The 203,665-nt window shown below is 42.7% G+C and overlaps 1 protein-coding gene across 2 annotated transcripts; it reads left to right on the top strand.

Moving 5' to 3' along the window:
- The first annotated feature begins 60,499 nt into the window (after nt 1–60,499).
- Nucleotides 60,500–178,441, top strand: NFATC2 (nuclear factor of activated T cells 2). Of its 2 annotated transcripts, none has more exons than XM_038750147.1 (10): nt 60,500–61,483; nt 63,324–63,492; nt 88,275–88,477; nt 88,891–89,063; nt 107,096–107,236; nt 132,654–132,709; nt 134,233–134,359; nt 136,717–137,412; nt 169,587–169,674; nt 177,422–178,441. In XM_038750147.1, exons 1-9 carry the CDS (start codon nt 60,579–60,581, stop codon nt 169,628–169,630), a joined length of 2,514 nt encoding a protein of 837 aa, XP_038606075.1. In that variant the 5' UTR covers nt 60,500–60,578; the 3' UTR covers nt 169,631–169,674; nt 177,422–178,441. The 2 variants fall into 2 exon arrangements, with proteins under 2 accessions (XP_038606075.1, XP_038606074.1); XM_038750146.1 differs by having other exon boundaries at nt 176,939–178,441.
- The last annotated feature ends 25,224 nt before the right edge of the window (nt 178,442–203,665 follow it).

The following is a 203,665-nucleotide window of genomic DNA, read 5'->3' as shown; positions in this document are numbered from 1 at the left end:
GAGCATTTACAGTGTGCAGAGCACTGTACCAGCGCTTGGGAGAGTACAATACAACAATAAAAAGACACATTGTCTGCCCACATTGAGCTTACAGTCTTCAGGGGGGACAGACATTAATATAAATAAATGAGTCACAGACATGTACGTAAGTGCTCTGGAGCTGGGAAGGGGGAAGAGCAAAGGGAGCAAGTAAGGGTGACGCAGAAGGGAGTGGGAGAAGAGGAAAGGAGGGCTTAGGGAAGGCCTCTTGGAAGAGATTTACCTTCATTAAGGCTTTGAAGAAGGGGGGAGTAGCTGTCAGATTTGAGGAGTGAGGGTGTTCCAGGCCCGTGCCAGGATGTGGGCAAAGGGGTAGGCACTAAGATCAATCAATCAATCAATCAATCGTATTTATTGAGTGCTTACTGTGTGCAGAGCACTGTACTAAGCGCTTGGGAAGTACAAGTCGGCAACACATAGAGACAGTCCCTACTCACAGTCTAGAAGATAGATGAGATGGAGGCACAGTGAGAAGGTTAGCATTGAAGAAGTGAAATGTGTGGGTTGGGTTATAGTAGGAGAGTAGGGAGGTGAAGTAGGAGGGGTCAAGGTGATCGAGTGCTTTAAAGCCGAACGTGAGGAGTTTTTGTTGGATGTGGAGGTGGATGGGCAACCACTAGAGTTTTTTGAGGAATGGGGAGACACGTCCTGAAAGTTTTTGAAGAAAAATGAGCTAGGCAGTAGAGTGAAGTGTGGACTGGAGCGGGGAAAGACAGGAGTCTGGGAGGTCAGCAAGGAGGATGATGCAGTAATAATAATAATAATAATAATCTCATTTATTAAGCACTTACTATGTGCAAAGCACTGTTCTAAGCACTGGGGAGCATACAAGTTGATCAGGTTGTCCCACAAGGGGCTCACAGTTTTAACCCCCATTTTACAGATGAGGTAACTGAGGCCCAGAGAAGTTAAGTGACTTGCCCAGAGTCACACAGCTGACAAGCAGCGGAGCAGGGATTTGAACGCGTGACCTTTGACTCCAAAGCCCGTGCTCTTTCCACTGAGCCACGCTGCTAATCCGGGCGAGATAGGATGAGTGATTGTATTTATGTGGAAACGCAGGAAACCCCAGCATTGAGGTTCATCTGACAATCTTGACTAGAGACTTGATCATCAGACTAGTGCTTGGCACTAGTAAGCGCTTAATACATTATTATTATTATTATTATTATTATTAACTGCTCTACTACACTCTTGTAGACTGTAAGCTAATTGTGGGCCGGGAATGTGTCTATTGTTGTATTGTACTCTACCAAGCGCTTAGTACAGCACTCTGCACACAGTAAGCCCTTAATAAAGGGTAAGCACTTAATAAATTATTATTATTATTAACTGCTCTATTACACTCTTGTAGACTGTAAGCTCATTGTGGGCTGGGAATGTGTCTATTGTTGTACTGCACTCTACCAAGTGCTTAGTACAGTGCTGTGCACACAGTAAGCCCTTAATAAATAGTAAGCAATTAATAAATTATTATTATTATTATTAACTGCTCTACTACACTCCTGTAAACTGTAAGCTCATTGTGGGCCGAGAATGTGTCTATTTTTGTATTGCACTCTACCAAGCGCTTAGCCCAGCGCTGTGCACACAGTAAGCTCTTCATAGTTAGTGCTTAATAAATTATTATTATTATTATCTGCTCTACTACACTTTTGTTGACTGTAAGCTCATTGTGGGCCAGGAATGTGTCTCTTTTTGTATTGCACTCTACCAAGCGCTTAGCCCAGCACTGTGCACACAGTAAGCTCTTCATAGTTAGTGCTTAATAAATTACTATTATTATTATCTGCTCTACTACACTCCTGTAGACTGTAAGCTCATTGTGGGCCGGGAATGTGTCTATTTTTGTATTGCACTCTACCAAGCACTTAGTACAGCGCTGTGCACACAGTAAGCTTTTAATAGTTAGTGCTTAATAAATTATTATTATTATTATCTGCTCTACTATACTCCTGTAGACTGTAAGCTCACTGTGGGCTGGGAATGTGTCTATTTTTGTATTGCACGCTACCAAGCGCTTAGTACAGCACTGTGCACACAGTAAGCTCTTAATAGTGCTTAATAAATTATTATTATTATTATTATCTGCTCTACTACACTCCTGTAGACTGTAAGCTCATTGTGGGCCGGGAATGTGTCTCTTTTTGTATTGCACTCTACCAAGGGCTTAGCCCAGCGCTGTGCACACAGTAAGCTCTTAATGGTTAGTGCTTAATAAATTATTATTATTATTATCTGCTCTACTACACTCCTATAGACTGTAAGCTCATTGTGGGCTGGGAATGTGTCTATTTTTGTATTGCACTCTACCAAGCGCTTAGCACACAGTAAGGTCTTAATAGCTAGTGCTTAATAAATTATTATTATTATCTGCTCTACTACACTCCTGTAGACTGTAAGCTCATTGTGGGCTGGGAATGTGTCTATTGCACTCTACCAAGCGCTCAGTTCAGTGCTCTGCACACAGTGAGCTCTCAGTAAATGTGATCGACTGAATAAATGAATGCTCTGCACATAGTTAGCGCTCAGAAAATAAATTTGATTTTATTTTCCTGCTCCAAAAGGCCTCTTGGAAGTCAGTCCACGTTGACAAGCAGCTTCTTGCTGTGTCCGTTAGGGGGAACTTGAAGACTGAAAGATTCTCCCTCATCTCACGTTTGTAAAACCAGTTAAGCCCGAGTACCCAAATGTCCAAACGTTTCATGCCCTTGCAAGAATCTGGAATTTTAGTCTCATAGGCCGTAGCTGCTACAAACAGACTTCTCTTTTTTCCCCTGGTGACCAGAATATTTGCTGCATTTCCTCTTAAAAAGAAAAAAAAAAGGGGGGGAAGAAGTGAATATTCATATATTCATGCGCTCCTTTCCTCAACTTTACATTTTGATTATTGGCAAGAAAAGAAAAACCCATTCCCACTTCTGAGGTTGAACATTTAAGTTTCAACCCCCTGCTGACGCAGTTTCTGTTATAAAACTTTCAAGGGACACATCAAGTCTTGTGGTGTTTTTTTGAAAAATCTTTTCTATATGATGGATTTGTTCCCTTCCAATATCAACAGTGGCCTTCCCAAAGTTTTTCAGAAGTTAAAGCACAGTAGCAGAATTCATTCAAGAGTTACTAATTTCCCATTTTGAAAGTGTTACATAACAGTGCTCTTTGGGGGCTTTCAAAAGCTGCCCATGAAGTGACGGTGATATGTTATAATTAGAAGCTAGAAATAGCTTTGCTAAACTCTGGGAAGGAGATGAGAGTTTTAGAGGGGTTTTTTTTTCACCCAAACATTGCATAATTCTAGAAATGTCAAAGATTTCCATGGGATTTAATTTCATTTCTTCATGTGGCTGTGGTCAAAGGAGGAGCTGTAGCACTGCAGGGGTTGGTAGATTTTTGAAGGATCACGCATCCCAGATAAGTTTTCAATCAGAGCTTTCCCAGACAATGTCAATTTCAGTACTTTCTTTAAGAATTTCAATCTGGAGCATTTTCTATATAGTCCCTTTTGAGATGACCCATCTTGAAATGATAATGCTGGAACTGTCGGTTCACTTTTGAATCCAATCAGTCAATAGCATTTATTGAACACTCATTTTGTATAGATCACCCGTACTAAGCAATTGGGAGAGAGAAATACAATTAGAAGATAGGACCCCTGTCTCCAGGGAGTTAACACACATTTCAGAAAGTGAAAAGAGCAGAGGCCTGAGAGTGAGAAGACCTGGATTCGAATCCCTGCACTGCCACTTGCCTGTTGTGTGATCTTGGGCAACGATTAGTAGTAATAGTGTTTATTAAGTGCTTACTATATACAGAGCACTGTACCAAGTATCTGGAGAGGATACGTAGTTGGGAATTAGGGTCCCCAGCCCTTTGGGGGGCTCACGGTCTAAAGTCACTTAACTGGGTCTGTTTCTCATCTGAAAAATGGGGATTCAGTACTCGCTCTCCCTCCTAATTAGAAGATAAACTCCATGTGGGTCAGGGACTGTGTCTAATTTAATTATCATGCACCCCAATGCTTGGTGCAGTGCTTGGCACATAGCACTTCACAAGTACTACAGTTGTTATTACCAGACTATTAAAATGGTTCTTCCTGAAAATTGAGGGAAACCAAGCTGGGTAATAATTTTGGAGGTACAGTGCATGGCTATGTATCAGAACCTCTCAGAACTCACGGTGTCTGCTTTGTAATGAGATGGAAAGGTAAGCTCCTTTGATTTCCATGTCCAACTGACATATTACTTTTTTCCCAATAGCTCAAAGATATCAGTCTTCATGGGCATCAGCAGTTTTTGTTGGACTGAATGTTTGGAATAATTTAAAAGTGGGTGAAATACTATTTCACATACTAGTTTATATCCCTAGATTTGCCGTTCATTTTCAAGGATGGGTATCAGCAAAATCCTATGGTAGTGAAATCCTATTCACGTGTTGGGATCTGACTGAAGCCAGTGTTCAATGGGCAATCCTGTCATTACTGCATGTAATAATCATAAATAATAATTGTGGAATTTGATAAGTGCTTACTAGGTGCCAAGGACTGTATTAAGCACTGGGGTAGATACAAGATAATCAGGACCCACATGGGGCTCACAGTCTGAGTAGGAGGGAGAACAGTCATTGAATCCCCATTTTGCAGATGAGGGAATGAGACTCGGAGAAGTTAAGTGATGTGCTCAAGGTCACACAGCAGGTACATGGAAGAGCCAGGATTAGAGCCCAGGTCCTCTAATTCCCAGACCTGTGCTCTTTAGGCCATGTCGCTTCTCATGTATGTAGAGAAAGTTCATTTCCGCACTAATAACTTTGCTGTTTGCAGATCTTCCTTTTTAAGATGGTCTCTTGTTGTCCCAGTTTTCATGAGAGAAAAGAGAGCGACCCCTCTCCCGATTGCTGCCCTTGAAGCCTGCTCTCTCTGCTCTGAAAAAGCAGAGTGGCCTAGTGGACAGAGCAAAGTTCCTGGCATCAGAGGACCTGGGTTCTAATCCTAGCTCTGCCTGATGGGTGACCTTGGGCTAATCATTTAATTTAGACTGTGAGCCCTCTGTTGGGTAGGGACTGTCTCTATATGTTGCCAACTTGTACTTCCCAAGCGCTTAGTACAGTGCTCTGCACACAGTAAGCGCTCAATAAATACGATTGATGAATTTATCTGTGCCTCATTTGTCTCATCTGTGTAATGGAGATTCAATACTTGTTCCCCCTCCTATTTAGACTTAGTCCCAGGTGGGACAGGGACAGTGACTGACCAATGTGATTATGTTGTATCTACTTAGTTGCTTAGTACAGTTCTTGGTACATAGCAAGCCCTTACCAAATATCACTATTATTATTATTATTAGAAGACTCCCAATTGCATGGCTTCTCAGTGCTTGTCTGATACCTTTCCATTGTTTGTTCTGCCTGCCCTGTTTGCATGTTCCCTCATATAGCTCATCTTCCAACAGCTGTTTGCAAATCCTGAGGTGACCCATTCTTTTCATGTGTCCAGGTCAGTGAAGTGGGCTGCAGTGAGAATTGCCTCAGTGATGGACACTGTAGTCACCCTTGTGTATATAATATGACCTTCAGAGGCCGTCCCCACCTCACTCCAAAGCAATAAACAGCACACAGACTCATTCAGAGAGGGAGCATGGCCTAGTGGAAAGAACATAAAACCGGGAGTCAGAAGATCTAGGTTTCAGTTCCAGCTCTGCCGTCAGCCTGCTGTGACCTTAGGCAAATCACTTGAACCCTCTGGGCCTCATTTTCCTCATTTATAAAATGGGAATAAAATGCCCGGTTTATGTTGTGGGGTTTTTTTCAGGGTATTTGTTAAACACTTATTATGTGTCAGGCACTGTATTAAACATTGGGATAATAATAATAATAATAATGGCATTTATTAAGCACTTACTATGTGCAAAGCACTGTTCTAAGTGCTGGATAATAATAATAATAATAATGGCATTTATTAAGCACTTACTATGTGCAAAGCACTGTTCTAAGCACTGGGGAGTTTATAAGGTGATCAGGTTGTCCCACAGGGGCTCACAGTCTTAATCCCCATTTTACAGATGAGGTAAATGAGGCCCAGAGAAGTTAAGTGACTTACTCAAAGTCACACAGCTGACAAGTGGCTTAGAACAGTGCTTTGCACATAGTAAGTGCTTAACAAATGCCATCATCATCAAGTAATTCTTCTAGACTGTGAGCCCACTGTTGGGTAGGGACTGTCTCTATATGTTGCCAACTTGTACTTCCCAAGCGCTTAGTACAGTACTCTGCACACAGTAAGCGCTCAATAAATACGATTGAATGAATGAATGAATGAACCCATGACCTCTGACTCCAAAGGCTGGGCTCTTTCAACTAAACCACGCTGCTTCTCTACAAGATAGGTTGGGCACAGTCCATGTCCCACATGGGGCTCACAATCTCAATCCCCATTTTATAGGTGAGGTAACTGAGGCCTAGAGAAGTTAAGTGATTTCCCCAAGGTCACACAGCAGACAAGCGGCAGAGCCAGAATTGGGACCCAGGTCCACTGACACCCAGGCTTTTTTCTACTAGGCCATGCTGCTTCTATTTTCTTCTCCCTCCCTCTTAAACTGTGAGCCCCCTAAGGGACAGGGACTGTGGCCAATATGCTTATCTTATATCTACCACAGTATTTAGCACAGAGTAAGCACTTAATAAATACCATAATAGTAATTATTAATAATACTTTAATCAGAATATAGGAGCATGCTCACTGAAACTCAACATGGCAGGTACCAAGATGTGGGGAGAATCACACCATGTCATGCAAGTTGAGAAGCATTGAAATAGTATTTTTTACTTGTCCATTTACAAAAGGATGTGCTCTAGATATGCATAGGCTCAGATGTATATTTAATTTGTAAGTGCTCTAAAGAAATATAAATCAGGAATGCAAAATTGGAGGAATTGAGGGGATTAGGGAAGGGAAGTGAGTAGGGATTGAAGACAGGAAAATCAACTAGGTCACGTTCTTCGAAGCTGCCACATTTTTGTTTCCAGAACTTAGTTTGCTGTAATCCTGAACGGAAAACAGGAATATCATATTGTTCAAATTCCTCCCAAAGAAATAATAACAAGAACAATCTGCAGAAAAGAATGAAGTTAGTGCATTAAAGATGGGGAGGGGGAGGTATTCATTTTCATTTGTCCCTTTATGTGAAACAGATTTTTTTAATAATATACTTGGAATCGTTACATGTATTCAGAATCTTGTTTATTTGAGGACAACTCCCACTGGCCCATCAATCCAAATCAGGCTGAAAGAAGAGGTGAACAGATTATTCTATAAAAAGGGGCAAGGTTTTCTTAAAGTTTCGGAGTATAGTTATATTGTAAAATGGTATTTTCTAAGTTCCTAACTTTACGTAATTTTATTAGGTAACTCATTGTCTCAAGAAGAAACCACTCAAAAAGTGCCGCTTTTAACTAAACTTGGAATTACATTGTGCTATACAGATGATAAATTTTTTTCATTTCAAAATGTTCTAGTGCTTGGGTACAGCACTGAGACAATCACTCTTTCTCTCTCAAAAATGTTGGGAGGATAAATCCAATAATCAAAAGGGTGAAAAAACTTGGAGACCTCGGGCAGAAAGGAACTGTTTGACAAAGTTCATAGCAAGAGTAGTGCTGTTACTTTTATTTCTCATACTAATCTTGTCTTTACACATTGCGTTAGACCAGCACGTTATAATCATTTATTGCTGAGATGAAAAATCTCCTGGTTATGTGATGAGTACCCAAAATTAATGCTTTCTGAATTGAAGTCAGCATTCAGCATCCTGGTTCCTTAAGTTATTTAGCAGTTCTTTGATCGCCCCAGTTGCTGTGATAATTGGCTTCACTGAGTTGTATTTCCATCAACAAACTTACCTCTTTTTCAAGTTACTCATTCTTTTTCTTAGAAGCAGTGTGGCTCAGTGGAAAGAGCCCGGGCTTGGGAGCCAGAGGTCATGGGTTCTAATGCCGGCTCCGCCACTTGTCAGCTGTGTGACTTTGGGCAACTTCTCTGGGCCTCAGTTACCTCATCTGTAAAATGGGGTTTAAGGCTGTAAGCCCCATGTGGGACAACCTGATCACCTTGTATCCCCCCCAGCGCTTAAAATAGTGCTTTGCACATTTGCGCTTTTTTTTTTAGTCTGCTGCTCTTCCCAATTTTTCTTCCCCCTTCTCTCTTCATCTCCCTTCCCCATATTCCCTTTGCCCTCCTTTCCTTTTCCTTCCCTTCTCTTCTCACTGGTTAATTCCCAACATTAAGGTACATTTGGTCAGAGTTCAGGGTTCTGGACCACTTTCACCCCAGTGGAATCCCACGTCCTGCCTGCTACTAAGGATCTTAGCATTACATCAGAGGTCTTAAGCCCAAGCAGTAGCTAAAGGGCTGTAGTGTCCTTCCCCTGCTCTGAGAATCAGCTATGGAGCGGGTGAGGCAATTCAGCCGCAGACTATGTCGAACCATATACATGATCTCCCAGCCATCACATTCCTTTCCATCGTTTGTCATCATGAGAAGCCGATGAAGGTTGGGAATAAAAGCCACATTGATCCAACGATCTCTCACCCTCCGATGTTGTTCGCTGCCTGACTCAGTGGCTTTTAATGAATCGCTGTCTTCTGTATCTGCAGGAATCGTGACTGTGCCTCCTTGGCTGATTGCAAGCAGAGCCATCTTTTGGAATTCTTGACTGGGTAGAGGGCTTGGGCCATGAATCAGTAGCGGTGATGTCGTCACTCTGACAGATTAGGAGTCAAGTACTGTCTGGGAGTATGGGGGGAAACCATGTAATAGTAAACATAACCATGATTGTGGCCATAGAGCAACGGGCTACCAAGCCCTCAACCATCTTCTTAGATGAGGGTCATCCTTTAAATGAGAAATCATGGGGCAAGAAGATATCAAGGGACAGTTGATTTAATAGAGGGCTTTAATCTGAAGACTGAGTGATCTATCCCCACATGATGCTAAATTCTTATCTCCCAAATAATAAATCAGAAAGGCATCTGAAGGAGGAGCTCAGTTGAGCCCCAGGAAGGATTACGTCACCTGCCTTCTTATCCAGCATGCCGATGTGTCCGTACACTTTCTATGCAATATAAACAAAGAATAAGGGGCATGTAAATTCAGACGTCCAAGCGATGGTGTGCAAGCAGTGGGGGTGATAGTTTTGTCTAAGTGACGTAAAAATAGGTAGCAAAATTGTAAAGTTTTCCACTTCCCTCAGTCAACTTTGGAACAACCAGTGTAAAACTCCTGGGCTGTTCCATAATTGCTACTCGGGACTCTGCCTTTGGCAGCTTCACACAAGTTATCTTTCTCAGTTTCTCTTTCAACTCTGGTGTTAATGCATATGTTTGTATGGGTTTGACAACCTATAACTGAAGAACTGGTTATCCAGTGCGTGGATGACCTAGGCCTAGGGGAACCAAACTCTGGGGAACTCAAAGGTGGGTGCACAGTGAAGGCAAGGGAAGACCTGAAGGTGAGTCAGAGATGAATGGCGCTAGGGAGAGAAAAAGAGCTAGCTAGATGGAGAGAAAAAAGGAAGAGAGAAGGAAAAAGGTGGAGAGAGAGAAAAGGTGAAGGGAAGAAGGAAAAAGATGGAAGGGAGAGGAGAGAGTTATGGAAAGGAGGGGATGGGGAGGAATGAATGGAACAGGAGGAACATTTAGTGGGATGGGGGAAAAGGGTCTGGGATTGATCTTTTTCTCTCTCTCTATCTCTTCCTCTCTCTGTATCTCTGTCTCTCTCTCTCCTACCCCCTCACCCCTCACACCCCCCATCCCAAACCAGTGGGAGGGAGTTCCACCACCAAGGCCATTCTAGTAGGAGTCAGGGTAAGAAATAAAGAAAACTCATGCACCCTTATCAAGATTCCCCATTCCTGGCTTGGTAAAGAGCCTAAACAGGGGTGAAGTTCTTAACTGGGGCCCAGTTCCCAGCATCCCAAGCAGTGTTCTGGGCACAGTCAGCTGGACATTCTCCACCGTGACAGCTGTTCCATAAGCAGTGGGGAAGACTCAGATGCCTAGATAATGCATATTAACAAGACCTTGCATCTGCTTACTTTCTTCGCATGCAAACATCCAAGACCCTGAATCCTTTCTGTTTTAGTGGGATGTAACAGCACACTTTATAGCTCCCTGGAGAGATGACCTAAAGTTTGCCTTTCTCTGGGGAATTTGTAGTTAGTATAATAATTGTGGCATTTGTTAAGCACTTACTATGTACCAAGCACTTTACCACGTGCTGAGGGCAGAGGAATGATATCCAGGTCAAACACAGTTCCCGTCCCATATAGTTTAAGTGGAAGGGAAAACTGAACCGAGGTCCTCTGACTTCTCAGCTTAGACCACAGGATTGGGCAAATGAGAAGCAGCATAGCCTAGTGGATAAAGCACAGGACTAGAAGTCAGAAGAACCTGTATTCTAGTCCCGGCTCCACCACTTGTCTGCTGTGTGACCTCGGGCAGGTCACTTAACTTCTTGGTGCCTCAGTAACCTCATCTGTAAAATGGGGATTAAGACTGTGAGTGCTATGTGGGATAGGGACTGTATCCAACCTGATTAACTTTTATCTACCCCAGCGCTTAGTACAGTGCTTGGCACAGAGTCAAGCACTTAACAAATACCATAAAAAAAGTGGACTCCAGGGGGAGAGCAGAGCTCTCATCCCCTAGGCTAGCAGGGATGTGCAATTTCTTTTACTCACGTAGTCTGTGGGCCCACTGGTAAAATGGGCCTCATTTCTCATTTGGTGCGAAGTCAGAAAGCATAAAACAATGCCTCCAAAAATTTGGTGATCAGGAGATCAGGTGACCACCAAGGGAGGAATTCCTAACCTTAGGGGCTTGTTGGCTACCATGGAGTGCTGGGAAACCACACCTCAAGATCCCTAAAACAGAATAGACATCCATTTGTCATTCAATGGCCTGAAGGCTCTAGACTGTAAGCTCCTTATGGGCAGGGACTGTGTCCGCTGATTCTGTTGTATTATATTCTCCCATGTGCTTAGTACAATGCTCTGCACATAGTAAGCCTCAATAATTGCCATTGCTTGATTGAAGACAGAGGGTCGGACTGCCTCTCAAGATTGTTTTTAGCTGGAAAGACTTTGAAGAACCACTCAGGAAGATTTCCTTATCATTCAGATTGGCTAAACTCCTCTCTCCTATGCCAGAATTCAAGTTGTTAATAATGTACTATGGGTGGTGGGGATGAAGGAGCTGGACTTTCCCTCTCTGGGGGTTAGGTGTTACCTAGATTTGGAGGAAATAAACCATTGAATGGTTGTTACATTACGTGCTTGTCTGCCTCATTTATCATCTTTTCAATTAGCCACAGCTCCCTTACAGCTTTGCGTTTAATAGGAGAATTCTGAGGCCAAAATCCTAAAGACCTGGAGCCAAAAGTCTTTTGTCCAGGTGTGTTGTGGGCTCAGAAGGCTGTTATCCAACAGAACAACATTCTGTATCACCCTTCTGAATGGCAGCTGCTGCCAAAGCCTCGTTTCTCTGTGTTATTTTAACATTAGGATGCCTAAGGGGTGGTCACATGGCAGTCATTCCCCCTCTTTGGGTCGGTCAGCTGCCAGCCTGGTTTCAGTGAGCATAAATATAATGTACCAAAGCATCCAGTGAAATCCGACACTAAGGAAATATCAGGTGTTAACATCTAATAAATGTGTGTCGTGCTTGAATTAAAAAATAATACAGTCAGGTAACTCCGCCAAGGTCCAGCCCCATGTCGACTTAATGGAGGGTGTTATGGTAATAGGTAAGCGCTAATCGTGTACTCTGGGATACATCATGAACTAAGCTGTCAATGTAGCTTACCTTCTAGAAAATTGACAATTACATGGTGGAGGTTTTCCACTCCTGGGTAATCAAATGCAGTCGCTCTCGAAAAACTGGGTAACTAAATTTGAGGCGCTGAAAGAAATATTGCAATAGAAATCATGCATTGGGGAACATTTAGATGCTTTGGAATAGATGAATACCTGAAAAATCCCTCTCTGGGCACATATACATACTTTAACCTTCTCTTTTAGGCACCAAGTATTTTAACAACGGTGTAAATCAGATTTTACAGGTCACATTTTTGAAGTATGGAGTTCATTAAGTGTGTGAAATTCTACATTAGCTTCAGGGTGTGGTCACGGCCCTCAGCAATAAATCGCTAACTGTGTTAGCCTTTCAGATCAGGTTCAAAATGCTAGAAGCCACTGCTGTAATTATAAAAGAAAAATGGTGTCTGCTCTTATCCAAACATGTATTAGATGGCTCTCTGGGGAACACTGCTAAAAGTGGGAGCTATTGGTAATAATAATGATAGTATTTGTTAAGTGCTTACTATGTGCCAAACACTGTTCTAAGCTCTGGGGTCGATACAAGGTAATCAGGTTGGACACAGTCCCTGTCACACATGGGGCTCAAAGTCTTAATCCCCATTTTACCGATGAGGTAACTGAGGTACAGAGAAGTGAAGTGATTTGCCCAAGGCTTCACAACAGACAAGTGACAGAGCTGGGATTAGACCTCATGACCTTCTGACTTTCATGCCCACACTCTATCCACTACACCGTATGGCTTGGTAGAGAAATATAATAATAATAATTGTGGTATTAAGCACTTGCTAAGTTCCAGGCACTGTACTAGTTGCTGGAGTAGATGCAACATAATCAGGTTGGACACAGTCCCTGTCCTACATAGGGCTCACAGTGTTAATCCTCATTTTACAGATGAGGTAACTGAGGCACGGAGAAATTAAGTGACTCACCCAAGGTCACACAGCAACCAAATGGCAGAGCCGGGATTAGAACCCAGGACCTTCTGACTCCTAGGCCCTTACTGTATCCATTAAGCCATGAGCTAGTTTCATTGGAAGTGGAGGAGTTGGCTCCAATGACTTGCCTGTTCAAGGGAGCTGTAGCAGGGAAATCAGAATCAGTGTGGCTCAGTGGAAAGAGCCCGGGCATTGGAGTCAGAGGTCATGGGTTCAAATCCTGGCTCCGCCACTTGTCAGCTGTGTGACTCTGGACATGCCACTTCACTTCTCTCTGCCTCAGTTCCCTCATCTGTAAAATGGGGATTTAGACTGTGAGCCCCCTGTGGGACAACCTGATAGCCTTGTATCTCCCCCAGTGCTTAGAACAGTGCTTTGCACATAGTAGGAGCTTAATAAATGCCATTATTATTATTATTATTATTATTAACTCCAAGAAACACTTTGGCCCAAGGCTTGAGACCAGACACTCCCCATCTAGACTGTAAATTCCTGTGGGCAGGGATTGTGCTTACCAACTCTATTGTACTGGACTCTCCCAAGCCCAGCACTTAGAACAGAATTCAGCACATAGTAAGTACTTAGCAAATACCATCACTTAATAGTGTTTTCTGCACACAGTAAGCGCTCAAGTGACTTCACTGATGGATTTAATTGATCAATCCAGGATCGCTTCTCTCGGAAAATGCCATACTCCCAGGAATGGGGAGCTCCAGCTGTTAGCATGGGGCAGGGAAGGACTGGAGGCCAGTTTTATCCACAGGATGTGAACGGGGACACGAAGAAGCCGATGTGTACATGCTCCCAGCCCCAGACGTTGCCGAGGACCCAGATGCTATGGGCTTACTTATTTTTTGAATCCATCCTTCCTGGCTTCGATTTTCCAGCTAATGCATGGACATGTTAGCTTTTGGTGCTTTCACTCTGCTGAGGGTGTATCCAACAACATAGGATGCTATTTTCCGCAAAGACTTCCAGATGTTTGGTTGCTTTTTTTTTTCAGGAAAGGAAGTAACAATAACAAATCCACAAAGAGTGAAGGACTCCCACAGGAGAACGGAAGAGAGCTGATCTGGGCAAGAATCAGCCGGTCCAAGTCTTTGAATGGAAACCCCATTCCACAGGTAGCTGCCAACCTAGTCTGCTCTCTACTGCTCACCCTCTTCAGATCTTCTTTCCTTCCTCTTTTTCTTTACTGCACTTCTTTAAAGGCTGCGAGAAAGATGGGGTGGGCCCTAGGAAGGGAGCAATCTCCTCCCCCATGCACCCAATGCGCAGTGAATCCAGTTCTGCCAATACTAATATTTCCTAATAGTGTGATTACTCATAAATTTATATCTTGTCATCCCCATAAGAGAGTAAGCTCCTTGTGGGGAAGGAATGTGTTTCTTGCTTGCTTTGTACTTCCCAAGCACTCGGTACAGTGAGAAGTAGTGTGCCCTAGTGGAAAGAGCACAGGCCTTTGAGTCAGAGGTCATGGGTTCAAATCCCAGCTCCGCCAATTGTCAGCTGTGTGACTTTGGGCAAGTCACTTAACTTCTCTGTGCCTCAGTTACCTCATCTGTAAAATGGGGATTAAGATTGTGAGCCCCCTGTGGGACAACCTTAACACCTTGTAACCTCCCCAGCACTTAGAACAGTGCTTTGCACATAGTAAGTGCTTAATAAATGCCATCATTATTATTATTATGTCTGGGAGTCAGAGGACCCGGTTCTAACCCTGGCTCCTCCACATAGTGGCTATGTGATCTTGGGCAAGTCATTTAACTTCTCTGAGCCTCATTTTCCTCATCTGTAAAATGGGGATTCAATACCTTTTCTCCCTTCTACTTAGACTGTGAATCCCATGTGGGACGGGGACTGTATCTCACCTCTTATCATGCGCCTACCCCAGTAGCGCTTTATACAATGCTTGACACAGAGTAAGTGCTTAACAAATACCATAATGATGATGATGCATTGCACCCAGTGGATAAGCAATAAGCATTACTCCTAAAATGAGTTCATGGCCTGTTCCCAAAGGAAGTCAGAAGGCCAGTGGGTATAATCCATAACTTTTCCTAGACAGCACATAGAGTGTGGCTGTTACAGTCTCTTAGAGAGAAGCCTGGGAAATTACCCTCTTATCATCTACTCACCTTCACTCAAGAGGTAGTAGTAGTATTTTTTAAGCACTTACAGTATGCAGAGCACTGTACTGAGCACTGAGAAAGAACACACACGTGGGAATTAGGTGTGGCCCCTGACCCTCAAGATCTCACTCAAGGCTTTGAGTCTCTCGTGCCCAAGGCACTGTGAAGAGTAAAGACAGAGGCAAACCTCCAGTCATGAGATGAAAAGCAGCACTCATTGCCCTGCCTTTTCTCTTATCAATTCAGGATACTAGTCCCTAGCTAGCAAATGGGTGATAAATGTTATGTTCCTCAGGGGATGCGAATCTCACAAAGGATTGCATGAGAAGGGTTTGATTTGGAAAAGACCCTTCAATACCCTTCTCCTAAGACTAAGCCATTCTGGCCTCTGGAAAGCACGGAGGCCAAGGCAGATTTTTCAAGGTCTTCAGATCGTGCCCACAGAACCTTGGACGCACCCATTTCTGTGTGCAGAGTCCTGGATATGGGAACACCAAAGGGGGTACTTATGTGCTTACTCACTCGTCTTGTGTCTGCACATCCAGGGATATGTGGATAAGTGTGGGTTTCAGACATGGATTGTTTATGCCAAGTGAGTAATTCTGTGCATGAGTATCCACCCTACATGCACCCTGTCAAGCTTTCCTGCCGCAGTTTGGCTCGGACTGTTTCTAGGGACCCTTTAATAACCCAACCCTAATCATCCAGGTGATCACCTCCTCCAAGAGGCCTTCCCAAACTGAGCCCCCTTTTTCCTCTCCTCCTCCCCATCCCCCCGCCCTACCTCCTTCCCCTCCCCACAGCACCTGTATATATGTGTGTACAGATTTATTACTCTATTTATTTTACTCATACATATTTAGTATTCTATTTATTTTGTTAATGATGTGCATTTGGCTTTAGTTCTGTTTGTTCTGACGACTTGACAACTGTCCACATTTTGTTTTGTTGTCTGTCTCCCCCTTCTAGACTGTGAGCCCGTTGTTGGGTAGGGACCATCTCTATATGTTGCCAACTTGTACTTCCCAAGCGCTTAGTACACTGCTCTGCACACAGTAAGCACTCAATAAATATGACTGAATGAAAGGACAAGAGATTTGAAGGCCACTGCAACATTAGCAAGCAGGGCACCTCATTTCAAGGCAGTAGGTTTGCCTTGGAGCACATATCTGTAGATTATTTATTTGTATTAATGTGTGTCTCCCCTTCTAGACTGTAAGCTCATTGTGCACAGGGAACGTGTCTACACACTCTGTTGTATGGCACTCTCCCAAGTGCTTAGGACAGTGCTTGCCATCCAGTAAGCTTTCAATCGATATCACTAATTGACTGGTCTGTGTATATTGATTGATCTGCTCGCGATCTTGGTCTAGAGGGGAGAGGGTTTTATGACAGACTCTTTTAATTCTGGGGAGGTGGTCAGCTGGAGTTTAGTGACATTGGCCATGATGGTGAGTCAATCAATCGATCAGTGGTATTTATTGAGCACTCACGGTATGCAGAGCACTGTATTAAGCACCTGGGAGAGTACAGAGTTGGTAGACATGGTCCCTGCCCATCAGTAGCTTACAGTCTGGTGGGAGAGAAAGGCAGTTTACACTTTGGACCACATTCCATTCAGATACCGCAAAGAGCGGTCACCTAGAAGAAAATGGAAAGACGTGGATAAGTGTGGGAGGTAATTGAGGGGTCAGTGGGATTTGAGATCCTTTGATTTAAGAGAAGACTCCCCATTTCCCCAGTCCCGCATTCTGAACACTGTTTGCTCCTTCTAGCATATAAGAGAGAGAAGCAGTGTGGCTCAGTGGAAGGAGCACGGGCTTAGGAGTCATGGGTTCAAATCCCGGCTCTGCCGATTGTCAGCTGTGTGACTTTGGGCAAATCACTTAACTTTTCTGTGCCTCAGTGACCTCGTCTGTCAAATGGGGATTAAGATTGTGAGCCCCACATGGGGCAACCTGATCACTTTGTATCCTCCCCTGTGCTTAGAACAGTGCTTTGCACATAGTAAGTGCTTAACAAATACCAAAATTATTATTATTATAAGCTTGCTATGGGCAGGGAACGTGTCTGCTAATTCTCCTGCATTATACTCTCCCAAGTTCTTAGTACAGTGCTCAGCACATAGTAAGTGCTCAGAAAATACCTTTGATTGATTGATTGACTTACTGAATAGCCAGAGCATGGGAATCATTCAGTCTCCCCTCAAATTACTCGGAGATTTTATTCTTTGGAGGCTCAGGGGAATTCTTGATTAGGATATTTATTGTCCCAATCAAAAGTTTAAAATTAGATAAAAGTCATGCATGTGCCTTTATATAAGAGTATCTAAGAAATACCCCTTTGGACCTGACCCACAATCCAGGCAGCACACGATGCTTGGTTTGGGCTCCATGTCACCAGCGGTATCTCCACCCTCAGGAATCCACTTCCCAATCAATCAGTGGTACTAACTGAGCATTTACTTTGGGCAGAGCACTGTACTAGCACTTCCCAAAAGGGAGCAAATTTGGCTCTTGAAGGAGCAGCAACAGGTCCAAATTGAAGCGACTCAAGCTCTTCTCTTCACATGTACCAAGCCCAACCTGCAGCAACTTCAGGACCCACAGTTTTCTGCTTCTCGCTGCCCCTGAGGCTTTGGGGAGGAGGAGCTGCTGGAACATTTTCTTCCAAACCCTAGAAGAAGCTGCCAACTACTCAGGAGCCCAAGCTCTCTGTACCCCACTTCTCCATCCTTTGGACTGCTCCATTGGCCAAGGCTAACCTCCCTCAATCAATCAATGAATAGTATTCATGGAACACTTTGTACAGAGCACTGGATTAAGCACTTGGGAGAGTACAATAGAATTAGTAGACATGATCTTCTCCTCAAGGAACTTACAATCAAGTGAGGAAGATAGCACTAAAATAATTACAGGCCAAAGAAACTGAGTTCAATAAGTGCTATTGTTGTTTGGGCTGTGAAATGCCAGGATTCCTACTGCAGCCTGAGATGATAATAAGAGTGACTGTGATATCTGTTAAGAACTTACTACGTGTCAAACACTGTAGAAGACAATTACGGGGGACACAGTACCCATCCCACATGGGGTTAACAATCTAAGCAGGAGGAGAACAGGCATTTAATCCCCATTTTACAGATGAAGAAACTGAGGCACAGAGAAGTTAAGTGTCTTGCCTGAGATAAATGGCAGAACTGGGATTAGAACCCAGATCCTCCAACTCCCAGGCCAGTACACATTTCCACTAGGCCACGCTCCTTCAGACCTCATGTAATATCTGGTTTTCTCATCTCCAATTGGGGACCTTGAGTGAAAATAATTTCGCAGGAGAGGCTGCCCTGGGTTAGATCACTGACTCGGGCTGAACTTTTAATTGAAACAATGAGTGAAAACAGACAGAGTGAAGGATGGATGCAGGTTCAGCAAACAGAAACAAAAAGAGTTTAGCAGAAAAAAAGTCCTAAAATCCTGGTCAACATCTTTCCTCCTAGTTAAGTTACCCAAGGTGATCGCCAAGCTTAATGGCTCTGATTCTTTGAGGCTGAGCTGCTGCTGGCACTATTTCACCTATGTTTTATAGGCTTTATGACAAAATACCTCTGGCAGGCAGCAAGCACCTGATCCAGGCTTTCATTCATAGCTCCTATTTTATTTTTAATTAGTTTTGCCCTTAAAGCCGATTATGGTGCAATATTATATGGTCTGCCTGCCTACAAATTGAGTTGGAGCCATTAAAAATAATCACATTGAGAGAATGGGGACCACACAGCTAATGACGAGGACTTTAGTCTTTCTGCAAAAAAAGGTTTAAATTTAGATAAAAGCCATAAATCAGTGGACGTAAACATCCTCCTTGAAACACCATCACTGGATCTTACTGTTCGGAGCCGGTTTCATATTTCGGCCCTGTCTCTTCAGCAAGCCGGGTCTGCCTGGGAGACGCGGTGTCGGGCGGGGGGTGGGGGTGTTCAGTTTTGAGAAGGTTTTATTGAAAAATATAAAAGCAGGCTTACCAACCCATGGAGTCACCTGACAGTCTGGTTTCTCAGGAAAGAACAGATTTGCCCGTCTGGTTGTGCCACACAGAGTGGGCCTTTAGAGAGATGAGATCTTTCTGGCTTCCTTCCAATCCCTCACCAGACTGTGAGTTCCTTGAAGGCAGGGATTGCATTCACCAACTCCATTGTATTGTACTCTCCCAGGCTTTTAGTACAGTGCTCTGCACACAGGATGTGCTCAGTAAATAATTGCGGTATTTGTTAAGCGCTTACTATGTGCCAAGCAATGTTCCTCCACTAGTGTGGAGGAAGTGCTGGGGTAATAATAATAATGATGATGATGGCATTTATTAAACACTTACTATGTACAAAGCACTGTTCTAAGCACTGGGGAGGTTACAAGGTGATCAGGTTGTCCCACGGGGGGCTCACAGTCTTAATCCCCATTTTACAGATGAGGTAACTGGGCAAGAGCACAGTAGCTCCCAAACAATAATAATTGTGATATTATTAAGCACTTACTATGTGTCAAGCACTGTACTGAGAACTGAGTTAGATACAGGATAATCAAATTGGGCACAGTCCCTGTCCCACATGGAGCTCAGTGGCCTCCCTGGCAGCCGCCTACTGGTCGATGTAATTTATTTATTTATAATAATAATAATAATAGCATTTGTTAAGCACTTATTATATGCGAAGCACTGTTCTAAGCTCTGGGGGGCGAATACAAGGTGATCAGGTTGTCCCACGAGGGGCTCACGGTCTTAACCCCCATTTTACAGATGAGGTAACTGAGGCCCAGAGAAGTGAAGTGACTTACCCAAAGCCACACAGCTGACAAGTGGCGGAATATTATGTATCAATGTCCATCTCCCCCTCTAGACTGAAAGCTCGTTATGGGCGGGAAACGTGTCTGTAATAATAAAAATAATAATAATGGTATTTGTTAAATGCTTACTATGTGCAAAGCACTGTTCTAAGTGCTGGGGTAGATACATGGCAATCAGGTTGTCTCACGTGGGGCTCACAGTCTTAATTCCCATTTTACAGATGAAGTAACTGAAGCACTGGTTATATTGTTATATTGCTATACTGTATTCTCCCAAGTGCTTAATACAGTGCTCTGCACACACTAAGTGCTCAATAAATATGATTGGCTGACTTACCGACTTATGACAGCATGGTCTAGCATTGGCATTGTGCTGCAGGCATTTTGGCCAAAAATGGGTTTCTTGTGTAAAATTCTTGCATGTACTTCCCAATGTGCGGCACTTCTGCCTGGGTACTTTTCTATTATTGTTACTATTAATTGCGATACTTTTTATGTATTTGCTATGCACTTACTATATGTCAAGCACTGTTTTAAGCACTGGGATAAATACAAGTTAATCAGGTTAGATGAAGCCCCATCCCACCCTGGGGCTCACAGCCTAAGTGGGAGGGAGATCAGGCATTTAATTGAATCCCCATTTTACAGATGAGGAAACTGAGGCCCAGCTGAGTTACGTGACTTGCCCAAAGTGACACAGCAGGCAAATGGCAGAGTCATGATTAGAACCAGGGGCCTCTAACTCCCAGGCCTGTGCTCTTTGTTCTCAGCACTGGGACAGATACAATTCAATTGAATACAGTCTCCCTCCGACCCGAGACTCACGATCTAAGAGGGAAGGAGAACAGGTATTGAATCCCCATTTTACAGATGAAGAACCTGAGGTATAGAGAAGTCAAATTACTTTTCCGAGGTCACACGGCAGTCAAACGGCAGAGACGGGATTAAAACCCAGTTCTGTTGTCTCTCACTCCTGTTGTTCTGTCCAGTAGGTCAGAATTCTCTCTTCCTTACTGCTCCAAAGGGGACTTGGTGCACTCATAGTCCCAAAGGAAAGATGACTGGCAGAAACGAGAAAGTTGGAGTAATTCTGCACAATCCATTAGCATTGTAACCAATTCCTCTGGACAGGGTCTTAGTCCAGGAATCCTCATGCTTGGACTGAGGCTCAGCCTTACAGTGTGCAGTGGGTGGCTACATCATCCCATGTTGTCCCCTTAATCATCAAAATAAGTGAAATAAAAATGTGCCATGCTGACTTGTAAGTTCTTTTAGGGCAAAGATCTCACCTTAGAGAACAGTCCCATGTAGGACAGGGATTGTGGGGCCAAACTGATTAACTTGTATCCACCCCAGTGCTCAATAGAGTGCTTGGCACATAGTAAGCACTTTAGAAATACCATAATTATTATTATTACTGTATTGGATTCTCCCAAGTACTTAGCAGAGTGTTCTGTACACAGCAGACACTCTAAATATGATTGATCAATTGATTGGTTGATTGCCCATCTTTTTTACAACTGGAATCTAATCTGCACCCAATAAGTGTTCAACAAATACCATTGATTGATTTACTGGGGACTATGTAGATCAAAATCAAAGTCTCAAAATCTTAGCGTTACCCAAAGGGGAGAGTCTGTGATCAAATAGCAGCCCTTATTGGATTGGAGATGTCGGAACACCACAATGAACTATATTTATCTTGGAAAGACCGTCCTCCTTTATAACACATTTATTATTGCCATGAGCTCAGAATACTATTACTAATAGAAAATGGTGATATTTCAATGAAAACTATTTTGACCAGACCCAAAAAAGCTGTTGGCTTAGAGCATATCCTCAGGAAGTTTAGATTTCTCATCTTCAGTGGAGCCTGAGAAATATTCAAAAACTCAGTTCTTCTGAAACACAAAGGCAATGAGAGAGACCCCTATTATTTCCTTTTCTTTATAAAGAGGGATGATTTATTCACTTGGATTTCTCAAAATAGGGTCTCCGCTAACAACCCATTTAGGACAGAGCAGCAGCAAGTCTGGGTAAGGTGGAACTGAATCACACCTGAGCCGAGATGTTTTCTCCTGCTGTCATTTGCTGCTCCCCAAAGTCCATTTGGCTTGGACCCCCTTGTCTTAAAATTTACCTCAGCTGGCAGGGGAGATAAAATGAGATGTGATTGTTTGGCTCTGAGATCACTGGCAAGGGGACTGGAGACTGAAAGGCATCCTTGCTACGGTATCCCACATTAAAGAATCCTCCCCTGACTTGTGAACTTGTTGGCCTGCAATGAAAATAGGATCAAGTACTACAAAGATGTCAGGATTGTCCTCCCACCATCCTTAATCTTCAAACTGTGTCTAGTAGCTCCAGTCGTGGGCACAAGGACGATTTCAAGTAACCGAAAGGGGTACCTGAAATACAATCCTTTCAAACTGAGGTGTAAATAAAATGAACATAATGTGCATGTTGTTGTTTCGATTTGTCCACTTCAGAACCAGGGATGGAAATTCTTGCCCACAAGAAAATTTACAAAACGGGTTGGTGAAATGAGTCCTGGTGAAAAGGGGGATTCCACAGGATCCATCTGTCAGAGCAGAGAGATGAACTGGTCCCTGGGAACCATCATTCTAATCAGGTGGGAAATCTGCAGATGCCTGTACTTCTTCACAGCCAAGAGTTTAATTTTAGGCTTGGTGCTTTTCATTCTGAGTTTGTGCTCTTTGCTGCTGATATTAAGAGTCATGCTGACGGAGCTGCTTTTTTCAGATCCACATAGGATTAACGTGACCAGACACTTTGCATCAAGATAGGTGTGGATTTCAGAGTTCTAGCCCATCACTCCAAGGGCCTCTGGTAGGATCCATTATATATAGTCTTCATCTGTGCTAGAAAAAGATGCCACTGATTGGAAAATTCACCGATGAGTGCATGCGTGGCCATAAACTGTGCCCGCACAAAGACTGCTCCAGTAATGGTGCTGCCATACTATCCCACAGGGCTTTGGACTGATTAAGTGGAAAAGGATACAGTAGTGATGATGGCAGTAGGAAGGAGTTAAAAAAACTGCTCAGCCCCTTCTTCATCCTCCGTCTCTTGCTGCGGTGCACTGCTGCTGTGGTCACATTGGTCTCTCCTGAGCATTACATGGAGTTTTGGGCATTGCTGGAATGATATGTTTCTGTCCAGGCTGTAAACCGCAATTAACAGCCCCTAAAATACCGGTTCAACTGGGTGAGGGGATGAGGGGGAAGAGGGAGGAGACGGGGAGAGCATCTGAAGTGACTGCTGCATCCTCATTTATTCATTCATCCATTCAATCGTATTTATTGAGTGCTTACTGTGTGCAGAGTACTGTACTAAGTGCTTGGAAAGTACAATTTGGCAACATATAGGGACAGTCCCTCAGTTACCACAGCTTTTTTCATCACTTCCAATATCATTTCCTATGGATGCCAGTGGCAGCAGAAAGTCTTCTTCATTCTTTCTATCTAACTCTTTCCCCTCAACTCCTTATATTCATTCAGTCTCTCTCTCTCTCTCTCTCTCTCTCTCTCTCTCTCTCTCTCTTCATTTCCCACCTACTTCAATTCTGCCTCTAACCCACCTTAGAGGTCGACAACTATAGTCATCTGATACAAGTTGTTTTTTTCAAAGATGAACAATGCTGTGAATCTCACAGCACACACATGCCTTAAACAAGGCTCTTCTTATTCAGAAAATGATTTTAATAGGCCTGATATGTGCTTATTCCCGGTTATTCCCCATCTCTCTGTCTTTGTTCCTCCCAAGGTAACCTTCCAGTTGTACGTCGCTCTCAACTCTCCCATCTCCATCCCCTCACCCGTGCTGTTATGCCAGCTTTGTACTTCCTCTCTCGCCAACTCAGACAGACCACAGGTTTCTCACACTGAAAGCCCTCCCCAAATCTCACCTGGTCCAAAAAGCTTACATAATAAGCACTCAATAAATACATTGGATTGACTGATTGATTAATTCACTAGCACCCTGTGCCAAATCATTCCCTTCATTCAACTTTAGCAGTTATGAACTTATTCATAGCCTCCTCAGTATATATATATATACACAGTGTATCCATGTATATATATATACATGTATACACACTTATTCAAACATTTATTTTTTCTCTCTCGTTGTAAGTAGCTTTATGTCTGACTCCCCATCAGATGTTTCTTGTGGGCAGGGAATGTGTCCCTGTTATATTCTATATTTCTCAAGAGTTATAGCCTAGTTCAATGTGGTGTACCAAAGTGCTGCTCAGCAATTTACTACTATTTCTACTGCTGCTGCTGCTGCTACGGCTACTGTGTAGTGGAAATAAAAGTAAAGAAGTCCCTTTTGGATTTTCTTTACTCAATTGCCAGCTGCAAAATAAAGCTCGAACCTTTATTGCATTATATACTCATAACACAAATGAAAGTTAGACACAAGATTACCAGTCTAGACCTTGTTCCAACTAGTTTACATGAGTTTAAACACATGCCCACTGCTTCGGGCATTTGAACGCCCTCCCTCTCGAGCCATCCCATAATAAAGCTCAGGTGCCGGACATAAACTGGACAAGATATGACAGTAAATCTGGGCCTACATTTTTATAGACGTGAGAGAGGTTATGAAAAAAACACTAAAACAACACGATGCGTAGGAGACGCTAGACTGTAAGCTTGGTGTTGTGGGCAGGGAGTATGTCTACCTACTCTGTTATGTTGCATTGCTTATTACAGTGCTCTAGAGTCACATGGTAAGTGCTCAATAAATATTATTGATTCAATGATCAGAGAGAGACCAATATCACTAGTTCAGGTAAAGGGGGCAAAAAAACTGCTTTTTGTACCTTAAAAGAACCCTTTAAAAAAAATAATTTCCAAGGTTCAGTCTTGGAAGAAAAGACATTATATAAATGTTTCCTTTTTCAGGGTCCTCCCTCCCTGCCCAAAAAAGGAGAAAACAGAAATGAAAAAATCTTGGATCTGCTTAGGTGTCAGAAAGTTAAAAGTAAAGCTCATTTTACGTGGGTGTCAGCTTTCCTGCTCTAGGAAAATCTTCCACGTCCTTAAGTGGCCAAAGAACTCAGATAGCTGCCTGTCATTCCAGTTTCATTCGAACTCACCCAGAGTAGGGAATTAGAAGCCATATGTTGAGAAGGTTCCATCAGGAAAGTTTAAGTCAGTAGTGATGTTTGTGCCAGTGGAGAACACAGTGGTCAATGCTCCAAAAGCCTTGGAAATCTTACAGTTGTGTCATATTCTGGTTTGGGGAATGCTGGAGTACTGAGGTCCTCGCCAGCCTTCCTCACTAGGTAGCAGGATTCAGCACTTTTGAGCTGGAAAAACTGGCGCTGGAGATATTTTTGGAAAACTCTGTCATGTGAACTACCAGGAGCACATCGGTGAGGCTATTAAAAGAAAGACAATGTATTTTGAAGTGATCCAGGGCGAGAAGTCGTCCTCTGTGCCATAACCACTGAGTTGGGAGGCTCCCCTGGTTACAGTACAGCAATGAAGAGAAGCTTTCCATTCTCCAGGCAAACAGGGAAATCCTCTGACAGCTACTCCATCTGCCTCTTTCCCAGTTCGGTGCCAGTTCTTCCCTCCTTCACCGCCCCCACACACAACCCCCAAACTCACCACCTTCTCACTTGCTATTTTAGCCACCGATCCGCCTACTCTTCCTCTTCTGTTTCTCCTCCTCCTCTTCCTCTTGGGTTAACTCTTTGGTCAGGGCTTCCCCTAGAAGAGAAGGCTGAGGTTGCTAAAGGAAGCTTCAATCAATCATTCAATAAATAGCATTTGTTGAGCATTTACTATGTGCGGAACACTGTACTAAGCGCTTGGGAGAGTAAAATGGAGCTGGCACACAACGGAGCTGTTTCCGCCCACAATGAGCTTGCAGTCTTCCCTCCACACCCCTTCTCCTCCTGCCCTATTGTGCTTCATGTAACCACCACCTTAGAGAATCCAGTTGCCCCAGGGCTTGGCTTTCACTGTATCCCAAATTCAAGGTCAGAGTGAAGGATGGCTTTTAAAGCTAGGTTTGACAACTCTATCAGTAGGGGCAGTGCCCAATGCCTCCTGTTTATATAATAATAATTGTATAATAATAATGGCATTCGTTAGGAGCATGCTATGTGCCAAGGATTGGGCTCAATGCAATCAGATCAGACATAGTTCCAGTCCTACCTACATGGGGTTCACAGACTAAGCAGGAGGGAGAACAGGTATTTAGTGTCCATTTTACAGATGAGGAAACAGAGGCACAGAGAAGTTAAGTGATTTTGCCCAGAGTAACGTAGCAAGTGGCAGAGCTGGGATTAGATCCCAAGTGTCCTGAGGCTCACTCCTGTGAACTTTCCCAATGGGCCACACTGCTTCTCATTTGGAAAGCTCTGTTCCTTGGAAATGAACTCTCTAGACACTAACCTCCTCTACATTGTAAGCTCCTTGAGGGCATAGAATGTGTCTGCCAACTCTTTTGTTTTGTACTCTCCCAAGTGCTTAATACAGTGCTCTGCACACAGTAAGTGTTCAGTAAATACCACTGATTGATTGATTGATCTCTTAGAAAATCGATAATGGAGGGCAAAGAATGGTAATTGCTACCCCTTTGTTCTAGCTGATCTTTTAGCTGATCTCAAGTGTGTCTCAGCATTTCTGGTATAGACCCCCAGGGATGCTCACCGTCCTTGTCACAGCTCTTAGCCAGTGAAGGTGGAGCTGGAGAGATAGCCAAAGTGGGGAGCAAAAGTTGTAACAGAGGTCTACGCACCTTAGCAATGGGTTGGGAGGAGATATCACAGTCTCAGGAAGGCAAAAAAAAAATACAACAAAGCAGTAGAATTCTGCCAGGGGCTCTGGAATTATTTGACCATATCCAAGAACTTTATTCTTTTGTCATTTCTAGTCTCCAAAGAATAAAGCTCTCTTGACTGTTATATATTTCCATAAGGTCTCAGTATCTGGCCTCTTTTTCCCCCAGGGCCTTGGAAAAGGTCTCAATCAACTGAAAAGAAGGATAAATGCTGAACTATTTTGAGCGAATGGGCAACTACCCAGAACAGGATTCACAACTAAATATATTCATTCCCTGGGCAACCAATCTGTCTAATAACCTTATTCCACTTATGCTTTAGTCTTTCTTCAGTTTTTTTCTTTGGGGCTGGGACTTTTGTAAGCAGTGACAACAGCTCAGTCAACTTAGGAAACTCCTGCACAGGTGTAAGAAGAAAAAAATCTTAATGGGATGAGTGCTCCCCTGAGAGGCAGGGACCACGTCTAATTCTAACCTGTGTATTATCTTCCAGCACTTAGTATAGTGGTCTGCACACAGGAAGGCCTTAATGAATACTTTTACTTCTACTACTGGTAGAAGGAAACTATATTTTGTCTTTTATAACTGCATTTGCGAGACACAGAATAGTCCACTGGAAAGAGCACAGGGTTAGAAGTCAGGAGGCCTGCGTTCTAATCCTAGATCTACCATTTACCTGCTGGGCAAGTCACTTCACTTCCCTATACCTCGGTTTCTTCATCTGTCAAATGGGGAGGAAGTACCTGTTTTTCCTTCTCCTTAGACAGTGAGCACTGTGCCCAACTTGATTATCTCATATCTACCCCAGTGCTTGGTACACACCAACAACAATGTTAATAATAATAATGGTATTTGTTAAGCCTTACTATGTGCTAAGCACTGTTCTAAGTGCTGGGGTAGATACAAGTTAATCAGGTTGTCCCACGTGGGGCTCACAGTCTTAATCCCCATTTTACAGATGAGGTAACTGAGGCAAAGAGCAGTTAAGTGGCTTGCCCAAGGTTACATGGCAGACAAGTTGTGGAGCCAGGATTAGAACCAATGTCCTCTGACTCCCGAAGAGTGTGGTCTTTCCACTATGCCATGCTGCCTCTTAATATCATTGTTAAATATGGTATTATTTAACATTAATATTATCATTATTAAATATGTGTCCCTTTCACCATCCCCAGAAGTCACTTTGTACTAGTGATGTAGAATCAATAGTTTAGGTGGCATCCCTAATTGGAGTCCATGGAAAGCATGGCGTAGTGGATAGAGCATGGGTCTAGGAGTGAGAAGGTCATGGGGTTCTAATCCCAGCTCTGCCACTTGTCTGCTGTGTGGCCTTGGACAAGTCACTTTACTTCCCTGTGCCTCAGTTACCTCATCTGTAAAATAGGGATTAAGACTGTGAGCCCCATGTGGGATATGGACTCTGTCCAACCTGATTTGCTTATATCCACCCCAGTGCTTAGTACAGTGCCTGGCACGTAGTAAGCACTTAACGAATGCCATAATTATTAATATTATTAGGTTTGTTAGTGGGAATATGTACTGATGGAAGACTATTCCAGTAAGACACCTCGGTTACTCCCCACAGTCCTTTGCAGGATCTCCATACCGCCTCCACGCTTTGCACCTTAACTCCTATTATTTGCTTTGACTCCGTTTCTTATGATTTTCCCTTGAACACTGGCTTTCTCTCGTCCCCGCTGAGTTCCTCTATTTTTAGAGTCGTTTTGGATAATTTAGTAGGAGGAAGCTCTCTCCCCTCCTATTCGCAGCATCCCATAAAAAAAGTAAAAACCAGTGGGTGGTTCAGTTCAAAAGGACAAAATATTTCTTGCCTGGCACTGGGAGAGGAAAGAAGTTGTCTGAGGAACCAGAAAATTGCTAAACTAAGAAGCTTAAAAGCTGCATCACATAAGGGTGAATTAGGTGACTCAGACCCAGCTCTCAGGAGTCCAGCCCTGTAGTATAAATGTGCTTTTAAAAGGGAAAACTCAGGGTGATAAAGTGTGGGTTATTTGTTACATAAAGACCATCTAATGCTGATTTTACCAAGTTGCACCCAAGTTACCCAAGTTACCCACCCTCCTCCCCATAGACAGCATCTCCACTTGAAAGCAGGACTGGACCATTAGGAGTCTAAAATGTTTTTTTTCTGATAGAGTAATATTTATAGTGGTGGGGCAGCATGACTGACCCCTCTGCCCCCTGTTCGCACTCTCAACCACACAAAGCCCTGAAGCTGGAGGAGACAACCCTCCTGATCAAGGGGCATACCAAGGTGGTCAAGAGGAAAGTCAGGTGCAAGCTTTCCAGGTCTTTTCCCAGTTGCTAGTCTGCAGGACAACAAACCCAAGCAGCAAAAACTCAGCTTGTGACAGCTCTGCAAGACTATTGTGGGATTAAGAGTGAAAAATGGAAATGTCCTGCCCGTGCCAACCGGCTCTCAATGCATCTTAAGTTCAAGTCTTTCTGCGAGAGAGTGGGCGATGAGTCACCCTCTGTTGCTACCCACGATTTTATTGGACCTCAACAATAGTTAGTATTTAAAATGTAAAATTTGAAGCTCAGCTGGATTATCTGCAAACATGGAATTTCCCTTTCTCATTCCTATACGTGGAAACTGCAGAAAAACCCTTCTGAAAAGATTTCTGTTCCCCTCCTCCAACTCCCCTCTCCGGGCTCCGGGGCTTATCGGCTGGCAAATGGCAGTCATTAGGGGAATCCAATACAATAGTGTTTTATTTGATAGTGACCACTGTCCGTTGGGGCAGTCTGCAGAGTTCATGACATCTTTTACTTTATTTTCCTGTTTATACGTAGCATGTGTAAACATAGAGGTTGCTTGGTTTCCATGCTTCCTTGGCTGTTTCATTACTGCTAGAGACCACGAGCATCCCTGGAAACCTTGGATGCTCTAAATGAGTCTAAAAATACATCCTGAAACATCTTAAGGTTGGTGAGTGACCTGGGCTGCCATTTTTTGTTTATTTTGATTTCTCTTCAGGGGAACCCTCTGTTCCTGAGAAAGGGGACTGAGAGACGCAGGGGTTAAATGATGAAGGGAGAAAAGTGGGGATGGGGAAAGCTGGGGTCTGCTAGCATTCCAACGGGTGGCACTGAAACTATAAAATTCCGAGTGTTTTGAGTGATTTATAAAAATCTGCAGATGGCGATGGGCCACAGAAGAGGACGTCTGGAGAAAGACTTATGAACTGGAGCTCCACTGCTTTTAAAGTTGTGCAGTGCCTGCAAATTTAGCTTTAAAACACACCCGCACACACACTGGCATTGGGGTTTTTAACATCATCCATATTTCTTCCTCTCCCTAAGTTTCTGCTCAACAATTAAGGGCTTGTGCTGCTAGACTGAGAGAGCCACAGAGCTGCCTTGGCTCACAGAGCAGGGCGACGTCATGGATTCCTGAGTGTGAAGTTTGCAGGAAAGCCCTCAGTTTGGGAGATGGAGCTGATCCAAGGGTTTCCATGGCACTGGGATAAACAGGAGGAAACAGTGAGGGAATCCCGTTATTTTACAGCATTCAAAGACTATAAACACTCGGAGCAGGGAAGGAAGTGGCCTTTCCCTCTCAACTAACCCTGATCACTGACTACAGAACTGACTTCACTTCATGAGGAGCTCAAACCCGTTCGGATCTTCCTGCGTCCCTCCTAAACGTAACCAGGAGAGAGCAGGGGTTTCCCTCTAGACCAGCAGCAGTGGTTGAATATGATTTAAAGAGGACTTCCCTCACCTTCCCATTACTGAGCTTTAAAACAAAAAGTCCAAATGCAGAGAGAGACTGCCTGCAGACTGGTACATTACCATCACATCATGAGGTCTATGGATCAAGGTAAAATTCTGAAAATAATACCTTTTTCTATCTTCTTCCCTCCACCATCCCCCCCCCCCCCCCCCCCGCCAAATTTTTCTTCTTCCTCTCCTGGATTAACACGTCTATGCTCTTTTCTAAATTTTGAATGGCATGTCTGGCTCTTTTGCTCCTTCTCCTATTTCACACAGGACAGGTAGAATCGTGACGGGAGAGAGAGGGAGAGGGAAACGACGGATTACTCCAGTTCCCAGTCAGGCAGGGCAAATACCAACTAATGTGGATCTTAATTTAGGCACGTTCCTACAGAGATAAAAACGAGCAAAAGAAATCGCCGGACTAGCCCAGCCAGAGGGATTTTCCTCTTTACCAAATGTCTTAAGAGATTCTGGATTACTAACCGCTGGGCAATTAACCATTTCAGTACTCCGACTTTAAGGACTGAAGGAGTTTCAGGTTTTCTTTATTTTTCTTTTAGAGAAAACAGGTTTGCTTTCTAATCCACCTAAAACATTGTTAGTCTGTTTCAACAGTTATAACGTCTGATCTTTTTGGGGCATCTTTTATTGTTTCATTATTTTGGAATGTCTGATACATTATATAGATGACTGCTATTTTAAAGTGCAATGTACCATCTGTTTTATTTGAGCAAAAATGATAGTAGATTTTTTTTAAAAAAAATCTCTGATTTAAGCCCCAACCCCAGGATCTTGTGGAGTTACTGAGGTTGTGTTTGATCTGATTCCGACTTGTAAGAATGAGAGATTAAAATATTCCATCTCAGCTGGATTTTGTTGATATTCCAGCTCTACAACAATGAGCTAGACTATAATGAATGGAAATCGGGACAATCTGACATATTTTTTAGGATTGTTTTAAATGAAAAAACACCTCTGAGGAAATAACCGTACTCAGATTGAAGCGTGTCTTTCTTGGAGAGCTGGAAGAGTTAAGTGAAATGCATGTAGGAGGAGTTTGATTCATGTCAGAAAATCTGGGTTGAATGTAGGTTTTGTGCTCTGTGTAGCCGATTAAACTTCAGGGGAAAGAAATGATAATTCCAAAATCTGATTCCAAAATCAGAATAGGGGAAAATATCTTCAGGTGTGGTAAACTCAATATGTAGTAGTTTTACTTTTATTATTATTTTGGCAGAAGGATGCTTTGAACAGGAATGTGCCAAAATAACCAGCATTTTCATATGAAAATGTCAGCCAGACCTGTGTTTTTTTTTAATGACCAAGCATATGTCATGAAAGCAAAAGAGAATATTAATGATACAGCATCACATTTAAGAGAGTTGTTGTTTTAGGCTAATCTAGGGGACTGAGCAATAAAGGAGGGAGATCTATCTTTCTTGCCATAATCGCTGAACTTAAAATGTCATGTTCAGTGGAGATGAAAACCAAAATAACTCACGTAAAAAAGGAGAGATTTTATTTCTCTAAATGACCTAATATAAGCCTCTATTTTAGTATATAAATTGCAACAGGAAAGAAAAATGATTATTTTCTAAGTATAGAAGCTAGTTTACTTGAATTAGGTTTTTGTGAGTGCACAGGTTTGTTTACTTACACACTGATACTTGAATGTACAAAAATACTTGCATGTACATGCCCAACTCATTTGTGAGGTAGGAGTGTATGTGTGTGTGTTTGTGTACAAGCGTACAAGAGTGTGTAAATATATGTTCATAGAGGCATATAGCAAACTGGGACACCACAGTGTTCCCAGCAAACCACATTCTGCATGCCATGGATAAATGTACACATCCAAACCAACAGCAGGCAGGAGTCCACATCAAAGGAAACTGGCAGTGGAACTAGGAAAAGTATAGCTTTATTTGTGCCTCTCATCATTTTAGTAATCCGCACCGTATTCCTGAGTCTCCTTTAGCCTATAACTCAACAGCCATCTCTTCAGTGAATTGATGGGCTGACGAGGTGTGTGCACCTGCAGAGAGGATGAGCTCATAGGGAAAAAAAAGAAGTAGCTGCCTAGTAAGAGCCTCAAAACTCACCTTGGCACTTTTGGCACCAAGCATTGAACACACAAAAGATTTGAAAGAGGCTTTTTATCTATTTTTCTGTACACCATAAATTATTTTACGTAGGAACAAATGCTGACAAGCCTTCCCACTTTCAGAACGAGTGATTTCTGAGAAAAAGGGGATAATAATACTTGTATTTATACAGGGCCTAGCTCTACAGAATTTAGCATTAGGGAAATACTATCTTTGTTGTATAAGAACATGAGCAATGTCCTAATAGATGAGATCACTGGTCCCTCTAACCTAATATTCTACCTCAGACAGTGGTACCAAAAGATCCTCAGAGATACACCGTGATCCCACCATATGGTTAAGACTACACTTTTAACCCTGTGGCATCCTTAACTTGCTTCTCTTGCTTGCTGTCCACAGCACTGTACCAAGTGTTTGGGGAGTTCAGTACAGTGGAGTAGGTAGACATGTTCCCTGCCCACAACTAGCTTACAGTCTAGAACCTTTGCCTGCACAACTCATGATAAGAAATTTCACATTCTTTCCACCTGGCCTGTGAAAGTTTTCCTTTATTTTGGATCTACTTCCTTCAAGGGCCCCATACATTTAGGGAAAACGTTGTGCTTGCCCTGCCCACCCCTTTCATTGCTTGGTAAATTTCAATCATGTCCCCCATTTAGCCTTTTTCATTCCAGACTGCAGAATCTGAATAATTTCTGTTGATCTTCATTTGGAAGCTCTTTCAACCCCTTAGTCATCTTGGCAACCCTCCTTTGTGCTGTTTTCAGCTCCACTATATCCTTCCCAAGATGGAAAGGGATGGGATCAGATGGGATATTCCAGGTACAGAGTACCATGGTTTATACAGTTACTGCTCAACCTTCTGTGATTGATTATCCATTCTCTTCTGGATCAAACTTGACATTTTGCCAGGGTCTCTTTCCTTTATCATGACAGATCTCTACCATCGTGTGGATGTAGTTTGGATTACTGCTCCATGAGAGTATTTCTTTGCACTTGTTCAAGCTGATGTTTTCTGCTGCTTTTCTGCCCACTCACTCAGCGGAGTCTATTCCTATCAGAATGACATTCACCATGGAAGAGCTCAAGGTTTTTTGCACCTGAACTCCCTTTTCTACATCATTTATGAAAATGTCAGATCAAACTGGCACTGACACCGTTTCCGGTGGCTACCAGTATTTACAGTTCACCTTTCAGAAAAGCACCTGTTTTGCCCTTTCTTTCCATCTCCTGTTAGTTGTCGATCCAAGATGGACTGATTGTTCTACTCAGTCCCATGATTACTGAGACTTTTTAAAATGGTATTTGTTAAGCGTTTTCTATGTTCCAAGCTCTGTGCTAAGTGCTTGGGGAGATGCAAGCTAATCTGGTTGGACACAGTCCATGTCCCACATAATAATTTTAATAATAATAATAATTGAGGTGTTCTTAAGCACTTACTATGTGCCAAATACTGTACTAAGTGCTGGGGAAGATTCAAGCAATTCGGGTTGGACACAGTCTCTGTCTCACGGGGGGCTCACAATGTCACAGAGATTTTACAGATGAGGTGACTGAGGCACAGAGAAATAAGGTGTTTTGCCCAAGGTCAAACAACTGACAAGTGGAAGAGTTGGGATTAGAACCCATGACCTTCTGACTCCCAGGCTCCTTCTCTATCCACTAGGCAATGCTGCTTCTCAGGTGTTATTTTTTAACCCATGGTGTGCAATCTTGTCAAAGGTCTTTCAAAATCTGAACATACTATGCCTACTGATTTCCCTCTATCCATTTCTCTTTGAACATATTATTTAAGGATGATTTCCTCTTCTGAAGACCATTTTGTTGTTATCTCAACAGGTTTATACTCACTGATCCTAAATTGAGTGAAAAATTCTAGAAGTTTGTCAGGGGTAGATGTCTTCTTATCAGCTCATGCCCATTCATGATAATGAAGATGGATTCCAATCCCGGGATACTTTCTGTAAATTTGATCTAGCCTTGCTGGATCATTGCCAGATAGTTCCCCATGGATATCCTAAACTCATTAGCTCTTGGTGAAAAGCATTTCCCTTTTCTACAGAGCACTTTCTAAATATTCCAGCACGAGGACAACCTAGCCAATGAGCTACTGAAACCTAGGGTGAAAATCAGACAAAGTAATGTGTCTATTTATCATTATAGTGTACTCTTCCAAGCACTTAGTACAGTGCTTTGCACACAGTAAGCGCTCAATAAATACAATTGAATGAAGTAAGATACTTCCCAGAAGTTCAGGACTCCATGATTGGCCTTCCATCCACTCCCCACCCCAAACCTCTTTCACGCTCTTGGAGAAAATAGTGACAATTTCTTAGACAGTGTGCAAGCTTGAGCACTTTAACCTTTTTCTAGATTCAGAGTTTATGCAGTTAGGGCAATATAGCACTCTAACCATAGCATAGTGATAATTATAATAACAACAATAATAACACTAACATTAATAACAGCAAAAATAATCATAATGATAATAATTGTGGTATTTATTAAGCACTTACCATGTGCCAAGCACTGTACTAAGTGCTGGGGTGGGCACAAGATAATAAGGTTGGACACAGTCCCTGTCCTGCATGGGGAAGCTGTACGGCCTACTGGGAAAAGCATGAGCCTGTGAGTCAGGGGACTTGGGTTCTAATCCTGGCTCCCCCATTTGCCTGCTGTGTGACCTGGAGCAAGTCACTTAACTTCCCAATGCCTCAGTTTCTTCATCTGAAAAATGGGGATTCAATACCTGCTCACCCTCCCATTCAGACTATGAGCCCCACATGGGACAGGGATTGTGATAGCCAGCCCAGCGCTTAGTCCTGTGCATAGTAATAATAATAATAATAATAATAATAATAATAATAATAATGGCATTTGTTAAGTGCTTACTATGTGCAAAGCACTGTTCTAAGCGCTGGGGAGATACAAGGTGATCAGGTTGTCCCACGTGGGGCTCACAATCTTAATCCCCATTTACAGATGAGGTAACTGAGGCTCAGAGAAGTTAAGTGACTTGCCCAATGTCACACAGCAGACATGTGGCAGAGCCGGGATTCGAACCCATGACCTCTGACTCCCAAGCCCGGGCTCTTTCTACTGAGCCACGCTACTTCTTCAAGCAGTACTTCAAGTACTTGTACTTCAAGCTTGTACTTGTACTTTAAGTCGTACATAGTAAGCACTTAACAAGTATGATAAGAAAATTTGTCTCACAATCTAAGTAGGAGGGGTAACAGATATTGAATACCTACTTTACGGATGAGGAAGCAGAGACACAGAGAAGTGAAGCGACTTGCTGCCTGAGACAGCAGGCAGAGTGTCAGAGCCAGGATTAGAACCCAGGTCTTCTGGCTCCCAGACTAGCACTTTTCCAGTAGAACCATATTGCTTCTCAATAGGTGATGATAGAACAATACAGTCACAGTAATATAGGATTGTAAGCTCATCATTATTTGGGTAGTTATAGTATTTTCTTATTCTTACGATGATCGTCTTTGGCATCCAGTAAAAATAGTAAATTGTTTGATATTGCAGATGCGATCCATGAATTCTGCACCATGTCTCTCATTGCTCCACAAGGAGTGCACAATCTATGAAGCAAACATACCTGGATTAAAATAGATTTTTTAAAAAATCCGACATATTCAAAACAAGGATTCTTGGCTGCTTTGGCTAATTTGCCTAAATTCATCCATTCAGTTTTATTTATTAAGCATTTACTGTGTGCAGAGCACTGCACTAAGTGGTTGGGAAGTACAATTCAGCAACAGAGACAGTCCCTGTCCCTAAATGCTTTTCTGTAATCAGACTTTGGGAGTTGAGTTTGATTTAAAGTTACACGTAGGTTCGAGAATCCTGATGCACGAAAAGTCTGCTCCAGTCCCACAAAGTATTGTTAAAATTTCAGTCTTGAACCCAAAAGGAATAGCCATCACAACTTCTAATACAGATCAATCAATGGTATATATTGAGCACTTACTTTGTGCAGAGCACTTTACTAAGCACACGAGAGAGTACAATACGATGGAGTTGGTAGACACTGATGCCAGTAGTGATGAAGTGATGGTCGTGGACCTCAGTAGTTTGAAGGACAATAATCTGTACTTTCAATTTTTATTCACAAAATTTTATGCAACTCCCAGATATTTTATTACTCAACACAGCTTGATTTCTTTTAAGCCTAGCTTGATTTTTTTCAAGACCTGAGCTTGTAGCTCCATGCTGATTCACATGGCTAGGAGGATTTGCTCATCTGCTGTTATTTGAAGATGCTGTAGAAATTGTGTTTTTTCTAGTTCTTTTTCAGGGGATACATTTCCAACGTCCTCTCTAGCCACATGGCAATGCACCAGAATATCCCCGTTTTCTGGCTGACTAGTTTGATTCTACATGGGTAGATGAGGACTGTAACACATTTTTTACAGTCTTCTCTGTAAAACCCCAGTACTAGCCCTACAATGTTTAACAGGCCTTCTTCCATCTTCCTAATCCACAAACCGGTAACATCTGCAACGTGTATCTCTAGCTTTTCCCCCTAGGACCACAGGCAAAGAAACAGGATTGTTTTAAGATGTTAAACCATGCTGTTCACATTTTACCAGAGGGAAGGCCAGAGAGGAACATCCCATCACAAAGTATTTTACAAACGTGGTTTTAACTCTAATATTTATTGAGCTCTAACACTGTTCTTTGGTGTTTAGCAGCAAAGATCCCTACTAAATGGAATGTTTTGGGCTAACTGTATGGTAGCATAATACACATTTTAAGGAAAAGAAACTGAAAGGTGGGTTAAGTAACTGATCAACTTGAAGAGAGATTAAATCAAACTGAGATCTAAGCTCTGAATGTTTTTATTCTTTGGATACAGCTATTCATTCAAATTACCTGAATAGTTTAAGTCTGCAAAATACACTTCGGCTTGAATTATTGAAATGCTTCAGGAGGCCAGATTTTGTGGGGGTTCCCAAAATATCTAGATAATCTGCCAAAGCATAATTTTAGGCCTTGATTTTCAGGGTAAACCATTGGAAGAGAAGAACATGCTGTATCTCTTTGGACCATGGTATTGGCAATTCTTGAAACTGGCCTTCCTTACATACAAATCCTAGCTTTAGAATCTTACTAGTCAGACATCAACATCTGGAGCCATAAACTGTTGGGAGACAAGGTTTCTAGAATATGCCAAGATATTACCTTACTGGCTGGTTTAAATGTAAACTTCTGCAGCCTATTTCATAGGGAAGGAATGGAACTTTTCTTGAATGTAGGGTTATCAGGTACTAAGTTTTCTATTTCATACTCTAGATTAAAAATGAATAGGACTGTTAATGCTCCAGTAGGATTTTCTTTCAAAAAAATGAAATACTTTTTTCATAAATGCAGAGCTCACTTGTCCCTAATGTGGAAGGGAGAGCAAATTCTGCCCCATAGGATTGCATGGGGCAAAGGTGATTTATCCTTCCTGAGCATTTCCACTGCATTCTAGTTCTTCATTATTTTCTTCTCTTCCACCATATGTACCTGACCCTATGTATGCCCTTTCAGACCCGAGGAGAGTTCAGTACTATGGGTGTGATAACTAGTCTAATAAATACTCAGCAATTGTGCAGAAAGCCTTCAGATTTAAATCAATCTTAAGCCCAGACAAACAAAAGTAGAAATTCACATTTCCCTGTTATTTGTAATCTAGTTTTTTAAGCATGTATGGGCTTGACTAAGGATTTGTGCCTTGCTGCATTCTCTGGTTAACAGAGGATAAAATAAGAATCAGAACCCAGGGATATTGTCGAGGCTCAATTTCCACCTGCCATGGGATTTGGGCGTTTGGTCTTAATTTATAATGTGTTTTCTTCAGCTTCCCCCTCAGAAAAATGGGTCAAATAAAATTATTTCACCCAAACAAGGAAGTCACTGTATTGCGCAGTGATATCTTATTACAGAACTTCAAGGGATTATGGTGAATTTGTAGTAGTAGTAGTAGTAGTAGTAGTAGTAGTAGTAGTAGTAGTAGTAGTATAGTAGTAGTAGTAGAATAGTAGTAGTAGTAGAAATAATATTTATCAAGTTTTTACAATGTGCAGAGCACTGCACTAAGCACTCAGAAGGAGTAACCAGAAATGATATTGTTTTCCTCAGAAGGTTTCCTTGAAGGGGTTGCAAAGCCTGTTTACATGTATTGATGCTGCCTCCCCACCTCTAGACTGTCAACCTGTTGTGGGCAGGAATTGTCTCACTTCATTGCTGTATTGTACTGTCCAAGCGCTTAGTACAGTGCTCTGCACACAGTAAGTGCTCAATAAATACAATTGAATGAACAAATGAAAGCATAATTTCCATTTCAAGATAAATCGTGCTCCCAGGAGTAAAGGCTGAGGCGAGAACTCAAACTTTTTGTGTACCCAGAGGCCTTATTTATACCAGAGGGAATGAGGATGTAACAGTGAAGTGTCAGCCTCCACTTAGTGGCCTGCCACTGACCTCCAACTTTATTTAGAGGGGCCGATTCTGCCAAGGCTAGGAGGTAATTCAATCTTTGTGCTGGCTAAGCCTAGGGCCTATTCTTTCCCTTGCTGATCTCGAAGGGTGCCAAATCATGTGTTGCCGTTTGGGGATCTGGAAGGAGAATAGGCCATGGAATATTAATTCATGATCACCACATTTATTTTTCTGGGTTTTTAAATGGGATTTAGGCAGAGGGGGACCCTCAGATAGAGGACATTTGCTTCCTCCAAACCAGATCATCTGGTATCAATTGGGGTTTCTTTTTCTCAAGATGCTTTGGGCTTCAAGGAGCCCTATAGAAATAAATGCCTCCAGAATAGCTTCCAACCCAGGGGCTCTCTGAGGTTGTCTCATGGCACAGTCCCAGCGAGATCAAGGCCATTAAGAATTCTGAAGTGCTTCAGAGCAATAGCCCACAAGGCAGTAGGGCCTTTTTCCAGTGGCAGTGAACAGGAAGGGCCAAGGGAAGTATTTGGGATCTCTGCCTTGTCCACTCAAATGCCTCTATTTACTGACCTGACCTAGGCTACCACAACCTACTGAATGGCAGGAGCAGGGTTTGAAGGAACTGATGGTGCTAAAGGCCTATGGGCCTCTCCACTCTGTGCCTGTGGCAAGTGCCATTCTTGCCCTAGCCATAGCCCAGATTTAGAAAAGAGTAATTCATTCATTCCAATCATATTTATTGAGCGCTTACTGTGTGCAGAGCACTGTTAGATAACTCTTCAGTCCTCAACTACCAAGAGCGAAAGAGAAGCAGCATGGGCAAGAATCAGAGGATCTGGGTTCTAATCACACAGTAAGCGCTCAATAAATACAATTGAATGAATGAATAATCCTGACTCTGCCACTTGCCTGCCGAAAACTTTGAAAAATTCAATTAACTTGTGTGTGCCTCAGTTCCCTCATCTGTAAAATGGGGATGAAATACCTGTTCTCTTTCCCCCTTAGACTGTGAGCCCCAAGTGGGACCTGATTATCTTGTATTTACTGCAGTGCATAGTACAGTGCTTGGTACAGAGTAAGTGCTAAACAAATACCACAATTATTATCAGAGAGGCATTGGTATTCTGCCTACAAAAGACAGATAGAAGGGTAATCTGCACTGTCTTTGTCATGATGATACTAAATGTTGAACACTTACAGCAGAGGGTTTCTAAGGGAAGCTTTGTTACTAGGTTCAGCTATTTAGGACAGAAATCTTCAGATTTTTGGAGACGGACCATTCAAAATCAGATTAGGAAGAATTTGCCTCTTTAAATTTATTTTCCTAATTGTTAGGGCAAAGCCCTCAGTTATCGATGTGTTCCAACTATGTAAAATTCTTCCTTGGCAAACTTTACTTGTCCATCTCCCAGAAAGGTCAAGTGTTGCAGCTCTACTCATCTCAACTGCCATAGGCAACAGCTTCTAACATTTAAAGGGACCATGATCTAATGTGCCTCTTTTGTTTTTTTTCTAACTAAATTTATCATACTACACTTTGAGTTCAGCATTTTGCTGGCATACAGTGTTGCAGTATCACTTGCTCTGGGCAACTGGGGTGGAGTTATTAAGAAACTGAGGCATTTATGTTTATTGATATCGAGCATGGGAGCAGTCCCCTCTCTCCCCACTTCCCCCCAAACCCTAATCTGGTCATCCAACTGGATAATTAAGGGAACACAGGTCCTGTGCCTGAAAGAAACTAGGCTACAAACAAGTAAGAATCTTAATGCAACCCAGAAGTCTTACTACAAACATTTGAGAGTCACTGCCAGCATTGCTGTGATGCCAGAAAGGGTGGGAGGGGTGTCTTACAAACCCCGAGGCTGACCAACCTGACGGCACCCTACACATGAAATCAGTGTGGATTCATCAGGGGAATGGGTGGGAAAATGTACCCTGACTCAGAGGAGGCACCTCGGGCCAACAGCCCGCTTTATGGTAAGGGGGAAAAAAAATGCTTTGACACTTTGTCATTCCAGGGGAGCAGTGGGTTAGGGGTCCCCATAAAACTGTCTCCCCCACTCTGTACCCCCCACTCTCCAACACTGCATCATTTATGTACTTGAGTCCCCACCCACCATCACTCACCCTTTTGAACCCCACTAACTCCAGCCTTAAGTAATTATGGTATTTGTTAAGTGCCTACAAAATACCAGGTGCTGTGCTAAGTGCTTTCTCTTCAAAGTCGGTTGCTTCACCACGCTAAACTATAAGAGGGCAGGGATGATGCCTACAACCTATATGGCATTCTCCTAAGTGCTTACTACTGTGCTCTGCACCCAGTAAGTACTCAGGAAACACTCATGATTGATTGATGGGGTGAGGGGGGAAGAGGGGGCTTTTTCCCTCTTACCACAAGGACCCTGGAGACGAGGGGCAGGAAGCTGCTGGACTAAAGTGCTTGGAGGAGGCCCTGAGAGCTGCAGGCCCAGCCCAGGAGGAGAATCAGTCCAGGGTATTTATTGAGCACTCACTGTGTGTAGAGCACTGCACTGAGCTCTAGAAGGGGGAGACCGAGAAAAAAACAAAACAAGTAGAGAGGTGTCAATACTATCAGAATAAATAGAATTATAGCTATATACACATCATTAATAAAATGAATATAGTAAATATGTACAAATAAAATAGAGTACTAAATATGTAGAAATACATGCAAGTGCTGTGGGGAGGGGAAGGGGGTGGGGGGGGGGATCAGTCTGGGAAGGCCTCTTGGAGGAGGTGAGCTCTCTGTAGGGCTTTGAAGGGAGGAAGAGAGCTAGTTTGGCAGATGTGTGGAGGGAGGGCATTCCAAGCCAGAGGAAGGACGTGGCCCATGGGTCGATGGAGGGACAGGCCTGGGAGAGTGCAGTAGAACAAAAGATGGCGTAGTGGACACAGCACAGGACTGGGAGTCAGAGGGTCATGGGTTCTGCTGTGTGACCTTGGGCAAGTCATTTCAGTTCCCTGAGCCGCAGTTACCTCATCTGGAAAATGGGGATCGAGACTCTGAGCCCCACATGGGACAAGGACTGTGTCCAACCCGATTTGCTTGTGTCCAACCCAGCGCCTAGCACCGTGCTGTGCTATACCATAATGATTATCATGAGCACTTAGAGAAATGCTTGGCACGTAGTAAGCACTTAACAATACCAGAGAAGCAGGGTGGCTTCATGGAAAGAGCACGGGCTTGGTAGAGGTCGTGGGTTCTAATCCTGGCTCTGCCACTTGTCAGCTGCGTGGCTTTGGGCAAGTCACTTCACTTCTCTGTGCCTCAGTTTCTTCATCTGTAAAATGGGGATTAAGACTGTAAACCCCACCTGGGACAACCTGATAGCATTGTATTCATTCCTTCATTCATTCACTCATTTATTGAGTGCTTACTGTGTGCAGAACACTATACTAAGAGCTTAGCTCATATCTCCCCTGGTGCTTAGAACTGTGCTTGGCACATAGTCCTGCCCTCTGCCATAATCCGCAACATTGCTAATGGTTCTTCCGTTATTGTTGTTATGGTCTCTATCCATCTAGCTGCAGAACCGCCTCTTCCACGTTTTCCCTGGACTTTTCCTAGCACTAGTTCCTTCTCCAGAGAATCAGTCCTCCTGATTATGTGTCCAAAATGTGTTAATCTAAGTCGAGTCATTTGATCTTCGATAGGCCACTTTGGTTTAATTTGCTCTAAAATCCATTTGTTTGTTTTTCGGGCAGTCCATGGTATTCGCAAATAACACATACCATCGTCATTATTGTTATTGCTAACAAGAAGCAGTGTGACTTAATGGAAAGAGCCCGGTCTCGGGAGTCAGAGGACATGGGTTCTAAGTCACTTGTCTGCTGTGTGACCTGGGGCAAGCCGCTTAACTTTTCTGGGCCTCAGTTACCTCATCTGTCAAATGGGGATTAAGACTATGAGCCCCAAGGGGGACAACCTGATTACGTTGTATCTACCCCAGTGCTTAAAACAGTGCTTGGCCCATAGTAAACACTTGACAAATACCATAATTATGCATGGTTCAGTGGAAAGAGCATAGGTTTGGGAGTCAGAAGACATGGGTTCTAATCCTGCCTCCACCACTCATCTGCTGTGTGGCCTTGGGCAGGCCATTTAACTTCTATGAGCCTCAGTTACCTCATCTGTAAAATGGGGATTAAGACTGTAAGCCCTACGTGGAACAACCTGATTACCTTGTATCTATCCCAGCACTTAGAACAGTGCGTCCTACATAGTAAGTGCTTAACAAATACCATCATTATCATTATTACCCCAGCACTCAGAACAGTGCTTGCCATGTAATAAGCACTTAACAAATACCATCATTATCATTATTATTATTATTACCCCAGTGCTTAGAACAATGCTTGGCCCATAGTAATAATAATCATAATATTATTTAACAAAAAACGAGAGGTGTTCCCTGCCCCCCATGGGTTTCATTCATTCATTCAATCGTCTTTATTAAGCACTTACTGTGTGCAGATCACTGACCTAAGTGCTTGGGAAAGTACAATTTTGCAGTAAATATGGACTGGCCAAGGACGATCTCAGAGTGCGGGCCCCGAGGGCTGGTCCGGGGTGGGGGTGGGGGGGGCGTAGCTCAGTCCTGTTCATTCATTCATTCTTTCAATCGTCTTTAATGAGCACTGACTGTGTGCAGAGCACTGTCCTAAGCTCTTGGAGAGTACAATTTAGCAGCAGATAGGGACGATCCCTGGTCCATGATGGGGTCAGAATGCGGTAGTGAGGACCGGGTCGAGGGGGGCATGGGTCAGTCCAGTTCATTCATTCATTCATTCATTCATTCATTCATTCATTCATTCATTCATCTTATTGAGCTGTGACTGTGTGCAGAACACTGTCCTAAACGCTTGGAGAGTACAGTTGAGGGGCCGATAGGGCCGATCCCTGGTCCACGATGGGGTCTGAGTGTGGCGGCGAGGTCCGGGACCAGGGGGGCGTGGGTCAGTCTGGTTCATTCATTCATTCATTCATTCATTCATTCATTCATCTTTATTGAGCACTGACTGTGTGCAGAGCACTGTCCTAAGCGCTTGGAGAGTACAACTGAATGGCCGATAAGGTCAACCCCTGGTCCACAATGGGGTCAGAGTGCGGCGGCGAGGGCCGGGACCAGCGGGGCGTGGGTCAGTCCGGTTCGTTCATTCATTCATTCATGCATGCATTCATTCATTCATTCATGCATGCATTCATTCATTCATCTTTATTGAGCGGTGACTGTGTGCAGAGCACTGTCCTAAGCACTTAGAGAGTACAGTTGAGGGGTCGATAGGGCCGACCCCTGGTCCACGACGGTGTCTGAGTGTGGCAGCGAGGCCCGGGACCAGGGCGGCGTGGGTCAGTCTGGTTTGTTCATTCATTCATTCATGCATGCATACATTCATTCATTCATGCATTCATCTTCATTCATTCATTCATTCAATCGTATTTATTGAGCGCTTACTGTGTGCAGAGCACTGTACTAAGCGCTTGGGAAGTCCAAGTTGGCAACATATAGAGACGGTCCCTACCCAACAGCGGGCTCACAGTCTAGAAGTCAAGAGAAGCAGCGTGGCTCAGTGGAAAGAGCTCGGGCTTTGGAGTCAGAGGTCATGGGTTCAAATCCCAGCTCCACCAATTGTCAGCTGTGTGACTTCGGGCAAGTCACTTCACTTCTCTCGGCCTGTCACCTCATCTGTAAAATGGGGATTAAGACTGTGAGCCCCCCCATGGGACAACCAGATCACCTCGTAACCTCCCCAGTGCTTAGTACAGTGCTTTGCACATAGTAAGCGCTTAATAAATGCCATCATCATTATTATTATTATTAGAAGGGGGAGACAGACAACAAAACAAAACATAGTAACAAAATAAAATAAATAGAATCAATATGTACAAGTAAAATAAATAGAGTAATAGACGGCGGATTCCCATCCGAGACCATTGAAACAGGGCTGAGCCGGGGAGGAGCCCCCGACTGAGCCCCCGACTGAGCCCCCTCCTTCCTCTCCCCCACTCCCCCTTCCCATTCCCCCTGCCCTACCTCCTTCCACTCCCCACAGCACCTGTATACATGTTTGTACAGACTGATTACTCTATTCTACTTGTACATATTTACTATTCTATTTATTTTGTTAACAATGTGCATTTAGCTTTAATTCTATTTGTTCTGACGACTTGACACGTGCCCACACGTTTTGTTTTGTTGTCTGTCTCCCCCTTCTAGACTGTGAGCCCGTTGTTGGGTAGGGACCGTCTCTATATGTTGCCAACTTGTACTTCCCAAGCACTTAGTACAGTGCTCTGCACATGGTAAGCACTCAATAAATACGATTGAATGAATGAATGAATGGAAGATGGTTATATGAGTGGAGAACCCTCTCAATGGGTGATATCCCAAAGGAGATTCCCGAGTTTTCCCCAGAGCCTCTGGCATGTCATTTTCGTCCAAACATCCGCCAAGCTAGCTCTCTTCCTCCCTTCAAAGCCCTACTGAGAGCTCACCTCCTCCAGGAGGCCTTCCCAGACTGAGCCCCCTCCTTCCTCTCCTCCTCCCCACCCCCCAACCCTACCTCCTTCCCCTCCCCCCAGCCCCTGTATATATGTTTGTAGAGATTGATTACTCTATTTTACTTGTACGTATTTACTATTCTATTTATTTTGTTAATGATGTGCATTTAGCTTTAATTCGATTTGTTCTGACGACTTGACACCTGTCCACAAGTTTTGTTTCGTTGTCTGCCTCCCCCTTCTAGACTGTGAGCCCGTGTCGGGTAGGGACCGTCTCTGTATGTTGCCCACTTGGACTTCCCAAGCGCTTAGGACAGTGCTCTGCACATAGTGGGTGCTCAGTAAATACGATTGAATGAATGCCGACTTGTACTTCCCAAGCTTTTAGGACAGTGCTCTGCACGCAGTGGGCACTCAATAAATACGATTGAATGAATGCCGACTTGTACTTCCCAAGTGCTTAGGACAGTGCTCTGCACACAGTGGGTGCTCAATAAATACGATTGAATGAATGAATGTACAAACATATAGTAATAATAATGATGGCATTTATTAAACGCTTACTATGTGCAAAGCACTGTTCTAAGCACTGGGGAGGTTACAAGGTGATCAGGTTGTCCCACGGGGGGGCTCACAGTCTTAATCCCCATTTTACAGATGAGTTAACTGAGGCCCAGAGAAGTGAAGTGGCTTGCCCAAAGTCACACAGCTAACCATTGGCGGAGTTGGGATTTGAACCCACGACTTCTGACTCCAAAGCCCGTGTTCTTTCCACCGAGCCACGCTGCTTCTCCATATATACATTCATTCCCAGGCTGAGCCCCTTCCTTCCTCTCTCCATCCCCCCCACGCCTTACCTCCTTCCCTTCCCCACAGCACCTGTATATATGGATATATGTTTGTCCGTATTTATTACTCTGTTTATATTTATTTTACTTGTACATATCTATTCTATTCATTTTATTTTGTTAATATGTTTTGTTCTCTGTCTCCCCCTTCTAGACTGTGAGCCCACTGTTGGGTAGGGACCGTCTCTAGATGTTGCCAACTTGGACTTCCCAAGCGCTTAGTACAGTGCTCTGCCCACAGTAATCGCTCAGTAAATACTATTAAATCGTATTTAATGGTATTTCAATAAATACGATTAAAGAGAAGCAGCGTGGCTTAGTGGAAAGAGCCCGGGCTTTGGAGTCAGAGGTCATGGGTTCAAACTCCGGCTCTGCCAATTGTCAGCTGGGTGACTTTGGGCAAGTCACTTCACTTCTCTGTGCCTCAGTTCCCTCATCTGTAAAATGGGGATTAAGACTGTGAGTCCCCCGAGGGACAACCTGATCACCTTGTAACCTTCCCAGCGCTTAGAACAGTGCTTTGCACATAGTAAGCGCTTAATAAATACCACCATCATTATTATTATTACTATTATTACAATATATACGGGTTTCCTGCACAGAGCACTGTCCTAAGCGCTTAGAGAGTACAGTTTAGGGGCCGATCCCTGTTCCCGCCCCCCGGGCCCTCCCTCCTCCCTCCTCCCTCCTCCCTCCTCCCGGATAATAATAACGATGGTATTTGTTCAGCGCTTATTATGTGCAAAGCACTGTTCTAAGCGCTGCGGGGATTCAGGGTGAGCAGGTTGTCCCACGTGGGGCTCACAGTCTTAATCCCCATTTTCCAGATGAGGGAACTGAGGCCCAGAGAAGTGAAGTCACTTGCCCAAAGCCACAAAGCTAACAATTGGCAGAGTCGGGATTCGAACCCATGACTTCTGACTCCAAAGCCCGTGCTCTTTCCACCGAGCCACGCTGCATTCGTTCAATCGTACTTTCTGAGCGCTTACGGTGCGCAGAGCACCGTACTAGAGAAGCAGCGTGGCTCAGGGGGAAAGAGCTCGGGCTTTGGAGTCAGAGGTCGCGGGTTCGAATCCCGCCTCCTCCACGTGTCTGCTGTGTGACCTTGGGCAAGTCACTTAACTTCGCTGCGCCTCGGTGACCTCATCTGTAAAATGGGGATGAAGACTGTGAGCCCCACGTGGGACAACGTGATCACCTCGCATCCCCCCCCCCGCCAGCGCTTAGAACAGTGCTTTGTACATAGTAAGCGCTTAACAAGTGCCATCATTATTATTATTTATTATTATTACTACTAAGCGCTTGGGAAGTACAATAGATACGGGTTTCCCGCGCAGAGCACTGTCCTAGTAGAGAGGTTAAAGGTTTAGAGGCGCTTTTAGACTGTGAGCCCACTGTTGGGTAGGGGCCGTCTCTCTAGGTTGCCAACTTGGACTTCCCAAGCGCTTAGTACAGTGCTCTGCACGCAGGAATAGGATTGATTGATTAGAGAGTACAGTTTAGGGTTTAGGGTTTAGTTTAGGGTTAGGGTTATCCTATCCAGTTTAGGGTTATCAGTTTAGTACAGATTATCTTTGTCCAGAAACGCTCTGGGCATATTACTCCCCTCCTCAAAAATCTCCAGTGGCTACCAATCAATCTGCGCATCAGGCAGAAACCCCTCACCCTGGGCTTCCAGGCTGTCCATCCCCTCGCCCCCTCCTACCTCACCTCCCTTCTCTCCTTGTCCAGCCCAGCCCGCACCCTCCGCTCCTCCACCGCTAATCTCCTCACTGTACCTCGTTCTCGCCTGTCCCGCCGTCGACCCCCGGCCGACGTCATCCCCCGGGCCTGGAATGCCCTCCCTCTGCCCCTCCGCCAAGCTAGCTCTCTTCCTCCCTTCAAGGCCCTGCTGAGAGCTCACCTCCTCCAGGAGGCCTTCCCAGACTGAGCCCCTTCCTTCCTCTCCCCCTCGTCCCCCTCTCCATCCCCCCATCTTACCTCCTTCCCTTCCCCACAGCACCTGTATATATGTATATATGGTTGTACATATTTATTACGCTATTTATTTATTCATTTATTTCTCTTACTTGTACATTTCTATCCTATTTATTTTATTTTGTTGGTATGTTTGGTTCTGTTCTCTGTCTCCCCCTTTTAGACTGTGAGCCCACTGTTGGGTAGGGACTGTCTCTATGTGTTGCCAATTTGTACTTCCCAAGCGCTTAGTACAGTGCTCTGCACATAGTAAGCGCTCAATAAATACGATTGATTGATTTAGGGGCCGGTCCCTGGTACCGGGCCCCGCCCCCGGGCCCTCCCTCTTCCCCTCGTCCCTCCTCCCTCTCGTCCCTCGTCCCTCCTCCCTCATCCGCGGCAGGTGTCGACGACTGTCAGCCCCGGCCCAGCAGGACTCCTCCGCCGCCGTCGGGCCTCCCCGGGCCCGACCACCCACCCCTGGACGCCGGCGACCCTCCTCTCCTTCTCCTTCTTCTCCTCCTCCTTCTCCTCCTCCGCAAGTTGGCAAGAGAGCCGCCCCTCTCCCCCTCTCCCTCCTCCCCTCTGCCTCCCCTCGTCCCGTCCCCCCCGTCGGGGGTCCCCTTCTTGGCCGCCCCCCCAACTCCCCGGCCCGATGAGCGCCACGGAGAAGGACCCCGACGCGGACGGCCGGGGCCCCCCCGGGTCCGGCCCCAGGGCCGGCTCCGAGGAAGAATTTGACTTCTCCATCCTATTCGATTATGACTATTTGAATCCGATAGAAGGTTTGTGAGCTCGGGCTTTACCGGGTGCAACCTGCCCTAACCGGCCCTCCTGCCCCCCACCCCCGAGGAGGCGGGAGGAATGTTTGGTTTTGTTCTCTGTCTCCCCCTTCTAGACTGTGAGCCCACTGTTGGGTAGGGACTGTCTCTATATGTTGCTAACTTGTACTTCCCAAGCGTTTAGTACAGTGCTCTGCACACAGTAAGCGCTCAATCGATTGATTGATTGATTGAAAGATGAGGGCGGTGGGCCTGGGGGTCGCAATGGGGGCGGGGGACACGCCTCCACTCGGCTTTCCCTCTGCTCCAGGTTTTAGGGACTCCAATCAATCAATCAATCGTATATTTATTGAGCGCTTACTGTGTGCAGAGCACTGGACTAAGCGCTTGGGAAGTACGAGTTGGCAACATATAGAGACAGTACCTACCCAACGTGGGCTCACAGAAGGGGTGGAATTGGGTGGGAAGATCCCACGTGGTGGAGGAGGCACAGTCCTTTCGCCTGGGTTGCTATTTTGGAGGACGGCGAGGGCAGGTGACAGAGGTGACGAGCTGAATCTCAACAATAATAATGGCATTGGTTAAGTACTTACTATGTGCCAAGCACTGTTCCAAGCGCAGGGGGAAATGCAAGGTCATCAGGTCGTCTCACGGCCTTAATCAATCAATCGTATTGAGCACTTACTGTGTGCAAAGCACTGTACTAAGCGCTTGGGAAGTACAAGTTGGCAACATAATCCCCCTTTGACAGATGAGGAAACTGAGGCACCGTGAAGTGACTTGCCCAAAGTCACACAGCTGACAAGTGGCAGAGCTGGGATTAGAACCCACGACCTCTGACTCCCAAGCCCGGGCTTTATCCACTGAGCCAAGCCCGGGCTTTATCCACTGGGCCAAGCCCGGGCTCTATCCACTGAGCCATGCTGCCTCTCTAAACACCAAGCAGACTGAAATTGGTGGCTATTGGGTCAGTGAATAATCTTTCCTGGTTGATTCCTTTTCTCCCCCCCACCTCTCTCAGCCCGGCTCAGGTGCGTACTAAGGGGACGCATGGCTCCAACTCCAAAGGGTGGTTTGCGGCCAATGTTTGGAGACAGTCTCATTTCCCCCCTGCATTACACGGACCGTTTGTATAGTCTGGATGAAGCAGGGGATGAAGAACCAGTCTGTTTCAATTTTATTTTATAAATTGGCACACGCCACCCTTATAAGGGGGCGTGTTTGGGCCTAGGCAAATCCATGAAGCAGGCTACCTCATCCCAGTCATTGGTGGAGGGATGGTCCCACACTTTGCTAAACGTTAATCTCACACCCGTCCCACTGACTGTTCACGTGACCGTTCGTCGAGGAGGAGGAGGTCTCCACTTAGCAGGTCGTCATGACAATAGATAACTTAGAAGTGGTCCAAAAAGACCAGACCCTGGTTTGTTGGTGCACTGGGAGTACTATGGCTCTGCTGTTGTAACTAGCAATTTAAGATCATGTGTTGATCATGAGGGATGTTTTCTTTCTGGGTTATTTTAGAGTGACCTGGAAGGGATGGAAAACATGTTAATAGTGAATGAGGCCTGTAGCTAGACTACCGGAGACATCTAATGATCTGTCTTGCGAAGAGGCTAGGGTTCTGAAGCATCAGATACATACTCAAAATGGGGGGTATTATTTGGTGTCATAATAATTAATAATAATAATTTACGGTATATTTGTTAAGCGTTTACTATGTGCCAAGCGCTGTTCTGAGTGCTGGGGTAGATACAAGATAATCAGGTTGTCGCACGTGGGGCTCACAGTCTTAATCCCCATTTTACAGATGAGGTAGCTGAGGCCCAGAGAAGTGAATTGGCTGGCCCAAGGTCAGACAGGAAACAAGTGGCGGAATCAGGATTAGAACCCATGACCTCTGACTCCCAAGCCCGGGCTCTTTCCACCAAGCCACGCCGCATAGTGTAGCTAGCTATGCCAAATGTCAGCTTCCCGCTATCACTCTAATTGGGGCTTGTATGAATATGCAATTTCTTTTTTTTACTAGCCTAGCCCCATCCATCCCCCTAATTGTCAACACTTGAATGACTGGAAATGGCAATTAGTATTAATTTGGGGTGATTTTTTTTTTTCTGCCAGAGATGGAAATAATTAGCATGCGAAAGAAAACAACATTCTAGAATTGCAATCTGGAGGGCATTCTTTGCTTTGAAAAGACACCATTAAGAGTCTGCAAACAATCCAGCTCAACATCAGTGGTCTTTCCATTTACTAAGATTAAAGCAGGTCTTCCAGAGAATTACTTTAACCCCTCCCTGATTTTTAATCAACAGGGCGCATTAGCTGAGGATAGTGTGTGCGGAATTATTTCGGAGCAGATCCTGATGGAGGAGGCTTTGTAAATGTTTCTCGGCAAGTGGCTCGTGGGACGTCATTCCTCGAGACCCGATTGATCAGTTTGGAAAGTACAACTAGAAAAGGTTCGGGCATCTGTTTAAAGACAGAAATGGCGCTGACATAATTCCCGAAGAATCGGAAAATACCAATGGGTGGTAACAGCCAGACCCATGGACCTAAGAGAGTAGCTGCTTAAGGATGCGTCGAGTTGCTCTCCATAGCTAGGCTTTTTCTAAATGATAGGATCTGCCACAGTTAAGATCTGTGTTAGAGCCCCGAGGAGGCTCAAGGTCACTATAACCTGGTGGTTTGTAGAATCTCCAGCCACAGCAAGACAGGTGCTCTTGGGGCTGTAGAAGAAATGAGGTTGTGCTGAGATCTTTTTCACATGGGAGCACATTGCCCGGGCTTGTGCCAGGAACCATGTATGTGTTGGGTGGGACTGCCGCCCATACACGTGCAATCAAGTCCAGGGTGTCCCACCAACAGGGAGCTCATTGTAGCTGGGAAGCACTGCTTGAGTCTGCCATCTGTGCTTTCGTTTTTCTCCCCAAATCATGATATTATATGAAGCAGAACTTTACTCATAACTCTGGTTACAGCACCAAAATTGTTTAAAATAAACAGCCGCCCGAGAGTGACTCGAATTAGACGTAAGGAAGACTAGCCTCGTGGCAAAGGAGTCGGTTGCATAGGGAAGTTACGGTGTTTCCTGATCTGGAGGCCTTTTAATAGAAACCATCTGTCTAGAGTGGTTTCAGGTGAGTTCTTGCCTGAAGGAGGGAACTTCACTAAACAGTAGAGGGAGTCATCTGTACAGTGGCAACTCAGAGGCTTGATTCTTTTATGCCATTAATGGAGTTTTATTACTATGCAATCAAACTAATTTGGCCTTTACCTTGAAGAACTTAGGATTCTCTTTAGCTGCTAGGCCGTGCCCCATCCCGGAACCGTTTCTCAGCTCTTCATGTGCAGAACGATTAGAAAATGGTACTGCAGCCTGCTGGGTACACCGCTCGTTTACCTGGGGCGGGGGCAGCAGGGGGCCCTTGCTCCCTGCTCCTTCCGAGTTTTAACTTGCCCCTGAAGCGAGGTTAGGAGCAGGAACAGTGGCCCAGGATGTTTCAGCAGTGCCTGCAGAAGTTTCTGGGGGCTGCTGTGGGAACATGTGGATTTTCATCTATCTGGATTGTGCTCAGCGATTGTGCTCGCCTGAGTGACATAGCATAACTTCATTATCTCTGGATCTCGGTTTAGGGTTACTAGATTCTCATGTGCCTCAGTCAGATGATGCAAGATGGCTGCAGCCAGATAAGTGAAACTTGTGCTGATATGAAGCAAGGCTTCTTTTCTTCAGAAAGAATAGAGGGGCATAGGGAGACTGGGCTGAATCAATCGTCTTTATTGTGCCAAAGGCGAGCTTGAATGCCCAACGAGTTAACTGTACCCATCTGGTAACATTAAGTAATATTTTGATCAGCCTTCAAAGCTTTTGTTGGGGGACTAGTGTCTTGCAACTCTTTTGCCATTGAGAGTCAGAGAAGAGAGAATATTGTGAGGGCAATCTGCCTTCTACAATCTTTCCCTTTCTCCTTGCCACTAATAGTAATAATAATAATGACAATGATGATACTTGTTAAGCGCTTACTATGTACCAAACACTGTTCTAAGCATTGGGGTAGATGATAATACTAATGATGGTTTTTGTTAAGCGCTTACTATGTGCCAAGCACTGTTTTAAGCTCTGGGGTTGATACAAGCTAATCAGGTTGGACACAGCCCCTGTCCCACATAGGGCTCACCCTCTTAATCCCCATTTTACACATGAGTTAACTGAGGCCCAGAGAAGTGAAGTGACTTGTCCAAGGTCACACAGCAGACATGTGGTGGAGTCAGGATTAGAACCCATGACCACTGACTCCCAGGACCATGCTCTATCCACTGAGCCCCACTGCTTCTCCTACTTGCGCTACCACTGCTATGCTAATTTGTGGTGGTAGTTGTTTCTACTTACGCTGATAAAGTACTTATGATGTGCAGGGCAATGAGTTTAATGTTGGAGTATTCAGGACTCGGTCCCTGTCCCACAGGGGGCTCACAATCTCAGTGGGGGAAGCAGACACATAGATATAATGCAAACCCAAGGACAAGAAGTTTAAAATAACAACAGTACAAATATTGACAGGAAAAAGATGCCTCCCCTAAACAGTGTTTAGAAGTAGCAGTTGTTGGGTACCGCACACTGTAGGCAAACAGTTCTTGGGATGAGGCTGCAACCTTTTCAGTGTTCTAGAAGTTGTGAGAGCAGCCTTGGTTCTCCTGGTGTTGGGCAAGAGTGGGGAGGCTTCTTCTTCTGGCTGTCAGAAGACCCTTCAACTGGACCTCCCCCCCGGGGAGCCAGGCCAAATGGCATCTAGCTTCTGCCCACTCATTCTAATAGTAGCAGCAGCAGCAGCAGGCCACTAATTTGGTGTAGTGCATATTACTTGACATTTGGGAAATGCAGAATGAAGAAGTGATATGTTCCCTGCACACAAGGAGCTTACCATAATGGGAGGGCAAACACAAAAAATATGGCCCCCTAATCGTGGTGGATTGGCAGGACCAGTCAACCCTTGAAATTTAGCTTCTGGCCCAATTTTCTCCCTTTGGGCTTGGTTGCAAATTTTTTGGACGCCAGTGCTAGTCTCCTGATAGGTATCTTTAAGTCCTGTGCTTGTGGATGGCACTGTATTAAATGTTATTCAAAGGATCGAGTCCCTGACTTGCCCCTCATTTCTCCCATTCTCCCTCTCCTGCTACTTTGCCTATGCACTTGGATCTATTCCTACTTAGACTGTGAGCTCCATGTAGGACGTTTTCAACTTGTTTGGCTTGTATCTACCTCAGCGCTCAGAACAGTGCTCGATACGTGGTGCTTAACAAAGACCAAACGATTATTACTACCCCTGAAGAATGTATATTCACCCTCCCCAGTCCCACAGCACTTTAAGTGCCTATCCCTACTCTCTCCCATTCCCCCTTCAGTAGCTTATTTTAATATCTGTCTCCTCCCCTAGATTGCGAGCTCCTTGTGGGCAAGGAATTGTGTCTACCAACTCTACTGTTCTCTCCCAAGAGCCGAGTATAGTGCTCAGCACACAGTAAACACTCAACCAATACCATCGATGGCGTGTTTACCATTAAGAGTATAATACTAGTGGACTCTTGGCTCCTGAGACTGTAGGTGCATTTCGGGATAGGAGAAAAAGGGAAAGATGAAGGTTATCTGGTGGGCAGACCAAGTAGATATCAAAACGGGTCTTTATTCTCAGATCCTGCTAAACTTTAGATAAGCCATTCACCCTCTCAGAACCTCAAACCTCCAGACTTAAAGTAACTCCTCGGAGTTTCCTACATCTGTAGTTCGTCTCATTGGACTTTGGTTTCCTGTGCCAATTGGGGTTTCTATGTTTTTAGGTCTTTTGTGGCTTTCCCTGGCTTCCTCTTTCAGGTTGACTGGCCAAAAGAGCCCAGGGTCACTGAACTGGAATCTGCTCAGGTAATTGTTCACCTGACACTGGTGCCCCTGGATTTTTGTTATTGAGCCAAATAAAGCAGCGGCCTTGGAAAAGTCTAGTGTGACACTCTGTGGCCCCTGGAGAAAACAACACTTCCTCACCTCATTATAGGAAGTAGCCTCTGTGTCTGCAAAGCCTGGCCAGCTAGCTAGGCTTTTGTGGGGAAGCAAACATGGAAGTTAAATTTCTGCCAAATTATGCCCAGAATGAGCTCAGGAAAACAACATCCAGCCCTATTTCCTATGGTGTGATGAATATGGAATTTCATTATTAATAGTTGCTTATCTGCTGCTAATTGTTTCAAGCAGGATGCAAGTACAGTAACTGGCAATCTCTGCAGGTATGTTTTCAACGGGTAACACAGCAGGTACCTTAGGAAGCCAAAAACAAATGATCTGATTTGGGAGAGAAGGAAAATACCAAGGGGAGAAGGGCCAGCTAGTAGGCAGCAAGCACACTGGCTGAACAGTGCTTGCGTTGGGGCCGGCCCCTCACGTTGAAGTTTAGTCTTTTGAAAAACAGATTCCCGGCCTGGTCTGTTTCATTTTAAAAAATGCCAGCAAGGCTTGCATCTGTTTTTGTGCAATCTCTCCTGGTGAGTGCCCCGGCAGGAAGAAGCCTGGGCGCACAACTTAATATCGTACTTATGAACATCCCTACGAAAACACATCACAAGCAGCCCAGGCCTATCTGCCACGGGGTGCAATTTGTGAAGGCAAATAGCTCTTGGTTTGAAGTTTCTCCAAATGCTATTTTAAAGGGTAACGAAAAAAGGACTGTAGACTAATAACGTGGGAGTGGTTTTAGACCGGGGTTTGAAATCTGTTCCCAATGATATCACCTCTGTTGCTATGGAAAAGAAAGGAATGTCATTAATGAAAGCAGTTGGCGGTGACCACCGGTTAATATGCCCGAGACAACAGGAACATGGCACTGGACTAAAAGTAACAAGGAAAGATTGTAAATACAAAAAACCTGTCTGTCCATAATATATTCATTTTAAACCTTCGCCTGAAGTCAGGCATCTAGATAGACCCTGTTGTCTTCAAGGGGTCATTTCCAGTAGATTTTTGTATTGGCTGAAAAGAACAGGGAGGGCAGCCTTTGAGGTTGGAAAATCAAGAAGCAGCAGCTGGATCTATCTGAATGAACAGGAGGGTTTCACTGAGAGTTTTCTAGTAATGAAAAGAAGCCAAGTTTTCCCAGCCCTGAGACCTACCTGGTTTCAGGAATAGTCAGCAGGGTGGGCAGGGTGCTCAGATAGGACAGTGGAAATTGGCGATAGTGGTTGCATTACTTCCATAGCCTCAATTCTTCTTCCTCTCACTTCTTCCTCCTCTTCCCCACCCCTCCACCCCCTGCCAATGTAGCAGGAGAGGAAGTGCTTTTTGGTGATATTGAAAATGTACCATTCACCACATTTGCTGTGCCATGGTTGCAACTTTGTCTCTGACCCCACAGTCCACGCCTATGGCCTGAGTTCCGATTTAATAGCTATGACTGGAAGTGGATTCCATCTTACTGAAATGCATTTCGGATGACTTTTAAATCCCAGAGTGCTTGGCCATTGAATCCTGCTAAATGAAGTGTGTTTTACAGTAGAGGTGTAACAGCCATGGGATTTGTCCTCTTGGAATTTGACCTCCATATGAGAGTTTGAGCCGCAAAAGAAACTGCCATCTGCGGTTAGAAATAAAGGAAATTTTGTTTCCCTAATTTCAGGAGTCCTATGAAATGGCTTAAAGTTAATACGGCAAAGGGGATTTCCTTCCACTGGAGTTTATAGACAGAGATAATGGACTCACCGACTAGCGTTTTGAAAAACCTTGCTTTTGACTTTATGGATTTGTTTTTAAAATCCATGTGACTTCCTCTCTCTCCCTACTTCTCCAAACAAGTATTTCAGTTCTTTGGGGTGTGTGTGGGGGTGTGTGTATGTGTTTAAATCTCCATGCCAGGTTCCAAATACAAAATGGTCTGTACATCTCATCAGATACTCTCATATCTCAAGTGCAGACACAGTAAAAGAAATCACAAAAAGAGTATTAACTGCTAAATGCCCGTTAAAAAAGTTTTCTCTTAAATCTTGGAAACTTGTAAATACAGATGTGGAGCATCATTGCAAAATGAAGAAATGTCCTTTTAAAGCTGCCTAAATATACGCTCTTATTTTTAGTTTTCTGGACTGACATTTCTGGAAAGACTTTCTCTTACCTTGCTCTGAGCATGGTGAGATATCAAAAATTGTCACAGGTGCATTGTGTTTGATAGGTGTCTCTTCGTCATCGAGAAACTGATCATTTGGGGAAATGAATTTAAAGTTCAGTGAGGCTCCATTTGTTATTTAAAGGTAGTTGCAAGTTTTTAAAGAGGGTCTTTCATTCTGGAAAATGAGTAGTCCAGATGAAAAATCCATTTACCTTCCTTATGCTTTTTGTGATTTCTCTTAGTCCGTTTGCTCAGGAAATTACGAGAGCTATTTGTGCTGAAAGCAGGATTTGCTCCCTCACCCTCCATCTTCTCCTGTTTCCTCCTGCTGTAAAGTCACAATGCTGCATTTGTGGCATCATAATCATTTCCATGGCAACAGACTTGTGATGTCTCAAACCCATAGCCTGAGAGTACATACCACCTTGGGATGTGATCTCATCAAGGAGGGAAGGTCAGAGGCTTGGGCAGGCAATCTCCAGAAAGTGGAGCTTGATTCTTTAGCAGATGGCACCCTTCTGTCTGCGTTGTTGCCGACCCGCAGTACTTCTAAGGCTGCTACAGCGGATGCAGACATTCACTTCTCCAACCCATAAATTATTAATTACCCACTGGCACTATCTTTTGTGGCACTATTTAGCATTAATCCCCTGCGTAAGTTATCGATCAGTCAGTTGTATTTATTGAGCGCCTACTATGTGCTGATTACTGTAAGAAGCACTTGGGAGAGTACAATCAAATTAGTAGACGTGATCTCTGCACCATCAAGGAGCTTATACTCCACCAAGTGAATGACTCCATTCTGCCTTCCAAAGTTTTGTTTTTTCAGATGAAATTATTCTTTGCTTCCTTTCCAAAAAGACCCATTGGGTAGCAATGTCGTCATGGAACCGCAATTACCTTTCACCTCCAAATTGGCTGCATCTCAATCGTAGATGAGTGACAGCAGGATGGAATATATGGTGCAAACCTACATTTCCGGTTTTAATGTACACTGTTCACAGGATTGGATTTTGCCACCCCTTACTTGCTCTATCCTGCAGCAAAGGGACTAGGCGTGGTCATCCAAATGAGGTTATTTTTAGTGATGATGTAGACAACACAGAAATGCTGACTGCCATTTTATTTTCAGTAATGCCTTTTTTTTGTCTTGGGCAAGTTTGATTGGCAAGGACCTTATGCACATCAAAAAAAAAACCAACAAAAAAAGCCACTACAGATTGGGAGGAAAAGAGTTTTTCACCAACTAAATTTATAAAACAGTGTTTTCTTCCTGCCCCAGTGGAGGCTTTTTTTGAGGGAAACACAGTTCTTTTAGTCAGTGCCTTGTGTCTCAGAGGTTACTAAAATCTTGAGAAGGATTTTTAGAGGTGACGTGTTCTAGTGGACCAAGAGTGTAGTATGCAGTCCTCCATGTAAGAGGACAGCTACGTGGGACAAGCTCCTCACTTGGTGAGGTGAAACCAGTGGGATTGGAAGGGTCTGGGTGATAATTAGGCACACTGGAATAGTTGGCACTAACGAAGCCAAGTTTGCTAAGAGCCACCCATTTTCAAATAATTTGTCATCTTGTTCCCTACTCACTAGATCCAGCAGAGGGTAGTGACTTCAACTGTGGTGGTATTGGATCCATAATCAGGTTGCATCATGTACTGTTCATCAAAATTGTCAAACTCTCCCTCCTCCCTTCCCTCCTTTCCCTCCCCCCTCCTACCACTTAAGAATCCAGCCGTTTGATAGGTAGAGCTGCCATTTGACACAGGGAATGGTAACTATCACTGCCGAAGGGACTGCGTGAGATCACAACTCTGATTTGATTGGAAATAGAGTGGAACTCTCAGTACTTACAGAAATATTTTAATCATGACTTGTTTGCCTGTGATGTTTGCTGCCAAGTAACCAGCGGATAGAGTACTAATTATTATAAATCAGCTTCATCTTTTCTGCTTGCCGCCAGGCTCATCAAAATCCTCAAGCATATTCTCTGCTTCTTGAATTAATTAAATACAAATGTTAATGATTTGCATAATTGTGTTTAGTAAACAAGGACTATTTTACACTCGGTGATTGTAACAGATCTGTCGCTAAGAAAAATATTTCAGATGTTATGCTTCACGGAGCTTGGTATGTTTTTTAGATATTTGAGCAAATATTTTTTGATAAGCCCAAGTCCTTTTATAAAGTTACATCTTATGCATTGTTTAAATGGCATTAGCCGGGAAGTGCACTTTCAGAGTATCGTTGAACATGCATTTGACTTTGATCTTTTAACTAGATTAAAGTTAAACAAGCCACATTAACCACCAGACTTGATTTTTAAAGAAATTGAAATTCACCTGAAATTTGGGTTTCATAAAGAAAATTGCACCCAGCATGCTGAAGCCAGAGAAGTGGCCCTTTACCATTTCTGATATGAGTTTCCATTGAACCCTGAGCATGGCTTAGTAGTCTCACTCAAAGGATGTTGTCAGCCAGTGGTCATGTCTCAAAAGCCATCATTCCACATGGCTTCGTTTGGGTCCCTTCATGGAAATTGGGACCCAATAACGGCCCTAGAGATTACCTTTGTCCACAATTTCAAATTGTGGAATTTGAAAAGGGGGCAAGTCCTTTTGTAGTGAGGACCTTAGACACCTAGAGGCGGGAGGCTCTAGAAAAGCCTTCTGGGAGGCTAAAACCCGCTTCTCAGAGGGACCCCAATCTAATAAATAGTAATAATGGAATGAGTTAGCCAGTTATTATGTGCTGAGGGAGATGCAAAGTAATCAGGATGGATGCAGTCCCTATCCCACATGGGGCTCGCAGTCTGAGTCGGGAGCGGGGACCTCTTTGCCCTGAAGGCAAATCCACCCAAGGACGCTTTGATTGGCATTCTGTCCAGAGACATCAAATTGCCCCGGAGGGCCTCAACTGCTTTCCCTTGCCAACATTTAGGTGGCCCCTCTGAGGTCGAGGTAGATTGGAGACCCACCTTCAGTCACTGCTGGGAACAGAGCAAGTAGAGGTTGGTGCCTCTGTGGCCCCTCTTTTTGTAGCTGGTTGTAAATATGCGTCCTCAGGGTTTTGCATTTAGCAGCCTGAACCCCAGATGTTACACTTGCTTCCCGTCACCCCTCTGTCTTCTCTAAATGAATCGGGTTTGACAGTTTTAGCAGCGTACCTAATCACCGTCCAGTTGATCTATAACAGTCTTGTTTTCTTTCTTAACAACCCTCGATCGCTCACCTGCGGGAGTACTATCTTATAGCCTTAAAAGAGACCCTTCTTTTTCCAGAAGAACCGACTCCACATAAAATCGTCAGCCCACCCTCTGGAGTTCCATACCCTGCTGATGATGTCCTGGATTGTGGCCTCAAGCCATACACTCCCCTGGCTTTTTCTAGGCTCTCCGCAGATCCCATGGGCAGATACGGACAGACCGATAGCCTAGGGCCAAAATGCTATCTCGACCCTGCAAAGCCGGCAGGGGCGTCAGCTTTGAGCCCTAGGATCGAGATCACTCCGTCCCATGAACTGATACACTCGGGGGGTCCCTTCCGCATCAGAGACACAGACCTTTTGGTAGAGCATCTGCCCACCTCCGCCACCGCTAGCCCAAGGTTTACCCTGCCTGTCCCCGGCTTTGAGGGCTACCGAGAACCGCTTTGCTTGAGCCCCGCTAGTAGCGGCTCATCTGCAAGTTTCATTTCAGAGACCAATTTCTCTCCTTACACATCGCCATGCGTCTCACCCAATAATGGCCCCAGTGACGACCTTTGTCCACAATTTCAAAACATCCATGCTCATTATTCTCCTAGAACCTCTCCAATAATGTCTCCACGAACAAGCATCACGGAGGACACCTGCTTGGGACGCCACTCACCCTCACCCCGTCCCAACTCCAGGTCGTCGTCGCCAGGCGCCAAGCGAAGGTATTCTTGCGCTGAGCTCTACAACGCTCAGCCGCCTTCCGCTTCTCCACATCAGTCCAGGACCCCTTCTCCGCAGGCATCGCCCCACCTTGCGCTGAGGGAAGACGGCTCCTCAGTCACTTTCACCCAGTTGCCCAACTCCGCTATCATGGATGCCCTGAACAACCTCACTACGGAGCCCGCTTGTGGCATCCCCTCGAAAATGTGGAAAACCAGCCCGGATCCTTCACCGGTGTCTGCCCAAAAACCCAGCGCGCCACGCCACATGTACCCACCTGTGGAGTATCTTGGCCCTTGTGAGCAAGAGGAGAGGAGGAACTCAGCATCGGAGTCGATTTTACTGGTGCCTCCGACGTGGCCGAAGCAGCTGGTTCCTGCCATACCGATCTGCAGGTGAGTTGTTTCTGGTTCATAGCCCAGCCCTTTACCTTGGCCTGTTTTAGTTCTTCGGTTTCTAATCCATGATTTGCATTTGGCGGTGGAGATGGGGGGCACTGATGTTTAGCTAACTCAGTGCTATATTTCTGAAGCCCTTTTGCCCCATGCGGGACAGGGACTGTGTCTGACCTGATTATCTTGTAACAACCCCGATGCTAAGTACAGTACCCTGTACACGGAAAGCACTTAGCAAATGCAACAATTATCACTGTTCTTTCTGTTATTGTCATGATTTGCTAAGGACTGGGAAGAAATGCCTTATGGGAAGTCATGCCACTAGCACTGGGTTTCAGTTGGCCTGTGTAATTGTGCATGATGTGAAATGTGTCTAGTTGTCAAATGGCGAATACATAACATGTGTCTCAAAATTGCTCTGCGAGGATTTGTTCTCTTAAAATTCTGATTCTTGCCCAGTTTTATAGTCTGCCATGAGAATTGGTTGCTGGTCACAAAAAGATTGAAGGTTTCTTGCAAATACGTCAGGGCAGCTGCTTCAATCCTTAGATATATTAGAAAATCTAGCAAATACAATAATAACTGTGGTGTCTGGTACACGTTGACTGTGGGCCATACACTGGGATAGATACAAGATAGTGAGGTTAGACACCGTCCCTATCCCATATGGGACTCACAGTCTAAGGGAGAGCGAGAACAGGTATTTAATCCCCATTTTACAAATAACAGAGAAGTGACGTGCCCAAGGTCAGGCAAGTGGCAGAGCCGGGATTGAAACTCGGGTCCTCTGACTCTCAAGCCCCTGATTTTTCCCCACGTTGCTTCTCAGTTTTCAGACCGGCTTTTAGGAGCTTTATTGAACCAACCAGAGATGGAACCCATTTTCCAACAATGGAATAATTAGCCAGAAAAGACCATTTATAAATGAGTACTGCTAGGGTCCCAATTGGAAGCAATTGGCAGAAAGGACTGAGGTAGGGATATGGGTCCTCTCTGCACTGACTAAGCCATTTAAACTCCCCACATTCAAAGGCGTGTGCCATTAAATGGGGTCTGTTTGGAAAGAAAGAACCATTTCATATAGTGAAAAGTCTCTTGCGATTTGCACCTGTTGAGCAGTCCTCTAAATTAAAATCCACCAGGGACTGTTCCTTGGAGAGGCTAAGTGCTTCAGCTCCATAATTTGTCATTGGCATAGATTCCAGGGCAGCAGGCAAGGAGCCCAGGGCATTGCCACTTATAGCACAAGCCCATTTTTCCCTTTTTGAATGGTTGGCTTAATAGTAATAATAACAGTAATGATAATAATAACTTGTGGTATTTGTTAAGCAGTTTGTGCTAAGCAATAAAAATATAAGATAATCAGGGCAGACCCAGTCCCACATGGGGCTCATGGTCTAAGTGTGAGGGAGAGCAGGTATTGTATCCCCATTTTACAGAAGAGGAAACTGAGGCTCAGAGAAGTTAATTGACTTCATGATAATAATTATGGTGCTTGTTAAGCACTGGTATATGCCAAGCACTGTACTGAGCTCTTGGGTAGATAATAGGATTGCTGGCAGAGTCCCTATCTCACATGGGGCTCACTGTCTAATTAGGAGGAAGTGAGATTTAGCCATTTTGCAGATGAGGAAACTGAGGCACAGAGAAGTTGTGACCTGCCCTATATCTCAGAACAGGTTAATAGCAGAGCCGGGATTAGGACCCAGATCCTCTGATTCCCAGACCCGTGCTCTTTTCCATAACCCAATCTAGTTTCTAGGCTTATGCAGGCATGGATCTTTAGTTCTGGTATTCATTGTGCATGTGTCCCATGGTCTGATTTTTATATTCTCTCCAGCATCCCTGTGACCAACCTTCCACCTCTTGAGTGGCCTCTCTCCAATCAGTCAGGGGCTTATGAACTGAGGATCGAAGTGCAGCCCAAACCTCACCACCGTGCGCACTATGAAACAGAGGGCAGCCGAGGGGCAGTCAAAGCTCCGACGGGAGGTCACCCTGTGGTTCAGGTATGAAACAATATGCTTTTCTTCTACTTGACTTCTTAGATTTCTATTGAGTGCTCCATTTTGCCTCAGTGATGACTGGCTGTTTCTAGGGTGAGCTTTCTGACACAGCGACTGGCTGTAGGGATGTGGGAATTTGGGTTATTGTGGAATAAAAACATCTAGTGGTGGTTCCATTCATTGGCTTCATTGGCCTGGAAGCATCTCCTGACACTTCCAGAGACCAGCAATCCTGACATCATTCGTTCCTCTAGCTCAGGAGTTCATTCAACATTCCTTTTCACGACAGTTAAACATTTCTGTTTCTGGCTAGTACCTTAAACAAGACTGTAGAGAATGCTGCTATTGAGGTCCTCTGAAGATTTTCCATTCCCAGCTAAAGTTTTGTATGGTTTAGGTTTTTTGGTCAGGATGAAGGTTTGAGTACATTTTTACTTTGCCCAAGTCTGTTTGATGCCCATCCCTGCTGACGCAGCTCAAGATATTTTCCAAAATCCCCTCTTTGATGATGGAAGCCCACATGCACTACCAGCCAGTCATGCCAAGCAATATGCCCAGATTTCAGAGATCTCCCATTGTCCAGGCTGCCGGACTAGAGAATTATGCAAATTAGGCACTAAAGAATCAAACACTGTGGGAGTTGAGGATTGTATATCTCCATTCTCCAAAGGATCGATAATGATTTCCTTTCATCCTTTCTATGCCGTGGTTGGATTCTGCAAGATGCAATTTGTTGTGCAGATGCTAAGTCACAGCTTTTAAGGCTTTGCTTTGCATGGAACCCAGACGCCTTTGTGGTGATTCACATTTAACAATTTGTTCCCTCTGTGTCCCGGATACCCAGTGCCAGCTCATTACTCTGCAGAGGCAAAAAGCAAGATGAACCAGTGCAGAGAGTTTGTCCCAGGGGTTCATGGGCCGTTATAAAGTGGTACTGGCAATTAGAGTGGTACCCCATTTCAAAGAACTTTTGAAGAGGAAAGGAGAAAGCAGCAACTGCTGTTGCTGATTTCCTTTTGGCTTCATAAAGTCAGAGGATGGTTAATGCTCCTTTAGGCATGTGGCAGGGTGGTTTTATCTTATCTCCTCCTGATATTGGGTTAGTAGGGGCTAGGTGAGGTAGACATTAAAGCTCTAATTGACCTTCAAAAGCCTTTAAGACATTTGGCATAACATTGGTCAGGCAGGCTTACTGTGTGCAGAGCACTGTACTAAGAGCTTGGGAGAATGTAGTACAGTAGAGGTGGTGAACACGATCCGTGCTCTCAAGGAGATTACAAATCTAGCTGGGTAGACAGTCATTAAAATATATTTCAGTTACGGGAAGCAACAGAGAATACGTCTGTGTAAGAAAGTGCTATGGTACTTACGTGCTGGGGGTAGGGTGAGTGTCAAACTGCTGATAGGTACAGACTCAAGTACACAGGCCAGGCAGGAGGGAGGGCAAATAAAGTGGAAAATGAAAAGGCTTCAGGGTAGGCTTCCTGAAGAAGGAAGTATTTTAGTAGGGCTTTGAATGGGAAGAGTGGTGGTCTGTTGGATATAACATTCCCTTTCTGGTCTGACTTTGGGACAAGATTTCAGTATTCCTTATGTGAACATTGAATTGAAATGAGTTTTGCTTTCAAAAGGATTGCGAGATTGGGCTCTAGTATATTGGTTTTGATATTACATGCCCAGAGTGGTATGTCTTCAGCCAGTGTCATTTAGTCATTCCTCTGACCACATATGTTTCTTGCCATATTTTTACCAGCAGAATTACCAGAAAGGGACATTTATAGTTATTTTTCCTTATCTGTTTATGGAGTGAGGCAGTTGTAAAAATGCTCTAATCACCACCTGTCACTGACATTGATATTTTGATCCTGCCTTAATTAGGAAACATAGCTTTAGTCAGAAACAAGAATTTTTATCCATAAATTGTACTTTCAAAAGCTGAATAAGCTATTCTGCTAAACAGATGTTCGGACATATGGCAGAAATATGGCTAATTTCTTTATGAGCATTTATTACAAACATTGAAAATATTGATTAGATTTCAGTCATGTTATGCATATCAAGGAGCTGTGTAGCAGAACTGCACCTGAACAGTTTATGGCATTTGAATCTATTACAGGCTAGTAAAAAGTTTTCATCTTATATAAAAATATTTGGCAGTGATTATCCTCCCATTGAATTTCAGCTTTTGTATTGTCTGTTCCTCTGTTTAAATTATCTATATAAAAAGGAAGAAATAAACCAGATGGGGGAATTTTGTTGTCACTGTTGTTTTGTTGTCTCTAGTTGGTGTTATAATACTGAAAATAAACAGAAGCCTTTCAGCAATTGGCTAGGAGGGCCGGGGTGGGGTAGGGTGGGTGTTGTCCATACTAAGTAATGAAAATTTGTGTTCAACAAGTTCTCACGTTTTTAAGACTTGAAATGGGAAACAGACACTGTTTACATGGGCTTTATTGAGTGAGATGTGAATATGCCTATTCAGCAGCAAGTTTCCAGGTGCCCCCTGAACTGATATGGTAAAGTAGGGGTTTTCTCAAGATGTAAATGCGCCTCCTAGGAAGAGAGACTTAGCTCAGTTGGTGGCAAAGACAGTTGGTATACTGGAGAAGCCCTCTAAGGAAATTGGAAGTTAGGTAAAAAAAATTAAGCTATTTCTAATTTTTACTTCTATTAGGGCTTTTCAAAAATCTTTGCTTTATATTGTGAATCTATGTGAAACCTGATAACAGAAGTTCATTTTGACTTCATTTATGGAAGTAGGGGAATCTTTGGTGTTAATAATGCTGGCTGTGACAATCTTAGAGCTTCTTTTATGAGGAAGGGAAGTACAGAATTTCTTTTGCCATCTTAGATCCTGTTGGGCATGGTGTTTTATAGCTCTCGTGGATTTCTCTGTACAGACTCAACACATGGAACTTTTTATAAGAACAGTCAGATATAGAATTGAGAATTGTGCTCCCTGGCTGTTAAGGCCCAAACTATGTCTGTCTGAATTAGAAATAATTGAGGAAAGATTTTTATTTCTTAAATACCTTAATTTGCCATTTTGTTTTGCTAGTAAACCTCTCTTTAGGGTTCACACACACACACACACACACACACACACACACACACACACACACACACATAAAGACAATGCTCTTAACTTTGTTCATTCAGGTTGTAATTTGCACTTTTAAAAAGCCACTAAATATGGCCCATGTTTATAAAAGTTAATGAATACATATATGTATTTCATATACTTACTGGCTTAATACATCTGCATGTTACGATAGCTGTGCTGCCCACACACATGCATGGATTCCCCAGTGATTTCCGTAGTGGCTTGCATGCCAACAAGGATCCCACTGGATTCTGAGTTAACACATATGCCTTTTATGTTCTCACTGGCTTGATTTGTTCATTATGCCATGAACTTTTTATTAGCATTCAGTATTTCCTAATTTGGTACAATGAATGAGCCTTACATTCCCATTCAGAGGGGCGATGCCCCGCTGAGAAGGCACCACTGATATCAAATGATGGGGAAAAGAGGGAGGTGATGGCAGCTTAAGAGTTGATTGTTTCTCAACAGAGAAAATGCTGTTCACTGTGGTGAGTGAACATTCTCCAACTGTGATCCAAGGCTGTTTTAGCAGCCTTCCTTAGAGAAGTTGCAGGACCTCGGTCTTGCTATTATTTGAATAAAGGAAGGAAAACGCCTTGGAGAAGCATAGGATCTCTGCTTTCGGGCCCTGATCGTATTTGTCTATGAAATCTCCTATATTGTACTCTCCCAAGTGCTTAGTACAGTGTTCTGCACACAGTAAGTGCTTAATAAGTATGATTGATATGATTTTTGGCCTAGGTGGACATATTTATGACATTTTTGAACCCTATTCATTTAAAACTAGGCCCTTCCAGGCCTTTGATTGGGCAGGGGGGTTGGTGAGGACGGGGAGGGAGCGGGAGGGGAGAGAGAGAGAGAAAAAAAAGAAAGAAAGAAAGAAAGAAAGAAAGAAAGAAAGAAAAAAGGGGAGCGAGAACTGACCCTTAGTATTAATAATAATAATAATAATAATAATAATAATGATGGTTTTTTAAGCGCTTACTACGTGCAAAGCACTGTTCTGGAGGGATACAAGCTGATCAGGTTGTTCCATGTGGAGCTCACAGTCTTAATACCCATTTTACAGATGAGGTAACTGGGGCACAAAGAAGTTAAGTGACTTGCCCAAAGTCACACAGCTGACAAGCAGCAGAGCCGGGATTGGAACCTATGACCTCTAACTCCCAAGCCCATATTCTTTCCACTGAGCCACGCGCTTCTCTAGTATTGTTTTCATACCTTGTCCTCTAGTAGTTGCCACTTCCAAATATTGTAAATTTTCTAAAACTGTGCCCTTTAAGGGTTAAAGTAACGTGAATTATTATGATCCTTGTTCATCAGTACCTTTAAATCTGAATATTGCATTTGGGCCACAATTTGGAGGTACACACGGCACACCCATATCTTCTCAGCCTTTATCCTGTGGTTTGGTTTATAGTACGATACTACGGTATTTTGCTGCTTCCTTTTCTTCATGTTTTTGGCCCACTGAATTCAGCACTAGAGAACTTGTGCTGGTGCTGCAGTCCCTGGAAATAACCTGTTTATAAAGACTGGGTGTGGCAAGACCAACTGCTTTGCAGTTGGGCATTTGTTTTTCATTAGAGAAGCAGTGTGCCTTATTGGCAAGGACATGGGCTTGGGAGTCAGAGGTTGTGGGTTCTAATTCTGGCTCTAACACTTATCAGCTGTGTGACTTTGGGCAAGTCACTTAACTTCTCAGGGCCTCAGTTACCTCGTCTGTAAAATGGGGATTTAAACCGTGGGACAACCTGATTACCTGGTACCTACCCCTGCGTTTAGAACAGTGTTTGGCACATAGTAAGTGCTTAACAAGTGCCATTATTATTGTTATCATTATTTATACTTCCATTAGGTGTGGGAGAGCCATTAAGAAAGAAATGTTGAGGACAACGCTGGTATCCATAATGATTTCTGTTTCTGGACTGCACCTGTACCATGCAGTGTCCTTGAGGAGTTTGATGAGCAGGCCCTCGGCTTTCCTTTTGGAGGGATGGAAACAGATTCTTTGGAGAAACAAAGAAATGAAACCCAGAGGAATCTTCCTTCGCCAACTCTGGCCAATACAGATTTGGGATGGAATTTCTTAAACATCCTGCCTATTGAAAGGATGGACCTGTAGGGAATCTTTGATAGTGTTGGTTGCTGCTCACTGGTGATGAACTCCATCATTCCTGAGCTGAAATTAATTCAAAGGAAGGGAGTGGAAGGGGAGTTTGTCTTTCCATTGCTTTTTTTGAAAATTGAAAGTTCATTTTCCATGCATAATAACCCCTCTGGGGAAAATCTGCAGGGAAAATTCCTGAGCAGTAACTTTCACTTTTTTTAAAAAAGAAAAATCCTTGTTGAAGCATATTCCTCCCACCCTAGCTTCACCAAAGTCACAGTCAGGGTCACTGCCAGTGACCGCCACGGTCACTGAGGAACAAAAACAGCCGGGTCAGTATTTCCCCCGATGATGGATTGTTGTGACCACTGTCCAGAGCCTCTCAACCAACTTTTTTCCTACCTCCCAGTGCTCATGGACATAGTTAAAACAACGTTCTTCAGTTGCCCAGATTAGAAAGTTAATTTGAATTGGATTTACTTGAAAAGTCACCAATGATGATTTAGGGAAGTACTGTATTACTGTATCGGTAATATTTTTGTCTGCAATTAATCACATCTCTGGAAATAACAGATTGTTAAAATGAAGAGCAAGCCCAAGAAAAATTTAGGGTAGAAGTAAGTTCATAGTTTCAGAGAATAAGACTGGTTAGACTCTTGAGAGAGTAACCAAAGGAGATGCAGGTATCTTTTGGCAATTTGGGATGCAACAATCTACTGGTTAGGGGTGGGAGGATGGATTTGTTTACTTCTTGAGCTCCTTTGTAAAGTATATGATAATTTTTTTTAAAGCCCTCTGATTGAATTGTAGATGCTCTTGGCTATTTGTATTGCATCCTTTAGCTAAGGGAGAAAGTGACTGTCTTAGGAGAAATAAGGGGAGTCTGCTCTGGCCCTAGTTTTGTGATACAATTATAGTGTAAGAGCAAAGCTAAGTAATAGCTTCACCACAGAATATAGTCAACAGGGTTGGGCACTGAGTTGATCTCTAGTTCACTCACTTCTGTTTTCTGTACATCATCTTTGCTTTCTTTTCTCCAAGGATAGTGGATTTCACTCAATTTTCCCCCACATTTTTCAGGTGTTGTGAAGACCCCATCCTCAATCTTGTCACTGCCCCCCTTTTAATTTTAATGTTTGGGACTCATTTTCCAAACCTTAGGAGCCAGGAGTTTGGTTCTTTTCCCTACTATTATAGCTTTATAATGATATTATATATATTATGTATATATAATTTATAACATACATATCTATAACTTATATTATGTATATATAAACTGCTCCATGCCGCAGTACGGTTTTGTGGCATTTGGACTTACTTTCCTGGACCTTAGGTATAATGAGTCTAAGCACACCACAAGCTTCCTCAGAAGAGCAAATGGGTCTTGCTGTAAATAAGGGTTGTTATCCCACACATCACCCCCTCCGTGCCTGTGTGGGATACAGGATAATCTGCATTGCCTTTCCTGTACTAAAGGAACTGGAGGAAGGAAGTGACCACAATTAAAATGGACTAATTCAGTTGAATGGGACACGCACAACCCTTCTTTTTCCCCTTTTATTCCTTGACCGTTGTGACTTCAGCTTACTTGAGGAAAAAAGAGGTTGTGACGATCAAGCTTTTGATGGAATATGCAGAAGTTAGTTTTATAATAAAAAACCCTTATTTTTCACTTTCCTTTTTTAATCAAGAAGTACGCCGTGGGTGTTTCCTTGTGGTTTTCAGTCAAAGAGGATATTGTTTTTTATCTTTGAGTTTCCCTCAAGGCTTTAAACTTTGCATGTATCTAACCTTTAACTTTCAAATAATGCTTTTAGGGTTGTTAATAAGAACAGGCCTTTGGGTATGGATGCTAAACAGGACAGCATGTTTGTTTATTGTGCTAAAAGTACTTTTGCACAGAGTCCTGTGTTTGGACCAATAGGCCAACTCCCAGCTTCCATCCCACCTGCTTCCTCTTCTCAGCAAACCCCTGTTTATAGTGCAGTCTTCTCCCGGAATATGTTTGCATCAATTTATAAAGATTTGAAAACCGTAACGAAACGTCTCTGCAGCTTTGGGGGAAGAGTCATCAAAAGCACTTAAAAATATTAAAATGATAGTATTTAAAAATAAGGCAAGAGCATGGAACTCTTGGTTTAAAATGCTTGGAACAAACCGGATCCAAGAGGGGATATCGGCTCTAAATCTGAAAAAGAGAACATGCTGGGAAAGTGGAGGTGGATACCCATAGACCATCTTGGAGTTCTTGGGTTTGTCCTGGCCACTTGCTGTTTAATGTTCATGACAGAACTATTGCCCTAATGGTATCCCCTTCAGTAATTCATCTTTGGTCAAAATGATTTTTCTCATGGCACGTTGAGGAGCAGGAAGCAAGCCTCCAAAATATATTTGGAAGAAGAAGGCCCTAACGTCATTGGGTAGACTCTCCTGTGCACAAGAATTAAGGTGGAACTTTACACTTCTCTTTCTGGCTAACCCTGTGAAAAAGTCCTTGGGTTGTGTAATGTTTGACAGTTGCATTAGATCTCTGCAGATCCAGCCAGCATTTGAGAGCGAAGGGGAAATTCTAAGCATGGCTCTCTTGGTTTTTGAAGAAAAGATGTATGTAGATGTCTTTACTCTTTCTGCTAGTCTGCTGTTCTTTTAATGGATTGGAATTAGAACATAACCCATATTTGACAAGCCCAGCAGCACTATATTGGATTAGCCCTGAGCCCTACTTGCAGCCTGGAAAACACCCCTAAGAGGGAATCAACTGAAAGAGGTGGACGCTGGGATTTTCTTTTTGCAAAATTTCCTTTCCAACCCAAACTTTGTCGTCTCTGAATGAAGTTTTTGGTGGTGGGAGAGGTTTACATCGACAGTGGCCCCAGTACAGTTATGTACATATTTGTAATTTATTTTAATGTCTGTCTCCCCATCTAGACAAGCTCCTTGTGGGCAGGAAACACATCTACCAATTCTGGTATATCATACTCTCCTAAGTGCTTAGTAGAGTGCTTTGCATACAATAAGTGCTCAATACACAGGATTGATTGATTGGAGCCTCTAATGCTGTCATTTGACTCAGACTCAGAATGGATTCTAAGCTTTTTATTTTATTTTATTTTATGGTATTTGTTACTATGTGTCAAACACTGTTCTAAGCCCTGGGGTAAATACAACTTGATTAGGTTCGACACAGTCCCTGTCCCGCATTGGGTTCACAGTCTGAGTAGGAGGGAGAACAGGAGAATGAGGCATGGAGAAGTTAAGTGGTTTGCCCAAGGTCACACAGCAAACAATTGGCAGAGCTGGGATTAGAACCCAAGTCCTCTGACTCCATGCTGTTTCCACTAGGCCTTTATGCTTCTCATGAAGCTTTGGATTTTAAACTCTACCAGGCTTTCATCAAGGAAGGTTATCTGAAATATTATTAGAGGCAGATGGGACTGGAATACTCAGAAATATCATGACAATAGCAGCATTATATCTTCTGGAACTCATGCTTTTGAGTAATATGTTCCCTCTTTCCTCCCCCTTTGTCAATTTATAGGCTGATAGTATCCCTGGGGTAATGCAATAATGAAGAATTAATATGTTTCTTTGGCCATATTTTTGCTGAGCTGATGTTAATATTTCACCTTCACTGGACCATGAAAGAGAAGAGTCATGAGCCAAAAGCAGAGAGATGCATATTATTTGGAGCCATTCTTATGATGAATCAATAAAACCAGCTTGCAACTGCCACCATAAACTCATGCACAGGGAAGATTCAGTCTTCTGCTGTCAGTCTGACTTATTTCAGACTTCCAACTGTAGGTCTTCAGGCATGAAAAGCCTGACTAACACCTGGACTTTCAATTGCCAAGCCAATTTAAAATAATAAGCATAGTTTAGATACTGAGTGCAAGAATAATGAAAGGTCACTAATTAGCAGCATCAGATGTTTATGTGATCATCTTTTAAGATTCATTGAGCGAGTAGATGATGCGCTTTTCCTGGGGCCTTTATGGTTCCCTTGCTTAGGAAAGCGAGGAAGCAACTGAAATCTAGATACCAAAGCTTCAAAAAAAGAATAGCAGGGCTTCAGCAGGACCCAGAAAATGTGACTTTGCATTCTAATCCAAGTTGATTGTCCCCTTCTAAATCCAGTATCATTTTGGAGTAATAATAACCTGGAGCACCTTTTTGTTGTTGTTGTGTTCAACCAACTGATCAAAAGAATGTATTGAGCACCTACTGGGTTCAGTGTAACATATTTTACTTTTGGGAGAGTACAATAGAAATAGCAGACCTCTCCTCCAAGTGCCTTTAAAATATCTTCAAGAGTATGAATGAAGAGTGACTAGTGGCTGAAGAAGTGGCAAAAATCTTTCCCCAAAACTTTGTTTTGGTTTTTTTTTTTATTGCTGCAAGCCAGATAGAGGATAGGAAACTGCATTGGCAGAATATTTCCTGTTGGTTTGTCCAGAAGCCTTGGTTTTTGGAATGAAAACTCATATGTAGTAGTAGTAGTAATAAAATATAAGCACTTACTATGTGCAGAGCACTGTACTATGAGCTGGGAAAGAATACACTGATGGGAATTGGATATGGTTCCTGGCCTTCAGGGGTCTCATAATCTAAAAATAAAATGAGGAGAAGGAGGCTGGAAGCAGACACGTAAGGAGAGATAAAACATGAAGAAAACATAAAGAAACTATGATTTTGTAGGTTCTGTGCTAAAGTAGCTTAAAGTATCATTTGTGTAACAGGTGTGTAAAGGAAATGGTGTGAAACGAGGAAAAATCTCTGCTGTGTTCACTCATAAGTTACTCTGTAGCATTTGCTGAGCACCAAAATGTCCGAGCATGCAATTGAAAAGGAAAGACTGCCAAACATAAATAAATGCAAATAAACCTTGTGCGGCAATGTGTAAACCTATCAGAAGCCAACTACAGCTGCACAGTGGTGCCAGTGTGCTCCGTAATCAGGAAGGAGCTGGGAATGGGAGATTTGTAGTCAGGTTAGTTTGCCTTTGAGAATTAGAGGAGTCTTGAGAAGAGTTTTTGGCTAGTTTGGCAGAGAGGAGGTAGGCACTCCATGAATAATAATTATAATGGTGTTTGTTAAGCACTTACTATGTGCCAAGCACTGTTCTAAGCACTGGGGTAGATATAAGGTAATCAGGTTGCCCCACATGAGGTTCATAGTCGTAATCCTCATTTTACAGATGAGGTAACTGAGTCACAGAGAAGTGAAGGGACTCATCCAAGGTCACACAGCAGACAAGTGGCGGAGCCGGGATTAGAACCCACATCCTCTGATTCCCAAGCCTGTGCTCTTTCCACTGAGCCATGCTGCTTCTCTAAGCCACACGAAGGGGGTTGGCATGTGGGATGGCTGGGAGGCAAGGGTTAATGGCCAGTCTGTACAGGAAATGGCCAATAGATTTGCTAGGCCATGGGGGGAGAATGAATTGTCCTGTTGTGGGTACAGGAAAAACAGGAAAGATGAAGACCAATTGCTAGAGAGTCTATAATGCACAAGAATAAGAGTTTTAATATGACTCCCTCCCTAACTATAGATACCCACTCCTCTCTTGCAGAATTGTCGTAATTTCCTTTAAAATGAATTTGGAATTCTTGTCTCTCACCCATCACTCCTCAGTCTCCTCTCTCTCTCTCCCCTTATCTATTTTCCATTCTAAAACAAAACTGGGAATGGGGGGGGTGGGTGGAATGTGACCTTTTGTTAGAGGAAGGGGCAGGGAAGTCAGAAATCTGGGTCCTGCTCCTGAGTTTGCAATTTGGTTGGCCAGGTCGACCTCCATCAACTTCTACGGCAGTAAAATGAAGATGAACCAGACCTGCCTCCTTGAACTGTGAGGTTCGTTCCAGCATTCAAGAGTCCTGGAGTGCTTGGAAAAAAGCTTTTTTCTAAGTCATGGTTACATTTCACAGTACCAGATAGGTAGTGGGCTGTGGTTAGGACACACTGAGCACAACATAGTGCAGTTATAAAATGGCATCTAATGAAGTAGAAAAAGCTCACCCAAGTCCAGGAACAGTGCTAGAAATGTAAGATAAAAGGGTCGAGTTTTCTGCTCCTCAGTAGGAGGGTGGCTAACCTTCAAGGAAAGGGAAACAGACACCCCTCTGTGCCAAACAAACAGGTATAGAGAGGGCAGCATGTGTTTAGATAAGAATCCATTGGGGATAGAATAAATCAAAAATAAAGCTCATGATTCACAGGAGGGTCAGCCTTTTTGTGCTTAGTATGCTTGCTTGTTCATTGCTTTGAACATGCTACATTTTGGGTGGTCTCCTGAGTACCTTCTTAAAAGATATAAGATAAATAAAATGACCTCTTCCCAAAATTGCCCTTAGCCCACAAATTTGTATGTTTGCTAATAGCTAGTGCGCCCAAATTTGTTTGCAGATCTCCCTGCCCATTGCAATCACCAGTCTCCATTAACCAGTAATCTAAACTGAATATTGAAGCCCCTTATGGAGTAAACGTGCCTGTGCCTAGTTTCCTTTATTGTATTTGTGTTTTGACTAGAGAAGTTGATTCTCACCTGTCAGGATCACACCTGAAGGAAGTTGTTTTTATGGTATTTGTTAAGCAGCAGTGTGCTCTAATGGATAGAACACTATCCTGGGAGTCAGAAGGACCTGGGTTCCAATTTTGGCTCTGCTACTTGTCCACTTTGTGACCTTGGGCAAGTCACTTAACTACTCTGTTCCTCAGTTACCTCATCAGCAAAAGACTGTGAACCAACCTGATTAACTTGTGGCTACCCCAGCACTTAGCACAGGGCCTGGGTAGTAAGCAGTTAACAAATACCGTACAAAAAGGAAGGTAGATTTATTGTTCACACTGAGCTGAAAGTTTCTAAATGTTAAGGCTAGCCTTTGAAGTAAATATTGATTTAGTAAACAGCTACCAGATTGGCATAAAACACAGGCCAATTGGGGAGTGTAAATATTGATGATTTGCTTAAATTAGGCATCCCCATTGTATAGATTTTAGGAAATAGTCATGATCCCAGTAAATAAATGTAACACTATTAAGGTTTGGATGCACAGATCCTCCAGGATCTGGGACAAGTTTTTCTCTCTGCACCAAAGTATATTGCTTTATGAAAAATTATCTGGTAAAGAATATAAGCTCTAATTTTTATGTTATTTGCTTCCCCTTTACTGGAGGTAAGAAACTTTCCTTGACCATGTAGTGATTAGGATGGAGAGAAACCAGTTTTTAGTAAAGTTCCCATCCTCCTCAAAACTCAACTTTCTGACCTTTGAGGTTTGGGGTTGGAGTGGATTTTAACTTTTGGCCAATATAGCTTCAATAGTCTAAGAACAAAGACCTGAAAACCTTCTGTGGGGAGAAACAACAAACAAAAAACCAGCTAGGAAGCACTCAACAGTGCTAACCAGATTCCCTTCAATGAATAGTGTGAATGTGACATTGGTCAGATATATTCATTCCCATTGAAAGTAATCAGATTAAAAGATGAAGGTGGAGTACCTGCAGGAAAATTGCTTTTTATGTTTCACAATGATTTTGCGAAATAGTTTTGCTCTCAGAGGTTCTGCTCTAGAGACCTATGCGAAGCTTAAAAGCCAGTTCCAGAGCAATAAAATCAATGTTTACTCCCTACACCCACATATCTATATCTTCCACCCCGACACACACACAGATACACACACACAGAGACACACACACACACACACACACACACACAAATGATACAGGAAATAGATACAACAAACAGCAGAGAAGAAATACGAACAGCTTTGACAGAGATGTAGCCACTGAACTAACTTGGAAGTAGTTGAAAAGAAACATCCTGATAAGAGATACTCTATCAGGACGTTTTTGACAGGTCAGCACTTTGCTTCCTCCTCTCTGTTGTTTGAGCTTTCTGTCGCCTCTAAGTTTTCCAAGGGTCCTGGCATTGATCCACCACACGAGTCTCATTCCCATCAACTGGGGAGAGAGGGAGAGAGATTCCTTGAGCCTTGCTGTCAGTGGGAAGTGTGTGCTGTCTTGTTCAACCCTTTGAAAAATCTGAGGGGCTCCAAACATTTCCTTAACTTCACATTTTCGTGCTATTCAGCAGGAAAAGGGAAGCTGAGAGAGGAAGTGATTTCTCATGTGGCTTTGTACTTGGTTTTAATTAAAAGAAGCAGCCGAGTTCTTGTTTTCCCACTTTTCACCTTACTATGATGAATGTCTTTCTGCATCACTAGTGCACAGTTTTGGAGGCCATTCATTCATTCAGTCATATTTATTGAGTGCCTACTGTGTGCAGAGCACTGTACTAAGCACTTGGGAAGTACAAATCAATAACATATAGAGACGGTCCCTACCCAGCAACAGGCTAGGCAGATACACACACACACACACACACACACACACACACACTCTCTCTCTCTCTCTCTCTCTCTCTCTCTCTCTCTCTTTCTTCCCCACCCCCACCCCACCACACTACCACACTCAGAGAAACTGACCTAGCCTACAGAGGGATGTGGCAAGTGAGAGTTTGCATTCACACCAGGGCTCCAGATACTGTACTTTTTGAGTCTCTGCTGTTGAACACAGACGAGTAAGAAATTATTAGTTTCAGTAAAGCCAGATCATGGAGAGTAGTGAATTCATTCACTTATTTTACTTTCCCTCTGGCAGAACCTTCGGTTGTCTAGACAGGAAGATGTGTGTGATTGGATTTAAAGATGCTGCTTTATCCCTTGCTGGGGAAAGAGAGAACTGGACATCCCAGCCAGAAAATACCTCTGCTGGGTTGCTTGGGTCAGTTACTGCTCCAAGCCTTACTTTGGGGCCTCCTGTATTAATATAGCACGAGAGAAGGAACATCCTGCAGATTAAAGAAGGTTAAAAAAAAGGGGTTGCAGTATGAGACGGAGTGAAGATGAAGAGATGACCATCATGCAACGAGATGCTTGTATCTTCTGGGGTCTGGGACACAATCATCGTATTTGAACTGTATTGGTAGTGGTACATTAGAAAACTATCTGTATATTAAAATGAGAGGGTAGGTGGAGAGAGAGAGTGGAGACGGAGACAGGCAGAATGAGCCAAGTTCCTTTTTGTTACAAGAAATTTATCAAACATTTAATTTTTATGCCTTCTTTTTCACTACTAGTACTTATGGCATATTGTACAGAGGTGATATTCCTTCTTATAGCTAAAACAGTTTAAAATTCTCAGTAAATAGTCCTTAGGTTCTGGCATTTTCTAAACTAATGTAAATCTCAGTAGAAGTATTTTCTTGCTAGATGACTACTTTTTCCTGGCTAAGTCGACAGTTCAGTGACACCATGAACAGACTAGACAAGAAGTCTTATATGCTAGTCTAAGTACTGTTGCCAATTTCAAGTGTGCACTTTTCAATCAATCAATTGTATTAATTGAGCACTTACTATGTGTAGAGCACTGTCCTAAGTTCTTGGGAGAGTACAGTATAACAGAGTTAGTAGATATGTTCCCTGCCTCAGGATAGCTATCCTCTTAAACTGTAGATTGGGTGGATTATATTCATTCAGTCATATTTATTGAGCGCTTACTGTGTGCAGAGCACTGTACTAAATGCTTAATGGATATGTCACTGAAATGTAGGGAAATAGGGAGGTAGGATAAATAGCCTTTTGAAAAGAACAAGAGTCAGGGAGTCAGTAGACCCTGGGCCTGCTGTGTCATCTTGGACATGTCCCTTAGCCTCTCTGGGCCTCAGTTTCCTCCATTTCACATATAACTTTTGCTGGGGTTATTGTCCCATGGAGGCCAAGTCTGATATATTGGAGTGACATGCACAAGTTCTGCATCCAAAGGACCTGGCTAGCATTCTAGACTTTTCCACGTTCCCAGGCCTGGCCCTTCTCCTCACTGCCACTTGAAGCAGTTTTAGAGTAATTCCCAGACTCTACATAGGCTTCAGAGGATTGAGACTGAAGCACAACCTGCCAGTTTCTCTGGGCATCAACTATCAATCAGGCAGGCTCCTCCTGAGCCAGTCAAAAGGCAAATGCTAAGATGAAACTTTACAAGGGAAAAAAATTGTGCACAAAATAATAATTGTGGAATTTAAGTACTTACTATATGTCAAGCACTATGCTAAGTGCTGGGGTAATGAAGTACAAAGTCCCTGTCCCATATGGGACTAATAGTCTATGGAACTTCAGTCTTGCTACCAGGAGAGAGCTGGTGTAAGAGATACCATTTGGATTTATAGATTTGATACACTTTTTTTAATAATGGAAGAGTGCAGTGATATGCTAATAGATAAGTGACTTGGAGAAAGCAGGCATCTCTCACCTTGAGAAGAGCATTCAGCCCTCCTGTACCTTTGCTCCTAATCTCAACAAAGTAAGAATAGAATTTCAAGGAGGGTCATGGCTGTACATAGTCATATAAATATGTGCATACATCGAGTGGTTAGGAATGTAAAGTTTTTGCAGGCATATTGCATTTTGCTGCACCTTTGCCTGCCTCTTTGCCCATTGCATCCTCGGCCCCAGTGGGAATGTGATTTGTAGAGGCAAGAGAGGGTGAGCGGGTGTTGTGCAAACCGTGATCATCATACTCATTCCTTCACACAGATCCTCAGCCCCCAAATCCTCAGGAATGAACCAGGGTTTAGCCGTTGCTTTACAATTGGAGATTACATCGGGTTCACACCCATGCACGTTTATGCATAATGTCACTCCTTATAAATAATTTTCATTTATGAATGTATGCATACCAAGTGCATGATAGCTGTATATATGTGAAGAAATGCAAACTCAGTATGAATGCTTAAGGAGGTACTAAGTTAAGTGAATGAATGAATGAATGAACCTACTTTATAAAGAGGGGAGTCGATGATTTAATCATACCACACATTTCCATTTTGTTTATAAAAAAATCAGTCAACGCAGTGGCACTAAATAAGAACAGATGCCTTGTTTTCTGAATGATGTTATTTATTTACCTGCCAAAGTGCCTTGCATTTTCCCCAGGTCACAGATCAAGGGGCTTGTCTGGCCATGTTAATATAAGGTATGAGAAAAAAAACAACACCCTTTCAACTGAGAGAAATAGGATCTTAAAATCTCAAAATAGAGTATGGAAAGGTACACATCATGTCTGGCTTCTCTCTTCCCATGTGGCAAAAGTGACTCAAGGTATTTGGTCTTTCTCCAGGTAGAACGGCACAGAGTTTAGGCAAATTTAATTGTGAATAGCTCACCTTAGTTTTCCCATCTAGATTTTGTAAAAAATTTCAATAATCACTGTGAAGTTAGTCTTTCTTCCTACCCTCACACCTAGCACAAGCTTTTCTTTTTCACTTTTAGCCAAAGGAGAGAGGAACTAAAACAAAATAATACCCCACCTTCCCTCTGCCTTCATGTGGGTCAGCATGTTTTAAATGAGCTGCTTGAGCTGAGGCTGACATTTTTTTATAGGCGCTTTCATTGGTTGGTTCTTGGGAGTTTCCTTCCCCTCCCCCAAATTATATGAATTAGTATGTCTCAATGGGTTATAAAGAATTAAGCCTCTCTGTTTCTGTGGAGTGAGCTGTCTGGTGGAGTGTGGTGCCTATTCAAAGTTCAGTTATTTACAACTAGCCTCAAAGTCATCACCAGTCTCCAGTTGTCTTCGCCTCCCTAAGACTCTATCCGTCTTTATTTGCTTAGCACAGGGGTCGACTCTACCGCAGACAGCAAACAATAAGGACTTTGTTTCTCGGCTGCAAATCAGTGCCACTTAGCTGGTGTATCTTATAAAAACATTGAAAAATGAATTTCCCTTGTAGTGGAATCCTCAGGCAAGCACTGTTACCAACTAGTTCATTTTTAAAAGGTTTAGTCTATATTTTTCATCCTGTACAGCTGCACTGATTTGCCAACTTGCCATAATTTTTCCTTTTGCACGGCAGTGTGCCCTGATCATTTTCTGGGAAAGAGATGGAAGGTCTACCCTTCAAACCTTGACAGTTATGTTATGAGATGCCAACTAAATCAGAGAGGGGGAAGAAAAAGATCTAAATTTCACAGTGACATGCAATCTTGCTGATTTCAGCAAAAGTCAGAGCACAACCAACCAACTCTTAACTCTGTTTCTCTCCTCAACTTAACAATATTCATTTTTTTTAATGAAATCCAATCGTGTTTCATGAAGTGCCAACTTTACTTCTTGCCCCTTTAGATATTTTGGCTTTCCTTCGTTCCAGCACTTGAGACACAAGCTAACTTTCATCCTCAAAATGCCTGAGTCAATCTACCCAGACAGCAGCTTGAGCTGAGTCTGACGACTGTTTAAAGGCACTTTTTATCAGGTGACTGATAGACTTGGCACATCCTTTGGCAGTAATCACTGTGAGCGCCTCCATAAAGCTTTCAGTTCACCGGGTGCTGCCTTAGTTTCACCATTTCTGATTCATTTTGTGCTTCTTCTTGCCTGTAGGTTTGCCATTTTCTCCACTCTGAGAGCGGGGAAGTTAAATAGAGCTCTGCTGTTAACTTGAATGGTTCCTCTCCCGAGTCTTTTCTCCTGGGCGGCAACTTCCCACAGCTCTCTGACTAATAAACCGTAAACCGTCAGAAGTGACTGGTGTGTAAGCCAGGATGAGGGATATGCAGAGAGCATTTGAAAAGCACCTACTTTTCTCTTTATTGCCTAACTTTCTATCAAAAGGTAGATGATAGAAAGGCTTGGGATATATTTCAGAACTTCTGAGCTCAGTAACCCCTTGGTTCCAAGAGATTGCCAGTGGGATTGAATTTTGTCAAAGAACCATCCAAGAGCTGTTATTTCTTTGTTTCAGTGAACCAGAGGTTTGAGGTTTCATGGGGAAAATATCGCTTTAGGATGGGGGAAACTGATGCTTCAGGAGGTGGTTATTAAGTGGCCAGTGGGGAAGGCAGTGGTCAGTTTCTCCATACAAAGCCACTCTCTGATAAGGAGGGAAATAAAGTGTGGGTGGGGACACTTCATTCGACCATGAATTTAATTAGACTAAGGTTCTATTCTCTGATCTCTCTTGGTGTTGTTTTCTGTGGCATCCTCAGGGTTTCAAATGTGGACAAGATAATTGGAAACAAATTTAGCATGTTTTAGACCATAAAATCTCCCTTCAGCTCACTCACTAGCTATGCGGTAGATATGTCTGTTTTTAATTTTCACTGATGTGAGAAATATAGAATGACTGGAGTCTTAATTTAGAATGCTTAGAGAGGCAGAGGGAAAGAGTAATTTTATAGTTCTGAATCTATGCAGATATCTCTTCCTTGGATGCCTCGTGAGTTTAAAAAGTTGGTTCTACCAGTGAGGCTTATGTCCATCCATTCCCTCATTAGATTGCAAGCTCCTGGAGGGCAGGAATCGTGTCCAACTCTATTATTTTGTACTCTCCCAAGCACTCTGCCCATAGTAAGCGCTGAATAAATACCACTGATTGATTGGTAATGACGAGGAATTGCTTGCAGATCTGTCCACCCAGCAGTACCAAAGAATGCTCTCTAAATTTGGCAAGTGGCTCCTTTAATATATGCCCTAGACTTGTGACTATCTCGGCTTCCAACAAGGCAGCAAACAGGGTAACGACTGCACAAGACGCAACCATTTAGAACAGGAAGTCAAAGAATATTGTACACAATTGAAACTGTATTCAGGGAGGCCAGATATAATTACCTAAATTGGAAATAGGCCAGAAATTCAGGGATAAGAAGAGTACTTTGTTGAGAGGCAGGGGCGCTGGGCTCTTGAATAACTGCAACCGCTCAGAACTTTGGATTTTAGATCTCATTAGGGGTTATACGCCCAACATCTTTTAGCCATTCAAGAAAAATGCATACTTGATTTGCTTATTTCTCTGGTACAGTCCCAAACTTGGAATCAAGTAGCGTGATACCATTGTTGATTGCCTAGTCATCTGCTAATGGCAACCCGCCTTTGATGTTTGATGTTGAGGATGCAGTGGGTGGTAACTAAAATTTCTTTTTCAGTCTTTCCTGCAGGATGGGAGGGGAAGCTTTATGGATTTGTAGGTCACTTTTTTTTCCTTTAAAAGGGTTGAAAACAGAGGATAAAAAGAGAGAATTGGAAGGTTCCATCCTAGGCATCTTTTTTGTTTGCTTTTTGTTAATCCATGTTTGGTATCTGAATTGTGAAAATATTTTACAATCAAAGTTTTCAGTCTAAAAGGATTTGGATTCTAGGGTTACGGGCCAGATTGTAGAGAACAGTTCCCTCCTGGAAATTACTAGAACCCAGATGGACTTGTTGTAATAGGGGTGGTCTGCCCTGCTCTTCAATTTGCTTACTCATACAGAGTCTGCGTGGCCAGCAAACTGAGCAGATGATAAGACAGCTATTCTAATAGCTGCAAAAACCAGGTACCTAAAATGTTAGGCCCCAGGAATGTGGGGATGTGTTTGGGTGATTTCACTGGTTTCGAGATGGAGTTGAAACCAGCTGGGGAGCTGGGTTCTCCAAGAAATTAATTTGTTAATTTGGTATTTATTAAGTGCTTACAATTTGCCAAGCACTGTTCTAAGGGCTGAAAGCACTAAGAGATGAAAGTACTCGGGGTGCACCCAGAGCACTAAAGAAACCAGATGAGAAGCAATGGGACTCATACTCCATTTTGAGAAAAGAAAAATTATAGGATGGAGTTGTTCATAGCCATCAACTAATGTTCACTAATAACTAATAATGAACTATTTGTTCAGCCACCAAATCTTTAATTCTTGCCTAGGTGCTTGTAGAATTTAGTTGATTACAAGGTAGTTATGTTCCCTGCTCTTCTTTTTGTAATTTAGAAACAGATGCCTTTTTTTAAAAAGAAAATCCTAATGGAATGAAGATTGTTTGAATCTTGCATATTTACTAGCTATTTCCTGTTTGGAACGTGGTCTTCTGAACTACATTCAGCCATTTGGGTTTGGGGATGACATCTCTCCAGTGCTGTTGCTTTCTTAGAATTATGAATTGGCCAATCTCTTAGTACAACCAAACATACCCAGGTGCTGCAAACATCAAAGTGTTGTGAACATCAAACACATCAACGCAGCAAGGACAGACATTTTGTGCACATGATATGGACAGGACTGTCACAAGCACGCAGTCATAGGTGAATTCTACCTTTAATTGCTTCGTCTTTAAGTACAAAGGATGTGCACACACTCTCACACATATATGTATACATACATATACACACACATATATGTGTGAGGGTGTGTGCACGCATGTACATGTACACACACACACACACACACACACACACACACACACGGATTTAACTTTTTTTTCCCCACAAAGTGACTGGGAAAACTTATAAAGCCACTTGGCTCAGGGCATTTGCTAATGGATCTTTCAGTAGACTCTTCTGATTTGGTGATGCACACGCAATAAAGCATCCTTTTGATACAGTGCTGTGGCTATTTGAGGATTATCTCTTTTAAAGACTTGTTATTCAGCCTTTTTTTTTATTAGACAAGGAAGTTGCATCTTGCTGCAAGAAGAGCGAAACTTCAAAAGATCCAGATTAGATTAAGAATTTACTGTAAATTGAGTAAAGACTCACTGCCTCACTTTTCAGATTAGAGACATAATTGTCTTTTCACATTACTTATAACAAGCTTTAGATATTCTTGGATCACTTGAAATTTGGGGATGTGATTTATTTTTGAAAATTTCTGGTCATGAGAATGGGTGTGGTGGGATCACTTTTTTTTTTTTTTTTTTTTGGTTAAGCACCGCAAGCACTGGGGCGGATACAAGAAAATTGGTTTGGACACAGCCCTGTCCCATATAGGGTTCGTAGTCTTTATCCCCATTTATCAGACAAGGTAACTGAGGCAGAGAGAAGTTAAGTGACTTGCCTAAGTCACACAGAAAAGTGGAAAAGCTGGAATTAGAACCCAGGCTCTCTGACTCCCAAGCATGTGTTCTTTTCACTAGGCCACGTTGCTTTTCCTAATGAGTATACCTGGGGTGAATTCACAGTTAGGAAAAGCTGCCTTTCTACATGTGAATAGCAGAGAGAAATCATAGAGTCAATAGCCAGAGTTAACTGTCAGCTGCTGCCACTTAGAGCTTTTTGCTTCAAGAAACAAATAATATGTGAGGACCTCCATTGTGTTGACCATTATACCTATAAAAGATCGATACCTCTTGAAACTTCCACTTGTGGGTTTATTTCATTGTAGAAGTACCATACTGGGCCAGACCTTACATAAAGTGACCTAAACCATCCCTGGTAAAACAGGTGAACCCTTGATTTTTGGAGGTTTTGAAAGACTTGCGTGGGCTCTGAGGAAATGTCATAGTAAAAGCTACTCAGTAATAACAGGGAAACATAGAATTTCAGGCTATATCTCGTCACCTCTATTCTTCCTACCCCACTTGGCAGGCAGCATGACCTAGTGGAACGAGCAGGGTCTTTAAGTCAGAGGACATTGGTTCAAATCCCGGCTCTGCCCTTCATCCGCCGTGGGACCTTGGGCAACTCACTTAACTTCTCGGTGCCTCAGTTTTCCCATGGGTAGAATGTGGATTCAATACCTGTTCTACTTCTTAGAATGTGATTCCTATGTGAGGCAGGGACTGTGTCCAACTTGATTATCTTGTATCTACCTCAGCACTTAAAGCAGTGGTTGGCGTATAGTAAATGTTTAACAAATATTATTATTATTGTTATCATGATTCAGTTCTCATGAAATTGAGATGCTACTTAAATCCCAAGACCTCTTCCTTACCAATCTTCCTGTCTCTGTAAAACTTCTTTGTCTCCTAAATGACTCTTTGACTATGGCTCCTTGTCTAATCCTCCACTTGGATTAAACAATTAATGGTATTTATTGAGATCTTACTGTGTGCAGAGCACTGTACTAAGTGCTCGGGAAAGTGCAGTGCAACAGAGTTGGTAGACACATTCTCTGCCCACAATGAGCTGAGTTCCTCTTACAGGTATTCTTGGAAATTTGTTTTCAAGGGTAGGATTTTCTAGGCTTTGAAGTTGTCTCCTAATCTGATCAGCTATCAGTTCTGCTTTACAACCTCACTGCTTTGTAATTTCAGCTCCATGCAGATTTCCTGAAAAATCCAAACTCTTGGTCAGGAAGAGAATCATTGGTGAATAATTGTTCATCACTCACGATGTTTTGGGTTTAGTTCAAGACAACTTTCAATTTAAAAGTTGTATTTTGTGTTGCTGTTTTTTCATTCTTAACCCCAACATTTCCATTCACTGGATAGAACCCTTAGTGACTCTAGTGACTAAGCCCCTCTCTCAACAATGCTCAGTGAATGTATTATTATTATTATTATGGTATTTGTTAAGTGCTTACTATGTGCCTAGCACTGTTCTAAGTGTTTGGGTAGATACAAGGCAATCAGGTTTGTTCCACAGTGGGCTCACAGTTTTAATCCCCATTTTACAGATTAGGTAACTGAGGCACAGAGAAATTAAGCAGCTTGCCCAAGGTCACACAACAGACAAGTGGCAGAGCCGGGATTAGAACCCGTGTTCTCTGACTCTGAAACCCGTGCTTTTTCCACTAAGCCACGTTGCTTCATTCATTCATTCAGTTGTATTGAGCACTTACTGTGTGCAAAACACTGTACTAAGCGCTTGGGTGAATACAATATAATAACAGACACATTCCTGCCCACCACGAGCTCACAGTCTAGCGGGGGAGACAGACATTAATATAAAAACATAGATAAATATATTTCTTGAGTACCAGCTGTGTGCAGAGCTCTGCACTAGACATTTAAGGACAATTCAAAAGAAGAAAAAGATGTGATTCTTGTCCTTGAGGAGTGGATAACCCTTCCCTACTAGAATTTAAGCTCCTTGTGGGCAGAAAATGCATCTCTGACTTCTGCTTTACTTTCCCAAGTGCTCAGCACAGTGCATTGTACCCAGTGCATGCTCAGAACTACTACAACTACTACTACTACTTACTAATGGGAATCACAGTATCGGGGCTGGATGTACCCAAAAGGATGAGATTTCATTCAGCTCTCCCAGGGTGCCACTGAATGAATCAGAAGAGACATTACCGAATGACAAGCGGTGGCTGGAAGGAGCTGAATCATTTCACAAAGTTGAATCACCAAAGGATCTGTCTCATTCTTATTATTTTGCATTCACTTCTCGGGTCTTCAGGAAGCAAAACCAGTGTTAGTTCAAACAAAAAAAATCCAGGATCTGCCAGGTTCCTTCACAATACAAGTGTTTATAGTCTTGCTTTCAGTCCAAAGGAAGAGGCATCCACCCTGCTGTTTTTTATCTCAATCAGTGTGATTGGCTGGAAGATGCTTGCTTGAGGGTTTTATAGAAAAGGATTTGGGACTGAATGATTGTAGCCTCCTGCTTGCTGATTGGTCTGGGAGTCTGTTTGATTGACAGCTGCAGCCCCCGGGCTTGGTGGCTTTAAACTGCCATCTTTACTTTCCTGTCAAACTCTCTGAACTGTGGAGATGGCCAAGACGACCCTCAGGGTGAGAGTGGGATGAAGTTAGGGCAGGAGGTTGAAAAACCTGTCAGACAGGAAGCTATGTAACCCTGTGGTTCCCTTGACAAGTTCTGAGGTCGGACTCGTTTTATGTTACCCTAAAACCATTACCTCTGTTGGCATGGCGCTCTCCCCACAATACTTTATTTGGTGTTAAGGTTTTTAGTTGCTCTGGGCTGATGAGAATCAAAAATGAATGTTTTCAGTGAAAGAATTATCTCAAGATACTCTAAACTTCTGCCTCGCACAGTAGAAAGAGAACCATGGGTCAAGTATCCCTATGTCCCAACCTTCCTTCTTAGCCTGCTAAAGGACGTTTGCTTCTACTACCACTATCACTTGCTGAGAAATAGGTCTTCATCTTTTGGTGGGGGAGGGTGCAGAAGGCATTAGGATGGTAATAGAACCTGCCCTTGTACATTGATTTTTATATTGACAACTTGTGTATTGCTTGTGGGAACACCACGAGAAACCAGGAAGGTGTGTTGAAGAAACATATTAATGTTGGGCACAATTGTTCGAACCATTCTCCTCCATTCTCCCTTCTCGTCTGACTTCCATAGTGATAAAAACAGTCGTGAATTCATTCAATTGTATTTATTGAGCAATTACTGTGTGCAGAGCACTGTACTAAGCACTTGGGAAGTACAAATTGGCAACATATACAGACAGTTCCTACCCAACAGTGGGCTCACAGTCTAGAAGACGGGCTCACAGTCTAGAAGAATCATGGAGCATGTCACTGAAAAACAGCATCTGCTTGTATTTTTCTATCTCCTTCTTCATATAACATTGTGTATCTCGGTATAGATCAGTGACATATTTATTTTGGGGTATCATGGAGGCATCTACATCAAAAGTCCTCAGAGAGGAAATCTTACCTTAATCCTTTCATAAGATAAATTGATGCATGTACAATTTACAAACGTGTGTGTCATGTGGGAGAAATTCATATAATTTGGCATTGTCAAGCTACTATTTAGTGTTCTGTGTTTGGTTGTCAGTTGAGAGGAATTCTCTCTAATGTGTCTCATTTTATGGTGCCATAGTCATTGTTTCGCTTTCTTAACAGCTTCATGGATATATGGAGAACAAGCCCCTAGGCCTCCAGATCTTCATTGGGACAGCAGATGAAAGAATACTGAAGCCACACGCTTTCTATCAAGTCCACCGTATCACAGGGAAAACCGTCACCACCACCAGCTATGAGAAAATTGTGGGGAACACCAAAGTGCTAGAGATTCCACTGGAGCCCAAAAACAACATGAAAGCCACGTAAGGTCTTAAGGGATACGGAATTTCCTCATAAAAGTCAGAGGAGGCAGAGCCAAACGAGTTATGTGGAGGGGTCAAAATCGTTCACTCAGAAATAATCAACTTTCCTGAGCAATACCAAGGGGAAGAAGAAAGTGGCTTCCAGTTAGCAGTGGGGAAGCTGGGAAGGATTGCCTAGCCTAAGTATAGCCAGCCGTGATTTTATTTAATTGCTTCAAGATTTTTATGCCAAGTGTAAATGCAAAGTTGAAACTTATGGGTGATGGGGGATTTTTCTCTGAGATGTACCTACAAAATTATATAAACTGAATTGTTAAGTCAGCTTTGCCAACTGCCTTTAACCCGCTCTGAGACAAGCAGAGGCAGCGGTGGCTTTCAATGGCATCCTAAACCATGTGGCTTGTCCCTGCTAGCATCGACTGTGCTGGGATCCTGAAGCTGAGGAATGCCGACATCGAATTGCGGAAAGGAGAGACGGACATTGGGAGGAAGAACACCCGGGTCCGCCTGGTTTTCCGGGTGCACATCCCTGAGTCCAGCGGCCGGATTGTGTCTCTGCAGGCTGCGTCCAACCCCATCGAGTGCTGTAAGTCAGATCTTGGGCTGTCTGCTTTTTCTGAGGAGTACAAAATTATTTATTCATTCGTTCAGTGGTACTTATTGAGCGCTTACTGTGTGCAGAGCACTGTGCTAAGCACTTGGGAGAGTACACTACAACAATAAACAGACACATTCCCTGCCCACAACGAGCTCTCAGTCTAGAGGGGATTTATCCATGTCCCCTTCCCCTCTCTAGTCTGAGCAAAAGCTCACTTGTAGAAATGAGATAGATAATAGTAATTGTAGTACAAGCTCTGTGGTAAATACAGCTAAGCAATAGTGTTTTTGAGCGGTGTGCTCTATGTGGAACACTATACTAGGGGCTTGGGAGAGTAGAGTAGAATAAGTAGGCACAGGCCCTGACCTCAAGGAGCTTGGAGGCTGGAGGGGAAGCTGGACATTAAAGTAAATTGCAGATAGGAGGAAGTACTAGAGTATAATAATATGTACATAAGTGCTACAACGGGGTTGTTAGTATCTGTGTGCCTGGAGGGCATGGGAGTGCTGAAACAGCAGTGGGAGGATAGACAAGGTGGGGAGGTTAGAAATTAATCATGGTAAGACTCCTGGAAGAGGTTGATTTTAGAAAAGAAAGCCTTCCAGCCACGAAAAATGGGTAGACAGAAATGAGCCTAATTTTTCAGCACATGAAATCGAGGTTACACAATAGAAGTAACTTTCTGGCGTCGAAAATTGTGTCGGGCTTGATTACTTAGGGAGAGTGCCGATTGCCCTTCAAGAATTACCTTCAAGATGGCCATCTAGTTTGGTTTAATTACCATGTTACTTAGGAATAGGAATGGATTAGACGGTCTCTTTACAAATTGTTACGGAATCGAAAAGTTGGAAGGGAACCCAAGTGCTAATCAGATTGAGCCTGATAGCTGTTCTGGAAGACCTTGGAAGTCTTTTGGTTGTCTAAAATTCCATTCCACGTGTTCACTGTGAAGTCAAAGCCGGTAGGTGCTCAGAGACCTTGATGGGCTGGATAATAAACCAAAAGATGCAACTTGTGAAAAACACATCCAGTAAATCTGGAATTCCCCCACCCCACTCTTTCTACCCCACCCAGGTCCCCGCCAGCTAGGTGACAGAATTTTTCTTTACCACTCAAAGACTACAGTCATTTTCAGATAAGCGCTTCCTTGCTTTGACTCGAACATCTCACCATACTTTTCATTGGAAGAAGGGCTGTTTTATCGGTGGTTGGGGGATATTCGGCATGTAATTGATCACCTTTCTGGATAATGATTCAGTCCATACTTGGACCATATTACAAAACAAGGCTGGTAAAAGAAAGTTGAAGGTGTGCTCCAGCAAGGGTTAATTTGGGGGCATTATCAAGCACAATTTACTTAGTTCATCAGATGTTGGAAATTAATGCTGTCAAACTGGGGGAGGATGGGTTGTGTTGATTATTGCCTGGCATATAACCATTCTCCCGCTTCCCCGGACCATTCTGATTTCACTGGTTACACCCTTCTGTATATCTTCTAGGCAGCATGTGGGCTAGGAAAAAAATACATTGTGATCTAGTAAGGTTCTTGCACTTGTCAGCAAGCCTAATTTTTAAAATGTGGTCTTTTATGTGAGCCACCTTCAGAAAAAAGTGCAAGTGGAATTGACTCTCCTGTGGTCTCTGACTGTAAATGGACCCCACATGCAAAACTCCTGTGTGCACTTTACAGTGAGCTGCACTCCTACCTACTTAACTGCTTATTGCACTCTATGCCCCAGCAGGAACACAGCTGGCAGGGATGTAAGCATGTGAGTGGCACTGCTCTCAAACCTCCATCCCTGTCATCAGTTTCTTCGTGTGGGTTCTAGGTCCATAAGTCTTCATGAAGGGCCGGAGGCTCATTCGTGAGAAGCAGCGTGGCGTAGTGGATAGAGCATGGACCTCAGAGTCAGATGGTCATGGATTCTAATCCTGGCTCCGACACTTCTCTGCTATGTGACCTTGGGCAAGTCACTTCACTTCTCTGGGCCTCAGTGACCTAATCTGTAAGGTGGAGATTAATTAAGACTATGAGCCCCAAGTGGGACAGGGACTTTGTCCAACCTGATTTTCTTGTATCCACCCCAGTGCTTAGTACAGTGCCTGGCACATAGTTAACAAATACTATAATAATGATTCATCAATTTGATGGGCGATTCCATCGTCACCATCAAACTGTATAGGCTAATCAGGAACTGCTCTGAATTGGGGCATACTGAGGTGGTGGGAAGAAGAGGGATTTCAGATGTGAGATTTTCTTTAATAGCCCCATGGGCCTTTCAGATCAACTAGCTTCTCCACCCCGCTTCACTGAGGTGGTGGCAGCAGCAGTGAAACAGCTTAAAGATGCTCAGTAGGTGGCAAATGTACATTCCTGTCAGAGAGTTCTCGGAAACACTGTTCCTTTTAACCATGACTCAGAGCAGTTTTAACCACATGGCCCACTGTTCTGTTGTTCTGACACTGCCATGTTGTATATTCATTCACTGCATTTCAGATAACACCCAGGACACCTTCCGGGCCAACCCCCACCTCCACTTAGCTAATGAAATTTTACACTCTGAATTTGTTTCTGTCATACTGGATCCTGACATGTCCTCCCCCGCAAGCAGGCACTTATTAACTGGGAGCACCTTTTCTTCCTCCAAAGTGCACTTGCTGACAATAAGCTTTGAATTTTCTGAGTTACTCTTCCCGTTGCTCTTTTCTGGTGGCAGATGGTTGCCATTTTATTTTTCATCTGGTAACTACCTAATTTCCTGCCTTGTAGTAGGTAATTCCCATTTCCATTTGTTTTCATGGCCGCAGAAGGAAATCCTGATTGGTGTCTTGCAGATGCAGAAACTTTAAGATCTTTCTATTGACTAAATTAAACGTCTCAGCTAAAGGCCTTGAATTAATCTTAGGGTATGGAAGGTGGTGGGCCTATCTGCCAGACTAATGTAAACACACACATTCCAAAGGAGTTTCATAGATGAGTAAATAGAATACATTTGCTAGCTCAGAAGACTTTGCTATAAGTTTGCCTTGTTCCAGTTTCTTCTGCAAAATTGTAAATTCACATCTAAGGACTTTCTTTACTGTACACGTATTAAGTGATTGGCTGCTGGCAGGTGGACAAAAGAGCTACTGGCAGGGCTGATCTAATTAATTTTTTAAAGGTATTTGTTAAGCTCTTTTTTTATGTTGTTAAGTGCTTACTATGTGCCAGGCACTGTACTAAGCACTGGGGTAGATAATAATAATAATAATAATGGCATTTGTTAAGCACTTACTGTGTGCAAGGCACTGTTCTAAGCGCTGGGGGGGATACAAGATGATCAGGTTGTCCCGCGTGGGGCTCACAGTCATCATCCCCATTTTACAGATGAGGTAACTGAGGCTCCGAGAAGTTAAGTGACTTGCCCAAGGTCACACAGCAGACATGTGGTGGAGAGGGGATTCGAACCCATGACCTCTGACACCAAAGCCCAGGCTATTTCCATTGAGCCATGCTGCTTCTCCAAGATGCAAGCTAATCAGGTTGGACAGAGTCTCTGACCCACTTGGGGCTCACAGTCTTAATCCCCATTTTACAGACGAGGTAGCTAAGGCACGTAGAAATTAAGTGACTTGCCCAAGGTCACACAGCAGATAAATGGCAGAGACGGGATTAGAACTCAGGTTCTTCTGATTCCCAGGCCCATGCCGATTCCATTAGGCCTTGCTTACTATTTATCAAGCACTTTTCTAAGTGCTGAAGTAGATACAAGTTAGGCTTAATATAGCCCCTGTCCCATGTAGAGCTCACAGTCTAAGAGGGAGAACAAGTATTGAATCCCCATTTTGCAGTTGAGGAAACTGAGGCACAGAAAAGTTAAGTGACTTGCCCAAAGTCACACTGCAAGCAGTTGGCAGAGCCTGGTTTAGAACCCAGGTTCTCTCGCTCTCAGGTCCCTGCTCTTTCCACTAGGATATGCTATTTCTTACACTGTAAGCTGGGTGTTTATAGGCTAAGGAATGAATGTTCCATTGTTGAAATCCCCTTTGAATTTTTACTTATTTTTCACCACTGTGAGGCTCTTTCCAGTGAAAATTTCTAAATTAGCAAGATTAATTAATCTCTCCTTCCTAAAAGGTATGGAACAGTACCACAAGAAGCAGCATGGCCCAATGGAAAGACCACAGGCCTGCTAGTCAGAGGACCTGGGTTCTAATTCCAGTTCCATGAGACCTTGGGCAGGTCACTTAACTTTTCCATGCCTCAGTTCCCTCATCTGCAAAATGGGGATTCAATACCTGATCTCCGTCCTACTTAGACTGTGAACCCCATGAGAGACCTGATGATCTTATATCTTATATCTTATCCCTTCAAAGCCCTGCTTCCCTTCAGAGCCCTACTGAGAGCTCATCTCCTCCAGGAGGCCTTCCCAGACTGAGCCCCCTCCTTCCTCTCCCCCTTCCCATCACCCCGCCCTACCTCCTTCCCCTCCCCACAGCACCTGTATATATGTTTGTACAGATTTATTACTCTATTTTACTTGTACATATTTACTATTCTAGGTATTTTATTTTGTTACTATGTTTTGTTTTGTTGTCTGTCTCCCCCTTCTAGACTGTGAAGCCGTTGTTGGGTAGGGACCGTCTCTATATGTTGCCAACTTGTACTTCCCAAGTGCTTAGTACAGTGCTCTGCACACAGTAAGCGCTCAATAAATACGATTGAATGAATGAATGAATATCTACCCTGCTCTCAGAACAGGGCTTGGCACATAGTAAGCACATAACAAGTATCACAATTATTCTTGAACATGCACTCACAGAAGCTGTTAGTGGTGATAAAGCACTATCCTCCCTTGTCTTCCTGTTGAAAATGTCATAGGGAGCCTGCTACTCTTGCAATTTCTCGTTCTCAGTATTTTCATGGGAACTCTACTTGGGTACTGCTTCCATTTCTCAAGCGTCATGGTTCGGAATTCCTCTCTTTGACCACTGGAATATCACCTTCTTTTCTGCCACTAACATTTTAAAATGAAGAGACTTGGTTTGGGACTGGGATGGATTTTTCTGCTTTTCTCATATTCCCCATCGTATTGCAAAAAGTGAACCCATCTTTGAAGAACAGGTTAGATTGGATCCAGAGGGAATATCCAGAGTTTGAAATAACTAAGTAATACTACTAATAATGATGATGATAGTACTTAGGGCTTACTCTGCTAAGCATTGGGGTAAATAAATACAGGGTAATCAGGTCAGACACAGTCCTTGTCCCTCACAAAGGTCACAATCTGAGGAAGGGAGATTAGGTTTTATCCTCATTTTATAAATGAGGAAACTGAAGCATGGCAAAGTTAGGTGATTTACCCAAGAACATCCAGCAGGCAAGTGGCGGAGCCGGGATTAGAACTTGGATCTCTTGACTCCCAGCCCCATTTTCTTTCCACTAGGCCACACTGAGCATTCAGGCTTCATGAATTCATCTAGTAAAACTCTTAAAAAAACCAAGAATTTGACAGATTTTATTGAGCACCTACATTATGCAGAGCATGGTATTAGGCACTTGGGAAACATACAGTAGATGCAAAAAATATCATTCTGGCTCTTGAGGATCTTACAGATTATTTTTTTCAAAGGGTGAAGCTATTTGACTGCAACTGATTCAGCAGCACTGATCAATTAATAAGTGCACTGTCACTGATGCAATTCCATAACTCCTAATATTTGCACTAACCCTAACCCTAATATTTGCACTAAGAGCTCTTACAAAATGTAATTCCTACCTGTTCTCCAACTCCATAGCCTACCCTAATCATTTTACTGCACTTCTCTGATATGGGGTTATTTACTGCTCTATATATTCACCTTCTCCTTGTCTAACAACCATAATATCATTATGTGTTGTTGTTGTTAATAATATTTGCTAAGTGAACTAAATTAAACAGGTCCCAGATGCAGGTTTACGGTCTAAATGGTGGGAGACAGAAAGAGAAGAGTGGGAAAGTAATCAAATCAAGAATATTTTCAAGTTAGGAACATCAAGAGTAAACAAATCCCAGTTCCCTGGTGAACAGTCCCTGGGCAGATCACCAGGTCAACACAAACCATCCCAATGAGAAACTACCCCAGTTTTCCCAGCATTCAGAAGGATAGGAATATGGTTTCTGCCCTCGCAAGGAACGGGGCTTGGCTTCTCAGGTGTCTGATAGGAGGGTGGGCTGCTGCCCACAGATCCTTGAGCTATGATAAAAGTGGGGAATTTAGGCTCAGATAGCTCAGCATTTTGTTCTTATATGAGCCGAAAATGGGCCCTCCATCTGCCACCCGGACATGCCCTCCCCTTCTCCATCCCCTCCCCAATTTGGCCCTAAGATACTATGAGAGGTGTTCCCAGATTAGAAAGAAAAACACTAGGCCAAGTAGCTTAGCAAATACCCTATTTTGCCTCATGTGAGGAGACAATAATCAATGGTCTAAATGATTTTCCAGATTTGACAAAAACTCAGGATCATCCAGGGCAGACTTCTTCTGCCTTTGTCTAGTCCCACTTCAGTTATTGGTATTTATTGAATGCTTACTGTGTGCAGAGCACTGTACTAGGCACTGTACTAGGCACTTGGGAGAGAACAATAAAATAGAATTGGTAGGCCAGATTCCCTTCCCTCAAGGAGCTTAAAATTCTAGCCCAATAGGCCTTTTCTGTGGTGAGACCTCATATCAACTCCACTCATTGGGGTTTTGATGAGATTATTTGGGGTCCTTTGGACTTTATTAGCACAGGTCTCCTCCATTTGGAGTTTTAGACTTTCCTTTATTCTTAAAAATGGCCACTATTTATCAAATAGACTCATAACTGCCTCTCTCTCCTTTTTATATGATATTTGTTAAATGCTTACTTTATGCCAAGCACCATTATTAGTATTGGGGTAGATACTAGATAATCAGGTTGGACACAGTCCATGTCCCACATGGGGCCCACAGTCTGAATCCCCATTTTGCAGATGAGGTAACAGTCAATCAATCAATCGTATTTATTGAGCGCTTACTGTGTGCAGAGCACTGTACTAAGCGCTTGGGAAGTACAAGTTGGCAACATATAGAGACAGTCCCTACTCAACAGTGGGCTCACAGTGGCAGAGCAGGAGTTAGAACCCAGGGCCTTCTGGCTTTCAGGCCCATGCTGTATGCACTAGGCCACAGTGCTGCCCTTTCTTTGTTTATTATTCCAAAACTCTGGAACTCAAAGTCCCTTAAATATGTTCTCTTCTTCCAGAATGAAGCCTTGATCCTTGGGATAATTGGGAAGTACATCCTGGGTAGGAAGGAGTGGCCTCTTTCTGATGAACACTCTTAGGTGGCTTTCTCAGCTTCTAGCTTTTATGCCAGTGAGACTAGAGTTCTCTTTTTGAAGTTAACCATTCAAAGGTGATGGGGCCTTCGGCCCCAATTTCAGCCTCATTAGTCTAGGTGACACTGATACTCTAAGTGATTTATTACAAATGTTTTGTCTTCCCTAGAATATAGAGCAGTCAGCAGCCATGGCAACATCTGCTCTATAAAGACCTTGAGTTGGCTTGGATCTGTTTCATGATTAGTCCGCAACCTTAATTTAATCCAAAAGGAGGATGTGCTTAGTGCTGTTGATTATAAGACAATATTTCCCAAGTGAGGTTTGGGAACCCTAAGGGGACTCTGAGGCATATGGTCAGGTGGGGCGATCTTCAGATGCTCTTAGAATTGGGAGGCAGTAGGGAGAAATTCAAGATTACTGCCCAGGGAAATGGAGGGAATTCATTAATTCATTCAGTCATATTTATTGAGTGCTTACTGTGTGCAAAGCGTCATACTAAGCACTTGGGAGAGTACAATATTCATTCAGTTGTATTTATTGATGCTCACCGTATACAGAACACTGTACTAAGCAGTTGGGAGGGTAGGGCTTGGGAGTCAGAAGGTAGTGGTTTCTAATTCTGACTCTGACACTTGTCTGCTGTGTGACCTTGGGCAAGTCACTTAACTTCTCTGTGCCTCAGTTACCTCATCTGTAAAATAATAATAATAATAATAATAATGGCATTTGTTAAGCTCTTACTATGTGCAAAGCACTGTTCAAAGCACTGGGGGGGATAAAAGGTGATCGGGTTGTCTCATGTGGGGCTCACAGTCTTAATCCCCATTTTACAGATGAGGTAACTGAGGCTCAGAGAAGTTAAGTGACTTCCCCAATGTCACACAGCAGGCATGTGGCGGAGCCAGGATTCAAACCCATGACCTCTAACTCCAAAGCCCGTGCTCTTTCCACTGAGCCACGATGGGGATTGAGACTATGAGCCCCATGTGGGACAGGGACTGTGTCTGACCTGATTTGCTTGTATCCACCCCAGCGCTTAATACAGTGCCTGGCACATAGTAAGTGTTTAACAAATACCATAATTATTGTAATTATTATTACAATACAACAAAAGACACGTTCCCTGTCCAGAATCAGCCAATATAACAATAAATAAGCATATCCCCTGCCCACAACGAGTTTACAGTCTAGAGGGGATGTTCTTCGAGGAGAGAGAGAACAGTTGGCGATATAGTGAAGACAAAAATTATTTGACTGTAGTCAAGCTAACAACAACAACAATAACAATAGTGCTATTTAAGAACTTTTTAAAATGCTATTTGTTAAGCACTCACTATGTGCCACGCACTGTACTAAGCGCTGGGCAAGATACAAGCTAATCTGGTTGGACACAGTCCATGTCTCATAATGGTGCTCCCGGTCTAAATCCTCATTTTACAGATGAAGTTACTGAGGCACAGAGAAGTGTGGTGACTTGCCTAAGGTCACATACCATACAAGTGGAAGAGCCGGGGTTAGAACCCAGGTCCTTCTCACTCCCAGGCCCCTGCTCTTAGGGACCGTCTCTATATGGTGCCGAGTTGTACTTCCCAAGTGCTTAGTACAGTGCTTTGCACACAGTAAACACTCAAGAAATACGATTGAATGAACGAATGAAATGAATAGGCCACTTTGCTTCTCTTACTGTATGCCAAACAATGTACCAAGCACTGGGATAGGTACAAGATAATCAGGTCCCACAAGGGGCTCACAGTATAAGCAGGAGGGAGGATAGGTATTGAATCCCTATTTAATTAGCATCATTGATGGGGAAGCTTACCTACAAAAGAGGAAAGGGGAACCATAATAAAATCAGATGTTGAAGTATTTGTTGGAAGATAGTTGAGGGACCTGTGGGTTCGATCCATCCATCAATCAGTAGAATTTGCAGAGCACTGAATTAAGTACTTGGGAAAAAGGCCAGAAGAGTTAGAAGACATGATCCCTGTCCTCAATAACCATAATAATAAAAAGGTAGTAATTTTTAAGCACTTACTATGTGCCAAACATACTACAGTTGTAAATATAATCTAAGTGAATTGGAGTCACTCTCCCAGATGGAGATATAAGTCTAAGGGGAGGGAGAAAAGGTAATTTTATCTTCATTTTACAGAAAAGGTTACTGAAGCATAGAGAAGTTAAGTGATTTGCCTCAGGTTGTATAGCAAGCCAGTGGAGGAGCTAGTGTTAGGATTCAGAGGACCTGAGTTCTAATCCCAGTTCTTCTACGCAGGTCATCTGAGTCCCAGGCTTGTGCTCCTTCCACTAGGCCTCCTTCTCAAGCAGCTTACAATCTAACAAGGGAGACTACTCTCTCCCTCTTTCCATTATATTAAACTTTTCGTGAAAAAAAAAATCAGGGAATTTGTCTGAGAGCAATCATCAGCCGTTCAAACTCTCACTCAGATTCGAGTCAGGAAATGAACTAGTGTGTGTCTGAAGTGGGCCAGTCTCAGACGGTATTTGGAAATGCTCCCAGAAAGTTAAAGAAAGCCTGGCCCAAAAGTGAGAAGGATTTGCAGCAAGCAGTGAGGCAAGCTGTAAAGAGAGCCAACATTCCCGAGAAGAATGTTATGGGCAGAGGGCAAGGAATGCAGGAGAGAGATGACTTAAAATAACATGTACAGGTTAGTTTTAAGGACTTACCCGTTCCCTCTTCTTCTGGCTCCAGGTTAATTGGGTTGACTTCTAGATCTCCCCTGTCGGGGATTTTTATAAAAAGAAAGCACCAACTTTCTCTAGGGGAACTGATTCTGTCCATCATTCCCTTCTCCCCCCCACCCCCCCACCCCTTTGGGTGTACTATATTTCTTGGCCAAGTTGACCAGTGACATGGTGAATTACAGACAGCAAAGTAATAATGTCCCCATTAGCAAGCTGACACACTGCACCAGGAATTAGTGTATTTCTATAACATTGGCTTTGCTGCCTGATGTCACTAACTGTTGCTAATGAAAATAAACACCTCAACTGGTTAAATCAGCAATGGCTTGTGTTATTCAAAGCTCATAGGCCACAGTTGCTGTAAACCATTTTCTGCAGCGTCAGACCCTGGAGGGGAGAGAAATTATGTGAAATAATTGTGTGAATCTTTTATCTTTAGAGGACAGATACTGAAAAGGATGAATAATTCAGGAAATTCCCTCTGGTTAAATGACTGTGGTCTGATGATGGAGTCTGAACTGGTCGAAAAGGTGGTAAAGGAGGGATAATATTTAGAAAATATTGAAAATAATATACATTGTAACCAAATGATGAGTACTTGAAAGCACTGTCTGTTTTCTCCCTTCATTGGAAAATTGTGTTGTTATTTACGGTGCAGCTGAATCAGGGATAGAATTAGACCAGTGATTGTCGTTGTAGATGCTGACTCTTTTTGAACTCAGATTTCCCTTTGTCTGAAGCCTTAATTGGAATCCATCATCATCTACAGCATTTGTGGAACTCCAACTATTTACAGAACTCTGTATCAGGCACTTGGAGACAAACATTATAAGCCTAATATATCTGAGGATCAATGAATGACTGTAACATTTTGAAAATAAATGATAGATTAGCAAGTAAGCAGGTAGAATCAGTAAGGATGCAAGAGGCTTATAAAGACTGGCATTCATTCATTCAATCATATTTATTTAGCACTTACTATGTGCAGAGCGCTGTACTAAGCGCTTAACTTATCCCCCTTCCAAGGATGGTATCTTTAGGATTCTAATAAAATTGTTGTTTCAGTGAGAATTCCTAGGAAACTTAGCATCCTTTTCGGTTGCCTAGCCTCTTGTATCCACCTCTGTACTTTGTCTAACCTTTCTATTGTCCCCCACGCTCTGGGCTCTTTCATACAACAATAATAATAATAATAATAATAATAATAATAATAATAGTATTTGTTAAGCGCTTACTATGTACCAAACACTGTTCTAATTGTTCCACAGAATAATCAGGTTGTCCCATGTGGGACTCACAGTCTTAACCCCCATTTTACAGATGAGGGAATTGAGGCCCAGAGAAGTGAAGTGACTTGCTCAAAGTCACCCAGCTGATAAGTCGCAGAGCCAGGATTAGAACCCACAACCTCTGACTCCCAAGCCCGTGCTCTTTCCACTAAGCCACGCTGCTTTTCTATTCATCACCTGTCTACTCTCTCTCCCACTGCCTTCTAATTTCTTCCATCCACCCATTATCTTCCAGTTATTCCATTATCTCCCTCAGCTCCACAGCACTTATGTACATATCCATAGCTTATTTATTTATATTATTGATGCCTCCCCCTATAAACTGTAAGTTTGCTGTGGGTAGGAATCCTGTCTACCAACTCTGTTGTATTGTACTCTCCCAAGCACTAGGAATAGTGCTCTGCACATAGTGAGTGCTCAGTAAATACGATTGATTGATCGATTGCACTTTCTATCCCTAGTATTTCTGTTCCCTCAGAGGCCAGTCAATGTCTTTGCAATGCTGGCTGACCCAGAATTGGCATCACAGAAACCTGCCTGCGCCACTATGACTGTAATTTGGGGAGCTCAAAGGGGGACAGGAATGAGGCTCCCAGGGTCAAAGCCATAAAGCAGGAAAGATAAGGAAGAGATGATAAGGGAAGAGGAAAGGCTCAGAGAGCGGAGAGAAGACAGGACACAGAAACAGAGAGAAAGAAGAGGCAGAGACAGATGAGAAAGGAAGAGGAGTGAGAAGCAAAAGGAGAGCAGGACAGACACTAATACATATTCTTTTTTTTCATTTTGAAAACACACACACACCCCCCACACACACCCCTCCCCCCACTTCTCTTACCCAACCTCTATCTCTGCTGTGCTCTACAAGCAGTAAAGCACTCAACAAACCATTGATTTTGCAGCTTCTGCTGCTTTGTTCCTGCCACAGCTATCCTCTGAAGGAGTCTATTGCAGTTGGAAATACAACATAGTGGCTGTGATGGGAACCTCTAGGAAGTGGCCAGACAAGTGGCTATCTCGGCAAGCGGTAGCAGAGGAAGCTGCCACTTCTGCCGCTTCTGACAATGGCTAGGTAGCCTCTCCTGCCCTCCTCCACCTTCCTGCTGTATTGACCCTCTGCCATGGGGGCAGATGGGTCTTCTTTCACCCCAGCCAACCGCAAGGCCCTAATGGATCCCATCATGGTGGAGTGGTACCCATAAATTAATGACAGTGCCTCCCCCCCACCCCCCTAGTTACAGTTCTCTGGTCACATTAGGTAGGAATGGACTTCAACTGCAAAATTCCCCATGAAGAGTGCACTGGCAAGACCAATTTTGTGATGGTAGATAGGTAGAGTAAGACAGGTGAAGGTTGTTTTCTGAAGTGCTCAAACAGGTGTGGGTGGAGTAACTTACCTGCCATCTCTCCCGTCTTCCCTGTCACAGATTGATCTTGATTCATTCATTCATTCAATTGTATTTATTGAGTGCTTACTGTGTGCAGAGCACTGTACTAAGCGCTTGGGAAGTACTAGTTGGCAGCATATAGAGACAGTCCCTACCCAACAACGGGCTCACAGTCTAAAAGACCAGATTGATGCCAATCCGGTTTGAGAATCGGTTACCAATCCCTCTCTTGTTCGACTCCCATGGTGTTTACTCTCAGCCATTCAGCACTGTGATGGTGTAACCCCTAATGTCTAGTTTCTTCACCCTTCATTTCTTATTTTCTCTTTGCCATTTTCTCTTTACATTCTAATGAGTCAGTGAATCAGTGGTATGCACTGAGCACTTACTGTGTGCAAAACAATATACTAAGCACTTGGGGGAGAACAACAGACTCTTTTTCCAGGACCTCCATGTAATTTCCTATTGTCCTTTATCTTCCTCCTTTTTGTTTTCATTTTTTTCTCTCAATTTTCTGGGTAGTGAGGAGTTGCCTCTTTTTTGTTTCTCTACCCTCCCTCCTGTTTCACCCCTTTTTATTCCTCCTTCATTTCCTTTTCCCAACTTCTTCTTTCCCTGCCTCCCCGCCCCCCCATGCCAATCCCGTCTCTGCCATCAAGAAACTTACCATCTAACACCCCAGGTCTTGAAGACCCCAAAACTTCCAAAAAATGGAAGAGTTTTTGTTTTACTTTACGTTTTTAAAGCCACTCTTTATGCTAGATTTAAAAAAGGTAAAGAAAATAGACTTGCCTCAGAGCCTCTATCCCAGAGTTCCTGAGATCCAACAGCCCCAGGGAACAAACACCACCTTTTAGTGGCACTGCCCAACTAAAGTGACCCTGGAATGCAGAGTTTCTGTGCTGCTTTAATTTGGGTGGCACCACTTCTGATTTTGACACCGAGACAACTGGCCATCATCTCCATCATTATTACCAATACTACACATTAATTGGCAGTGGGGAGACTAGCAAGATTGGTATGGGAGAGTTCATCAATGTAGTATTAGTGCTAGTAATAGTAATTATAGTAGTATTAATTAACGTTTACTTTTGTGCAAAGCAAAAGACGGGGGGAAGAATTCATGAGGGAGAATTAAGCACTGTCCCTGGCCTCTGTGGGCCCACAATCTAAGATGGAGAGCCTTGTATTTAAATAGGGGATATTGGGAGCCATTAGGTCCTTCTGAGGCCTACTGGCATTTTAAAAATGTGATTCTTGCCACCTCAAATAGAATTGACTAGAGGGGAAGACCCATAAGGAGGCTACTGTGGTAATCCAAATGTGAGTTGACGAGGTAGTGGCCAGGACAGTCAGTCATTCAGTGTTATTTATTGAGCACCTTCTGCATGAGCCATTAGGTCCTACTGAGGCCTACTGGCATTTTTAAAATGTGATTCTTGCCACCTCAAATAGAATTGACTAGAGGGGAAGACCCATAAGGAGGCTACTGTGATAATCCAAATATGAGTTGATGAGGTAGTGGCCGGGACAGTCAGTCATTCAGTGGTATTTATTGAGCACCTTCTGCATGCCGAATACTGTAGTAAGTGATTGGGAGAGTACATTAGAAGCAAAAAACACATTTCCTCCCCTCAGGGAGCTTACAGTCTAACGGTATACAAATTGGATGGGGTGAGCGATGAATGAGAAATTAAAGGTGACTCCGGAATTTGAATTTGAGAGGATTTGATTTGGTGGTAGGGAAGTTAAGAATAGGGAAGACATGGGGAAGTCCTGGAGAAAGGAAGAAATAGGTGAATAGAAAGCAGGGCTGGAAAAGTAGAATTGGAAGTTATCCCCAATAGGGGTGATTGTTGAAACCATGATAGAGTGCACTTAAAGCAAGATGAGCATTGACCCTAAGATAAAGTATTAAGGCACTCAGTAGTCAAAAGGCGATAGAGGAGAAAGAACCAGCCAAGAAGGCAGAGAAGGAAATATTGCAGACCTAGGAAAATCAGGATAGATTCATGTCCTGGAAACCAATCCCAGAGTTTTGAGAAACAGGGAGCACAGAAATCAAGATGTGGGATTGATTGATTGATAGTCTGGAGAATAATAATGATAGTAATAAGGGTATTTGGTAGTACAGTGCTCTGCACTCAGTAAGTGCTCAATAAATATGATTGAATGAATGAATGAGGGACAGGGACTGTGTCCAACCTGATTAGTTTTATCTACCGTAGTGCTTAGAACAGTGCTTGACACATAGTGTTTAACAAATGTCATCATTCATTGAGACTACATCGATCCAATGCACGATGTCATATGGGTTGGTAGCTTACAGGTGCAATGACCCTGATGCAGCAAGGGGTTGAGCTGACAGCATTTCTTTTGCTATACAGCTGCTACATCTAATTCCCTTTGATACAGCCCCCAGAGTTCAAGAGAATGTGAAATAACTACCTTTCCAGCAGAGGCCATCAGCAAGCCAGTCCACCCAAGCATAGATCCAGTGCCCAGTGGAATAGTTCAAATGAAGGCCCTATTGGTGATAAAAGCCAGACCTTCAATTAGGGTGGATCGCAAGCCAGTATTATTTGGGAAGGAGGGAGCATGGGGTATCTGACTTCCTTCTACCTACTCTAGTGCTTAGCACACTCCCTGGCACAGGGCAAACACTTAACACATAAAGCAAATGCTGTTTATCAATAGCTGTACAGATTGTGAGCCTCACTTGGGACAACCTGATTACCTTGTATCTACCCCAGTGATTACAACAGTGCTTGCCACTTAGTAAGTGCTTAACAAAATACCATTATTGGTATTATAATTATTATATTAGTAGTTGTAACAATATGCTTTTCTACCCAATAATAACTCGAGTGGACTGAGTGTTGAATATAGTTCTTGACTTGGTTTGTGCCTTATGAATGAATTACTAAAACCCGATGACTCGTCTGTAAAATGGGAAGAATGAAATGCGTTGACTTTCCATCGCTTATGGGCAATGCCCTTGAGCATTTTATGCAAAGATTCCATATGTTAAAGAGGTGGGTTTTCTGATCATTGAGCTTGCCACCCCTTCTTTCATTCATTCGATTGTATTTATTGAGCTCTTACTGTGTGTAGAGCACTGTACTAAGCGTTGGGAAGTACAAGTTGGCTACATATAGAGACGATCCCTACCCAACAATGGGCTCACAGTCATAACCAAGTCTTCATAACCAAATTTAGTTGAATGCAAAGTATAGAGCTGGATCTCTGTTCACTGGGGCTAATTCTTCTGCTGCTAATAAATCTCAGTTTTTGGCAAATCCAATTACAAACTCATCAAAAAACTGGAATATTTAAAGAAAGGATTAATCATCCAGACCATATGGAGAAAATTATCAGCTTCTGTGAGGAGATATTTTAATATAAATATATATATATATATATATATATATATATCTATACTCTTAATTGGCATCCGCTTCGAACAGCTGTTGCAGTAGGCTCACTGGGAACAATGAGAAAACAGAGCTCGAGAAGTGAAAACTGACAAACAAAACTGTTTGCTATTGATTTATTGTAAAGAAATGCTAAGTTGTACTTTAACATCCAAGCATCTGGCTCATCATGGTTTAATGGAAGAGAATGTCTTCCCTCTGCCAATCCCAGAGTCTCTGCAGAGAGGGGAATGTTTCAATTTGCCCCAACAGCTGTTCCACCAAAGGGAAACCTTAGGCACTGGTGTAGGGATTGGGAGGGTGAAGAGTGCGAAGTTTGGGTTCTGGAAGCAAATCTCAATTCAACTCCTGCACTGGCTGCAGAACTGGGCTACCTTGAATGTAGGCTTTCACGGGCTATTGACAGGGAAGAAGTTGGCTTTCTTCCCAGCAGCTCTGGCCCTCAAGAAGTGTAATCTGACTCACAGGAAAAAAAAAACCCTCTTTCCTTCAGCCCACACTCTAAGAATAGAGTTTCTGAGGATGGGTGGTTTTTCACTAGTTCTTTTCCTGTAACCTGCTTCCCTCTTCTGTCCTAAGGAGGAATCCTGGGGAAAGGATTTTTGATAGCCCCTTTCTGCTTGCTTTTTCCAGCTGCTGACTCCTAGAAAGCAATCTCCCTTCTTGTCATGTTAACTCCTAGGGTGGTGGTCTTCAGTGGCCAGTCAGGCTCTGATTATCATTGAAATCTTGGTTCAGCTCCCCCAAAACAGAGCAGTTCAGAATTTCATAGACTCATCCAATCTGTAGTCCAGAAAGAAGCAGCAGAGGAGTGTGAATCAGGAGACAGAGGGTCTAATCCAGCTCTACCACTTGCCTGTTTTGTGACCTTGAGCAAACTACTTAACTCACCTCAGTTTCCTCATCTGTAAAATGGAAATTAAATATCTGTTCTCCCTCCCCTTTAGACCGTAAGCCCTGTTGGAATAGGGACTGTATCTGATCTGAGTGGACTGTATGCACCCCAACCCTAAGCAGAGTCCTTGACACATAGTGTTTAACGAAGACCACAGCCATTATTATGAGAAGGGCCCACAAAAGGCCTTCTGCTTCCAAGCAGGACCTCACTTAACCTAACCAAGATAGATAATGGTTCTCCATAGTTTCCCAGCTGATGTTACAATAATGAGAAAACCACTTGTATTAAGAAGGCAATTGTGGCCCCCTTCTATTCCCTGTCTAGACTGTGAGCCTGTCTTCTAGACTGTGAGCCCTTTGTTGGGTAGGGACCGTCTCTATATGTTGCCAATTTGTACTTCCCAACCGCTTAGTACAGTGCTCTGCACACAATAAGTGCTCAATAAATATGATTGAATGAATTAATGAATGTCATTTAAGGGCTAAGTCATAAAAAATATCCACTTCTCCTTTCTCCTGTCTGTAGTTTTCTCAATGTCTTTCTCCTCCACTAGATTTTGTGGCCCTTGAGAGCTGGGATCATGTGTACCAACTATTGTGTTTCCCAAGTGCTTAGTACAATGCTCTGCAGGCAGAAAGTGCTCAGTAAATACTATTGATTAGTTGGTTAATTAATTAGTGGATAGGCTACCAAATTATAGGTCGGATTCTGGTTTGTGATAAGACTTTATTTTGTCTTAAGGAAATTCATTTACCCTCTTGGCCTTAGCTTCCTCTTTGTAATGCAAATAGATGATATACTATTGTAGTGCAAACAGGGAAACAGCAAAAACAGTGATATGCCCTTAGCCCTGTGGAGAAAACATTCTACATTTGAAAGAAAAACTCTGTGCTTTAACAAGAGATCTGGAATTAAAAGATCATTTAAACACATTTTCAAGAAGTCAGCCTCATCACTTCATTCTCATTTTCATTTTATTTTCAGCCCAAAGATCTGCTCACGAACTGCCTATGGTTGAGAGGCAAGATGTTGAGAGCTGTGTGGTTTATGGTGGACAACAGATGATCCTCACTGGCCAGAACTTTACAGCAGAGTCTAAAGTTGTATTTACTGAGAAGACCACAGGTAAAACTACTGGCAAAATCCCTCCTTGGCCTTCTGAAGTCAGATCAGGGAAAATTTTTACTAACAATAGCAATAAAACTGTGATCAGCAGAAATGTGAAGCCACCTCAAGCAATTGTGATTATTGGTTGTAATCTAGGAATGCAAAAAGCTAAAAAAAAAGTTGAACTTTTTCCAAAAGAGCAAAGTAGTTCCTGAAGGTGTTTTAATGGATCAAAGATGACAGGTTCAAGAGTTTTAAATAGTATTCTATTTTTTTGAAAGCTTATCACTATAATTTTGATCTTTTAGAAGGACCCAGAAGTGTATGTCAATTACTCAGTGGTATTTACTGAGTGCTTACTATTTACAGAGCACTGAACTAAGCACTTGGGAGAGTACAGTATAACAGAATTGGTAGACAGGTTGGTAGACACGTTGCTACACTTGTCCCCCTTCTTTGAAAACATGGTGTAGGAGCAGAATCATTTCCAAGTCACTCGTTGTAAATTTTAATTTTTTCCTTTATTTTCAAAGCGCATCATTGACCTCATTCATGACCTTTAGTAGTGTGCAAAATGAGTACCATTCCTTTCTTATGTGTGGATGTATTATAGGTATATTTACTGATAGGGCATTTGGTTGTCAGTGTTAGCCATATTAAACTTACTTTCCCACATCATTGTCAAGCCATGATCAGCTTGCTATGGTGGGTCACTTTGTGTAGTGATCACTTTGTGTAGAGAACTGTTCTAAGCCCTTTAAAGGGTTTACATACAAGATGATAAAGACCTTGATGTTGGCCTTAAGACTCTTAGAATTGAATATTCTAAACAAATAAATTAATAGTATTGGTAGACATGTTCCCTGCCCACACGGAGCTTACAGTTTAGAAGAGAGACAGACATTTTAAAGAAGTATGGATACGTTCATAAGTGCTGTGGGGCTGAAGCTGGGGTGAAAAAATGGTACAAAGCTAAATGCAAAGGGCACAGAAGGGAGAGGGAGTAGGGGAAATGATCTTCAGTTTGGCAGTCTAATGACAATTAATGAACAGATAGAATAACTCTGGTTTCAGCTGTGAAATATTTCTGTTTTATGAAGTCAAGTTGTTTTTTTTCAGGCTTTCTATAAGATTTTGAAAGATATTTTTTCTTGGGTGGATGATACCTTTTTGAAGCTGTTCAAGTGTCTGCCCAAATCTTTGTCAAATTGACTCAATGAGAATAGTTTAAACTTTTTAAAAAGATGTATAGACCCTGCCTGGATTTAATATTAATGGCAAAGCCATTTTTCTTGGTATTTTGGGTGGTTCAAATTATTGAGTATCATAAACTAACTTAGTCATGAGTTAGGAAACTGTAACATAATATTCATATAAAGTTCCTTTGTTTATCCAGAATTTTGAGCATCAGGGTCCAAGACACTCAGTGAAAGTGAAATTGGCTTTTTAACATACATGCACATTGACAAAGAGTTCCTTCCAAGACATCTAAAGCACAACAATATAAAATTAAAAGATACTGATCTTTTATGTTGTCCAAATCTCATTTAAATTTAAGGACTAGTAAACCAGGACTGTAGCAATTTTAGGCTTTTAGCCCCAGATTCTGGAATTTTTTTGATTGTTTCTTTTTTCTGATCTGTATTAACATCCTTCTTCTTTAGGACCTCAAGTTTCTGGTGCAGTTTTGTTTGCATGAATGATTTTTACCGTATATGATTAGAATCAAAACAGATGCACCAGGTAGAATATACCTGAATATTTTTTGCGGCAAGGAAGAGTCACATTGCTATCTCTGAAGGAAGCCAGTCTGCTTTTCTGAGTCCTAGGGAGGTGTTTTGATGCCTTTTCTTGCTTATATTCTTTATCAGTAAGGCTGGATTGAAATGGATATTGAAAATAGAGATTTAGCACAGGACTCAAATCCTAAAATCAGTGAAGTCAGGGCAGTGCTCAAGATTGAAAACTTATTTCTATACTTAGGAGTACGTTTAGGTTAGGGTGAATCTCATCAAATCTAAATCTGGAATTTGGGACCAGTTATCATTTGGCTTCAAAGTGGGGGTGCATTGAATTACTGTTACAAAAGGAATATGAAAGGTACTTAATGGAGGCCTTGTGTATGAAAAGTCTGTGTTTGGAAATAGCAGAATGTGATGGTTTTGGAGACTTCTAAAATACAGATGCAGCATTCTGAACTTTAAAAGTTGGCAGCACCGGGAACTTTTTTAATAGCTGTTGAAGCAAAGCTCCAGCTCAGATACTTGCATCCAGTCCCAACCCAAATGTTTAGATTGATTTTGATCCGTTTCACTATGTACCCTAATCCTTTCCAGGTGTGCCTTTCAATAGTCTGAATTTTAGCCTGACAGTTGTGGTGAGTGCCAACCTAGTAAATATAGCTGAAGAAGACTAAATTATAAACATTGAGTTGTCAGTAAAACTTGAAGAAGAAAATGGAGAGGGAAGATAAGTATAACCTTCCATGGATGACTAGCAGAGTTTGATATGATAGATTTAACCTACCTGCCACCAAGTAAGATATATAAGCAGGTCTGAAATAACTAAAACCACAGTGTCCCTAATAAACTCTGTTGGACTGGTTGTGTTCCCTTGGCAACATTTTCTTGAATTTCTCCACTAATGAAGTAGGGAAGGTCATCAGATAAACAGGGAAACATGTCCACTTTCCTTGTATATTTATTTTTAATCAGTCAATCAGTGGTATCTGTCGAGTGCTTACTAAGTGCTAGGCGCTGAACTCATCACATGGGAGAGTACAATACAACAGAGTTTGTAGACACATTCTCTGCCCACAATGACCTTATGGTGTAGTTCATTTGGTGTATTCATGCAGAGGGATTTTAGTGAAATGTCCCTTTTGAAAAATTAGAATTTGAGAAGACTGCCTTTGCCAGGTGGAACAGAGAAAGAACCAAGTGTAGTTACCTCACTAAAAGCTGAAGAGGTGAGAGTGCTTCAGTAGCCGTGGTTTGAACCTGAAATTCTTGTTCTTTTGTTGTTCTTTTTATATGGTATTTGTTAAGCGCTTACTATGTGCCAGGCACTGTATTAAGCTCTGGAATAGATACAAGCTAATCAGGTTGGTACAGTCCATATCCCATTTTACAGGTGAGGTAACTGAGGCACAGAGAAGTTAAGTGATTTACCCAAGGTCACACAGCAGACAAGTGGTGGAGCCAGGACTTGAATCCAGTTCCTTCTGTCTCCCAAGCCTGTCCTCTGGGCACTTGGCAATACTGCTTCTTTTGGTTTTCATATTTTTCTTCTAGTTTTCCAGCCATTTGTCTTTCAGAACTTGGAGATTATACTTAATGTATGCCAGTGTATATTTCACTCTGACATCTCTGGAATTGGCAGTTCATAACTCTGGCACTTGTGGGCTAGGTCTATCATATCCCCTACACTATTGTCGCCATTGCTAATCAAACTACTGTACATTCCAAGTCATTTCCTTATAGACTGTAAATTCCATGTTGGCAGGGATAATGTCTGCCAAACTGTTGTATTGTACTTTCCCAATCATTTAATACAGTGGTCTGCACCCAGTAAGTGCTCAATAAATACCGCTGATTGATTGATTTCCAATGTAAAATGTAAAACAGTATAACCACAAGGATGTCTGGCTCTTGTTTCATTACAAGTTAAGCACTGCTTTGAGAAGTACGTCAATCATTTTTGTGCTTTTGGTTACAATATGCCCAAGTTGCTACTAAGACCTCACTTTGCATTCTGTCCCCAAAGGCATGTTAGTGAATTTTGGATAAACAACTTTCAGTTTTCTGAAGGTAGCTCATTAGATTATCTAGAAAATACAGCCAACGCACCACATTTCAATTGACCACCTGACAGATTGTTTAATGGAGACATTAGCACGTTCCATTAAGGAGATGAGATTCCATTTGAACTGGCCTGGCTAATCCTACTGTTTCTCACCATCTGTAATTCATTTAAATGTCTTGTCCCCTCTACTGATTGTATGGGCACAGATCATGTCTACTATCTCTGATGTACTCTCCAATCAATCAGTGGCATTTATTAAGCACTTACCCTTTAGTAAGCACTTACTATGTGCAGAGCACTGTAGTAAGCGCTTGGGAAAATACAGTGCAGCAGAGTTGGTAGACTTACAGGTTAAAGGGGAAGACAGACATTAAAATAAGTTACACCTATATACATAAATGCTGAGAGGCTGAGGGTGGGGTGAATATCAAGTGCCTTGTACAATGCTCTGCCTTGAGTAAGAGCTCAATAAATGCTATTGTTTGATTGGTAGGAATAAGGGAAAACAAGAATCCAGCATGAATATCTGAGTAAAGCACTTGGCAAGCCCTCCCTTTTCATGGGGAATCTTTTAATAGTTGTACAAGAGAAAGGCATCAGGAAGGAAAAATACAACCTCAATTCTGGGCACACTTGTGTTCCAACAGTGTAGTAGGTTGATTTTTACTTAGTTTGTAGATGACACAATTGTACACCTTTGAATTTTGGAGGATTTTGTAAAGGTAACTTGATTTTTTTTTTCATATCAGCACAAGGAATCAATCTCTTCCAGTTTGAGTTTCTCGCATTTTAGGCATCACTCTTTCTTTCCCTGGTTAGTCACTTTTAATCAAGGCAGTGAATGAACAGAGCTGATTTTCTAGAAAATACTGTGACTGCAATAGCTCCCACAGCTCAGTACTTGCTGGTTGAGGTTAGCATGGATGAGTCACACCCACCTAGCTTTCATCCCCACTCTATATTTTTCTTTCTAATTTATCACTCAATGCAAAACATTTGTTCATTTCTCCTTTATGATTATCGGCTGTAGCTTCAAAAGTGGACACAGTCTCATTTAAATAATGGCCCAAAGTTGCTTGCTGTGGAAAAAATAAAACAACCCAGAAACTTTGGATAAGCTTTGGGGGAAATCATCCAAGTTAAGGCACTGTCCTTTCTGCACAGAAACAATTTGTGCACAGACATGGCCATTATTCTTCTATTTATTCTGCCATGTGCCAAAAGCCGGATTTCCATAGTAACTGATACACCACCTGGTTTTAGCTGTCAGTCCAAAAGACCACTTATTTAAAGACTGAGATCTCCTAATGCCTGATCCCATGAAACAAGCAGGACATTAATAATAGGCAGCTCTTTCCTCTCAGTTTTGCAAAATACTTAAGTCAAAATGACATATGTCATTGTACAGCACCCTTGCTATTTTTGTGCATCAGCGAGACTAAATGGAGAATCCATGGGGAGTTTTGTGAAAATAGACCTTGTGAGAAAATGGGTGAGCCACTTAATTGCTCATGCAAGAGTGTGACTCGGAGAGGGGTTCTCTGAGAAATTTCAGTAAAGGAGTTTAAACTCAAGCTTTGGGTTCCATTTTATTCTGTTGTAGAAAAAGCCATGAAATGGATCTTCCAGTGACTATTTGCAGTCTATCTATATTTTTAAAGCAATGTCATCAGACCAGATTTTGGAGATTGCTAGTCTTTCACCCTGTAAATACCAGGTCCACCAAATTTATGCACCACCAAATGAAGAAGTTGAATGAGGACTTGCCTTTCAAACTCTTGCCACAAAGCCGCATGAAAGCCAGGCATGACATAAGCATTGTTGGCTGGGAACACGACTACCAGCTCTGTTATACTGTACTTTCCCAAGCGCTCTGCACACAGTAAGTGCTCAATAAATATGACTGATTGATAAGCTGCCTTTTTAAAGTTGTGATTACACCCCTGGCCGCCTCCTGATCAGCTGTATAGGAGCAGAAGTGGTGCAAAATGGGGGTGCAGTTGCATTTAGAAGACATTCACTGAGTCACTGATGGGATCCATATTTTGATGATGCAGAATAATTTATAAAACAGCGTATTCGTGAGCCAGCTGGAACAGATTTTCATACCCCACCAAATCTCTCCAAAGAGAATGCTTGGGGAATAATGCATTCATTATATTCTTAAGTGGATAAGAATCCACAAACATGGTGTTTCAAACCTCTCTTATCCAGGATGATTCATTCAATCGTATTTATTGAGCTCTTACTGTGTGCAGAGCACTATACTAAAAATTTGGGATTAGTGGGGAAGGGCTGATTTAAAGGAAGTTTCAGTGTCATAAATGGATTCTATGACCATAAGCCCTCTTGAGGGGAAGGAGGGATTGTTGCCCTCCTTACCACCTATCTTTGTGGTTAAGAATGTATAACCTTATTCTTCTAACTTTTCCCTCAAATATTAATCAAGAACTTTCAGTGGTGTCTTCTGCAAATATGGACCACTGTGAATTGTACAGCTGTACCCATTAAGCACTAGGTATTCACCCCACCCCCATAATAATAATAATAATAATAAAACAACAACAATAATAATGATGGTATTTGTTAAGCACTTAGGGGGGATACAAGGTGATCACGTTGTCCAACCTGGGGCTCACAGTCTTAATCCGCATTTTACAGATGAGGTAACTGAGGCACAGAGAAGTTAAGTGATGGGCCCAAAGTCACACAGCTGTTAAAGTGGTAGAGCCAGGATTAGAACCTATGACCCCTGACTCCCAAGCCCGTGCTCTTTCCAGTAAGCCACACTACTTCTTATAACACTTATGTACATTTTTTTATGGTATTTTTTAAGCGCTTACTATGTGTCAAGCAATGTCCTAAGCGCTGGGGTAGGTGGAAGTTTATCAGATTGGACACAGTCCCTGCTCCACATAAGACTCAGTGTAAATTGGAGAGAGGAGAATTTAATCCACATTTTATAGGTGAGGAAACTAAGGCACAGACAAGTTAAGTGACTTGCCCAAGGTCACACAGCGCACAATTGGCAGAGCCGGAATTAGAACCCAGGTCTTCCGACTCATAGGCCCATGTTCTTTCCACTAGGACAAGCTGCTGCATATCCCTGTACTCTATTTCCCCTATCTGTGATTTTATTTCAATGTCTGTCTCCCCATCTAGACTGTAAGCTCCTTGGGGACAGGGATCATTTCTGCCCAATTCCACTGTATTGTACTATCCCAAGCTCTTAGTACAGTGTTCTATCAATCATATTTATTGAGCTTTTGTTGTGTGCAGAGCACTGAACTAAGCACTGGGGAAAGTACAATAGAACAATATAACAGACTTGGTAGACATGTTACTTGCCCACAACGAGCTAACAGTCTAGAGTAAGCATCCAATAAAGACCATTGATTGATTGACTGTTGCATCTATTTAACCCTTCTTGGTTCTCCCAGGATTGCTTCATTTCTTCTGGTTCCTTAACGACTTCTCCATTATTCCAACCCTTCTTGAAACTATTGATATTTTTCTACCTGCAAAAGTTCCTATAGTAACAAATTCCATACGCTTTCCACCTGCTGCGGGAAAAGACTTTCCATATATTTGTTTTGAACTTACCATTTTCGATCACTGTTCTGTCCTAGGAATCCTAGATTTTAGGGAATCCTGTCCCCATTGCTTCTCCAAATCCTCATGCCTTTTCCTATCTCTGTGGGCATTTTGGCCTCCTGCAACATGATGGTGATAGAGTGGATTAGAGTGGAGCAGATAAAGTTTTTCTGGGAATGACAGTCCCATCTGCTTTTGACATGAAGTCGAGTGACAACCTCAAGGATTAGTCTCCCTCTCAGATGCTCTGCCACCCGAACCACCAACAAAAAAGTCTTTTTTTAGAGTTGGCAACTAGAATAGAGCTGGAAACATACATTCCCAGATGATGTCGGATTTGAGAATCATGAAAAATGCTACAGGGTATGAGGGGAGGATGTGTTTTATGTCCACAAGGCTGAGTGCTTTGGTGACTGGCATCAGGTTTTACTGTTTAACGGCACCATCTCAAGCTCTTAATGCCGTCTATAACGTTTGCATTATCTGTCTGTGTTGGGAGAGGAAATAGAATCTGAGCAGGACTCCTCCTGTGTAACACTTTTAGAAGTTGCTGAAAATACTGCAAGGTTTGTTTTGAAGGTGCGAGTTTTCAGCTGAGACCTGAGAAATTACATTCTCCGAGTTCTCGCCCTTCAGCTGGTAGTATTGGACACGGTACACTTAAAACCTCAGAATAGCTTGGGGGATCCCAGCAAAACATGGCAAAACAGGAAAAAATCTAAGGACACAAAAATAAAAGTGATGTGGCTGCGGAAATTGAGTTGCCATAGCTGTGAGAGACTCACTGAGACAAGGGTGGAATCCAGTGTTTTGGAAGGTTTCCTCTTATGACACAAGGTTTTGGAATTCTACATCTGGTAAATGCTCATTAACACAGGCAGCCCTCACTGGCCAAGATTCATTGGCTCACTGCTTACTATGGGGGCGCATGGTGGAAGCTGGCCTGTTCCTGATTATTCAGCTTTGAAACTTAATTGTTTAAAGAGAATTTTTTTAAGGAATTTTCTTGGAACAAACAAAAGGCAGAGGCTCCCATCACCTGCTGAAGGCAAATTGATCACTTAAAAATCTGGCGTGGGCAGTGGAATTCCCTATTCTCTCACTTAGTCATAGCATCCTGATGTGACTCATTTTATTACTTGGAGGTTCCCAGTGGTTTTATTTTGAGGGGAACCTTTGTTTTAATAAATATATAGGACCCCCCCCCTTTCAAATTAAGTATTTTTCCATGATTTGGCATTGCTAAACAAGCTAGAACTCCATGGAGTGCTAACTCTCCCCATCCCCCCAACTTTCTACTTCATTACTCAGCTACCGTATTTATGTTTCATTTTCACAAATGTGGAGATTGTTTGAAAAGTAAAATCAGGATTTGTTCCTATGGATTTGTCCTCCTTTTGCAAAATGTCAGCTTTGGGGTTGGGCTGAGTGAATGAGTCATCCCCTGGCCTTTTACCTCCTAGAAAGTGACAGGGAGCTATGGCCGTGGTGACTCAAGTCTACAGTGAAATGAAAGCGCTGGGCCTCAGCCCATCATTCAAGCAGCATATTTGACTTTGACTAGAAGACTAGAGCCTTAAAGACAGACAGAATTTCAAATTTAACAACACCAGATTTCTTTCTTTCCATGCAGAAAAGAGCCCTTTATTTTAACTAGACTAAATCCACTTGCACAAAATGTTTATTCTTACTTAGAAGCTCAGTTTAGACTGCCATACACACAAATTTCTTTTAACTATTCCTTGGGCAGCTGCAGCCAACTCTCCAGTATACAAAAATGGTTTAGCCCATGGGGATATAATAGTAGGTGCCCAGTATATACCACTGAATGAAGGTGGGAAGGGGAGAATGGGATTTGTGCTTTAATTAGGTAAAGTGCTTTTAGCAGCTCTAAGGAAGCCTTGATAGGTGAAGGTCATGGGACAGGTGGCTAAAGGAGGTTTGAAAACAGGCTGTGTTATTTTGCATTTCTTCTATACTTATCATGTTCTAGCCAAAATTCTTCAGCCAGACCTACACAGTTGTGCCTTGCCCACCTGAATCCCTCTTTGGCAATGACCAGGTCCAATTAGGAAAACAGGTGGATCTGGTCTGCTCCTCTGAGATTGACTTGGTGTTTAGGCACGTGTGTGGTGAGTTAACAAATAATGGGCACTTCCAAAGAGGCACAGTTGTCCCAGAAGGCCCTGAAAGCATTCATTCATTCATTCAATCGTATTTATGGAGCACTTACTGTGTGCAGAGCACTGTATTAAGCGCTTGGAGCTTAGCAATCCCTCATCAATCAGTCCAATCAATCAATGGCATTTTTTGAATGCTATCAGTAGGGCTCATTGACAGTGAGCTTGGACCCCTTTAAAGGCCAGGGAGCTGTTCAGATGCTGGAGTTTGGGACCCAAACCAAACAGAACAGACCTGGATTTGTGGCGTAGTGAAATATTTTAGGTATAGGGCTCCCAGAGATGAAGGAAAAATAACTTATAAAATCCTTGAAGTTTCTATGTTTCATTGGGCAAACTGAGAGTAAGCATATTTTTCCATTAATTAGCAATCCCAAAATAACATAACTCATCATGAATAATGTATAGGCCGTTACTGCTTCAAAAACCCCCTTAATTGACTAATTAAAAAAACCCACCTTTCTAAATGGACTGTGAAAAATCAGGCACTGTTTCCTAACACAAACTGACACATCAGTTTTTCTCCAAGTTTGAATCAAGGCTTTTGGTATGAACGTAGCTTGAGCAAGAAAGGATAGTATTTCTTTTTTTTTTTCTTCTTTTTTTTTAATGTAACCAGTTTCTACAGTGAGTGCTGACACAATCAGATCTCTCATCAGGGTTTTACTGCTGAGTCTTGAGCCCAGAAGGAGCACACAATAAACCATTTCCTGAAGTCTTCACTGCACTGTGGAGCTAAAGAGTTGCCTGCAAAGAGAAACTTTTAAATCATCCCCAAAGAGAAGCTTATGCTGGCAGTCATCTAGTTGCTCAAGTTGCATCTCCATCTGAGCCTATCTTCTTGAGTCAATTCTATTTATCTTTAAAACCAAATGCTATAGTATTAATTCAGCAATACTGAAACCTCCCCCAGAATTCTAGAGGAAAATCCTTGGTTTCTAACTTCCTTGCATTTGAGCAAGTTTGACCTAAAAGTTTGGCTCATCACTCTCCTATGTGTAAGATTTGGAAAGAACTTTTTGTATGTTGGCTTTCATTTCCAGGTTAATTTAGTGCTGGGGAAGGAAGCCAGGGCATCTGCTCCAGACGCCAGTCTTCTCTTTAATCACAGCCTAGAGCAGAAGGGCAACTCCTTTCTCTGGGCCACTTAAGATTTCTTTTTTTTTTTAACTGGTCTATTGAAAGGGTCATCAGTGACATTTGTTTGTAGGGTGTGGACCTGGTATAATGTGGATTACAGTGAAATAGCCGTTCATTTCAGTGAGTAAACTGCAGTTAATAATGATGGTATCGGTTAAGCCCTTAGTTTGTGCTTTGCACCAAGAGCTGAGGGGCCACAGTTCCTATAGCACATGGGGTTCACAGTCTAGTGGGGAGGGAGAACAAGAATTTTATCTTCATTTTATGGGTGAGGAAACTGAGGCATGAAGAAGTTAAGCAACTTGCCCAACATCACATAGCAGACAAGTGGCAGAACCCAGGTCCCTCTGAGTCCCACTTTTCACTCAGCCACACTGGAGTTGGAAATAATTTGTGCTCACAATTTATGGGACAGGGAGCTGTGGGACAGGGAGCCCACAGTCTAAATAGGAGGGAGAACAGGTATTGAATCCCATTTTACAGTTGAGGAAACTGGAGACACAAGTTAAGTGACTTGCCCAAGGTCACACAACAGGCAGCTGGCAGATCTGGGATTAGAATGAGGGTCCTATGACTCCCAGCCTATGCATCTTCCACTAGGCCATGTTGCTTGCAACTTAGGTGAATCCATTTGAATCACTGGTGTAGAGGCCAAAGGCTCTACAGCCATTTTCGGTCCTAGTGATCCATTTTCTTTCTAGGAGACCCTTTTCAGATAAGAGTCCCTCTGACCAATTTCCATTTTCAGGTTACTCCAAAGTGCCAGTGACAAAACTACAAGTCTGGCTAAATAACTGCTACTATAAGCTACTACTACGAAGTGCAAGTTAGTTATCTTTCAACCACCTCCAGGCTTCGACTTGAAACTGGATTTGAATCTTTTTTGATCCGAGTCATTGAATTCAGATGCAGGGTCTTCATGTTTCAGTCAGAATCGGGAGTTGTGAAACTTCGCTGAGTATTAATGTGCTTATAACTTTCAGACTGCTGGGGTTTTACCAGAAGAGCTGAAAATCAAATTCTATGAATAAGAAAAATTCCCATCTTCCCTTTCGGATGCTTAATGGGGTTGAAACCTTCCCCCAGCTCTTTTGAGTTTGCTCATCAGAGAGTCTAAAAGCTGGCAGAGATCTCTAGAGAGTTTGGGCCGAACAACCCCTCCCTTCAGGCACATGAACAGCTAAACCATTCAGGCAGGTGACTCTTTATTTGTTCCTTGAAAAATCTCCAAAGATGGACATTCTACAACTGCTCTTGTGGTAGCTAGTTTCAGTGCCCTTTCACCCTGATAGTATAATTGAAACTGCCCTCATTCTTTTCAACTTTCACTTGAACGTTACTATCTCTACTCATTGACCTCCTTTGGTTTCCTGGGTCCCTGAAGGAGAGCGTGGCCTAGAGAAGCAGTGTGGTCTAGTGGAAAGAGCATGGGCCTGGGTGAGGGGAACTGGGTTGTACTCATGGCTTTGTCTCTTGCCTGCTGTGTAACGTTGGGCAAGTCACATAACTTCTTAGTGCCTCAGTTTCCTCATCTGTAGAATGGAGATTAAGTACTTGTTCTCCCTCTCCTGTACACTGTGAGCTTTGTGGGGGATAGGTACAATGTCCAAGCTGATTATCTGGTATTTACCCCGTAACTCAGTACAGTGTTTGGACATAGCACTTAACAAATACCACAATAGTGGTCATTGAGAATATGTAACTATTCTTGCTTTACAAGGCAACATGACCTCCTATGCCCCCTTTTTTCATCTTTCCTCAGTAGTGGATACACTTCTTCTCCAGTACTCCTACCGTGAGTGCTGTCTCACTACACTTAGTCCAATTACTTCCTGACAGTGATTTTGAGCTAATGTTTTCTTTTCTTCCTGTTTGTTTTCCATGTCTCTTGCATTTATAAACTAACATTTCAAATAGTCAAGTACTGCCCCTTCTGTTATTTTCCTTGTTACCTGTCACCTACAGTAGAATCTCCCATCTACTGTAGGGTTCAAGTCTCTGAAATCAGATAAAATTTCATTTACCGTAAGCTCCTTAAGGGTAGGGATCATGTCTGCGAAGTCTATTGTAGTATATTCTTCCTAGTCCTTAGAATAGAGCTCTATACACAGTAAGTGGTTGAGAAATACTATTGATTCATTGATTACTTAATAGAACCATCCCCACGTCACTATCCTAGACAGTCTGCTTCCCCTGTTCTCTGTGAGAAGGATCCACCCCGTCTCAGAAGAGTGTCTTTACTGAAGTTGGGAAGGAGACCAAAGCAGTCCTTTGATCCCAGAAGTCCATTGCCCTCTTCTGAGAGGGAATCCCAGCTCTGTCACTTGTCTGCTGTGTGACCCTGGGCAAGTCACCTCTGTTCCCTCATTTGCAAAATGGGGATTCTTTACCTAGCCTCCCACCTACTCAAGACTGTGATCCCCATGTGGGACCTGATAATCTTATATCTATCTCAGCACAGTACAGTGCTGGACATATAGCACTGAACAAATACCACCATAATTATTATATTCCTCATGCAGGCCAAGTGGTTTTGTATGGGATCTTTTAGGGTCAGATGTGTATAGAAGCAAACCGTATATGACAGTGTATTGTCCCTAAGGATCAAATAAAGAGTTAGGTGGCCCAGAGTTTTTCTCCAGGTCAACTTTAGCTAATTCTAGTTAGCGTCTGGAAGACTGGAATCTCTTACACTGAATAGGGGCAAGCTAAAAAACAACATAATAGGTTTCCTTCATCCCCTTTTTCCTAGCAGATGTTAAACTAAACATGGTGACTGATTTAGTATTTCATTTGCTTTCCTTAGTAATGTTTTCTAGGATGTGCTATTTGGTCCATGCTCTCAAACACAAATTCAGAGATTTTCTTTCACTGATTCAGTTATTGATCTGAACATTTTCTCCTGGCCTGTACTTCCAGGAATCGAGAGAGTCATTTATAAGAAGAGGTTAAAGGAAAAGCTAATATTGACCAACTAAAATTGGTGATTGACACTGTTCAACACTGTGAAAATAGAGCAGGAACTTTGAGCCAGATGGAGCTCGCTCCCTGATATTTAAGAATAAAGGTCAGAACATGAGCAGCAAAATGTTTATATTCAGCTGGGTTGTGATGTTTAAAAGACCAGTAGTCATCACCAGTGAGAGGGATGTGGAAGAAAATGTTTGATTGCCATGGGCATGAATACATTTGTGTAGAAATAGCTACCATTCAAACAAAATGCTCAAAAACAAATATTTTTCTGGAGTACTTGTCCCTTCCTTTCACTAAAGGCTGCCTTAGCCTTTCTTTCATCATGGTGTGCCTTTTAACGCTTTACTGATTCAATTAGGTTTCACAGCATTTCTGGAGGCCAGCATTATTATCACACATCACAGGTTTGATGAGCAAAAGCTTTGTCCTTGTGCTTTAAGAGAGTCAAGACAGGATCCTCAGGGCTCCCCAGTGATCTTGTTGTATTGATTAGGCAAAGACCCTAAGGCTCCATGGGGCCCAATAAAGCTACCGAATTAACAAGCTTGAATCTGAGGTAATCAGGATTTGTCTATAATTTAGTAGAAAAGTGATTTCAAAAGCTGGGATCAAGTGAAATGGAGACTAAATCTGAAAATATATATTTGTCCTACACAGTCTGTGGTGGGATTAACAACGCAGCCTGCAGCACTGGGAACTCTAGAGAGACAGTCTCTAGATCTCCACAGACCGGGGAATGGGGAAGCATGAGTAATTCTCTGATTGATTTGTCTCACCTGGGTAGTTCAACCAAATAATTGACCTTAAAAATGAATGATTGTAAAGTTCCTGATGGCAGGGATCTATGTTCTCCCAACCACTTAGTACAGCACCCTGCGCACAGGCATTCAGTAAATACCATTGATCCATTTAGGTCATCTGGATAGAGCAAATCAATTACATAATTTCTCCATCCTCCATTTCATTATGGCTGAATTGACTCTACAGTCCAGAAGCTTGCATTCTGACCTGAGGAAGATGGCTAAGCCCAAGCTGCTCTTTTGGCTATCAGTCAACCCCTCTCCTGGGATCAGGGGGTTTCTATATGGCCATTTTGTAATAATAGTAATAATAGTGGTACTTGTTAAGTGTTCACTGTATGCCAAGCACTGTTCTAAGCACTGGGGTAGATACAAATTAATCAGGTTGGAAACAGTCCCGTCACACATGGGGCTCACACTCTCAATCCCCATTTTACAGATGAGGGAACTGAGGCATAGAGAAGTGAAGTGACTTGCCTAAGGTCACACAACAGACAAGTGACAGAGCTGGAATTGGAACCCATGTTCTTCTGACTCCCAGGCGTGTGCTCTATCCACAAAGTCATGCTGTTTCCCACTAAGCCACACTGCTTCCCAAAGCCATGCTTATAGTGTAAAGTACAACTACATCATACCCAAGAGAGGGTCTCAATAGTTACTAATTGATGATGATAGTAATTGATGATGATGAATCCTTCCTTTCAGTTTGCAATTAATCAGGAAAACTTCGTTGAGGAGATAGGTGGGTTTAGGAAGAAGGAAACAGATGTTTGGCAAATGAGAAGGGACTAATTGTTTCACGCATGATGACATCTTCTGTCATAAATGACAGATGTGCTTCAGTCTAGTCCTAAAGATTTTAGGACTGTGAGCATTCCCAGAGGAATTGATGATAGGGCTAGTGGCTGCTTAGCGTGGCTCAGTAGGAAAGAGCACGGGCTTTGGAGTCAGAGGTCATGGGTTCAAATCCCAGCTCCGCCAATTGTCAGCTGTGTGACTTTGGGCAAGTCACTTCACTTCTCTGGGCCTCAGTTCCTCATCTGTAAAATGGGGATTAAGACTGTGAGCCCCTGTGGGACAGCCTGATCACCTTGTAACCTCTCCAGCGCTTAGAACAGTGCTTTGCACATAGTAAGTGCTTAATAAATGTTGTTATTATTATTATTATTATTATTATCATTTTTCTCATCTCTGCGACTCATGTTCCCTCTGGGGCATGCAGTGCAACAAGCGAATAGGTGTGCTGGGGTATGGCCACATTGTAAGCGTAAGCCCAGATTTACTCACTGTACCTCAGTTTCGTCTATCTCACCGCTGACCCCTTGCCCACGTCCTGCCTCTGGCCTGGAACTCCCTTCCCCTTCATATCTGACAGACGATCACTCTCCCCACCTTCAAAGCCTTATTAAAATCACATCTCCTCCAAGAGGCCTTCCCCGACTAAGCCCTCATTTCCTTGTCTTCCACTCCCTTCTGCATCACCCTTGCACTTGGATTTGCAGCCTTTATTTACCCTACCCTCAGTCCCACAGCACTTACGTGCATACCTGTAAATTTCATATTTATATAATATATTTTATAAGCTTATTGTGGGAATGAATATGTCTACCAACCCTGTTGTATTGTACTCTCCCAAAATTTTAGTGCTGTGCATACAGTAAGTGCTCAATAAGTGCCTGTGTTTGATTGATTGATGAACAAAAACTATGTTGGATCTGTGAGAACCGTATTGGTGCCTAAGTTGTGCCACAGAACCCCACGTTCACTGGCATTTCAGGTATAGGAAGTTAGAGAAGGAGATATGGAGTTCAGAGTAGAAGTTGAAAAGGAAAGGAAACAGGAGAATATTCTTCATTAGATCCTGCAGATGGCAACTTGATTGCTCCACAGTAATCAGTTAAACAATGATATTTGTGTGCTTACTATGTGCAAAGCACTGTACTAAGTGCTTGGGAGAGTACAGTTCAGTAGAGAAGCAGTGTGGTGTGGTGGAAAGAGCACAGGCCTTAGAGGACCTGGGTTCTAATCCTAGGTCTGCCACTTTTTGTGCTGTGTGACCTTGGCTAAGTTAGTTATCTTCTCTGTACCTCAGTTATCTCATCTGTAAAATGAGAATTAAGACTATGGGCTCCATGTGGGACATGGACTGTGTCCAACTTGGTTATCTTGTATCTAACCCAATGCTTAGTACACTGCCTGCACATAGTAAGTGCTGAACACATACCATTTAAAAAAAAATAAAAAAGAGTTGGTAGACTGAATCCCTGCCCACAAGTAATTTATAGTCTAGAGGAGGTGCTTATACTATAATGATTACTTAGAAAGATAAAACCTGTTGTAGTGTTTTTCAGCTTTTACGGGCTCATGTTCATGTTTGGTTATATCCTAATTGATACTCCATATAGGAGTGGGCTTGAGGGACTAGAAACAGAAGTGTGCAGGAAGAAAAGATGTTTTCATTTTGACTGAATTTTAAAAATGAGTAATTTATAGGAATGTAGTTATAGAGCTCTCCTTTGGAAAGCAGCATGTCCTAATCAATAGAGCGCGGGCCTAGGAGTCAGAATGACCAGGGTTCTAATCCCGGCTGCTGTGTGACTTTGGGCAAGTCACTTTACTTTTCTGTGCCTCAGTTCCCACATCTGTAAAATGGGGATTAAGAGCGTGAGCCCCATGTGGGACAGAGACTGTGTCCACCCTGATTAGCTTCTATCTACCCCAGTGCTTAGAACAGTGCTTGACAAATAGTAAGCGGTTAACAACTACCATCATTATTAGTATGTATGAAGACAAAGCTGCCGACAGTGATGCTGTCCGTGAATTCGAGAGACAGTCTTTTGCGCACTTGTTCTCTTTGTCTATGAAAGTGCAGTAGTGCCCCCTTCCTGGTGCCTTGCACTGGGGGAAAGCATTGCTTAGATGTTAAGGTCGAGGGTAAAGATGTGTCCTGATGTCAGCAGGCCTGCATTTGAGTTTTGCAGTAGTGGTGAGGGTTGCCCTGAGCCATCCGCACTCCCTCGCCTGGTCCCTCAGAGCCCGGCAGTACCCAGTTCCAAGCTGTTAAGGAAAACAGGTGCAGTTTGTCATCATGTAACAGAAGAGCTCAAAGACCTCGACAGAGGCAGGCAACCCTGTGCCCTCAACCAATTAAATAAGCTGACACTGAATTCGATATTCAGAGTGAGTTACTAAGGGTGAGGGGATTCTGGCTGTGATTTGCAGCCACTGAAGTGGCCAAAATGAATGTTCCACATTAAAGCCCCTAGGTCCACAGTGTTCTCCATGCAGGGGTCCTTTGGGATGTTAAGGCTCAGCAGAAGAGAGGAAGCCCTGCAAAATTGACTGGCTTTCCCTCCAGCTGCTAGGGAATCAGGTACCATATCTGTGTGAAAGAGAAAAACCCTCAGTTTTGTAGGAAGACCCAGTGCTAAGGAAAAAGGAAATTGAATTGTTTTCCCCACCACTGGAGGGTATGCAATCTTCTTGAAAAAGCTGGAAGGAATTAAAAGGGACATCTGAAACTCAGGCCTGTGGGTCAGTGTTGAGGGTGGAATGGCTCAGTGGCTTTTCCTTTTCCCTTTCCTTTCTGTAGGTCAATTTAGTTCCAGGCTATTCCTAGGATAGTGAATCTGGCTTTGGGTAGACTTCTACATAAGGGGAATGGTAATTATATTAACTGTGGTATTTGTTAAGCAATCAATCAGTGGTTTTCCTAACAAGCCACATGGCATAGTGGGTAGAGCATGGGTTTGGGAGTCAGAAGGTCATGAGTTCTAATCACAGCTCTACCACTTGTCTGCTATGTGGCCTTGGGCAAGTCACTTAACTTCTTTGTGCCTCAGTTACCTCATAATAATAATTGCGGTATTCCTTAGGCGCTTAACGTGTGCTAGGCACTGTACTAAGCACTGGGGTGGATACATGCAAATTGGTTTGGACACAGTCCCTGTCCCACGTGGGCCTCACAATCTCAATCCCCATTTTACTGATGAGGTAACTGAGGCACAGAGAAGAGAAAGGACTTGCCCAAGTTTCCTCAGGAGGCAAGTGGCAGTGAAATGGGGATTAAGACTGTGAGCACCAAGTGGAACAGGGACTGTGTCCAACCCGATTTGCTTGTATTCACCCCAGTGCTAAGTATAGTGCTTGGCACATAGTAAGCGCTTAATACCATCATTATTATTAAAACACATAAATACCACAATTATTATTATTATTTATTGAGAAGCCTCATGGCATAGTAGAGAAACAGCATGGCGTAGTGGACAGAGCATGGGCCTGGGAATCAGATGGTCATGGGTTCTCAACCCGGCTTCACTTGTCCGCCGTATGGCCTTGCACAAATCACTTCACTTCTCTGTACCTCAGTTACCTCATCTGTAAAATGGGGATTGAGCCTGTGAGCCCCATGTGGAACAGGGATTGGGTCCAATCCAATTGGCTTCTATCTACCTTAGCACTTAATACAGTGCCTGGCACATAGTAAGCGCTTAACAAAATCACATTATTATTATTATTATTAAGCACTTAATCTGTGCAGAACACTATACTAAGAGCTTGGGAGTGTACAATACAACGAAGGTGATAGACATGTTCACTGCTCACCACAAGCTTAACGTCTAGCGTTAAGTGCTTATTATATGCCAGGGACTGCTAAATAAATGCTGGGGTAGATGCAAGTTGATGATGATGTTGGTATTGGTAAGGGCTTACTGTGTGCCAAGCAGTGTACTAAGTGCTGGGGTAGAAACAAGAAAATCAGGTTGGACATAATCTCTGGGGTTCGCAGCCTAAGTAGGAGGGGCAAAAGGCATTTAATTCCCATTTCACAAAAGAGGAAATGGAGATACAGAGAGGTTAAATTACTTTCCCAAGGTCACACAGCAGGTAAGAGGTGGAGCTAGGATTAAAACTCAGATCTCCTGCCTCCCAGTCCAGACTTTTTCTACTAGGCCATGTTGCTTCCCAGTAACAAAGGGGCAGCAACTAAAATAGTCATGAGCCTGGTTCCTCACAACTCTTTAGTCCAGAAATTAACTAGAATCAGGGCAGCCTCACAGGAATCCCTTTGGCCTAGAAGAGTACTCTAGGGCCCCCCACAGTTTGCACTTCCACTCCCAATGCTGGCTCTGAACTGGACATTCCTCCAAAGGTATGGCGGGGTGTGTCTCCATCTGCCTGGATGTTTCCCTTTGCAGTGCTCACTGATAAAAAGAGGTTTTTAAATGGATCTTATGCAGTGTACAACAATTCACCTGAAGGCCATTTCTCACACCTTGTAGTAGTGCTGTTTCTAAACTCTTTCAGTTTTTTTTCTGCTAAACTCCTCCATTAGATTGTAAATTTCTTGTGGGCAGGAAATGTGTCTCGTGTTTCTGTTGTACTTTTCCAAGCATGTAGTGCAGTGCCCAGCACTCAGTAGGTTGAACAGCAAAAGGGGGAGATTTACTCCCTGCAATGAGACAATTTCTTGTTTCAGTGTTATATGCAAGAGAAGTTCAACCCCTTCCATTTACTTGCTGAGAGCATTTAAGTTATTCTTTCCCGTTCCTGAAACTGAGACAGCGGAAATCTTCTTTTAAATGTCATGAAAGGCTAATGCAAATGAAATAAAACAAATGAATGAAAACTGTATGGCTGCAAGTGGTGATTTCCTTCAGCCAAAGAGAGGATGAGAAGAGTGGACTATAACCTAATTAATAGCATTCTTTTTTCATTTCCCCAATTTTAAGTGTCTACTCTCCTCCCCTGCTCTAGAAGCAGCATGGTTTAGTGGCTAGAGAACTGTCTTGGAAGTCAGAAAGTCAGGGGTTTTAATCCCAGCTCTGCCACTTCTCTGCTGTGTGACCTTGGGCAAGTCACTTAATTTCTCTGTGCCTCAATTACCTCATCTGAAAAATGAGGATTGAGACTGTGAGCCTCACAAGGGACAGAGAACTGTGTCCAACCTGATTTTCTTGTATCCACCCCAGCGCTTAGAACAGTGCCTGACACATAGTAAGTGCTTAACAAATACCATTATAATTATTATTATTATTATTATTATTATCAAATGTGTGGAGGCAAAGTCAGTATATGTGGAGAGCCCATTGTTGGGTAGGGACCATCTCTATATGTTGCCAACTTGTACTTCCCAAGCACTTAGTACAGTGCTCTGCACACAGTAAGCGCTCAGTAAATATGATTGAATTGAAAGAATAGCATCCAGGAATCTCAGTCCAGGTTTCAAGTCCAGGAGTATTCCTTCTCAAATTTAGCGTAATAATAATATTAATAAATGTAATAATACCTGAAGTATTTGTTAAGTGCTTACTGCATGCCAAACAGTATACTAAGTGCGGGGGTAGATACACAGTAAACAGGTTGGACACAGTCCCTGCCCCACATGGGGCTCACAGGCTAAGTAAAAAAAAGATAAAGGTGTACAAGGGGTCTAGTTTCCTGGAGAATATCTGCTCAGGAAGGATGGAAACTGTCTCTTGATACATATACAAGGCCTGTGCATTGTGGGTAGTTCTAAGACATTTTATATCACGATTAAAAACAGCGTGGCTCAGTGGAAAGAACCCGGGCTTCGGAGTCAGAGGTCATGGTTTCTAATCCCGTCTCTGCCACTTGTCAGCTGTGTGACTTTGGGCAAGTCACTTAACTTTTCTGAGCCTCAGTTACCTCATCTGTAAAATGGGGATTGACTGTGAGCCCCATGTGGGACAACCTGATCACCTTGTATCCCCCCCAGCACTTAGAACAGTGCTTTGCACATAGTAAGCGCTTAACAAATGCCATCATTATTATTATTATTAGCAGAATTTATTCAGAATGGATTGCACTTGAGCAGAAGGTTGGAGCTTTATCATCACTGAATTATAGGACAGACAAACACCTCAGGTTTGCACCCCCCATTCTCCCCTGGAGAGTCAGTGACCTAGAAAAATACTGACAGCTCATATAGCTATAAAAAAGTGTAAAATACATTTCTACATTTTACACACGATATGGTCCAATGAAGGGCATTTTCCCGGATGGTTTTGATTTCAGTTTCTAGCCTGGGAGAGAGAAGTTTAATTTTACTGCAGTTGGTTGGTTTTTGGCGCCCTGAGTCTGGAGCAGATTTACTGTGCTCCAGTCTCATATTAGCAAGAATGAGCTCATGTACCAACTATACTGATATGTTAATGATGAGTCCTGCCTTGTCCCTATTCTGGGAAATGCTCCACATGCAACTGTACACAGAGTGGTGACAGCCAGGATATAGTAACTTCAGGGAAGAAAATCACTTTCATTCTTTCTCTGAAGTCCTGGGAAATTTCCATTACATATTTTGGTTCTAATTTTTTAAAAATCAGAGTAGCTGTTAGGAAACTACAGCGTGTTAGAGAACACTATCTAGGGCTTTCATCTCACCTGACTTTTTGTGTCCTCTTTAGAAGGCCAAGGGAGCTGTTTTAAGGTTATCACAGAGCAGGTGATAAGACAGTGCCTATTTCTGACTTGCATTTAAACTTTGGATGGCACTACAGCTGATGGGAGGAATTATGTTTCAATTTCAATCCCCTCTGGGTTTGTCCATGTACATCAGAATTGTCAAAGTCAAGGCTACAAGATACCATTTCAGAACTCAGAATGCCCTAGTAGACAGGGAACATATCTGCCAAATCTGTTATATTGTATTCTCCCAAGTACTTAGTAAGGTGCTCTGCACACAGTAAGCACTCAGTTAATACAATTGATGGACTGATTGTTAGTAAAGGGGGAAAATCCACGTTTCCCCATACTAGGTTAAAGTGAATCCAATCTAGCTGCAGATGACCATAGTATGGCATTTCTTGAACTCTGGAGAATTCACAGCCAGACCCTTTTAAAAAAAAAATCCAACAAAATATGGACTCTGTGAGTGCAGGGTTTTCCTTTACCAAGTTGAGTTTCAGAAGGTTTGGCAGGAACCTGATATCACCTGAGCTCACGTCTTCAGCAGAACAGATACTTGGAGAGGAATGAAGTGAGGGATCTCTACTGGTGCTAATAGTGGAAAATCAAATTCTAGCCCGAATGCCCGCACCCTCCGCCATCTGCCCCACATCCATCTTGGCCACCCCGGAGCTGGGCAGGTTTGGCAGGGAGGAGGGAGAAGTGACAGGGACAGCTATGTTGGTGACCACATTTTTGGAAGATTGAGGCACAGGGGTTGGTGGGGTTGGCCACCTACTGAAGACCTATAGTGTGGCATCTCAGGGTTTTGGGACAGAGTAAGTGGGAGAGGTGAGGTTATGGCTTGGGGCCCCCGAAGAGAGAACAAACTATGGGGGCTAGAGGAGGGGTCGGTTGGCACTGCCCTCCCCATCCTTATTTCTTATTTCAGTTATATTTATTGAGTGCTTCCTGTGTGCAGAGCACAGTACTAAGCACTTAGGAAAGTACAATGTAGCAATAAAGAGAGATAATCCCTGCCCACAATGAGCTCACAGTCTAGAGCGGGGGAGACACCTCTCCCAACCCCCACTTGCTCCTGTAGTTCACAGTGCCTCAAAATATCTCTTCCAGGACTTGTTTTCTTGTACCTCAGCCAAGTTCAGGCCAGTTAGTCAGTCAGTCAGTCAGTCAGTTGTATTTATTGACCGCTTACCATGTGCAGAGCACTGTACTAAACTCTTGGGAGAGTGCAATGTAACAAAAACATTACCTGCCCACAACAAGCTTCAATTTAGACCAGACCAGTTCTACATGGTGTAATAGAAAGGACGTGTTCCTGAGAGTCAAGGTTCATGAGTTCTAATCCAGACTCCACCCCTTGCCCCCTGTGTGACCTTGAGTAAGTCACTTAACTGATCTGGGCCTCAGTTTCCTTAACTGTGAAATAGAAATTAACTGCCTTTTCTCCCTCCCTATTGGACTGTGAACCTGATGTGTGACAGGGACTGTGTGCAACCTGACTATCTTGTGTCTTCCCTGGTACTTAGTTCAGTGCTTGGCACATAGTAAACGCTTAACAACTTCCACAGTTGTTATTATAGTCCCAGCTTACCTACAACCCAGGGATGTCTCCATTACCAGAGAGCCTGGGCTGAAAGCCACCATTTCCTCCACGGGAAGGAAACTGTGTTTCCTTAAGGAATGACAAGAGTGATGAGGAGTCGGACATGAGGTCTTTATATCTGTTTAGAATATTGGAATATGATGGGTACCTTGAAATCCAAGAGGCCCCATTCCTCAAAAACACCATTCAGCTTCTCTGAAAGTGCTTTTCCTCAGTGTGTACCTCACCTTTTCTGTTGTGAGCTTCACGTATTTTTTAATCTTCCTTGTATTTTCTTCAGTGCCTTACACAGTGGTTGGCCCATGGCAGGGAGCTTATGAGAGTGGCTGTGGTGGTGATAAAGATGATACTGATGTTGGGTGCTGTTGAGAAGCAAGACTGGATGGTCTTGAGAGAAGTATAGGTCATTTCCAGCTTCATGACATTATTGTAGACTAACCTAGCATCTGGAGCATCCTTCTTGGGAAGGGAAGTTTGGTTGAACAGCTTGCTGTTGGATCTCCAAGCGCCTGTCAGATCGGTGGCTAATTCCCCATGGAAGCAGTCCCCTACTCTCCTGCCCTGTTTCTGTACCTACTCCTGCACCAGGAGGACCAGAGCCATGGAAGAGGGAAACATCTGGGATATTAGCTGCTCTTTATGCTGAAAATGCTTTCTATTAGATTTGATTTAAACCAATCAAGGTGGCCTAATGGAAAGACCACAGGCCTGGGAATGAGAGGACCTGGATTCTAATTCCAACTCTGCCACTCTGCTGTGTGACCATGGGCAAGTCACTCAACTCCTCTGTGCTTCAGGTACCTCATCTGTAAATTGGGGATTAAGACTGTGAGCCCTATGTGGGAAAGGACTGTGTCTGATTATCTTGTATCCATTCATGCATTCAATCATATTTATTGAGAGTGAATTATGTGCAAAGCACTATACTAAGTGCTTGGAAGATTACAGTACAACAATAAACAAACACATTCCCTGCCCTTAACAAGCTTACAGTCTGGAGGGGGAGACCGATATTAATATAAATAAATAAATTACAAATATGTACATAAGTGCTTTGGGGCTGGGGGGCGGGTGGATAAAGTGAGCAAATCAGGGTGACTCAGAAGGGAGTGGGAGAAGAGGAAAGGAGGGCTTAATCAAGGAAGGCTTAGTACTTACTACTTAGTACAGTGCCTGGAACATAGTAAGTGCTTAACAAACACCATAAAAATAGGAACAAAGTCAGACCTCTTACAAGTCCATGATCTTTCTTAGGTTGCTTTTTAATGTATTGCCTTTTTAATCAAGTAAGGGAGTGAAAAAGAAATGTCATCTTCCTACAAAACACCTTTTGGAACTTTTATGTCACTTTAGGGCAGGTTTACACAAAACTGTGCCAGATTTCAGAATATTTTTGAAGTTAGATAGAAAAGCTACATTGTTCTAGGTACAGGTACCCATGAACTGATCACTTTCAAAATACAAACCAAAAGAATTCAGAGGAATGTGTGGATGCCAGCCAAGTAATATCTACAATTTGCAAACAGAGTGCTTTAGTACTTCAGTAAGTACATATTACCATTTTACTGTCTACTGTTCGGTAGAATGATGGATTTTTTTTGCTATTCTGACAATTTACCTCACACCTGTGGTCTTTTACAGGCAAGAGAAACACCCAGTCAATCCATTTTTTTAAAAAAATGGAGTTTTGAACTATAGTTTAGGTCACCAATTACATTGGATGACTTTAGGCAAGTCGTCTAACCATTCTTTCTTAATTAGAAAATATGAAATGCTTGCACAGTAAAAGGAAGCCGTCATGAAGATGTTTTCTGGATCGCTGTTGTACTGCAAGCTAATGAATTAAAATGATGCTAAATCATTATTTTAAATTTCAGTTTTCAAATTTATGAGTATTTACATTTTTTCAGATGGACAACAAATTTGGGAGATGGAGGCCACCGTGGATAAAGATAAAAGTCAACCTGTAAGTATGCAAACTAAGATCTAGCCTTGTTTCTGAAATGTTGCTGGAGAGATTCCAAACAAAGACATTTATTCAGTCGTATTTATTGAGCACTTATTGTGTGTAAAGCATTGTACTAAGTGCTTGGGAGAGTGCAATACAACAACCAACAGATATATTCCCTGCCTACAATGAGCTCACAATCTAATTCTGCTGACCTGATGTAGCATCACGTTCTCATGTAGATGAGTGAGCTCATTGGTTGAACTATCAACTTAACATTACTTGAGTTCATTTGTTAACACTTGAAAATTTAAAGTTTAATTTGTAATGACTTCTTAGAGTGCCTGTGCAATCAGTGGGTATATTGGGTGTTTTCTGAGCCAATAGAAATTACATAGAAGATGCCAAAATATAGAGGCCCCATTTGGATTCCCATTCTTCAGTTGTCAAGCAATAATTAAACCTAACCTGTACCACAAAAACTCACAAAACAAAAGAAGTCTGGGCCCTGGATAACCCAATTGCCAAAACTTGTTCAAACAGCCTTTTCTACATGTAAATCCCATTTCTTTTTTTTTTTAAACCAATAACAGAAACCTACAAGATGTGTTCATTTTGGATTACACTTTGAATACACCCTCACCTGTATGTTTGCCATGCAGATTTGCATGAAACCAGTCCTAAAAAAAAAGAGCTTCAAAAAAGAATAATTATTATGGTACTTGTTAAATGCTTACTGTGTGCCAAGCTGTGTCCTAAGCGCTGGAGTAGATACAGGTTAATCAGGTCAGACACACTCCCTGACCCATATGGGGCTCACACTGTTGATCCCCATTTTACAGGTATGGTAACTGAGGCCCAGAGAAGTTAAGTGGCTTGCCCAAGGTCATGCAGCAGGCATGGGACAGAGACGGGATTGAACCCCAGGTCCTTCTGACTCTTAGACCCATGCTCTATCCACTAAGCCCTTCATTCTGTTACATTTTGTTAGGTCTTTTTGGAGGTTTGTATTTGGGTGTGAACTCCTGAACAGAGATCATAAGGCATTGGCTAGAAAATGAGACAAGGGACAACAGAAACTATTTTGAGGGATCTGCACGTTTTCCATATCCATTTATCAAGCATAATTATGAAAATTGTTCACATTTTGCATTAATGATTGAAGAAAACTAATGTTTGAGACAAGTGCTCCGCACACAGTAAGCGCTCAATAAATACGAATGAATTATTAGATTATGGTTATTAGATTTAGTACTTGAATGGGGTACTTCATATAATTTCTGTTAATTGAAGCATTTGTTTTTCATCCTAATGGTTCAGGGCACTTATACAGACTTGTAACAGGGAGCCTTTGGTAACCTGGACTTAAAAGGGTGGTTTTTCCTTAATACAGGTTTTAGACACTGAATGATCTGGGTCCGCATTCAAAAATCATGTGTTATGCCTCTGTTGGGAGATTTTGCTGAATTTCTTTGAGACATAAATCCAGGGGCACACTGATCATCCCTGTCTACTAATCGCTGGCTGTTTCATTCTTTCAGAGTATGCTTTTTGTTGAGATACCTGAGTATCGAAATAAACACATCCGCACCCCTGTGAAGGTGAATTTCTATGTAATCAATGGGAAAAGAAAAAGAAGTCAGCCTCAGCATTTCACATATCACCCAGGTAACTTTCTCTAGAGAAACGGCTGGTGTTTTGAATTTTTAGGGTGAGGATCTGACTGAACTTGGCACATTTTGACAAATGGCTATCTTAAGGAAGATTGGCATCTTGAGTCTGTCAACCATTAATAGGGAGACACTAAGCATCTTTATAGATATGTATTAGAGTTAGTACAACTGAAATCCTCGTATCTCACTTGGCCAAGGTGTAGTCTATGAATGGGTGAAAGTATTTGGAAGGTAACGAAGCACAATTCTAGATTAGATATAGCAGCAAATGACAGTGTGCCATAGTACTCACCCAAAGATAATGTTAGGTCTGCGTATTCTCTGCAATATGATGAATGAAGGTTATTAGAAGTATTTGGAAAGGTCAGGGAACGTTTCTAGTTAAACAAGGGAGCAAAAGCCTCTTAAAAGTGCTATAGAGACCTTGCAATATTTTCATCTGGGAGTCACTAAAAATATGTCTTTAAAATGTCAGTCTAAGCTCAGAAGTTCAGAGGATCCTGAAAGAAGGTCAGGGAACCTTTTCAAGTTTTTGTGTTTCTAGTTGGTGTGGTTCTTTGGTTGGGTATTGGTTGGGACTGGCTTTTGGGCAAACTAAAGTAGTAAAACCTTACAGTTTGGGGAATTAGTGGTCCAAGAGAAACTATAATAAACGTGTAAATATAGGTAGCTCTAGGGGTGACAGAGGCAATGCCTCCCCCCCCCCCCCCCCCCCCAGCTTTTTGAGCTTGGACATTCAGCGTTGCTCATTCCAAGTCTCTGACAAGACCCAAGTTACTAGTCAGGGTCCAAAAAGCCCCCTAAAAAGTATCTTTCTGGCTTGCAAGTCTTTTGAAACCTGTCATATGCCTCAGCATCCATCCCTCTTAAAGTGCCTGTCCCCTTTTTGCTTCCTGTGCTCTAAAAGAAAAGGTAGCAAATGCCCCTGTAAGTGTTTCTGGATAAGTCATTTAGTCTGCAACATGATATAAAATCATGTTTAGTGATATCATTTTCAATTCTGTGTTCCATGGGTTAAAAAACTTAGTTTTACTATAAGCCTTTTCAAGTAACATTAGAGAGCTTTCTTCTAGTCAGTTTAGTTTAAATCAAATAAATGTCAGTCATGATGCTGATTACCAATCAGAAACCATTAATGTAATCTGTTTTGGTTTTTTTTTACATTTTCATCATCATGTTTCATTTGGGTTTTCAGTAGGGCAGCCAGTCCTTGCATTTTTTTCACTTGCTCATTTGCATTTTGCATATTCCCAAAACACCACAGTTAGAGGAACCTCATTAAAATATTCTTAAATGGTCTCTTTTATGGTGTGATTCACCATGAAGTTTACACTCCTACCCACCATTCCCTCATTAGACCTCAAATCAACAGAAAGATTTTACCCAGAAAGGAATCCCTGCAACTTTTTGAATAGTCTGCTGAAAATGTTTCGCTTTTCTTCTATCTTTCCTTGTATTTATCTCCAGATGCCTCCTTGTCAGGCCCTCTTTTTCCAGCAATCTTCTATTCACGGAACTTCTTGAAACTTTGGCCCATTTACAAGGTTGTGAGGGGTATATGAAGGGTAGAGGATGTCCTAAGCTTACAGGGAGGAAATAGGGCTGCTTAGCAAGGACGTTATCTCTGGAGACACAAGCCCACAGTTGGCTAGCTAAGACTGAACATCACAGAGTTGCTTAATGGGATATTCAAGACCAGCGGTCCTCTGTCATCCTCAAGGCACACCTGTGCGCTTGAGTAATGTGTTGCCATTGCCAACTTTAAACATTTTTTAATATGTACAAGTGAACTTTCAACATCCCCACCATGTGAAAATGCAATTTGTAAACCAGGACTTTAATGGGCTTTCTGATTACATCTCTGGATGTAATTTGAGAGTTAGAAGAAACTGACACAGAGATAAATCTTAAAAGTAGCCATCTATTGCTGTTTTATTTTTAAAGAAGCCTATTTACCACCCTGAAGTATTATCACCCACATTTTCTACTTTAAAATTTGATGTGGAAATATTCAAAACCTGGATTTGCCCCCTACCCACTCCCGCCATTAGTGCGTCTCATTATGAAGTAGGCTGAAGGAAGACAGTATAGATTTTCAAGGGACTAAATGTATTTATTCATCTGTATAAATGAAGAGCTCACTTACAGTTGGATTAAATCTCTTTAGAGGTGGTTTAGTTTTTGGTCTCTCTCCACCTTGTCATCCATATTTAATTCCAATCATCAGTTCTTTCAAGGCCCTCTTTAATCATTGGCAAAAGGCGGGTACGGTCTCTTATTAGAGCCAGGAAAACCTTCCAATGTTTCTCAACTGCTCATTAAGAATAATGTACTATGCATGCTTTATTCTAGTTCCATCCATCAAAACAGAGCCCATTGATGAATATGATCCTGCCTTAATCTGCAATACAGTACACAGTGGTCTGGGAACAGTAACACAGCCTTACTATTCACAGCACACAATGGTCACTGAATCCCCTTCCTGTCTTGTGGCCACTATGGCTTCCTGCCAGCAGTTGCGTTCAGGTCTATCTCCTCCTGATTCTCGATACCAGCAACAGAATCCAGCCGCTGTAATCTACCAGAGAAGCAAAAGTCTCAGCCCCAACCTCCTGGGCTATCAGCAGTCCACTTTGATGGCCTCACCCATCTCCATTTCAGATGCTCACAGATCGGTGCTAATGCATGCTGGCTCTCCAGGCCAGCCCTCAGCCCTGCTCCATCACTCTCCGGGCAACCAACAGCCTTCTCCGGTGATTCACTATTCCCCCACCAGCCAGCCGCTGAGGTGTGGAACCCACCAAGAATTCCAACACATCATGTGCTGTGAAAATTTTACATCCAATTCAGCCCGGCCCAGTCAGCCACAGGTCAGTCAAGCTCAGAGGATAAGTCCAAGTTCATACTCTGCAGTGATTCAACAGCAGACGGCCACAAGCCCATCAGCCGCCAAAAACGGACCACCGGTCACTGATCAAAAGGAAGCGCTACCAGCCGGAGTCACTATTAAACAAGAACAGAATCTGGACCAAGCATATCTGGATGATGGTAAGAGGTGCTTGTTTTTTTTTTTTCCTACACTGAGAACCCTGTCCTGTTCTGTACAAGAGTCAAATGTGGTCCCTCTCTAAATCACATTTTTCAGAGTGATATGCTGGTGCAGGGTGACACAAAATAATGGGCCCAGGTGGGTGTGTGGGGCTTTTTAAAAGCAATGGGACTCAGAAACACACCACAGAGAAGACTTTGAAGTAGGGTAAGCAGTTGGAGTGAATCTAGGCAGTTTGGCTCTCTTGTGTCTAGCTTTGATTCATATTGTAAGTTTCTCGAAGTTAGAGGCAGTGTTTCATTTTACAGGTGATGAGCCTTCTATATCCTAGGCAACCCTGAATTTCCCATCCTTGCATTTAATGTGCAGCCTTTTGGTGATTGGCACGGAGTGTGGAAATTTTTTAAAAAAACTCTGGGGTGCAAAATGAACTGTGCCAGTGCTGTCCTTTTGATTCCGTTTGCCAAACTCGTTTAGAAGATGGGAAAACTAGAGAGGAATCGCCTCCATTCACCCATCTTCCTTCCCATTCCTTGAGTGCAATCCCACTTTATAAAACTCTTTTGTACATCTTGGGGGTGGAGGGGACCTCACAGAACAGCGTATATATATTGGGACGCAGAATGAATGGAGTGGGGTAAGTGCTGCAGGCAAAACTATGCAGATGTTCTAGATGAACAGTAGCACATTGATGAATGGGAAACAATGGGCTTCTTTTGTTGTGAACCCAATAGATGTAGTTGTTGGGCCCAGTGGAAAACTGGAGGAGAGCTTTATATGTATCCTATCCACTGATTTTTAGATGACTTGGTTTACTAGAAATTGGGCAGATGGGTTATTCCACCGAGGCACCTTGGTCACCACCTGTTTGACAGTTCTTGGGGAGGAAAGGGGGAAGTAATATGCCCTCTAGTCAACGGGGTCATTAAGTTGCATCAGTTGCACTGATAAGTTGCACTAGCACAGTGGAAAGGATGCTGCTCTGAGAATCAGGAGACCTGGGTTCTAATCACAGTTCTGTCTGTGCCTGGCCAATGTGTGTGAAGGTTGCACATGCATCTCGCAATGTGTCACAACCCTGCCCGCCTCCTTGCTCGCTGCACTCTATACCCAGAGGGAACGTGGCTGGCTGGGTGTGAGAGAGCGGGAGTGGTACTGTGCCGTTTCTTTGCAACAGGATCTCAGAGCCGAGGCTCATCCATCACCATCAGGTTCCCCCTTCTAGATGAAGCTGAGGGAAACTGGAACAGGTGCTACTTTTTATAAGAAAAGGAACACATCCTTGTGGGTTTCTTATTTGGGGAAATAAAACCAATTTATTAGTTTACATACAAAAATGTAAACTATTATTCTGAGTAATCAGAAACTTGCAAGGAAGAATTTTATAAGCCCAATAGTAAGTAAACAAAGAAATAAAATTAAAAGAACTCTAGTCATGGGTGCTTGTACAAAACCTTTCTAATATCCCCTCCCGGCATAGTTAGGGTGCAAACACCCAATCAGTTATATTCTAAAACCAAAGAGAACTCTATGTACAGTTGCTTCTCTAGGTATTCCAACTGATACAATCCTAAAACTATCATTACAGTGTTGTTAAAACACACGGTGGTAATCCATTCTGGCATCACTAGACCTTGGTAGAAGCTTGTATTGGATTTTTTGTTTGTTTTCTAGTGGTATTATATGCCAGGCACTGTACTAGGTGCTGGAGTAGATACAAGATAAGTAGGTTGGGCACAATCCATGTCCCACATGGGGCCTACAGTCATAATCCCCATTTTACAGATGAGGTGACTGAGGTACAGAGAAGGTAAGTAACTTGCCCAAGATCACACAGCAAAAAAAGTGGAAGAGCCGGAATTAGAACCCAGTTCCTCTGACTCCCAGTCCTGTGCCCCTTTCACAAGGCCTTGCTGTTTCTCTAGCTGGTTCCGTACCTTAAATTTTGGGCCAAGGACATGGTGTCAAAGCTTTTCGAGACCTGAAAAACTGCAATGGTCTGGATATATTTCAAAATAATAGGAAAGCAAACATTTTGGTCAATTATTCACTCAAGAAAGGAGAGCAGAGTTTCTTTCACCTTTCTAATTGTTCAAAGTTCAGTGGTAAGAATAGACTGTCATAGCCTCGGCTGACTGGAAAAAAGTTCAGATCTTGGGCACGTAACACAACTTAGCACTGGGTACAAGCATAAACTTCCAAGATCATGAATTTCTGAGGGTTTTGCACCTGACAATATTACTTTCTATCGTTAGTAGGCAATAATGGAAACTGGAGGCAAAGAGAATTGGGAGAGGACATCTTTCAGTCTGCCAACTGAAACCATAAAATTGGATTTTCAGTTGATTGTTGTACATTGAATCTCCTATTAAATTATGGCTTCCTAGTTTTCCAAAACCCTTTCCAAACTTGCACCCACATCATTTGCACCTGCGAAGCTGTGGGCTCAATTTTGGCACCAAATCTGGGAGCTCTTCTGATACACATAGCAGATGCTTTCCAACCAACTCATGCATGAAAATTCTGCCCATTTGACATGGTTGATGTTACATAAATTGAGGGTTTTTTTACATTCTTTTTTCTTTTATTCTTAGAGAAAATCAGAATGATGAGGATTTATTTTGATATCTCCGTTTTGCCTTACTTTTATTTACCTCTTCTGCTTACTATCCAGAATGTTTTCACGTCATCTTTAATAGTGGATGCAATTGGAGCCTTTCTCTTGCATAATTCTCCTGTTTATAAAACAGTGACAAGGAGTTAGTGTTTATATATCCCTAATTAGCTCTGGGATCTTTGTGCTGCTGGGACTTTGCTGAAGAATTGTCTCGCATGCTTATGGGTTTTCTGAGATATGCACAGTAACAGTCATCTTTCCCAATTTAAATAACTATTTTCATTTTCATAAAATATCAAAAAGGTCATCAAGGCTAAGGGGACCTATGTTTGAAATGGCTCTCCTGAGTTCTTACTATGGACTTCAAGGCTCTCCTTCCATTTTCTTCAATGTACATATCAGCTCTCTCCACCCCAAACCCCCTAGCGCATACTCTTTGCCCCTCCCAAGATCACCTTCTACTCCTTTTCTGCTGTGTGACCTTGGACAAGTCACTTTATTTCTCTGGGTTAATTCATCTCTGGGCTTCAGTTATCTCATCTGTAAAATGGGGGTTGAGACTGTCAGCCCCACATGGGACAGGGACTATGTCCAACTTCATTTGCTTGTATCCACTCCAGCCCTTATTATTGGTAATAATAATAATAATAAGTACTTGGTGCACTGTACTGTACTAGGCATTGTTGTAATTATACCTTGCCTCTTACCCCTTGCACACACTGTTCTCTAGACTTGAAATTTCATCCCCCAACAAAACCACAGTTCTCCCCATCTTTAAAGTCCTCCTGAACTCCCACACCTTCTGGGAAGCCTTCCCTGATTAGTTCACAACACTCCAGTTACCGTCCTTAGCGCTTAGCTAGCTCCTCCCTATCTTCAGCAGGTATGTACCTATGAGTAGCTTTGATAGTCTATTTATTTGTATATTCAGTTCATCCCACTGTTTCATCCAGTTGCATTTATATTTCTTTCTCTTACATTCTTGTTCTTCTTCCTTCTGTGTGTAAATAATCTCTGCCTGCCTGTTCACCCCATTAGATTGGAAGCACCAGAGAGCAGTGACTGTGTGTTTTTGCTTCCGCTGTGCTCTCGAAGATTTAATACAATGCTTCACATTCTGTAGTTCCTCGATAGTTACCATTGTTGATAATGATTATGTAGGGGCCTTTCAAAACTCGTGACAATCCCCTAGACTCTAAGCTTATTGTGGATAGGGAATATGTCTACCAAGTCTGTTTATTGTACTTTCCCAAGCACTTAGTACAGTACTCTGTGTACAGTAAGCACTCAATAAATAAAACTGATTGGTTGATGCAGTGCTCTGCGCACAGAAAGTGATCAATGAATACAATTTATTTTTTGATTGATCATCTATGGGCGAAGCATTTGGTTTGGGCACTACCTTGAATAACTCCTTCTGTGCTCCTCATAAATATGTTCCCTTCCAAACTCCCTGTCTTCTGATTCTACTATCTCATACTTTTTCTTGTCAATCACTTGGCCACAGTCTTCCCTGTTTTGTTGCTTTGGCTTAGTCCATCTTCTCACATTTTGTTCTTATCTTTCTCTTCCCAATGTTTTCTCCATGCTTGATCATTCTGGTACCCCACTATCCCCTGCATTTTCTCTGCCCTTCTTGTCTCTGCTGATTCCGCTTTTTCCCAAACTCTTGACTCTCCCACTTCTATCCCCTAGCTCATGCTGTTTTCCCAGCTTAGAGCTCTTTCTTCAAATCCAAAAGACCACAGTCTCTTGATAGCCCTCCTTAAAGCCAAATGTCACCAACATGCCAGTGTCCCAGCATATAAAGCTATCAGGCAGTCCTAGGACTTATGTACTTACTTAAAACACTCAACACCTTGTTTTGATTATTTCATTTTTAAACACTCTTATATTTGTCTCCTCCATTAGAGGGTATTCTCCTTGTGGTCAGGGGTCACATCTATCAGTGATAGATCAATCAGTATTAACTGAGTACTTGCTGTGTGCAGAGCTTGAAGAGTACAGTATAACTTGTAAGCAGGATCCCTCTCCACAAGGAGCTTACAATCTCTCAGGGAAGACAGGCACTAAATAATAATAATAATAGTAGTAATAAAAATAATAATAATGGCATTTATTAAGCGCTTACTATGTGCAAAGCACTGTTCTAAGCGCTGGGGAGGTTACAAGGTGATCAGGTTGTCCCACGGGGGGCTCACAGTCTTAATCCCCATTTTACAGATGAGGTAACTGAGGCACAGAGAAGTTAAATGACTTGCCCAAAGTCACACAGCTGACAATTGGCGAAGCCGGGATTTGAACCCATGACCTCTGACTCCAAAACCCGTGCTCTTTCCACTGAGCCACACTGCTTCTCCTAAATAAACTACAGGTAGGAAGCAATGGAGTATAAAGATGTGTACATAAGTGCTTTGGTGGAGCGTACAAGGAGGGCGTGTGAGTACTCATTATTAGGTAACATGGAAATGCTAAAGTGGAAGTTGAAGAGGGGCATGTAGGATAGGGAAATGAGAGATTAATCCGAAAGGCCTCCTGGAGAAGGGGAGATGTGATTTCAGAAGGGCCGTAAAGAGAGGAGTGGGTATTGGTCTACCCGAGGTGAAGGAGGGGGAGGCTTTAGGCAGCTGGGAGGGCGGGGCAATGTCTGTAGAGGAAAAGAAGAGAATGAGGCACAGAGAAGCAGCGTGGCTCAGTGGAAAGAGCCCGGGCTTTGGAATCAGAGGTCATGGGTTCAAATCCCAGCTCCACCAATTGTCAGCTGTGTGACTTTGGGCAAGTCACTTAACTTCTCTGTGTCTGTTACCTCATCTGTAAAATGATCACCTTGTAACTTCCCCAGCGCTTAGAACAGTGCCTTGCACATAGTAAGCGCTTAATAAATGCCGTTAAAAAAAGAGTAGGCTGGGTTAAGAGGACCGGAATTTGTGAGCTAGGGGGAAACAGAAGATGAGTGAGGGTAGCTAGTGGGGAGTGAACTGATGAAGTATCTTAAAGGCAGTGGGTGTTCAATAAATGTCACTGCTACTACTAGTACTTCTAAAAGGCCTCAAACATCTCTAAAAAGCATAATTGAGAAAACAGTTCTGAGTATCTAGTCTGACCTCTTTCTATTAATAACCACCTATGCTAGTTCCATGACTGGTCACATACAATCATAGTAGTGCTGACCAAACTCACTGCCTAACTGAGGAGCCAGAAAGAGCAAACAAAACACCACTGATCTGCTGCTGCTTCCTTCCCTGCCGTATTAAAGAAGAGTTAGTTCTCCCCAAACTTGTCAGGTTGTAGCGCACGTTAAAGGAAGCCAGTTAGGTGTAGGGTATGGGAAGGGGCTACTTAAAATTTTGAGCACCCAGGAATCACCTGTTGAAACAGCCAGGTGCCCTTTCTTCAGTGTCGGAAGAGCCATGGCTATGAATTCAGGTGTTTATTGCCCCAAGAACTCTTGGTTTAGAGGGAAGGGACCCTCTATAAGCACGAATAGTTTTCCAAAAGTTTTCTCAGTGGATCACTCGACACACGACTGCACTCACTAGCCCATCGACAGAATAAGATTCTTGGTGCGAGCCTTTTTAAAAATCCTTCTGCAGAGGTGACTTTCCTTTTTATAAAGTGAGGTGAAGTTGCAATCTGAATCTTGCAGTGTCAATGGAAGGTTTAGGAAGGTCAGTGAATTGGAACCCTAAACCGACTTTCACTAGCAGCTAGGTTCACCACAGCTATGATTTTAAGGTGCTCAGCGAAGACCACGTTGAGCCACCGGAATAGCCACCGAGTTGGGTGCTATTCGTACTGCTCTTCTTCACAGTGTTTTCACCTCAGACTCCCTGGAGGTAGCAGACTGAGCTAACAAAACTATAACTGTCTCTAGCACAGATGAAAGGATTAAAGAGCCCAAAGATCAGGTCCATAACTACTGAAATGAACTCCATGACACCTTTTTTTTTCTTGAGCAAAAGAAAAGGAGGGAAGTGAAGAGAAGAGAATATGACAGTTGTCGTTATTTGAATTCCAGTATCTTCTGTTACGATATAATTGAGACTTTGCCAGTAGTATGGGTGAGTGTCAAGAGGTGTGTGTGTGTGTGCACGCGCGCATACACTTGCACGCATACGAGAGAGAGAGAGAAATTAGGTTGAGGTTTCTTTTGACCATTTTATTTTTAGATGTTATTTTCACATGCAGCCTTCACTCTTCCGGCGAAATGCTTCAAGTTTTTTATCTTTAAATGTGCTTCGTTATCTACAGGTGATCTTGTTCACAAGTATTATCTTGTTGCTAAGGATCTTACACATTCTCAGATCCACTATGACGTGTTGAGTACTACAGACCGATTCTTATCAGATGTCATGTAGTTTGCTGAAATTTGGCAACATATTGCTCAGGAGATGTTGAGGAGGCAAGATTTGGAGAAGGAAATTCCCACCTGTATAATTATACCAGATAAGGTGGTTCACTTTCTGTGGCTTGATAAGAACAAATATTTGCATATAAAAATGTTTTGAGAGGGAGCAGATAAAAGAACATTTTGCTTATAACGCTGGTTGTTTTTCATAGGTGTTCATGAATGATCAAATAGCAATTTGGATTCTATCCTCATGATTCTGCACAAAAGGAACTAAAACCAACTTTTTTTGTCACTGGCTAAATTGTTAGAGGTTTTATTTGAAATATTTACAGTACTGGATTAAACCCTTTTTTCACCAGCAACATATTCAGTACACACTGAAGAAAAAGTCTTTAAATTCAGTAGGTTATTATTTAAATATGATTATTTTGGTTTCTTGACACCTCAAGGCAGTGTGATTTTTGTAGTGGTTCACAGTACGCCTTTTAAACGGAATGTGTCATAGGGGCAGGAGCAAGGACCAGGGGTCGGAGTTCCTTGGTTTTGGCCTAACTTTTGCCATTTCCTTGCTCTAGCACCTCAAAAGTTGGCCGTGCCATATTTACCAGTGAAAAGTACATAATTCCTGACTCCAGGGTTTGGTGGGTGGCTTTGTTGACGTTTGTCAAAATAGGTGCACTCTCTTACTTGGCTTCAAGCTTTGAACACCACTCCACTAGGCACCAACTCCTTCCAATCGCCTCCCCAGATGAATATCTTAGTGTCTGATAAATGGGCAAATGAAAACTACCGAGATAAACAAAACACACTCAAAAAAGTGGAGGAAGGAGGGAAGTGAATGAAGTGATTAAAAACATCATTTTAACTGGCACCTCTTTGTTCTCCCAAGAGAGGAAACTCTAACAGAGGCACTAGAGTGCCCATGGGCAAATAAATCTGTTACACAAAGCATTTCCTGTTCAGAAAGTCATGCTAAGCCTGTCGAGTGTGGGGCTTTTATCCCCCCTAAAAGCTGATGGGATAAGGGGAGATACGCTTCTTTTCTGAGGCCATTTGGGCAGATGTCCCCCACTAGATGAGTCCAGGCAGCCTGGGAACTGAGGCAAGACCAAGTTGGACAGTGTGAGTGTAGAAAAGGTGTACACTCCGGTGGAAACAAAATCTTATCATTTGGCCATGAAGGCGGTTGACTTTTATCAGATTTAGAAAAGGACCTTCCAGATGGCTCTAAACACAAATTTTGATGATGATTTTGAAATTCTAACAAACAATGACATCAAAAGGAATGCTTATGTGCATTTGGGAACTGAGAGCTACTAAACCACAATAAAGTCGGTTCCCAGACTTGCGGTCTGCTTATTCCACAATAAGTGCATTCCGGAGAGCGCGCCTGAATCAGGCAGCAGACAGTCCCCATAAAGAACACAGAAGGGAACATCATTATCCCTTCAAGTCCAGGAATCCATTTGCCAAAAATGAGTCTTTTCTCTCCCTTAGTTGTGCCACATCTACTTTTTTGTCTTCCAATTAGAGTGCACAATTGTGGTTGCTTGTAATTGTCATGTTGAAGATAAAGCAAAGGTTTTATTGTCCTCCTCCACTGTCCTGTTTCCAGGAGAGTTCTGTCAGTTGAATCCTTTATTTTTGGATGATGGTATAACCATTCCACTGGCCCATTGCCAGCATCTTAGATTCTCCTTTAACTTATTTTTAAAAATGCTGAATAGTGGTAAAGTTGAGGATACACATAAAAGAAAAGGGATGGGGGTAATGATTTCCCTATTTGCCAGGGTTTCTATCCCAGAGTGAAAACTGAATAACAGCTAACCCACCCTACAGTCAAAGAAACCCAAGAGTCCATGAATTGGGATGCAGAGGTGCTTAATGAAAAGAGCATGGGTCTACAACTTGTCTGCTTGTGACCTTGGGCAAGGTACTTAGCTTCTCTATTCCTCAATTACCTCATCTGCAAAATGGGGATTGAATCCTCCTCCCTCTGACTTAGACTGTGAACCCCAGGTGGGACAGGGATTGTGTCCAACCTGATTATTTTGTATCTACCCCAGGACTTAGTACAGTGCTTGGTACATAGTAAGTGCTTAACAAATTCTATTAAACAAAAATGGTTGCACTGCAGACCATCCAGCCATATCTTTTGAAACATTCCCGATAATTGGATTTCTGATTTTCGTTGGCTCTTTCATCAACACCATTGATTCAGAAATCTGCATTCGCATAGAGAAGCAGCGTGGCTCAGTGAAAAGAGCCCGGGCTTGGGAGTCAGAGGTCATGGGTTCTAATTCTGGCACGACCACTTGTCAGCTGTGTGACTTTGGGCAAGTCACTTCACTTCTCTGTGCCACAGTTACCTCATCTGTCAAATGGGGATTAATACTGAGCCCCATGTGAGGCAACCTGATCACCTTGTACCCCCCAGCACTTAGAACAGTGTGTCACACATAGTAAGCGCTTAACAAATACCATTATTATTATTATTATTTTAAAATCCCCAATATCCCTAGTTTTCCAGTAGCCACAGTCTCATGCAACTCATGTGATGTGACCCTGCAATCCTGCTAAACTGACATGTTCTCCAAATCCCAGTTGGTGCGGGTCAACCACTTCAAAACTCATTGTTTCCCCAGTCTCGAAACACCCAGCCTCGTCCTCTAGACTGTTTCTTGTGGGTAGGGATTTCATCTAGCATCTCTATTGTACTGTACTTTCCCAAGCTCTTGGTACAGTAATCTGCACATAAAATAAGCACTCAATAGATACCACTGAATGATTGATTGGTAGTTTTCAACAGTGTTCCAATCAAGAGCAGAGTTTCTTTAGGCATTCTTTCCAACTGACAACTCTCTCCTTGAAGAGCCTCTTCATCAGCAAGAGATTTAATAATTGCTGTCTCCTTTGAGGCCCATCTAGTTAAGCTCTCATTGTGAATACACGGTGTGACGTTGCCCCACGACAGATTTGAGAATGACTCAATGCCAAATGGGTGGGAGATACAAACCTTTCCTCGTGATCTTGCACAAGTTCAGTGTTTTTATTGTGAGTAAAGAAATAGGAGGCATTACGTCTGAACCAACTTCAGAGCCAGAGCAACAACCTATGGAGTCAAGTTAACACAGCATCTTTGAAAGAATTGGACAACACCTGCCGATTGCTTTAGCTAAAATGAAACTAGATCTTTGGCAAGGCCAGCTGCATGGAACTATCCATGGCCATTTTACAGCCAAGGGAGCACAGGGAACTAGGTTTTATTACGGTATTGTCTGCATTAAATCAATAAAGTCCCTTATGGCCAGCAACCGGGGACACCTAAAAATGTTTTAAGTTGAAACAGGTGATAAATACAGTTTGTCCTTTACTTAAGATAGGTGTGTGGAGATGAGATTTTAAATTTTGTTTCCAAATTTATACCAGTAGTTCGAAATTTGGTAATGGCCTGAAAGTTGATGGAGGCTTTCAAATATGATTATTATGGAATTTGCTAAGTGCTTACTAAGTACTGGGGCAGATACAAGGTCATCAGGTGGATACAGTCAGTCCCTGTCCCACATGGGTCTCAGAGTCCAAGTTAGAGGGAGAAAAGGTATTTATTCCCCATTTTACAGTTGAGGAAACTGAGGCAAAGAGAATTAAGAGACTTGTTGCAGGTCACACAGAAGACAAGTGACAGAGCCGGGATTAGAACCCAGGTCCTCCGACTCCCAGGCCTGTGCTTTTTCCACCAGGCCGTGCTGCTTCTCAGTATTGATTTAAGTGAAATCAATCAATCAATCATATTTATTGAGCGCTTACTATGTGCAGAGCACTGTACTAAGCGCTTGGGAAGTACAAATTGGCAACATATAGAGACAGTCCCTACCCAACATTGGGCTCACAGTCTAAAAATGAATAAAATGTACATGACTTAACAATTTTCATCTGAATTAACTGCTTTTGCCCATTTGCAGATTCTAGTGGAAGTCCTAAATGCTAAGATCCATGGGCCTTTCCCAAAGTTAGCATCCCAGAAACATTCTGGGGAATTTTTAGTGCAGTCCTGATTAAGGTCAGGGAATTGACCAAAATGACCCACTGTTCTTTGATTCAATAAAGTGGCTTTATTTTCATTTCCCATAGTCATGGGAGTCAGGGGATCTGGATTCTAGTCATGGCACTGTGGAGAATGAAAAGTGAATTCACCCCACTGTCTGAAACCTATCCTTTCACCTCTGGTGTCTGCCACTTGCTTGCTTTCTGTGAGTCCCTTCTTGGTTATCTTCTCCTTTACTTTTCCCTTTTAATAACCAGTATCTTCCACCCTCTCCCCAATTCCCTGGCTCCTGCAATATATCCCTCAGCATAGTCACTCTGCTAGCCTGATGTGAACGGGAAGAGGGAGCAACAGGGAACTCCCCAGAACTTGGGCTTCTTCCTTGAGGTCAGGGTTCAGGGTGCCAGAAGGGGTGGCTTCCCATGCCTCTTTCTGATACATGTGCTATCCCTGACTTAGATTGTAATTTCAAGACAAAACTGTATATGTGAGTAGTAAAAATATCTCCAGACCTTGTCTTGGTTTCTGAGCTAGCTTGGGACTTTGAACATTCCAAGTAACCTTGCCCAGAAAGTTAAAATTCCCTGTATAGGATGTTCCTAGCCAGAGATCAGTGCAGCTTCTTCCATGAAACGAGTTCATGGAAAAGAGCTGGTAGTGAGGAGAAGTTTCATTCCTTATGAGAACTGCAGTGCCGGACAGTGAGCTCGTTATGGGCAGGCAATGTGACCATTTGTTGTTGTATTGTACTCTCCCAAGTGCTTAGTCAATGCTTTGCACACAGTAAGCGCTCAATAAATTCAACTGAATGAATTGAATGGAATCACTGGCTCAGGTAAATTCCCAACAATCACCTAACACAGCCTCAGTGAAAGAGCTGAAAATTGCCCTCTTTCTTCTTTATTTTTTTTTTTACAACAGGCCTCAGCATTAGAGATGCAGTCTAGCTCCTTTCATCTGCTGTTTTCCTTTTCCTTTATTCCTCCACTTTCCCCTTTTCGTGCTAAATCCTTAAGAGCTGCAACTAATATCTCAAGAGATCTGAGAGACTGAGTCCTAGAATGAGACGTGTTATTTATAGAAGGAGCATTCTCAGAACCTGCCCGAGCTTCTAGCCCCCACAGGCATCAGCCAGTTTATATGGCTAACCAAACTGTAAATGTAGATGATGTGAGTGTGTGGGTGTGTAGCACACATGTAGTCCATTTCAAAACTAAGCCTTCCAAGTGGTTGGCTCACCAGTGCAGACCAGTGTCTGCCAGTCAATTGTATTTATTGAGTGCTTACTGTGTGCAGAGTACACAGTACTGAGTTCTTTGGAGAGTTCAGCAGTGCACACCCTGTTTCACCATTGAAATCCATTACTTCGCTTTCTGTCTTACCAAACATGCTCTGGACGCCTGTAATTCTGGAGGAAGGGCATGAAGTAGCAAGTGCAGAATCTATGTGGACATATTTGTATATGCATATATATGTGTTTCTATGCGTCTTTTCCCCCTGTAGACTGTTTTCCCCAGCTCACTATGAACTGTAAGCCCATGGTGGGCAGAGAATGTGTCTGTTAGATTGTTCTATCCTCCCAAGTGCTTAGTACAGTGTTGTGCACAGAGTAAGTGCTCAATAGATATGATTAATTGAATAAATACAATTGGTTGATTGATTCCAGTTATAAAAGGCCAGGGTATAACCTCATTATGGACAGAGAACATATTACCAACTCTTTAGATCCTCTCAGATCTTCCTGGACAATCCCCCATTGTGCTAATGATGATATTTATTAAGGATTTTTTTAAAGCACTTTCTATGTGCCAAACATACTTCTAAGCACTGAAATAGGTACAAAAAAATCAGGTCAGACACAATCCCTTGTCCCACATGGGACTCAGTGTCTAAGAGGAAGGGAGGATAGGTATTTTATCCCCATTTTATAGCTGAGGAAACAGGCACAGAGAAGTGAAGTCACTTGCCCAATGTCACACAGCAGGCCAGTAGCAGTGCCGGGATTCGGATCCAAGGTCCCATGATTCCTATTTACATGCCCTATCCACTGGGACACATTGATGCATGTCATTGCTTTATCCCCAGAGGTAACTTTCCAATCTGTGGCAGCACACTGCGTGCATAGCATTTAAAGAAACTGCCATTGGAATACGGTAGCAGAAGGTTAAGCTGTTATTTGGAGAGTTTTGGGAGAACTTCTGAATGGCACTTAATCTCCTTGCCTGAGGAAGCATTTTGACTTCTTGACTTCTAGAAACAAGTTCTTGAAGAGAGCTGGATCCTGATCAAGTGTGGAGGAGGGGTTGGGTCTGTCACAATACTAGAAAATCTTTATTGGCCCTGTTAAGGAAAAAGAGCATCATTTAGAGTAAATAGCAAATCGAACAAGGTATAAATACTTTTGGTAAAGTTGGAATGTTCCCCATTCATACTCAGAATCAAAACTGTGATCCAGTTCTCGGAGGCCAAAGCTCTGAAGAACAGCATATTTTTTTGTTGTCGTTTGTATTCTTGACATATTGTTTGGTACTGGGTAAGTCACTGGAAAGTGGAGGTGACTAGATAGGGAGATCCAGTGAAGGTGGCTATGCCAATAGGAAAATGTTCTTTAAGCTCTGATAAGAATCTGGAAAGATCAGTCCTTCTGAGCTAATGAGGTGTTGTCCAAAATTCTGAAGTTGAAAGTGAAGCGGCGAGGCCAAGTGGAAAGAACACAGGCCTGGGTGTCAGAGGACTTGGATTCTAATCCCAGCTCTGCCACTTGTCTGCTGTGTGACCTTGGGCATATCACTTAATTTCTCTATGCCTCAATTACCTCATCTGTAAAATGGGGATTAAATCCTTCTCCCTCTGACTTAGACCATGAGCCTTATTATCTAGAGAAGCAGCGTGGCTAGAGAAGCAGCATGGCTCAGTGAAAAGAGCCCGGGCTTGGGAGTCAGAGGTCATGGGTTCAAATCCCGGCTCTGCCAATTGTCAGCTGTGTGACTTTAGGCAAGTCACTTAACTTCTCTGGGCCTCAGTTACCTCATTTGTAAAATGGGGATGATGACTGTGAGCCCCCCGTGGGACAACCTGACCACCTTGTAACCTCCCCAGCGCTTAGAACAGTGCTTTGCACATAGTAAGCGCTTAATAAATGCCATCATTATTATTATTATTATTATTATTACCCCAGCAGTTAGTGCAGCACTTGACACATTGTAAATACTTAGCAAGTACCACAAAAAAGAAAAGTCACTCTCACCCTGAATTTGAGCCAAGCCTCTTTTAGAGAGGTGAAAAACAATGAGTAGTACTCCTTTCCAGTTTTCCATGTTTCCAAAGGCCCCAAAGCACTCCATGGAGCAGTACCTGCTGATGGCTTGTTTTCAGTTCCTTTGTACTCATCTGAGGGAATCGTTGGAAGGAGACCTGAACCCCCATCTAAAGTAAGCTCTAGCCTCAGTACTCCTTCTTCATCTCTGGTCCTGGAAAACTTTCACTCCTCTTAAGTAATAATGATCATTCTATGATTCATTAAGCACTTACTATGGGCCAGGCACTGTTCTAAGGTCTGGGGTAGATGCAAGCTAATCAGGTTGGACACAATCCCTGTCTTAGGTGAGGTTCACCGTCTGAGGGAGTAGGATTTAATCTCCATTTTACAGAGTAAAATAGACTGTTGAGTAAAGTGTTCTGCACTCAGAAAACTCTCAATAAATGCCACTGATTGATTGGTTTTAAGTACTTATTAGGTGCCAAGCACTGTACTGTTATTAGCTGGTCAGACAGTGCTTGAAACATATGAAGCTCAGTCTAAGGGGGAGGAAGCACAGACATTTTAGGCCCATTTTTACAGATGAAGAAACTGAGGCCCAGAGAAGTGAAAGGTCTTGCCCAAAGTCCTTGACTCCCAGCCCATGCTCTCACCACTGTCATTCAGTCATGGTATTTATGGAAAGCTTACTCTGTGCAGGGCACTGTACTAAGCACTTTAGAAAGTACACTACACCTGAGTTCATAGACGTGATCCCTGCCCACGACGAGCTTACAGCCTACAGACCAGGAGGCCATGCTGCCTAAAGGCTGAAATTCCGGTTAGCTGGGGAGTCCCTGACTATGGCATCTGGACAGAAATGCTTTTGGCTGGGGAGCAGATCAGGAAATTAATTTTCTTTTCTTCAGAAACAGTGCCTGCCCTAGCACCCGGCTAGATTAAATTTGTTATGAGAGCAAAACAAGTTCTATGGAAACCATTGTGAAAGGCTGGAGCTGGAGCGACCCAGGAGAGTTGGGGAAAGCCGTTTCTCCTTTTTTGTTGTTGTTGTTTGTAGCGCTTGGCGTGAGCTCACTTTGGCGAAGAAGCTCCAATTTTGCGGGGGACCCAAGAGAACACTCCTCCTTTTCCATACCAGAAATCCAGCCAAGCTGGCACAAATGGCCTTCTCTTTCCAGCTGCTCCCTTCCAAACACACTGCTCCTCCTAAAGATAGTCTTTACAGTGGCCAGGGCTGGTGGAAAACATGAAGCACGAAAGGATTAGTACAGGAATTCATCTGGGCTGACGGACTGGGTTTCCCTCTATAAACAGCCATAGTGTTTTCAACTTCTGGACCTAGCAGCAAGCTCACCTCCCCCTCTTTACGAACCCCTAAGCCAGCCTGGATTTCAGCTGTGGTAACGGACTCTGTTTCTGAGGGTGGAAAAGAGAAACCAACACAGTGCATTTTAAGCTTCCTATATTCTGAGAAATTCACTGGAGAATCATTTGAATTTCAGTCCCTTTCCCTCTGTGGAAAGGGGACTTTGGTTTCCTCTAACCACTGATTTTGCTACAAGGCATGTTAAAGGAATTAATCTAATGGTTTTCTTCCTATAAATCTCAGTACTGAAGTCCATCTTCAGAAAGTGTCCAAGCTGCGGACTCAAAACCATAGGTGCCAATTTGCACATCCTTTTCCTTATAATTTGCCTGGTCTTCATTTAGAGCCAGAATGCTTTGAAATTCCTGCCTCCCCCCTTTCCTTGGAAATTCCTCCATCCCTCCACTTTCCAATCCTCACTCTTTTCCTCTCGGTGCTTTTTTAATTTCAGTGGTCCCTAAAGCCTGGTAAAGCTATTGGCTTTGGGAATTCTAACAATATTTACTTAAGTCTGCACAAGCAAAGTTATAACTGGGATGCTGATTTAAGCCACCGAGCTCAGGACTGTGATACTAACAAGCACTACATTAAATGGGGATTTCTTTTCAAGTGTTTCTTCCCATCTGTTTCTTCATAACCTCTCACATGAATCTCTAATCTGCTGCAAATTTGAAGGTTCACATTCAAACAGAATGAGTCAAAATTAATTAAAAGCATTCCAGATATTAGCAATTATTTCATACTTGAACTTAAATTTGCACTACTGTATTTGAGGTCATAGGGGTTTCCCAAGAGGCGGTGACATTTTGGAAACAGATTGTGTTATGAGTGTAGCATAGCGAAAAGACTCAGGAGACCTGAGTTCCATTCCTGGCTCCACTCACTTACCATGATCACTGTGTGACCTTGAGCATATTACTTATCTTTTCTGTTCCTCAGTTTCCTTGTCTTCAAAATGGGGCTAAAATACCAGCTCTCTTTAAATTGTGAGACCTAAGAGACTGACACTGATGTAATTATCTTGTATCTACCCTAGTCTTTAGTAGTTAAGCACACAGTGAATTGAGAAGCAGTATGGTGTAAGGGAGAGAGTTCTAATCTACCACTTACCTGCTGTGTGACCTTGGACAAGTCACTTCATTTCTTTGTGCCTCAGTTCCCTCATCTGTAAAAATGGGGATTGAGACTGTGAGCCCCACATGGGATAGGGACCGTGTCCTACCTGATTTGCCTGTACCCACCCCAGCACTTAGTACAGTGCCTGGCAACACAGTAAGCGCTTAACGAGTACCATAGTAACAGTAGCCCTGTGTGGGCAGGGATTCTGTCTTTATTGCTGAATTGCACTTTCCACACACTTAGTACAGTGCTCTGCACACAGTAAGTGCTCAATAAATACGACTGAATAAATGAATGAATAATAATAATACAAAACAAATGCCACCATTATTAGTATTAGCTGCCACCATAGAGCTTCTTCAAATTTTACCCTTGGAGACTTCAAGGTTTAACTGACCACTGATTTTCAGTCAGTATCTAGGTGTGACAGATGACCTAGACTCTAGACTGTAAGCTTGTGGACAGGAAAATTACCTACCAATTCTGTTGTATCATACTCTCCCAAGTGCTTAGTACAGTGCTCTGCACACAATAAGCACTCAAAAAACACTATTGATTGATTGATTGACTGACTGGCCCATTTTGGAATTGCCTTTTTTTTTTTTTTTTTTACACTCAGGCACCAGTTCCTGGATTGTCTTCCTAATCCTGCTTGCATTTGCCTGATTCATAATTACACATTCATGCACAGTGAAAATCCTTCCACTTTATTGAGTTTGTCCATTTATTTATAAGAGGAGATAACCGTGTTTTCTTATTCATGATTGGGGATCTGAAAGTTCTTTGTAGATTACTGGGGAAGGAGCACTACGAAACATTTAAATAAAATACATTTGGTTAAGGGCACAGAGAGTACTACATGCAAATTCTAAACATTCTTACTGTACCCTGTAAGCACTAGATATTCACCCCACCCTCAGCCCAACAGCACTTGGGTGCAAATCAAAGTGAAAGGAAGACACAGAAGGGAGTGAGAGAAGATAAAATGAGGGCTGAGAGCTAGGGTGGAGACGGGGTATCTTGTCTCATGGCGGACCACCAGCGAACCTGAGTTCATCAGAAAAGTTCAAGAATAATGGCATCCCGGCACCTAATTTTCTCCTTACTTTCTTCCTCTATCAACCGATGGTATTTATCGAGCATTTACTGTGTGCAGAGCCCTGTACTCAGACCAACAGCTGGTTGCAGAGGGCTTGACAAGACCTGGCAAATTCACTCTCAAGTTTCAGCACTCTCTAAGGTCGCGTAGCCTGAGGGGCTAGGAAACAAAGTGAGAGGTTACTAATTGATGCTGCCAGTGAAGAAGCAGCAGTAGCAGCTTTGAAAATTAAATAATTTGCTCGAGGTGTTTCAGTCTGCCAGCACCTGATTCCAGCTTCTAGTTATCCAAAAGATTAGGATGCAGTGTCAACAGTATTTAAGTGTCTATGGGTGTAGGCCACTGTACTGTAGGTATTTGGGTGATATATTCTAGTTCACAAATGGTGAGAGCCTTCCTGAATTGTGGGTGGGTTATGGGACTAGCCTGGTTGGATCTGACTGAAGTCACCTCATGTTTTAACCCAGGTTTTCGCTACTCTTCCTGGTTCACAAGTTTCGTAATCCAGCATGACGCGGGTATTGATTGTCTTTGGGATGTATCTTGTAGCGATTTAAAATTGTGAGGTTTGCATTATCATTTCCATCTGAAATTGACTCTTCTTTAGGACAGGCTGAGGGACACTTTTGCCTAGGGCCAATGGTGTTTTGTGAGGTGTGTGGGGTTGGTACTAAAGTTATCCAAATGGAACCAAAATTCCATATTGACAGTGACAGCCATTTTTGTTGTAGGACCATGAATCTGTGTGTCATGCCCCTGATTTCTCTACTTCCTTGCCACTGGTCTCAGTAATAAAAAAGACAGGTAATTTAAGTCCAGATGCTACGACTGTCAGCTTCTTTTGGCTGCAAGGAGTCACAATGTGTATGTTTTGTGGAACACCACTGGAGTCTGTATCCAGCTGCTGCCAAATTCCTTGGGACTAGTTGCTTTTTCAGCCAAGACCTTGGGATCCCACAAATCTAGGAAAAATATGTTCAAATTTCTAGCTGTCTTGGGTGATTTAAAATTTTTTCCTCTTCAGTGAGGTGCTGCCAAAACAAGAAGGTGAGCCATCAGCTAACCTTGGAGAATCATGGATTTTTGTGCCTGTATCCCAAATCCCATAGCACAGCCATACACGGAGCAGGTTTGGGATGCTCCCTTGGCCATGGTATCGTTTGTCCAGTTATGGTCCTAGGTCATGATGTGACAAATCCTTCATCTTCTAGGGATTTCTTGAAACTACTTGCATTTAAAAATATGATACTGGCTCTCCCAGTTCGGTTCTCTGTCTTAACTTTTTCTTCCCCAGAACTGGTATTGCTTGCCACAAACTTTCATGGAGAAACAAAGCCAACCCATTGGGGAACAGCTCTCTTGCTCTTGGCGGGCCAGTTCTTCATAGGCTGTGGCCTTGATAGAAGTAGTTTTAGGTAGTACTACCATCCTTTTCAGTTGGAGGCCCATTGTGGAACACCAGATCTACCAGGCTAGGGAAGAAATTGCTTTAAGCACATTTCTTTGATAAAATAATACCTTTTTACATATGGTCCATTTATATTTCCAAAGTGTTTTCAGACCTGCAATCTCACTGTACGCTCACAACATCCCTGTGAGGTAGGAAGAGACAGGTAGTATTATCCTCATTTTAAAATTAAGGAAACCGAGGCCCAGAGAGGTTATGCGACTTGTCCTAGGTCAGACAGCAGGCCAGGGTCAGAGATGGGACTAGAACCCTGGTCTCTTGGCACTTCCCATTTCCTCATTGAGATGATGCAGTATGGCTCAGTGGAAAGAGCACTGGCTTTGGAGTCAGAGGTCATGGGTTCAAATCCTGGCTCCACCAATTGCCAGCTGTGTGACTTTGGGCAAGTCACTTCACTTCTCTGTGCCTCAGTTCCCTCATCTGTAAAATAGGGATTAAGACTGTGAGCCCCCCTTGGGATAACCTGATCGCCTTGTAACCTCCCCAGCATTTAGAACAGTGCTTTGCACATAGTAAGCACTTAATAAATGCCATTATTATTATTATTATTATTATTATTATTATGATATTCCACAGGTGTGAGTCTTTGGACTAAGTTTCTGGTCGTATTCAGGCAATGGTGTTAGTGTTTCACATGAAAATATTCCACCAAATTTGGTGAGAGTTACTGATGTTGGGCTGGAACTAGCCTCTTGGAGCAAGACCACAATGTTTGACCAGCAAGGGAAGCTGTGGGTTACTGCTTAGGCTTCTTGCCTTACTGCCAGCTGGGACTTTTAAAAGCCCATAGAGACCGCCGCATGTTATTGCTCTCGGATGCTGAAATGTGATATGTGAAGCCCACTAAGTAGGGTGAAGTTAAGCAGTGGAACCTAGTGGAAAGAGCATGGAATTGGGAGTTGGAGGACCTGGGTTCTAATCCCAGCTCCACTACATGTCTGCTGTGTGACCTTGGGCAAGTCACTTAACTTCACTGGGCCTCAGGTCCCTCATCTGCAAAATGGGGTTTCGATACTTGTGTTCTCTCCTACTTAGACTGTGAACCCCATGTGGGACCTGATTATCTTGTATCTTCCCCAGGGCTTAGTACAGTGCTTAGCACATAGTAAGAGCTTAACAAATACTTCTTCTATTATTGTTATTATTATTCCTACAGTCAGAGAGTTTTTACCTCACTGAGGCCATACCCAGTGCCAAACTGCAACTCATGACTGTGATTTCCCTTTAGTTTGCAGCCTCCCCTCTGCAAACTAGAGAGACAGAGACAGCTGAGGCCTTTCTATAGAGTGGAGCCACACTGGGGACAGTGGCAGCTTTCCCAGATTGGCACCGTGCCTTGGACTCAGCTCTTCTGGAGGGACAGCTGCGGAGGCTTTTAGGGCAGGGAGTAGGGAAGTGGAACTTCCACTGCGCCCATCCGATGCAAATGACCCTGGGGCAAATGTGACTCTCTCAGAGGGGAGGAGGAGAAATGGATAGCTCTGTGAATAAGAGGGGCCAAACCCCCTGTTGAAAAAATAATTTGAATTAGATATCAGGTTGGTACCAACATTTACCTAAGTCTTCTTTCAGCTCTGTCCATTGGGGAAGAGAAAAGTACATCTTTTAAGTCTGGATTTCATACTGTCCCCACCATTAAAATGCCTCTTCTCCTCATCTTTGAAATGTGATCTCCATAGGGGACAGGGACTGTGCCCAATCCGATTATCCTGTATCTACCTCAGCATTTGGCACATCACTTGCTGCATAGTAAACCCTTAGTAAATGTGATTGTTATTATTATTTTGGTCCGAATCTGACTCACTCTGTCAATTAGCACCTTTACCTCATTTGAAACTACTGATGTTTACTCATCCTGAAAGTTGTTGGCCATCTGGGATGTTGTGTACTTTTTCTTGTAACCTCAGACTCCTTGCTGGTAAAATGGCTGAGACCTCTGCAAGATTATATGCAAGTACAGCTCCTCTGCTGGTTTCCTGCAGCCTTTCATTTTTCATCTGTGTTTTTTGAAATGTAGTGACATTTAGCAGAGCGAGGGTAGTGAATGCATCCGGAGGCAGCAGCATGGAGGGAGCCTTGCTCGGTAGAGTATGAGAATCATAGATGATGAATTTAGTGTATCCCAGCCTCCATGTCAGTGAAAGTGCCCACTGGGGCTGTACCATGAGTGGTGAACGTGTGTGACCAGAGAGCCACCCAGGCAGTCTGTCGTGGTGGACAGGCTCAGCAGGAATCGTGAAAATAGGCAGCTAACATGTGCAGCGAGGACCGCAGCAGGTACCAAAGTGGTTACCCTGGCAACCGCCAGCTGCATCAGCACTTTGGGGCGGTCACTCGGGGTTTTGTGCACTTGGCACTGTGCTGAATCCCCTCCAATCAATTGGTGCTATTTGCTGAGCGCTTACTGTGTGCTTACAAAGCACTTGGGAGAGTAGAGTACGACTGAGTTGGGCGACACGGTCCCTGCCCACAGTGAGCTCCACTGGCTTCTTGAACTCATTGCCCCAAAGGGAACATGACCCATAAGCCAAGAGAATGTGAGGGGCATTGCGCAGAACACTAACACCGTAATAGTTTGTGCAGGTTTTTGATCCCAAAGTTTTGGTGACTAGAGGCTCATCATCAGTGGCAGGAGAGTCATCTCCCTCATCAGTAGATGGACTTCCTTCTTCATATCCAGCAATTATTCTCTCCACATTCAAAACCGTATCAAAGGCATATCTCCTCCAAGAGGCCTTCCCTGACTGAGCCCTCATTTCCTCTTCTCCCATTCCCTACAGTGTCGCCCTCACACTTGAATTTGCTTCCTTTTTTTCAACCGTCCCTCAGTCCCACAGCACTTATGTACATATTTGAATTTATTTTTTTATATTAATGCTTGTCTCCCCCTCTAGACTGTAAGCTCTTGGTGGTCAGGGAACTCTGTTATATTGGCGCTTTGCCAAGTGCTTAGTACAGTGCTATGCACCCAGTAAGTGCTCAATAAATGTGATTGATTGATGGATCGGACCTGATTCTCAACAAGAAAGTTTGCCCATTTTGAAGCCTGTTTTCCAAATCTTATGGATTATTATTTTTTCTTCCCAAAGCTAATGATGAGCATTTGGAATTTGTTACAAGTAAGTTCGGCAGGACAAAATATCGTTAAGTTCAAGAAGGCTTGAGACTCACAGATACTAAATGGATGAGAGGTTATTGGAGAGAAAAATGAGCATTATTAGAAGAGTTAAGGTGGAAGTAAAAGTTGAGTGTTTAGAAGGCTTATCACCACAGTTTTTTACTTAATATTTAAGCACCATACTGAGCATTGGAAAACAATTCAAAGAAAATGCACATGTACAGTCCTTGCCTTTGAGGAGCTCGCAGACTAAAATGGTGGTAAACAGCATACTTAGAGAAATCTCAGTCTTCAAAAAATACTAGGAAGGAACTTCAGAAATAGTCCAAAAATCAATCACTCCTCTAAGGAAAACTTTCAACCCAGAGACTCAAATATTCCAAGTGATTTGGAGGTCAGTTCCTCTTAGTACTACCAGAAGCTGGAGGGCTCTAGTTTCTCTCTCCTAGGTAGTCGGAAGGTGATGGATCCAGGACTCAGATGCTGCCAGTCAAGATGTTCCAGAGTTGTAGGGGAAGTTGGAAAGAAGAAGGGCCCCAGAAGCATAGGACTAACCACTTCATGACTCCTCCTTCTCTCCCCCTACCCCCAGCGTCACACTCTGGGGAGTTGTAGAAAGGGGTGAACAGATTCATGGATGGATTTACTGGAGGGGTGTGTATGCTGAGCCTGGAGGATGGATATCCAAAAGAGCAGAATCTGGAAAGTACCCTTCATTGCTAAAGTCGGAGACAGAGACCGACTAGGCTGTCAGCTCCTTGACACAAGGATTGTGTCTATTATACTTTCCTAAGCATTTAGTAAGGTGCTCTGCACACACTAAGCACTTAATAATACAACCTACTACTCTCTCAAATGGTCAGTAAATGCCATTAATTGATTGATTAGATTAGATTGATTAGAGAAGCAGCATGGCTCAGTGGAACGAGCACAAGCTTAGGAGTCAGAGGTCATGGGTTCAAATCCTGGCTCTGCCAATTGTCAGCTGTGTGACTTTGGGCAAGTCACTTAACGTCTCTGGGCCTCAGTTACCTCATCTGTAAAATGGGGATGAAGACTGTGAGCCCCGAGTGGGACAACCTGATCACCTTGTATCCGCCTCAGTGCTTAGAACAGTGCCTTGCACATAGTAAGCACTTAACAAATGCCATTATTATTATCATTATTATTGATTGGATGGAATTTCAGTCTGATCCAGCATGGATGGCTTACAGTTTTATGTTTTGACATTCCCAGCAAAATGGGGCTTGGTTTTCCTGAATGTCATTTAATTGAAAGGCAGTTTAAATTATTTTCAGGCCAAATGCAACCCTACTCATTGTGGAGAGAAGAAATCACCTACAGGGTGCCCTGACCTGGGAAATGGGGTGGTTGGAAATTTGGAAATAGTGCCCGGATAGTTTGTTTATGTCAGTGTGCCTCGAGGTTTTGAAAGGGGTGTCTGGCCCTGGGTTTGGAAGTCAGGAGCATCTTTGTAAATTTTTGGGGTGCACATGGGGAGGATGAAAGAGAATTTAAAGCTGTTTGACATGAGGATGTATGCTCAGTACAGTGACGCTTTAACTCACAGGGTTTGGGCCCAACAAATCTCCACCCAAAGAGTAAGACTGCAGCCAGCCTCTCCCTCTATTTGTTACCTTAAGCTGTGAGGTTGTTTAGCAGAACTCCAACCATCATATTTCTGTACTGGTTTATCTTTCTGTCAATCACTCCCCTCAGAAGGCCCCTAAATACAATCTATAGTGCAAAAGTTGTGTGTGTACTCTGCCCTTGAGGTAGTGCGTGCTAGATAAATGTACTCACTGAGATTTATGCCCAGCTATCTGCAATCTCTTTCGTGCTGAGAAAGTCTCTGGGTTCAGAAAAGATGAAATCTCTTGTCCGACTGCTTTGGTATTCATATTCTTCATTCTGGAAGCATGGCCAAGGACCACAATAATGTTGACATCCCTCCCAACCCTCTTCTCGTGCCTTCTTTACTCTGATAGCCACCAGGTCTCTGAGGAATCTCTGAGAAGTCCTATATATTCCTTATTGGAGTTCTTCCAGGGGCTAACTTTCCCAGGCCCATCTTTTGGGAATCATTCCTGTGAGTAGAAATGATAGAAATGTGGTTAGCGATTCATGGCAAAGCATACGCTTTCTGACTCTCATCCACCAGCATAAAATGGCTGAAACAGGAAGATTGGCTCATCAATAAGAACGTGTTTATGCTAATTATTTCTTTTGTGACAGAAGGGAGAAGGACTTATGATTTTTTTGTTTTTTATGGTATTTGTTAAGCGCTTACTTTGTACCAGGCACTGTTCTAAGCGCCGGGATAGAGACAAGCCAATCAGGTTGGATCCAGTCCCTGTCCCAAATGGGCTCACCGTCTTACTCCCCATTTTACGGATGAGGTAATTGAGACACAGAGAAGTGAAATGACTTGCCCAAACTCATGCAGCAGTTGAGTTCTCCTCAGTCATCAGCAGGATGACTGTTACATTTCTATCCTAGGTCAAAATCAGTTCCAACAAAACGTGCCCCTTCTGCCATTTTATAATTAGATTTTAAAATGCCCAATTTGGGGCTTCTTTCACCTCATAGCAGAGGGTTTAAACTAGACACATGATGAAATTGCAGAATGACAAGTGAGCAGCACACTGTGGTTTGTTCGGGGTGCTTTTCTGCCTGGTGTTGCTATTTTAGAGGCATTGTGGTTACCATAATCTTGCTTGCTGCTTGATAGAAGAGGTGAAACTTTATATGTAGCAAAATGAATTTTTGCTGGGTGGAATATAAAAAAGCAGATTTAAATATTGTCCAGCCAATGTTGCTTAATGATTTAATAGCTGAGGCTAAAGCTGTTTTTTTTTCACATGATGAAAAGATGCATTAATAATATCCTTTCAAGTAATCTCGTTTGCTCATTCCATTAGTATAAGCATGGCACTATTGGGCTATGTAGCTAGTATGGGCTGAGAGGATATTTTCTTATTTGCACAAGGGTGTATAGCGTTGGGGCAGGGAAAGCAATATTACATTTGCAGTATTTCACTTAGAATGGATCTGCACATACAGCTATCTCGTTATTTGAGCTCTAAAACATAGATATGGTTTAAATCTTCTCTGTAGTTTAGAATATAAAACAACTTAAAAATGCCTGGATAATTTGCGTACGTGGGCATAATCTTACTTTCATCATCTTTTAAACTAAAATTGAGCTCCAATAAAGTCCTGTCTCACTCATGTATGCCCTGTAAGACCATGAAGATAACCCCATTTCTGTGTCATTACAATATAAAGCTAATGAAGTGTATCCCCAAAATGTCCTGAGGACAGCTAATTCCTAATTAGACAAGGTTGCAGTTGTGTCTGTTGCTATTATCCACTTTTAAGGTTTCCCAAACTCGGCACATTTTCATCTCCCTCCACCTGCCCCAAATGGTTTTAGTCTACTTCAGTAAAAACAAAATATTAATAATGTCCATTCATTAAGTGGTAACAACTTGGATGTCAGTTCGTAAATGGTGTAACTGATCGCATAATTTATATTCTGAAGACAAACATAGTTGCCTCAGTTTTCTGTCATATGTACAAAACCGATCAGTTGATTCCTACACCAGTGTCTTTAAAAGAAAACATATAAACCCAATTCTGTAAAACACGGAAGTGGCAAACTCACTGCATCTGAGGCATGTGCACATAAGTCATTTCTTCTGACACCACAATTTCTCACATCCAAACAGACTTGCCCTGTTGGACGAGAGGTCCCTAAATCCTCAACGGCGTTCCAGTCCAAGCGCATAATGAAAATGTGTATCCTGCCATTTGAAACCCAAGCTAGCATGAGCAAGCCATAACACGTTGCTGCGACCAAATAATCAGTTTGTATTTACTGAGATCTGACTCTGTGCAGAGCTCTGTACTAAGTGCTTGGGAGAGTACTACCCAACAGTATAACAGATAAATTCCCTGCCCATATGAGTTTACAGTTTAGAAAGATGAGGACATTCGTGCTCTTTTGACATTTAGAACAGCAGCATTGATTTTAATTTCCTTTGCCTGTTTATATTTGGACTTATAGCTTGCCAGCTAGATTGCATTTGTTTGATCACCAGTCAAGAAACTGAGAGTTTCTCGTACTAGGGCACTCTGGAACTTTCTGTGAACTGGAGTGGTAGAACTTCACTAGTGACTGGCAGCCCATCCAGTGATATTCATGATGTTTCTCTGAATGCAGCTTACCATTGTCGGGAAGCAAAGATCTTTCTCACCCCAACACTTTCCTACCTGTTTGTTGACTCAAATTCTTCCTTTGGCTCTCCCGTGTATGTTTGAGTATCTTTGAATATCTTGATGAGAAAAGAACGATAAAAGAGCCAAGCCCAAAGGTTGAACAGGAAGTTGGGCCTCAGAACTGAGACTGCGTGCAAATCAGTGAACTTTTTTAGGCAGTTCCTCAGGAGGTGGGGAGAGAGCAATGCCTAGCAGAAGCCACTACTGTGCAGAGCAGAGGTGGGGCGTGCTGGATGGGCAGGCCACTTGTTAAACACTAACATAGGCCTCCCCATTTGAGGTTGGTGAACGTACTTAGAAGTGGTGTGAAAAGAAACTGAGTCTGAAAACTATTTGAAGTAATTTTGAATGGATCCTTCTGAAGCCACGGGGAGGTGGCATTTCATTCCTTTTCTGTTGTTGCCGTTACTTAAAATCTAACTAAAAAGTTTCTGCCCTCACCCTGTGTTATTTCAGAGCATTTGCAAATCCAGGCCAGAAACTGAGCTTCTCTTCCCAGGAATTTAAGTCAGTTAATCAGTTAAGAAAACATTGAGTGTTAACTGGGAGGAAAGTGCTCTGACCACTTACAAATGTAATGACTTTACTAAATAGTCCCAGACTCAAGGGTGACTTATTACTGATTTACTATTTGGGTAAGAAGCAAGAAAAAGCCACGTAAAGTGCAATTTGTAGAAGCTACAGGATAGGCTGTGGACACCAAATGCAGCCCTACATCAAGAAGCCATTTTTGCTGCAGGACTTATTCTGATTAGTTGAATAGAAAGAAATCACTTATATATTACCTTCTTGCAAATATTCCCCCTAGCAGTACTCAGAGAAAGACGCTATCGTTGTCTAGATACAAATGACTTTTTCATTCATTCATTCATTCATTCAATCTTATTGATTGAGTGTTAACTGTGTGCAAAGCACTGTACTAAGCGCTCGGGAGAGTACAATATTACAATAAACAAACACATTCCCTACTCACAGTCTAGAGACAAGACTTTTCTCTTTCTGTCCTCTAGATTATGAACTTATATTGTATTCTCCCAAGTACCTAGTACAGTGCTCTGCACAGAATAAGCACTCAAGAAATATCATTGATGGATTGATTTCTAGTCACTCTAATTGTGGATGGTGCTTCTTATCAGATGACTTCAAAGCAACCAAGAGACTCCACAGGAAGCTATTGAAATAATACTAATAAGTGGACAAAACCTGGAAAAAATAATTATCCACCTATAAAAAGCAAATATGCTTTGGACAGAGACATTTTCCTTTGAAAATATCATTTTGGCCTGCCTCATTTCCACCAGGGGCGAACCTACTGCCATGGGCCAACCTCACAAGAGCCATTCCAAAGCAGGTAGGCCAAACTAGTAGTTGGGAGGAAAACCATTTTAGATGGCCAGGGCATTTCCCCCCTATTAACACCCTCTGTTTTCTTAACCAATTCACTGACAAATTCCTGAGAAGGTAGGGCCAGTTTCCTGGACTCGATTTTTCAAGTGCTCGGAAACAGCAACTCCCAAGCATCTCAGAGGAGTCATAATAGTCATACCTAGGCCAGACTGCCGGATAATTTTCAGGCTTTTCGACTTACCAACTGTGGCTCCCATTTTCACATTGTCGTATTTATTACTGAGTGCTTACTGTCTGTGGAGCACTGTACTGAGCATTTGGAAGAGTACAATACAACAATAAACAGACACATTCCCTGCCCACGACGTGCTTAGAGTGTACAGATTGAGGACATACTTGCTGTTTTGACATTTGGAAAAGTTGCATTGATTTGAATTTCTTCTGCTTGTTAACATTTGGACTTACAGCTATCCAGCTAGGTTGTGTTTTCTTGATCTCCAGTCAAGAAACTGAGAGATTCCTTTACTAGAGCACTCTGGAACTTTCAGTCAACTGGAATGGTAGAACTTCACTAGTGACTGGGGACCCATCTAATGACCTTGAAGAGCTTCATGGAGCCCCATTTATCCAAATAGGCTAATGGGTTGAGACTGGTTGTGGGAAACAAAGAAATGCAGCACCACCACTGTCCTTGGGGTTAGCTTTTGGTCATGTGGGACTCCTGAGCCAATCAGGACCTTAAACATGGAAGTAATCTCGTAGCAAAAATATCACCTCCTTCAGTTCAACCTAGGTTTCTCAGCCACAGTGTGCTCACTTGCTCCTCCAAGCCCCTTTTTATTACCTTGACAGGGAAGCTCCCTAAGTTTGTGCCATTAAACAACATGCGGAACCAGTTAATTTTTGAGTTTTTGTTTTTTTTCTCATGCTGACAAGTCCAGTGAGTCAATTACCCAGAATAGGACCCAGGAGCCAGGGATCCCAAGCCTGGCTCTAATCTCTATCCACAGCCTCTCTCACTAACATTTATCATGTCTGACTTTTCCCTTTGTTGTGGATTTTTCTTGTTCTGGAAGTGATAGCTAGGGAGATTTATGAGGCATTAAGATATTTAATGCAGTCGATCAAAAAAGCTTCCTACATTTTTCTATCATTTTTGTTCTACAAATCTGTATCTCAGTGTTAACGAGATAACTTGGCCATAGGGGCTGTTTCAGATGAATAACATCTACCCACAGGAAGGGCACTGACATATTTCCATAAACATTGGTTTTCCCCAGGGCTTGAAACAATCCTGCTTCAGATGGGCAATATCTTTTAAAACCCTTACAGTATCTTCCTGGCTGCTGTTCTTTATTCTAAAATGCTTTGTCGTCATCCCAGATAAAAAGCTACTGTTCTTGTATATATGCACCACACATTGAGTCCATTTTCATCAGAGCCTGTGCCCCTCCCCACTTCCTCCCTACTCCCCCCTCCCCCTTTTCCTGATGCCCAGTCTGAGTAAGGTGACCAAATGTCTCGATTTGGACAGGACAATCTTAAAATTTGGGAGTTTGGGTCACTGCCTGCTTTAGGGAAACTGGTCCGTTTGATGCCACCTGAGATGGCCCGTCTCTCAGCCCATTCATTCATTCAATCGTGTTTATTGAGCGCTTACTGTGTGCAGAGCACTGTACTAAGTGCTTGGGAAGTTTCAACAGCTGTCTCCTTCCCTGTGCATGTGAGGGAGAGAATGGGAAGAATGGAGAAGGGAAAGGTAGAAAGACATATGCCCTACATTACTTGGGCCAAGGCAAAAGGGCCATGTGAGAACTCAGTAAATGGAACCCCAAGGGGTTCAAGCAGGAGAGCCACTGGGGCAGTTCAGTGAGCGGGACGATTCTGGTTCCAGCCTAGAAACCAGGCAGCAGCTCTGCAAACCAAGCCCTTATCCCTAACTCTGCTGCCCAGGTCTCTTAAGGTTCTGGAGAGGAATTGTAGTGGTCATGTTCCACTGCCACCCCACAAGTAGCCCTAGTTCAGGTGGCCCTTTTGGATGAGCCATGGCTTCTGCCATTCACTAGGTTGCAGCAATGGCAGATGTCAGTAGAAGATAACCCAGGAGTAGAGGGTGAGTATTATCTTTCTTTCCTTTGCCCCCCATCCTTCCTTTTCTCTTCCTTTCTCTTTGCTCACCCTCTCTCTTTCTTCTGTCTCCCCTTTCCCTCTTGCCTCTTCTCCTCCTTACCCCTTCCCCTCTCTGTTCCCCTCTGGCACTTTTCAACTGGGCCCTGCATCAACTCTCTGAAAGACAACCAGATTCCCGGTCATCTTGAGATTGTCGAATCAAATTTGCCTGGAAAAGTTCTTTAGAAAGTTGGCTGGTGGCTTCCTAGAAGGCTCTGTTGCTGGATCAGTTAAAAGAAATTGGAACTTCAGAATGTTTTCAGATCAGGCACTGCCAATTTTTTAGCTTCCTAGCCCTGTTTATGAAAAAGATCTTCCCACCATTTTCCCTAACGTCTCATGTGATTCAAGGTCTGGAAAAGAGCACAAGGGAGGCTAAGGTTTGAGCTTCACAGCTGCCTAGCAAAGTTAATGGAGAACGCCGTGAATTTACCACCAGTTCAGTAAGGTGCTCCTTTCACTTGAGAATTATCAGAAGTCCTGTACGGGTATCCTGCCTGGGCTTTACGTAGTTAGAATTATATAATAATAATGAGTCAGTCAGCAAGCCAGCCCTTTTTGAGTTCCCAAAGGAAATTTAGCACAGTACAGTGTGCTTATGGGAAAACGGTAAGGAACTTAACGGCAGAGAGTAGGGTGGGGAGGGGAGAGATGTGGGAATGAATATCAAGAAATATCTGAGCTAAATATACCTCAGTGCTTTGGGGCTGCAACTGATTAGAAGGTGATATTCATGCTAAGTGATTCCAAATATTTGGGTTCCTAGATGTGAAACAAATGAATTTGCAGGAAATGAGTTCCCTCTAATGAAGGATAAGTATAATGAGGGAAGTATTGTCATCTTTACCTATTTTAAATGTTTTCCTAATGAAATTATATTAAAATCTCACCATAGCAGATAACGCAATCTAGTCCTACAACAAAAAAGAGGCAGATTTCACCCCGAGTTTGGTTACTAACTCCATGTTTCAACAACCAATGCAAAGGATTTTCTACATCATAGGGATAGTTACATTGTTGGGCTTTTTGTAACTTTTATTTCAAAAGCTTGAAATCATTTCTTGAATTATAAAAGTGAGACATTATACTTGGAACTAGGTAAAATTTGGATCCAGTAATAAAATTGAATTCTCATTTTTTTCAAAATGTGGCTTTATACCTTACAATGCACTTTTTTTCAAAATGTGTCTTTATACCTTACAATACACCCTTTAGAAATGTTCATAGGTTGTTCTGTGAGAACTCCTTTTCAAAGGAGTTGAAAGGAAATCTGCTGTAGCATTCATTCAAAAGAGAAAATTCATTTTTCATTTAAATTTTCTGTTTTTTAAAAAATATACTCCTTGCAGCAGAGTATACTGCAGCAGAAGTGAAAACAGTAACTTTTTAAATTTCTTTGAATTGTCTATGAAAAACAGGAAGGAAATGTGCAAAGGCTTAAAAATTTGCATGGCTGTCGTGGTTATACCACTATAAAGAAAGGGAACAAGATCCATTTTTATCATGTCTCCACCTAGCAGAAGATGAAAATTACATAAGTCCACTCATGCAACTCTGATTGCCATTTGCAGAGACCGACAACTCATACTTAGCTTTCAGAAACTGGTGATATGAAATCATGACCAAAGGCAGGGCTGGCGTCTTTGACAAGCCTGGTCCAAAATGGGGCTTTGTGTTAACCTTTTGGCACAAATTTCCGCATCCTTAGTGATTTTTAAAAATGAATTTCCATTATTCAATTTTGAAAGTACAAGATGGCGCTAAGTCGGGGTTTGAAAATGGATCAGCGATCAGATTGTGCCTTGGGCACTGAATGGTCAGGAGTGTCTGCTAGTGAAAGAGCTGCCAATTATACTTTTAATATTTGGCACAAAGTAACAGAGGTCAAAGGTAAATTTTTTTTTCTCAAAAATGGTTTTGCAAATCTTTTTCAGAGCTGATAGATACACACCTTAGCTGGATTCAAAACATAATATGAAACAGAATGACTGTGATCTTTGATCCGTGAGTTCAAACTTAAAGGTAATTGATATTTTCTGCCTTTTTTCCAGCTGTGTGTTTTCTTAACCTTTAATTTTTTTTTAAACTTCATGCCGTGATTTTACATGGCTCAAAGTAAAATATATTCTCATTTCCCTTTCACCTCCACTGAATATACCTGTAGAATACTTCCAGGGGGGTGGGGAAGATTCATCTCGGGGGTTTGCATGCTCTCTCGAACACTATTGTTAGCTATACCCAGTCGCTGTTTCGGGTCAAAAGTACCTATTCACTGGATGTGATTTTTTTTTATAGAAAACATGTTTTCCTTGCAAAAGTAACATAAGACTCTCCTGTCACCCCTGCATTGTGGATTTTCTCCCTATGCTACGTAGCTCTGCTTTAATGCATGTCCCCCCCTTCAGTCCCATCAGGATATCCCACAGGTAGCAGTGGGTATGCCGTACCTGGGAATCTGCAGAAGAGATGCAGATGTGGTCTGCATCATCCTTTAGCATGTCCTTCCTTGGTGATGCCACATGGTTTCCCTGCTCAGGTCCTTCATATAGTGAAATTTCAAGAATTAGGTACCTTTCCCCCAGAAAGTAAGAGAGACTCCTTGGATCGATGCTATCTTTATTACAGAAATTTATTAGTAGATTTTTTTTCCTTCCTTTGTAGTGCAGCTCCTATTAATCTGAATCTCGTGAAACCCATGTTTCAGGAGGATCTTTAGTTGTAAGTATTTTTAGCCTGAGCTGAACTTCAACTTTGTTTTCACCTCCTTTTCCCAATAGCCCCGTTTCCCAAAGATGGATGCATTTAGATTGTGCTTCTACCAGATGGGCACAACATCCCCTTTGGAAGAAGTGGCTTTATTTGATAGAGGCTCCCCTTACTGTGACCCAAGTCTGAGGGGTGACCTTGTAAGCAATTAGGGATATTTGCTAGGTGCTCACTGTGCAGAGCACAGTACTAAGTGCTTGGGAGAGTTCCACTCTGTTAGTGGACAGGATCCCTGCCCTTGAGCTTAGCATCTAGTGTAAATCTACCAATTTACAATCTTGTAAATTGCTCCACAAGCATAAATTCATATGTCTGGCCACCATTCTTTGGCCATAAAAGTCCATAAATGCTTCATCCCCTACCTCTCTGATAACACAGTACTCTCAATGTTGGGAAGCTGGTCTTTTCCCTTAGCCTGGCACAATTCTGCTAGCCCACGAAAGCCTAAGACCAGAGCTTCTGTTTGGATCTACTAATAGTTAATAGAAGTTCTTTCCTCCAATTAGAGTCTGTGTTTTTCAGGCACATAATTTCTTGGGGCTTGGCTGGGGTACTGGTACTTTGTTATATAAATGTTAACGGAGCAGGACTTTCTGAAATAGATGACTGCCAGATTCCCCAGGACAGCCAGTCCCTCTTAATTGTCTGTGTGTTTATTTATGATTGATCACTTGAAAGACCCCATTGGCTGCCAACGAGCTGATCTGAGTGCCATGACCAGTTGCGTGAGTCTTTCACCCCAAAACAGTCAAGATGGGAGGTAGAAAATTGGCTTGGCCTCCTGAGCGGCTGCTAGTCGACTTAGCAAACAGAAAGAGTGCAGTAGAAGTGCAGTCTCTGGGTAACTTCATCTCCCTCTTGAAAGCTCATTTCATTCATTTCTATTTGTTCACTAGAGAGACATCAAAAGGAGCGTTCAAAGATCCAAGCATCAGAACCCCCATATATTTCCTTTTTCTTAGCAAATGCCCTTCTAGGCTAGATTGCATCAGTAGTGCTTTGCATATTTTGCCATCCAGTGCTCCTGAATGCCTTTGGAGGTGAGAGAGGTTGAACAAAATGGAGTGCCAGCCATTCTGGAAGCAGCATCTGACCCACAGAATTGCTCCTTTAGTTTGTATTTTGCTGCATTAGGATCCTCTCTAGGAGGACAGGTCGGGAAGGGATGTGTTAACTGGAGACAAAAGAATGATCCCTTTCCATTATTGGCCATAAGATGAATTTCAGATCCATTCCACATCACACCCTACTGACCAACCCCTTCGTCTCTGGCCAACTTATTCTGTTAATGTGACAAGTTTTATTGATTCATTCTACTTGCTTTTCACTTCCTCCTTTTACTTTCCTTTTCATGCCTTTAATGGGGAAAAAATAGGGACTAGAAGGAAACGATGGTCTGCGAGGCTCCCAGGACATCCCACATCTGACCCAGATTTACTCTGTGAGATTGTTGGATGTATTTTCCAAAGCACCCAAGCAGTAGCTGATGCTCCACCCAAACCCTTCCGGGGATAGCAGCTGAGGCAGCCCAGCGACCCTACCACTGTTACAATATAATACTTGCTCTCTGGCTCCCTTTTGGCCACTTTGAGGTTGGCCGCTGACCCCCTGAGATAACTCTAACCCTAATTTTTAGAAGGCAGAACTAAAACTATAACATGTCATAAAATGGCCAATCACCCAATGTGGAGCATAATTAGGAGACAAGCTCAAACCAGTTGCATTTTTCTTTCCCTACAGTTTATTTTTCAGTAGTATTTGTTAGGCCTGTGAGTCAGAGGACGTGGGTTTTTATCCAAGTCCTGCCCCTTACCTGCTGGGTGACCTCGGACAAGTCACTTAATGTCTCTGTGCTTCAGTCTCCTCATCTGCAAAATGGGAATTTAATACCTGCTCTCCCTCCTACTTAGACTGTGAGCCCCATGTTGGATAGGATTATCTTGTATCTACCCCAGTACTTAGTACAGTGCTTGGCATATAGCAAGCACTTAACAGATACCATAAAAAAACCCAACATAAAACAAATACCACATTTGATTATTATATTTCAAGCACTTTTCTAAATACTGTTCAGACAAACAGCATGGCATAGTGGATAGAGCACAGGCCTGCAAGTCAGAAGGTCAAGGGTTCTAATCCTGGCTCCACCACCTGTCTGCTGTATGACCTTGGGCAGGTCTCTTAACTTCTCTGTGCCTCAGTTATCTCATCTGTAAAATGGGGATCGAGGCTGTGAGCCCCATGTAGGACAAGGACTGTGTCCAACCCAATTTGCTTGAATCCACCCCAGTGCTTAGTACAGTGCCTGGCACATAGTAAGCACTTACAAAGACCATAATTATTATTGTTACTGAAGTAGATACAAGTTAATCGAGTCTGACACAACCGCTGTTCCAAGTGGAGCTCACAATCTAAGTAGGAGGGAGAACTGGCATTAAATCCCCATTTTACAGATGAGGAAACTGAAGCACTGAGAAGTTAAATGACTTGCCCAAGGTCACATAGCAGGCAACTGGCAGACCTGGGATTAGAACCCAGGTCCACTGGCTCCCAGCCCCCTGCTCTGTCCTCCAAGCCAACACTGCTCCTCAGCTGAGGTGGTAAGATTTATTTTAACGTCCTGTAGAAAACCTGGTCTTACCTTCACTGGAACATGATGCTCTGATTTCTGTCCTTGGGAACAAGGATACAAGTTCCCAAGGATACTTTTGTCCTTGGAATATAAGCAGTGTAGCAGGGAACCACGAAGTTGTCAAGGCTGAGGGGAACAGTAGTGACTAATGTTACAAGGGCTGTGATGAGCAAATCATCTTGATTCCCAGAGTCACAATAGGATGGGGATCCAGGGGTGAGTGCCAGGCTGACATGCTGGCTCTAAAGACTCATCTCAGGGCGGCCAAGTTGCTTAACAACTTTGAAAGCCTCATCTTTTACTTAACTTCTAGAATCCTGTGCCCTTCAGCATGGTCATCGGTCAGTCGTATTTATTGAGCTCTTACTGTGTGCAAAGCACGGTACTAAGTGCTTAGGAGAGTACAATATGACAAAGGTGGTAGATCCGTTCCCTGCCCACAATAAGCTTACACTGTACAGTCTAGCAAGAAGAATGAAAAGAGTACATTTTTATAGAAATGTGTTGTTTTTTGATCCTTGTTGAGGAGATCGTGGAAGGCGGATATATTCGTTCAAGTTCAAAAATGTGTAGTTATTTGCCTTTTTCTCTGCCCCGTGTTCCTTGGAAGGTCAAGGACAAGTTCTTCTGCCTCAAATCCCAATTCGACCAGCTTTTGTGGTTCATCCTTTGTGGAACCTGGGGAAGACTTCATTCATCATCACATGTATAAGGCAGCCTACATTTCCTCGCAGGGTTTCATCTTTTACTGCTCTCCATATTTTGTAGATGAACCTCATCTCCGGGGTGGCTCCCAAAATATTTTGGGCCTGCCACTTTAAATAAATGCCCTGAACGTACTGAACATGTTGGGCAGAAGCCTGGTTAAAAATAGTCCTGATTTACATAAACGGTTGCAGTGAATAATGTAATCCAACCCTTTGCTCAACCAAAGCGCCTGGGCAGGGAGGCGAACACCATGGTATATCAAATTTTCTTGGCTTTTATGGCCCAGCTTTCAGAGTTGGGCATCTTGGGTGCATCCACAGAAGGTTAAACCCTTTAAGAGTGAGGTTTGGATGCTACTCCACCGCCTATGTGCGTCACCTTCCCTTGAGGCGATCCTTGAGCTTGCTGGTGTAGTCATTGCGATTGAAGGCGAACAGTGTTGACTTCTTAATTGGCTGGGGCCTATCCCCATCTTCATCTACATGAAGAGAAACGAAAATGGAGGTCCGTGTTCCAAAAAGGCAAATGTCTTTACAAAGAGGAACTTTGGAAGGGAGGTCTTGAATCAGAGTTATTTGCAATGCAAAGTTGCAAATGGGAGCGGCATAGGTTTGAATTCAGAGTGAGGTATAATGTCATCATTGAAAGGAAAACCCATGAGCAAGATTCAAATATTTTTTTAAGCTTTCTCTTGTTTCTTTTTCTCTTATTTCACCAATTTTGCTCTGTTTACGTGAAAAGGAATTTTGAGCAGGCTGAAAACTCTCCCTTTTCCTCCCATTAGGTGGGTGGCTTTAAGTAAAAGGAAAAGTATTGATAAATCATGCCTGATGAAGTCCCAACCCACTTGTTTTTATAAAGGAAATGACCCTGTTATGCAGTCATTAGTGCCCACTTCTTTCACCTTACCTCTATTTTTAGAAAGCAGAGACTGCAAAGTTTCCATTAATGATCTACTCCTCTCATTTCCTAGGTTGAGAAAACAGGAAGCCCTTCAAATCCTGGCTTAAAAGGCTTACCATGAAACTAAACCAATCTCACCTCCAACTGGCAGTTTGCTTTCACTACAGCTCCATTTTGTAAAAAGTTTTAAAAAAAATAATCCTGCACCCTAGAGCCTGGAATGATTTGGATGAGCTTGTCAGTGGTCAGCAATGTTCCTACAAAGAGCTGGTTGTGGTCAAACATTTCCTCCTTGAACTATGAAAAACAACCAGTAGCAGTTTCTCACTTCAATTCTATTAGGATCCCTTAACACCCGCAATTGTACAAGCATAGGCTATATGTGACAGAGAGAAGATTGTGTCTTTTTTTTTTGTATGGAACAACTCCTTGCATGCTTCAGAATGGTGTATGTAGTTTTTCTGGGTGGTTTTTTTGTTGTTATAGTATTAATACCATACCATTTGTTGCTTATTATGTGCCAAGCACTGTTCTAAACACTGGGGGTAGATGCAAGTTAATCAGTTTGGAAACAGTCCCTATCCCACATGGGGCTCTCTGTTTAAGGAGGAAGGAGACCGGGTATTGAATTCCCATTTTACAGATGAGGAAAGTGAGGCACAGAGAAAATAAATGACAGCAAGTTCACACAGCAGGCAAGTGACAAAGCTGGGATTAGAACCTAGGCCCGGACACTTTCCCCTATGCCATGTCATTTATTGAGGTGAATGATAGTTTTTGGAGATTTTCCTTTGATCTATCCTAGAATTTATTATTATTTATAATAACAAATTCTGGCATATTAATGGTAATAATGTTGTTTATTAAGCGCTTACACTGTGGCGAGCACCTGTCCTAAACTCTGGGGTCGAAACAGGATACTCAGATCGGGCACGATCCCTGTCCCACAAAGTGCTCACAGCCTAAAACAGAGGGGAGAGCAGATATTTAATTCCAATTTAACAGAAGAGGAAATTGAGGTGCAGAGAAACAAAGTGACTTACCCTAGGTCGTGCAACAGGGAAGTGGCAGAGCCGGGACTAGAACACAGGTCTGCTGACTTCCAATCCCATGCCCTTTCCAGTAGGCCTTACTGCCACCCCTGAGGCAGAGATTTACTGAGATCTTGTTGGTTTGCAAGCTTAACACCCACACACTAAAAATATGCAAGCCCATGTCTTGTCTGGGGACTGGATCAAGAGGGAAGCCACTCTCTAGCTTTAAGAATGAGCCCAAAGGAAATAAAAGTGAAATTCCAGGCAGTTTGAGTAATACCAAAAAGGTATGGCTATTACACTCCAGTTTATGTGCTTCTAACATAGTGGAAAGACAAAGGAACACATTTTTTAAATGGGGGAAAAAAATCCACAAGTAGCTGATTTCCCATTCTCAGTGGTCACCCTTATTTCCCAATTTCTGGCAGCTTCCACTTCCTCTTCCCACTCCTCCATTCCTCCATGCCCTGCATCACTAACAGTGACAGTGGAGCCAGATATTTCTGAGGTGATCCTGAGGTGATGCATGGCAGCCCTGAGAAAAAGGAAGTTACCCCTTCAGTGCACATTAACTCTTTCAGGGCCTTTGATTCTCAGTAGCATCTCCTTTGCCCCAGTTCACAGAGTACCACTTTGTGTTAGCTGTTGTCTCTCATTTTCACCCATTAAGGGAGAATGCAAAACTGAGAATTTGTGTCAGAAAGGGATGAATTTTTGTTGAAAAACTCCCTCAATGGTAATTTTTCTAAGTCAGTTTCTATTTTGTTGTTACATTAAATGACATGCCTTTTCTTCCCTTGTCTGCATGCAGTAACATGTTGTTCAGAGGTCTGTTTTGTATCTTTGAACGGGTAAATCCTTAAATTTTGCTGAAGGTTTATACAAAGATGGTAGCGGGAGAGATGGAAATGAAGGAGATTATTAATTTACTCTAAAACCACACTGTGTGTTCAAACTTCACGGTTTCTGGAACTGTTATTTGGTGCCTTTGTAGTCACCTCTAAAAAGTCAGCCCACCTGTTATTACACAGTCAAAACAAAAAAAAAAAGAAATGTTACCTTTCAGAAGGAAAATCCATTTTATTATGTTAAATGCAGGTGAACTGAGTGATTCCCTAAATCAGCACGTAAACTATCTCAACCCAAGAGGTTCTGGTTTAGATTAATGAAAGTAACCTAAATCCACTTTATCTGTATTCACTCACCCACCCCTCCCCCCCACTCTCTCGCTTTTATTTTGTAGTTAATGAGATTATCAGGAAGGAATTTTCTGGCCTCCCTGCCAGAAATCAGACGTAGAAGAAGCAATTAGCAAGACAACATATATTGAATCCTTCCGAAACTGAACTCTTGGAGTCTCCCATCGCCCCTGCTACCACCTTCTCTTTCCTTTACCGTTCATCTCAAAGCCCAGATTGAACATGACGAAACAATGTATTGGCATAAAGCTGACGTTCTTGATTAAGATGCTCACCACCTCTCTCTGTAAACATCGCAAAGGCCATTCTTCCTTTTTTTTCAAAGATCATTTTGTACAACCTTAAAATGGATGGGCGTTTCAACCAAAGTACTCATGCCTGCTGCAAAAACTAAGAATAAGAAAAATCAGTCCAACGGAGCACTGCCCTGAGAGAGAGTCACTTGTGTCATCAGAGGAAATGAAAAGGCAAAACCAGAGATGTGCCTCCTTACCAAATGAAATCACAGCCCTTATGCTGTTTTCCAGGTCAGAACTCTTGTGTCTGTTGAGAGAAAAGAGTGCTGAAGTCAACCAATCTGAAGGAAAAGACATTTAATATTTCCTGTGCCCGGCCAGAGGAAAACAGAAGCCCATGGTAAAATAGAGAAGATGAAAAATATAATGTTGTTCCTCCAGGTTACTCTACTCCAGCCTGTAGTCTGCTCCATCCAAAATTTTATTTTAATTTCTTTCTTCTGTCCTGAAATTGTTATGGCTAATACCAGGGCATCTATTAGATATTTTTATTTCAAGTTGTGATGTTTTAAGTTTTAATTACTTTATTTTTCAGCTTTGAAAGGCCTTCAGAAAGCTAGAGGTAAAACTTTCCTGACAGCCTCTTGAATAATCCATGCATGAGGCCCGGTGCTAACATGTAGTTTTTAATATACCAAAGAATGTTAACAAACATAAGTAAGGCTACAGATATTTCTCTGTCACCTGTAGTTTGTACATCTTAATGGCTTTTAAAGTTTTAAGGGTTCCTTTTTTTGTTCTGTGTTTTGTTTAAACAATGCCATTGCTTAAAGTATTAAAAGCATGTGTAGTAAAAATATACCGTACCATAGAAAGGATAGAGCAGAGACTAATGATATTGTAACAAAGAGAGTGCAGTAGATATTTTGTTAAATAAGGCAATCAATATTAGTAAGTGCTTTAGTAGGGTTTTTTCCTGAGATGAAAGCTTTATTGTGAGACATATGGGAGTAAGTTTGGGGGCCAAAGAACAGAGAACCTCAAGTACTAAGACTCCCATTTCACTGCCCAAGAGAAAGAAGTTCTCACTGCCTCCCAGTAGTGTCTGGAGACATGAAAGGCAAAGTTCAAGGGGAACAAATGTTGGATTTGCCACTTTGGTTCCCCCTCACCTAAATGAACAAACTAATCGACCTAATTCAGGGATCACCACAAAAGTGCCTCACCTGATGCCTGCAGCTCTTACTCGTGCATATTTCAGGTCAGTTCAGTTAGATGCCAGGGAAATAGAACTGGCAACCGTTAAAAGTTGTGGCGACAGTATAAGAGTTGGCTGGGTTTGCATTGTTTCACAACTTAGTTTCCTCCCCCTAACTCCTCCCCCAAGAATTCCATTTCAAAAATACTGAAGTCAAATAAGGTGTGGTGCTCTAGGCCATTTGGTATCATTCACCACCTTCATCCTCCTCCCCAGCAATGTCTCCTGAGGAGGGACTACGACCATGACACTGTCCTAGGCTTTAGGAGGATGGTTAAAAGATATAATACCTCGTTTTGGAAAGTTAATCTACAAGGTCTTCCAAAGTTCCTTTATTACCAATACTCTCTCCATGTTAAAAAAAAATGAAAAAATACAGATCAGATGTAGTAAATTAAAAATGTCCTAGTTATACCAAAGAACATGTACAGGAATAGCAGGTTTAGAGAGATTTTTATCTTAGGCTGTTTGAAGTTCCTCTCAGGATCAGCTTGAACCAGAAATTACAATCTACAACAAAATCCCAGTATTTATTAATTACTAAACAGCACTAACTCTTTTTTTAGGATAAAAGCCAGATGAAAATGCTCAGTTTGAATTTTCTTTGTTACGTTTTCAAGCTATTTATCTCAACTGCACATTTGTAATAATTGACATTTAGATAGTTTCCCTGTATCATGCAATTTTTGCAAAGAACAAATCAAAACCCACAAAATAAGTACTTGTCAGGTTTTGTGGGGTTTTAACTTTCTTTTTCATGCAGATGTTTTTCTGAGCACATCTTATAACCTACTCAAAATTGGGCTCCTGTTGTTTCCCAGTTCCCTGGTAAATCCACTCCAGAATGGATTACAGGTTATAAAAACCAAATTGTTTTAGCACTCTCTAAAGATCAGGAGAGCCCATGACCCCAGTCTATTGGGTTTTGTTTTTGTTTTGTTTGTTCCTTTTTTTGTTTTTTTAAGAGTATTTTTCACTCCCAGCTAAGGGAAGAAAAATGTCAATTGGTTGTCTCTGTTTTAGTGGCCATTCGCTTGATGAAAACATAGCTTGCTTTCTGTTGCTTGGTAATTAAGGTTCTAGGGAAAAGGCACCAGAATATGCTTCATCTGACTTCTATAGAGTCTTGCTTTTTATGGAATATATTTATTCTCATAGTAATCCAGAAATACCCAAGAAGGTCCACACCTCATCCTGACATTGCATCATTAAATTCTCAATAAGTTACAGAAAGTAACAGAACTGCACTGCTGAGATCAGGACCCAAAGCAAGTACTAAATTTCACAGAGAGGTTAACTTAGTCTTTATGGAGCCAGATTTAGTTAGTATGTATGCTGCTTTATGTCCATTAATATGTATTCATTCAATCAATGCTTTCTATTTATTTTTTCTAATAAGGGGGAAGGAGATATCAAGACAGTTATGCTTTGTTTTCTTTGAAACAAAACAGACATTAATATAGCAATGCTGAAGAGTATACTAAATTATTAATTTTTTTCTGAGCAATATTTCTAGTATTAATAGCAATACAAAATAATTCTCTCTGTAGAAATATTAGGTTCACCTTGGAAGAGTTAATAGTGTTTGGTGAGTAATTTGTTCTCACTTTATCTGGAAGATAGCCATATTTGCACATGAGGGAATTGAGACTTTCCTCAGATATCTGAATGTTTTACCAAAGTGCCTTCCTGCTATTGTAGCAAACTCTCTCCAACAGCATTGTCCACTGAGTGAATAAGACAAATGGGTTTTCCATCAGTCTTATATCATGCTAACAAAACGGGATTTCATGTAACTGAAACTCTCACCTTTGTTTATATTTCTCCCTCTCCAACATGGCTTAGTTGCAGATTGCAGGATGCACTTCCATAAATGATTCTACCAAATATCTCCATAAGACACCCTCATCCGTCTTGCAACAGAAACGGGTAGAGAAAGTGTAACAGGAGCTGGCATACCAGCAAAGTTTGGGGGTTACAAATGCTGGAAAGAAAGTTTGCTAGGAGAGTATTTAATTGCTCTGATTCATTCTTTTCAATGAAGAGAAAAAAAAAACAGGCCAGTTTCTCCAAGAGAACTGAGCAAAATACGAGACCTGAACAGCAGTAACAGGAAAGGACTATTGCATGTGTGTAGAAAGAATGTAGTAAAGTCAGGGTTTGCACTTGCTTGGTCATACTTATGTAAATATGTATCACTTTCATTCTTCTAGTAGAAATGCACCATTTTTCTGAATGTAGGATATTTTCAAAAGTAGCACTATTATTCTCTATTTTATAAAAATGCTGCTGCTTGATAATATATCTTAAACAGTTCTCAAACTAGCCAGCATGTTATTAAAATATATTTTGTAAGCTGTATTTTTTTAAAACATCTATGCTTTTAAATCTGCCCCACATACTTCACTCCTTTTTGATCAGAAATATTTATAAATAGTCGGTTTGAAATATTTCCAGTGTCTTATTTTTTCTATGTAGTTGTTGATGAAATTTTCCCTATCAGAAATGATTTATTCTTGATACTGGATGAGTGTATCCTATAGAATGTGTTTTCCAGAAAAACTTCTGCTGGAATAAAGTGTTTGAGTAGACAGGGGAGAAATGCATTGGATTGAAGAGAGAACCCTCATTTCTTTGTTGGAGATGTTTTTAAATTTGGTTTGGCATGTTTGTGTGATGAATTATATTTCCATTGTCATGAGTAACACTGACAAGCCTTTGGGAAAGGAAGCTATAGAAGGCTCAATCATTTTTAAATGTTTACTAAGTTTTGGGGGGTGGTTTTTTTTCTAGATGATTTTCCTTCCCTCTAGTGTGAAGTTTCTTGGGATAACTGGTCCCCATGGTCTGTTTTGGGTTACCTCTTCTATGACGGTTTCCATTCATTTCAATTCAAAATATAGTCCACATGTCAAAATCAAGACTAGCCGTTTCTCTGGAGTCCAGTGCCCCAAATCCAGCAAAGTTGTTTTACCACTGCCAGCTAACTATGCTGTCCAGGATTTATTTAGTCCTCTGGGTCACTCAAATACAATGTTACTGAAGAAGCACCAGCTGTGCAGTGTTTGTGAGAATACAATTTGAGAAAACTTAAGTTTTTTGAAATTTAAACCCAATTTTAATAATGTTGCCCCTGAAATCCATACCCTATTTATAAACACCTACCTTGGAAGAAGCCTACAAGTGAGTGATTTGGGTTTTCTCTGGGTATGGTCACCTCAGGTTTTCGTTTCAATTCCAAACACCCAAACTCAGAAAACGATTGTGATGAGAGAAGGCTATCCTGCCAAAAAAGGTTCCAAATGGAAGGGGACTAAAGTATCAGAGAACTAATCGACTCTTCAGAGGGGAAGATGGTGGGGCTATAGCTGACATGGCTTAGTGTGCCCTAAGGAAAGGGGGCTGAGGGATCCGGTTCGGCCTTTTCAGTTGCCATGGGGTTTTGGAACATGGATGCCGGACCAGTGTTCCAGAAAGTCCAATCCCTGCATGGTTCCTGACTTTCCTGGGCCCACAAAATTCAGATGTGCTGGGGTAGTCCTCCTCAGAGCACTTGTATGGGGTGAATAATCCTTAGCCTGCTACACAGGGGCTGGGGAAGAACTCACACTTATTCTGAGTTGAACACTCTTTTATAAGTGTTTGCCATTTGGTGTTGAAAACTAACTATTCTACCAGTTTTTAAAAAATCTCTCTCCAACATGCTACTTTGACCCTTATAAGGGCATCTTCACAGATCCTCAAGTAGGGTCATGCTTTGAGGTCTGGATCGCTCTTGAGCAGTTGTAAAATACTGAATTGAGCCCATAACTGTTTGGAAGAGCGGAAAGAAGCCCAAGCCAAAGGGATGCCACTGGCCTGTGTCACCTGTATAAGGAGCACAGAACTTGGGCCCTGAGTAAAATCTTGTTCCTGGGGAAAATCAGAAAATGTTGATTTGGTCTCTGACCAGACTCTCAGAAAGCTGAAAATGAAAAGGCTAGCCACTGTTAGGGGGAAGAATGATCAGCTGCTGAGTAAAAACAGGGGGAGGAAGAGATCAGAATCTATACTTACAGTCTCTCTCTTTTTGAGCCAGCCAGGACTGCAGCTGAATAACTCCCAAAGTGGCTGCTTAGATTGATGGAATTGACAGAAATGATCACTTTTGAATGCTATTTACAGTTCAAGTATCTGAGTCCTCAACCAGATCTGCATTTGAATATAGAAGATAGAATCAAACAACAGTACTTAAATACAGCAACTCCATTCCTTTCCGGTGAACCTAGAAGCAGAAGAATTCCAATTAGATGTTCACTGACACCACATACATGCATCCAGTTAATTCTGTACTCAACATACAACACTCTCCAAGTGAAAAAGTGTCTCAAAAGTAACAGTTTTTGGACTGTGGTTCTAATTTTTTGAAAGTTTTTACCTTTAAAAAAGGTTTCAATGAGTTACATTCCTATGCAAAACATTTTGACCTCCAATTCAATGAGTTTTTTTGCTATTTGTAAAATATTTTTATATAGCTTGTATTGTGCGTTTAGCAATAAAACAAAAGACAGCAATTTCTAGTTGGGTGATGAGTTGTGTGCGTGTATCTTTCCGTCGGAGGGGCTGACTTCAATAGGATCTAGGTGGCTGATTTTTCTTCTCTGACCTGGTATTTACCCTAGCAGGAGATGGAAACCTGAAACCGTTCCGGGGTTCACTTCTTCAAACATTAGGAATTTTATTCCTGGGAGTCCTGTCTCTGCCCCAGCCCAAACCATAGTATGTCGCTATTTTTCACTTCCCAAGATGATTTCAATGGGCTCCAGGCTGCATCCTCTCCCAAGTAATATAGCAGTTCCAGTCCCTTCATTCATTCATTCAATTGTATTTATTGAGTGCTTACTGTGTTCAAAGCACTGTACTAATTGGGAGAGTACAATGTTACAACAGACACATTCCTGCCCCCAAACAAGCTCACAGAATAGAGTCCCTTGCAAGACTCTCCTTTATTCTTAGCAGTGGGATAGGTCAGCTGAAATGGCAAATTGGTTCCAAAGGCCTCTTTTAAAGATGAAATGACATCAAGAACCATCACCCCTTTCTGTGGCCTCTAGGAGAAACTAGTGCAACATCAACACTGGATCCCAGCCTGAAGCTACTGACCTGAATAGTCTTTTTAAGACTTGGATAGACTGACCAAATCTGCTCATGAAAATGAAGTACAGGTTTGACTAATCTAATTAGTTGGAATCAGGTAGATAGCTAACCTGTTAATGTCATCTAAAAAGGCTCCTTGGACTGTGAAGAGAGTAAATAAGCAATTGCAGTCAATCATTTTTACTGAGCATTTACTGTGTGCAGTGCACTATCCTAAGAGTACAATTGCACCCTAGCATCTGACAAGTTTCCACCTTATTTTGTGCACTGTAAATCGGATCCATGACATTCATATCTATCTGATACTCTTATCAACCAGGTAACTTCTGGAGACAAAAGAGAAGAAATTCATTACAGAGTGAGGAGCAGATCAGGGACTTGGCATGAACTTAGAAATGAAAAAATATCAGCCTAGTAGGAAGAAATGAGGAACTCTAACATAGACTTGACTACAGGATGTAAAATTGAATATAAAAATGCAGGTTTGTTAAATCCCAAGATCCCCAAATTACCTTTGAATAACTACCTTTTGAATGATCCTGTTGGAATTGGGCCTCACAATTATAAGCAACTTGAGGGAAAGGAATGTAGCTACCTACTCTATTGTATTTTCCCAGGCACTTCATAGAGCACTCTGCACACAGTAAACAATAAATACCATTGATTGATTGATTTAAATGCTTTCCTCTCCACATTATCTTTCTAAAGAACCACTGGTGCAACTACCTCATTTTGTCTTCCTCAAACTCACCAATGACCATCGCTTACCTTTAGAAATACTGGAGTTCTTGTTTTCTACACTAAATATTGCTGGATGGGGGAGCTTCTCTTATTCCCAAAGTCAATTCAGGACAGATGATTATGGTTTTACCCAAGTCTGCAAATTTAAACAAACAGACCAAATTAGTCAGTAAAGATGATTATTTTGGGCCAGAGCAGATTTTCCCAATCATTTGAGCTAGAACACTCAAATCCTCAACAATGAGGATTGGACTCTTCTAACCAGGTTACCAAAGCCAAAGACCTGAGCTGAGTCATTTAATTTGTATCTTGGGGCCAAAAGGGAAAGACACAAACAGGAGCATAAATGGAAGTACAAAATGTCCATCTTGTGTGACTTTCCTGCACACTGAAATTTAAAATAAGATCCGTTCACTTCAGCAAAACAAGAAGGAAGGAAGCTTTAAGGAAGAAAATGGGGAACATCATTTTATAGCCCCGCTTAGGAGGTGCAAAACCAGTCTTGGTTTTTCAGTGGGACCGTTTCCTGAATTGATTGGCTTACCAGCAACAAAGCATTGCTCACAGCAACACAGTTTCACTGGGTGGGGAGCATGGGGGGAGAATGGATGGCAACAGGATGCCCAAACAGCTGTTGGATGGGAAAATGGAAGGGAGGATATGCATATCTGTAGAGCAAGAAAAAATCATTTTAGAGAGATGGTGACATACAGTTTCAATCAATCAATGCAACATAAGCAACAGAAGCCTGCTGAGAGCCCATTGCAGGAGGCAGCATCAAAAACAGACAGGTCAGTGTGGAACCAAGCCTACTAATGTCCAAGAATCTGGCTTTATACATAAAATGATATCCTTTTTACATCAGTCTTTTCAGTCCCATTCACATGTGAGCATGTTCTTTGAATACAAAGGCCAAATGTGTACATATAAAATATATATATATACATATATACATACTTATTAATATACATATATGTGCATTTATGTATAGTTACACACACATATATGAAAAAACAAATGCCTCCAGACAAAGGAAACCAGGGAATAAGAAGGGGCAGAAAACACAAGTCAAATCATCTCAGCAGATCAGGTATAGATGAGAAGCAGCGTGGCTCAGTGGAAAGAGCCTGGGCTTTGGAGTCAGAGGTCATGGGTTCAAATTTCGACTCCACCAATTGTCAGCTTTGTGACTTTGGTCAAGTCACTTAACTTCTCTGTGCCTCAGTTACCTCAACTGTAAAATGGGGATTAAGACTGTGAGCCCCCTGTGGGTCAACCTGATCACCTTGTAACCTCCCCAGCACTTAGAACAATGCTTTGCACAAAGTAAGCACTTAATAAATGCCATCATTATTATTATTATTTAGAAAAACAGACATGAAGTCAATGCCGTCTTGGGAGCACACACCTATAAATTTTCTGGATTAGAACCAACCTTACAGAATAAGCAAAGCTTTCCCAGTACGCATGCCTGAAAGAATCCAGAAAGTGATGAAGGTATTTATTACTTGGCAATGAAACTCAGTAAGGACTGACTTTACAATAAATTTGGCCTGCCCAAGGTGGCTTTTCTGGATGCCGAAGATTCCTAAGGGAAGCGAAGCCCACCTGAATGATCCAAAGTAGAAAAACTCCCTCATCCAATGGATGTTTCACTGTCGAAAGATAGTCCTGCATTTAGAGAAAGGTTATTTCCAATCTTACATTCAGTCCAATTATTAAGTGCTTACAGCATGCAGAGCACTGTACGAAGTGCTTGGGAGAGTACAATACAACAATAATAATAATTATAATAATAATGTTGGTATTTGTTAAGCGCTTACTATGTGCCAAGCACTGTTTTAAGCACTGGGGTAGAAACAAGGTAATCAGGTTGTCCCACATGGGGCTTACAGTTTTAATCCCCATTTTACAGATGAGGGAACTGAGGCACAGAGAAGATAAGTGACTTGCCCAAAGTCACACAGCACATAAGTGGCAAAGCTGGGATTAGAACCCACAACCTCTGACTCCCAAGTCTGGGCTCTTTCCACTGAGTCACACTGCTTCTCTAACAGTTAACAGACACACTACCAGTCCACAATGAGTTTACGGCCTAGAACTCAAAACACGACCTATTCTAGCACATCTGAAGTGGAACACGTAAAAATGAACATGGACATATTAAGCTGGTCCAGTTTTCTACCTTCCCTAATGGTGTACAGGTGAGTTCTGATACATGCTACTGTGACAAAAGCCTTAGTTTTAAAAATAACTTAGAAAAGAGGAAAAGTAGTCTTGGATTTCCCCCGTGACATGTCTTTTGCAGACCCTACATTACACACAGAAAGCTTAATTCCAAGATGAGCCCATTTTCTCATACCACCAAAGGCTCCCTGTGGACAGGGAATGTGTCAATTTATTGTTATATTGTATGCTTCCAAGTGCTGAGTACACTCCTCTGCATACAGTAAGCACTCAATAAAAACGATTGAATGAATGAATGAAATGGTGAGGAGGGTGGAGGAAAGACATTTACCCCTGAAAGAAGCATTTCACCTAAGCATCAGGGAACCTTTCTTGAATTATGCTATTGGGCAGGCTGCATTTGTGGGGCAGTAAAATGGCAGATCCAATTCTCCCTAGGCTCCCAGAAGAAGAAACCACGCTTTATGTCTCCTACTTCTCAGCCCTGCCGATTTTGCCTTTCTCCCTGTAAAACATACTCTCCTATTGCTACAACACTTCCTGGTAAGCATGCAATGGCCAGATGTAGTTTCTGAGCCAAATGTTGGGAAGAGAAAATCAGACGGCTCCTTAAAGTCTTGTGTTTGGCAAGAGGAGTTAACTGGTTCACCCCCATTAGCAGCAAAGTTACTCAACAGACCTCAGCTACCTTATTTTGTGCTAATATAATCCTGCCAGCAGAGTTTGCAATTTCCATCTGTTCCTTCCCTAGACACACCTGTGGCTGTGCCTCTGCCACCCCACGTCCTACTTTAGATTGGTCCAAGTAACCAGGGACACCCCAACTTCTTCCCTCCCACACTGGTTGCCTTCCCCGGCACTGGCCCCAAGACCCCTGGGGCAAAAGAAGGAAGAGTCATCTCGAAATTGGCAAAGGGCACAGAAAGTTTCTTCCGGTACAAACTGACAATTACAACTTTCACTTCTGCATCTGCACTCTCAAGAACATCCTCATGACATCTCTAAAAGGTGAAGTGCAGGGAGGCCCAAGATAAAGAGGGGCCCCTTCTTTCAGAAACAGCATCTGTTATTTTCAGGCACTGAGCCTGGGTTCCTACTTGTTTACTTCAGGCTGAAGGAGTCCCAGCAATAAGGTTATCTTATTCCTCACATTCATTTAAGTTGTGAAGTCATACAGGAAGGGTTAGTGCTTCATTATGCAGTTAACAAACAATAAAAAGGGACTTCTATTTTAGGCTAGTCTGATGGGCATCTTAGCAGCAAGGTATTCTTTAGCTGCCTTGGTAGCTGTTGATTGACTGACTGCAGTCTTCACTGCCTAGGCTAGCCAGCTATTTTTCAAAATTCCCACTGGGCCTGTCCCATCAAGGTTGGTATTTATTAAGCACTTACTACAGCAATAATAATAATTATAATAATTGTAGTGTTGTTAAGCGCTTACTAGGTTCAAGCACTGTTCTAAGTGCTGGGGTAGTAGATACAAAGTAATCAGGTTGTTCCACTTGGGGCTCATAGTCAATCCACATTTTACAGATGAGGTAACTGAGGCACGGAGAAGTTAAGTGGCTTGCCCAAGGCCACCCAGCAGACAAGTGGTGGAGGTGGGATGTGCCAGGCCCTGTGCTAAGCGCTGGGTTGGACACAAAAAAATGAGATTGGACACAGTCCCTGTCCTGCCTGGGGCTCATAGTCTTAATCCCCATTGTACAGAAGAGGTAGTTGAGGTTTAGGGAAGTGAAGTGACTTGCCCACGGCCAAAGAGAAGACATATGGCAGAATCGGGATTAGAACCCATGACCTTCTGATTCCAAGACACACTATGTTATGCTGCTTCCCTGTTTCTTCGGTCGGAAACTTTCAGCACTGATGAACACCAATGCTGTGGCCTCAGTAGGTACTTGTAAAGTTGGGACTAGAAGCCAGGTGTCCTGATTCCTCGAGTCATGCTCTTTCCCACAAACCAACAGCAAGCTACGGCTGCAGGGTTAAGGTGCTACACTATGCCGGGGTCACTTTGCCCACAAATAGGTTTTGTAGGTAAAATGTTGGGGTACATATGGCATTGCTCACTCACTACACCCATTACTCCAGCTGGGACAGGACTGGCCAAGGTGACCAAGTGTGAGTGGTGCTGGGCAAGCCATCATTACTATACTCATTTCAGCATGGCCTAGAGAAAAGTCCACAGGCCTGGGAATCATAAGACCTGGGCTCTAGTCCCCAGCTCTGCCACTTTGCTGTGTGACCTTGGGCTATCACTTCTCTGGGCCTCAGCTTCCTCATCTGTAAAATGGACATTACACACTTGTTCTCTTTCCTAATTGAGCCAGTGAGCCCCATGAGAGACAGGTACTGTGTCTGACCAGTTTATCCTGTATCTACCCCCAGCATTTAATACTGTGCTTGACTCATAGTGAGTGCTTAACAAATACCACAATTACTATAATTGCTATTATTATTATTAGGTTCTCAAGAACGAGGCTCCTCTGACACTCTCAATGGGAAACCTCATCACCAACATCACTCTTTGGTGACAAGGATCCAATCCTCGGGTAACCCATCTATAGGCCTGATTCTTGGGTTGAAGAACTCTGAAGCCGAATGTTCTCCACTTTAAGCAAATGACCATTCCATCCTGATGGAGAGGCTGATTTGGAGCAAACATTGAATTCCTGGGTCATCAGCTCACCATGATTTCCTAAAACCACTCTCGACTTTTTCCCAGCTGTAATCTCGGTTTATGAGCTAACCAGTCATCATGATTTCTCTTTATCACTGCTGTTGGCCATTTCACTCCTAACTCATTAGCACCTTCACCAATGAGTTGCAAGGGACAAGGGGAAAAACTCCAGTCAGTCATTGTTAGCCCATCTGGAAAATGGACCGGCAGGGGGAGAGGTTGAAATTGCTGGATGTGTGACGAAATGGGATTTGGGGATGAACTGTGAATTTCCCTTACATGTCCCTCCCACAGAGAACTGACTATATGCCCTAAACCTCTGAAAGTCCAGGGTTCCACCAGGAGAGAGTTTTTCCCTGGAGCCGTCTCAGTTCATCGCAGCCCATTTCTATTTGCCTAACTATTTTGTAATAGTGTTTGGCCTCTGCTTTCTTTTTTTTAATGGTATTTAAATGCTTACTGTGTGTCAAACACTGTTTTAAGTGATGGGGCAGATACAAGTTAATCACATGGGACACAGTCCAAATAGGAGAGGGAACTTGGGTTCAATCTCCATTTTACAAATGAGGCAGCTGAGGAAAAGTTAAGTGACTTGACAAAGGTCACACAGCAGGCAACTGACAGAGCCAGATTGCAACTCAGGTACTCTGACTCCAAGGCTCATGCTCTTTCCGCTAGGCCACGTGCTTAGAACAATGCTTTGCACATAGTATGCGCTTAATAAATGCTATAATTATTATTATTATTATTATTCTAGGGAATGGCCTCAGTTAATCTCAGCCCATTTCTATTTGTCTGCCTACTTAAACAAACTTGCCCAAAACTGCTTTCCTCAGAGAAATAAGGAACAATTCCTTTTTAGTCCTGATTAAAGCCCCTTTCCCTGTTCTGACTCATTCCTATTATCAAAGATTTCCGGAACACTGACTTAGAAATAATGGCAACGCGGGGCAGACCAGGGAAGCCAGGACAGATATCGTGAATGGTACAAAACCTGCCCACACTGACCCAACTCCGAAGAACATTGAAGTGGCCCGCAGCATCCTTCCCTCCCCTTCCCATTCCCCAGCCACTGGGCTGGGACAATGATTTCCAGACATTGAAAATGGGAGATGGGAAAAGGGGAAGGAAGAAGATGATGAGATATTTTGCCATCCAGTCTCTGCTATAAAGTGCAGAGAAGGTGAATTTTGCTCCAGCCCCACTAGAGATTTAATCTGGGCTTAGGAAGTCTGAAAGTCTTTGCCTGGAACCTCCAAAGAATAAGAGAAGAGGAAAGGGTTCAAACCTTAAATCTTTTTACAGTTGCATTATGGCACTTAGTGCACTTATAAGGAAGTAGAAAATGAAATCAAGGCAGCCAGCACAGCTTGAGGGAGATTTGCGGCAACAGGGATCACTGAAATTGTTTCTCGTTTGTGCTTCATTTTTTATGGTATTTGTTAAGCGCTCACTATGTGTCAAGCACCTGTCTAAGCACTATGGTAGATACAAGTTAATCAATCAATCAATCAATCAATCGTATTTATTGAGCGCTTACTATGTGCACAGCACTGTACTAAGCGCTTGGGAAGTACAAATTGGCAACACATAGAGACAGTCCCTACCCAACAGTGGGCTCACAGTCTAAAAGACTGTAATCAGGTCAGGCATGGTCCCTATCCTGCATGGGACTCACAGTCTCAATAGGAAAGAGAATAAGTAATTCTGCTGTACTTTCCTAAGTGCTCAATTTTTCTTTGATTGCTTTTTATGGTATTTGTTAAGTGCCTATAATGTGCCAGGCACTGTACTAAGTGCTGGGATCGATATAGGTTAGATGCAGTTCCAGTCCCACCAAAGGCTCACAATTTTAATCCCCATTTTACAGATAAGGTAACTGGTCACACAGCAGCCAAATGGCAGAGATGGGATTAGAACCCAGGTCCTCCGACTTCCACGCCCCAATTCTTTCCACCAGACCACACTGCTTCCCCAGTTTCATGCAATGCACCCAACGAGCCCATTCAATAAATGCCCTTACACTACTAATAAGGTCTGAAAAGCTGAAATGTTGTCCAACCTTTTATATGGCCGAGAGAACACCCATCCAGCTTCTTGAGCAGTTTCACCCACATTCTCTAAGACCATATTCAACCTAGAGTGGCAAAGTGGCTAACAACAAGGTCCCGGGATGCAATCAACTCACCACCACTGAGGCAAAACTTCTGGCAATGCAGGAAATGTGCAGACTGGGTAACAAAAGGACTTCTAAGAAATGGCTGAACGATAACCTGAAAGGGGACATGAACAAGCAAGGTGGCCAGACCGAAGCCTTGACCCGGGGGAAAGAGTAGTGCTTGGCTGGGAGATGCAGCAACAGCAGCCTGAGGGGCAGCCATTCATTTGGTCAGTCACATTTATTGAGCACTTACTGTGTGCAGAGCACTGTAGTAAGCACTTGGGAGAGTACAATATAAGAATAAACAAACACATTCCCTGCCCACAACAAGTTTACAATCTTGGCGGGAGGCAGACATTAATATAAATAAATGAATTACAGATATGGACATTAGTGCTGAGGGTCTGGGAGGAGGGGAATGAATAAAGGGAGCAAGCCAGGGTGACACAGAAGGGAGTGGGAGAAGAGGAAAGAAGGGCTTAGTCAGGGAAAGCCTCTTGGAGGAGATGTGACTTCAATAAGTCACAAAATAAGTTTTGCTTTGTTGTCTGTCTCCCCCTTCTAGACTGTGAGCCCATTGTTGGGTATGGACCGTCTCTATATATTGCCGACTTGGACTTCCCGAGCGCTTAATACAGTGCTCTGCACACAGTAAGCGCTCAATAAATACGATTGAATGAATGAATAAGGCTTTGAATGTGGGTGAGTCATTGTCTGTTGGATTTGAGGAGGTACGGCATTCCAGGCCAGAGGCAGGGACAGAGTTTGCTTACCTGGGCTTCGGGAAGATCGGGGTATCTGGAGAGGTCTCGATGCCGAGGATAGGTTCCTGAGAGGAAGATACACCAGCTCATCATGGAACTTCCTTTATATTTCCTTTAGTCAGCCATTCCTCAGCCCAATAGCACTTGTGTACATATCCATAATTTAATCCATTTAATGTCTGTCTCCCCCTCTAGACTGAAAGTTCATTGTGGGCAGGGAACATGTCTACCCACTCTGTTATACTGTACTCTCCTAAGCACTTAGCACAGTGCTCTGCACAGGGTCAGTAACTTGCTTACTAGATCCTACTAGTGATGGAGGTGGCATTAGAACCAAGTCTCCTAACTCCTAGTTCTGTGTTCTGCTGCTTCATGAAGCATGAAGAATACTGTGTATTCCATGAGCACTCAATACTTGTTTATTAAAATGCAGATCTAAATGATCAATAAAGTTCATTCATTCAATTGTATTTATGGAGCACTTACTGTGTGCAAAGCACTGTACTAAGTGCTTGGGAGAGTATAATACAACAGACGGACACATTCCCTGCCCACAATGAGCTTCCTTGGGCAGTGGGGTGGCAGGGAGAGCTTTCAATCTTCAGAAACTGTAGGTTAGAATAGTTTTTTTCCCTTCTAAATACCCCCAAAGGTGTTGAAAGAAAAGGAGGTGTTGCTTATTAGTGGCTCCAAGCCAATTAAAATAGAAGAGGCCTCCCTATTTGCTTTTGCAGCTAATTACTTCTGCACGGCCTGGATGGCAGGTTACGGAATCTCCCAGGGTTGGCTGAGATTCCAATCCTTGCATGCAGCTTATAGCAGAGTGGCATTTCACTATCCCAAACTGTAGCTTACCAGAAGAGCCAGAGGCCCATGTCGGCTTCTCTGACCAGGTGAAAAGTTGTTCAAACCTAGAAGACAGTTGAACAACTGTTTGGCTAGAGTTGCTCATTTAATAATAATGATGATGGTATTTGTTAAGCACTTACTATGTGCAAGAGCACTGTTCTTAGTGCTGGGATAGATACAAGGTAATCAGGTTGTCCCATTTGGGCTCACAGTACAGATGAGGGAACTGAGGCATAGAGAAGTGAAGTGGCTTGCCAAAGTTCACACAGGAGACAAATGGCAGAGGTGGGATTAGAACCCACGTCCTCTGAATCCCAAGCCCAAGCTCTTTCCACTAAGCCACGCTGCTTCTCATTTGTCATTTATCCTTTCAGCTTGGGGACACAAATGGATCCCAAACACCAGTCCCCCACCAGGGCCTGTCCCCTGAAAGAAAGGCAGCCCCTCCCTCCGCATCCTATTGGCCCTTGCTCCATTCATTCATTCATTCAATGGTATCTATTGAGTGCTTACTGCTTGCAAAGCACCGTACTACTACTACTACTACTACTACTACTACTACTACTATTAAGCGCTTACTATGTGCAAAGCACTGTTCTAAATGCTGGGGAGGTTACAAGGTGATCAGGTTGTCCCTCAGGAGGCTCACAGTCAATCACCATTTTACAGATGAGGTAACTGTAGGCACAGAGAAGTTGAGCAACTTGCCCAAAGTCACAGAGCTGACAATTGGCGGAGCCAGGATTTAAACCCATGACCACTGACTCCAAAGCCTGTGCTCTTTCCACTGAGAAACGCTGCTTCTCTGTTTGGGAGAGTACAATATAACAATAAACAGATACATTCCCTGCCCACAAGGAGCTTACAGTCCAGAGGGCAGACAGACACTAATATAAATAAATAAATTACAGATATGGACAGTAGTGCTGTGGGGCTGGGAAGAGGGATTAATACAGGGAGCAAGTCAGGGCAATGCAGAACAAAATGGGAGAAGAGGAAAAAAGGGCTTAGTCAGGGAAGGCCTCTTGGAGATATGCCTTCAGTAAGGCTCTGAAGTGGGGGCTGGAGGGAGTAATTGTCTGTAGGATATGAGGAGGGAGGGCATTCCAGGCCAGAGGCAGGATGTGGGCAAGAGTTATACAAGATCGAGGTACAGTGAGATGGTTAGCATTAGAGCAGCAAAGTGGGTGGTTGTAGGGGATTAGTGAGGTGAGGTAGGAGGGGGCAAAGTGATTGAGTGCTTTAAAACCAATGGTGAGGAGGGTTTTTTGGTTGGTTTGATGTGGAGGTGGATGGGCAACAACTGGACTTTCTTGAGGAGTGGGGAAACATGGTCTGAACATTTTTGTGGGAAAATGATCTGGGCAGCAGAGTGAAGTACGGACTGGAGTGGGGGAGAGACAGGAGGCAGGGAGGTCAGCAAGGAGGCTTCAGCCTGGGAAAAGTAAGTCTGACAGTGTGTCCCCTTCTAAACTTTTGGAACACTGGGACAGTTGTGACTGTGGCTGCAACAGCAACTTTTGAGACTTTTGGAATGAGCCACAAGGAGCCATGATGTCCTATTGCTCTTGCATTTGTTATCATCCTTAATGAGAGCTGGGGCACATACAAGAAATTCAGGACCCACACGAGACTCATAGCAGAAGTGGGAGGGAGAACGGTATTTTTTAATGGTATTTGTTAATCATTTACTATGTACATTGTATTAAGTTGGAAAACAGGTTGGACACAGTCCATGACCCACATGGGGCTCACAGTCTTAGTCTCCATTCTATAGATGAGGCAGCTGAGGACAGAAAAGTAAAATGACTTGACTAAGGTCTCACAGCATAAAAGTGGTGGATCTGGGATTAGAATTCACATCCTCTGACTCCCAGGCCTGCGATCTTTCCTTAGGCCGCACTGCTTCTCTAACCCCCATTTTTCAGATGAGGAAACTGAGGCCTATGGTGATTTGCCAAAGGTAACACAGTAGGCAAGGGGTAGAGCCAGGATTAGAACACACAACCTCCAACTCCCAGGCCCACGCTTTTTCTACTAGATCTCGCTTATAGCACTGTGCTTTCCCCACAGTTGATTCTTAATAAATGCAATTACTCCTACACTTCCGTAGACCTGCTTTAATGGAACATGGAGGGTTGACTGCTCTGTTACCATCCTTCAGTTAGAGAACTCCTTCAGTCAAAGATTCCTGGCTTCAGCAAGAGCAACCTTGAGGAAAAGAAAGACAGAGGATTGCATCTTCTCTTGCTAAACACAGGCAGAATATAAGGCCTTGTTCTACAGCTCCTTGAAGCCATAGAATTAACATGAGAACCCTTGGTGATCATTGATAGCGGCTGTGCATATAGGGAAGGCAAAGTCAAGAACTTTGGCTTGATGCCTGATTTGATGAAGAAGGGAGGGAAGAGGCAGAAATAAAAAGAGAGAGAGAGCTAAAGAGGGAGGAAGAAAATTAACTGAGGGAGGGAAGTCTTTGTCTTTTGAACTTAAAATCTGGAAAAGAGTATAAGAACCGTGTGGTCAGGCCACCTCATTAGCCTGTATTTTCCAAGCATCTAATACAGTGCACCACATTAGGTGAGCACTTAAAAATTATTCTGCTACTACTCCTAATGTTGAAAGACTATTTTTGAGATATTATTTGTGCATGTGTGTCCCGTAATTCTCTTTTCCTCCTGACGCTGTCTACACTCGCATTTGCATCCCCAAAAGGAGAACTCCATAATAGGGGGAAAAAAAGAGCAAATCTAGGGAACTGAGAAAAGCACACATTTTTTGAATTTTCGGAACTTTTCTGTGTGGTGTGGATTTGCAATATTCTTCTTAGCAGTGGCAGTTATCCCACTGCCTAAAGAAATGAGAAGAGAGATCCTCTCAGCCTGAGCCAAAGCAAAGTTTATATAAAGTGTTCTTTATGCTGAACACATTTTTTCTTATGGGCAAGCAAGCATTTTTTCCTCCTTAGAAACACATAGAATCAATTCTCCAGATGAAATACTGTGTAGCGTCGGACTGCCCTCTGGAGGACTAGAGCCTGAAAACTTTCAGCCCGTGAACCTCTCGTGAAATCACCTGGCAGAAATTATCATTCACCTGTACATCTTTGTTAGGGGATAAATGAGAAGCTTTCCAATTTCCAAGAATTTCTTTATGTACTCTGTCCAAGCACATGCCCTGGTAAAAAGTGGATTGAAGAGAATAAAGGAATTCCAGGCTTACAATTAAAATGAGATGGAGTGCGGCAGATTGTTAACGCCTGGTTGAGAGGGGAGGGATTGGGGAATTAAAAGAGGCCCAAATGTGTTCACTGTTGAAGTGGGATTCCCTGAGGAAATGGTCTCGCTCTTGATTCATAGCTTCCTGTGATACCGACAGAGAGCAAGAGTGAAAAAGTGGGTCTCCGCTGAGCAGAAACAGTATCCACATTTTACCACTTTAAAAGAATTGAATTGACCTCTCAAAAAAGGTCGCCCAGTTCTCTCTTCCTTCCTGCCAGCCAACTCCACCTTTTTTTGATACCTGCCACCACTTCAAGAGACCAAGCGGAAAGAGCACAGGACTGGGAGTCAGGAGATCTGGGTTCTAATGCGGCCTCTGCCACTTGCCTGCTGTGTGACCTTGAGCAAGTCATTTCACTCCTCTGTGCCTCAGTTTCCTTGTATTTAATGTGGATTAAATATCTGTTCTCCCACTTAGACTCTGAGCCTCCCGTGGAACCTGATAATCTTCTATCTACCGCAGCGCTTACTAAAGTGCTTGACACACAGTGAACACTTAAACACCACAATTAATATTATCATTATTACTATCTCTAATAAGAATAATAATTGTGGTATTAAGCGCTTACTATGTGTCAGACACTGTACTAAGCACTAGGGTAGTTACAAGCAAATTAGATTGGACATAGTTCCTGTCCCATAGAGAGGCCCAGAGAAGTGAAGCGACTTGCCCAAGGTCACACAGCAGACAAGTGGCAGAACCGGCATTAGAAACCCAGGTCCTACATGAAGTTAATTTGACAGCACACACTCTGCTAACCTCATCACCTCTCTCTGGCCTTTGCTCTTCACCATCTCCTCTAGGTCCAATCGGAATCACAGACCAACTGGTCTAGAAGAGAAATGGCGAGGTTTACGTGTAATAGAGTCAGAGTGGCAAGGGCCAATGCTTGTGCAAGAGGTGGTCGTGGAGAAATCCTCAGAAATGTAAGAAGAAATATTAAAAACTGATTTTAACACTGCACTGCACGGGTCAAAGTAATTTCCAGGTGGGTAAAAACCCTTGATGGGCAACTAAGCCATGCAAATTGGTAATGTCAGCAGAACCAGCTCAACCAGAGACTGCATTCAAGTGCAGTTAGGGTTGTCTAGTCACATGACATGCTCTGGTTTCTCTTCAAAACCGGAGAGCATACTGGTTGGTCATATAAGCCCTTCCAGGATGAATATGCTGTTTCAATTCCTCGTGAAGGAGGTAAGAAAGTGTAGATACAGTATCTAGACTTAGACTGCAAGCCCCATGTGAGGGACAGGGACCATGTCTAACTTGATAATCTTGTATCTGCCTCAATACTAAGTACCATCAATCAATCAATGGTATTTATTGAGCATTTATTATGTGCAGAGCACTGTACTAAGCACTTAGGAGAGTACAGTGCAACTGAATTAGCGGACATCTTCCTTGCCCATAATAAGCTTACAGTCTAGAGGGGGAGACAGACATTATAATGAATAAAAAATTCTAAATATGTGATTTAAAGATATACATAAGTGCTGTGGAGATGGGGGTGGGGAGAATAACACATGTACAAAGGTCACAGATTGAGATACATGGAGGATGCAGAAGGGAGAGTGAGCGGGGAAAAGAGGGCTTAATTGGGGAAGGCCTCTCGGAGATATGACTTTAGTAATGCTTTTAAGGTGGAGAGAGTGGTGGTCTGGCATATATGGAGGGGAGTGCTTAACATGTAGAAAGTGCTTGACAAATATAAACAGCAGCATGGTTAAGTGGAAAGAGCACGGGCTTTGGAGTCAGAGGTCATGCGTTCAAATCGTGACTCCGCCAATTGTCAGCTGTGTGACTTTGGGCAAGTCACTTCACTTCTCTGGGCCTCAGTTACCTCATCTGTAAAATGGGGATTAAGACTGTGAGCCCCACATGGGACAACCTGATCACCTTATATCCTTCCCAGTGCTGAGAACAGTGCTTTGCACATCATAAGTGCTTAACAAATGCCATCATTATTATTATCCAGCATTTAGAATAGCATTTTGCACATCGTAAGTGCTTAATAAATGCCATCATTATTATTATTATTATTATTATCTGGATTGGTGGTGCCCTCCCAATGAGTTCAGATAGTTGGCTACTGGCCCAGGCCAGCCCTGAGACACACACTCGGCCCTCTCAGAATGCTACAGTTGGGTTTGTGCAAAGCTCTGCATTAACAAAAACTCATTCTGTCACATTCACCCTTGCCAACATCTAATAGAGGGGTACAAGCAGTTTCAACCAGTGACGCAGCACACCGAACCCAAACAGGTCCGCCATGTCAGAAGAACCTGACCTGATTCCCGAAACAACATCCTACCCAAAATGTGGAGTGAAACACAAATTGCAGCAGAACAGCACCTTTCCCTCCTTTCTTCTTCTCCTACTCTCTTCTGTGTTGCCTTGACTTGCTTGCTCCCTTTATTCATTCCCCCCTCCCAACCCTAAAACACTTAGGTACATATCTGTAATTTATTGTTAGTAATGTCTATCTCCCCCTCTAGACTTGTAAGCTCATTGTGGGCAGGGAATGTGTCTGTTATATGGTCGTACTGTACTCTTCTAGGTGCTTAGTACAATGCTCTGCACAGGGAAAGTGCTCAATACGACAGACTGACTGACTGAACAGCATACACAAGACAGAGTCACAGACAATGAAGTCCTGGAAGGGCAGCCAATTCACTACTCTCAAATCAATGCTCATTTCATTACACCTTGGCTGGGAAGGGAATGTGACATGGATAACAGCAGGATGTCAGAAGAAGGAAACAAAAGAGAGGGAGAGAGACCAGCAGACAGACAGGTATGCATAGAGCGAAGGAGAAAGAATACCAGAGATTCATAGAGTTGGAAAGAATCTGAGCCATCATCTAATCTAGTCCCCTGCCCCCAAGAAAAGGGTCACATGCCCTGGATCTGAGTAGGCAGACAGCACTAAAACATCCCAGAAAAACTGTTACCAATTGTTGACCCTCTTACAACCCATCAGAGAGTCAGGCCAACCCTCTCTCTCCACTTGGACCACATTTATTCCCTACAAGGTTCTGCCATTTACTTGCTGTGTGACCTTGGTCCAGTCACTGAACTTGTCTGAGCCTCCATTTCCTCATCTATTCAAATGGAGTTCAAATACCTGTCCTCCCTCCCTCCTCTTTAGACTGGGAGTCCCATGTGGGACAGAGACTGTGTCTGATTTACTTACATTTTATCAACTTCAGTGCTTAGTATAGTGCTTGGCACATAGAAAGTGCTTAACAAATATCCCAGTCATCATCATCATCATCACTATTGTTAAGACTCTCTGAATTTCTACTTTGTTTCCTGCTGAAGCCTGACTTGCTCCTGGGTTCCATAGCCTTTTGGTAGGACTCAAGTCTGCTAGTGCAACTCTGCCGTCCCTACCGCTTACTAATAATAATAACAGCAATAATGATTATGGTATTTGTTAAGTGCTTACTATGTGCCAAGTACTGTTCCAAGTGCTGGTAATCAGGCCAGACACAGTCCCTGTCCCACATGGGGCTCCCACTCTTAGTCCTCATTTTACAGATGAGGTAACAGACACAGAGAAGTTAAGTGACTTACCCAAGCTCACACAGCAGACAATTGGCAGAGCTAGGATTAGAACCTACATCCTCTGATTCCCAAGCAGTGCTCTTGCCATGAAGAGGCCTCCGGCTACTTCATCAAGCCAGCTAGAAAACTAACACACTTAAAAGAACTCCACAACCCACCCTTGGCTTATATCTTCCCTCCCAAATACCTGTGTTGCGGTTACAAAGCTTCAGGGGAAGAGATCCTATTCGTGGCTTTTGGTTCTGCCTGTCTTACATGCCATCAAATGACTTATTATGCCTCAATAAAAGCAAAAGGGCCTTATTAATCTAATTCCTCAACTCATTTTTAGACGTGTTGTACACACACACTATAAACTACCTGGCTTTGATCGCGCTGCCAAATACATCATAATTTCCTAATGGCGGCTGTGTTCTAAGTCTGCCCACTGCCAGAATCATCAATAAAACAGAAGGAAAACAGAAGACTGAGCCTTTGTTTTTGCTCCTACTTCCCTCAGCTAAAAGCCTGGCACCAGGCAGATACATACTGAGCTCAGCCCCAAGGATTTAAGCAACTAAATCATCAGAATGGTGGGGGGAAGGGCAATGGAGGAAAGCACACACCTGCCGGCCTTGGTGCTCACAGATGCAGGTGGAAATGGGGAAAGTGAACAATTTCACTGGGGTTAGTGGTCCTCAACCTGGGCTCTCTGGCCTTGGCAGTTCATACTGCTGGTCCCTCAGGGTTTGCCATTTCATAATAATAATAATAATAATAATGGTATTTGTTAAGCACTTACTATGTGCAAAGCACTGTTCTAAGCACTGGGGGGGATACAAGGTGATGAGGTTGTCCCATGTGGAGCTCACAGTCTTAATCCCCATTTTACAGATGAGGTAACTGAGGCACAGAGAAGTTAAATGTCTTGCCCAAGGTCACACAGCTGATAAGTGGTGGAGCAGGGATTCGAACCCATGACTTTCATGCCTGGTGGCTCTTGGGACCCCCAGCCCCCCTCTCTCTCTCATTACCCCTGAAGCACTGACTAGACACCATTTCTCTTTATTCTGCAGGACTCCATGCTGCATTCAGTGTCTAGGGGGCATCTTCACCAAACTCAGGACTGCCTCCATGATGTAAAAATAATGCCAACAGAACCCATGGATATTTGAAGAAGAGAATCGTCCACCAACAAGATTCATTTACTGTTCATTCTGTGCAAGGGGTTTGGGAGAGTGAAACAATCGGTGGCATTTATGGAGTGCTTACTATGTGCAGAGCACTGTACTAAGCGCTTAGCAGAGTACAATGTAACAGAATTAGTGGACATGTTCCCTGTCCATAATGAGTTTACAGTCTAAGACGACTAAGAAGCAGATTCAATCCCTGCCCTCAAGGAGCTTACAATCTAGAGGGGGAAACGGATGCTACCATAAATTACTCTATACTAGGGTCCTTTCAAGAGGGATAATAATGAGCTGCAAGCCCTCTTTAACAACAAAAAAAGGGTTTCCCCCCCCTTGAATTAAAATAGGTCTGGGTTTTTCAAGGAAATCAGTGACTCAAGGGGAGAGAATCTGAAGAAGTTGTTCACACATGGGTAGTTTATGTGACCTACAATCCCTGCTTAGCATAAAGCTGGGCACAAAGACTTAACATAAACCAAGCCTAAGAGCCAAATGCCTGAGAAACCCCAGGAAGAGCCATTGGCCAGAGGAAAAACCACAGTTACTGACTGGAGGGCAGAGGGCTCTCTGGCTTCTAAAGGCATGACCTAGGGAGGCGGTATAATAAGCCAACAAAATACAAAAGCTGTGTGAAAGTTCATATAAATGAGGAAAAGAGATTCACTGGGGAAGTGGGAGAAAAGGGATCACTTGGGAAAAACAATCTATCTTTTATGACTCAGGCCACTCTGAAAGGTTAAGATGTAATTAAAAATTATTTGCAACAAGAGGTATCTTAGTTCCCAATTTGGGAAGCAGCATGGCAGAGTAGATAGAGTACGGGCCTGAGAGACAGTAGGTCATGGGTTCTAATTAGGCTCTGCCACTCATCTGCTATGTGGCTTTAGGCAAGTCACTTCATTTCTCTGTGCCTCAGTTACCTCATCTGGGAAATGGGGCTTAAGACTGTGAGCCCTATGCCCGACAGGGACTGTGTCCAACCCAATTTGCTTGCGTCCACCCCAGCATTTAGTACAGGACCCGGCACACAATAACTGCTTAACCAACACCATAATTATTATTATTATAAGAAATAATGGCCTATGCATCCTTTATGGTAAAAGAATGGGAAAGAAGGATTGGAGAAGGATGGGGAGAGGGGAGAAAGGTTGGAAAATAAAATGGGGAGGGCAAGAAGAAAGGAGGGAAGGAGGGGAGAAGAAAAGGAGAAGAAATGCAAGAGAGGAAATAGAGGGAAGAGAAGATGGAAAGGAAGGAGGTGAGGAAAGGGGCAGGGGGCTGGAAGGAGAGGGAGGAAAATAGGGAGGAAGCAGAAGGAGAGAAGAGAAAAAGAAGCGAGAGAGGAAGGGAGAAGGAGATTAGAAGAGGAAGAGAACATGTGTGAACATCCATCTCATTCTCTTCATCTGAACCAAAGCTGGGAGACCTGACCAGACTTCCTAATGTATTGGGATTTTAATAACAGAATTTTTGCATTCTATTGTTTTCCTTTGGAGTAGAACATCAGTATTATTTTAGCCAAACAATTTCATTCGTTCACCCACTCATTCAGTAGTATTTATTGAGCACCTGTACTGGATGCTTTGGAGAATACAACAAAAGTAAAACATGTGGTTCTTGGCCTTGAGGAGCTTACAGTCTATCTACATTGCCAAAGAAGCTCTTCTACTGTTTTCTTTCACTATAACATATATTTTGCTTATTTATTTCATTATTTCTCTGGTCAATCGCTATTTATCATGCCCTTTTTTGGTTATGAACAATTTGAAAAATAATGATAACTGAACACACACTGTATCTTGGGCAGTTAATTTTTTAAATGATATGGAGTGGAGTGTTTACTATGCGTCAAGCACTGTTTTAAGTGCTGGATAGGCTTACTAGACTCACAGGTGCAGCTCTCACACACCACAAAATGTCACTAAATTATCCTGGGGCTTTCAGGACCACACTGAAAAAGAGTGAAATGAAATTTGTCTTCGGGGACTGGATCTGAAACTACCTAACTCATTTAAAAAACTAAGTATAACAGTGCCTGAAGATGAGCAGCTAAATTTTCCTTCCATCTGCCTTTTTCAATCATAACTTTGCTTTGGAAGATAATATTTTATTAGGCTATTTGACAAAAAACACCACTAGCTCAATATTTTAAAGGACCCAACACACTGGATCCCTACCACTGATTATCACTTTTTCCTGAGAAGATACCGAGCCCAGGCATACACACAAATGCATGCTTGCACGCGCACACACACATACACACACACACAATTGAGAATAGTTATAGAAACTTGACCAGGTGCAGGTGAATTTGGGGCTCAGGGCTCCTTTGATGAGTGAAAGTCCTGAGGATGGTATTAAGAAAATCAAGGGGAACCAGAATGCACACAAAAACAATCAATTGTATTTACTGAACACTTATTATGTGCAGAGCACTGTACTGAGCACTTGGGAGAATATAATACAACAGAATTAGCAGACACATTCCCTGCCCATAATGAGATTACAGTTTAGAGGGGGAGACAGACATTACACAGACATCGAATCAGGCCTCCATTTTCTCCCGATTTATGTAATTTCTTGATCTGGACGTACTTCTGTGGTGTTAGAAGAATGTTTTTGAAATGATGTTAACATACTTCTGAGGTCAATTCCTGATCGAAAATGACTCCCAGACATATAATGCTGCCTTGGTTAAAAAAAAAAAAGTGCCCCAAAAAGTGAATCATCACCCAGATCAT

Source organism: Tachyglossus aculeatus, chromosome 8 (genome assembly GCF_015852505.1).
Source record: "Tachyglossus aculeatus isolate mTacAcu1 chromosome 8, mTacAcu1.pri, whole genome shotgun sequence".
NCBI classification, from domain to species: Eukaryota; Metazoa; Chordata; class Mammalia; order Monotremata; family Tachyglossidae; genus Tachyglossus; species Tachyglossus aculeatus.
The sequence above is the reverse complement of the archived record's forward strand: the minus strand, read 5'-3'. Positions and strand labels throughout refer to the sequence as shown.

Excerpts from the sequence above, each read along its gene's own strand:
- NFATC2 (XM_038750147.1), top strand. The coding sequence starts at position 60,579 with ATGGGCAGATACGGACAGACCGATAGCCTAGGGCCAAAATGCTATCTC. Across the intron at positions 88,478-88,890 it reads AAAAACAACATGAAAGCCAC|CATCGACTGTGCTGGGATCC; the intron begins GTAAGGTCTTAA and ends TGTCCCTGCTAG. Across the intron at positions 134,360-136,716 it reads GCATTTCACATATCACCCAG|TTCCATCCATCAAAACAGAG; the intron begins GTAACTTTCTCT and ends GCTTTATTCTAG.